This window comes from Psittacula echo, assembly GCF_963264785.1.
Source record: "Psittacula echo genome assembly, chromosome: Z".
In the NCBI taxonomy this organism is placed as follows: Eukaryota; Metazoa; Chordata; class Aves; order Psittaciformes; family Psittacidae; genus Psittacula; species Psittacula echo.
In genome coordinates, this window is record NC_137742.1 from 69,482,319 (window position 1) to 69,770,676 (window position 288,358).

At 39.9% G+C, this 288,358-nt stretch overlaps 3 protein-coding genes across 8 annotated transcripts; 1 reads left to right on the forward strand and 2 right to left on the reverse strand.

Moving 5' to 3' along the window:
* The first annotated feature begins 21,859 nt into the window (after nucleotides 1-21,859).
* STARD4 (StAR related lipid transfer domain containing 4) lies at nucleotides 21,860-46,180 on the forward strand. 6 transcript variants are annotated; one of them, XR_013958708.1, is made up of 8 exons: nucleotides 21,860-21,958; nucleotides 22,717-22,832; nucleotides 24,697-24,746; nucleotides 26,272-26,398; nucleotides 28,397-28,511; nucleotides 38,631-38,791; nucleotides 42,033-42,123; nucleotides 46,110-46,180. XR_013958708.1 is itself a non-coding variant. In XM_080637189.1 (6 exons), the coding sequence occupies exons 2-6, from the start codon at nucleotides 22,728-22,730 to the stop codon at nucleotides 29,086-29,088; spliced, it is 624 nt and encodes a 207-aa protein (XP_080493315.1). In that variant the 5' UTR covers nucleotides 21,860-21,958; nucleotides 22,717-22,727; the 3' UTR covers nucleotides 29,089-32,938. The 6 variants fall into 6 exon arrangements, 4 of the variants coding, with proteins under 4 accessions (XP_080493315.1, XP_080493317.1, XP_080493316.1 ...); XR_013958709.1 differs by lacking the exon at nucleotides 46,110-46,180 and adding an exon at nucleotides 43,145-43,175; XM_080637189.1 differs by lacking the exons at nucleotides 38,631-38,791; nucleotides 42,033-42,123; nucleotides 46,110-46,180 and adding an exon at nucleotides 28,862-32,938.
* A 1,948-nt stretch (nucleotides 46,181-48,128) lies between these two features.
* CAMK4 (calcium/calmodulin dependent protein kinase IV) lies at nucleotides 48,129-202,255 on the reverse strand (the record flags this gene model as incomplete). The annotated part of the gene is made up of 11 exons (XM_080637708.1): nucleotides 202,046-202,255; nucleotides 135,338-135,416; nucleotides 115,781-115,843; nucleotides 115,010-115,092; nucleotides 99,832-99,904; nucleotides 64,006-64,096; nucleotides 62,011-62,085; nucleotides 57,881-57,956; nucleotides 52,614-52,740; nucleotides 50,423-50,575; nucleotides 48,129-48,293 (listed from the first exon to the last, which is right to left on the reverse strand). The coding sequence occupies exons 1-11, from the start codon at nucleotides 202,231-202,233 to the stop codon at nucleotides 48,129-48,131; spliced, it is 1,173 nt and encodes a 390-aa protein (XP_080493834.1). The 5' UTR covers nucleotides 202,234-202,255.
* A 38,853-nt stretch (nucleotides 202,256-241,108) lies between these two features.
* WDR36 (WD repeat domain 36) lies at nucleotides 241,109-271,782 on the reverse strand (the record flags this gene model as incomplete). Its single annotated transcript, XM_080638220.1, has 23 exons — nucleotides 241,109-241,570; nucleotides 243,382-243,569; nucleotides 246,307-246,388; nucleotides 246,608-246,724; nucleotides 247,383-247,525; nucleotides 249,002-249,099; nucleotides 250,272-250,379; nucleotides 254,263-254,342; nucleotides 255,097-255,205; nucleotides 255,495-255,660; nucleotides 256,864-256,978; nucleotides 257,635-257,789; nucleotides 258,803-258,886; nucleotides 259,882-259,947; nucleotides 262,053-262,173; nucleotides 262,783-262,958; nucleotides 263,785-263,917; nucleotides 264,766-264,820; nucleotides 266,463-266,595; nucleotides 267,490-267,607; nucleotides 268,078-268,178; nucleotides 270,596-270,623; nucleotides 271,636-271,782. The coding sequence occupies 23 exons, from the start codon at nucleotides 271,780-271,782 to the stop codon at nucleotides 241,421-241,423; spliced, it is 2,673 nt and encodes an 890-aa protein (XP_080494346.1). The 3' UTR covers nucleotides 241,109-241,420.
* Between the last annotated feature and the right edge of the window lie 16,576 nt (nucleotides 271,783-288,358).

Genomic DNA, 288,358 nt, shown 5'->3' on the forward strand with positions numbered 1-288,358 from the left:
TGGTGGATGGCCAGCTGAATATGAGCCGGCAGTGTGCCCTGGTGGCCAAGAAGGCCAATGGCATCCTAGCCTGCATTAGGAATGGTGTGGCCAGCAGAAACAGGGAGGTTATTCTTCCCCTGTACTCAGCACTGGTGAGGCCGCACCTTGAGTACTGTGTCCAGTTCTGGGCTCCTCAGTTTAAGAAGGACGTGGAAATGATTGAGTGCATCCAAAGGAGGGCAACGAGGCTGGTGAGGGGCTTAGACCACAAGCCCTACAAGGAGCGATTGAGAGAGTTGGAGTTGTTTAGCCTGGAGAAAAGGAGACTCAGAGGTGACCTTATCACTCTCTACAACTTCCTGAAAGGAGGTTGTAGACAGGTGGGGGTTGGTCTCTTTCACCAGGCAGCAACTGACAGAATGAGAGGACACAGTCTCAAACTGCGCCAAGGAAGGTACAGGTTGGACTTTCTGCTGTCATTTACAGACTGCTATTACTGTAACCTGAAGCAAGTACCTTCCAGATAAGCTAATCTACAGGCCATACTAAAGACTAATCCAAGACATTAACAACTTGTGTAAATGCTTTGTGAACACTCTGAATTTGTATCCACGTAAGTAACAAGAAATTCTTTATTGTGGTTAAAGGGTATCCATGGATGCTCTGGGTATGCAAATACTGAGATCTGTACAATGACCATTATTTGTAAAGCTCAATGCTGACAACAGCTAGCTTATTTCCTTAACCTCCATCTGAGGTGCAGGGCAACATATCAAAGCATGTGCACCTCTGACAAAACTGTAGTTTTTTGGTAAAAATTGTGAAGTCTTCTAGAACTGAGTTGGAAAATGGGAATGAATGTCCTGAATAATCAGAATTGTAACAAAACAACACAAATGAATTATAAACTGTGCATGAAGTAATAAATAAGTGTTCAAAAAAGATAACAGTCACTAATTAGGAAGAATGTGGTTTTAGAGTGATTGATAAAATAAAATTTATAAGGTAAATAATACAGTGTTGGTGTTAAAACAGAAATACATTGTAGGAACATAATAGTTTGTTAAGTTTAAAGTCCGTATTTTCCACTAAGTGCAGTTAATTAAAATACATTGGAAATAGTTTGTTTTATGAATTAAGCTCTCTCTTGTTAAAGATCTCATACTTTCTTTGCTCTCCAGCTTTCAGACTTCCATAAGTTTTCCATTGACTTTTATTATCACTTCTAGATACAGAATCTCAACTGCAAGTCAGTTCTGCTGCAAGCTCCTCTTCAAAGGACTCTTGGCCTGTTTCACCAGTGGTGGTACTACTGCCTCCTCCACTCAGGCACTGTGGGGTACATTTGTGTGAATGACCAAGATACTCCGGAAATCTACCGTTAATTGCTGCGAGTCCTTCATCTCTGAATGAGGACTGACAAAACAAAGGAATGGAAGGAACTTTATGGCAAGTCTGCCTTTCCACTATTGCACTCTCAGGAGTAAAACCTCCAAGCTGTACAGGCACCAGAAGCTCTTGGAACAGACAAGGTGGCATGCCATAATGAAGCTGAGAGAATCATTAACATCTTCAGTGAAGTAGACCTTGTCTACAGCTATTAAGGATGCACTAGTTTAGTATTACTCAGACTGGTGTCAATATTGTCCAAGATGATGGATTAGACAACTCTCAATGACTACAGCAGGAGCTCCTATCACAACAGAATTATTTCATCTTTAGAGTAAAATTAACATGAATAGTCAGGGGTAAACCAGGACCTCATATTTGACATTGTGTGTTGTTACTGTGTATCCTGTCTTCAGTGTCTCCCTTTGAGGGGAAAAAATGCTAGACCAAAAATTTCACAGGAATTCACTGAAATGTTTGCAGTATGACTGAGCAAGAAGGTTTTAATGGATCAATGAAACTCACCAAAGGCCTTTTTCTTTCTGTTCTTATTCAAAACCACACAAAATCATTGAGAAGTAACAAAATACTATGTACTCTATGCCAGCACAAACAACTCCTCCATGTCAGGCAAAGAAAACACCATCTGTCATCTTTTCAAGTTATAGAATAAAGAACTGACTAAAACATTTTGGGGTATAATTTCAGGACAAGATTTACCATGGTCTATGAGTAACCAGTGCTACAGAGAATCTCTGTTCCTGGAGAGGGTCTCTGAACAGCTCCTGGCTGAATAGAACTTGTCAACAAGCAAATGTTACTCTCTCAAAATTAGCAGTCAAAGTTCTACTAATACCTAATGCTCAGAAACTGATGTTGATGTTGGCCTGGTTTCACTGAAGCTACAGATGCTAAGACACTTGGAATAAGTGGCAAGATACGTAATTCATTTGTCCAGCAGTCACAGATAAAACCTGACAGACATAGATAAACCCTGGGTATGTTTTTCAAAAGTACAAGTGTTAGTCTGTGCAGAAGTACTGGCATATTTTATGTAGGTCAGACATATTATGAAAGGACACAGGAGAACTGCAAAAGGTTAAAAGAAAGGCAAAAGGCATGGTCAAAAAGTTTAGAATTACTTCTGCATGAGAAATAATTATGTGAAGATTTCTTGCATGAAGATTCGTAAGCAAGAACTCTTCAGTCTGGAAAAAAGAGACCAAGAGCTATATGACACAGTCAATAAAATCTGAGTACATGGAAAGTGAGAACGGGGATTAACTCTTCACTGTGTGTTCCAGCTCAAGAGCTAGGGAGGATACCAAATACAACTAACAGAAGGCAGAGGCAAAACAAGAAAAGGAGGTGGTCTTCCACATGGCATATGGCCAAGATTTTGATAGTAATACTTTACATGGATTTGAAAAGTGAGTAGGCATATTCATAGAAGAAAATCCATAAACAATCAGTACTTTAATCAAAGCCATATAAATAATTAAAGGGTGAGAGAGTGTATGTGAGAAAAGTCATACATGATTGTCTTGCTTCTATGGGCAGCTGCCTTCGGCCACTACCACAGACTTTCTTATGTTTTAAATATTATTATAACTGTTTTATAAAAGTAGATATGAGAGACTGATCTGAAATCAGACTCCACTGTTCCGTTGTCTCAAAGATTCTTAGAAGCTGAGATGGGACTCCACCACCCACTGCTTGAGTGGGAAAGAGCTGAGATAAGATTCTTCCTTTCATTGCCTCAAGGATTGGTGTGAGGAATTGAAATGGGACTCCATCAACCATTGTCTCAGAGATGGGTGGGAGGAGTTGAGATAAGACTCTTTCTTCCATTGCCTCAAGGATTGGTGTGAGGAATTGAACTGGGACTCCACCATCCATTGCCTGAGGGATGAATGAGAAAGAGCTGATAAGACTCTACTGTCCATTAACTCGAGGATTGGTGTAAGGAATTGCTGTCCATTATCCCAAGAATTGCTGTAGACATGTGTGTGTGCAGACACTTGCAGTTTAAAAGCTGGGTGCAAGACCAGGGAAACTGATTCACCAGGAACATGTAATATGTGAGATGAAGAGCAGAGGTACACCCCCAACTCTTTACAAAAGGGGAAAAGGACCTCACCAAGAGGCACATCACCAAGAGGCACATCGCCAGGGAGCCATGGCCATGAGGATGACTCGAGAAGGACACTTCTGTGAGGACACTCTCCATCGATGACTACTACGGACCCTTGAGGGACACCCTCCATGAGACATTGCCATGAGGGCAACTCCACGAGACACTCCACAGGGTACCTTCAAGGTGACTCCAGAGGGACACCTCCATGAGGACACGCACCACCAACGGACTCTTGAGGGACACTCTGCTCTGATACTATGCGACTACAAACCCTGAAGAACTCCAACCATCAATGACAATGACAACAAGTTCCCGGGACACCGCTGGATCCACGATGGTGACTGTCTCTCTCTGTCTCTGTACCCTAAATTCTTGCTTCATTTTCTACCTTTTTCCAATCTCTCCTATCGCTATCCCCTTTATTACAATAATTTCTCTTTTTTATAACAACTGCCTTTTTGTAATTTGTAATAAACAAATAGTCTAATTACGGTACTTGACCTTGTTTGTGTCTTAATTTCACTCTTGGGATCATGAACTGAAACAGGGTCCGGCACTGGAGTTTTCTCCAGTCGGACCCTGACAGTCGAGTATATTGTTTCAGTAATTTTAGGTACATTATGGTCTTTTCCAACCTAAACAATTCTGTGATTCTATGATTATGCCATAAACAGCATGTTTTCCTTGAGGTTTGAATTACTATTTCTTTTTTATCTTTTCTAAATATAATAAGAATTTGAAAAGGAGGTGAGATTATATTCTATATTTTCTGTCTCTTTCTGTCTGATCTCTCAGACCATCTCAATAAACATGTAAATATTGTTCATAAACTTATGTTCCTATGTGTGTGACTAGATCCAAACAATGAATCTATACAGATACTGCCTTTTTTTTTTTTTTTTCATTACTTTTTTTTCATTAATCTTGAGCTGAAACTGATCCCTAAAATGTTCTGGATATAATCCCTCAGTAACTTCTACCTCCTGATAAAAAACACTAAACCCCCAGACAAACGAAAAAAAACCCATCATAACAAGAAAACCCAAACAGACCCACCAATGACCCAAAACTAACAAAAAAACACCAACACAAATGGCAGAAACAAAACAAGGATGAAAGAAATAACTGAAGAAATGAGTAGTGGTAGTGCAGAAAAAAAAAGTATAAAAACCCGCTTACCATAGACCGCCATATTTCCCCTTAATATTAATAGATAAAAATTTCATCTACTGGTCTGTGTGAAGTGTGACTTTTAGCATTAACTGGCTATATAATGGGGATAGAGAACTTAATTCGATGGGTGCCTTTAAATTCGAAATCTCTTTCCAGTTCTCTGGAAGTAACTTAAACTGCTATCTGTCATGTTGCCACTTCCTGCAGGAGTCAAATGCTTCAAAATTTCTCTACCTGGACATGTGTTTAAATGACACAAAAATCCAGAACTGATTAAAACCTCACCAGCTGAGAATCAAAGAAAAATATCATAGGCCAAAAGACTTGATATAAATGCAGGAAGTAATAAATCCAAGAGCTTCCATTCCATACCTTAGAAAATAGTTTAAGAGCTGTGCCAAGCTTGATCTGTATGTGCAATTCCAACAGAACAGAATTAAACATATCATTCACAGTTCCTAGGATAGAGATTACTATAGTGGACACATTTATAATTGCACTTCACTTCTATAATGCATAAAAGCTAGCTGTGCCCCAGGATGATAATCAGTCTGTTGTCTGAACATGGTTAACTGTAAGCATGCATGACGGTGTCACACAGTTTCAGAGGGTATTTTTCAGCAAGGCAATCTACAGACTGCTATGGGCAGAACAAGTAAGACTGGTATACTACATTATTTTTCAGCAATACGTAAGTCTACATCAACAAGCACATTCCAAAATCAGGTCAGTATTTCACGTATCTTTTATCAATCAGGGATTCATATCATCATAGAATCATAGAATAGTTAGGGTTGGAAAGGACCTTAAGATCATCTAGCTCCAATTCTCCTGCCATAGGCAGGTAAACCACACATTAAACCATGTTGCCCGAGGCTCTGTCCAACCTGGCCTTGAACACTGCCAGGGATGGAGCATTCATAACTCCCTTGGGCAATCTGTTCCAGTGCCTCACCACCCTCACAGTAAAGAACTTCTTCCTTATATCTAACCTAACCTTCCCCTGTGTTAGTTTGAACTTGTTACCCCTTGTCCTACTACTACAGTCAATAATTAAGAGTCCCTCCCCAGCATTCTTACAGGCCCCCTTCAAATACTGGAAGGCTGCTATGAGGTCTCCATGCAGCCTTCCCTTCTCCAGGCTCAACAGCCCCTACTTTCTCAGCCTGTCTTCATATGGGAAGTGCTCCAGCCCCCTGATCATCTTCATGCCCCTCCTTTGGACTTGCTCCAAAAGCTTAATGTCTTTATTTTGGGCACACCAGAACTACACTCAGTACTCCAAGTGGGGTCTCATGAGAACAGAGTAGAGAGGCGGGATCACCTCCTTCACCTGCTGGTCTTGCTTCTTTTGATGCAGCCCAGCACATGGTTTGCTTTTTGGCGCTGTGAGCGCGCACTAAAACCAGCTCATATTAAGTTTTTCTTCAACCAACCCCCCCAAGTCCTCCTCCGCAGGGCTGCTCTGAATCATTTCTATTCTCCGCCCAGCCTGTGCTTGGGATTGCTTCAACCCAGGTGTAGGACCTTGCATTTGGTTTGCTTGAACTTCGTGAGGTTGGCATTGGTCCATCTCTCAAGCATGTCAAGATCCCTCTGGATGACATCCCTTCCTCCAGTGTATCAACTGAACCATGCAGCTTAGTGTAATCTATAAACTTGCTGAGGGTGCATCAACCCCACTGTCCATGTTGCTGACCGGTCCCAACACTGATTCCTGAGAGACACCACTCATCACTGGTCTCCAATTGGATATTGAGCCATTGACCACAACTCTCTGCATGAGCCACCTAGTCAATTCTTTACCCACCAAGTGGTCCATCTATCAAACTGATGTCTCTCCAATTTAGAGACAAGGATGTCATGCGGGACAGTGTCAAACGCTTTACACAAGTCCAGGTAGATGACGTCAACTGCTCTGCCCCTGTCCATCAGTCCTGTAGCCCTATCATAGAAAGCCACCGAACTGGTCAGGCAGGATTCCCCCTTAGTGAAGCCATGCTGGCTGTCACCAACCACCTTCTTGCTTTTCATGTGCCTTAGCACACTTTCCAGGAGAATCTGCTCCAAGATTTTGCCGGGCACGGAGGTGAGACTGACTGGTCTGTAGTTCCCTGGGTCTTCTATATTTTCCTTATTGAAAATGGGGGTTATATTTCCCTTTTTTTCAGTCACTGAGAACTTCACCTGAGTGTCATGATTTTTCAAATATGACAGACAAACAAGGCTTGCACCACTTACAATTTATTCTTCTATATGCTACTGCAAAAACCCAGTGAAAGATCAAACTGTAGTCAAAGAGACTGATAGCAAGCCATCAGGATTTCCCACTGTTCAAAAAACTACTTTCGCAGAAATGGATGTTAGGACTTCAGAAAACGGACAGGAAAATCCTTTGAGAATATACTTTTATTTCAGAGAGTAATAGAAATATAATACTTCTAGGCTTTTTCCATGTAGTTGAGGAAAACTGCTTATAAAAGTATATATATTTAAAAGAATTACACAGTTACTTCTGCTCAAGTCCAAAGTGCTTAATATTTACACATCATATAGCTTATTCCATCTACCTCCATCTCCATAGGACAATTTCTTTCAAGGTTCCAGCTTTGAAATTATTTGACCAGTAGCTGTGTTAAGTATTCCAACCCCACTAAAAAACCAAGCACCATCCCCATCAGATCAACCCTGTACAGTTTACTTGCATTTTTATCTTCCCATAATACCTCACCACCAGTATAGATTGCTATCTACTAGCAACCTAATAAAAACCCCAAATAAACAAAAGAAACAAATTCTAACAAGTTTTATGAACAGCTGGAAAAATGCAGCTTTTTATGGAATGGCTCTTCTGGATATATATTAAGGATTTAGTTTCACATTGCACTTAGCAATTGGTTTCCTTCTTCAACTGTTTAACTGCTTGATGGTAGCAGTGGCCTAGCCACTGGATGAGCTTTTGGGGTTCTTTTTTCCCCCCTTGAAGTGATATTTCAGGATCCCATCCTAAGACAGACGTGATCTTTCTCCTGGAAATTAATAATTTCCTAAAAATGTTCTACTAGCTGTTTTTCTCTCATCTGAAAATGCCTCAAGGAATCTCCCCATGCTTAACAAAACCCGATAATTGTCTTTAGTAAGTTTCATGCTATGCCCTTAATTTCCTTGCTCATGCTTTTATTCTCACATATAAAATACTAAGGCATGTTTTAATAATAATCAGCTGAAAAGACAAAGCACATGGTACACAAGGACTGTTTATTTAGACTACACTGCAAGATTGCACCAAAGCTGAGAAAACAACAGGTCATAGGGCTGAAGAAGGCTTTTAACATAATCAGGTTCAGTCTTCTGCCAATATCACATCTGAAAAATAGTTAAGGCTTTCTGCCTCTGCCTGGAAGCCTGAACCAAAATTATGTTCCTCTGTTAGTTTACTCACCTAATACTTTCAATATTAAATATGTAATTTATGTCCAGGATGAAGATAAAATCCATGATGTCAAGACTGTTTTGAACTGGCTGAAAAAACCTGAAGCATTTATTATTGTCCATATCATTAACTGATTAAGACAGAATGTATGTTAAAACAATTACATCATGTTCAATTCATCAGTCAAAAAGATTTACTTATTTTCAACTGCTAATGCCATTTTCTCAAAGGAAATAGCTCAGACATCCAAGATAAATGTGTCTTTCTTAACTGAATAGTTGCCAAACATGCTTTAAGCTCTCAAAAGTGAATTCTTACCCTGGAAGTACTCTAAGTAATTTCCATTATATAATGAAGATAAGGTAGTTACTTTTCTAAGAAAAAATAACATGTAGGGAGTGTGCTTGCTTGAAGAAAAAAAAAAAAAAAGATAGATTGAGACACAGACAAAGGTCTGCGTGCCCTACTGTTCCATCATCATTCAGAGGAATCATGACTGAAAAACTCCATGGAAAAAGAATACAGCTGTAAGTCCATTTCTGGGAAGAAAATGTTAGAGAGTTAAGTATTTCAGAACACATATTGTACAGAAGGAAATTGCTTTCAGTCTAACCTTGAAATTGTAAGGGTCAAAAGAAATCCTGTTTTTCTTGACAGCAACCATGATGGTGGCACAGAAAAAATAATCTTGATGATGATGACAGCCCTATATATAAACACAGTTAAAATGGTAAAAATGTCTTCAAATTTTTTATGTTCAAATCAACTTGTAAAAGAATAAGAATATTGTAGAAGTAAATGCAACAGGAGCGTGGTTTCCAATTCTGCTAATGTCAGGACCATACCAAAGAGACCAAACTGTGGCCATGGGGGTTTTCAGGACATGTTTATGGGAAAATAGCATAAAAGGCTACAGCATTGCCAAGAGGCATGGTAAATTAAAAGAGAAACCAACAAAGACAGTAGATTTAATATCTATTTATGACCAAAAGTGAATCTGATATTTACTCACTCTTGCTCCTCGTTTTTGCCTACCCAATTATTTCCTTAAACCCACAGCAGCTGAAGTTGGGGCCAGAGAGTGAGCATGGCACAGCTCTGCTACTTGTTTAAGACACTTAGAAGAATGCTAGGAGTAAATGCATCTTCAGCATCACTGTGTGGCTGCAGCAACTAGCTCCTTTAAACCTGTTCTCTCCCTTTGGGTGGAGGGAGAAAAAGGAACCACGGCAGAGACTAAGATTTTGAAGGTATAAATGCAGAAATCACAACACCCTATGTTCCCACAATAATTCCAAAGTTAGAAACCTATGGGTAGTTGGCAAGAAGCTTTCAATGCAGCAAATTTCTGGGAAAAAATCCCACTAGCCTTCTAAAGAAAGAATGCTATTTATTGATCTAAGTTCTACCAGGCAAAGTCTAACATTATGGCGACTTAATATGTAGTACAGCATCTTAGCTTTGGTCCAACATCTGCCTTTCAAAGAGCTGTAATCTCAGCTTTCTATTTTTGTTTCCTTATTGCTGTGGTAAAAAAAAAAGGTTTTCTAAATCTGAATCTTATCTTCTGGTTGTGACCTGATCAATATGTCTTTCTTTTCAGGAACATTTTTTGTCAGTCCTAATGGATTGTGTGGTTAACACAAAGAAGTCACTTTTGTTATTCATTAACAGGCTTCTGTCTACACCAAATTAGAAATTCCCCAAAAAGACCAAGATAATGATATCCAAAGGCAGGTGTCCAGCAGTCATGCTTTGCTGATATTACTCCCACACACCACTATAAGCATGCACAATTTATAGAAAATACAATGAAGTAACTGCTTGAACTGAAGCAGTCTGAACTGATTTAGGTACAGTTGCTAATTTACCATGAAACAATATTTTAATAGCAGAAAACACGGGATCAGCAGTTCTTACAAACTAGTGTGTCGTATGAGAAAACATGAATTACCATTATGATTTTTTTTTTTTACCCAGTTACACTTTTCTCCTTTTATTACCAGGATGACAACACACAGACTGACCATGATTATTTAACTAGGCTGTAAAGCCATGAGCTACGACTCATTTCCTGTGTGTAATAAACTACTTCTGTACACTGGCTCATGGTCTGTGATCTGCGCTTTTGATCCTTGGCCAAGACACAGCTATTTCACCTGCAGAATGGTGCACTTCTTGACTGGCTCAATAAAGAAGTCTCTTTGTCACTGGCACATGCCCAAGCCTGCCTGTCCTAGAAGTAAAAAGCATCCCTGTTAGAAAGCAAACAGCTGGGAAGGAAGCCACAAATGAGGAGATCAGGGATGGAAAGAAGAGGCAGTAAGTTCCCAAACAGGTAAAACTAAAGAAAGACCTTGAGTATGTCATTGAAGCCTGGCCAAGACACATCCAACAACTTTTTAGAGATAAGAAATACTACTTTTAAGAATTTTTGGTGAGGGGCTTCCTGCTTCAGTAACAGAAGGTGATTGAGTGTCTACAGGGGGCAGGAGGCAATATTTTTATCAGATGCTGAAAGCTCTTTGGCACCTTAGAACATGTACAAATCTCAAGAGTCCACTACCACAATATGAAGCAGGGAGGACACAGATGACTATCAAGGAAACCAGATCAGGTGAGAGGACTGATCACATATGTCCACAGTTCACCAGTATTACTGAAACTATTGCTACGAACTGCTACTATACATTATTGCCACTTACACCATGCTAATGATGCTATCGTGACCACTGCTTTTGAAAAAGGAGATGGGATGTTTTAAAAACCAGACTAGTAAGATTACACTGTGAAGGGACCAGCCAGGAGAGCAACATAATTCATCCATTTAAAATTCTCTCATAGAAAATATTATAGCAGCTTCTTAATATCAGATAACACAGGCAGATAAAGTACAAAGGTGATTTTAAGACACCTGTAGCTTCGACTCTACAAATAAGGAAGAACCAAGTCTGCATTCACATATAAGTGGTTTTGCAGCCAGCTTTGAGAATAATGTGAAGGCAGAATTTTTGCAAGGGCAGAGTTAGAAAGTATATTAATAAAATACAGAAACCAAGGATTAACCATCATTCAGAAAAAAGCTTAGTTCTTCTTCCAGATACAAACAGACTTTATTCTGCATTTAATTTTCCTACACACCATATTGCAGGGTCCAAAAAGGAAATATTCAGGGCTAATTTTTTTACTTTATGTCTATAGCAAAAGAATAGACAATATTTGTCCTGACCCACAAGCAGCAGGTAAGAGAAAGACTGTACTATGTTTTAGCACAGTTAGATAACATTTATTAAGGAATATCTAGCAGATTTCAAAACTTTATAAAGCTTTAACAACACTTTCATAGGAAAATTACCCCCCTCTGCTACTGTATTTAATTTTAAAGGGTACTTTCAAGTGCAGGTGCTTCAGCAAAAAATCTTTATTTTGCTTTCCTGCCATCTTGTGCCTTAACTGCAAAATGCACTTAGAAAAAAGGTACAATTGCTGGTTTGTGAAGAGATTGCTTTTTAAATACTGCTTGGCTCAAGCTGTGCTCCAGATCACCACCCCTCCTTCCTAAACAGCACTGCAGCTGCAACAGCATGGATATTCAGCCCAACAGGTTTCTCCAACAACTTGATCCCACAGAAATAAATTGTGTTGTCTAGCCCAAATCTCACCACGGAGGCAATAAGCTATTCTGTCTTCCAGACTGTTTCCTTGACCCAGGTCTGGCTAAGGCAGCAACTGTCTTGCTGCATTCACTTTTTTATTTAAATATATTAGTTTGAAAGCAATTATGTGAGAAGTGAGCTTGAATTTTAGCCTGGCTTGCTCATTAGCAGTGAAGCATGCAAAATTTTTAGCTACGCTTCTCACCATCTGGAAAGTTGCATTTGGGAATATGTGTGAGTTCTAATGATGCGAGGAATAGCAACAGACTAAGGAAAGAGTTAAGAGTTTTCTTCAAACTATGCATTGTCTTAACTTAGAATAGGGAACAGGTATGTTTTTGTTCTTGCCAGTTAAACTATAACTCAGAATAGAATACACATTGTTTAAAATCAGGGACCCTTTTCCCTCAAGAAGATGAATGTCTGACAAGAACCTGTTTCAGCTAGTCTCTATAAGACTTGAGGTTGCCAGCTGGGGAAACTGTGCCAAGGGTGAAAAGTGCACGGCGAGGAAGACCTCTTACTTCAACCAGAAGACCCTGGCCCAAGACCACCAGATGGCAGTGCGCAGGCGTAGAGGGGAGCGAAATGGTATTAATGAGTTTTTGGAACTAATCGCAATAATCTCTTCCTATGCTTGTGAAATCTGATGAATATGTATGTTTGTGTGTAATAAATAACCAGCTTGTTGAGCTCTTGGTGTGTGAGTTAGGAGGAGCGATCACCCTTGCACCCGGCACCGCAATAAACATACCTGTTTTATAACTCTTTATGAGTTATAAAGTTCTGTTCCGTAAATCACTAAGAATCCAATCACAGCCTTTCAGGTTTACTTCATATTTATGACCATTGGAATGGTCAAGGCAGCTGATTTAATATGGCTCATACTAGGCAAACAAACATGAAGTCTTAACCGTGAAATCAATTTCTTCAGTTGTATGTGGGCCAACCAGCACAAGATAAATAAAGACCTGCTTTCCATCATGCTCTGATGGAATAGCGGCATACTGTACACTTACTCAAATCTGATTGAAGATCAGATATGAAGAATATTAGAGGTTCTCTACAAAGCCTTTTTCGTTGTAGCTTGTTTTTTAACAAAACAACAAGAATCATTAGCTAGCTGACAATCTAGAATGGCTCCACACTGTCAACTGCCCAACATGAAAGCAAGCTGTTTTCCTTATACTTGTGACAACTTCTGTGAAAAATACTCCCAAACAAACACATTTTGCCCATGCTGGACTAGAAAAAGCCTCCTACCACAGATGCGAAGTCAGCTCGATTTAGTGGTTCATGTGACAGTTAGTGGGTGAATAATATTGGTGCATGTTTTTAGCAATAAATAAACTCTTAAGAGTAAAGATTTCACTGGCTGATGATCCAAAAGAGTCAGACTTCTCCAGCAGTTTTCCTGAAAGCTCGAATGCTCTGCTAGTCTGACTGGAAACACCAGGAGTGGTTAAAGGCTGGTCTATTATTTAGTCAGAAATTTCCTGGGTCATATAACTTCAGAGGAGTCAGTAGAAAATTTAAAGAAAAAATTGGTTTTAGTTAAATATCAGGCCTGCTGTGCAACTTCAAGAATGCTATGTCCAGGACATTTCAAGACCATGATTTTCCAAAGCAGCTTCTTCTGAAAGTTGAACTTCCAACTGTTCTACTACAGCTGAGTTACACCCATGGACACTTATATTTTGTTTCCCTGACAGAAAACATGAATCAAGTAGATAAGTGGAAAAAAATATCTTAGGAGGCAACTGCAGATGAAAAGTAAGTTCGGGATTTCTCACAAAATCTTCATAAAGAAGCTATTGAAGTACTAGCTGGATGAGCAGATAGTGAGAGGGACTGAAAAATGTCTGAAAAGACAAGCGCAAAGGCTACAGACAGGGGCATGCAGCCTGGTTGTAGCAGTGTGCCCCAGGGGTCAACACCTGGTCTGATTCCATTGAACATCTTCATTAATGATCTGGATAGTGGGCAGACTGCACCCTCAGCAAGTCTGCAGATGACACCAAACTGGAAGGAGAGGCTGATACACCAGGGGATTGTGCTGTCATGCAGGGCGACTTAGAGAAATGAGCCCAGAAGAACCTCATGCAGTTCAACAAGGAGAAGAGTAAAGTCCTGCTGCTGGGCAGAAACAGTCCCTGGCACCAGGACATGCTGGGGGCTAGCGAGCTGGAAAGCAGCTTGGCAGAAAGGGACCTGAGGGTCCTGGTGGACACCAAGCTGAACATGAACCACCAACATGCCCTCTATGCAGCACTGGTGAGGTTGGAGTGCTGGGTCCAGTGCTGGCTTCTCAGAACAAGACAAGACATGGACACAATAGACAGAGTCCAGCAAATGGCTGAGATGATGAAGGGACTTGAGCATCAATCCTAGGAAGAAAGGCTGAGAAAATTGGGACTGTTCAACCTGGAAAACAGAAGGCTCATGGGGGTCTTGTCGATGTATATAAACACCTGCAGGGAGGGTGAAAAGAGGGCAGAGCCAGGCTGTTTTCAGTGGTGCCCTGTGACAGGACCAGAGGCAATGGGCACACACTGAAACACAAGCAGGTTCCTCCTGAACATCATGAAACACTTTTTCACAATGAGGTTGACCAAGCACTGGCACAGGTTGCCCAAGGAGGTAGTGGAGTCTCTCTCCTTGGAGATATGCAAAAGCTGTGTGGACATGGTCCTGGGCATTTTGCTTTATGTGACCAGCAGGTCAGGTTGGCAGGCGGGTTGAACAAGATGACCTGCAGAAGTCCCTGCCAGTCTCCACCATTCAATCTGTGATTCTAAGTGTCTGCAGTGAAGACATAGTTTTAAAGGTCTACAAAAGCTATGTGTTTTGGGCAACTCAGAATGCCTGGGTCTGGAAACTCTGAATCTCACCATGAAACTTGATGCCTATGCAAAGGCCCCAAACCTGCAGAACTCTAACACACATAGAGCATTTTCTACCTTTCACAGTTAAAAGCAGAATATCTGAAAAAACAAATCAAAACCCAAATCCACCAATGGTTTGAACTGTATTTGCAGTTGTAAGTACTTTCCACTTTTCCATTAATGAGATCTCTTGCATTAGTGGGCAGGTTCAACTGGATTTGAGTCTAATGTCCCAGTAACACTGAGCAGAATAACCAGCTCAGGAAAACTGAGGAGTCTCAAGAGAGTAATGGGAAACACAATGTTCATGACCACACTGCCCACTGGTCTAGAAACAGATCAATTGATCAACCAACCAATCATAGCACTATTCAATATCCTATTGTCCTGGGTTCAGCAGTAGCAGTCATTTTTCTCCTTCTTAGTAGCTGGTGCAGTGCTGTGTTTTTCACGCAGCCTGGGAACAACGCTGATAACACCAATGTTTTTAGTTGTTGCTAAATAATGTTCACTCCAACCAAAGATTTTCTGAGTCTTATGCTGGGATGTATTCTAGCTCATTGGAAAGGATTAGGAGGATTCCCCAGGGGCTTGATAAATAAAAAAACTTTAATTGAATATTGTAACCAGTGGTGGCCATTATATACCTTGGAGGATCAGGAAAAATGGCCCAAAAATGGAACTTCGAAGCATAATACATTGTTGCAATTAATGTTATTTTTAAGACAACAAGAAAAATGGGATGAAGAGATGTATGCAGATATGTTTTTCACTCTAAGAAACCACCCGGAGTGGCAGATGGAATGTGAAATTAATACAGCTCTGCCAGATCCCTAATTTTGGCTTTGGAAAAGTACACGGAAAAATAGAAAGTTAAGCTAGAGAGATGTTGTTCAGCCTGTGACATTGGGGAAAGATGTTTAAAGTTAAAAAGAAACAGAGTAATCAGGAATATAGTTGGAGGATTATGTATCACAGGTACCTCTGAAAGGAGCACTCTCAGCATTTGCCCCATCTGTTATTGATAAAGAGGAAGAGGTTGCTGTAATTGGCAACAGAGCAGAAGGAGCGTATAGGAGTAGGGAACAGGTAGAGAAGAAAGAGGTGAGTCGTGCTATAGGCACGGCTACAGTGGCTGCTTTGGGACAAGTAGAAACTGGTGGAGGGACTAATGTGAGGGAACAAGGCAGAGGTAGAGGAGGAATGTCAGGCAGAGGTGAGAGATTGAATTCTCCTGTGGGATGGAATCAGTGTGCATACTATAAGGAATTTGGACGTTGGAAGTGAGACTGCCCCGGGGGAGTGCCATGGGGTGGCTTCGGTGACTGAATTAGAACTAGATTGACAGGGATTTGGGGAATCTACCCTAGCAGATCCACTGGTTAAATTAAAACTAGGGACTAGAGGAAATAAAGCGGATTTTTTAAGTAGATACAGGAGCAATTTATTCGGTGTTAAATCAAAGGAAAAGTATGAGTTACAGATGTGGGAGCTACTGGCCACCAAGGGAAAAAAAAAAAAAAAAGAAAAGCAGCCTTTCTGAAATCTTTAGAGTATAAATTGGGAAAACAAATAGGAATGCATAAATTTTTACACATGCCAAATTCTTCAAAATCTTTATTAGGTCAAGAAGCAACATTTAAAGAAGGCAAAATGGAATTAAGAGTCAAAAACTATCAATTAATTGAAGTTTTGAGTTTATCTTTAATTCAACAGAAAAGCAAACAGGAGGACCTCACTGAAATAGAAGAAATCCTTAATCAGGTATATCTGGGAGTATGGGCATCTGAAGTTCCAGGTAAGGCGAATAAATGCTTTGCCTGTTAAAGTAGAAATGAAAGGGGGGCTTGCCCAATTAGAATAAAACAATATCCCTTAAAATTAGAGGCTAGAAAGGGTATCAAAGAAATAATTTTTTTAAATATGGATTATTAATTGAATGTGAATCAGAATATAATACTCCTATCTTGCCATTAAAGAAATCTGATGGGAGAAGTTACAGTTTAGTTCAAGATCCCAGAGCAATCAACAAAATTGTGGAGTATATTCATTCAGTAGTAGCTAATCTGTATACCTTATTGACTAAATTGAATACTAATCAGAAGTGGTTTACCATTCTGGATTTAAAGGATACATTTTTCTGTCTGCCCCTGGTCAAAGAAAGTCAAAATTTATTTGCTTTTGAATGGGAAAACCCTGAAACAGGAAGAAGGACACAGCTCACTTGGACGGTGTTACGTTAGGGATTTAAAAAAAGTCTGACCATTTTCGGAAATCAACTGGCACAAGAATTAGAAACCTGGGAAGCACCCACCCAGACAGGAACTTTACTACAGTATGTTGACGACCTGTTAATTGCTACCAAAACTGAGAAAGAATGTGTTCAATGGACTGTAGAACTGTTAAACTTTCTGAGGCTAAATGGATACCGGGTATCTAAATTGAAGGCTCAACTAATTTGAACTTGATTATCTTATTCAGGATGCAAAATAACAGGAGGACAACCAGAACTTGGAGCAGCTCGGAAGGAAGCAATCTGTCAAACACCATGACCATCCACAGTTAAAGATCTCTGGATGTTTCTGGGAATGACACAATGGTGTCGACTGTGGATCCATGATTATGGTGTTATATGAGCTGCTATAAGAAAATCCAACCTTTCCAAAATGGATAGATCAAGCTGAAGAAGCGTTTAAAAGTTTAAAGACAGAACTCATGACAGCTCCAGCTCTGGGGGCTCCCGGACATAACTAAACACTTTTGGCTATATTCCTATGGGAAACAGGGAATTGCCTTGGGGGTTTTGGCTCAAAGATTGGAACCTTATAAAACAGCAGTGGTCTATTTTTCAAAACAACTGGATGAACCAAGTAAAGGTTGGCCCAGATGTTTTAGAACAGTGGCAGCAGTTATCTTAAACATCCAAGAGGCCTGAAAATTTACACTGGGACAAAAGATCACTGTGTTAGTATCACATGCAATATCAACAATCCTAGAACAAAAACATACACATTGGCTATCACCATCATGTTTCTTGAAGTATAAAGCCATCCTAGTAGAACTGGATGATGCAGAAATTGTGATCACTAATGTTGTGAATCCAGCATCTTTCCTTCAGGAAACCCCTACTGAACCGTTGACTCACAATAGCTTGGCCACTATAGAGATAGTATATTCGAGCCGATGAGATCTGAAGGAGGAGCCTCTGGAGGGTGCAGATTCCTGGTTCACCGATGGTAGCAGCTTTGTTAAAGATGGTAAACAAAGAGCAGGATATGCCATAACTACAACTTCAAAGGTAACAGAAGCTAAAGCATTACCCTCTAACACCTCAGCACAAAAGGCAGAAATAATAGCCCTTACTAGAGCCTTGGAGTTGGCGAAGGACAAGCAGATAAACATATGGACTGATTCCAAATATGCCTTTGGTGTAGTTCATGCACATGGAGCAATTTGGAAAGAACAAGGACTTTTAAATACCCAGGGAAGACAAATTAAACATGCAACGGAAATTCTGAGATTGTTAGAAGCTGTACAATTACCTAATGAAGCAGCAATCATACATTGTAAAGGACATCAAAAAGGTAACTCTGATCAAGAGATTGGATTTGGCTGATCATGAGGCTAAACAGGTGGTAGAAACAAAAAGAGTTGCGGTTATGTCCTTAATTCCTCACACTAAACTGGTAATTGAGCAAAATAAACCTAAGTACTCTAAAGAAGATATGAAACTAATTGAAGACTTGAAAGGACAGGAAAATGAAAAGGGTTAGATAAAAATACCTGATGGGCAAGTAGTGATCCCCTATAATCAATTATGGAAGCTGTTACAAGAAGGACATAACAAAATTCATTGGGGAAGTAATGCCTTGTATAAACATTTAAACAAACAGATCATGGGAAGAAATTTATATACCATAGTGCAACTAATGACAAAACAATGTCAACTATGTCTGAAAGATAACCCTAAGACTGAAAACAGGAATCGGGTAGGGACAGGAATCGGAAAAGGTAATTATCTGGGACAACAGTGGCAAATAAATTTTTCTGAATTACCTAGAAAAGGAGGTTATCAATATTTGTTGGTATTGACAGGTATTTGTTGGTATTCAGGGTGGCCAGAAGCACTCCCTTGCAGGGCAAATAATGCAAACCAAGTGATTAAGGTCCTATTAAATGAAATAATACCTCGTTTTGGGGTACCAGCAACTACCTCCTCTGACCGCGGTACACATTTCAGTGCAAAATTATTACAAGAAATCAACAAGAAATTGGAAATAGATTGGCAATACATGTTCCATACAGGCTTCAGCCCAGTGGGCAAGTGGAAAAAATGAATCAGTTAATTAAACAACAGCTTGGGAAGATTTGTCAAGAGACTAAGTTATATTGGTATCAAGCATTACCATTGGCCTTATTGAGAATCAGAACAAAACCTCGGTCAAAGGAAGGAATTAGCCCATTTGAGATTCTATATGGAAGACCATATCAATCTCAATTTAAAGGAGAGAGCCTTCAAGAAGTAGGAGAAGGATACCTTCAACAGTTCTTGGTAAACTTGGGAAAACAGTTAGAAGAAATAAATGGCAGAGTGTCAGGGACCAGGGCCAGAGGTTTAGATTATCCTATTCATCCTTTAAAGACAGGAGATCTGTTTTTTTATTCAGAATTTTGCAAGTGATCCCCTAGAAGAGGAGTGGACCATACCAGGTATTACTGACTACCTTTACAGCAGTGAAGATAAAGGAACAGCTTGCTTGGATACATTACTCAGGAATCAAGAAGGCACCAGATCCAGAAAACCACCAGAACCTAGAAAAAGTATGGAGCGTCTAATCTTCAGGACCCACACATATGAGACTACATTGATCATAATTTGGACTTGTATAATGATTCGGAGAAAACTCCAGGAACAAACTTGCCAACAAAGTTTTCAAGTTGACAAGCAGGTATTCTTTATTGCGGCGGCAGGAGACACGGGGGATAGCTCCTCCTAACGTGTGTCCCCGTGATGCTAAACAAGCTGTCATTATATAGTCCCTGGGCATAAATACATATTCATGAGGCTATGTATGGATTACACTATTTTCCAGAAAGTTCCCCGCCTGCGCACAAAATTGGGGTGGTGGTCTCTGAGGGTCATTTACTTCTTCCAACAATTTTCACCACTTCTGGCAGCCTTTGAAGCACGCACAGTAGATGCTTATACCAGCTTAATTGGTTCGTTAACACCACAGACATAACAATCCTTCTGTCCTTCTACTTATCAGTTAGTTTAACTGCAGCCCATCCTGGACACCTGCCATTCCCAGATATCCTTGTGTCCTGTTCTTCTAGCCTGTTTTTCTTACATTCATTTTGTACTAAGGTCATAGGGCCTAAACTATAACGGTTTATCTTGTACAAGAATTCTCAGTACGTTCTCTAGCTGTACTTTATTTTCTTTTTTTCTGTGTATCATGCACCTCAGTAATTTTCCATTGCTACTGTTACAAAGCCATCAAACTTAACATTACTTAAAAGTGATTCTAAAGGTTTATATATTCCATTTTGTAATTTTGTGTACCCCTTTGTCTCAATAACAATAGGTGTAGAAGCATGGAATCAAAATCTATACCTGAGATTGATACAAAATATTACTAGTGTCTTAAACAAGAGTGATTGTTGGATCTGTACTCAGCTACCTAAATCAGGAGAGAGACTGGGTATTCCTTTAATTGGCCTCCCTATTCCATTTAAGACAAACTGGAATAGATTAGATGTGGAAACAAGTTAAAATATTTCATGAGGTGGCACAGGACAGCACCTCATGGGGATCTGAGGAAATCTGGGAAAAATTAACATCATGGGTACCCAATCTCTCCTGGTTGAGACAGTTGTTTTTTTAGTGTATTGGTAATAATAGGAATGGTTGTGATTACATGTATAAAGACCAATGCTCCTTTTGGTGTTGCAAACAATCCATGATGAACTATGATGAACGGAAGAGAAACACAATTAAGCATCAAGTAGAAACAGGGAAATATTCAGGAAACTTTAAATAAGAACGAAATAACTCAGTTGCAAAAGATTTTGCAGTAGGACAAGAAAAGAGGGGATTGAAGAATGGGGTTGATTGAAGAATAGGGTTGTAAATGAGTAACCTCAAGGATGTTAGGCTTTGTCAGCAACTATAGAAAAAAGGAAATTACCAAGATAAGCTTTGCCAGAACCGCCTGGTGGTTACTGATATGACTGACATGACAACAATCCTAAAACAAAGTGATGAAGAAATAACCACCAGGGGTCCAAAAGCCCACTACCACATTTTTGTATGCATAGAGGAGGCATTCTCTAAAAGTATGATGGAATGTGTGTAATCTAATGAATATGTATGTTTAAGGACAACATAATCACAACCTGGTTGATGCTTGGGAGAGACATGCTTGGAGGAGTGATCTCCCATGTCTCCCGGCACCACAATAAAGAATACCTGCTTGTCAACTTAAAAATTTTGTTGGCGAGTTCCTGGAGATTTCTCTGAATCAAAAGCAACACTTCCTCAAAAGCCTGCTCAATCCCATCGCAAGCACTGCTCACTGAAAGCAAGAGTATCTCAAAGTTCCTCATCACATGTGACTTGCTATGCTTTGAAGCACCTCAAGTCCTTCACAGGACAAACCTTTTTTTTCAGTTCCAGATCCCATGACAACACCGTGGAAACGGACAGCAGCAGGCCATGTGTCAGAAGATAAGCAGACGGGGCCTGGTGACTGTGGTTTGGGCTGCTCCCAAGCACACACTGCAATCCTGTGGTAACATGGTATCAGCGGGCCGTATCATTGTTAACAGGCCAGGCCAGGCCAGGCCTGGCGAGGCCACGGGGGCGGGGCGGGGCGGGGCGGGGCGGGGCGAAGATGTGCCGCCGCAGCACCGCCGGAGCCGCCGCGCCCCACCAGCCCCGCTCACGCACTGACCCCGCCCGCGGAGGCCACCCGGTGGCGATAACCCCGCCCCTCCCATCACTCCACTTCCCCTACCCAATCACGGAGTCGCGTCCTCCTCTGCAGCCAATAGGGGGGCGCCGGCCTTCCTTCGGCTCGTGACGACATCCCGCCGACATGCCGGGAGGTCGCATGACACGGGACGACAGCGAGCACTATCTTCTCCTCTCGTCTCCCTCCCCGGGGGGTAGAGCTACCATTGGCTGCCGCCGGAAGCCGGCTGCACTCTCATTGGCTGCCGGCATCGGCCGTTGTGCTGCCGGGACGGCCGGCGGTTCCGGAAGCCGTGGAGTGGAGGAGGCGCAGGGGCGCGGACAAAGGTGGGAGCCGGGGCTGCGGACGGGCCGGGAGGAGGGGCGAGTGCTTCCCACCCGCCATGGGCTCCTAAAGGCCGTGGGGGCTGCCTTTGTCTTGCGGGCTGCGCCCCTCCGACCCGCCTCCCCGAGGGGTCCTGAGGGGATGTATGCGCGGAACGGGCGGGGCAGGCGGTGGTTCTGCTTTCCCTGTTCAGAGTGCGCGGATTTAGCGCCACGGAGATGATAAGGGGGCTGGAGTACCTCCCTCCCTTTCTCAGACAGACTGAGAAAGTTGAGGCTGTTGAGCCTGGAGAAGAAAAGGCTGCGTGGAGACTTCATAGCAGCCTTCCAGTATCTGAAGGGGGCCTACAAAGATGCTGGAGAGGGGCTCTTCGTCAGGGACTGTAGCGATAGGACAAAGGGTAATGGGTTTAAACTGAAACAGGGGAAGTTCAGGTATAAAATATAAGGAAGACATAAGGATATATTATAAGATACAAGAAAGAAGTTCTTTACTGTGGGGGTGGTGGGGCACTGGAACAGGTTGCCCAGAGAAGTGGTAAATGCCGTATCCTTGTTCAGGCTGGACAGAGCCTTGGGTTACATGGTCTGGTGGGATGGAACCCATGGCAGGTGGGTTTGGAACTAGATGACCTTAAGATCCTTTCTAACCCAAACTGTTCTGTGATTCTATGATTTAAATGCATCATGCTGTCTTTGACATCCCTAACGTGGTGTCTGGTTCTGGTGCTTGTGTCTGTGCAATGGGTATCTTTACGTAGGAGGAAAGCAAATGGATCTCCTGCCTAACTCAGCACCCCTGGCCACCAGGCTGCGGAACACCCTGGTTCAGTACCACAGCATCGGAGACAACGAATGGAGGGTCACCAAGAAAACCGTGAGTGAAGGGCGGCTTTGTCCATGTGGACCAGTTTGTTCTTTTAAGGAAGCTGCAGGTCACTTGTAAAGGGAAGAGAGGTTGTTGTGCTGGATAACATGGGTGTGAAACACCTGGCAAATTCTTGTAGGAGTTTCTTGTGAGAGGCCCTATGGAACGACCCTTCAGGATAGTACATCTGTAGGTGACAGGATGTGGTTTTACTTTTTACAGATATGATCTGTCAGTCCTTCTGCCCATTTTCAGGGAAGTATCTCACAGAAAAATCCTACCTGTGTAGGACTATAGGCTTTTCTTTTAGCACTAGCAGTGTTGCAAGATGCTCACTTGTATTTTCCACAGAGCAGGCACAGCCTACAGATAGACTCTGCCAGCCTGTGTAATTACTTTTATCTATAATGCTTGAACCTATCATGCCTCAGCTTCCAAACGTCTTCCTCTTAAAATGTGAGATCATTCTGAATTTTTTCTCTTATATTGCTTCATGTTTCCACTGCCTTCAGAGCCCCGCATGTTTCTTTCCGTGAAATGGAATGCAGTTCTTGCTTTGTCCAAGCAGTTTGCATACCCTTCTTTGGAGCTGCTTGGTTTCTCTGAGCCTTGCTTCATCAAGCTGAAAAGACTTTGCTGGTGCATCATTTCTCGGCTGGTTGAATACATTTTAACCCTGTCCTGCATAGAAGGTACAAGTGTATTTTGGTATCTCAGTGTAGCAGCGTGGTAGTACTAGCGTGGTAGCCCTTTTGTTACTGTGTTTTGAATAGGTCTTCTATTTATTTTTTCTTTTTTTTTTTTTTTTTTTTGTGAGCAAGAGATGCTCAGGTGTTCCAAATGTAACTTGGCTGTTTGTGAAACTAACAAATACAGTGTCTTAAAAGGGAGGAACGGAGTAAGCAAGCCAAGCCATCTTGCAGAAAACCTGTACCACTTCTGCTCTGCTAAATGATGTATAGCTATACTTTTGTTTTCCTTTAGGAAGTTACCTGAATCTCAGTGTTTTGGATCCTCCATTCTCTCTCCTCCCACCTTCCTTTCCTTCCATATTGTGCCCTGTAAAAGAAATGCGCAGCTTTAGCTGCTTGCCAGGGAGGTGTGTTTTGCCCCAAAATACCTTAAACCATTCTGGATGCAGTACTTACGGTACTATTCTTTAGACATTTGGTCCTTAGTGCTTATGTAATCATGATTCCAAATAAAAAGCTGCCGTATGGTACTCTGTTTTAATACTAAAATGGAGAGATTTTGTAAGGAGGTTCCATCTCAGAGTTGGGTAAAACTCAGAAGATATTGATTTCTTTATTTTCTCTGGATAATTTTCACATTTGTAGACTACTGGTTGCAAGGCACGTCTAGTCAGGCACCTGGGAGAGATGGGTAACTTAAGCTTTCTTTTCTGCCACGATCAGCACCTCCTGCACACTTCTGCTTGGTCATGTGTAACAGGGGTGCGAGCAGAAGTTGTCTGATCTTCCTGTCTGAGTAGTATGCGTATAATGATTTTCCAGTTGCCTTTCAATTGAAAGGCTTTACCGAATAATGTGGTTCTGTTATTCTATATGTTTTCACAGTAAGCTGGCTTGGCCTGCCAAGCCCTATTTCTGCACAGACTTCTAGTATTTGACAATAAGAAAGGCAATTGACTGATGTTTTTGAAAAAATGGAAGATTACTAGTAAAAGATGTATGAAACATCTTCTATTCTTAAGAAAAGTGTACAGAAGTGCCCACATCAGTTAGCACTTTGGTGTTAACCATACTTAATGGTAAAGTTATTTGTTTTTCTTCAAAAAAATTGACGCATTTTCTGGACACTTTATAATTATATATAAGTGACAGTAAAAATCCTATCTTCCATTTTGTTTCAGAAAGATGCAACTGTGTGGCGTAAACCATCTGAGGAATTCAGTGGATACCTGTAAGTTTGTCTGCAGAGCAAATCCATTTTTAAGGTTCCACAGATGTGCTTTGTAGAATTCATAAATGAAGGACACCCTCAGCTACACAGATACTCCAGAGGAGAAGCTAAGTGGATCATCTAGTGTGCCTATATCATTTCTTTAGTGTTAGGCTTTGGCACTTTAGTATTGGATGCTGTCTAGAACATTGAACAATGAAAACTGGAGCACACCACAAAACTCATATTGGCTGGAGTAGGCAAACATATGCCCAGACCTTTTAGAAAGGTGGTCTGCAAACCAAAGAGTCAAGTCCAGGTTCAATAGATCCAAGGGTTATTTGGTGAAAACCCAGTCAGTACTTAAGACTGTTACAGTGACTATGCAGTAGAGTAAAATATCAAGTGTATAGTTATAGGAAAAATGTATGACATAAAGGCTCTTCCTGTGTGTCTGTCACTGGGTTCTGTAGGTTTAGGTAGAGAAATATTTACTAGAAAACAGCACTGCGAAGAGATTAAAAGCTGCATGAAGAGGTAGTGTTTGAAAGTATCCCAAACACACATAAGCCTTATAGAATATAAATCCTGTTAAGTCTGCAAGAGCTGATGATCCCAGACACTAAGAGTCTGCTGACTCTGTAGGGCCACACGCACACTGGCATCAACAGATTGTGTAACTAGAACCACTGCCAAGAGGGCAGTGGCTGCTGTATGCAGATGAAGACACCAGGGTTGTATATATACCTGGTGAAATAAAGGACAGTTTCAAGTTTTGAAGGACACAGTGAAGCCGCTGGCATGCTCCTGTGGTCCTCCAGTTCTGACTATACAGCTGAGATTGGCTCCAGTCAGGTAATTATGAGCGAATATGGGTGAGCTAGTGAGAGGAATCTGTTGCTTGAATAATTGCCTCCTATTAATAAGAACAGCTTAATGAATAAGTATTTTGAAAATACTGATCCTGATGGATTCTTCCCATTCAGGAGCTGGGCCCAGTATAACTCAAGTAAACAATATCTCTGGTGTCCACTGAAAACTATCTCATAACAAATGAATATACTGTGATGTCCTATACAAAATTATTTTGGTATATTTGGTACTCTTATATGCCACCAAAGCATAACATAGTTTCTCATTAGCTTCGTTCTACTACTGTTACTTCTACTTTATGAAAAATCCTTTTCCCATTGTATTCCTGCTATCCTTTCTTTTTTCTCATATCTTTACTTGTCTCTTGTGAACAGCTTTTCTCGCCCAGCAACAAGGGCAAAATGACAAGCTAGAGGAATAAACATGAAAATTTTTATCTGAGGAAGGAGTTTTACATTTATAAAATGTTGATTGCAGCACAGGGACAAAGTTTCTGCAAATAACATTTATTGCTGAGAAGGATAGATTCTCCCATAGATGTTTCTTTGTGGTTTTTCTGATACAGTTGTTCACTGACCATAATTCCAGGTATTACAGTAAATGCGCTGTTGCAAGGTAATGGAATATTTATAAAGAATTTTTTACTTTTAAATGTAAACATATGTTTCTTTAGCTACAAAGCTCAAGGAGTGGTGGAAGATGTTACTAACAGAATAGTGGATCACATTCGCCCTGGACCTGATAGGCTAGACTGGGACAGCTTAATGACTACAATGGACATCATGGAAACATTTGACGAGGTGAAGATTTGATTTAGATTCTTAAGGGAAATGTGTATAGATGCATATGTGAATTCAACTACAGCAGAACAATGATCCCAACAAATACCAACATATTTCTGCATGCACATGCGGTATTGCACATACATGCAGTGGGTCACTTCAGATGAGGGTTTCTGGCTGCACAGTCCTATTCTGAAGCTTAAAGTTCATCTGTCCATCAGCGCTGAAAACAAGGAGTAAAACTTTGTCAGTCACAAGTCTCTTGGACCTGGGAGTTCTAGTAACCTCTGATAAAATTCACATACAGAGAGTTATGGTATGGTATTTGGTGTGCCAGTGCCTTTTCATGTAGCTTGCTTGCTTCTGATCCGCAGCAGACAGAATTGTGGGTATTAATAATCTGCAGATACCGAAGCTGTACACTCTTGCTCATCCTGAAAGACTGACTTCACTGTGTGGCGGGGCAAGAGTGATGGGAGTCAAAATAGTTTATACTGAATGGCAGGACTTACTAAAGAAAGGTAGATTTGAAGTTGATTGCAGAAGAGTTGGAAGCCTTGCTGTGGTTCCTGTAGACATTCAGTATGCCTTCAAAACCCTGTGGGCATCTGGCTTTAACAGATTTTTACAGCAATGTATTTTTGCTAATTATTCCCTAAAATTGGTACAAACTCTGTTGTCTTTTAAAAAACCGTTTTTTTTAAGAATTGCTTGCATGCTGCTTTATTTTCACTTGGTGGATTAAAAGTACTTTGGGAGAGCATTTTACTACAGAGACTGACCTCTTACAATTTATTCATGGACTTCTTTATTCTTCTGGACATAAATGCTCATGGCTTTACATTCCCAGGCATGACACAGTTCTGTAGTTTTAATTGATGTGGTTCCCCTGAGCAAGTTTGCCAGTGACACTAAGCTGTGTGGTACGGTTGATAGGCTGGAGGGAAGGGATAGATCTGGAGGGAAGGGATAGATCTAGAGAGACGTTGACACACTTGAAAGGTGGCTAGTGCCAACCTCATGAAGATCAACAAGGCCAAGTGCAAGGTCCTACACCTGGGTTAAGGCAATTACAGGCACGGCTGCAGGTTGGGTGGAGAAGTGATTCAGAGTAGCCATGTGGATGAGGACTTGGGGGTGTTTGTTGATCAATGGGAAACTGAACAGGGACTGGCTTCAGCATGTGCTCGCAGCCCAGAAACCAACTGTACTGGCCGCATCAAAAGGGGTGTGACCAGCAAGTTGGAGGAGGTGATCCTGCCCCTCTACTCTGCTCTCATGAGATCCCACTTGAGTACTGTGTGCAGTTGTGGTGTGCCCAACATAAGAAGGACATGGAGCTGTGAACAAGTCCAGAGGAGGGGCCATGAGGTTGATAAGGTGGCTGGAGCACCTCCCATATGAAGACAGGCTGAGAAGATTGGGGCTGTTGAGCCTGGAGAAGAGAAGGCTGCATAGAGGCTTCATAGCAGCCTTCCAGTATCTGAAGGGGGCCTACAAGGATGCTGGGGAGGGACTCTTTGTCAGGAACTGTAGCCATAGTACAAAGGATAATGGGTTTAAGCTGAAACAGGGGAAGTTCAGGTATAAAATATAAGGAAGACATAAGGATATATTATAAGATACAAGAAAGAAATTCTTTACTGTGAGGGTGGTGAGGCACTGGAACAGGTTGCCCAGAGAAGTGGTAAATGCCCCATCATTGTTCAGACTGGACAGAGCCTTGGGTTACATGGTCTGGTGGGAGGTGTCACTGCCCATGGCAGGTGGGTTGGAACTAGATGATCTTAAGGTCATTTCCAACCCAAACTGTTCTATGCTTCTATGGTTTAAAGGTGCCAGATATTCTCTGTCCCTGCACACAGAACTATTCAGACCTCACTGAAGGTGTTCACACAGTGTAGAAGCCGTGACGTTTGTGTAAAAGGCTAGCTGCCTACAAGCATAAATTTCTCTGTGTTCATTACACTAAGTTATTTTTGTTTTCTGACACTTTGTGTTCTGTCACTCAACAAGAACTGCTGTGTGATGCGCTACACCACTGCTGGCCAGCTCTGGAACATCATAGCACCAAGAGAGTTTGTTGATTTCTCTTATACTACAAGCTATGAAGATGGGATTCTAACATGTGGTAAGGCACCACGTCTCTGCTTAATACTTATTGTGAAACAGCTGCTTTGCTGAAGATTTGATTGAGATCAAGTTTAGTTTTGCAGTAGGCATTCAAAATGGTGTAAGATGGTCTCAAGCAAGTGTTTCAAAGGAATGTCTATATAATGTCAGAGTTTCTGCTGTCAAATTCTCCTTGTCTGTTGTGGAGGTAGAATGAAGAGCAACTTTTATGCATGAGAATACCGAGAAACTTGAAGTCTGTCACTTCTAAGTTTTCCAAACAGAAACTTGTAAATTTTAAATTTACCGTACTTTTTTTTTTTTTACCTCTGTCTCAAATTAATTTTCCTTTGTTTCTTTCATTGATAGGTATAAGCCTAGACTGTGGAGAGGTGAGACCTAACTTTGTCCGTGGATTCAATCACCCTTGTGGTTGGTTCTGTGTCCCTCTTAAGGACTATCCTAGCCACAGTCTTTTGACAGGCTATATTCAGACTGAACTCCGAGGGATGCTACCACAATCTGCAGTGGACACTGCCATGTCTAGTACTCTGGCCAATTTCTACTCTGACCTCAAAAAGGCACTTAAAACATAGACAAACAGTGACTTAAGAGCTCATGCATTTCTTGCAATCAAATGCTATTGTTTAGCTTAGCATAGGTTAGCTACTGAGTGAAGAAGTGACATTGTCCTGAATCATACCTGAACCTTTATACTGAGAGATCCAAACAAGCTTGCGAAGTACTTTTTAATGTGATACTTAGCATATGTTCCTAATTCATGGTGTGAGATTCCATTTCCTGCTCAGCAGTGTGCAGCTGTGTGAGGAGTAGGCTGAATCTGTAAATCTCTGGCTTTTTAGGTAGAAAACACAAAGATGGGGGGCAGGGAGGGCTTGAAAAATGCAGCATGAACTCAGCTCTCTTCAATGGTATTGAGAGTGGAGTCCTTAGGATTTTGCTCGTGCAGGTTGCTGTACAGGCAGCATCTCATTGAAGATGTGATTTTGTAATATATATATTTTTATATTTACTTAAACTTTTTGATTTATTTAGTTTGCACAGGAGCATCTGTAATTTGTTTTACAAATTCAGTTGATCATAGGGATATTACATAGTTAAGTTATTAAATGATACTATTTGCAAGAAGGCTATTTGCTCTTGTTAGCAAAAATAAGTATTCATTATTGGCGTTTCTTCAGTGTTGTAACTGTGACTTATTTAACTGTTGTATCTAACAGTCTCAGTGCATAGATAAAGAAATGCCCCTACAGCTGATCCAATGCTCATGTAAGTCTGGTGTATTTCCATAGTTCTTAGTGGGCTTCTAATCACACAGTTGTCAAAATAGCAAGTCTCTGATTAATCTCTACAGTGTAATACTCAGTATTTCTAAAGCATTTTTCACTTAAATTTTCGTGCAGTTGTGTTCTGTGGGTTTTTGTGGTTTTGTTGATTTTTAGGTTTTTTTGTTGTTTGTGGTTTTTTGTTTGTTGCTTTGTTTTGTTTCTTATTTTTTTCTTCCTTGACGGAAAATCCTGGAATTACTGAAGTAACAGAAAGGATGACTAACTTGCTTCAGGTATAGGCACTGGTGTAGCCACAATAGCACAGACAGCTAGCATGCTGGTGCACTGCACTGGAGCGTTCTGTGATAATGCCGTGAGATTGATCTTTGCAATAACTGAAATCAGCATCTGAAAACATAATCACTGAGGCCAAAGCTCAAGCTGAGAATTGCTCAGATCTTCTGGAGATGAAGGGTCAAAGTTTCAAGGATATTTAGCCGCGCAGTGATGACAGGTGCATATCAGGGGCTTTCAAAAGACTATTTACTATCTGTGCTGCTAGGAACCCAAATTGTCTTTAAAACCTGACATTAAGCTTTAATGTTGGTATGCATCATTTGCTCAGATGAGATTGTAATTATCCCTATGCTTTTACCAGTCCTAGTAGAAGCAGGTTTAACATAGTAATTAGGGGAAGTACCTTGGAGTCCTGATATATTGTGGCCAGTTGTACGTGCACAATCCAAGGGCTGGTAATGAACTCTCAGGAAAAAAAGTGTTCAGATTAAAATTGTTTCCCTGCAATATTGTCCGTGTTGACACTGGCCACTGTAGCTGAACACTGAACTCTGAACAGTGAGGACTTTTCTTACTGCTCAAGCATGCTCATGGTTGTAGAAAGCACATGTATTCTGCAGTTGCTTTTAAACTCCTTAGATACTCTTTCCATCTTTTCTGCCTTCTGTGTTTCCCCCCATAGTACTCCAAATTTACAAGAACTACCAAGGACACTAAGGAATCGATATCAGCAGATATTCTTTTTCCTAAATGCTAGTGTCCACTCCTTTCTAGTACTGTTAGAGAGACAAGTATGAAAGCCTTAGCAATAGTGCTATGTGGGATGAATGCTGACATGATTATAGAGGAAACTGTTTGAAGTGTACCCTATTAATTTTTTACACTTATAAAGACTACTTGTATAGTGAATATACATATTCATGTTTGTTTTTTTTTTTAAACTGCTGGGACCAACTAATTGAAGGGTTGTGATTCAGATGTATATATAGAAGAAATGTTCCATTGCTCTGTAAAAAGCCCAGTTTAAGTCTACAAAGAGGTCCTTCAGTGCTGGAGAAATGGGTTGAAAGGAGCACAGGACACTTTTAGGATGATGCTTGTACAACACTAAGCACTGCAGAAAAGATGAGGAGGTCCGTGTTCCAAATATGCATTCTGAGGGCTCTAACACTTATAGGCTATCTATCCTTACTTAGAGTTCAGTGAAATGGCATTTTATGCTTTCATTGAAGATAGACTAATGAAGCACAGAACAGCTGAAGAAAGAAGAACTTACATTTAAATGGAAGAAAATTGCTAGTGTATTTTATATGATGATGTTTTAAATAAAATTTTCTCCATGCAGGTTTCCTTTTTATGAGATTGTTTTTAGTAGCAGGCCTAGAAATTGAAAAATTTTGTGAATGAGAGTGAAGTTTCTGAAAGCAAAGTAGGCCTTCTAATTTGCATTACAGTAATTTATTCCTTAAACACTGATTGAACTGGCTTTGTATGTTTTAACAGACATAGTCTATTGCTGCTGCTAGTGACTCTAAACTTTCAAGTGAATAACAGAGTAGAGACTGCTGGAGACAGAGAACTGAGGCAGATTATTATTTTTTTAATCAGTGAAAGAGCATTGTACAATTCTGTAGTTTTCAGCTGAGAAGAAATCATGAAAGGTGCTAAAGATTTTAAGGATTTATTTTGGGAATCTCACACTTACAAATTTTTTTCTGATTTAAGAGTGCAGTGATTGACAATGTAAGCTGATTATGTTGTTTAATCAGTGCATAATTGATACCCTACAGTCATTCCAAGCAGTTGAGCTGTAGAGCAATACGGAACAAGAAAGATGTCCAGTTTCAGTGTGTTGTATTTATTTGAAACCAAAACTTATTTTTATATATTTGAAGATTGAGACGAGTGTTAGATCTTGAAGCAGAGCTGTTCTTTAACCAGAGCACAGTCAGAACCAAGAAAACCAGAAAATCAAGTACTTACCCCATCAGAACCTCTGTTCCCACTATGGCATTGTTATCCTCCTAAGTTAGTGGACAATCTATATGGAGCCCAAGACAGTAAAAACAGGAAAACAGTTGAAAAGCCAAAGTACATGAGCCTATGTTTTGCATATTAGGAGACAGTGGAAGATAAAGTAAATTACCTAGTATAGATTTCTGTCATCCTCACAGCAGTAGAATTTTTGCAAGATTGTGAGGTTCACCAGTACTTAAATTTAAGAGTGTTTTAGTTAAACTGAAATACAGTTATCCGAAAGCGACTTCTGAACGAGGTGCTCAAGAATAGCAGAGAGCAGTTTTTGCTAGGGAAACGGCATGTATATAGACACATGAAAATTATTTTTATATGGCTAGTATTTTGGGGGGGAAAAAAAAAACCCGAAACCAAAAACCCCAACAAAAAACTCACTTTTGAGGGATTTAGGCAATATGACTGTCTAATGTCTTTGATACTTTAACTGGGTGCCCTGAGTTGGATGGGAAAGATGGCTAAAGATGAGGCAATTTTTGTGTTTGGCTTCTGTTCCTTGTCTAACACTTCCAGCATTAAACCTTGCTTTTAGTTGTGCTCTTTAATTGACATCTGTAGAGACCGGACTAAGCTCAGTTTGGGGCAGTCCAGTGTGCTGGGGCTGGGAGGTGGACCAGTACTTCAGGTAGATGCTGTGGGAATGCCACAAATCCTGATCTCAAATTTCCTTAACTTATAAATGTGAAATACAAGGAATTTATAAAATATGAAAAGAGTGGTAATTCCTACAATAATCATAAATAACCAGAACTGTTTTGATTATGTGAGCTGGTGATTCAACATGGAAGGTTCACTGCTGTAAAAGTAGCCATAATTCTAGTGAAACCAGTAAAGTTGTGTCTATGTTCAGAACATTAAAGTCTATCTTAACAATGGTTTTAACTGACTGTTCAGCACTTAAGAGATTGTATTTATATTTTGAATGCAGTTGCAGAATAAATTAATACATGGATTTCAACAGACTCATGTTGTAGCTTTTTCAGTACTTGTGCAGGCAGATGTAGCATTCAGTTGCTTTTTGGGGAGTTATTTCTGATTATGTGGTTCATCTTCAGCTCTATGATGATCTCTAATACTATCAGTTTGCCTCCAAAATTGAATTGAAACCCAAGAAACCTATCATTCCTTAGAAACTTGATGAGAAAGGTACTCAACTCTGATTTCTGCTGAATTGAAGTATCTTGAAAACTACATACAGGATTTTATCACAGCTTAAATTCTAAAAATACATATAGGGTTTTTGTTATGACCCCATGATTGCTGTGGAAGAAGTTTACCATCTTTTTCTTAGTATAACCTAACTTTTAGCATGTTTAAGAAATGGTTTATTAAACCATCAAATCTAAGCTAATCCAAAACACATGAGCATGTAGCACCTTGCAATTACAGATGTACATTAAGGTTATAAATCATGCTGCAACATGTATTTGGACATGTATTAGCACCTGCAGAAACAAAAGAGGAAAATGCTTGTATCTTATGTAGAACCTTTCTTTGTTGTACTAAGCCTGCGTAAAGGCAGGAGAGTTCTGTAGCATTTGACTTCAGAGCAAAGAGTTGCAGCCGTCTTCTATCACTGAGGAAAGGAGCTGTCACCTCCGAGATACAGCACACTCTTGTAGGGTGTGTGTCATGTCACTCTTTGCAAAGTGGGGTAGGGATAGGTATAAAGGCCACTTCTGATCTTCAGAAAATTACTAAGGATATTAATTAGAATAATAATAAAAAAATTGTGATGTTTAAACCCATTTCTTGGTGAAAGAGAATATTAAGATGGCAGAGATAATAATAAATCTCTGCCAAATATTAAATGTTGTCTATGAAAGAATATACCCTGAAGTCCTGAACCACAATTTAAACTTTGCGCCTTCTTCAGTCCTCACTGAGCTGTGTTGGTGACTCAGTTTTATAGCACAGATAGGGACTGATTATTGTGGGGTTAACCTTCCTCAGGATCGTGCCACTAGCAGGAAGAAAACAGGCACAGATCATAACAGCACATGACAGGAGATACCTGTGCATATTTCACAGCTGACCCATGCGAGAAGAGATATCACAGCTGGGTTAAGGTGATCCAAATCCCAACACATTATCTGGAACTGGCTCTTTCAAAGTGATTTTTTTAAAAATTGCTCTGTCGGTGAGTCAAGTCAATATGACTACCTGATGATTCTCAAAAATGTTTCTTTGATACAGGCAATACAAATGGAGCTATTAGGTCAGTCATTGCCCAAAGTATAATCGGAAACTGACCTTGGTCAGGCCTTGTGTGGACCAGTTTCGCTGTGACCTGGATGCCTGACAGAAGGCATTTCCTGAGCTCTGTACCTGGGCCTGCTGAAATGCCTGCTGGCAAACACCCAGATCTGAGGCAAGTTATTGACCCTGGAGAGCAAATTTCCATCCTAAGTAAGATTATCTGACTTAGGGAATCAGGTTAATTTCAGTGCTGCTTTTAATTTGGGTTCCAGTCAAGGCAGCATTACAGCTGGGGTGTTACTAGTTGTCCTGGGTTCAGCAGCAGCAGTCACTTTTTCTCCTTCTTACTAGCTGGTGCAGTGCTGTGTTTTTGACTTTCGGCCCGGGGACGGTACTGATAAAACCGGTGTTTTCAGTTGCTGGTCAGAATGTCTAGTCTGACCAAGGACTTTGTGAGTCTCATGCTCTGCTGGGAAAGCCGGGAGGAAGCAGGAACAGGACACCTGACCCAAACTAGCCAAAGAAGTATTCCATAACACAGCATGTCATGCTGGGGGATGTGACTGGGAGTTACCCGGAAGGGCACTCTCTGCTCAGTCGGACTAATTTTCGGTGGGTGGTATCGTATTCTCTTACCTTGTTATTTCACTTATCATTATAATTACTGGTGGTAGCAGTAGTGGTTTGTATTATACCTTAGTTACTGGACTGTTTTTATTTCAACCCGTGGGAGTTCCATTCTTTCGATTCTCCTCCCCATCCCTCTGGGAGGGGGGGCGGGAGTAGAAACTGCGTGGCTGACTTCCTGACTGGCTTAAACCACGACAGTTCTTTTTGACACCCAACGTGGGGCACGAAGGGTTGAGATAACGACAGATGTGACCGGAGTGTGTCTAATCGTATTGGTGACAAGCATTCAGTGTTTCGGATTAATAGTCACTCGTCACAATGCTGATTTATTGGCTCTCAAAGTTGTTGTTTTTGATCTCACAGTTTCAATATGTCATAGCTTACTTAGAGCCGGTATTTGCTGTGTTAGTGTTTTTCAAGTGTGGGGTGATACAGCAGAAGAAGTCTTTGAGAAAGGGAGGAAAATAATCCAAATCCTGCTGAAAGCTGGTTTTGCCATAAAACGGAGTAAGGTCAAGGGACCTGCACAGGAGATTCAATTTTTGGGAATAAAATGGCAAGATGGACGTCGCCAGATCCCCACAGATGTGATCAACAAGATAACAGCAATGTCTCCACCAACTAATAAGAAAGAAACACAAGCTTTCTTGGGTGCTGTGGGGTTCTGGAGAACGCACATCCCAAATTACAGTTCGATTGTAAGCCCTCTCTATCATGTGACCCGGAAGAAGAATGATTTTAAATGGGGCCCTGAGCAACAACAAGCCTTTGAGCAAATTAAACGTGAGATAGTTCATGCAGTAGCCCTTGGACCAGTCTGGACTGGGCCAGATGTAAAAATGTACTGTACACCGCAGCCGGGGAGAATGGTCCTACCTGGAGCCTCTGGCAGAAAGCTCCAGGGGAGACTCGAGGTCGACCCCTCGGCTTTTGGAGTCGGGGTTACAAAGGATCTGAGGCCAGGTACACCCCAACTGAGAAAGAGATACTGGCAGCCTATGAAGGGGTTTGAGCTGCTTCGGAGGTGATTGGCACTGAAGCACAGCTCCTCCTGGCACCCCGGTTGCCCGTTCTGGGCTGGATGTTCAAAGGCAGGGTCTCCTCTACACATCATGCAACCGATGCGACATGGAGTAAGTGGGCTGCACTAATTACACAACAAGCTTGAATAGGAAATCCCAGTCGTCCAGGCATTCTAGAAGTCATCATGGACTGGCCAGAGGGCAAGGATTTTGGAATGTCACCAGAGGAGGAGGTGATGCGTGCTGAAGAGGCCCCACCATATAATAAACTGTCAGAAAGTGAAAAGCAGTATGCCTTGTTTACTGATGGGTCCTGCCGTATTGTGGGAAAGCATCGGAGATGGAAGGCAGCTGTATGGAGTCCTCAACGACAAGTTGCAGAACCTGCTGAAGGAGAGGGTGACTCGAGTCAGTTTGCCGAGGTGAAAGCCATCCAGCTGGCCCTGGACATTGCTGAACGAGAAAAGTGGCCAGTACTTTATCTCTATACTGACTCATGGATGGTGGCAAATGCCCTGTGGGGGTGGTTGCAGCAATGGAAGCAGAGCAACTGGCAATGCAGAGGTAAACCCATCTGGGCTGCTGCACTGTGGCAAGATATCGCTGCCCGGGTGCAGAACCTGGTGGTGAAGGTACGCCATGTAGACGCCCATGTACCCAAGAGTCGGGCCACTGAGGAACACCAGAACAGCCAACAGGTGGATAAAGCTGCTAAGATTGAAGTGGCTCAGATGGACTTAGATTGGCAACATAAAGGTGAATTATTTTTGGCCCGGTGGGCCCATGACACTTCAGGCCATCAGGGCAGAGATGCAACATCCAGATGGCCTCGTGATCAAGGGGTGGACTTAACAATGGACACTATTGCCCAGGTTACTCATGAGTGTGAAACATGTGCTGCAATTAAACAAGCCAAACGGTTAAAGCCTCTTTGGTATGGAGGACGATGGCTGAAGTATAAATATGGGGAGGCCTGGCAGATTGATTATATCACACTCCCACCAACCTGCCAAGGCAAGCACCATGTGCTTACCATGGTGGAAGCAACCACCGGATGGCTGGAAACATGCGCTGTGCCCCACGCCACTGCCTGGAACACTATCCTGAGCCTTGAGAAACAGGTTTTGTGGCGACATGGCACCCCAGAGAGAATTGAATCAGACAATGGGACTCGTTTCCACAACAGCCTTATAGACACTTGGGCCAAAGAGCATGGCATTGAGTGGGTATATCACATCCCCTACCATGCACCAGCCTCTGGGAAAATCGAACGGTACAATGGGCTGTTAAAAACTACATTGAGAGCAATGGGTGGGGGAACTTTCAAGCATTGGGATACACACATATACCAAAGGCCACCTGGTTGGTCAACACCAGAGGATCTGCCAACAGGGCTGGCCCAGCCCAGTCAGAACTTTTCCATACTGTAGAAGGGGACAAAGTTCCTGTGGTGCACATGAAGAATTTGCTGGGGAAGACAGTCTGGGTTATTCCTGCTTCAGGTAAAGGCAAACCCACTCGTGGGATTGCTTTTGCTCAGGGACCTGGATATACTTGGTGGGTAATGCGGGAAGATGGGGAAGTCTGATGTATACCTCAAGGGGATTTGATTTTAGGGGAAAACAGCCAATGAACTCAACTGTATGCTGTTGCCTGCTATGTAATACTTTAATAGCCCATCAACTAGAAGTCTGCAGGGCACCAGTGACTGGCCCTGAATTCCTTCTGACCATCATCCCAACAGAGAATGAACTTTGATAGAACCAGATGAGTTTTGAGGTAAAGGAATGATCAGCATCAGCAGACAACGATCCAACACTGCACACAGCCTCTCCTGCCCTGAAATACTGTTATAAGAGATGGAGCCCAACATCAAGGACCGAATAGACTCAGCAGCTTTATAGGGATTGGTCCATGCACTAAGATAACAGTGCACTGAGATGAGAGTGAGGGTATCTTGAAAATGTGGGATCTGAGCATGACGTGAAAGGTATGGAATAAGGGATGGATACTGTCCTGGGTTCAGCAGCAGCAGTCAGTTTTTCTCCTTCTTAGTAGCTGGTGCAGCGCTGTGGTTTTGACTTTCGGCCCGGGGATAGTACTGATAAAACCGATGTTTTCAGTTGCTGGTCAGAATGTTTACCCTGACCAAGGACTCTGTGAGTCTCATGCTCTCCCAGGGAGGAGGGGAAGCTGGGAGGAAGCAGGGACAGGACACCTGATCCAAACTAGCCAAAGAAGTATTCCATACCACAGCATGTCATGCCTGGGGATGTGACTGGGAGTTTCCCGGAAGGGCACTCTCTGCTTGGTCAGACTCGTTTTCGGTGGGTGGTATTGTATTCTCTTCCCTTGTTATTTCTCTTGTCATTATTATTATTGGTGGCAGCAGTAGTGGTTTTGTGTTATACCTTAGTTACTGGACTGTTTTTATCTCAACCTGTGGGAGTTACATTCTTTCAATTCTCCTCCTTTCTGGGAGGGGGGGCGGGAGTAGAAACTGCGTGGCTGACTTGCCGACTGGCTTAAACCGCGACACTAATTCAAACTCCAAGGCTCATGGGGTGAAGGGCAATACTTAAAGGGGTGTGTCAGAGCAGCTGCAAACATGAGTACTTTGTTATCTGGGTACGCAATACAACCCCTGCTCATCTGTATGCCTAACAGGATTTTGGGCTCCACAATTTGGAGGAAGAAGGAAAAAAAATTGCAGCATCCCTGTTCACCGGAGTATGAAGGATGTCCCCACAAATCAGCAAACCTTTAAGCAAACCTTCAAGCAAACCTTCCCTGGGCACACGGCAGCCTGTACAACCCTGCACAGTAAGGTTGTACATCCCCCTTGTTCTGTATTCCACCACCACCACCAGATTTAGTTTATTATCCAAACTGCTAAATTTTTTGAGGGAAAAAGAGAAGGAGAAATGCTATGCCAAGCTGGAATTCATTCAAGACTGCTATATAAACAGATAACAATCCATCATTACATCTCCCTGTAAGGATGACTATTGTTCCTTAATCTATGCTGAGCATTAGCTGTCAGCAAATAATAGATGTAAGCATTTCTAGATTTACTAGTTTATTTAGCATCAGATCAATCATGCAAGCCACTTATTAAACTTGTAGGCTTCCCACCATCAAAGCATATTCTCGCACCTTATTAGCATTTCCATGCAAGCAAAAAAGCAGGTACATTGGTCCCAAATACAATACACTGAAATTACAAAACTTTCAGTATTTTCTCATTTAAATTTCTCTCTGGTTCATCTGCAAAGTATCATAAAGGTTACTACACAAACAGGCTTAGTCTGAAGTAAAGGTGTACAGTTAAACAAGCAGTCCATAAACTTCTATTTAGTGGTTAACATCTTTGCTAGTACAAGAAAACAGTGTTGGCAATACAGGATTTCTTGCACATTAAGCAGGAAAAGAAGGAGTCAGGTACACAGGACACAGAGCTAACTTGAGACAGTCTATTAGATAGGTGACATTTTTTCATTTTATTAAGAGTCCAGCCGCCCTTGCTCTGAAATCAATGAGCTTCTGTAACAGGCTTATAAAATACTTTGTGTTTTATAGTCAATAGCACCATTTGTCTGTTTGTCTCAGAAGCATCAGCACATATTCTAACCATGCAGCATATACTCTTGAATTAACAGAAACACAAAATTCCGTGTTTATGGTCTGGTCCTCATCCAGCCTCAAAGCCAAGAGCCACCAGGCGTCTTCAAACCAAGGCTAAGCCAGACACAAGCCCTTAATGTATCACATTTCTTCAGGTTAAAACCAACTTAAGGTGTTTCTGTGTGTCTGGAGCAGCCAGACAGACTCTGCTTGGTGCCTCTCAGGCTTGCAAGGGCATGATGGTATAGCTCCTTGGGACTAAAAAACTACTTCCCCCAGGTGAAACAGACACAGTAACTCATCCCTGCTTCTCCCACTCCCTTGCTAGCTGGATCAGCCATCCTTGGTGTCTGAAAGGCCATCCTTGGTGTCTGAAAGACTATCCTATGTATCTTAGTCTTAGGGATTAGGGTCCACCTTCCATCTTTCCTTCTCCCTGAGCATCTAATCACTTCAGAAATAATCTCATAAGCATAGGCATCTCAACACTGTGTATTCTGATAAAAAAAATAAAACCCAAACCAACCAACCAAATAAACAAACAACTCTCCCAAACAAAAACAAACAAATGATCAGGCAAAGCATAAAATAATTTCCCTTATGGAGCATTAAATTAAATTTCTGATATTTAATCAGAAGGATTAGCATGACTTGTCATGAAGATGTGGTGTGAACAACGAAGTGGTTCTTGTTGTGCATTATAGTTTTCAGACAGAGCTGGGGGTAGCTGTCAGCAGCTAAGTCATTTAACTGTTCTTGTTTCTAAGTACCTCCAGTAAAAAGTCTCTTAGTTTTAATCTCTTTTTTCCTGCAGCCAAGATGGTGAAGATTTCAGCAGAGCAAACAAGGGACCCACCACCACAATGGGGGCGGTAGGTTGGTGGTGGCAACTAGCCTAGGACCCTTTGCAGGGTCCCATGGATCACTGTCATTCCTATGTAGGATACCTTCTCAGGAAGAACACTGCTGCAGCAGGATTCAGAAAATCCTTCAAAGATGTATTTTTCTAAATATGCATGCAGTCTATATTTGTATCAATATGCATACAGTTTGGTTCATTAAATGTTTCTTGACAAACTCCCATTTGCCACTAAAGACTAATCCAGGCCTCATAGAAAGCTGAAGAAGAGACTGGGTGCCATATTAATGGTACAAACAGAACAGCTTTGATGTCTTACAAATGAAAAGTGGGGTCAATGGGGAGGTTTTTCCATCTAGAGGAGGCTGGCACTGAATACATTTGTGCTGCTTTCGTAAATGAGAAATGGTGGTGTCTGGAAAACAACAAAAATCAGGAACCTGAGACCTTGGAGGAAATGGTCATAGACGATTTTTATCTTATTCCCAGTCTAGGAAAATCTAAGAAACGCTCTTTGGTGTGCTCAGTAGTAAAATCCCCTGGTGTTTTTGCTGTGGGTATTTACTGTTTAGTGGTACTTATGGATTCATGATGGCACTTATGCTTGTTCATGTAAAGTTAGCATTTGTAAGTAACACAATCATGCCTTCGGATCTGCTTTTTCCTAGATAACCCTGGTTCTTGCAGGTATGATAGCTATAAATTCTGACAGTGCAACACAGCTATTTGGAGCTAACCTTTTGAGAGTTTTGTTGTTAATATCTGTAAAAACTCTGCCTTAATCTGGAAAGATCCTCTTGCACTGGTGCCTTTATTACTGGGACTAAGCCAGTTGATTTAAATGTGCCTAATCATTTTGGTTAACCTCAAGCAGAAGTGTAAGATGGAATTTATCAGCAACAGCTAAGGTATTTGGCTCTTAAACAGACACAGATCTTTGCACTGTACTTGTCACACATCCTGTTTGGTTAGTTAAGTATGGTAATTTGATCACGTAGTTTGATAAGATCAGGTAATTTGATACCTCAGGTAATTTGATCACTGGACATTTGCAAAGCCTGCAGCTCCTTTGCCTTGTCCAGAAGGGAGAGAAATAATTCTTTGAGTAGGATTAAAATCACATTACCTCATCACAAGTGATGTGGTGCCCAACACTATTGCTTTGACTCTGGAATAGATCGCATGCCATCTGCAGCTCTAAATCATGTCCAATGGCTTGTCTCAGCTTTTGAGTTACCAGAGTAACTGCCTAAGGTCTATGATACAGTAATTTCAGTTAGGAGAGCCATCGCAGATCCACCCAATGTAGGGAAAAGAATTACAGTCTTTTTTCTGTTTGATAGACTTTCCCTGTGTGTACATATGCAGAAGCAATGATTAGCTCCACCCAGTTCTGTGTTATAAAGCAGATCATAATTTACAGTTCCAGACAACAAAAAGGCCCAGTGTTATGAACTGACTTCACTGTTTCTGCTGCCAACGCACTAGCTGGCAATGCTGTAAAAAATAAGATACTAAGTATATCAACCGGTATTACGTAAATTATAGCAAGAAGATCACTGATCACAGCACACAATATTTTTCAGAGTTCCGAAGCCTGATGTGCTGCTTTGGACTGACCAAAACCACATCTTCTCCATGGAAGGAAAAGGATGCCATTGACAAAGGATCTTCCTGGTAATGAGGAGCAGAGCCTGGCATGGCGCTGTTCTTGTGCTACTTTGCTTTTAATCCCTCATCTCCAGCATTAGCAGCTTGTATAGCCAAAAGCCTCTACAGCAGCCCAGATGCCTTAATTTTCTTTTGGGAACCAAACTCAAGGAGCTGAATTCTTTTCCGGTTCTGCACAACATTTGTTGCAAAGCACCAAGCTATTTTTGTCAGCCAGGTATAGACTCTTGAGAAAGGAAACAAAAGGTGCCAGAAAACAGCATGAGTCTAGGAAATGGGGAGGGAAAAGAGAAGCATTTCTCCCTGGGTACTAAAACTGGTAATGACAAATCACACCAAGGGTGGCTCACGGAAGAATATATTTATGCTTGAACAGTAAACCCCAAACTCTTGGGGGCACAAACAAGAAAAAGAGCAGGAGCGAGACCACCTGACAGACACAAGGGCATCAGCAGATTTGTCAGGGCAGTGCAGCTGTGACCTGCCAAGCGTCAGATGGCTCTTCTCGCACTGACTGGCAGCTAACAGCTCTTCTTGGGTGCCCCACAGGGTCCAGGGACAGGAAAAAAGATGAAGCATAACAGGGAAGAAAAACAACAAGCCATTAGCCATGAATGCATGTTAACACTTGTTCTTGAAACTAGAGTTTCACATGGAAAAAACAGAGATGATCCCTTTCCTTTAAGCTTCGCTTATTCCCACATAACACTCTGGCATGCTGCAATTTCTCAGTTAGACAGAAAAAAAGTAGCTGATGCTATGGGAGGAGCTCTGTGCTACTTAGTAGGATCAGACACATGCTCTTTAATATACCTTGGCCGGTTAACACCTTCCTGATATGCAAGTTAAGGGTTAGTCAGTTCTTGGTCACACGTGCTGTGGATGGAGCATGGCTGGGCAGGGGCCTCTGGTGTGGTTTAGGGCAGCTCTAACCCATCACAAAATGCTGTGCTGGTGTTGTCACCCCACTTTGGTCCATGTCCTGAACATGCAAAATAACAAGGGCACTGATACACTCTTTTTCCAGCTGCATCTTGCTATGAAGGAGCCAGAGCAAGGTAAAACTCTGTACCATCTGTATTTATTAATCTTTCATATCTTAATATCCATTGCACTGAATTTCATCCAGTGATGATCCATGTACAAGTATGTACATACAAGTATGTTAAACACTATGGTTTCAGTTCCAGCTGAGTAATGCTGGCAAAGGGCAAAAGACAGCTTAAAAGGCTGTTGTGACTGTTAGTGCAGACATGTCTTGTACAGACTGCTCAGCAGTCTCTGCCTCTCTTTTGATAAATTTATATTCTTGTGTGTGCGTGTACATATATATATTTTAATATGTATCTATAATTTTATTGATTAGTTCAGAACTGGGCCACTTTGAGTATTTTGTTCCATTTCTGTTTCTGTACTATGCCTATCCCCACAGTATTCAAATGCTTTCCAATAACGACTATGTTCATGACTGTGTTGTTCTCTGTTCCACTCTAGAGGGATAGAAGAGCATGTAGTCCGGGTATTTTTTTATTTTGCCTTTGATGGAATTTTAGTTATATGCATGTACATTGTTATGTTCTTATATAAGTTAGAGGATTTACAATCAACGGCATGCTCTCCATATTTGCACTGACCCTCCATCAGTCTTCACTGAATTACTCTGGCCTGAAGTTTTATGTCCCAGACATAAAGCAAACTTTTGCTTATGCAGGGAATCTAGAGTCTTGTAAGTAAAAGTTTATACATGTTCTGGAACTAACATCTTTTCATTTCAGATAAAACTATACTATGTAATTATTTTATTTCTATTTTTCCCCTTTTTATTCCTTATCATTGTATTTTCTTCTTATTTTGCAATGCAGCTGATGGGTTTTATTTGATACAACATGGTATTGCACAGGGGCTTAGCAGGAAAGCTATATTTCTCTATACAAAAGCAAAATTAAATCTCACTACTGTGGTTGTATGTTGTAACTGAAATTACTCTGAAAGGGAGCAAAGGGCATTCTTTGACCTATTGTTGTTTTATAAAGTAACTTTAAAGATGTTCTGATCTGTCTCTTTGTTTACCTTTAATATCTGTGCTCTCGGTCTCATTGTGTGTCTTGCTTGTCTAGCTTCATTCCTGCTTTTCTCCCATATAAGAAGATTTTTTTTGTTACCTGAATGACGTGCCTACATAAGCTATACACTCATAAGCTGAGCAGCAGTAAGGTAGTCTCAGCCACAAAAACCTGAGTTCTTCACCAGGAGAAATATACAGCCTCTACACAAGCCAGGAGTCAAGGCTCTGAGCTGGGACTCATGAGTGCTCACTCTGTAAGGATGCAGCATACAGGACACTATGCAAGGATAAGTTGAAGTCCTCCATCCTATACTTTCATACGCCACTCTTAAAAACAATCCCAAGAGCTGCACTGCAGGGCTCTGCGTTACAGTGTTTCCTAGGCTGAGGAACAGTTGCTAGTCATTATTTGGAAATGAGTGTTTATTCTCGAGAGTCCTCCTGCATTTGCTGCTTAGCAGATACTGCTATCCATCTGCTAAGTTGAACACTGGCAACTGCTAGCATTTTTTTGCCTTTCCCTGCTGCTGGACTGCAGGGCATGCACTGCTGTCCTCACTTTCCCCGCAGCTGCCTCTGTGTTTCACTCGCAGGAGAAGAATTGTTATTTGGTCATTGTCAAGGCGCAGCTGCTAGTGAGCCACAGCCTGGGACTCCCTGCTGATCTAAGCCCCTTCCAGAAACTTTCTGGTTGTCACTTCTATGCTGCTCTATTACCATATGGCTTTTCAGAGCTCACTGAGGCATTGAGTCCTTGCAGGGGGGATGCTAGGCAGTTTTTATCACTCTCCGTATGCCCAACAGACTGCTCACTTGTGGGAACCTTACTACCCTTCTTCTGAAGCACATGCTGTATCATAAATTTTTGCCTTGATGCTCTTTTGCATTCAGAAGTTTGATTATGGTGTATCTTAATCTTTACAGCATGCTTGCACAGCACAAAGTCCAAACAAACCAGCACCATGCTTATGCAGTGCAATCACTGTGTCATCCACAAAGTTGCAAGCAAAACTGTTTGAAATGACAGGAAATCTGTTCTATTTTAGAGCAAAGCTTCCTGAGCTTGTAAAAAACCCTGTTGTGCAAAGGCAGGACATAGTTAGCCATTTAACAGCCATTGGATCCTCAGCCTAGACCTCAGATATTCAGTTGGCTAATGCTGCACTCTCTCTCTGAAGGAAAAGTTTTGCTAAGTTCAAAGACTTCAAGAAGATGGCAAGATTCTCCCTTTTGTGCTTGAAGGACTTCACTAATATGTTGAGCATTTTAAAAACTTAAACCTTAGGATTTCAGCAGAAAAGACCATCAGTAATATTTTACCTAGTTTATAACTACATATGTGCAACTGGTTTATAACTACATATATGGAACTTGTCCACCTCCAGTAGTTTTTGGGTGTGTTCGTGTTTTTCAGCCACAGTAAGACAGACACTGGTGTTGAACTCCCAAGTCTGAATTATGGCAGATGCCTCCAGGATGTGATTTTTCAGACAAAAATGATGCATGTTAACAGTTCTTTCTTCAGTTGCATGCATACACCCTAGCGTTGCTCTTCCTTCTCTATGATACTGTCACACTTAAACCAGACATACTACTTTACTGGGTCACATACTGGTAATTCATTCAGCACAGACATCCTGATTGTTTCATATTTAGCATAATAAATAAAAACTAAGCAAGAACAACTGAAACCCCAGAGCACAAGACTGAGCTGCCTCCAAGACCATGCTGTCACAGAGAGGTCTCCAGCTGCACGGCATCAGTTCATAGTTATGATATACTATTGTATAATTTGGCAAAGAATAACCTTAAGAATCAGCTGGGACTCCTTTTCAGTTCAACAAACTGTGCCTTAGGCAAAAATAATTATGCTGAAGCACTCATGGATATGCACACAATGACTGTGCATCTGGCTTTACTTCTGCAGATTAGAAGCAACTATCCTAAACCAGGGAGGAAACATTACAAATATCCAGCCTCTCCCATCAAACCTCCCCACTGACTGAACTCAGATGGCTTCACCACTGTAACAGGAGGAGGAGAGTTGCGGCTGAGAAGTGTGTTCATTCTGCAGTTATCTCCCAGGAGGTAAGAAAGGGAATAAAAAGTGAGATAAGTGGATGTACCCATCATCTTTTCCAAAGTGATTATTCTGACTACTTGTTTCCAAGGGAGAACCTGCAGAAGTGTCTTGCTGGCCTATTTGTAGCTGCCATGCCCCAACAGCTGTTTCAGCGGACTTCAAAGTGTTGGATTCCCTCAAACCTGGGGAAAAGATGAAGAAGGATGGGTGCACGTACTTTAAATATCAACTGCACTTAATTAGGAAACCTTTTTGTACAAGTTCAGAGTTATAAGAAATAGGTAAAAACTCTCAAGTACAATACATTCATTAGCATGCATTCTCACCTAGTGAAGACAATATCTTTGATTTTCCTTTTTACATTAATCTTGATTATATTTTATTTATCAAACCTACTATATGAATAACTTTGTATTACCCTTTAATTTCGCCAGGAAATATACCTACTGAATATTTTATTAATGACATTTTAGCTGATATATTTTTCAAGGCAAACTGTGCAAAGCCTAACAACATAAAAATGATTAAAGCAAAAGAGGAATGTTGACTTGTAGGAGGATGTTACATAGCTATCAGTATTAAAAAGTTTAACAAACACAAATGACATTCTTGTACATCAAGTTCTTTTTGCCATTTCTGTAATATATCAATAACATCACAAAATTCACATGCTGTCAAAGTGATAACAAACAAATGTAAATGGTCATACATACTGATGCATGTTAGTTTTTCAATTTCTATCAGTTATGCTCAACGAAATAATTAAGATACCTGAAAAGCTTGACCCTAATTTTGCAAGATGATTCATGCACATCACAGCTTTTAACTTAAGACACAGGAGCTCTGGTGGATGTAAGATCTGTGCTGGGGGATCACTTTACAGGAGGGGTCCTTTGTTAGGAAAACCTGGACTAATTATGCTGACAAGTGGAAACTGGTTATTCATGAGGTTAAACGATCTGGGAAGCAACTAGATTATACTGCTTGCTCCCAGACCTTGTATAAGAGTGTTTCTCCAGAGCAAAATCATTGGGTTGTGGAATAGCTTCCTTTAAGCATTTATAACTTGTATTATAGCAGGTTGTTCCCTTAGGCCCTATAAAAATGTCTTTTAGCTGCACAGTTTAGAAATTAATGAATAAATATAATGGTTTAAATTTGCATCTACGCTAATCCTCTTTTAGTTTATTGTTTTGTTTAGCTATACTAGAGAATGAAATGGCAGAAATCTCAATAATTTTGGTTGTCATTAAAATACTGTATATAAATAAGAAAAGTCAGGATAAGGCATTCTCAACACAAGCTTGAGGAATGTACATCTTCATGCCTAGCGGAGCTAACATTTCAATTTCTTCTCAGAAGTAGTGGAATGTTTTTTGCATATAGATCCCCAAATGCTTTTTTAATTTTAAAGATAAAAAGCATTATTTCATACATAAGTTTTAAAAGCATTGGCGTGGTATTTCCTTCCATTTTGTCTGCTGCAGGATTATGAATCTCGAAGGAAGCAGTTCAAAGAAACTCACGACATACAGAAGACAAGTAGTATTTCATTTCAAATGCTATCTAGAAACACTGGATACATGTATATGAAGTATATGCATTATGATAGGTAGTTATTCATCCCCGTGATTTTACCTGCTGGTATTACTGCAAATAACACTGTTTCCATGACATGCCTTATGGAACTGTTTACTATTTTCATAATCAGTCACATGCATTGAAGGTAGGATCACCAGCCAGTGTATTTGGCACCCTTAAGCAGAACCAGAGAGACCAAGCTTATGAATCTCTCTTGCTGAACGACAAGTAAGCTGGTGTATGTAATGACAGATTTCAGCTGAAACAAGGAAGCATGTTGACCTAAGACATTTCTTCTGGAGCTGCTTCTGCTTCCTGAATAGGTTTCTCTTCAGTTTTGCTGTCATGGACGGGAGACGGGTTATGGCTGGGCTTGTTGCTGTCATGTGTGCTGTGACTGCTGGCGCTGCCGAGGCGAGTTGATGCCACCACAGCTTTTACTGCAGCCTGAGAAAGAGAGGATCATGTAAACATTCCTTAAAGGACATAGTCTGTCAGCACTGCTATATTTGCATCATCCTGTTAGGGAACATAACTGTGTTTAGTCTGCATGGTAATGTCACATTTGGATACCTCCCTGGGCCTGGACAGATTTAGAAGGCCATCTGAAGTACTGGATTGAGGTATAAAGCCAGGTTGGACAGGGCCTTGGGTGACATGGTTTAGTGTGAGGTGTCCCTGCCCATGGCATGGGGGTTGGAACTAGATGATCTTAAGGTCCTTTCCAACCCTAACTATTCTATGATTCTATTCTATGATTCTATAAAATTGCTGCATTCACATGATTACGAGTTGGCCAACATGAATAGAATTTTTTTTTCAGCTTCACATGCTGCATTTGTATTTAGACAGTACTTCATATTTCCCTTGTTGAAGTTACATGGCAAAAGGAAAGCTACCTTCTGTCATAGTAATAACAGTATTATCATGAATTATTCCACAGTTCATAAACAAAAATAGTATATCACTATTGTCTATGCCAAGCACAATGGTGTAGAGCATACAGGCAATTTCATATGCATGTGTATATATACACACACACTAGGGACAAACTCTGCCATGTAAAATGTCACGAAATTAAGACATACATTAAGCCCTTGCCTTGAAGAGTTTTATTGGCTCAAAAAAACCCAAGCATACAGAGGTGGGGAGCAGAAATACTGATCTCTGTTTATGACAACTCTGGGCATCAAACCAGAAATATCACTGAGTGTCAAAGGTGTAAAAATATAAAGAATCAAAATCAAAAAAATGCAGAAAGGGCATGCATTTGTCTGTGACTTTCTGGGTGGTGAATGTAACAGCTTACACATAATTAATTAAATTTATGACTCTGCTCATGCTCTGAAATAATTTTGACATAACAATGTTGCATGGCATCTTCAGTGAATACAGAGCAGACATACTGTAAGGCTATAGAAATCTTCTTGAATAGAACATGTTCTGCACGGGCAAAGTGTCACTGTGAATTGTATCTACAGTGTCTGGGACCCTGGTAAATGACAAAGCTTTATTCTTTGCTCTGTACAGATTCCCAGTCACCATTCCCTAGTAATACTGCAAAATGAGCAAAACCAAAGTTAAGGGTCATTGTTTCTGTTTGTTTGTTTGTTTGTTTTCCATAGGAGTTACAAAGCTCTCAGATGAGATGCGTTTCACTGTTATTCCCCAGGGCCACAATGACAGCTTCAGTGTAATAATTCCTGTGCTGAAGTATCCCTGGAAGTCTCTCCCAAGCAGACACAACTGAAGAAGAGATTACGGGAGAAGAAAGTTTCCCAATGTTGTGTCAGTTAGATGCCCAGCTGCCTGCTGTTTTCACCTAAAAATGTTCCCTGCTTCTTCCTGTAGTAGATATGTAGACTAGATGGTAAAGGAGCATAATGGTGACTCAGAGCCTCATGTAATTTTCAGCACAGGTCCCACCTGCACTCCTGCCTTGCAGCAACGTATTTCCAGATGAAAGAATGCTATTGCACGTTTGCTGTCAGAGGTACCTGCAAATGCATGTTTTGGGCCTGTTAATCTCAACCCACACATTTTATGGACCTGCATGTCTGAAATGCTAATTCTAGATCATACAAAAGAACGGCTTAAGCTCCTGCTTTGCATTGATTGGTGTAGAAACTGAGAGTGGCTTACAGATCAAACTAAGCTGTAGTAGACTAAATATCTTCCAGATTTATGGATGCTCATGAAGAAACCACTCAGAATTGTGTTCTTTCTGGTCAGTACTTTACAGATGTGTAAGCAGTACAGGACAGACACATGGACAGAAGGAAGGAATGAAGAAGGAAAGAAAGGAAAAAAGAAAGGAAAAAAGGTAGGAAATTGCAAAAGCTCTGTGCGTGCTCAACAGTTTTGTCTGTGTGGAGTTTTCAATCAACTTCACACATTTTTATTTGCCTGCAGACATCAACTAAATCAGCTTCAACTTCTTAATCTTCATCAGTCAAATAAAAAACTTCCATAACTCTATAGAATGTTATCTTGAAAAGTGTGCAAGGTTTCTGAAAGGCTACTGATCTAACTGCATGCTTTTATGGCCAAATCAGAGACCATATGCAGAGACTTGCCTTAAGTTTACGCCGGGCATTGAATTCTTGAAGTTTCTTTTGTGCATTGTCCATATGTGCAAAGTTTGCTGCCTTCCCTGTGACCCATGGGTGCTGCAAAGCCTGTAGAGTGGTAAGACGTTTCTTCGGGTCTAAAACAATCAACTTTTTAACCTGCATCACAAGGAAGATATACAGAAGACTGTTAAACTTCATTTACTTTTGCCAGACTTTGCAGTTTGGGGCTTTGGTCTTGGTTTGGAAAGGATCTTAGAATGTGTTTCTAAGAGGCCAACAACAATTTGTATGCAGGTCTTTTCATGTATTTTGTTTCTGGCATTCTTGATCCTCCATAAATAACATCTAAGACAGCCACTAAGGGGGAAGAGAAAAAGAATCAACTGGCTACCAACATTTGTAAAAGTATGTACCAATGTGGCCTGTATCCGCCACAGGTATGTTTGTCTGAATTGTCACGTAAACTCTAAAAGATTCTCAAAATACCCTCAGACAAGCAGTTCTTTTAGCAGTATCTTCACTTTCACATCTGGACAAGGTTTAAAGTGGATTTGAAAATTTAAATTCTAGTAAGTGCAACTCATGCAGACTTGTACCTTGCAGTCACTGCTAGGTACGTAACAAATGAAATGATTCTTTCAGTTGCTGTAAAATATCATGTAACAAAAAAAAAGTACTGTACAATTATTACTCTCTTAGCCAACTCTGAAACTAATGCTGTTTATGCCATTCTTTTGTTACCAAGATCAGGGAAGCTGCACCTCTCCAAACACAAAAGTAGGAACAATAGGAATGTTTTTCAGAACAGCATATTGCATGTGTACCTCTGGAAATGGAATTGTGCAAACTGCTGGGTACAAGTGTGTCCAGCCAAGCTGGATTTCATGGGTTTTGCTGGACAAGTGGTATTTTAAAAAACAGAAGGGTGAGAATGGAGTAAAGAAGTACATGGCGGTACTCAGCAGAGCCACATTTACACAACTCTCCATACTCCACATCCTGTTGAAGCAGAGTGTGAGTGATCCCTGAACTTTCCCCACAAAGTGCTATTAAAGAAATATGGTGCCCTGAAGTAGGTGCAGGAGAACCGGCATCATGATGAATACCTTCTGTGCATCCACAGAAGAGGTCAAGTTAAGGAGATCACTCCAACCGAACACTCTGTAACTGCCCAGAGCATGAGTTTCGAGAGCCATGGACATCATCCTTATCTACAAGTTACTGTAGTGTTCAAACTTGCAACTCTGAACTTTAGCAAAATGGTAGGCACTAGTTTGGACCAAAGCTCTGTGTATACAATGAATGAGCAGCTTTGCTGCAGGCTGCTGTTTATTTAGGTTTTGATGACACAACAGTAAATAATATTTTTTTGACCTCAGAAAAACTTCACATCTAATACAATAGCTAAAAAGTATTTTGAACTTCTACAGTTTTTCCACTTGAGGCATTCTGAAGTACTTTAAAAACTTTTGTGGCACAGTTCATATAAGCAATATGGAACTGAGAACTTGTTTCTTCAGTGCTAATGAAATAACTGAATTCTGCAAGTTAAATTTGACTAAAAATCAAACCCAAGAATACCTGTCGGCAGATCAATACCTCCTGGATCCAATTTACTTTATCCAGTTATAAAAGCGTAAGGTGCAGGTGCCAGCCCTTGCATTTTGCTAATGGACCATATTTAAAAGTAATCAGTCTTTCCTCATCTACTGAGAGAAAGCTTAAATGGACAGAAAAATGCTGTGAGGAATAGTAGGGTGAGGAGGGCTTCACTCCTTTTATATTCTTCCTCCAAGGTTCAGACTTGAAAACTGCACAAAATACAGGACTTCTATCTTTGCTTCCCTGAAGGTGGTTGCCTTGCAAAGAGGACTGATGAAGCACTTCAGAGCTAGCCTGAAAGGCAGGCATACATGAACACTGTGACAGCTGCCTACCGTCTGTGGATTAGATCACATAAATACCTGAACATCCATGGGTTTGAGAGCAAAATTTCAGCACTGGACTAACAGGGGATATATCAGAGCACTATCATATATCAGAAATAAGAAGAAAAGCAAGGAGCCATTGATACAATTAATTAGCAAATCACTCTGCCTCCACCCAAAAATGGACTCTTTTTCTCAGTGGAAGTAATACTGGCCAAATACATATCAGCAAAGATACTCTGCAGTCTCATTTTTGCTTTACTTACTAAATCCTTGGCATTCAGAGACACATCATCCCACCAGGGGGACACAAAGTCATATTCACAGTTCAGGATTCTCTTAAACATGTACTGATCTCCCCTTTCATCATAAAATGGTTCAAATCCACAAAGTCTGCAAGGGTGAAAAAGAAAGAAATATTTCAAACATTACTTCATCTTGGGCTGTTAGAAACAGTTTCTAGTATTATCTTTCTCTACTTCATGTCCTGTAGACCACTTTGGGAAACCAGACATGGAACTAATTTTACAGAGCATAGTAAAACATGGTCATAAGCATTCATAACCACTGGGAAAGGCTGATCAAATTGTAAATTTTCCATTTTCACATGTCTGTAATTGGAAATTTTAATACAGGGAGTTTTCATAAGAGTAGCCATGCAACAGTTGCTATCTATTTACCTTCTAGATTTTATAGCAGCTCTTTGCTTTGCTGGTCTCAGGCTGAAGTACCTTAGACTATTTTATCATGCATCAGTCTGAAACCTTTACTCATCCCTGCAGTCTTCTGTGGGCCTTCTCTAGTGTATGACTTTTTGAAGTGAGTGCAAACACCATTCATCATGGGCACAACACAGAGTTGCAAATTAGTATAATGATGTTTTCTATTTTAATCTACATTTCTTTGCTAAAAACCCTGACCTTGGATCTGCATTTTTTGATTGTTTGTAAGCACAGATATCTCATAAAGCAATTATCAGAAACCCTGTAACTCTTCCCTGAAGGATAAGAATTAACAGAGGAACTATAATTTACCTGTGAATTTAGAAGTTTTTAGATTTCCTGGACTGGTTTTTGATTATGTTCATCACTGCATGTTCAGTCACCCTATCATCCACAAAATGTAAAAACCTTCAGCCCTCATCTTTACTTAGGTAACCTATATATTATCAAGAAATTTTGTAATCTCACTATGGCTGTATTTATGAATATATTGAATAATACAGACCCCAAGAAACATCCACAGTGCTGGCCCTGGGGAAAGTGAGCTCACAGAAGCGATTTCCGTTTATATAATGTCATTTTTTTTTTTATTGCTTCATTGTACTTTAATCACGCCTGCACACATAATCAGATGTTTAAAAATTCATTTCCTATTCAATTAATAAGTACTCTAAGCTGAACAGGAAGTCTACCTGCTACTCTGCCTCCAGAAAATGCAACAAACAATGGTATTGTGGCAGGAAAGTAACAGCAGACCATAAAGAATCTAAAAAATGTAACCTTCCATTTTAAGTTGTTTTTATATTTTGAAACCCAATCTGTGTGATTCCTGTCTTGAAAAAGGAGACAGATGTAAAAGGAAGAAATGTGGTTTTGGGAGTGGTGTGTAGACACAGATGGAACAGCTGCATCACTCTGCATTGCTGAAGAGGAGAAAACTTCCATCATAAGCACATTCTGAGCACATTATTAATTTCCAAGTCTGACAGAGATAGATTAAAACAGAAGGATCCAACCTCCAAACACTGTGTGCCTAAGTGGGTGGGAGCTGGTCACAGTCCTTCTGCTGCTCCCCATAGAATAGAGTCATAGAATAGTTAGGGTTGGAGAGGACCTTAAGATCATCTAGTTCCAACCCCCCTGCCATGGGCAGGGACACCTCACAGTAAACCATCCTGTTTCCCAGCCTCTCTCACCACCACTTCTGAGCTTGGTTCAGGTCTGCTCCTGTTGCCATGGAGCACCTTTGCTGAGTTGGTTGAGCGTGTTGTTGGGCCACTAACTGGTTAAGCTAAAGCTATCTTCTAGATACCAGGTAACTGATGCCCTACAGTAAGATCATGTTTAAGGCCTGTTAAGACCTTAAAGACTGTGTTGGAAGCCTTCTAAGTGATTCTCAATTTGCTTCTGAAAATATTTTTATCGTAACTCACTACTATCACCCACTGTTGTCTTATTAACATTTTTGTTTCAGCAGACAGATTTTTCACTACATGCCAAATTAGCTGAATATAACTAAAGGTGCCATTTCAAATTAGAAAAATTAAGCCAGGGTAAGACCCAGTGTGCTGGGTCTTAGTTTCATTTAATTATGAAATTTCATTATGAAATTTCATTGTATTATGCTGATTCATTTTTAACTATTAAATGAAGAAAAATTAATGAAAAAAGCTTCAAAAACAATTAGAAATTACTAGAGAGTGTTTTGTGTCCTTTTAAGTTAATAAAAAAACACCTTGAATTAGTGTGATAGAACTATCACACTAACGGCCTCAAGCTGTGTCTAGTTGATTCTATGATTCTATGAACTAGATCTACAATTAAGAAAAAATAGTTAACAGATCATTATATGCAGTTAGACAAAGGTTGTAAATAGGTAGGGATAACTGCACATATTTATGCTAGATTTGAGGGTGGTTGAACACTGGAGGAGGCTGACCAAAGTCACTGCAGACTCACCATCCTTGGCGGGGTTCAAGACTTCACTGAACAACAGTGAACTTCACTGAACAAAGACTTCACCTGAGCAACAGATTACACTTGATTTGAGTGGGGAGTTGAACTTGATGACCTTTAAAGGTCCCTTCCAACTTTGATGGTGAATAGCAGTGAATAGCAGTGAAATCCATGTGATTTTGACTACAGGCACAGCCTCTCTGTTGACAACTATCTGCATCTCAGATGCGTAGTAGCTGCAAGAATTTCTAACCTGCTGCAGGAATACAAAAGGACTGGTCCTCTTTGCTGTTAAAAGTATAAATGTAGCTTCTCTAGAATTATGACAGCTATCATCAATAGGTCTTCACAGATTCAACTCAGTTGGAGAGACCTTTAAGATCAAGTCCAATCATTACCCAGTACTGCCAAGCCCACCACTAAACCATGTCACTGAGGGCCTCATCTACATGTATTTTGAACACTTCCAGGGACAGTGACTCCACCACTGGCCCGACAGCCTGTTCCAGTGCCTGACCACCCTTGTAGTGAAGAAATTCTTCTTAATATCCAGCCTAAACCTCCCCCGACACAGCTTCCTCTTGTCCTATCACTTATTACTTGGTAGAAGAGATCAGCCACCTCCTCTCTCCATCCTACTTTCAGATAGTTGTAGAGAGTGATAGGGTCTCCCCTGAGCCTCTTTTAATCCAGGCTAAATAACCCCAGTTCTCTCAGCCATTCTTCATCATGCTTGTGCTCTAATATAATTTGCCTCAGGAGTAATTTTCTGTCAAAATATGTGTCTAAGTTTTTCTTAATCACATGGTAAATTCACTTTGTATTGGTGAGAAGATAGAGCTGTATGCATGTCTTCTGTAGCATGGTAAGTAACTCTTACCTACACTCAATTTTGGAGGCACATACGGCAATGTATTTTTGTACCAGTACATAAGTGCATTCCCTCTGCTAAACTGTAAGACTGAGACATACAACACTTTCCTTTAGGCTGAAGGATTAATGAATTAGTAATGTACCTTTCTGGTGTCAGCTTCTTATCTATCAGAAGTGTTGATCTACAAAGCTTGAAATAGAACAGTTTTAAATGTGGAATATTGTTAAAGCTAAGTGAAAGAGATGGGTAAGTTGGTCTGACTAGCACCGTTTTCATCTGGCTTGTTTGTGTAGGTCAAATTTGATTTTGAGGACAGAGGAGAAGAAAAACAGAAGGAGGAAGAAGTACAGGAGTATCTGTACTGGTGGTGTCCCACCCAGCAGCTCACACACTTGTGTTTACAACAGTGCAGAGGTTTAACAGCTTGGGGGCATCTCCTGAACAGCTGGAAGGTTTTGAAAGGCTGAATATAGCAAATGACACTTATTATATTCAAACAGGAATTTGCTGTACATTCCTGCTTGGAGCTTGTCTACACTTGAAAACAATTTCCCCTTAAGGAATGCTTTCAGTTTCAAGTACAACTTGAATGTGATCCTTTAATCACTGAATAACTAGGCAAGCCCATAGCTTAATCTAGGTATCTTTGTAAAGGGACATCAAAAGGCACCTCTTCAATCTCAGGGACAACCCTGCTGGCAAATTTCATACCTTTCTGCTATGCATGAACCAGAGAACTGACGAGAAATGATCAGCTGCCAGTATCTGAGATGTAACCTACTAAAGACTTGAGCCAGGCTTTGAGACGAAGGTTCACATTTTAAAAGTAGCAGATAACAAAACGATAGATAGAAAAAATGTAGCCTGTTATTTATAGGCACCCAAATGGAGAGCCGATTTACAGAACAAAACATGTTTTCTGGTACTAAACTATAGTATCTTCAGTGTTTATATATACTTACAAGTATTTTTAGTATAAACCCTAGAAAATACAATTTTTTCTTTACAAAACGTAAAGAAAATAATTGTATTATTTCACACTATATTTGCTGGACATAGTTAATGAGTCCTAAAAGTGGAAAGAAAACAGTTGGAAAGCGTAAAATCCTCTGCATCTTTAAGGTGTACATGTAAAATCCCATTTTCTTCCCATAAAAGGCATCATGCAAGTATTGCATACAACCACACAATCCAGCTTAGCATTGATGCTTCCAAAGGAATCAATTAAGTTATTAATTCCTATTAAGAGAAGGGTCAATGCATCTGATACATTTTTTCATTCTCAATACTCTTCCTTTGACAGATTCCATTGATACAATAAAATAATTGCAATGCAAGTGGCTTAGACACAACTGCGTGAAAATTTTCTGTAGTTGCAACTTCAACTGTTTAAAATATGTTTGGCCAGCATCACTAACAGCCTTCTGTCAACAGTGTCTCTGGTTACCTAGTCATAAATGGAACACATTAGTCATTTAACCCATTGGACTAATTTGCAGACAGAGCCCAGGATTGCTCCCTGCTTCCTGGCTGAGATGCTCTGGGACAATACTGGTGCTGCAGCCAACTCTGTAGCAGTGTCCATGGCCGATACAAATGGGGCAGCTGCATTTGGGAATATTCACAGGCAATGTGAAACCACTCCAAGCACCTTAACTTCTCCTTGTCCCATCTGTAGTTGAGAAGCTACTTAGGATCATAATATATCTCACAGTTAATGAGAAAAAATCGCATATGATGCTTTCTGACACTAGCATGCTATTCACATTAACAGCACAATTCTGCACAGATCTTGCTGTTGTTCAGGAAGTGTTGTATTTGTCAAATACGTAACCTCAGTGTTTTGCCATGCTTCTCTAGGATTTTACTTCCTTAAGTTAGACTAGGAATATCACTATTAAAGTTCAGGATCTTGTGTTTTCAGCTCACATCACAGCAGCTGCTTACAACTGAATCACTCTGTAGCACTGTCTGCACTTACAGGATGTAGGTGATAATTCCCAGAGACCACATGTCCACTTCAGGGCCGTAGGCACATCCCCGTAGTATCTCTGGTGCTGCCAATGACAAAACGTATCTCAGTAAAATGAAAGTTGAATGCAGAAATAACAATCACAAAGTCGATTTAAATTCCATGCACACTCCTAAGTGTTTTTTAAAAATTTAGAGCCCTCTCCTTTAAGCATTTAATTAGGCAAATAATTTCTTTCACCGAGTATAAAGCAACAGAAATCATGTCCAAGCACAGCCAAATTAGAATGAAAAGTGGATTTTGGTTTCAAATTGCTTTTTATTTTTGGTATTCTGTTTTGATTGTAAGGCAAGACATGATCGTCTTAGGCAATTGCTTCTGCTGCAGTGTGGAGCAGACAGGAAGGCCAGGCCGTCCTGCGGGACTCTGGCTCTGCAAGGGTAAAGATGAGTTAACCTCTGACAGCTTGACAAACACTCCTCAAGGAAAGCTGAGTAGACCGTTGTATCCCTCAGTATCAGACGGTATTTGTTGCTGTTGTGTGTGACTAAAAATGGGCATGGTTGAACATTCAAACTGTGATGTGCCTACCTTGAGTGCCCCTGGCCCTCTCACCACCAGGGCTAATAGCTCTGTGCACCCTCGAGGTTTGCCTCTGACTGGGCAAACCTCCCTGGAGAAAGCTTCTGAGGTGGCAGGATGGAAATGCCACATCTCCAGAGGATGAAATGGAAGTGATTCATACTGGGAGGCGAGCAAGAACCTTCCCTCTCTCACTTTTTGGCCACAGACAAAAATACCCAACTGATTCAGAAAAAATAATTACAAAGACAACTTTGAGACACACTTCCCCAGGTCAGTAGCCCTTCTTCTCAGCTACCACTGTATCTGCATTAATATCCATCAACGTACAGGATGGCAGCACAGCCCTTGAGTTCACCACCTCATCAAACATTTTTAAAAAGCATTAATATTGAAGACAAAGAACATTATTCCCTGGTACAAAACCTGGACAAAAACTAGCCAGTCTAACCACAGATTTTTCCCTGCCTTCCCATTCTTCTCATAGGTAAACTTGACAAACAGAGAAGGGCTGGTTTTGAGAAATGAGACTAGGTCCCAGCTGATTTTATCTCCTGTCAGCCTACAGCGAACAGGACAGCTTACAGGCAAAGCAGCCAATGACCTAAAGAAAGAGATGGAGACAGATTAAGAAAAGATATGTTAACCACTATTCTTCTCGTCATGTTTGTTAATGCCATGTGAGGGGTTCTAAAGTAAATAAGAGTTTTTCTGTAAATGGCCAATATGCTTCCTCTCTAGAGAACACAATGTTTCTTGGGATGTCTTCTTGCTCAGAATAAGGGCAGAAGATGCTGTCTTCCTTTCTTTGGCTTTTCTTCTCTGTGGTATTGCAAAATGGTCATAAAAGAGACCAAAGATTTGTCCATTTGGGTCTGCCTTGCCATCTGGACTGTGATTACACAGCTATACATTTTGTAAATATGATTTTTCAGTATTTCCAGAAGTTTGCCTTTGGTGAATGGGTTTGACTGATACATTGTTATTAGTTTAGATGTTGGCTGTAACTTATGAATCACTGCTCTGCACTGGCTTATCTTTATGCTTATTTTCTGCTACTCTCAGTAGCACTTATGCCCTTCTTGTTAAGTTCACTGAAAGCACAGTGTCTCAGCAAGTTAAGTTCTTTGTGCCCATCTTCCTGCTTTCAGTCCTCTGCACCATATTGCATGTCCCAGGGACTGTAGATTGGTAATTCTTGATGCAAAGAACCCAGACTCCTGTAGGTGTTTTTGTTGCTGTGTCCTTTCTAGAAAAGCTGCTGATAGCTGGGTGGGCAGGATGTGGGAGTTGGCAGTCTGTGACTATCAATTATTCATAGTTCAATTTGGCATTTTAACAATTTTCTTCCTGGATTTCCTCCACTTCTGGAAAGTAATCCTTGTATGTTTTCCAGGCAGCAGGAATTCTGCATGGTCAGTTTTAACTTGGGTCATGAAACAAGGATTGCAGGTGCATGTCTGCAGGCACAAAGCTCCTGTCTTCTCAGCACAGGCATTCAGTCTCAAACCTCCCCAGCAAGTCATCACAACGCTGAAGGCTCTTCTGTGGGAATAAACCTTATCCTATTTTTATAGTATAAAAAGATAGTCATAAAAAGGGCTAAATACCATCTACAGTTTTATGGCATTTGTAGTGTAACTGTCAACCAGAACATTAATGGCTAATATGTGAAGTACAGTTTTATGAAGCTGACTGGAATTCAGTGCTACTTCTAAACCGTACTTGGTGCCTGTATGTGCTTGGCAGACAATGTCATATGAGGTAATGGCCAGTCACCTTAATTGCCTTATAATCTGTAATATGAAATAACAGAGTAATCTTATGGTCTTCTCCAACGCTTTGCTTTTACAGTTATAAAAACAAATGCCAAGTGCCCAGTTTCCACATGCCTTAGCTCAGCTCTGTCCAAAACTACCAGATATGCTTACCACCCAGCACACTGCTAGCAGCTTCCAGCCTCTCGCAGAAGCCCATTTAGGGTCTGGAGTTCAGTGAGACTGGTAGAAATAGGCATGTCTACAAGATCACATTAGTTGCTCAAGATTAACATTCTCAGTGGGTAGCGCAGCAAGCTTGCCCTGATGTAATCAAGATCACTAGCCTCTCTGGCCATTAGCTGACTTGCTGACATGAAAGGGTCCTGTAATGAAGGTTGAGCAGACTGCAGAAGCAGCTGCAATCCTCTTTTAACAGAGTGGCTCCTTCTTTTGCATGTTCTGGCACTGGAGGATCCATTTCTGGCTCATTTTCTGGTTCCAGGAGTCCAGGTGAACTTCTGCATATGTGGGGAGCTATCTGTCCTGGCTCTGATCCGTGAAGTTGTGCATAAGGATGCTGTACCTGCAGCCGAACAGCATGCTCAGGATGCCCTGCCGAAAGTTGCCAGGCACTCTGAGAGGCTCTGGCCAGTGGCAGCCTGCTCAGCTTGGCGTCCACCACACAGAACTGAGCCAGGACACACCAGGCGGTCTGCCCTGGCACGCAGGCCAGAGGCTTGCTACAGGGATGCAGCATCCCTTGCTGTCCCCTCTGACCTGGGGATGCCACTGCTGAAGAAGGTCTGCTGTGTAGAGGGGATGCAGGCTGGGCACAACCCTGCTGGCAGCAGGATGAGCACCTGCCACAGCCTCAGAGCAAAATGGTCTCCCCAGAGAGCGAAATGCTCTCTTCCCCAGAGGGAATGGCAACTGGGACTTGGCAGCACCTTTTTAATTTTTTTTTTTTTTTTAAGATCAGGTGCATGCTTCCTTTCTCCCTGCTGTGGTGAGTTATGTGCTTGAGCTCTGGTTTTAGACTTTTGATTTTTTAGGGTTGGTTTTAGTTATACCGTCTGTGGAATAATGGTATCTGATATATAGCACAGCTACGGCACTGTTTGCCAGATATTACACCTATGTCGATTGTAGCACTCACTTTCTGACTGAGAAGCATGAACTGTGTGTAAAACAGAAGCATGTAAGACCATGAGATGAAACACAATTTAAAGAAGTAGAAAGTACCCTCAAAGGCCATATAAACCCAACATCATCAAGTATATGATTTCCTAATTTCTAAATTACTAAATGAATTAAAATTACCATCCTTGTGTTATACATTAATTTATGACCCTACTTTAAGTAATAATTTGATTTCTTCCATGTTAAAAGAAATAACTTTAAGATAAATTAATTGTAAGCAATATTCAAATATTCGTAATTCCTTTGAGCTCTATAGATTTTTCATGGTTTCCACTATGCCTTTCATGGTTCGAATTCCTGCTGATGCCTCTCCAGTATTATTTTAGTAATTTCAGCATTTTTACAATGGTTGAACTTACTTCCTTCCAAGTAATGAACTTGCACCATGACATATATTTTGATTATTAAGCTTCATTGCTACAGACTATGAGTTTAGAGAAACTTAACCCAGTGCAAGTTCTGAACGTTATGTTTTTATTTCTGCTTTTTAGGGGCTTTTGGATATTTGACTCTAGGATGAAGCATTTCACCTTGGAAAGAGAAAATGTAACATCCTCACATTAAATGCGGCATATTGTAAGTAATAAAACAACATACCACAATACCCTGGAGTTCCACAAACTGTCTTCATGGTCACCTGATCTTCCACAATCTTGGAAAGTCCAAAGTCAGCTGTTAAGATTGTTTAGGAATATTAATGTTCTTACTTCCTTGTAAAATCACTTTTTTTTTTTTTCTTTTTATATTGTATATGTAATTAAATGAACATTTATGCATTAAATGAACAATACTGTCATTTCCAGAGATGAGGATCAGTTTAAAGAATCTACTCAGACTCTGATCTGGAAGCAAAATTTGTCCACACAAATCAGTACTCCTGGCTCTTGCTTGACAGAAATGCAGCTTGTATTTTATCCTGAAGACTGCAAAAAGCCAATAAAATGGTATGCCTAAAGGCATAAAAGCAGTGATCCAGAAATGTATTTTAGGTACATATTCACCTTCCCTTCGTGAGTAATTCAATAAAATTAACAGAACAATTTTGGGTTAAAAAATTATGCATCAGTAATTTCTTGGATAAGGATCAGAATATACAGTCCCTGCAAGACAAAATCACAGCAATACTTTAATAAAAGGCTTCTAGAGACATAGAGCTTGTGCCAGGAGAAGTGATGATCATCCTTTTTTGCAGTGTTTCTACCCTGAATTGCTACTTAGACAGGAAGAACCCTCACAATTTACACGTCGTACTTGCATGATCCATTTTTCTAAAAGACATGAAAACCAAAGTCTTTATAAACTGTTAGTTTCCACTGAGAATAAATTGAACTTCTTCAAACTTTAATTCAGGTGATGATAATCTTGCTTTAAAAAGTGTAAAATAAGAGTATTTTTGTTTTGTTACAGCAAACAATAAAGTGAATATTTTGACTCAAGATCAGGATAAAAACAGTTCATCTTTTATTCTAGAAATGCATAGTTAGGGTTCACTTCTCCCTAAATGCTTATAACCTATGTATTATTATTTATCCAAACAGAAATATATTTTACTTTTATAAATACTTACTGTAAATCAGATGTCAATTTAAACAACAATAATATTAACCAGAAGATGAAGCACCACAGCATTTAGGAAAATGCTTCAGGAATCCCTACACCACTCTGGCTGTCAAACCAAGGCCACTGGGTGCTGCTTTAATCTAGCATGTTACAGCTGTTAGAGGTTTTCCAGGAAAGATAAAAACTAGGATAAAATGTAAATTAAGATACCATCATCCTGAGATGGCAGAGTTTCCTAGAAATTTATATGAAATTGCTGAGACTATTTGGTGGAAATCTAGCTCCTGAAACCCATGATGGACACCAGCCTGATAAACATGGCAACACTCACTCCTTGCATGCTCTCATGCTCTCTGGTAAGAGAGCACAAGGTGGTCTTTCCAAACTGGTTACATACAGCTCAGGTGGATTGCACAGAGCTTCTGTTTGCTAAAGCGAAAACTTGGCATTTTTGGAGGTCATGCGCTTTTCAGCCAGTGACCATGCCCAACAGAAGTGGCATAATATGTCTCCATTCAGAAGAGCCTGATCGCACCTTGGCTTTCCTCATTGTCCCCATGGTGCTGGCCATGTCTCAGATAGCTTCCCTCTGCTCTTTGAGAAGATCACTTCTTACCCCTCAGATTTGTCTTCAAAACAGAAGTCAGCATTGCTCAGTTTGCTTTCTGCCATTTATCTGCACATTTGTACTTTCATGCCAATGAATCTTTCCTTTTAAAATACTAGTTTAAAAATAAAAAAACAGGGCACAGAAATTCACACAGATGGATGCTGATCTCATGATCCTTTTTGTTCCTCCTGAGCTCTTCATTCTCTGACATGTTCTGAACAATTCTGTCTATAAATTCTCTTAGCAAGCACATTGTTTTGTATTGGTTTTAAAAAAAAAAGTGCTGCTGAAGAAGTAGCTCAAATGAACAATTTGAGTATAAGCATTAGCTTTGAATAAAGTGGTAGTGAGACTGTAAACATCAGTTAGCATGTATTACTGATACAAAGGAATTAGAGAAGCATATATATAATGCTGCTCACCGATTTTTAGTGGTGCATCTGGTGCTGGTGTTGCATAGAGTAGATTTTCTGGCTTCAAGTCACGATGCACAATCCCATTTGCATGAAGGTACTAGAAAAATAGCAAGTTAAAACATTTAAATGAGAACAAGATGTTACGGTCGAGCGTGAGTTAACATCTTCCTAATAATCTATAGCAGCACATTAATAATTTGCATTGTGTGTGACACAGAGTCACCAAACTAATGTTCAGCAGCTTTTTTTCTTCAAACCTGGGCAGCACAGGAACTTTGGATGCATATTGTAATCTGAATAGCAAATCAAAATTTGGAAAGGCAAAATTAAAACCACATCCATTTGAGAAGAAAAACATCTTGGGAAGTGTTACTGACTTTTTAAATACAATGGTAGCTTCTAGGAAATAATCTAATAGATGCTGAGATACAAAGTCTGCCTCAGAGGAAGGTAGTTTTTGCATGTTACAACATTCTGAGATTATAAAACGAACATGCAACTATTAAAGAGACACCTTTGAGTAGAAGAGATGCAGTATGTGTCCTGGGCCAATTATAAAATCCTTAAGGTCTCTGGAGCAGACTTCTCAAAGGTTTTAAACCCACCTAATTTTAGAGTCTCAAAAATCCACCTGCTTGCTAAAGCACATGCAGTACATGTGAATTTATTCACCTCTGAATTCCTTTTAAGATGCTGTTCCTGCCTTGCACTGATGGAAAAAAGAATTTCTGGAATATATGGCTGCTTCTTACACTGCTATAGAAAAAAATACATAACATGCTGATAGACAAAAAAAAAAAATTGTTAACTAGTTAATCAAATCCGGTATTTCTTGTTGATAAAATATTCAGCAGAAACCTCTGAAGCCTTGAAAGATTCTTAAGGGTAGAACCAGATTACCTTATTTGAAGTCTACATTTCGGTAGCATCTCTTTCAGCTGTATTTTCACTTTAAAAAAAACCAGTGTGTGTGCACTGTTAAGCAGCACACGACAAATGGTCGACCATCGAGAAAGCACAGTGGGCTTTGAGTTAGCATCTGAGATGAATTTTTGACTGCACATCTCATCGGAAATTAGTTTCTATAAGTTGCCAGTGATTAGATAACATTAAGTAAGAACACATTGTTCTTTCCTTGGGCATTGCTTTAGTGATACTGAGTGCTTTTTAAGTGCGTATTTCTTAGAATGCAATATATGCTTTTTGTTGACAGTTTAAAATCCTAAATCTGCAATATTTGTCATGATATGGCGTGTGGAGACCAGCCAAAGACTCTCATCTACTTCACAGTATAATTCAAGTGCTTGTCCCAGCTGTGTTTTCTACAATGAGATAGCTAATCAGTTATCCAAGGTAAAAACAGGCAACAGTGTAAGAAAACTAATGGATTGCATGCTGCTACATCATTTAACGTAGTCACTTCTACATGGCTTCACACAATCATGTTCACCCTGGATAAAAATATATCTTTATCCGCTAGAGGAGACATAACTGTAGCAAAGATGTTTCCATAGCACAGCACTTATGTGTTTGACATGCAGAGGTAATAGTGTAGCACAGGGAGTACACCAAAAGCAATCAGGTTGGAGAGGACACAAAGAGATGTCCGAACACTGATGTATGTTCATGTGCTGTAAATCTGTTTAGCTGACTCTGTCAGCGGGAGAAGGTTCAGACATTTCACGACTGCTTGGTGGAAAGCAGACATTTCCTATTCATTTGTACAAAAAATCTTCGACCAGATTTGTGATGAGAATTTTTCCAGCTAAGTCTGCAGTCTTTTAGGAAGTCCTTTTTCACACGTGCCCACAGTCTTAAAACGATTTTACGTTGTGAGGCTGTAAACATCGAAATTTTCTTCTCTTTCCAGAACTGCATTTTTGAGGAAGGGAAATTTGGGAAGAATTTTGAGAGGAGCTGTCCAACTTTACCACTCTTTTAAGGCATAAAGTGAGACTAGCTCCCAGGCCTCCTTCCGAGACATAGTAAGAACCATAACCAGCGACATCTGCTAACCATGCTTGTGCCTCATGACTGACTGACTTTTTAACATATTTCTATTGAGCTTAAACTCTTTTTTTTTTATTAAAAAAATAAAATAAAAAAAAACAAACTCATAAGACCGCACGTAGGAAAATTTCCCTTCTCTACCTAATCCACTATTTGCAGAAAACTTGCAGGATGGGGTGCCTAACAAACATGAATTGCCTCAACAACCTAGCCCACATCTTTCAAAGACTGCTACTACAACAGTCTGAGCTCTCTCTTGTGTCCACTCCTCACAACACCTGCAGCTACTCCTACCCTCTCCACCACACCTCTCCTTGTCTCCCCAGCATCCTAGCCCAGAATTCCTGCCCACTCACGACGCCTTCTCTGACTGTTCCGTATGGCCACAGAGATCCATCATGGTTGCTGCAATCCCTAATCTCAGTCCCTGCTGCTCTGTCCTCTCTCTACCACTATTTCTTTTTCTTGACTTCATATTTGGGCACTGTGGTATGTGGTCCAGCCACACATGTGGCTGGGGCTGCTCAAGCTGGCAAGTCATGGGTTTAACAGACCTACTGTTAGCGTCTCTTACCTTTGAAACCTAGCGTCCTGTTAAATTTTGTGGAGTTTGTCCAATAAGATCAATAGCTTTTTTGTGAACTAACATAAAAATGGACAAAATGGACACCTTACTTCCCCCCCCACCACCACCTCCCCCCCCCCCAATGCAGAAACCCCATTCTTCAACCATACAAAAGTGCCAGTTAGACTTGTGGATCCCCAGCCTCCCAAGGGGAAAGACTGCTGGCTGGACTTCCGTAAAAGGTACCTGCCTCCAAACAAACTTGTTACAAAGTTCTCCAGTGCATGCAGTGACCTTCTGTCCTCCAGGCTGAGACACTCATCATTCACTGAGTGTAGCTCCTGCTGAATGGGACCTTCAAAGACTGTGTCCATTTTTCAGCATTGCCTCCTTTCTTGATGAATAAATTGGGACTTGCTGGCAAATTTTCACCAGTCCCAACAGCTCTATTCCCCATGTAGTGCTATTGAAAACTACTTGGTAATTACATTTTTTTGTCGATATGTGAACAGCATTCTGAATTAAACTATCATGATTTAGAAACAGAACTAGTTGAACTGGCATAATTGATTTTGTATAACATTTATTTCAATTTATATATGCTCTATTTTGATTGCTCTTCGCTTTATTTCTCACATACTGATTTTAAGAAGCATCATGTTCTTTTGCAGGCGGTGCCTCTGCAGCATAAGTTCAAAGACTCTCCCAGTCTGGAGTACAGTTATGGGCACTGAGTACTGTCATTGCAAAATAGATAGCCTGTGCTGTACTATTTATATGCTATATCTCTTAGTGATTGAATGATGTGATTAAACTAGAAGATAAGGTCTCAGGTATAAAGCAAGAGTAGTGTATGGGCTCACTTTACTATCTAAGCATGGCTGAATTACATCACATTCCCCACCTATTAGATATGGACAAGACTTGGAACACCATTTGAATTCTGTGAGTGGATCAGGAGTTTTTAGATGCATAGTGCTTGTACAACAGTTTAACATAGCGTGCACATAATATGTGATCATGACATGATACTCTCACAACAGCTAAAATGTCCTCTTTCCTTTTTTTTTTTTTTTGACTTTCAGTAGATAGTGCCAACCTCTGAAAGAAAATAAAGGCATGGCAGTTGTCTGCAGCTTTGCTAATTTGTGTTACTGAAATACGGTATTTCAGTATGCAGAAAATCTGTATTTTCATCAAAATTCTCTATTTCCATGACAACACTACATGGATATATTTAGTTCTAGTTAAGTCCTGTAACATCAACAGACTAAATGCAAAATTTACTTGTAGAATAACAGCGTTTCATCTGGCCTGATGAGATGTGGATGGTAGAGAGGCCTCCACAGGATCTCACAGCAAGCCCTGTGGAAGAAGACCTTGTGGAAAAAATCTTCTCTATGCACACCAGTTTCATCTGAGCAGCTGGCCAGTGACACAAGGAAGAGAAATTATTCTTTCTCATGTACCTTCTTCTTTCTCTTCTGATTTTACATTTTTTTGAACCACATAGAATCATAGAATCATAGAATAGTTAGGGTTGGAAAGGACCTTAAGATCATCTAGCTCTAACCCCCCTGCCATGGGCAGGGACACCCCACACTAAACCATGTCACACAAGGCCTCATCCAACCTGGCCTTGAACACCGCCAGGGATGGAGCATTCACAACCTCCCTGGGCAACCCATTCCAGTGCCTCACCACCCTCACAGTAAAGAATTTCTTTCTTATATCCAATCTGAACTTCCCCTGTTTAAGTTTGAACCCGTTACCCCTTGTCCTGTCACTACAGTCCCTGATGAATAGTCCCTCCCCAGCATCCTTGTAGGCCCCCTTCAGATACTGGAAGGCTGCTCTGAGGTCTCCACGCAGCCTTCTCTTCTCCAGGATGAACAGCCCCAACTTTCTTAGCCTGTCTTCATACGGGAGGTGCTCCAGTCCCCTGATCATCCTCGTGGCCCTCCTCTGGACTTATTCCAACAGTTCCACGTCCTTTTTATGTTGAGGACACCAGAACTGCACACAATACTCCAAGTGAGGTCTCACGAGAGCAGAGTAGAGGGGCAGGATCACCTCCTTCGACCTGCTGGTCACGCTCCTTTTGATGCAGCCCAGGATACGGTTGGCTTTCTGGGCTGCGAGCGCACGCTGCCAGCTCATGTTCATTTTTTCATCAACCAACATCCAGGCAGGTGCTAAAAATAGAGACAGTACTGATTTTAAGAAATGTATGGCTATTCTACTTAGCAAAAGAGAATGAACAAGCAAAAAGAAAACAAAAACCCTAAACAGTTTGTATTAAATTAGTGAATTTACATGCAAAGGAAATGAACAGTGAAAAAATAGATTTGTGCATCCTGATCACACTTCTTTTTCAGTTGCTTAGGCCAATGAGATGTAAGTAGGGCACACAGGTGAACTGACTGTGCTTCGGAGATATAGTGAGGTACTGCATTATTAGTGTAGAGCATCTCAGATAATCTGGGAGAAATGTATTATAGCAAAATTGAATCTGACAACTTTACTACTCTTTGGTAAATGCTGAGGTCAAACTTAGAATGATACTAGGTGGGAATAATATACAGGCCGTTTTCTGAAAGGCTTACCGGTTAAAATAAAGGCAGTCTTCATCGCCTTCATCTTGGCCTTTATTCCTGTGGTATGCAACAGCAACTCGTAACTTTAATTGTGACTTTAATTGTGACTACAGCAGAAAGTATTTTTTTGTTGTTGTTTTGGGGTTTTTTTTACTTATTTTTATTTTGTTGGGGTTTATTTTTTGTATATGTTTTTTCGTTTAAGCTTCTTTCTACTTGCTGTGTGAGAGTTCCTTTTGCTCTTTGTTTTTGTTATAAAATAGAAGATGATAATTAAAATTATTCTGGAAATGCAAGGATTGTTTTGAGAGGTGTTGCGAAGTGCTTCTGAAAATTCTTGCTTAAAGAGCTTTAAAAAAAGACATTGTGATAGTGTCAGAACCCAGCTCCACGGGAATCACTAGTGTACCAGTAACAAAAGTGTGAAATCAAGTCATATACACAGCATAATCTCCCCTCTGCCACCATTCCTTTACTGCAGTCACACTGGTTTTGGGATTGAATGAACAAAATAGCATATTTACAGAAAGCAAAATCAACATTGATTTCTTTTATGGATGTATTTGAGCAAGTTTTGGATGTTTGTATATAGATAACAACAAAACGAGTCATAGAAAGGCACCAAGTAATGAAAGCTTTTCCAAACATCTTGCAGAAAGCCTATCCTTTGCACTTGTCTTGCTTTTATTGGTTGCTTTGAGAAACTAGAGTACGCTATTATGTCTGCTACTTAATAGATTGGCTTTGAAACATTTTCATAAAACTTCAATTAATTTAGTTAAACTCATTTAACAGAATATTGTTTCAGTAGAACAAACAATATTTGCCTTTGTACTTTATATAAGTATGCATTAACACAACTAATTTGATTTATGAATTCAGATAATAAATCTGTGTACTATTAAAAATTATGAAGAAATGCATCTGCATAGATGCATAAATCCAAGTGTTTATTTTCTTTGCTGGTCTACTATATTCAAAGTTATGAATTAGCTCAAAAAGGAAGTTCTAAATTAAGCAAATAGGTCATGTAAAGTTTCAACTGCAATCTCCATAATAGTTTTATTCTACCTTTGGAAACAGTTCTATCTTTTGAATGTTCCTGCTTTTAGAAGAGTGAAGCAGCCTTGAGGATGGCAACACTACACCAGGTGTGATCACAGCAAACTACGTACAGTCAGTTCTGCACAATCTGACATATGTAGGAGAGGATAACACACACACCTTCCCACACAAATCCCAAACAAGCAGGTTTGTGCAGAGAGCTAACTGTTCACAGTGGCATGAAATTCTCCTCTTAAACTATAAGTAGGCTACAGCATCAGAGTAGATTGAAGAGATCTGCTACAGCGGCTTCTTCATACAGAAGAGCAGTCCACTTGTAGACTTTTAATTCAGTGAAGAATTAACATACATTAACAATGTTCCTCATACAGCAACTCTACTTAGAACTGTCTTTTTCTGCATAACTGGGGTGCAGAAGACAAAGATGATGTTTTTCTTCCTGCAATTGCCCAGGCCCCTCGCAGTACCTACCATACACCCCCCGCGTGCCTGCTCCCTGTCTGATTGCATAACAAAAAGGTGAAGGGTATACATTCTTTTGAGAAAACTCAGTCATTTGTGATGAAGTTCAAAAGAACCATGATATTAGATTCAGAGTAATTCCACAAAATTGCAGTTGGGCAGAAATTACCTGACGTGTGACCTGATCTGTCAAAACTGCTGAGGTGCAGTACACTTTTTTCCTTGTACAAGGAGGAGTTGCAAAAAAATAACAAAAGAGCTAAAAAAACCCTATAAACAGGCCCCTCTGGAAAACAAAAGCTGAAAACTAGTAGTCCTGCCCTTGGTACTGGTACACACTACACTACTGTAGTTTTGCACAGCTCAGTACCTCTCTGCTTGGCTGACCACATACAGCAGCTCTCACAGCCCTCCAAAGTGTTGTGAGGTTTTGCTGTCTGTATAGTGGTCTGAAGACAACATTACAAGCACATTACATTGCTATTGCTACTTTGTTCTACTCACTCCCTGTCTTCAGAATTTTTTGCTTTTATTGACCAGTCATGTTATAAACAAACACGAAAAAAAAATATGTATATTAAGCAGGAGTTTTTAACTTTAAAATATGACAAATATTTTAGAAGTATTAGAGATACAATTATTTTAAGACAAAGCTAAAAAAAAAAACCTCAAATGATTCATAAATCCACTGTATGTGTCTTTGTAAATTAATGCCGTTCTAGCACATGTAAAAGGAAGCAGAAAGGAATTTTGCAAAATCAGGTTTCTTCCTTCAAGCCAACAGCATAACTGTGCAGAAGTTATTTTATCAATCTGCCAACCCTGTATGGAATACAAACTTCAGCAACGTTACAGTTATTCTAGAAAGTCTAAAAAAGAATTAGATTCTGTATTCCAAGTAGGTTACGGAAAAGCAAGTAATGCTTTTGAGACCTAGTAATGTCTTTGGTTTTGCCATTAGGAAATAAAAAAAATACAAATGAAAAACACAATTGAGAAAAGATCTGAAGCTTCTAGCTCAGGCCTCAGTGACCTCCAGGACCAGAGAGCCATTTAGCTGAGGAAAACTGTTCATGGCAGTGTTAGGTTTTGCTAGCCACAAAGATTTGCTAACCATAGCTCTACCATACCTATAATGGGGCTATAATATAATGCCATAATTAGCCAAAATTACACATCTGTTCACTCTACACTAACATATTTTAGTTTTGTTGCAACAATTTGTTTTTCCATATTCTAATCAAAGCACTACATTTCATGGCTTTTAATTAATTCCTCTCCCTTTTGAAGAGGGATATTTATAAAATAATGTAACTCTTAAGTGCGTAGGTTAGAATCTATACCACCTGTGAAGCATAAGGTGGCTTTTTTCTGCTTGTACAGTACAGTTACAGTTGTAAATTTACCCATACCAAGGACTGCTCAAAACTCAGTTGTATATACTGTTCAAATTTTTAGAACAGTCTTGGGTAAAATAGCATTGTCAAAAAAACTCTTTGTTAGTCAAGGCAAAGATTATTTCCATCAGGCAGTTTGAAACTGGTCACTTTGTTTTGAAGGCTGGCACAATTTAATGATATGTGTGTTGGCTGTTAAAAGCTAATTGGCATTGGTGACAGAGAGAGAAGTCAGCTCATTTACTATCACCCACAGAGATATCATAATTAAAGTAATGCCCATTTGTGAAACTGTCTTCCTGAACATGCATATAAAAAGTCTGTAATTTTTAACACATCACTGTATGAAATAAATACTTGTATTTCTGCATTTGAATTCCTATTTATGCATAAATAACTCACAGATGTTGTTTTGGGTTGATTACACTCTTTTCCTTAAATTGTGAAGCTTGGGCTACATGTGATAGCATCACTTGCTAAGCCTAATATCAATCTTACATTCAAGAAATGGCTGCATAGATCATGTATTGAAAAAAAAAAAAAAAACCAGATTTATTTTTTTACTTTTGTTACAGACTTTTATAAAATGTAGTTATAAACAGCACAGCCCTCCAGGTTTACATGTGTAGCAGTGTTTCAATTTATTTCCACTTTCTCATCTGCTGGAGGTGAGCCCTCACCCCATGCAATCCGAAGGCCTATTTCAGTGGTGTGCAAACTTGGACTGATCCCAGCCTCACAGTACTCTGCCACATACACTCTCTTATTCTGAACTGAGGAAGGAAAACAATGTATTGCTTCTGCAGCAACACCATAACTCAGGAACCTTCTTGCTCAAGATAGCTAGCTATATCTGCCAGCTATCCCACCTTTTCATGTTTTTGCAACATGAAATTATAGTCAAAACCAGAAAAAAAGTCTACTATAGCTCTCCCATAATCACTCAGTGCCCTCTTCATCTAAAAAAGCAAACACCCATCCACCCAACCAAAAAATCCCCAAACCAAACCAAAACCAAAAATCTTCATGGACAGTTGTTTGGGATCCCCGAAACAGCTGGAATTTGTAAGATCCATTTTGAAGGTAAGAAAGATCCAGGTTTCCACACCAAAATTTTTCTCCAGGTGATGACATTAAGAGCAAACATTTTTGTTGCACTAGACAAGGTACCAGCAATATTTGTGAATAAATCATATATTAAAAAAAAAACACCAACACACATAAAAACGAGTAATGTCTGCAAGCAGAACTGGAAGGAGTTAAAAAATTCTTATCTACTAGAAAGAGGAGGAGGTCAGGATGACAGGCTGTGGAAATTTCTTTTGTATTGGTAACTGCTTCTTTTGAAAGCTATCTTGAATTGCATATTAATATAAGTTTTCTGGAAAGGTTTGTGTAGGCTCTTAAATGTAAAAGAATAATTCACATTCTGCTGGGGAATGTGACAACCTTATCAAGGCAACCAAATTTTGGTTTTTTTTAATGAGTGGAATTCTGAAATACCACGTTCTAGCTGAGAAATGTTGAATTGTAAACCTGAATTTGCTACCGGCTCCTCTGTTTTCAGAAAGATCAGCAACAGATGAAAATGGGGTGGGGATGTTTAATTTCTGTCCAACAAAGAAATTTCCCTGTGGATTTATTGATATTCAATGTACAGAAAGGTTAGAAATACTCTCCTTTATGAGATCTACTTATATTGAAAGACAAAGTAAGAGAATTTATCTAGAATTCTATTTTTGTCAGCGAAAAATGTTCAGAATCCTGTTTCCACACATATCTTTTCTAGCTTCTATGTGAATCTATTTTCATTTAATTCCAAATTTTGCAATTATAACAGAGATCTCCAAAAGAACTTACAAAAAATTTAATTTCTGTTTCTCAGTTGTTGTGCCAATTCTTCCCAGGGTTCAGAAAAAACATGCAAAAATATTTGACTGGAACAAATCTGTTGTGCTAGGTAACATAGAATCCTAGAATCACAGAATAGTTAGGGTTGGAAAGGACCTTAAGATCATCCAGTTCCAACCCCCCTGCCATGGGCAGGGACACCTCACACTAAACCATGCCATCCAAGGCTCTGTCCAGCCTGGCCTGGAACACCACCAGCGATGGAGCATTCACAACTTCCCTGGACAACCCATTCCAGTGCCTCACCACCCTTACAGGAAAGAATTTCTTCCTTATATCCAATCTAAACTTCCACTAGACCAAGTTGCTCAAGGCCTCATCCAGCCAGGCCTTGAACACTTCCAGAGATGGAGCAGCCATACTTTATCTGCGCAACCTGTTCCAGTGTCCCACCACCCTCACAGTAAAGAATTTCTTCCTTGTATCTAATCTAAATCTACCCTCTTTCAGCTTAAGTCCATTCTCCCTTGTCCTGTCACTACACACCCTTGTAAAAAACTCCCTCTCCAGACTTCCTGTATGCCCTTTTTAGGTACTGGAAGACTGTTGTAAGGTGTCCCCAGAGTCTTCTTGTCTCCAGACTGAACAAGCCCAACTCTCTCAGCCTGTATTTATAGGAGAAGAGACTCTCAGGCACACAGATATTTTACCAAAACTCATGGCTACGGAACTAAGTATAAAACCTTAGTATTTTGACTTTACTTTGTGGACAGATTGTATTCTTAGTGCAAATAAGATATTTCTGTAATCTGGATCAGCCTACAATCAATGTTGTAACTCTTAGAGTTGGAAACTTCTGTTTTAAAACCCTGGAATTAAATTCAGTGGCCATCATTAAGTAGCATGCTATCACTGCATTCTAGGGGATGGAGATAGATAGAGTAGCAATATATTTTGACTTTTGTATTTTAATTTAAGGTTGTGCACTTTATACCGTGTGGAAGAGACTTAAAGATTAGGGACAGGGTTAAATCTATTTAATCTACTAAAATGCAGCCACAGGATAATTGGGAATCTGGCCTACAGTCTGATCTTTATTGATTACTCTGGCAATCAGTATGAGATATAAAATGTATTTATTGCTACAGAGTAACTTCCAAATTCAGGGGATAATGATATTAAAATCTTGCTTATAAAAATCTTTTACTCAAAATCTTAGTAAATAATATTAAAGTATGCAATGAGAAACAAGGATGCCAGCTTGGATTAAAAGCTTTTTATCTTACATCTCTGAACCTAAAATTGAATTGGCATTAACAGAAACAAGCTATTTTGACCTCATTCAAATAATCAGCTACATTTCTATTGATCGCAATGAGAACACAATCTGACTGAAGCACTAGAAGCCAAGTGATTGAAAATTATGTCTCTTCTTAACACCCTGGCTTTCACCAGCTCACTCTTTATAACGCCATCATTTATAGGTGTTTCTAATCATAGAGGCTTCTGGCTTTCTGTGACTAGAATTATGGGTGTGAAATATGATAAGGACGCATACAATTAGAAATTCAAAACCTTTCACTGTGTTTTATGGTATAAATAAGCAAAAGAAGTCCAAGCCCCCTTTACCTTTTGCAGATTATGATTGAACAGATCTGCTAGGCAAAAAAGTGCTAATGGAAGATAAATCAATGTTAATTTACAAATATTTTGGAACACGGTGTGCCACTCTTACCTCAGATGAACCTCTTATTATAAAACCACAACTGCGCTGGGCACAACAGCAGATGTGAATGTGAACACCACTGCTGAAGGAGAAAGCAATGCTCTGCCCACAGAAAATCCTCATCTTCAAAGGTTTTGATCACCTTAACTTCATGCAACAATCACAGACATGAATGTGTCTGGATTTCAGTAAGGTATTTGATACATCTTTAGATCAATTACTGTTTTAGGTGGTGGTCTTACTGAAGGAAATGGAGTAGGAGAAATGCAAAATAGAAGGAAATTTAATCCAGCTGCAAAGCAGGTAAAACTCTTCCAAGTCATGTGAGGGAACTGAACTTCCACAGAACTGGTGGAAGGGGTTTAAGATAAGGGTTTCTTGACACAAAATAATAATAATAAAAAAAAAATAACAACAATCAGAAACTAGCTATGAATATCTTTAGGCTAGAAATGAGAAAAAGGCTCCTCACTGTGACAGCCACAACTATTCAGGCTAACCTTCCAAGAAGTGTGGGGAGGTCAAACCATAAACTGCTTCTAAGTTTCAGTACAGTTATAAGGAAGATTACATGACATAGCTCCTGTAAGGGCAGCAACTGCAGCAGAAAGCCAAGGGAATAAGTGTTGTCTGGGTTTGTGACCCTGCAGAGAGAAACTCCTTCATCTTTCTTCAGGAGAGTTTGTGTGATTTGTCAAAACTCAACCAGATCATCTCTCTCAAAGCAGTCACCAGGAAAAGCCACTGAAATCTCCCATTCAGTCTCAGGGGGACAGTGCTGTGCAGGTACCCCTGTTCCATGCCAGAACTGCAGTGACATACACAGCCAGGTTCCCAGACTCCTTCTTGGGAGGCTCTAGAGGCTGTGGCATGCTTGAGCCCAGCTGCATATCCCCCTTCTTCTCCTCCCTGCAATGTTTCTTCTCCCCTGCCCCCCACCACCTGGCTGCTTCCTGCTCTGTACCCCATTGCTCCCAGTAATCTGGGCATTACCTAGGCATACAGGTGGTGGCTGCAAAGGGACAACAAATGAGGAAGGGATAGGGGCACCCGAGACTGAGACAGGCAGAAAGAGTCTGAGTGCTGTAATCTGGATGTTGGGATGTTGCTGTAGCTCTGTCACCTACAAAGAGAAATTTGTGTTTAAGGTATAGTTTAGGTTCCAGTAGTCTTCCTCTGAAAATCATAATTTTCCATTCTTCCACTTTAAAGACTTCTTTTAGAATGTGTTGGGTATTTTTCTTTCTCCACCTTTTACAGCTTTTTGAATAATTTTTTATTGCAGTTTCTAGTGGCTTCTGTGGGTTGTGTTGCTTAGCAGAAATAGGATTTGATGCATCACCCCATGCATCAAATTCTGTTTCTCAGTTATGACCAGGCTGCAAGCAGTGGTGCAATGATACTAGAGGGGGCAACTCAAGCTGGAAGTAGAAAGGCTGAAAGAGAAATGATGAGCTAGGAGGATTTTGTTCCACCAATGAACTGGAAATGACAACTGCATCCTAATTTAAGTATTGATCTCAATTCAGTGCTTGCCAGAGTAAGGATCCTGCTGAGAGATGAACTCTGCTCAGCCAAGGCAGCAGTATACAAAATGCTGCACACGAGTAAGTGGAAATGACTTTCCTGTCTGCTTGGTGCTGCACTGGAAGAAATTCAGATGAGGAATGTCTTTTGTGAGGCAAGAACAGCTCAGGCTGCAAGCTGTTAACATGTCAAATGGGAAGAATTTAAGTGGCTGCTATCTCCAGTTCAAGGGGGAATGTGGAGCAGAGAGATCTCAAAGCTCTGAGGAAGTGATAAAAAGGAATGTTATTGCTGAAAATAATATCTTTCAATCTGTGAGGCTCAGAGAAAACTGACAAACATATGCTTCACTCAGACTTTTGGCAAACACCAAAGATAGCATGGCAGACTCTAAGGCTCAGATTCTGCATGGTCTTGTCTGTGACAAAGTCTCCAGTTTATGTACATTCTTTTGCTTATGTTTTTATGTTTTTAAATTTGGATAATTAACACTCTTCAGTTTAGCCCTCACAATTCTGCAAACAGATTGCCTATGGTCCATCTTTGCCTTCATTGCTGCTTTTTTTATTTTATTTTATTTTTATTTTTCCAACTGGTTTCCAGTTCTCCCAGAGTAGTTGAAATCAGTCTCAAACCTTCCAACAGGAATTCTATTAACCTTGAAGCCCATGTTCTTAGGAGCAGAAATTAAACACATGGGCTTATTTAGCTTAACAAAAGTTGTAGGCTTGGAGGGGGAACAACTGCTGTTTCTCAAGACAGCAGGTAAACATCTAGAATGAAGGAGATGGAAGGAGAAATGAAAACCCACAGCTATTTCCTGATCACTGGGATGGAAACAGGTTTCCTGTAGGAACTGAGGAGCAAAAAGCTGATCTTACGACCATGGCTCATCACTCTTTGAGAAGATATATCTATGATGGCAAGACCGCAAAAGAAACTGCCTAATTATAACTATGGAGAAGACGGAAACAAAAGGTTGAATTTCATACTTGAGCATCTTTCCCAGGCTCCAAAGAGGAGTACCCTTGTGAAGTCAGGGATGTATTTTTCCAGGCTGTGGAGACAACAAGGCCAAACTTGATGGCTGTGTTTGCTCTACCGCCTTCAGTGCAGCACTGATGATCCACGTGGATAGGGGACTCAATCAAGGCAAAATCTATACATTCATATAATGTACACCTGTGTTTCAGTATGGGCATGTATTTTTTTCCGCTGTTAAATCAGTTAGCAGAAAGTTTTAAGGCTTCAGCTTGTAGTTACATGCATTCAGCTTCAGTTAGCTTGCAGAGATGAGAGTAACTATTTAGACAAGTATGATTAAACAAAGGCAGAACAGTTTCAGATGTAACATTGCTGTTTCCAAACAAGGAAACAGACACTATCAGGCACATTGTCAAATGTAAGATTTAGCAGGAATAAGTAAAAAATATAAACTGATGAAATGCCATCATTTTCTACCATTAAAATTCCATTTACTGCTGGAGTTACCTCTTTGACAAACTTAATTGTCTTAACTGCACTGTGTTTAAACTGTCTCATCCCAGGATTTGGAAGCTTTTATCACAGAACTGTAACAGTATGCATCTAAACTGTGGTAAAAGCTCATTACTTTTCACATAAAAAAAAATACTACAGAGCTTACTGAGATCAGCCAGTGTGTTAAGTTACAGACTGCCATGTTACAGGGATGACTGTATACATACAGATACATATACATATATACTATATATGTACATATATATGACTATATATATACATATATGTGACTATATGCATATATATACATGTATGTATATACATATACACATACCAGCACACAGTACACAGAATTAATTCAACCAGGCATGTTTTTCTTAGAAGAAAGCACATACATTTAACTTGTTATACACATGTGCAAAATTAAGAATGTGCATCACACTGACATCACTTCCATGTCGAGCTGTGCATTTGTACCTAGTGCTGCCAGTCAGCCCCTACTACAGCTGAGAAACAACATCCTCCACCAGTATTTCGAGACCCTGTTTGGTAGGCTGTGACCATCTTGGAAGGGAACACTGGCTGGCTGCCTACCACATGGCTGGTCTATGCAGAGTTCCAAAAGCAAAGGGAGAGGTCATGCCATGAGGGATACCATGGCTGCCAGGAAGTGTTGCATTTTAGCTGCTCTCTATGGGCACACCTCTTTTAAAAAATACTGAGAAAGAGCTCTGCCAAGGTTTCAGCTGAGGCTTTATTTGCTTTCAGTGTTTGGTGAGAGGGCATATAGGTCTGCAGTTCCCAGTTCAGAGCATTTTCCTTCCCTTTGTGTAAACCTTCATGAAATCAAGAAGGATTAAGCTAGAGGTACGATCATCCACTGTGCACTAAGTATGCCACAATGAGTTAACAAAATCCCTAGGATAAAGTGTAGTTTTAGGAAAATGCTTGCCAAACCTAAAGTATTTTAGAATTCAGAAGAGACCTTGAAACCTAAGGTCTAAAGGGCTTTGAGACAGCTACTTGTTTCAGCCAAAGCCTATCAGTATACAATACTTGAGGCTATCCATATTACACCTTAAGGAATGAATATACTTCTCCGTGTACTGCACATTAAAATATGTGAATCTACAACATCTCAGTCTTTTCCTCAAGAAAAGCTACTTCTTTTCAAGAGAAATGCCAAAAGCAAAATAGTAAAAAAACCCAAATACTAAAAAGAGGCTTTAATTTCAGCAGCGAAGAAGACTTGTTTTCTTGTAAATGGCTGCAGGCCATTTGCATTTATTTTTTACAGCCATATCTGAAGGCACTGTTTTCTTTCCTTTAAGAACACAGGCTTTTCAAAGCAAATCGTGTGTAAAAATTGCTGTTGCAATGGTAGTTGAAGGCAGAAACACAGAAGGATTCAAACTAACATTCACCCCGTCTGTGTTATTCTCCATTGCGTGGACTTTTAAAATAGTTCCTCTTTGGACCTTCACTTGGAGAGGAGTCAGAAACTCACACAGCTGTGGTCTGAACATTTCTTCCTTTTTTATCAACCAGCAGGGCACAACTGAGGATCCAAGTAACCCTCATTGCCCAGATGAGGAAGCAAGTATGGCTGCTGCTCTTAATACTTGGACCTTCTTTCTGGAGGAGGCAAATTCACCTCAGGCAGATGCAGAAGGTGGCAGTTGGGTGCTGTGGAGCAGCTGCTTGTTGACATCTCATTTTTTTGCCACACGGGTAATTTCCAGCATCAGAAAGGGCTCTGGTAAGCCAGCATGGCCTCTGCTTTTTTACTCAGATTTGATGCTGAGTTTACTCCAATTTGTCCAGGTCATATCTCACCAGAGCTCACTTGTTTTCCAACACAATCTTTTCCTCTTTGTAGGGTAAGAAAGCTTAATCAAATGCCATGTAAACAAAGTTTAAAATACATTTATTTCTAATAATCTATTTTACTACACTGCGTTTATTTAGCATGCAGAACACTTTGATCTGAGCAGACTTACCTGAAATACAAAATGGAGTTATATTGCTAAATCATGTTAAACAATTTTGTAAGTTAATTAAAATGTAAGTTTTGTGCACTCAAAGTCAGTGTTGAAGACTACGGAAAAGGACAAGGACAAGACCACTAGCATTATCAACAAAATCTGCAGCTAGATTTATCTACCCATTAAACTAAACACACTACTTATTAGAAACAACACTGGGGTATTGTTTGTTAGCAATGTTTCTCTGCTTAGAAAGGATAAAATTAACACAAAATGCAAGGGAAATGCAAACAGAAGATCTACACTAGATTACAAAGAACAGTGGCTAAACCAAGTTCAATGTGCCTTTCCATGTGGTTGAAGTACATTAATTCACAAAACAATGGTTGCCTTTAAATACCATGACTATATTACACGTAAGATGAATTTTGCTCACAGAGTGATCATCACAGCTGGCTGCCCCAGTAAAGGTCCTAGTGCCAGAAAATCCTTTTAGGGTGCTCTGAAAATATCTGTGCCTCTCTCAGGTCAACGCTGTATGCTCAATGACACACACTACTGCATAGAAATACAGTGAGATTCAGAAACATCTCTTGCCTAAATATGATGTCTATCGTATTTATCACTTTCTTTAGAGAAACAGGCTCTTTAAAACTTCTGTGATTTGAAACTGACACCTAAATGATCCTCAGTTGTGAGGATGGGAAAACTAGAGCCTTTTCTTGTGGTCAAATAATAGACAAGGGTAGAGATGGGTGTTTCAGCGCATGTAACACTTGATCTACTGGAGCTTCTTTCCTGTCCACTGCAATAGGGATACCAGCTCTCAGTTCAAAGCAAACATTACTAGGGCTAGAAGGTAACAAGAGATTGAACCTACTGACAATGGACAAACCCCATGCAAATCACGAAAGAAAGTCATAATATCTTTCTCTTTGAAAAACAATACCTTCCCCCTGTGTTGCAAATGATGTCAGTGGTATTTTCCCAGGACAGATAGGAAGAAAAGAGCAGAGGATTTCAGAGCAATCTCATGCACAGTATCCTCTGGTCACTGTACATTAGTAAGTCATAATTTATCAGCCAGTCATTCTGACTCTGAGGTCCCATATGTCTGTGTCATTAAGAAACAGCAATCCATGAATCTAATTATCATGAAATGTTAAGTACAATTGCCTGCATTGCCAAACATAACAGAAAGAAGAGTAACTTCACAGTTTCTCAGAAAAATACATCTTAACTATTTCACTCTTGTATACTTCTTTGTTAATTTCAAATAAATTTTATGCAATTAGGTATAAAATTAAGGAGATATTAAAATGGTTAGCAGCTGAAGAAAATTACAGTATGTAAGGTGCTATATTATTCTCAAATCTCAAGCAGTTACTTCCAGTGCAAATCTAAATAGCTTCAAAGGCCTATACCTGCAGTGGAAAGGAAGGACATCAAGCATAAAGCTAGATCCAATTTTGTTTCAGTAGCAAACGCTGCATCCAGAGCGGGGCTCAGAGCCTGTGCCTTTGATCTCCAAACATTTTAGACACATGCTTCTCTGCAGTTCTCTGCTGGCATGCTGGATTGTGTGAGGACTATCATGCCTGATGCATAATGTGAATCACAGACTTTAAGGAAGAGGAGAGCATTTCTGGCTTCCCATGCAGCTTTTTGTTTTCACTTATCAGTGTAACAGCCCAAAAGATGTTCTTTGCTCAGGATTAAAAGGAGGAATGACATAGAAGGTCCACGTGGTTTCTGATACTCCCAGGTACACTGGAGAAGGATTGTATCTCCCTGCCCTGGCAGATAACCTCCTCTCCTGTGTGTAATTTAAACTCAGAATATTGATAAAATACAAACTACTTTGTCTAACCATACTAAAATGCACCCTCCTCTTGAGTGCTGCTATGTTAACAGAGCAGCACTAACCTACAGCAGGAGAACAAGAAACACAGTGAAGGCTGCCAGTGACAAACATGTCTGCAGTCCCTGCGGGCAAGGGTACACTTCTGTGTACATACGGCTTTTCACACAATTTTTTATGAGTAGGCTTATGTGGGCACTCTGGGGTCTTACGGGTCTCATGTTTGAAAGACTGCCAGGCTTTTCTCATTATCTCTGGCTGCAGGTCAGACTTTTGGATGGGGCTGTGTCAGGGATAATTTCAGCTGATCTTTGAGGAAGGTCTATGAAGGAGGCTTTTGTTCTTATGATTGCCAATGGGAGGGCCAGCAGGGAAGAATAAAGTGCTTCCTTATTTGGTTGGTGTAATTTCTTTTTACATTTCCAAAGCTGCACGAAAGGATTTCAGACAAAGACCTTTGCCAAGCATGCAACATATTGGACACAGCTATGAAATAAACCCCAAGTTTCTGAGGAAATGTTTGAAAACAACAGCCCAATGAATTATTTCACTTCTTTTGCTCCTCTGTGCCCTACAATATTAAAGAATTGAATTTTCTTTGCCTAGATCAAACACATCAACTCTACCATTTAAACTTATGAATCAAATTGAAAACTCACAGAAAGCTATAAACCAGCCAAAGATTTTTCACTATTTAGACATACCAGTCCGTATTTCATGTGGAAAAAAACAATTCTAGGAAACCATAAAACGAAAAGGACACAACAGAAAAAAAGTCCAGGAAGAACAGTAACTAAAAGGTAACAATTTATTTTTAAAAAGCCACATGCCCATTCTGTGTAGCAGTTTAACTGTATCACATCGGGTACATCAGACCTGAGGGGTGGTAGCATTTAATAGATCTTTGCTGTCACAGATTAAAGGCTTTCTGTGGAAGATAGAGTTATATGAGTTGCAGATCTAGACCTACCTAAACCCAGCTGGCTCTGGCATTTGTTTCATGAGGAAGCTGGCAGGAGGCTGGAACACTGGGAGCTGTGCAGCGAGGGGTTGTGCCTTGCACATCTGTGTGGTGGTGTCTGTAACACCAGGAGCAGCGTCCAGCCTGTCAAAGCCACACTGCTGCCTGTCGCCTCCAAAGCCTGATGCATGATGTGAATCACAGAGCATGTTGAGAGGACTGTCCTGCTTGACAGGGCACCAGAAAACAGCCCCGGAATCTGGTCCTTAACTTAGATTACTGGGTTACCTGCCATTAACTTAAAAAGCCACCCAGAAGAGACATACAGCTTTACTGGCTATTTCAATAGTTATTTCTCAACAAATGCTGTTGTAGCAATGTTAGCCAACTATATCACTCTGCTTGCCTTACCTGATAGTTTGGAAAAAGCCTTCATCACGTTATTTAAACATTTCTTCCTATCACTAGAACACAGTTACAAATATCTTCCATGCATTCCTGAAACAGACACTTCATGGTGTGCTCAGATACAAACCTGCTTCAGTCTGCTGCTTCCTCCAGAGCATCATCAGAGATGGAGAAAAGGAAGCAGGTCTGTATTCTGGCTAAACAGGGCATTCTTTTCAGACCCCTACTTTGAAATTTAGTTTAGGAAACGGGCAGCTTGAACACCTCCACTGATAAAACTTGTGATGACCCAGGACAGGACAGCAGCAGTCTCACACACCAATGTGTAAAACCATATAGGGCCAGAAATATTTTACATTCAAAAGTGACATCCTGGACCTGATCCTTGCTGTAAGTTTCAGTGACCACATGGATATTTAAAGGCAAAACATATAAGATTTTGTCTTTGGCTTGCTTTCTCTGCATGTTACCAAATCTTTATTCACACTATCAGAGAATTCAGAGTTTACTAGAAACCAGAGCTTTTAATTTTATCTGTGAATTTATTAATTTTTTTTCAACTTGTTTGTCCTTCTACACAACCACACATACAAAATGATTGCAGGGAGTCATGCTTGCACAGAAAGCCAGATAAATCCTTCAAAATATCAAAAGAGATCACAGATCTCTTATCTGTTAAGAGTATTTTGTCTAAAACTATGCTTTTCTTACAAAAAAACCCCTCAGCTTATGCTCACCCATTTGATTTACTAGCGGATAAGTGAAAAGCAGAATCAATAATTTACAAAATAAATACTGCCAAGACTTCAATGGACACTGAACCATTGCCCACCCTTTCAAATGTATTTCAACCCTCTTGGAGAAGATGGATCTCTCTTTTACATTTCTCCCTCATCAATTTTGCCACTTAATCCTTACATTTCAAGCAAGGGAAGAAGTGAAGGTAAATTGATCTCTCACGACCAACATGTCCTGTCCCAGATGGGGTTACAAGCAGCATGGAGAGTTACACCATGCTGTTAGACACAACTGCAGCCCTTTTTCTAATGCTGCTGTGGTTTGCTGCATTTGAATAGCATACACGTGGTATTCATTACAGATGCTCTGAAAGCAGCCTGCTGTGCTGCAGCACCCAAGATAGTTCATCAAGATGAGATAATTTTAACTACTGGAGTATGAGGTAACACTCACGTGAGCTACAGCAGCCCATCCTCCCTGCTATTCCACTCTCTGCAAGGACCCAAAGCTGAGCGTAGAGTACACGGCATCACTGAGCTGCACCATTTACAGAACAGGCCTTGCAGAAAGCATCCTACACAAAGGGGAATCACTCCTTCAGCAATCCCTGCAGAGAAGGCAAAGATGCTGGCATGCCCCAGCTGGTGCACGTCTGCACTGGCATCCATACTGGCAGAGAAAGTACAGGAACCCCACTCTGCATGGTGGAAGCACTGCTCATGTCTTCAATGAAGCACACTTGCAGGAAGACAGAACTCTCATTTCTGAGAGATGTGGAGCTGTTAAGTTTCTAGTTTGTGAGTTTGTTGAGTTATTCATCCTTCCACACAGTCACATGTGCAAACTTATTCTAAGGTGTTGTATCAGCACAGAAAACCATGTTGGATTTTTTGTTAGCAGCAATGTTTCATAATATATCTTATCACATCATAATGGAGCTTTACATTAAATCCTGATTTTTAAATAAGTGATGTAATTTTAAGGCTTTAAAACTGAGAGGTTTTTATTACGTGCCTTTCAAAGTTATTTATAGCAACTTAAAAACATGCATTAATGTGTCACATAGGAAGATACAAGAACATCAGTGAAGTTCAGATGCAAGAAAAAGGACTAGCTTGCAGCCCTGATAATTTGTGGCACCTAGCTCTACAGTTGTTAAATATTGCACACTAAAATAAAATCCAGAATTACCGTATTTTATTATTATAAATTATAGTAAGTAAATAGCATAATACCTTATAGATGGCTAACCACAGTAAGGCAAGGTAATTTTAAAACCTAACCAATAAAATAAGTGTATGTTTACTTTGTAATTGACAGCATACTGTCTTTCTGCTATTGCTGCTTGTCAGATGGACTCAGCTGAGCAGAGTATTTGGAAAGGCACATTCCAATAATGAAACAAGCTGTTTGTTTACACTCCAGCTGCTGCCCTTCATTACTATTGTACAAGAACTTGTGTCAGAAAATCCACAAAAAGCCCCACATCCAGCACTCTTCACCAAGCAACTGAATTTCTCAGTGTCCAGAAACTGAACTACTACTGGCTGTGTACTACGTTTAGGCACCATGTAATAAACCTGAAAGGCCTGTGCTCCTGGAAAAGCCCCTGGTCATCCATTAGCTTAATCAAGGAGACATTCTGATTCTTGCATATATCCTCTCATTATTTTTACTTTATGAAGTGGCATGCACCATAATGAACTCAACTCTGCTGGAGTGGTAAGTGTGAAGTGGCATTGATTCCTGAAAATATCAGATTCATTATTCACCTATGCTAGAGTTTGGATCTTCAGCCACAGAAGTCTATGAAAACTACAACTGAAAAAAAAGGGTGTGAGTAATTTAAAGCCAAGAGCCCAGACACTCTCTGGTTTTGTTGTTAGCTATTGAGAAACATTAAAAATGGAGGTAAAGGAGCTCAAAAACCAATTTGCACATGCCAGCAAGTTAATATGAGAACAGCATGTAAAATCAGTCACACGAATGTTAATAGGAAATACTTAAGTAGGAAATAACTATTAGGAAAAACTTGTCACAAAAGAGTAAATGAAAAAGGAGAAAACCAGACTCATTACAAGATGCAAAATATACACAGTTGCTGAAATTTCAGGACATCAGTAAGGAATCTGGAGGGAATAAATAAATACTGTTTTTCACTCATACTTCACTCATACTTTCAGGGCCATAGAAATGAAACCACTTATCTGAAACAATGACTGATAGATTATTACACAGCCTGTTGAAGAGTGATCAGCATCAGTCAATAATAGCTCATGCCAACCCCCCTGGAATGTGAGGAATATCCCCCAAAGACAGCAGAAATTCTCTTAGCATTTCCTCAAACTACAGGCAGAGAGATTAGGGTAAGTTTCTTAATGAAAAAATGTAATTTTGCAAATAGCCATTTTGCTGAGAGCCTGCATCTTATTAGTCCAATACTATGGAACTGGAGATTAAAAATTGCACAAGGCTGCAACAGCTGAGCAATTTTTTTGCAAATGTCTGTAATTTCACAGGTTCATTTTCAATTTACTTCTGAACAATCAATGTATTCTTATCCTTACCATGATTACCAAGGCAGGAACATCCAGACACAGGGAAACAATCCTGTCCTCACTTAGGTCTGCAGGCACAGCAGGCTTGGGAGACAGAAAAACACAGGCCTGTGAATGGGGAGGGGTGAAGAAAAGGGCTGCCTTACACTTCAGCAAATCCTTCTGGGGATAAAGCAGTGACTTTGGCAAAGGTGCTGCTACTTATGCCATTTGCTTGGGGAATCAATTTTCTGCCTTGTTAGCACACTGCAGGGATAAGGACTGCTTCTGTCCTCTGGCTGGTGTCCTCGCAGAGGACAAGGGGGAGGCTTCTTGTGCACAGATGTATTCAGGCCCTACTCACAACAAACTCTCTAAAAGTCATTGAACTTCTGTATGTGTACTCAAACCTTAGAAAAGTTTTAGGGAATTTGATGTGATGTTTAACCAGATGTCTTTTAGCCCTTAGAAAAAGAATGTACTACCTATCCACACAGCTGTGGCTGCGTGGCCTGCATGAAAAGCAGTAGTTACTGGTGACACTCCTGCAGTGCCAGTTAGCGTTTCTCCTCCGTTTGTTCATGCACAGATGGGTGGTTTTCTATTTTGATATTTACTCCAGGGCAATTTCTGACTCAAGACCTCCTCATATTTCATTGAGGTCTTGACCCTTTCTGTTGCATGCAATTGCTAGGTTTTTACTGTTTCTACACAGTATGTTGGGCACTCAGGATACTTTAGGAGCTTCTCCAGCTCAGAACACTTCAGAGCCCTGCCAGGCTCCTGAAGTGCCATGTGTATTTTGTAGATTCAGACTGTACATGACTTACATTCCATAGGGACTGATATTTGGATGTCAGTTCCTGCATGACAGTTTGCACAATACGTGCAATAAAAATTATAATAAAAAAGGCTGAAGTCTGAGAAAAGCCTGTCTTTTTCCTTTACTTGTGCTTTATCAATTGCTAACAATGTGCTTGGTAACATACAGGAGAGAAATGGGTAGCTGTCTAAAGCTAAGACTCAGGCTTATGCTCAGTGTCAGCACAGAGCTACAGAGGTTTTTTTCTGTGCCTTGTTTTCTAAAATGGAAGGCCAGGCCATTACCAAATGATGGCCAAAAGATCAGTTAATTACACAGATAGACCCAGCCTTTGGGCTGAGGCAGCACTCTCCTCACACAGTATTTTCAACAATGTATCATATAAACGAAGGTACAGGAAAATTGCCCTTCTGCCTGAGATGAATTAGAAAGAGATCTAATTCTTGAATCCTTAATCTGCTCTTAGACAGCAACTTCCCCAGTAAATGTCAGCCTCTTGGAACAAAAATTAACTGCAGGCACTAGCTTGAAAACAGCAGCATTTGGCACTGTGTTTGTGGAGTGTTGTGAAATAAAAAAAGAGTTCATTAATCACTTTCACTGTTATTTCCAAATATTTTTTCAAAATTAATAGTGCAGTAACTTGTTTCCAAATCAAAAGAAGGACTCTTTATTTAGATGAAAGCATAATTTGAGGTGATAACAACTTAGCAAATATGACCCTGACTTTCTGCTGCACTGGACATTAAACTGTAATACAGTAGACCTACAGCATGATCATTAGTGCTTGTTCCATTATTAGACAAAATGGCAAATACAATTCCCTCATTTCCTTACTGCTGATTGCAACATTGCCAGACTCTTTTGACAGTAAATCTCTTTTCTTTGTGCGCTGCAAAACTGTTTTTGTCTCCAAAACTGTTTTTGTCAAAATAATTCTCCAAAATTATTTTGTCAAAATAATTCTGAATCAAATTACTGATAGATCATGCTGGTGTGATAATAAAACCCCACTGTATTTCCCTTCCAACAATTTAAATACATCATTAACAAGAAAAAATTGTTCAAAATCTCTTTACAACAAACAAAAAATATGAATGTAAGCTAGCAATATTATGAAGCTACTAATTCAAAATGCCCTCACTCTCTAAACAGATTATCCTATGTATGAAACCAGCACATAACATTGTTTCAGAAATAGCACGGTTAGGGCACAAATACCTTTCTCTCCCATGAAGTGGCAGCACTTCAGTAGGTTTCTTACATAACTTGACAGTTTACCTTTTTGCTTATTTGCTCTTGACAGCAATGTGCGACAAGTCTCCTCAGGATACTTAAAAAGCCCTTGTTAAAACGTTGTCACCAAATAGAAGAAAAGGCAGAAGCAACTTTCCAGCTTCCATGGAGTCATTTGTATATGTGATATGTTAGATCACTCCTCTCCAAGAGGTTTAAACTTGAAGCCACTTAAACAAATTTTGAAGAAATAAACACTTCGTGCCGATAATTAAAATTAAAATTAAAAAAAACCCTCAACTACAATGTCTTGCAATGGATACTGCTACTCCTTCCTACAAGTCATTCAGCTGTATGCCATGTCCATGGCAATACTCGCAGTTCGGATTAAAGGGAAGAATTATATAACTGTCCTGAAAAACACACCTTGATATCAATCAAACCATTGGCCCTATATGCCTTCACTGACTGCATTATAAGAAAGTGTATGCAGGCAGACAAAGACTCTCTGTTATTAGAATCATAGAATCATAGAATAGTTAGGGTTGGAAAGGACCTTAAGATCATCTAGTTCCAACCCCCCTGCCATGGGCAGGGACACCTCACACTACACCATGGTGACTCAAGGCCTCATCCAACCTGGCCTTGAACACCACCAGGGATGGAGCATTCACAGCTTCCCTGGGCAACCCATTCCAGTGCCTCACCACCCTCACAGTAAAGAATTTCTTCCTTATATCCAATCTAAACTTCCTCTGCTTAAGTTTGAACCCATTACCCCTTGTCCTGTCACTACACTTCCTAATGAATAGTCCATCCCCAGCATCCTTATAGCCCCCCTTCGGATACTGGAAGGCTGCTATGAGGTCTCCATGCAGTCTTCTCTTCTCCAGGTTGAACAGATCCAACTTTCTCAGCCTATCTTCATATGGGAGGTGCTCCAGTACTCTAATCATCCTTGTGGCAGTCCTTTGGAATTGTTCCACCAGTTCCATGCCCTTTTTATGTTGAGGACACCAGAACTGTACACAATACTCCAAGTGAGGTCTCACGAGAGCAGAGTAGAGGGGCAGGATCACCTCCTTCGACCTGCTGGTCATACTTCTTTTGATGCAGCCCAGGATACGGTTGGCTTTCGGGGCTGCGAGCGCACGCTGCCAGCTCATGTTCATTTTCTCATCAACCAACACCTTGAAGTCCTTGTCCGCAGGGCTGCTCTGAATTTCCGCTTTGCTCAGCCAGTAGCTGTGCCTGGGATTGCTCCGACCCAGGTGTAGAACCTTACACTTGGCATGGTTAAACTTCATAATGTTGGCATCAGCCCACCTCACAAGCGTGTTGAGGTCCCTCTGGATGGCATCCCTTCCTTCCAGTGTATCCACTGAACCACAAAGCTTGGTCTCTTCAACAAACTTGCTGAGGGTGCACTCAATCCCACTGTCTATGTCACCAACAAAGATGTTGAACAAGACCAGTCCCAACACCGATCCCTGAGGGACACCACTTGTTACTGTTTTCCAACTGGACATTGAGCCATTGACCACAACTCCTTGCACGCGGCCATCCAGCCAGTTCTTTATCCACCAAGTGATCCATCTATCAATTGATGTCTCTCCAATTTAGAGACAAGGATGTTGTGTGGGACAGTGTCAAATGTTTTGCACAAGTCCAGGTAGATGAAAACAACTGCTCTCCCCCTTTCCATCAGTTCTGTAGCCCCATCATAGAAGGCCACCAAATTGGTCAGGCAGGATTCCCCCTTAGTGAAGCCATGCTGGCTGTCACCAACCACCTCCTTGTTTTTCATGTGCCTTAGCATGCCTTCCAGGAGAATCTGCTCCAAGATTTTGCCAGGCACAGGGGTGAGACTGACTGGTCTGTAATTCCCCGGGTCATCCATTTTCCCCTTCTTAAAAATGGGGGTTATATTTCCCTTTTTCAAGTCATCGAGAACTTCACCTGACTGCCATGATTTTTCAAATATGATGGACAATGGCTTAGCAACTTCATTCGCCAGCTCCTTCAGGACCCGTGGATGGATTTCATCTGGTCCCATGGACTTGTGTATGTTCAGGTTCTCAAGATGGTCTCGAACCAGATCCTCTCCTACAGTGGGCCTAGGGTCTTCATTCTCACAGTCCCTGCGTCCACCTTCCAAGACTTGGGTGGTGTGGTCAGAGCCTTTGCCAGTGAAGACCGAGGCAAAGAAGTCATTAAGAACCTCAGCCTTCTCCAAATCCAGGTTAGCCAGTTCTCCTGACAGCTTCCGGAGGGGGCTTGCATTGTTCCTAATCCGTCTTTTATTCGCTACGTACCTATAGAATCCCTTCCTGTTATCCTTAACATCCCTAGCCAAGTTTAATTCCAACTGGGACTTAGCTTTCCTAACCTGGTCCCTAGCTTCCTGCACAACATCCCTGTATTCTTCCCAGTCTGCTTGTCCTTGATTTCACCTTTTATAAGCCTCTATTTTCCTTCGAATTTTCCTGAGCAGCTCCTTATCCATCCAAGGAAGACTTCTGGCCGTCCTGCTGCACTTCCGTCTAGTTGGGATGCAACACTCCTGAGCTTGTAGCAGGTGATCCTTGAATATCAACCAACAGTCTTGGGCCCGCCTGTCCTCTAGGGCTGTATCCCATGGAACCTTACTAAGCAGGTTCCTGAAGAGGCCACAGTCTGCTCTCTTGAAGTCCAGGGCAGTGAGCTTGCTACACGCAATGTCCTGAGGATCTCGAACTCGACCATCTCATGATCGCTGCGTCCAAGGCTGCCCTGGAGCATCACATTTCCAATGAGCCCTTCCCTGTTGGTGCGCACGAGGTCAAGCATGGCACCTCTCCTTGTCGGTTCCTCTATTACTTGCAGAAGGAAGTTGTCTTCCACACAATCGAGGAACCTCCTGGATTGCTTGTGCCAGGCCGTACCTTCACTCCAACAGATGTCAGGGTGGTTGAAGTCCCCTACGAGAACACAGGCCTGTGAGCGTGAGGCTGTTCCTATGTGTCTGTAGAGTGCTTCATCCACAGATTCCTCTTGATCAGGCGGTCTGTAACAGATCCCCACAATAATGTCTCCCATCACTGTTCTTCCTTTAACCCTGACCCACAAACTCTCTGTCAACTGCTCACCTGTCCCCAGACGGAGTTCCATACTCTCCAGCCTATCCCTAACATAAATAGCAACTCCCCCTCCCCGCCTGCTGGGCCTGTCTTTTCTAAAGAGCCTGTAACCTTCCATTCCAACAGTCCAGTTATAGGAGACATCCCACCATGTTTCTGGGATGCCTGTTATATCATACCCCCTTAGACGTGCACACATCTCTTATTCCTCTTGTTTGTTCCCTGTGCTATGGGCGTTTGTATAGAGGTTCATTCCTTCTCTCTGTTTGACACCCTCCCTTGATATATAGGATTTATTATGCATATGAGCATAGTTTTTTATGGAAGTCCTTTTCAGAAACATTGTTACAACCTCTTTATTCTGCACTCTACTACAATTACTTCTAAATGGGGTGTTTATGTTTTTTCAGGAGGCTACAAGCAAGACACATCAGACGATACACGCTTGTCATTATGGAGACTAATGTCCATTTTGTTTCTCATACTGTGATGTGCTTACTCAAATATAATTTTACAACTATAAATGGTAATTGTAGAATTATAATTACATTCTCATTCTCATACATTCTCATCCTCTTATTGACTTGCACTTCCCTTATTGAATAGCACTTTCCCTATTGACTTGTGACTTCAAGTGCACTGTAGAACCCATTGCAGTAAGCAAAGGATCATGTTTAGTTGGTCACGTATCTTCTTTCAGGACAAGACTTCACAGGGAAATCAGAATGCCTTTCGATTATCTAAACTTCATTAAATCAGTTAGTACAACCAGTGTATCTCGTGTGACATTCCTTGTATTAATTTGTGTAACAAAGAAATCACAGAATCACAGACTGGTCTGGGTTGGAAGGGACGTTAAAGATCATCTGGTTTCAACCCTCTTGCCATGGGAAGGGACACCTTCCACTAGACCAGGTTGCCCAAAACCCTGTCCAACCTGGCTTTGAACACTTCTATGATTCCGTGATTCTATAATTCTATATTAGAATTTATAATCTTACAAGGAAAAGGCATAGTAGGATTTTATGTTTCATCCATTAAAACGAGGAACCGAATACCCCAAGATGCGTGTCACTATAGAAATCAGAATGAACAGGATAGTTCTTGAACATCTTGGGCCACTGACACCAACTGCTCTGAATCATTCCCAGCTCAGGGACATGGGTATCAACATCACATCTCCCTGAAGGTTCAAATTCAAGTTTCTGTGAGCAGTCCTTAGCTCCTGGACAAACTTCAGTAACAGGAGATGATAGCTTAAGAATTAGCGCAAAGAAAACTAATGCAGAGTCTAGGTTTTCTATGTTGTATTTTTCCCTGCATGAATTGCCATAATAGCAACACAGAATTTACCTTACATATTGACAACCTATTTACTTGTTAAAAAGAGAACAAACACAAGAGTCCTTATTATACATGTCCTCAATTACATTGCAAATGGTGCTTTTAACAGCAAATAGCTGCTATCCCTCTTCTGAACTCAGTGTTTATCTGCCTCTTTGTCCAAAATGTTGTCATGCAAATTTTCCAAAATCAGAGTGTGCCAGAGTGCAAGTGTTAAATCTGAAAACCATCCACCTCTGTTCATTTTTTTCCTGTTCCTGTTGATGGGTTAGAAGGAGAGTGGCAAAAGCAGATCATGTTGTCAGAGAACACAATATGACAACATAATCCTTAGCACATCATTGCAACCAGAACAGCAAATTGCTTCTTGTCTTACGGTATCAAGCACTGTCCTTTTACTGCATACTCAACGAACATGGCCTACACCTGCAAGCTACTGGAATACCACTTTTGAGCACACATTATGGAAAAACGACAGAATTTTGCATTTTCCCTTCTCTCCCCCCTCCCTCCACCGCCACCCCCCACCCCCCCCCCAAAGCTGGGATTTCTTCCTTATTTGTCTCAATACACTTACTCTTCTTAACAGTGTGCCTTTTTAGGCCTGGCTAACAATTCATTGATAATATAACACATTTGTTCAACATTTCAGAATTCTGGCATGTTTAAGCCTCAGTTAAGTTCACCTCGTAGCTGGTGGCTGAAACTAAAATCCATCCATTGCCTCTTTCCCCAGCAGGCACTAGTTCAGTGATAGTTGTGGTTTAAGCCCAGCTGGCTACTAAGTACAGCCACTTGCTCACATCCCCACAGTGGGATGGGGAGGACTGGGAAAAAGGTAAAACCCGTGGATTAAGAACAGTTTAGTAGTTAAAATAATGTGTAATATAATACTAACTCTAATAATAACGATGAAAAGGGTAATTAAAAAGGCAAAAGAGAGAGAGAGAACAAAGAAAAAGAAAAAAACAAACAGCAGTGATACACAATGCAATTGCCCACCACCCACTGACTGATACCCAGCCTGACCCAAAGCAGCAATCTGGCCCTTCCAGGTAACTCCACCCAGTTTATGTACTGGGCATGATTTGCTGTGGTATGGAAAATGCCTTTGGTTAGTTTGAGTCATGTGTCCTGTCTCTGCTTCCTCCTGGCTTCTTGTGTCCCTCCTCACTGGCAGAGCATGAGAGACTGAAATGTCATTTATTAGAGCAAGTGCTGCTGAGCAACAACTAAACCATTGGTGTGTTATCAGCATTGTTCTCAGACAAAATCCAAAACACGGCACTGCACCAGCTTGTGGGAAGAAAACTAACCCTATCCCAGCCAAAACACAGACAATTATATAGAAAAAATGAAACCTTTTTCTTAATCTTTATCTAATGTCCACTTTACTTTGAATGCCCAAACCCTCAAATATTTTAACCAATTCTCTTGGATCTCAGCCAGTCCGATTACCTCATTGGATCTAAGCTGTTATTGCTAGGCACACCAACACCTCAAGGTCTGTAAAATATACTTGCAAGATGCACATTTGCAGTAGGTCCTTACCCACAATCATACTGCTCATTATCAGATGGATTGAAGTTCACTGAAATGAATAGAAACCTTTAATCTAGATTTTTTCTCTCAAACCTGCAACTGACTAATGCCCTCAGCCTTTGTCATCACAGCTGAGAGTTCAGCATGCTGTCTGTGAATTTAAGCTGACAAGAAACTGAATAGAAGTGCAGGCATACAACGAAGCTTGAGGTGGTAGAAATTGAAATAGAAAATGGAAATGAAAACAGGGTGTCCCACATATGCCTTAAGGAAATGATGGCCAGTGATAAGAAAACAACCTATCATAAAATATGATGGGAAATTAACTTAGAGACTGCTAAGTGAGCTCAAAACTCTGTCTAGATGATATCTAGTAACTACTTTAATTACGAAAAGTAAACTGTTAAAAATAATTTCAAATTTAAATATAATGAAAAAAGTAATTTAACTCTCAAGCAGAAACCTATCACTTTGACACTAATGCAGAGTAGGCAAGAAGGAACACAGTTTATTTTTAGTGACAAATATGAGATTTTGAAAATACACAGTAAAAAAAATTAAAAATTTAGTGTAATTTTCTTAAGTTTGACCACCTAAAATGTAGATGTCTCTTACAGAAAAATTGTGTGTCTTTTTGTGACCATTATTTCAGGGTTTATTTGAATTTCATATCATCAATAACTCATTCTGAAAGTCAGGCAGTAAAGACTGGCCTTGGGACATCTGTGTGCGGAAATCCATTGATTACACAAAATAGGAAAACTGCTGCAAAAATAAGCACGCAAGAAACCAATACTGTATACAACTAATCCTTTGAGGAGGAGAGGAAGGACAACGATGTGTTAAGAGAGATTGCAAATGCATCCTCTCTCAGGAATGAAATTCACCCTGTTATGAGATGTTGCGTAGCAAGAGAAGCTCCATACCTGTTCTGAACAACACAGCAAGAGAGCTGAAGAGATGAACATTGGCTTGCCCTGGTTTGGATAAGCCTTTCATTTTATGAATGAAGCTATCTCCCAGCTTGAAGAACAATGGAAGAATAACGGAAAAGGCAAAGGTGCGTAAGAGATTAAAAAAAAGGTAATTTGTTCCCACTGTGGGCAAATACATCCAGGCACTGGGAACACAGATGTAATGAGCAGAAAGAAAAATGATGGAGAAGGGCAAAATGGATGCAGTAGTCTTCAGAACAACACTGGTTTTGTTATTTTCTTTGTTCTTGGGAGGACAAATGTCTGATATATTTATGCGTGTGACCTGGAAGATTAATATTAATTTCCTGATTGTTACTCTAACCACTTGCTTCATTCTTGGTAAGTCTTGTTACAGCTAAACTTACAGTACTCAGACATTACAAAAATCAGATAGAGCAAGACAGAAGCTTTACAGGAGGGGCTTTATTGTGCGTGGTTTTTTTTGTTTGTTGGTTTAGTTTGGTTTTTCTTTTTTTTTTTTTTTTTCCCCGTGGTTTTTTTTTTTTGTTGTTGTTGGGTTTGGGGGGTTTTTTTGGGTTTTTTTGTTGCTGTTTTGTATTTTTGTTTTGTTTGGGTTTTTTTTTTAAGAACTTTTAAAGAATTTTTTTCTTTTTAAATAGTCCATTTGGTTAAACAATTTCAGACTGAGTTGAGCAGAATGCTTTGGTGCTTCTGAAGTCCCAGTTTACACTTTTGATTACATCCTTTAGAAGCACCTTGAAAAAACCCTTTGCTAGATGAAGACAAGCAGCATTAATACTACATTAACAGCCCTTAACAAGGGGTTTATAAAATAAGTAGGTAGACTAGTTCAAGAGAGTTCAGCAAAGAGAGGCTGAATGCTTCTTTTGCTAAGAGAAATTTATAAAACTTGCAGTAGTCAGAATGCCTATCTGATGCCAGGAGGGTATTCATTGGCATGGTCTATTGAGGAGATTGTCCAATTATTTGGTTTTAAGAATCATCAATAGATATATTTTTTTTCATTCTGGAAAGATTACTCTGCTGCAGAAGTATTTTCCAGTTTCTAACAGTAACTCCTGCTATGCTCACAAACGCCATTCTGCCAAGTTTACAGCTCCAATCTATCACAGTATTTTAGCTGGACTGCAAGGATCCCAAGTTGGGAGCTGCCACCTCCACAGACATTCCAGCTTTTGCTTAGATGTTCAGTGTCAGCTATGAGAGCAAAAGTCAGTACGGTCCACCTTAGCTAGGGATCTGGTACGAGGATCTATAAAAATCCAAATTATTGCATGCTTATATAAATCACAGAATCATAGAATGGTTTGGGTTGGAAAGGACCTTAAGATCCTCTAATTCCAACAAGTGGCAAGGGTGCCTTGCCCTAGACCATGTCACAAAAGGTTCTGTCCAACCAGGCCTTGAATGTCAGCTTTTTAGCTTTCATATTTCACTGTTCATTTATTTCAGCAAAGCTGTTACAACTCATAGAAGATGGAGATCTTCGTCTGGTTCCTGGATTTTAAAATAAAGAACTGAAATACCTTTTGAAACATCTTTCAGCAAAACTTCATAATAATTTTATGCAAAAGAATTATAAATAATGTAGAACCATCTTAACTGGGGCACTTTGATTCAAAGAAAAAATTGCTCATAAAATAGTAATCTGACCCAATTCTAAAAAGTTTATACAAATGTGTTATGCTGTACACTAAACTTGAATACATAATTTAGATTACTTTGCATGAGAGCGACTCAGTAAGCACCAGATCATTCAGAAAGTCAGCAAGTGAACATGATGGTCTTGCAATAGGTCTGGTTACTCCTGTGAACACCAGTTCTCACATTGTATTTAGTGTGAACAGGCTTGCAAATGATACAAAACCATGATTTACAGGATTTTTTCACAATGGGGTATTCCATGACCATACCAGGTAAATACGCCTGAGTCTGTCTGTTCCTTCTGAATAACTGCATTACTGTTGTAACCGCATTTTCTTTTTCCCACCTTTAGATATCTTCCACAGAGGTCAGAGGTAAATAGTCCGTTCCTGAGTACAGCTCTTCTGACACTGCATCTCTATGGATTATCCATACAGAACCTGCCTTATCACTCTCACCCTTTGGAAGAGCTCTTCAGGCCGACCTCTCTTCTTTTCCACATGATCAACAGTTGTTTTTTGTTTGAAAAGTATGATAGTCTGGAAATAGACTCAAAGTCTGTCATGTTGCGTCTGCACTATTTGTACATCTCTAAGCATGTATGTCTGCTCCAAGATCTTCGTCATCTTTCTGCTACCTCTCTGCTTCATCCAAAATATCTGCTGCAGACAACCATACAGTGCTACTGGATAAAAACAAAAATATGTCCTGCTGACTCTCAAGACAGACTGCCAGGCACAGCAGAAGGCAAAATCTTTAGCATCTCTCCTTCCTTAGGTCTTGCTAATGTCTTAGTTTCACAAAGTAAAATTGTCTCTATGATACTATTTTGTTTGAAATGCTCCCAGTGTCCCAACTAGACTGTTCTTTCTTATTCAACATGTCTGCTCTCTTCTGTGCTGGACGTGATCAGTGCCAGCATGCAGACTAGACATTTGACAAATTTCTTAAGTACCTTCCCAGCATCTGATTAGAGGTTTGGGGAACATCTGGTGGAAAATTGGATGGAAGAGTTACAAGCGACTGAGAAATACACATAATAGACAGAAATACTGTATGTAGCTACTAGAAGACTTTATCTTCATGTCTCAAAAAATTTCATATCTTTCTCTAAGTGATAGAATGTGAAATCATTGTACAAAATTCCATGGTGTGAAAACCACATGAAATATAGAAGAAGAAGGTATATTGGGAACTACACAAGCTGCTGGCACCAAACTTTATTCTGATCTCTCAATATCTGCTGTCATTCTATGTATGTATCTGCAATTTAAAAAGCAGTGAGAATTGATCTTTGATTAGACATGTAGCATATTCTATCCACTTTCGCAGTAGTCCACCCTTAATTGCAATGAGCCTTGTTTGTATAAATGATCCTGCAGCGGCAAAAACTGTGATGGGTCACCTTCAAGGAACAACTGCAAACGTAGCATACTATTTTCATGTCGGTATTCTGCAGGAGCCTGACTCAGCTTCTTGTAACTCTTTACACCAGCTTGTAACACTTTACACAAAGGAAAAACGGTTTGGCCATCTATGCTCCACTTCAGTTGAAAGGAAAACTAGCGCACTCTCCTTTGTTTCAGGTTCCAAATGACTTACTGTGACATACTCCACAAAAAATGAACTAGAACCTACACTACTGACAACAATTTCAAATTACTTTTGCTGCTAAAACAATCAGTGCTGAACTCCACAGCTTTTTTAGTTTGGGCAGAGCATGCACTCCACTTTAACAGACTACTTAGAGCATTAAATGCATTGCTAATTCCTGTCCAGAGTCACTTTTTGCCCTTCAAAGTGCCACTTCCTAAAAAAAAAAAAAAAAAAAAAGAAGAAGAAAAAAAAAATCAATACAAAGTTAATTATAGGAGGGAACTCGTGTGGACTGTTTCCAGTGAACTCTGCTTCTTTCCCACATGAGTATGTATTGAGCCATTGTCAATGAAAAACTAGGAAACTAGGTGCTAAGCATATGATGCTAAATAATACTCACAGCAACTGCCTCCAGGATTTGTTTAACAGCATCAGCAGCATCTCGTTCACTGTAGTAACCCTTTTCCACAATCCTACAACAAAAAAGTGACATGCGAAATTGCATTCAGAATTATTCATTATGGTAAATAAACCATACTGGCAAAAGCTTTTAGAAACTGAGCTAGAAAACAATCAAATTTAAACATGACCAGGACACTGGAGTGCCCCCTAAAGAATGGAAGACAACTCTTTTGCAATTCAGGTTACCTTTGATTTCAAGTTAAATGAATAACCAGACATAAAATACCAACTAGGTAAGAAACTCAAGCTTATAACATTTGCACATTCAGTTGAAAGATTTTGGAGTTTTCAGAGAATCTGAATTACTCTCAGATAAAACCAGGTATCCTTTAGGAACTGCTTCTTCACTTTTATATTAAACTCCCTCCCCCTTATTTATTTATTTATTTACTTACTTACTTGACAAAAGAACTGTGCTAGGCACACACAGATCTGAATTATTCAAGAGAAACAGATGATGTAAAAATTTACTAGTTTCAAAATATCCCTCAAGTATAATGGGCTGAGCGAGTTTCTTTTTTTCAACCCATCAGTAGAAATTTGAGGGCCTGTAGTCAAAAAAACAGGGTTTCATTCAAACTAAACCTATTTTTTTTAATTTCTTCTTAAGGTAAATGCTATGTTTAGTTTGCATACATGACACATAATAACTTGATTTTGTGAGCTGACCAGGTGTAGCTTATGGAGAGTTCAACAGTATTTATGGCTTCTGAAGGTCCTGCAAATCTGATTTTCTTTCCTTCTTCATTTTTACATCTGTTCAATCTTGTAAAAACAAACAAAACATCAACCTTCACATTCAGTGTTATCTTCTGGAACCTTACCATGATAAAAACATTAAGAAAGAAAATACATTTCTGTGTTAAGGTAATGTTCTGAAGTGGTGTACTTGAACATGTTGTATGCTCTGCTGCATAGAAATGGCAGCAAGGGAGAATGCAGACTTCTGGGTTGGCCTCAAAGCCCAGCTGTGCTACTACAACTGTTTTAGAAGAACAAGGTCTGGGGCCTGACTCAGGATTTGCATTGCATGATCTCCTAGAACTGCCATTACAGAATGAAACATTCTATAAATGCAGAGCTCAGTTAAGCAGACCCAGCAGAAGATACGGATTTGGACAATGACATGTAAGAAGTTATTAAAAGAAGAATCTATAATTAGTACTAATACTCCATTTAAGCCACCCATCCATCTCTTTACTGCTGTATTTGACTACACACAGTATTTGTGAACTGCACTAATTCTCCTTCAGAGAGTTACCTAAAGGTCAGATCTTGACCTGAAGATTTGAATTTTTACCATATTAATTTTTCAGAGACTAAGAAAACAGACAGCTGCTGTCTAGAAACAACTTCAGGTGACTATAAGACATTTTATAATATTTACTTGCTTTCTGTAAGCACACAAGCAATTGTTGAGAAAACAATGACCTAAAATCCCCATGAAGCAGGAGAGCAAGGAGCCTATAATATCTGAAGTCAAAAGTCACTGGAAAAGCTTCAGGGTCCAGAACAGATTCTGCTTGTGGCAAGCAGGGTATACTCCTCCTGTTTTGCAGTATCATAGAATCACAGAATCATAGAATAGTTTGGGCTGGAAAGGACCTGAAGATTATCCGGTTCCACCCCAGCACCATGGGCAGGGACACCTTGCACTAAACCATGTCACCCAAGGCTCTGTCCAACCTGGCCTTGAACACTGCCAGGGATGGAGCTTTTACCACTTTTTTGGGCAACCCACTCCAGTGCCTCACCACCCTCACAGTAAAGAATGTCTTCCTTATATCTAACTTGAACTTCCCCTGTTCAAGTTTAAACCCATTGCCACTTCTCCTGTCACTACAGTCCCTAGTGAAGAGTTGCTTCCCAGCATCCTTGTAGGCCCCCTTCAGATACTGCAAAGGCCCCCTTCAGATACTGGGTATACAGGTATCTTTTCGTTACTTCTCTTCTTTGAAATAACAGGCTTATACTGAGGTATCTTCAGTGCAACTCCTTACAGCTTTAAAAAAACTGTCAGGAAAAGTGTTCACTAATGTATATATGAAAAGCTTTACTACATACTCATTAGAAAATTTAGTGCAGAAAGAATTAACGAAAAGATAATAATCCACCAGAAACAGATGTAACAAGCAGGGCACTGAAAAATAGTCTATACAGGGATATACCTAACCAGCTGCAATTACTTAACACTCATTGTATTTGGAGGTAACTAAATCTGTTCATGTGCCTTCAGTAACAGTAAGCAATCCCTCTCAAGCAAGAGTTCTTCCATTTCACAATGATTTCTTGGCTGCATTTAGTATTATTTCTGGAAGTTTCATTTCTTTCTGGCAGCACTTCAGCTACCATTCCGTATGCATTGCTTTATCTCCTTTGCATTTTTGTACCTCCAGCCTTTCCCCTGTTTTGGTCGTCTATTTAAACTATCAGGGAGGGCTTTACCTGAACTTACACCACAAGGGTAAAAAAAAAAGTGAGCTTTATTCATTGAGACATTATGTTAGGCTTTTAGCCTGAAGTTTAGGAAAGAGGTTACAAAAAAATCATACTTACACAATAAAATGCTACATTATACTTGAAAGTAAGATTCCTCCTTAGCTATTTCAGGCTGAATTATCTTCCCCTGGTAGACTGCATGGCAAGATGTGAGTCCCAGTGACCCTCTTGCTTGGGTGTTTGTCACGAAATATACTGGTTTGGCTTTGTCCTCGTTTTTAATTCAAACAAAGTACTTAGTGTCAGCCAGTAGGTTCCTATCTGTGGCATCCCTAAGCATCTCTGAGAATACCGACTTTGCTCCCATCCTGCTTCCCTGATCGTAGTTTGTGTGCTATCTTGCTCCTCCATCTACAGCACAAGAGGCATGCTAAAATACTTTCCTTGTTTTACAGGATTCCATGTATTAAGGACATTCACGTAACCATTCAGTTAAGCTTACAGTCCTAAGGAGGGCACAGGAGATGAGATAGGAACAAAATTTAAAATTTTGTCACAATGAAGTAAAACCAAGAAGTCTGCTATGCTAGTATGACTCTTCTTTAAAACTGCCATAGATTTTGGAATATATTTTAAAAAAAATCTAATCTTACAGTATGCCTTTCAAACAGATAAACCAGGGGAAAATAAAAAAAAAAAAAACCAACAAAAAAGTCTTTGTATTTTCATCCACTCAATATAAGAAAATATAAGGTTTTTGGCTTCCTGTCAATGCCCAAGCAATTCAGGAAAGAAAACCACCTGACCGCTGGAAACAGGAGGTCAAAGAGATACTCAAGACTGCCTTCTTGACCACATGTGGAAGACCAGTCCACCCTGACTTAGACAACTATATGTTGATAAGGGTAGTATACTGCTCTCATTATTATTATTAAACACATAACAGAAATAGCACACAGACACTGAAGATGAAGCCATTGTGAATTTATACTTTACAGTAAATAAATGCAATGAAGTGTGGGCCTGTATTTCAGGACAGGAATAAAAACCTATTGTATAATTATTGTGCAAGCACATGACTCATCCACTGATGTTACAAGTGAATAATATGCACTGGCAAGCCAATTACAGCTTATGTAACATAGAGCTAACCTTCTAGCTGTTCAGCAGTCTAGAATCCAGACTTATTGAAAATAGAAATTAAATTCTTAATTAATAATAATCTAGCAAATAGAAAACCTAATCTTCTGTAGCAGCAATAAATAATAAAAAAAAGACATACTTCTTGCTAAAGAAGAAAATTTATTACAAAGGGCATTCTGTTTTAAAACTAGAACTTGGTTATTAGGCAGTAAGGAAAAGTACATAAGGAAAAGTAATAACATTATCGTGTCTTTTAGGTTCTGTAATAATGCTGGGGGATCATTTGCATATCTATTTTTTGCATCCTCTTTGTGATAGCTTACGTAAGACGAAAGGTAGGTGTGCTAGTTTGCTTTATTAAAACAACGCTCCTACCTGAGACCAGTGAATTTTCTTTACAATGATTTTTTGAATTTCAGCCTACAGTTTAACAATGACTCATTGTCCTTTCTTTCCTTAATGGGAAGGAAACATGCAAAAATGTCTTACTTTGTTATTACCAAAGCAAAACCACCTATTTACACCTACTTTACAGAATTATCTCTAAGAAAGGCATAGATGAAGAAAGATTAAACTTTCCTTGAGAGGACAGGATAGGAACAGCACAATAAGGAACTAATGAAATACTCTTTTTGATATGCAAATGAATGAGCCATGCAGACCAAAAGAGTGCAGGACAGGAAAACTGTGAGGCAAACAGCAGGGAATCCAGAAGAAAGGATACCAAAATGCTTGAAGTCAAAACTCGGAAAAACACTGAATTTGCTGTCACAGATATTCAGGGAGTTCAAGACAGCACTTCAAATCAAAGACGACATTCTAAAGCAAGCAAAAATGCAATGCTGATGAAATAAAAGATTCATATTCTAATCCCATTTGTGCAAAATCACTTCTTCATGCTTGTGTGTACACTTTCATTGAAATACGTTGATTCAGTTCTTTACACTTGTAATTGAAAAACAAACATCTGAGAATGTACTGATTTAATCTTCTCTTTCCAAGCACATATGAACATATTTGAGATGAATACAACTCTTTCTATAAAGAGAAGCAGAGTAGTATTTCTCAAAGGCTACTCCTCATTCCTTCCCACTACCGGGACAAGGAGGAACAGCTTTAAACTGACAAAGGGTAGATTCAAACTAGATATTAGGAAAAGAAACTTCACTCTGAGGGTGGTGAGACATTGGAACAGGTTGCCCAGAGAAGCTGTGGATGCCCCATCAGTGGTAGTGTTCAAGGCCGGGTTAGATGGGGCTTTGAGCAACCTAGTCTAGTCAAAGAGGCCCATTGCAGGGGTTGGAACTAGATGATCTTTAAGATCCCTTCCAATCCAAACCATTCTGTGATTCTGTGACACTGTTGGAGATGGAGGTGGTGCCAAGAAGCACCCTTGTCTGCCTGCCAAGCGAGTCACCCAGCAGAACCCACCCAACTGCATGCCTGACCCAGTGCCCATGGTTGCTCCACCACAGCAATGATAACCCTCTCTGCTGCCACTCAAACTCAGAGGTGGAAAAGCCCTCTGCTGTCAGGTAACGGAGCTATAAAAAACCACATTACTGAGCAAAGCCACCTTTAGAGTCACATTGCCCGGCAAACCTGTGGAAATGGTATGATATTTTTCTTGTGGTGATCCATGCTGCCTTATACACAGTAGGTAGTTGAAATTTGGTTGCTTCCACGTGATTGTCAAACTCATGTATGCATTCAAGTATTTAATATTTTGCAGTAAATCTTGCCAACTTCCGCCCAGCCTTTCTAGCATTTCTCTTCCCTCTGAGTACTGCAATTTTTCTGGCAATACAAATCCTTTAGTTTTGCAGACAATTTTCAGTGTAACCTCTCTCTACCACGGAAGTGCAATGCCTTCCATGTTGCTTATGTTTCCATTATGTATATCTGCATTATAGTCTGCCTCAACAGATGCATGGATTATTACTAACAGTCACCATACTTCTGTAGCCTGCAAGATAGTTTGAGAAAATCATGCACTGGATTTTACTTCTTCTGGGGCATTCTTGTTAAGTCTTGATACTATGTTTTAATTCACCACTTTTTTATGAAGATGATGAAAGCAGTGTAATATCACAGTAAAGGGAGGGAGGGACATAGTGGCCACACTTGCTCTATGGAAACTGTATTACTGATGGGAAAAAAATAAAGGAAGAGCACAGTTCTGCTAAGCTAAACACATTTAATCTGAAAATCAATGAGTAAAGTGATGGGGAATCCTAACATGTCATTTTAGAATCAATTTTCAGACCACTATTACGATTATATTGATATAAAATTTTACGGTTGACTGGAATACACATATCTGTGGATTAATGGCAACCATGTTAGGCAACAAGTGGAAACAATCAATCTCCTACAAAAACAAACACATGAACATTTCATCGCAGAAGGAAAGGAGGCTTTGGGTTTGATTTTTGGATGAGTAACAAAGCAGAGGGTCAGATCATTTCAATCCAGCAAGACAAACAGTGCTTGCACAGCTGCAATGATAAAAAAGGAATCAGAGACACCCAGCAACCTGTTTAACAAGCAGAGGACCCATTTAATGCCAGAGGATGCTAGGCTGGGATAGTGACTGATGCATACACCTCTTCATGCAAGACTGCCAATACCTTGGTCAGCGTTGGCTGTTGCCCTGGCAGTGAGACTTCTCAGATAAGACTGGGAAAGGATTATATGTCCTTCCCTGGGCAGCACAGTTCTCAGAGCCTCTCCAAACCTTGCACTGTAACCACTCCTGAAACTTGTATATGGAGAGCACCAGGGGTGGAAGAAGCAACGGAAGCGGAACCAAATGGTACAAGAAATGTGTACTTTACCAGCTCCCTGACCCTGAAACCAAAGCCTCTTTCTTTTTTCTTTTTCTTGGATATGGGAATGCAGTGCAATGACTATTCCTGCAATTTTAAACACAAGCTGTTCTCATGACTCCTTGTGATCCAAAAATTTGAAATCTTACCCACTTTAACAAACTTACTTTTTCCCACCCTAAACTCTAAATGGACTAGTTCTCCTGTTCTTAGCTTACTTCCCTGCTTCCCTCCCACACAGACCACTTTGCTCATCCTCAAGCCTCATGTGAATTCTGAGCAAATAAAGTCTTTTTATTGCTTCCCTTGCCTCAGATTAGTAAGCACACTTAGTTTTATGCTAATCAATCTGAACAGGTACTCTAAAATTTGCAGTATTTAGCTGTTTGCCAATATAAATACTATTTCTCCATACTGTGGAATTGGTTGCTTTCAGTATTAAATGAATCTAGAAACATTCATGTAGCCTTGAAAAGGTCTACTAAACCTATTTAGCCATCCAAAACAGTAATATTTTTAATCACTTTATCAATTCACAGCATTGTTTATCTTTCTTCATGCTTTGTCTGTATTTGTTTTTCAGTAATATAAAAAAAAAAACTTCTCAGTGTTTCTAGGCTCATTTTCATTCTGCCTCTAGCTGGCATTTATTCAGAACTCTTGTTCCACATCTTACCTATGGGCTGCATCCTGTTACATCATGTAGAATATCAAGCAAGACATGGGCCTTTATAAATACAAGATCTGTTCCAATGCCAGAATGTGCTAAGAATTTTTAAAAGTATTTGGTTCTATAAACCAAATGTCAATTTGCCTGAAATTCTTTTGTAGTGATATTTTCCTGTACATATTCACTTAATTCTTATGTAAATTCTAATATATCTTTAAAATGAAAGATTTCTACAAGGTAAAGTGAGACTGAAAATGAGAAGAAACAGGAAAAGAAAATGACATCACTCTCTTTAACAGCAAAAAGGTTTTTGCAGGAACACATTCTCGGTGAATGATTCACAGATCTACTGGCTCATACCTGTATGAGCCAATTCCAATTCCTGGTTGCTTTGATGCATTTGTTTAGTTAAAAAATAAGGTTTCTGTCTAAATATTTATGTATTTTCCATACTACAGCATTGAAAAGTAATAAATATAAAAAAGCAGCTCTGATTCAGTTTGCTGATTCTTCCTTATTTTACATCCATTTTCATATTTTAGCACAGACCAGCTGTTACTGTCACTAATGACTCAAACTGTCTGCCCATGATCTGAAGAAGGATAATGGGAAATACAGAAATTTGTTGGAACTGACTCCAAGTCAAACAAACTAGACATTTTTCTTCAGTACCTAGTTTAGAAATGAAATGCACCATCGCAGTCATTTATGAAAGATATTTTCCTTCCATCATTATTAAGTAAGAGGCTGTTTTTCATAAATTTGTTATGCAGGAGCATTTAGTGAAATACTGCATATTTCTTATATCACACAGTAGGAGTTGTTTTCTCTTCTGAAACTTTCTTTCTATTTCTTACTCAGCATTTCAAAGCACAGAACTAAAAAAATTTCTCAGAAAATCTTGAACTATTTCTTTGTCTTTAACAAGAAATCTTTGGATTTCTTTGTCTAGCTATGGGCACCATGTTATCAGAAAGAATGCGGAAGGTGTTCAACTGACAGTAATTGAGACATGGAAAACATGACCAGGGACAAAAGCTTGTAGGGACTGTGAATATGTAGTTTTTCACAATCCGCCACTGCATGGGAGTTTGCCACAAAGTGGAAAGTATTCACTTTCTCTCTACCTGCTGGGAACAAGGCAAGAAAATTCGGCCAAATTTGCAGAAAGAAAATTCTTAGTCATACTGAAGCCAAATCTAATTACCAGGCTGGAAAGTCAGTGGAATAGCTTTCATAAGATTAAATGAATCTTATTGTTTAAGAAACAAATCCCAAAACCCTGGAAGCCCAAGGATGGTTGAAGGACACTGCCTGAGGTTAGATGAACAATTGCCTGTTCCAGCCCTCCATGCCAAATCTGCACAGCTGTAGCTGCCATGATGGTTTAAACATATTGCTCCAGAGCTCACTCCGATTCATTACTTAATTCCCAAGCAGAGTGCAACAAACGACCACCAAATTCTGAAACTGGGCACTGTTTGTATAACATACATTATGTTTATGTCTCTCCATGTCACAACTTGCAAGAGCATTCATATTATTGTTAGTCAGTTCAGGATTATTTCAGTCTCACCTGTTTCAGTCCTCTTTTGGCGGCCTTGGCACCTCTCAAAGTGCGTGAGTGTGTGATATATTCCTTACTGCAGCAGCTAAGTTTCAACATTGAACTGAGAAGTACATTATCTGTAAAGGTTTTGATTTTTAGGCTTTCATAAAAAAACTATTTAGTTACCATTTAGGACAAGCTTTTTGGTGCTCTGGATATTTAGGATAACTGTACTTCCTAAAACATTTTGGCTTCCCTTCATACTCTTGTCGTAATGTACATAGAAAAAAGCAGTAAGAAACAAAATGTACAAAGCACTCATATCCCAAGTGTTTTTATAATTTCAGGAAAGGTGTTGAATCAAGGCATAGAAGACACATCAGTACTTCCTGGATACTTCTCAGATACTTCTCAGATATATGTGTATATATATATACACACCTCAACTTGTCACCTGCACGGAGCTGTAAAAAACCTCTCTGCATTTCAAATAAATATGAAAGCTAAATTTGTTAATAAAGTGGAAATCAGCTAAGGCTCTATTATCTTCCTGTTGATTTTAATAGATGTATCTCTCCCAGTTTGTCTCGTATTCAAGCCATGTATATCTACATTACAGTGGTGAGGCTAAGGCAGAAACCCAAGAATACATATGCTAGAGACAAACTAATAACAAGAAGTCTTGGTCTTTAAACAAACTATGAGGTTTCACAGGCTGATGTGTCCTACTTCCAAAAGGCTTCATCAGTTTTCTGAGTGGGCTAGCAGCATACATTCTGGTCCCAGCTAGGACATACCCATGCTAACAATTCCTGCAAAGTTATCTCAAGGCCAGAGGACATTCTAAATTAAAATGTTTTAAGAGAAAAGCTTTCCACAGTGGAGTTAAGAACCAGGCAGGCTTTAATGTCGCATCAGTTCACATTTAGACAGTGGTAGGAAGTCAGGCAGTATTATAAGTGCACCATCATCACTGCTTGAATTGTTCAGTCATTTATAAAACTGCAAGTGCATTCCCTTCACTGGCTGGTGTTTCACCCAATTCTAAGAGCATTTATCAACCTCACTAAAGTAGTATCCTATGCACAAACATTTATAAAAGGTCATTTGTACCTCTCATCTTGGGTACAACACTGTAGTTGGTAGATACTGGCTTACTCAGAGTAATTCTATCAAGTGACAGAAAATAAGGCGTTGACTACAAAAGTATAAAGCACTATTACAACTCTCTCGAGGAAGGAAATATCAAATTACATTTGAAAGGCCACAAGTGAACATTAACGCGTATTTCTTTACTCTTAAATTACTGGATTTTATCATCACTGCAGCTGAAATCCAGAGACACTAAATGAGCTATTATGACATCAAGGAGCGTTTTTAACAGAGCTAATTTGTGTGTTCTCATTTCAGAGGGTAGGGCTCAGTTGGTGTAGTCAGGTCAGACCTTTTTTTTTTTTTTTTCCTAGTCCCACTTGAAGGGATTGTAACTTGGTCATATGAAACAGAGCCCAAAGCCCAAAGGCCTGCTCTGACCCCTGCTCAGAAGACAGACTGCCACTGCATGAGGCCAGAGCTCAGGAATAAATAAAAGATACTGTTCTACCACTAGTTTGTAAAAGACAAACCTCCCGCCCTCCTCCCCTGCTTTAGTGACTGATTAATTCCTTGACTCTTTTTGACGTCCCTTAGTAATTTTAATTTCCATAATCAGAAACAAGAAGCCTGGGAAGACTTTGTAAATTTTGGCCGTAAAACACAATCAGTTCATCATCTCTCTGAAAGGAAAGTTCTTTAGAATAAGTAAATAATATTTTTGTTATTGTACACGCCGTAAAAGAAGATGGTATCAACTTGAATATGTATTTCTCAGACGAAATTAGATGAAATCTGAAGTGGAAGTGAGTTAAAATACTGCCAGGCGTAAGCGGTATTTCTAGACAATGTTTGGTGCAGTTAATAACAAGATGAAGAAACAGAAGAGTTTGTGATCAAGATGCCAAAGTACACACAAGGAGAACTGGTGGATTGACATTATCATTTGAAGTTGAAAAATGGGAGCTTCTAACAAAAACTATTCTGCAGGTATTGTGACTAAAATGAAGTTAAAGTAGAGGTGATTCAGCTGAAAGGTGCTAATATGAATAAAAGCTGAATGGAAGAGACAAAGGTAAAAAAAAGTTGTCCATAAAAGACAAATACCAGACTTCACTGTGCTGAAGTGATCAAGAATCTTGTTAAATACATCATGCAATAGAAAAGAAAGTCAAAGTTAACAGTACAAAAAAATTATATTTAAGTGAAGAATAATGAAGGGACAGAGGGCAAAAGGAAGAGACAAGAGAAGAATATACTGAACCAAGCTTAAGGAGAATCATCATTGTTCTAAAAGGAAAGAACGATAAAGAAAATTGAAGAAATTCAATGATTAATATGATCACAATGGTTAACATAGAAAGTGAGACCATTAGCTACTTATCTAATCAAATCTTTGAAGAGTCTAAGATTTACTCATTATTAATAAAAATGGGTTACAAAAACAATTAGTTTGACAAACAATTTGCCTACATAAATGAAATTATTCTGGTTTCGGTTTTTTGGTTTTGTTGTTGGTTGTTGTTTTTTTTTTTTTCAGGAAAACTACACTACTTGTGGTTTCAATTCATTCTACAGTCCCTTATGGTCACTGCATTTAAACTTTAAAGCTCTTTTCCACTATGATCTTCAATTAATATTAAAATGTTTGAGTCCACTTATTTGAGCTCAAATTCAGTCTCGTCAATCTGAAAGCATGCAGAGGGTTAGTTCCATCAACTGCCTTTAGTTTTCTCATGTTAGATGGAGAACAGCTGAAGTGGAGAGAAGCTTTCTGATTATAAGCCTGCCTTTTAAAATTATCCACATAAAGTTTATTGTTTTATTCTGTATGCACAGTATGATGTCATCCCTAATAAAACCAAATTTCAGTGTGTCTTTCCATCACTCAAACTTCTCATGTAAAGGATGTGGCTGTGGACTGAACATACATGCAATGCTCTTCCTGAGAAGATGAGGTGAGAAGAAAGATCTAAGACAGGGATGAAAAATTGACCTTTATCTGCTACTTTGCTCACAGTCCTGAAATTTCCTATCCACAAGTATAGTGGAAACACAGTCCTTTAAAGACTATTCAAATGCTACAGTAATCACTCTGCTGCATGTTTGAAAGGCTGCGCTAATTTGGGTTTTTGTTATTCAGCTGATTCCTGTCCTGGTGAGAACCAGCGTGATGGCAGCCTGCCTCCCATCACTATCAGTAGCATAAGAAACACAGCCATGTTGGACACACTGCTTCTGGGACACTCACAGTTATACCAGAGGGTTGTCCCTCAGGACTCTGCCAAAATGCTGCCCGTTTAAATGCACTTCAACCATGCACTTCTGTTTTAAACATGCAGGAATGAAAGAGGAGGGCCAAGCAAATGTCAAAGTCATGTGGCCAGCACTGAGCTGGAGGCATGGCATCTGGAAATAACTAGAGTATCAGTTATCAGTTAATTTTTGACCTACTGCAGTTTTTGTCTTGGTCAGTTTGTCCATTAGTATGTCTCACTTCAAAAGCCCTTTGTTACTCACTTACTGAATTGGCAATAACTGTCGTGCAAACTGGTAATGAATATTCTAATTTACACAAACCTCTCCAATTTACTGTAGAGTTGCATTTGTTTTGTTAGGAATCTTGCCAAGGTATGGCCTAAAGTGTGATTTATGAAGTCTGGGAAACAGATTTCATTTTAAAAATGCAACCAAACCCAACCTGATTTCAGCTCTATTAACTCAGATGTACTGATACTTTTGTTTGAATTTACCTCCTTTTGGGAAACACAACTCAAAAATTGTTGCAATGAAAGCTCGTTTTAGCAATAATGTGGATGATTTGACAGAAATATTAAGTATGTTGAAGGAAATGAGTAATTCCATAATCTAGAACTTTTATGTTATGTGGCATGAAACCAGTAGCACATCAACAATGCTAATAGGATTCAGAATACTAATCAGATCTTGGGTATTTATATAATAATTCATGGTAAAGGGAATGCATATGTGAAAGAACATACTAATCTGCAGCATAAATACTATTCAAAAGAATGGACATCTGGAGTGGCAAAAAACTAGAGCAGTGAAACAGCTGATGTAAAAAGTATTGGCTTATTACCAGAATTAGCAGTAACAGCAAGGGAGAAAGTCACAGGAAAGATAGCAAATGTGTTTGTGTAAAAGATCTAGTTGTAGCATTAGATGACAGCTTACTTGAAAGAGGTGTAAGAGTAACTCCTCCAGAATATAAAAGTTGTTTTCCTGTCTCTGTATTAGGCAGTGATTTACAAAATCATGTAGCTGTGCATTAAGCACAGCTAATAAGGGTTTGTCCTTCAAATCCTTGGGGTGGTCCCTGGCCCACACACTCTCTGTATGCTATCTCTTCTCAATGACAACCATAAGGTGGATCTCAAGGCAGGGTTGCAGTTATTTCTCCAAATCTGACACAACCCCACTGCCCAGCAGAAGATCTTCCAGGGTCACTTTGCTTTTTCCTGGGATGGGAGTCATGCAAGCACAGAAGAAAAAGTGCACAAGGCCTCTCTGTAAGTCAGGACATTTCCTTCATCTCTTCATAAAAAGATGTATGGATTGAAAAGATTAATTGAGAAGGGAAGTCTGCCCTAAGGCACAAAGCTAAATTTACTCACTAAAATTCAGAGAGCAGCCACTGTATAGCACAATGCAAAGTGTTAATCCTTCAGCCCAGATGAAAGAGAGACAAAGGACAGCTAATGCTTAATTGAAGCGGCCAGCGTAAAACATCCTGGCTGCATATTTCTAACAATTTGCTGTTGTTGTTGTTAAGCTTTTTATGTTCTTTGCTTTATTGTTGGTGGGTGGGTTTTTTAAGCAAATCACAGGTCAGAAAGGATTGTATATTGTCAAAGTTTCCAGTTCTGTTGCATATGGAGAAAAGGAGGATGCTGAATCCACAGGATCTCCATAGTATTAGCGCTCATTCATAGCATCACAAGGGGGCACCGCAGTTCTAGTGTGAGACTACATGACTTCAGGCAATGCCAAACAGCTCGTCCTAGCCAAACTACAGGATTAATCGAAAGATTTTTGGGAAAGATCAGTTCGAAAGCTCAAATCCCATAATCACTGCTGATCACAAAATGTTGTAAATGTTGCAACACTAAATCCTAGTTCCATCAAAAAATGCAATTCCCCATCCTGGATCCCATGGCTTCTTTTATCTTCAGTTCTACCACACACGGTTGCTGCTCAGGAGCCAATAATTTCACTGGCATCTTTATGTCTTCTTTTTGCAAACCCTTCTCATGGAAGACTTCTGTAGAGTATCCAGCCTTCCTGAAAACTACCCAATCTGAAACCATGTGGATATATAAATGGCTATGTGATAGGTTGAACACCTTGAGCAGTGTCCTGCCTTGCTCATAGAATCATAGACTCAACTAAGAAAAGATCTTGAAGATCATCAAGTCCAACATGGAACTTGACCCTTGTTTGACCTGTAGTACTTTTCTCCTCCTTGCTTTGCCAACTAAAGATGACACAGGAGGAGCGGTATTTATTATTACCTGTTCAGAAATAGTTCATATCAAAGTTGTAGCTGTGACCATGGTACAAAAAAAGGTATGCTTTTGTTTCCTCAAGTCAAAGATGTTTTCAGACGTAATCTTTGATGTGCATTTGTGTAACAGTCCTCTAGAATACTAAACTACAGAAGAAGGAAGACCAAATAAATCGTCCTTACATGAGCTGGAAATCACCAACACCAGTGAATTAATTGATTTACTCAAATGAGTATAAAAAGCTTTTTTATACCTTCTCTTGCTCTAAAACCTGAAATCCCTATCATTAAAATATTGCCCCAACACTACTATACAATTATTTTGTGTATATGCAGCTACACCACAAGCATGTGCAGCCTTAGAAGCAATACCATCAGAACTCAATACCTGTCTTGCAGAACCTTTATAACCAGAGGTTTTATAACTACAGTAAATACAAAAGAGAACTTCCTTCTTATTACGTTATTTACCAAATTTTTATCTGACATAACAGTACCCTCCTGACAGGTTAATTTTCACCTACCATATTTTATAATGACCTGTCAATGTGATTTGGCAAGTTTTTCCTGTCTCATGTCTGATGCAATGCACCTGCTGAGCACCTTCCTTCAATAGTTTGTGCTTTTCAAAATCCACTGACAATTTCCTTTATTTTCAACTCATGTATGCTTTAAAAAAAAAAACAAACAAACTGATAATCACATTTCCAAACACATTTTTAAGCCAATATTTATTTATGTGAATAAACCATATGCTAATGAAATAATTCCAGTAATGAAATAATAACACAGGGATTATGTGCAGAGAAGAAATCTGGACTGCACCATCTTTAGGGAAAGTACCAAGTAAGGCACGTACAGGTAACTTACCGATCAAACAGCTCTCCACCTGTGACCAGTTCCAGAACAAGACTGATTTCTGTTGGGGTCTCAAAGATCTCCTTCAGTTTTATCTGGTAAAAGGTAACAAAAAGGATTTATTTTGCTTATTTGTTTTCTCTCTGTGCATATCACAGGGCCAACAGCAGGAAGAAGACCACAGTCATTAAAGCAGAGGATGGTGCCAACTGAAGTTGGTGTGTCATTTACCTTGCAGTTGAGTGAGTTATTGTGCATGTTCTCTCCCACCGCCCTTTTTTTTTTTTTTTTGCTACCTTTATCTCCTTTGCATTCCCTTCCTATTTATTTATTTTTTTTTTGTTATTTTCATACTTCTCGTACCTCAGCAACCTCTGTGTAACCCAAGAATTTAAGAGGATAAGTTTGTTAGTGCTTGTCAACACCTGTATGCCAGTCTTTCAGAATAACTGAAGGTAAGACCTTCCCCACCCTCCAAAGACTGACAACACCAACTTTGCCTTTAATCTAGAGAACTTCTTTTGCATAATATCTCAGTCAATGCTGTTAAAACTTTAACATTTTATTTTAAAGTGTAAGTATAATTCAACAGTCTTCTAAACCAAGCTGCCACAGTGCTCAGGAGAACCCAAAACTTAATCCAGGAATGTAAGGCTTTATCCAAGTCTGTATAGGCTAGCTAGTAAGATCTCAAGAACAGAAATAACTTTAAAAAATAAAAATAAAAAAAAAAAAAAGGAAAAAGAGCCCAAACGTGCAGTGAAAGACCAAGGCTAAACTTACAATGTTAGGATGTGACAGGCGAAGAAGAACTCCTATTTCTGTGCGGACAATTTTCTTGTCTACCTGGTTAAAAGTGGGGAGGAAAAAGTGAAAAATTTATTTCTATGTTCACCATAGAAGCTTCTAGCTGGAAATTTCTAACTGCACAGGAAAATATGTAAGAACAGAATATTTCTAGTTGTCATAGGACAGTAAGTTGATGCAAGACACACAAATCAAATGTACTGTAAGGAGTAATCTTCCTTTAATATGAGACAAAAAACCAGATGCGTCTAGTAAATGATTACAAACAAATGTACTTGTAAGTCACACGAGAAGTAGAATATACAGGAGACATCTGAAAAGATGCTAACATTCCATTTTTACTCAGGTTCTGCCCTTTTCTTCACTATTTACATCAGTTCAGTTTACATCAGGATAGCTTCCTTTCGATACAGTCTTCAGCAGCTATACTGGAAATAGTTTTCTCCCCATAGGACGTGCACAACAAAAGCAGTGTAACATACTGCTTAGAGCAAGAGTGTTGCAAATGTCAAATGCCCTCAGCCATAGAGTGTAAGGTTTAACTTCAACTTGCTAGAGATACATCTAAGAGAATGCTCTATTAATGCAAAAGACAATCTGCTGGTTAAACCTCTGAGAGGATTAGCCATTCTCCTTCTTTTCCTTCTCAAATTGCAGTCTTTAAAAATCCAGGCACAACCAATGTGCTGTTCGGGAGTACTGGTGACTTCTCACAAAGAAATGCAGACATAGGAAGAGTTTCACTTGGGAAAGACAATCACAATTCTCCCAGAGACTGAATGCTTAAGCAAGCAAGAAAGGAAAATGCTTGTAAGCAAGCTATGGATGCTTTTATGTTGCTAAGGTAATTAATACATTTATGAAGAAAGTATCTGGTTTGCAAATATTCTCACAAACCCTTGAGAGATGGCAAACACTGATAATTATAAACTTATTTCTTCTATAGCATTTTTCATCTCAAATGTTACAAAATGAATGAGAGTCAGCAGGTTAAGTCACTACCTTTTTCTAAACTGATGACACAGATGGTATCAAGAAAAACATTTTCAAGGGGTTGTTGTGTGGGGGCTTTTTAGCACAGACTTTTCATCAAAGACTCTTTATTGGTTTGGTTTGGGTTCTTTACATCATATGGGAAACGAACAGTCATAATACATAAACCTAAAAAGAATCTAAAACTATTTTTTAATTCTTAGTGAGGAAGACACATGCTTAAAAAAAATCCTTTTTTTTTTTTTTTTTTTTTTTTTATAACCTGAAAGAAGGGATGCAGTTCTCAGTCTTTAATTTTTTTTTCCAGAAACAACACAATCCAAGTATCAGTCACCTTCAGAACTGCAGGATAGTCAGAATTTGATTCTCCCTTTGTGTCAATAAGGAATAATTCCAGATTAGTAATACCACAGTGCTCTGATAGTGGTGTAAACAAGTGGAAACTCATTGACATTTAACTTCTTTCAGTGGCTCTGTCAGAAAGCAAAATGAAAGAAAGAAAAAAGAACTTCGGACAGATTCAGTGAATGTAAAGCAGAAATCAAAAATCAAAAAGGAATTAAATACTCCGTTACCTGAACACCTAATTGGAGGTAAAGAACATGGTCAGTAACTAAACCTTCACATGCAAATGCCTGCTCTGGGTTCAGGATCCTTTCAGGATCCTTTCAAGTTTGTGACCGTCACAGGCTGTATAAGCTTTACTGCTTCCTACTCCTAATGCAAGTATTTCTTTGCTCTGCTTGCTACATAGATACTGAGCAGCAGATTTAAATAATGGTCTGCTGCGCAGTTCGCACCAGCCCGTGGTCTTACTCATTTTCAACATCCCCTTGGCATTAGTGCTATAATTCAACTGTTGGTTACTTTAGTGAGCACAGCTGCACAGCCAGGGGCCCCAAAGATCTCTGCTTGGTAGCAAGAGGCTCTTGGTGATTCAGAGAGTATACAAATCTGGACTGTTTCCATATGCTTTGCACCTCAGACATGATCAGAAAAACTGATGTATAATATTGCATGGACAGTCATTTCCCCAGGATACTTGTTTAGACTGTGTAATTTACCTTATCCAAAAGGACCACTACAAACTGAACAACCTACTAATTGTTTTCTGCAGTTTTGAAAATGTTTGTGCATCAAGCATTCCTGGCAACAAATATCGAACAGGCTGCCCAAACTAAAGATGATTCCTTTTGGCACTGAGAAAAGTTACATCTGAGAAACTGTAGAGGCCTCCTCTCATCTTGCAGATTACTTTTCTGTGTGTTCACACTAATTCTGTACTGGGTTGTCAGAATAACTGGTTGGTTGATTTTAACATTGGTTCAATTTTACTGAGCTGTATTTTCCATTTGCAAACTTGAAATTGTAAGCAATCAAGAGGCTTTTGTTGTGATATTGCCTATGAAGCAGCACACTGCTGTGGTACATCAGCACCAATTTCAAAAGTCATTTGCCAGGTAATCCTGAAATGGTTATTTATCAGTTCTTCTCCACTGACCCTAAGTGTGAAGATGTCATTTCTTATAGACCAAAAAAATCAAATTTGTTAGATAGTCTGTAATTACTAAAACCCACATCCATATGCATCCACAGTTTACCTGTGGAGACATTGACGTGAAGCGCTAAGCCACAGAAATTATGGAGGAACTGCTTGTAGGTGCAGTACAGTCCTGCCTTGTGCTGTGGCTTGCAGTGCTCCACAGTCCACTTTAATAATCAAACCAAGAGCTGTGACTGTAGCCCTGGCAATCACCTGCATGCTGGCTTTAATCTAGCTGGATGAAGTATCTGTAACAGCAGCAAAGATTCAGTGACCTGTCCTTGGGAGCAAAAGGCAGTCCAAGAACTCATTTGGCTGAAATATCTATCTAAACTGCAGCTGGATACGTGACTAGACAAATAGTAGCATGCTGTGTGCACTTGAAACTGCAATTATATGTCTTGTTTACAAACAGACAGGCATAACATTAACAGAGTTAATTAACATCACGTGACTAAGGCCTAGGAAGTTAGGACAGCATTTGCAAGTGTGGGCAAATGATATTATCCACCCCTTTAATTTATATTAAAACATTTCCATGAAAAAGATAAGTAATTATTCCTGGATTATTCCTAGCATTTTGTTTCTCGAATTACTTCATTTCTCTAGAATTAGGCATTTATCTATTTGATAGATATGTGTCTGAAAATACTGTGTCTTTAAAATTTGATATAGGTCATGCAGTGAAGTAGCACTAGGTCTATGATCAGTATGATTTATTTATTATATTTAATTCATTATGAATTTAATTTAATTTATTATTAGATTTAATTTATTGTTAATTTAGAAATCAGAAACTTATTTCTGATTTATAAATTTGAGATTATTTTCACAGGAGAAAGGGCTGGAAAAATCCTCAATGAAAGTTGAGATTCTTCCATATTTCCATGCCCTGAGACAGTGAGGTGGTGTGATGCTACAAACCTTTGAGATGTGAAAATGAATTAAGTGAAACTAGAAAATATTAACTGGACCTAGAAACAGATTAATCCAGCTCCTATCTTGCAATATGACACACCATCCTGAAAACAGTGGCCCAGCCACTGTACCACTCAGACTTAGTGGAGAGCAAGAAGAAGACCCCATTCCTCATCCTGCAAGTACAGACTCTGCACTTGCAGGATTAATTCCTCTCTCAGGGCACCATGGACATGGAGGGGCACATGTGGCCCCAGTGTGACCACCACACAGAGTGAGAGACAGCACAGTGCCCAGGCAAGTGGTGTGAAGCAGCCAATGCAAACTGCTCCAGAGGAGCTTCACAGCACTGCCCACCTCAGGGAGGCTGCTCACTCCAGCTCTGCACAGCTCTTTATTTAATATCCCCTTACTGACACACATGAACAGCTCTAATTAGGAGGTGAAAGAGGATGGGGGTGATATAAAGAAAGCAAGTGCCTGGAAAACATAGGGTTAAAATACTTCTAACTTAACTTAGGTCTAAGATAGAGAACAATGTGTTGTAAGTCTGTGGTGTGATAACAGAATTTAGTAGTCTTACTAACATGAGTGACTATCCTTCTAATGAGTGAATTATTTCTAATTCCTTCTAATTATCAGTTAGTTTGTAGACAGTGACTCCTGAGCATCTGTTCGCTTAGGATACTCTTTGTCTGCCCATCCTGTTTTACTCGCAATAAATTTTGTACAAAGGTCACACTGTTCTAAATCTTTGCCAGCTATCAGAAACTTACAGATATGGCTGGTTTCAGATAATTTGTGATTACTGGGGCATCTCACTGTGCCAAAGGTGAAAAGTGCACCATGAGGAAGACTGCTTACTTCATCTTGAAGACCCCTGCCCACATGAGGAAATCCCTGCCCACGACCATCAGAGGGCAGAGCGCAAGCACCAAAAGGGAGAAGACTTATGATAATGAGTACCTAAACTAACTGTAATATCCCCGCCAATCTCTCGGAAACCTAATGAATATGCATTTTTGTGTGTAATAAATGTCTGCTTGCTTAACCCCTTGGTGTGCAAGTTAGGAGGAGAGATCCCCCTTGCACCCAGTGCCATAATAAACTATACCTGCTTTATAACTCTCTTTGAGTTGCAGAGTCTGATTTCGTGCTTCAGGGGGACATGGTCAGAGTGATGGTGTTTGTCTTCCCAAATAACTGTTAGAAGTGATGGAGCCCTGCTTTCCTGGAGAAGGCTGGACACCTGCCTGACCATGGGAAGTGGTGTATGAATTTGGTTTGATTCGCTTCTATGTGCTGCTTATGCTTTATCTATTGATCTGCCTCTATTACTTTTATTTTCATAACTCTCTCTCGCATTCCACTGAGGGCAGTGAACAAGTGGCTGTCTGGAGCTGAGCTGCTTGCTGGCTGGGGTTAAACCACAACAGTAGGTTACTGAGATTTTTTATTTTGAGCCGCTGTAAGTAAACTTGTATTATTAATGTAAAGAAAATAGACTACTACTGAAGCTATTATTGTCTGTGCACATGTCCACACTTCCAATTTGTGTCTATAATCCATCAATTGATGCGTATTCTTCAGACTGAACACACTTGCATTGAATTACTGCCAAATTACATCAATGTGCTTGCATTCATTCTGTTAAGTGCCTAAATATTTTGTTTGTACATGGAAATCTGCTGGCTGCAAACACAGATTAGCTGGGCATGTGCAAGCATATCTTTTTAAACAATGAAAGAGAAATGCACTATCTGCATATGATATCACTGTTAACATATTAAATGTGAATTGTTCTATCAAAGAAGCCATACTTCTGTTTCTCAAAAAGCACAGTACATTTGCAGCCAAAGCATCAGATATGTAGAGATGATTTGTGAGATTTTATAGACTTCAGCACATTAAATCACATGCTGACATACCTGATTAACAGCCCCTTCTTCTTTTAATATATGATTCCAATGCTAAAGCTGATCAGATGTAGGTAATGCTCCTCAAAGACACACAAGCCTTTGTGAATAGGTTCTGTTGCTCACCCACATTAACTTGGTGGCATCACTGAAGGGTGAAGATTGTTACAGAGGCACAACTTGCACAATGCTGGTCATTTGCAATACTACATTTTATGTCTGAGTTTAAAACAAGTCATTAGAACAGGCCTCATTATATGTTGTGGTCTAATTAGCTGACTAATCTGGTTGCTATTTCTGTTCCTGACTCACTTATACACAGGTTTCTGCAAATATGTTTGATAATTGTTGAATGGTTTATGTAAACAAATTTCAGGCTATTAGGTATTCATGAGCTACGCATTTCAGCTATTCACTATTTATAGTGTGTTACTGTCATTTCGACTGTTCCCAAAGCTGGGTGGAAGACAATTCTAAGACACAAGAACAATGTGTAAATCACATGGTAAAGCACACTTTTTTTTTAGTTCAGAATAGTTGCATTTTTCGGATTATTTATAAAATTGTACTTGCCATTTTCTTGCTCAGTTTTGCTTTTCACCTATATAGTTACAAATCCCCAAATCTCTTCTCAGCAAAAAATGTATTAATCAGCTTTTATTCTAAGTATCACAGTATCACAGTATGTTAGAGATTGGAAGGGACCTCAAAAGATCATCTAGTCCAATCCCCCTGCCAGAGCAGGAACACCTAGATAAGGTTACACAGGAATGTGTCCAGGCGGGTTTTGAATGTCTCCAGAGAAGGAGACTCCACAACCCCCCTGGGCAGCCTGTTCCAGTGTTCCGTCACCCTCACTGAGAAGAAGTTTCTTCTCAAGTTTAAGTGGAACCTCTTGTGTTCCAGTTTGTACCCATTACCCCTTGTCCTATCATTGTTTGCCACTGAGAAGAGCCTGGCTCCATCCTCGTGACACTCACCCTTTATATATTTATATACACTAATAAGGTCCCCCCGCAGTCTCCTCTTCTCCAAACTATAGAGACCCAGCTCCCTCAGCCTTTCCTCATAAGGAAGATGCTCCACTCCCTTAATCATCTTTGTCGCCCTGCGCTGGACTCTCTCCAGCAGGTCCCTGTCCTTCTTGAACTGAGGGGCCCAGAACTGGACACAATATTCCAGATGCGGTCTCACCAGGGCAGAGTAGAGGGGAAGGAGGACCTCTCTCGACCTACTGACCACCCCCCTTCTAATACACCCCAGGATGCCATTGGCCTTCTTGGCCACAAGGGCACAGTGTTGGCTCATGGTCATCCTGCCATCCACTAGGACCCCCAGGTCCCTCTCCCCTACACCACTCTCTAACAGGTCGTTCCCCAACCTATACTGGAACCTGGGGTTGTTCCTGCCCAGATGCAGGACTCTACACTTTCCCTTGTTATATTTCATCAAGTTACTCCCTGCCCAATTCTCCAGCCTGTCCAGGTCTCGCTGGATGGCAGCACAGCCTTCTGGCGTGTCAGCCACTCCTCCCAGCTTAGTGTCATCAGCAAACTTGCTGACAGTACACTCAGTTCCCTCATCTAAATCATTGATGAATATATTAAATAATACTGGTCCCAGTACTGAACCTTGAGGCACTCCACTAGATGCAGGCCTCCAACTAGACTCTGCCCTATAGACTACAACTCTCTGGCTTCTCTCCTTCAGCCAGTTCGCAGTCCACCTCACTACCTGATCATCCAGACCACACTTCCTCAATTTAGCTATGAGGATGCTGTGGGAGACTGTGTCAAATGCTTTGCTGAAGTCAAGGTAGACCACATCCACCGCTCTGCCATCATCCATCCACCGTGTTATTTCCTCATAAAAGGGTATGAGGTTGGTCAAGCATGACTTCCCCTTGGTAGAGCCATGTTGACTGCCCCTCATAACCCTCTTATCCTTGACATGCCTTAAGATGGCATCAAGGATAAGGTGTTCCATCACTTTCCCAGGGATGGAAGTGAGGCTGACCGGTCTATAGTTACCCGGGTCCTCCTTCTTGCCCTTTTTGAAGACTGGAGTGACATTTGCTTTCCTCCAGTCCTCAGGCACCTCTCCCGTTTCCCAAGACTTGGTAAAGATGATGGAGAGTGGTCTAGCAATGACTTCCGCCAGTTCCCTCAGCACCCGCGGGTGCATCCCATCTGGACCCATGGATTTATGGATGTCCAGATTGCTCAGCTGGTCCCTAACCCATTCCTCATCGACTAAGGCAAACTGCTCCACTGATCTGGCTTCATCTGAGGTCACAGGGGTACAGGATTCTTCAGGACTGCCTCCGGCAGAGTAGACTGAGACAAAGAAGGCATTCAGTAACTCTGCCATCTCAGTATCTTCTGTCACCAGGGCACCCATCCCATTCACCAGTGGGCCTACCTTGCTTCTGGTGTTAGTTTTATCAGCTATGTATTTGAAAAAACTCTTTCTGCTGTCCTGGACCCCTCTCGCCAAATTTAATTCTAAGGAGGCCTTAGCCATCCTAGCTGCCTTCCTACATCCTCTAGCAGCAGCCTTATATTCCTCCGAAGTGGCCAGCCCCTCCTTCCATGACCTATAAACAATGCTCTTCCACTTGAGCATACCCAGCAGTTCCTTATTTAGCCACGCAGGTCTCCTGGCCCTCTTCCTTGACTTCCTACGTGTCGGGATGCTCTGATCTTGAGCTTGGAATAAGCTATTCTTGAATGCCAACCAACTGTCTTGGGCCCCTTTACCTTCAAGCAGCCTTGCCCATGGGATTTCCCCTAGCAATTGCTTGAAAAGGCCAAAGTTTGCCCTGCTGAAGTCCAGGGTTGCAATTCTACTTGCTATTGTACTGGCCCTACCACACAAGATCCTGAATTCCACCATCTCGTGGTCACTGCAACCAAGGCAGCTCTCAACCTTTACTGCTTCGACCAGCCCCTCCTTGTTAGTGAGGATGAGATCCAGCAGCGCTCCTCTCCTGGTTGGCTCATCCACCATTTGCATGAGGAAGTTATCATCCATACACTGGAGGAACCTCCTGGACTGTGGCTGGGTTGCTGAGTAGTCCTTCCAGCAAACATCAGGGAAGTTAAAATCCCCCACGACTACCACGGCCTGTGACTGTGAGGCTGCTCTCAGCTGCCTGTAGAAGGCCTCGTCAACTTCCTCACCCTGATCTGGTGGCCTGTAACAGACACCCACAACAGTATCACCCCTGCCAGCCTGCCCCTTAATTCTCACCCACAGACTCTCAACTCGCTCGTCCTCTGTCCCTCGACAGAACTCAGTACATTGCAGCTGCTCTCGCACATAAAGAGCAACCCCACCACCCCGCCTGGCTGGCCTGTCTTTCCTGAAAAGGACATAGCCCTCCATGACTATATTCCAGTCATGTGAGCTGTCCCACCACGTCTCTGTAATTGCCACCAGATCATAATCTCCTGACTTAACACAGGTCTCCAACTCCTCCTGCTTATTTCCCATGCTGCACGCATTGGTGTACAGGCATTTCAAGGAGGGAGCTGAGCTCACCGATTCCACCCTAGGATTATAGGAGGCCTCCCAGTCTTCATCAATTCTAGAGTGCTGCCCCACTGGGGCAAGCCCAGTTACAACCCCATCCCCCTTCGAATCTAGTTTAAAGCTCTCCAAATGAGCCCTGCTAATTCATGCCCCAGCATCCTTTTGCCTCTGTGAGTTAAACCTTTCCCACGTGCCATCATCCGGACTGGAGCCTTTTAAAACCAGCTGTTATCAAAGAACCCAAAGCCCTGCCTAAAGCACCAGTCTCGTAGCCAATTGTTTACGGACTGAATTTTCCCATTCAGTCCCACATCATCACCGGAAGATGGAAGAAGTGAGGAGAAGATCACTTGAGCCCCAGACTCTTTCACCATCCGCCCCAAGGCCCTGTAGTCTTTCTTCATCCCCCTCAGACTGCGGGAAGGAGCTTCCCCCCCACCTGTTTGGAAGACCAGCAGCGGGTAGTAGTCTGTCGGGTGCACCAGGATGGGGAGCACCTTGATGATATCCCTGATCCAGGCTCCAGGCAGACTACACACTTCCCTATGATGAGGGTCAACTCTGCATATTGGGCCCTCTGTTCCTCTCAGAAGGGAATCTCCTACTACAATGACCTTTCTTTCTTTCTTATCAGAGGCAGTCTTGAGGTGCGAAGTCGACCGCCTTTTCCTATGTGACCTTGTAGTCTGGCCTTGCACCACATCCTCACTTACCTCTCCATCAAGATCCAGGGCCTCAAACCTATTACGGAGGGACACCTGGGGAAGCAGGGCAGGAAGGGAGGAGGGTTGCCCACGACTCCGAACTGGAACTCGCTTCCAGCCCTCATCGTCTTTTTGGTCCCTTACCTCTGCGCGACAGCTACAGGGCAGGGGCTGTCTCGGGCCATCCCCCTCTGTCTGAGAGGGCAGGGGGTCCATCCTCTTTTGAGGGGTATCTCCCTGGAATCGTTCCTGCTGGCACGCCAGGGAGTTACTCCACCAGCCGATCTCCCTTTCACACTCCCTGTGTGTGATATACAGCTGGCATGCTGTAAAAGGCTTCACTTTCATACAAACCATCTGAGTAAATAAATTGGAATGTAACAGTCCCTTAGAAATCGACAGCTATAAGGTGATAGGACACTTCCTACCTACAGCATTTCATATTGAAGGTACTTGAATTTCTTAGGAGTCCTCAGCTGCATTATAAAGATCTGGAATATGCTATGTCGATTACTATTATTATCCAAGTGCAATGCTTGCTGCAATTTAAGAAATTGCACATAAATAGTAAGCTCACGTACTCATCCTTCTCTTAATCAATTCACACCTACAGATCCATGTAAACCTTCACCATTACTCAATAAAGGTTTGATGTACCAGGGCTACCATTAATAGTGTAGTCTGTACCACAAATATCAAATTATTCCTTGTGATCAGTGTACCAGTTTTGGTGGGGATAAAGTTTGTTTTCTACACAGGAACTTGTACAAGGTTATATTTTGAATTTGTGATGAAAATGGTGATGTTTTAGCTTATGGCTGAGCAGTGCGTGCAGACAGCCAAGGCCTCCTCTGCTTCTCATGCTGCCTCAGGCTGGGATGCAACAAGCAGCTGGAACAGGACGCAGCTAGGACAACTGACCCCAATTGACCATAGAGATATTCCATACCATGTAACATGGTGCTCAACAGTAAAAGCTAGAGGAAGAAGGAAAGGGGGGATGTTTGGAGAGATGGTGTTTCTAACAGGTGACCATTTCATATGATGGAGCCCTGCTGTTCTGGAGATGGCTGCCTGCCTGTGGGAAGGAGTGAATTAATTCCTTGTTTTGCTTCACTTGTACATTATTATTAAATTACTATTCAATTTAATATTATTAAGTATAATACTAATTTTATATTAATCATTACAATTATATTATCAATTATATTACAAATTATATCAATTATATTGATGTTACAAATATTATATTGATATTACAGTATTATATTGATATTACAAAATATCAATTATATTACAAAGATAAAATTACTAATTTTATGTTACTTAATATAAAATGATTAGTATTCATAAATAATATTATTAAATTACTATTAAACTGTAAATTAAAATTACTTAAATACTATAGGACTGAAATATAAAACAAACCATCTTGATCATGCTCTTTCTTATTACTTATGGAAATGTTTCCAGCTGGTTTCAACTATATCTACTGTAAAACATGCTCAGTTGGAGTTTCAAATATCTGTTCATTCAATATATGTGAAGTATAATGGAACAGCTTGGTCGAAACAAATTAGTATTTGAGGGCTGCTTAAAATGAAGGGGGAGGAATAACAAAGAAAATGCGGAGGGGTTTTTTACATTTGCAGAAAAAACATGCTATTCATAGAACCACAGACTAGGTTGGGTTGGAAGGCACATTAAAGCTTGTCTAGTTCCAGCTCCCTGAAAGGGATTTATTTATTCAGTGAGTTTGGTTGGGGTTTTTTTGTTTGTTTTGATTTGTTTTGGGTTTTTTCTTTTTCCTTAAGGGAGTCCTTTCTTTTTAAGTGATTTGAGTGAAGAACAAGTTTAGTTTGGCAAATATTTGGGATGATTCTCACCCATGCACACTAGTCCTGCAGCCATCACAATATTCAGCTTAGAAAGTTGTACTGATTCTTAGTTCCAGTCTTAAGTGATGCTCTGACCAGGTGGCATATCTCATGGATATGCAAAAAACCTGTAACTGAAACCCACAGCTTGTGCCAATTACACAGCTGCTGTGTTGATTTCCACTTTTGCTTTTCCAGTCCTCCCTACACATGGTCAGCCTTTCTCTCAGAGGACATAAGACAAAAGGAGGCCACCTCAGTGAAAGAGTATATTTTTTATGTTGAAACACAGCAGTGTAACCAGCTTGTCAAGTGAGTTCTTGGTAAAACTGCCTCTCTCATAGACCTCAGTTTCTGAGGGGCTACAAGGAACTCAGCTTCACGCCAGCGGAAGAACTCAGGATGCTATGTTTTAAGTCACACACAGTTTCTGTTTTCCTGTTTTATTCCAACAGCTGAACTGCAAGCACTGGAGAAAACACTGTGGTTTATTTTCTTTTGCCATCTTCTCTTCAACTTTTGTTCATAGAACTAGTTTTCCCTTAATTCTTTGCTTGACAGCATAGAACAAGCTCTCCCAAAATTAATAACTGTCAGAACCGTGATGATAGAATCACAGCATATGTTTCTTGAAAACAACTTCCTGAAATGCAGAGTAAGAAGACTTTCAGAGATCTTCAGCATAAGCCTCAAAGACCATCCATCTCTGCAGAAGCCCTGCCTTCCTGCAGTACAGCTCTATCAAAAGCACATCTCCAGATTTCTTTAACAGGCTGTAAACAACAAACAGTTTCTAAAGAGGGGGACTATAATTTCAGGATAGCCTAATATTTACCTTCGCATCTCTGCTCAGCCCATTTGCAGGGTTGTGTCTCTGCTTTAAGCATTAAATAAATTCTCACACAGCAACACATTTAATTCCTATTTCCTGTCTTGCTCCTCTACATTTCCGTGCACTCTAGACACACAAAGCACTTCAAATCTTGCTTAAAGCCATACGGAAGACAAATCATGGTAGGCAGGCAGGAGCAAAATGTGCTTGAACAGGTTAGTGAAAGAAAGTGCACAGCTCAGGCTGTTTCACAAAAGTTCCTGTAACATTATTCAAAGTTGAATTTGTATAATCTTTTTGTTTGTTTATTTGGTTGGTTTGGTTTTTTTAATAAATTAATGATTTAATGGGTATTACTTAGTTTCTCAGAAAAATTTGTTCAACAATGTGACATATACAGTAGGTTGAGCCTCCTTGAACTCCGTAACAATGAGTTGTGCTTTATAATTTCCTCTTTTTATTAACTGATCCTTGTAGTTCTCAAACTGTGAACACCAGAAATCAGTATTATCTATAAAATAAATGGACTAAGGAAAAAAACTGATATAATACGTAGTCTCTGTCCTTAAAATCTGAACTCAAGGTATGACTTAGGAAGAGCACAGCAGTTCAATCTAAATGGCAACAGGTAAAAAATTCGATTCTATGGTAAGTGATTTTTATACGTCACATGCATTACAATGCGATACAATACAATGCATTTTAATGCAGATGACATGATAAATAACTCCATGTGTGTAGGACATGGTTTTGTTAATTGCAGAATGGAATTTTTTTCCTTTTCTGAAGGATGTCATGTCAATACAGACAAAACCCACTTTTTGCTTTCCAAGGACTAAACCAGCATATTACAAAACTATTTTTAACAAAAAATTTCCACTTTCACTAACTGGTGTCTGATTTCATAGCTTCTAAAGTAAAAAACTATTGGTATCTTACTACAGAAAAAAAAAATAGAATCTTTCAGTTCCTCCTCTTCTGTAGGGCATTTCCATAAAATGAACTTTCTTCATTACAGAGTAAGGATTTGGTGGACTTGTGAATGCCCCATCCCTGGCAGTGTTCAAAGCCAGGTTGGATGGGGCTTTGAGCAATCTGATCTAATGGAAGGTGTCCCTACCCATGGCAGGGGTGCTGGAACTAGATGGTCTGAAGGTCCTTTCCAACCCAAACCATTCTATGAATTCCTCTTTCCTCACATATAATGTGAGGGAAAACTGAACATAAGCAGACTTACTGCCTTATTTCTTTACTGAAAATAATTTAGCTCGAAATATTGTTTTCATCTTTGAGAAGAAACATATCAGTGTGTACTACACATGAATAAGATCACACGGATGACAAAAAGTTGAGGAAACCAGGATGAATAGTCTACATAATAGACAGTACTGCAAATGGAGTGGTAATTAAGAGGTTACCATTCCTGAATAATTACCAAGCAACAGTATGTATGGTGTGTATATCTGTGTGTGTATGAATAACAGAACAGAATGTGTGAGCTAGTTGACAAAAATACACCTTTTTAATGGTTAGCACTGATGTGCGGATGACTGTTTTCATGTAAACTTACATATGACATCACTCTTTTTCTGGATTAAAAAGAAAAAAAAAATCAAAACAATACACAGCAATATATGGTATTAATACCAGCTTTTTGAGGGGAAAAAAATAAAAGACCTTAAATATACTTATATATGTAAATATATTCCAAGACTTGTAACCTATAGCAAACAGAATAATGTCATAGTACTTCATACAAATCGAAGCACTATGTCAGGCTCTTGCTTTCTTTGTGTACCAGATATGCCTTTTAAACTTCATCACTCCCAGATGTCAGTCCAGTAAACAGTACTAATAATTACTGCACCACAGGAGATTGATGCAGATACATATACAGATACAGATATAGATATAGGATCTCATAAAATCTATATAGAAACAGTCATATGGAGGCAGGAGGCACTCAAATTGTAAATCCTGTGAGGCCACACAGCAGAAAATACAAGTTTTCATTTTATAGCCAAAAAAATACATCCTTTTGTTCAAAAGTCAATTAAAGACCAATTTTCTAATTCCAACTACCTCAATCTGTGATACACAGTCCCCACCTCACGCACACCCTGTGGCATGTGCCTTCCCAGTCAATTGGGAAGGCTCAGCCAAACGGAGCACTCCTCCAAGAAAATAGACCAAACGTTTGCGTGAGCCTCTTGATTACAACTTATTAGCAATTCACTGCAACTCAAAATGGCAAACCCAGTCAACTATAGTCCTTGTATAGTTGCAAATATATATAGTTTATAATATATATGTATGGCTATGTTATAGTGTGTATATATGTTTGTATATATGTGTGTGTGTATGTACGTATGTGTATGTATATGCAAACATGATGCAGTTGAGATCTTTTATGTATGCCTTTATAGGCCACTATAATTTCCTTCAGACCCTAACTGTAGGTATCTAGATACTCCACTTCCAGGAGGGAAGCCTGTAACCTCTACATTTGCTGACACTCCTCTCTGCTCCACAGACATGAACTATCCTGTTCTCAGATTGTCTGATCAGTACAATTAGGTTAATCCCAGCACAACTATTTTCAGCATATGTGTTGTTTGAAAGCTATTGCTTTGTTTCTGGTCTAAAAAAGAGTCCATGTGCCTGAACATTTGTCTGATTAAAAACATCAAGTATTTTGCAAGAAGAATGTTGCTTCATAGACACTGATTTTAATTAAAGTACTGAGGAAATAGTACTTAAGCACCTCACACCCTGTGAAGGAGGATGCCCACACAAGAAAAAAAAAAAAACCAAAACAAACAACTCAAAATCAAAATGTGAATTCTCCAAAGCAGTCTCTGTAGCTGCATGCCTCACTGACTGAGGCACAGAGGGCCTATTATTTCATAATAATCACTCTTAGGGGACAGTACCTATCAATTAAACCCTAGGAATACTAACCAGGCTATCCTACAAAGCATTGCTGAGAAGCAAATCAAATAAGTATTATCTCATTTTCATAGATGAGAAAGTTGAAGCCAAAAGAAATACCTCAGCCAGTGGCACAGCCTGAATTTGGAAAACACCAGGACCCAGGCTCCAGACAACCCAGCTCAGCATCCTTCTCCTTTCAGCAGAGCATGTTGCCTTATTGCAGTGGCATCTCCCAAATTACTTCAGTTATAGTTGTTACCTGGGCAAGGCACTTGAAATCTTAATTTAGAAACCATGGAACAGAGACCATCTGTTCTCTTCCCTATTTTTAAAGCAATTTGCCCAGACTCAGGAGGAAATTTAAGGCAGAGGTGGAAGACAAGATTTCTTGGAAGACGTTTATCTGCCCCGACTGTAAGACAATCTCCAGATTGGCTCTGCTTCATATGCTGCCTAGCACACCAAAAGGAGACAAAGGCCTGCAGATGAGGGGTTTAATCTAATGAATAGCATATTAACATGCTTGCTTCCTTCAGGAATCCTGTATTCTTCCAATATGATCCACGTTACATGTTGTTTGGAATACCAACTGTTCCAAAATTAACTGCTCTGAATCACACATGATTTTTAAGCCTCGGCTTAACAGTAGTCCCAATAATATTTATGAAATGCATCCTGAAGATACCACATTTTTCTTAAGCACTGAGTGGTCAAGCAGAGGTGAGTTTTGTAATGAAAAGAAAACCAGCCTCATGTTTGCAATTTCAAGTGTGAAAGTTCATCACTGTAATTTGCTCATTGATTAGCTTTTCCAAGGTGCTATATGATCTGCTTTTGTTTCTTTCTTGCTTCGTGAAATGATTTTCCCACAAAAAAATTATATGATTCAAACCTTTTTATTTATTACATGTTTGGAATTTAAGAGATCTGCTAAACATAGCAAAATCAAATAATAAGTGTGCAATACAATCTGACCTTTCAATTATGCTCACAAACTGAGCATAAAGGTTGGATGAGCATAAAGGTTGGATGAGCAAATTAAACGGAGTAATTTAGCATGCTTATCTACCTGCCCCACATATGTTGTTTTATAAACATATTTCTTTCTTTTCTTTGTTAAGAACAATTCAAAATGTAATTTCTTTTACATTATCTGAGAGGTTTTTTCCCACTAACACATCAATTTTTATTTGGACCACTTTAACCCTTGCAACAGTTGTCTCTTAGCTGCTCTGGAAGTTAAGGTTCTAATTTGCTTGTTAGTTTCCTAACTTTGACAGTCAGAAGCTTCAGGAGTAAGAACCAGAAGTGTTCTTTCAACTAAATTTTAGTCACCGTTGTGTAATTTAAAGGATACAAAATTACTCTAAAATTTAGGCCAAATTTGACAAAAACAAAACAAAACAGGGAACCAAAGCATTCTGTTTCAGTAGTTTTGAATAAGCAAACCAGGATTTTTTTCATCCTTTTGGAAGTCTAGAAAATCCTAATTAAAGTTTAAGAATTATTAAACCTCTCAATTGAAAGAAAAAAATCCCCAAAATATTATTGACAAAAAAAGTTTTGTACAAACATGTTTTCTCCTCTTTCTCTTTGTTGGCTTAACTAGCAATCAGAAAACAGAACAAAACCGAAAAACCAACCAACTGAACAAAAAAGTGAAAAAAAAAACCCCACAACAAATAGAACTGAGAAAATAATCTAATAATTCTATTTGTTTAAGCTAGATAATAAAGAATTATTAATTACAAAGTCTCCTAAGGACTCACATCTCTCCACAAGTGTGTATTCTCAGAATTGGCTGATTTGTTTTGCCCTTTTATTTGGTTATTTAATGCATTAGAATGCATTAGGCAAAATGAAAAATTAAACTTATTATTTAAATGAAAAGAATGAGGCATTTTATGTTTCTTGCAGTCTGTTCCTATCACACTACTTCAGTTCAAAAGGATTATTTTTTTCCTACTTGAGCTGTTCTAATGGGAAAAAAGTAATAATTTCTAAGGCTTTACTTCAAATTACTGTAGCGATCAGCACTCACAAATCTTGAGCCGCCAGTCAGCTGCTGGACTCCTAATCACACATCACATGTTACCACTTCAAGAAGGCAACCACCCTTTCCCTGCCCCTGTTTTAACAGACGCTCTTCTTCAGCAAGCTAGTCTGGTTCAGTGCGCTGTTTAAAGTCAGTCAGTCTGGATGGAAAAAAAAAATGGAGTATTTGCTCTTCTGTCACCTTCATCATTTTCTGATTTCCTGTGCTCTTCAGAGCTCCCTTATGTGTATTTAAGACAGGCAATTGAAGAAATGGGACTCTGCATCAAAGGCAGTCACAGGCTCTTCTTCGTTTTCGCCCACCACTTTTCCTCCACTATTGAACTGCCATCTGTTTTTTCTAACTGGTTGAAAAAAAAGCCAAGAGGAAACTTAAGCTGATCAACATTTTGGTATATGATTTGTCCTACACTTGGTTATTTTTACACTGAGACACTCTGAGCAAAGGTCAGGCCTCCTGCTGCGGAAGCACTGCAACACACAGTTAATTCTGTCTCTGTGATAATAATGTCTTCAAATTGGAACAGAGCTACAGCAGCTCATGGCACATACACCTAAGCAATGGCACATTCTTACAGTATTGCCTCCCATGTACTCAATTTTACAAATAAGCTCAATTGTGTAAAAGAATCAATTGTTCCTATAACAAAATATCAGACAGTGTGTAAGTTATACTGGGAGCAAACAACTCAGTTGCAAGAACTGCTTAACCATGCTGCTCATATAATCATGACTGCATTAAGCTAAGCTCTTGCTGCTGTGCAGATAACTTACATAATCATGTTCTTTTACTCTTCCTGCTTGACATTCTTTCTACATTTTAAAAAATTCCGCGCTACAGTAAGTCCACCAAAAGTCTAAATTGAATAATGTCAGACACAAATAGATCTTGTATTGTGGCCATTGTGAACATAATCTCCACAAAGGCAAAAAAAAAAAAAAAAACAAAAACAACAAACCAACCAAACAAAGAAAAAAGAAAAAAGGGGCAAAGAAATATTCTTAAGCAATATAGTTTTTCCTAGTGCATTTCAGAATGAGAATTATAAGAAAGAATGCTCCTAAATTATGGGAATTGTTGGCATAAAATACTGATAAAAGCTTAAAAATTAAGTTCTCTGCATTTCCATAGGAAGGACAGAGCATAGGGCTGCAGCAATGCAAGCTCCTCAGATGCTATGCTCTCCAATGCACCAAATGCGTATTCAAAAGCAGCATACACAACTGAATTTCCTTGCTAGTTTAAACCTTGGCTTACTTTCAAAGGTGACAAATTAATGCCAACATTTTACTCATGTGGAGCCCACTCATTATGTCTTGCACAGAGACCACCACTTAATTCAGCATTTAGATATGTTTACGCCTACCCACCCATCATTATGTTGCTACATGTGAACATTCCCGAATTTTATGAAGTAATGGGTTATTTAACACTGGAAGAAACTGAAACATAAACCATTCATGAATAAAAATCATGCCTGTGCCTCACAGCTTGCTTGCCTCCTCTCAAATTTTAATTCCCCTCTTAGAAACATGAACTGCTCTACCCGACCCCTCACGCTCACTCTCTGCTTACAGTCTCTCAGTCCATTAGTAGCCTTTCCTCTCTAGTCTCTCTTCATGCTTTACACCATCTATTTTGCAACACACACAGAAATAGCTGTGGTAGAAATGTGACATATATGGAGCTCTAAAAATAACTGATGTCTCAACTGGGTCTCTTGCAAATTCGTAGGGGAAGAAAAATCTCCATGAAGTATTTGATTTTACTTGGGCTTGAAGTAGTGTGTTAATCAGTTTCTGAAAAAGATAAAGCATGTAATGATATTTTTTGAGCAAAACAATGTATTAAAGCAAAACTAAATCACAGAACATTTAAATGATTCAGAGCCTGCTGCTTTTCTATAGTGAAAGGCATTTTTGTCTAAAAAGTTTTGCCCAAATCTAAGTCTAAACAGACAACATCAGATGAAGGTATAAGCAAGATCTGTGGGGATAAGACATTCCAAATAGAGTACTCTTACCTCTAAAAGCTTTTTCAGTGATGAGGTGCAGAAAAAGCTCTGTAGCAGAAAATATAAACTTTGCAGGGTCCTATATCTAGCAGGTTTCCTCTTCCGCCCCCAAAAAGAAACAGCACTGAAAAACCCCAGAGAAAATCCCAAACATATCCCAAAGCAAAGCGAAAGCAAAGCAAAGCAAAACAAAACAAAACAAAACAACTTACTGTCTTCTTCAACATTTTGACGGCGTAAGGTTTCTGGGTCCCTTTCTGCCTGCATCTGTAGACAATGGATGTAGCCCCACTACATTCAAAAAAAAAAAAAAAAGGGAAGAATAGTTGTACATATGCCTCTTTGAATATGTGAATAAACAGAGTTGCCTAGCTGAAACTACATTTTCTACTCCTCCCAGCTTGGGCAAAAATAGCTCATTTTTCCCCAGAGATGCAACTGTTGAACCAGTTAACTTCAGTGGTTATTCAGCCAACAGAACTTGCAAGAGCTCAAGATACCTCTTAGTCACACCTTTTTCTGGCTCCTCACATATCCTGGAGGATTCCTCAGGGTATCAAGGAATGTAATCTGGCCCCAAACCTGTGACAACACATCTTGTCTTTACTAAGGCAACCCATGTGTAATAATTAACTGCATTTGTATTTTTTACTGAATGTTGGTGGCAGTAATGAGAAGAGAGACAGAAAAGAAGAGACAATTACTGTGCTGCTCCCTGACCCATTGCCCAAACATCCAAGTTGCTCAAACTGCCACTCACACCAGACAGAGCGAGCAGCAGTTTTGGTGGACTCAGTGGAAACTGATGGAGCTTGTTCATAGCAAAACCAACCCAGGCCTATATCTTCTAGTTGTCTTCAAGGTGTACTCACTTGAATGAGCTGAATTTGAGCACTCATAGCATAAAATGATGCCTCTGCTTATTAGAAAGCAGACTTCTCTTGGGTGGGATGTTGGTTAAGACAGGCTTGGCTGCTGACGCTACTTGTTGTGCTCTACTTGTTCCGTTAAGGAAGGAACCTGCACTCTATGAATTGGCTAATGAGACGAAAAGCCCTTGACAAAACCATAATGCTTACAAACAATTCAGTTGCCTCTATATTCTACCAAATTTACTTTAAGATGTCACTGAGCAACCCAGTGTCAACTGCCATGAAAAAGGATGCACTGAAGTGGTACATGTCAGCACTAGATTTAAGGCATTTTTGGAAGCCTCCTGTCCTCAGGAGATTTGTCACCCACTCTATGACTCAGCACTTCTGAATGCATATTTTTAAGCTAGAGGGTATTGCCATCACCATACACGACTTCCCAAATAACATACAATGCAGAACTGCTCACTGCTGTGAAAGGATTTTATATATACCACAAACCAAAGCAGGTCTCTCTGAACCAGGAAAAAACTCATCTCAGTATATCTACAGGAGATGGCCGCAAGCTGCAGAATTGCACAAGTGGCCTTTGTTTAAACAGTAGAATGGCATAGCCATGTTTGACTGCATGAATAAAGCTGTGACACAAGGTTTATAAGTCTAGGTGCACCACTGCACAAAACCACCATGCATGCTCTGCACTTCTCCCTCCTCAGCACAGGCACAAGTGCCAGATAGTGTTCTGAGCAGGCATGTCTATATTTTTATGAGAACATGAGTAAGCACAAGAACTGTCAATTGATTGAGAACATTTATTTCAGAAAGACCCTTCATCATGAAAGCTTGCCTACAGCAAGAGTTACACACCTCACTCATCTGAGGGCTTGTCTGCATCAAACACATTAACCTTCACTTCATCTCGAATGCTAAAATGATTTGTAACTCATAACAGTGTATTGATAATTGTGTGTGAGTACTGCAAGCCTCAGTGACTCCCAGAATCATTACATGAATTTAATTAGATCTCCTCTCCTTGGCCAAGTCTCAAAAGGCTCTATTTAGCACAAAGAAAAAAAGCAAATATACTGCATTTAAAAAAAAACCCTTACATCTTCATCAGTATAACTCACATCATCAGTACAACCAAAAATGTTAACAAATAAAATTCTAAGGACCTGCTATGGTAAGGTTTATGTCTCCAGTATTTCACTATAGCATTGTAATGAGGAGGTCACTGAATAAACTGCTAATCATTCTTGTATTCTGCTTCATATATTCAGAATGCAGTATAAATATTAAACCCATTAGTCTGCATATGCTCTAAGTACGCAGTAAACCTCTTAGAAATTAGTTTATTTGGTTGAGGGCACAATTAGATAAGCTGTGCAGATGATGATCCAGATAAATAGGTTATAAATTTCTGAGCATATCTTCAGGTGTTTGCTACTGCTGCGGCGATGGAGGGCTGACAGTGTCTTTCAGTAATGCTCTTGTTAGTGTTTGCTTTACCAGTTTGTAATGTGGCTCTGCAAAGTCTTCCATGTGAATAAAATCTCAGTCACCAGAACAACCCTGATGATCGAACAGAACTGGTTTAGTGATGACATGGACAGCTACACCAGCAGGTGTAGCATGGCTCCACCTTTAACAGCTTATTTGACTATCCAAAGCCAGAAGAGAGCATATGACAGCATGGAGAGATAGGAGTTTATGAAGGCATGCCCAGATGAGCAGTTTGCCATCAGGCTCGTTAGTCACCATTCAAAACACACAGAGAGGCTAGTTTTGAAATTATTCCCTATAGTAAAGATTTTTGATAGCATGTCCCTGGAGTCCTAATTCGGTGAAAAAAATGATTATGAGACATCACAAGTCTTGGGAATGCATTCAGAGAGTTCTCTTTTGCTTTATGTGCCTATGTCTAGCTCTGACAGATATGTTCCCACCAATGAGGAAAGACATCACCAAGCTAACAGCTAACACTGCCTTCCTTCCCATGCCGGAAACCAGTGCCAAGACTCAGGAACAGGATGGCAACCTGCTTACACCATGCACCTGGTGCAAAGCTTGCCAGACAACCATTTCTAGTATAGACCTGACTCCTTGTCTCTCTGGTGATAAAAGGATCAATTTGTTTCTCCAAAAACAAACAAACAAACAAGCAAACAAACAAAAAAACACAAGAGGGGGAAAAGGGGAGGAGGAGAGAGGGGAGAAGCGCTTATGGGTCTTCATGTAAATGTGGAAACAGAGCTTTCCTGAGCTTTTATGCCTTGGAAAGTCACCAGTTGAAGCGATTCATGACCAAAAAAGCAGAGGGAAGCTTCGGCTGCAAAAATCTCATGTGCCACTGGAAATTCAGAGAGCTGCTAATTGCAACCTCTTGCCCTCATCTTAAGCTTTTCATCATCAAACTTTGACTGCCACTGATCAGGTTTTCAAACCTGGCCCAGAACTTGTATCATCTAAACATTACATTGATACATTTGATCAGAAAACACAACTATGAAGAAACCAAAAATTCCTGTGGCAACATGCCACTTCCTACAGGCACAAAATTTATGGCCAGATAGACAGACTGCAGGATTCTCAATGTCTCATTCTCCACAGGTGGTGTTCCACTTCATCTGAATGATAAATATTAATGGTGCTATAGAAAGAGAGTGCCTATTCTCAGTGGTTAGGGCACTTATTTGATAAAGAGCAGATATTAACACTAGGCAATATTTAATCCTTCAGCATCTGCAGACTGTACAAGAAGTGTAGGACTGCAGAAGTACATTGCAGTGTGTGACTGATTCATAATTCAGACTAAAAACAAGAAATTAAGTCTCCCATAATCCAGATGAGTCCAACCACAAGATTACTCACTGTATTGTGTTGACGTATTTAGATTTGGTCCTGCCAGATCTTCCTTCTTTGTAGTTGGTGAATACATATATACACACATACATATATCTGTGTATCTTTGTGTATAAACATATATTTAGATGAAATATACTATTATATATATTTGTGTGTGTAAATGTGCACTTAGTTCTGAAGAAAACTAGGCTTAAAGTATCATTCAGCTGTTAATTTTTTGCATTTCTGCCTTGAACAGGCTGTCTGAACTCAAAACATAAATTACTTCAAGTTGGGTGGAACAATACAGAAAAAGACATAATCTGGGAATATATCATTGGCCAAGTTAGAGAGCAGTAAAAATTAGAATACCAACGTTGCTGGAAACATTGTCATTCTCTTTTACTGACATGTGTTTCTGTCTGGATAGGTGCTTAATGATTCTGTTGAAAATTTACTTTAAAAGCCCATGTATAACTGTGACCATGCTAAAGAACAAAAGAAAAAAACCCAAAACATTTCACTGTGTATGCTATGTACTTTATTACACAAATATGTTTCTATATCCAGTTTTAAACTTACAAAATAAATACAATGCATACATCTTAACTACTTGGTTATAATGGTCAATAAAAACACTCACTTCCATATGATGCTGCCTAGAACTAGAAAAAAGACAACTTGTGAGAAACCTCATGATGCTGAGGTTTTCTTGTCCATCATATTTGAAAAATCATGGCAGTCGAGTAAAGTTCCTGATGACTGGTAAAAGGGAAATATAACCCCCATTTTCAAGAAGGGGAAAATGGATGACTCAGGGAAATTACCAGTCAGTCTCACCTCCGTGCCTGGCAAAATCTTGGAGCAGATTCTCTTGGAAGACATGCTAAGGCACATGAAAAACAAGGAGGTGGTTGGTGACAGCCAGCATGGCTTCACTAAGGGGGAATCCTGCCTGACCAATTTGATGGCCTTCTATGATGGGGCTACGGAACTGATGGACAGGGGCAGAGCAGTTGTTGTCATCTACCTGGACTTGTGCAAAGCATTCGACACTGTCCCGCATGACATTCTTGTCCCTGAATTGCAGAGGCATCAATTTGATGGGTGGACCTCTTGGTGGATAAAGAACTGGCTGGATGGGTGCACGCAAAGAGTTGTGGTCAATGGCTCAATGTCCAGTTGGAAAACAGTAACAAGTGGTGTCCTCAGGGATCGGTGTTGGGACCGGTCTTTTTCAACATCTTTGTTGGTGACATGGACAGTGGGATTGAGTGTGCCCTCAGCAAGTTTGCCGATGACACCAAACTGTGTGGTTCAGTGGATACACTGGAGGGAAGGGATGCCATCCAGAGGGACCTTGACACGCTTGTGAGGTGGGCTTTATGAAGTTTAACCATGCCAAGTGCAAAGTTCTACACTTGAGTTGGAGCAATCCCAGGCACAGCTGCAGGCTGGGCAAAGAAGTGATTAAAAGCAGCCCTGTGGACAAGGACTTCAAGGTGTTGGTCAATGAGAAAATGAACATGAGCCAGCAGTGTGTGCTCGCAGCCCAGAAAGCCAACCGTATCCTGGGCTGCTTCAGAAGGAGCGTGACCAGCAGGTCAAAGGAGGTGATCGTGTCTCTCTACTCTGCTCTCGTGAGACCTCACTTGGAGTATTGTGTGCAGTTCTGGTGTCCTCAACATAAAAAGGATGTGGAACTGTTGGAACAAGTGCAAAGGAGGGCCACGAGGATGATCAGGGGACTGGAGCACCTCCCGTATGAATATAGGGTGAGAAAGTTGGATCTGTTCAACCTGGAGAAGAGAAGGCTGCGTGGAGACCTCATAGCAGCCTTCCAGTATCTGAAGGGGGGCTATAGGGATGCTGGGGATGGACTATTCATCAGGGACTGTAGTGACAGGACAAGGGGTAATGGGTTAAAACTTAAGCAGAGGAAGTTTAGATTGGATATAAGAAAGAAATTCTTTACTGTGAGGGTGGTGAAGCACTGGAATGGGTTGCCCAGGGAGGTTGTGAATGCTCTATCCCTGGCAGTGTTCAAGGCCAGGTTGGACAAAGCCTTGGGTAACATAGTTTAGTCAAGGTGTCCCTGCCCATGGCAGGGGGGTTGGAACCAGATGATCTTAAGGTCCTTTCCAACTCTAACTATTCTAATTTGCACATAAAAGAGAAAATGGAATTTACAGGATCAGGCTGGACCCACAGTAGAGACCAGCAGAGCAAGGAGAAAAGACACAGAGTCTGAGCCATGTTGAAAAAAGCTTTTGCTCCCCCACAGCCACAAAAAGCTTCTGCTTTTGAAACAGAAATGGGAACCAAGAGGAAGTACAGCCAGGTGTTTATTTGGTCACAGGTAGATATGATGTGAATGCCTGCTGTTTCAAAAGCCAATAATGCCATGTGTAATGAAGAGTTTAGAATCCTTATGAGTCAGAGGTCTTGATCTGTAAATTTCCTGTTATTTCCTGTAATATCTGAGGGAGAAGCCCCACTGAAAGCTATCTTCTGACCTTTCAAAAGTAGGTCAGTGTCTCTAAGCCATGCCCCCTCATCCCAGGTTCTATACTGCATTTTGAATCCACTCAGTACAAATTCAGTCCTCAATGTAATCTCATGCAAATTTCATTCAGATTAAATTCCTTAAATTCTGAATTGATTTTTGAAAAATAATTAGTTTGTGCTTCATGCAGTCACAGAATGATTGCACAACCTTGTTTGTCCAAACAGATCAGGTGAAAGAATTAATGGCTTCAAGAAAATTGTACCTATTATAAAGCCATGGAAATCTGTGCTGCCAAAACTTCAATAACAGATTAAAATCCAGTATTAGTTTCCATAAAGAATACCAATTTCTTTTGTAAAGTTTACAGAAGTATAAACTTAGAATACATTTAATCACTCTTTCGTATACATACACTAGAAGGTGAAAATGGATTTGTAGGAATGAAATTACTGTTTCTAGACTTCAAAGCTAAATACTGTGTTTTGAAGTTAAAGACTGGAGATAACAAAAAAATAATTGACAAAAATATCAGTATACACAGAAATTGAAATTACATTTTAAAAAAATGCATATTCCATGGCATTACAATTTTCCTTTCATATAAAAAAGCACATACATGTAAATTCAGAAATCCTTACAACTTGCATTTCATGTGAAAGCATATCAAAACAAATTTCCTTTCTACATTGAACTCACAAGCAATTGCTAAATTATTCAAATCTGATCTAAAAGCTTCTTCAAAACATGAATATCTACACATACAGGACTTGCATATTGTGCACAACTGCAGCCCTCCCTTCACCCTCATTATTTCACAACTTGTAAGAAGAACAGAAAATTTCACAAAATTAAGATGATGGGGGGTGGAGGGAAACCCTTGAACTTGCACCTTCTATAAGATGTAATAAAACTAACTTTTGAAGAAGACAAGTCTGATGGGAAAAAACATACACAGTTCTGGAAAGAAAAGCTAATTTCATTGCATTTCAGAGTTTTGTCTGGTTTGATTTTGACAAGGAAAACATCCAAGCCTTTTCATATTTTGATTCTATGACTTTTAGCTTCTGTGCTGATTTTCTAATATTTGGGGTGAAAGGACTTTTTAGCAATTAATTTCAGTTCAGGCTGGCTTGCAAAGGCAATGCACCAGACTGACAAGATATTTTCTATACTCAGCTTTCACTGCATTCAGCATATAAACAGAAGGAGGCTTACATAAGCACATTTTCAACAAAAGACATACAGTCTTTTTAAGTAAGCAATCATCAGACTAGTGCTTGTCAATATGCTTGAACCTGTAGCTTCCATAGGTAACAATTTGTAGAAGTGTAATCCTTCAGATGTGGGCTAGGTTGGCTGGTGAAACACTAAAATGCAACAGTCCAAACCACCCCTGCTGCAGTGGCTGGACCAGGAGCTGCTAATTCCTGCTGGGAGTCAACAGCGTATTTCTCAGTAGCTTCCAGTGGGGCTTCTCCCTCAGGTATTGCAGGAAATTTACAGATCAAGACCTCTGACTCACAAGGATTCTAAACTCTTCATTACACCTGGCATTACTGGCTTTTGAAACAGCAGACATGCAGCTAAGGGTTAAATGAGCTGCATTCAGTAATATGCATGTTAACAATGGATTATTTCCCTCATCTCAAATACTACTGAAGTCTCTGGTTTAGGTAGTAGATAAACATCAAGGACCAGAAACAGACCACCACCACTGCACATCATAAAGCATTTTGTTGACTGCAAACATACTGCTGAGCCAGACTTACTAGAAGAGCAAGAAGTATTACCTCAGACCTTAATTTGAAAACATGGTAGAAAATTTAAACTTAATTGAATTTCAGAGATGACTGCTTTATTGTGTGTACGCTGCTCTCATTGGTGTAACTGAACTTTCAGAAAGTTGGTTTCTGAGCAAAGCTTCAGGTAAATTTGCTGAAATGCAGATATGAGGTAAGGATCAGAGCACTCCATACAGCAGTGTGGAAGAAAAATGCATAGAAAATACGTTAGCTCCTTCTTTTTTGACGTTTGCCCTTTACTGAAACCGGGTTAGATTGCACATAAGAACAACTGTATTTCTGAAACAGCAGGAGAGCTCTCAATAGGAAAACCAATTTCTTTCCTACCGAGCCTGAAAAAACTTGCAGCTGAAAGTTGGCTGAAAACAAATTTGTAATAGCGTGAGGTTAAGTTCTGAACATGAAGCTCTTGTAGTCCAATAGATCCAGAAACTGATTTTTAATATCTTATTTAGAATGGAGTTTTCTTTCAGACTGCTCTTGTGTTTCAGGGACCGAAGAGTACTTACCTACTCAAATTTAGGCAGCTCAATGAAATAAGGAGGGCAAAGACAAGGGGGTAGAAAAGTGGACTCTGTGAACTCCTACTGATTCCAGCAGGATGCAGATTTTTGTCCTTGGTACTGAACTTTGGGAACACTGGGGCAAATTTTCAAAACCAGGTGCTTAGGCTACCTGGGGGAGCTGCAGACCCAAATCCTTGAACTGGCATATTCTTCTGGCATATTCAACATATTCTTATGGACTTTGCTGCACATGTGCTTTTCATCTATGTGACATGTCGCAGAGCCATTATCCCTCTCTTAGCAGCACACAAAGCTTAACAACTGGAACAATTCAGTGAATCATAGGATCAGCTAGGTTGGAAAAGGCCTTTAAGATCATCAAGTCCAACCTTTAAAGACTTAGCTGTGAACATAGCTTAGCTCCTTAACTTTTCAGCTTTGCACATACCTCCCTTGGAAATGCACACACCTTATTTGAAGTACTGGTTAACCCATTATCTCATAAGCAGCACTTTCTCCCCTTCCTTCTTAAAAGATACAAATAAAGAATAAACATTGTTTATTTAACCTTAATGAAGAGTGCATGTGAGGAGAAAGAACAGTAAAAACTTTAAAAAACTTTGAAACTGGGTTGCAAGACCTTCCTTCCTGGGCCACTGCTGAACTGCCTGCCTGTTTTTCTCCAGTGACACGTCCCTTCATCAGGAAGTGTTTTAAACAGTCTGTCCATCATCATCTGTCAACATCATTGATCAACATCTCCTCATGAGAATCTCCGGGTGCAGAGGCAAACCAGCCTTTGCCCTACATGGCATGTGGCAGTACAAAAGCTTCACACATCCCTTAATGCCTCTTGCTTTTCCTGGTTGAGAAAAGGGAAGCAGAAGGGAGGTTATAGAAGTTCGACTATTAGCAGCTTACTCTGTATAGCAAAAGGCAACCTTTTTAAATCAGACAGGGAAAATCTCATGGCTTCTCATGTCTACGTATCTAAACCAAGCTTTGAAAAAAATTCTTTCCCAGCTAGTTTAGGCCAAGTAATTTCTGGAATTCTGCAAGCTCTTGAGCCTATACTTATCCTGAATAGCCATCATTTTGGTAAGCTGCACAGCCTTCTCCTTGGAGGTTTGTGTTCTGCTGAATCATCAACCTCTATGCAATGGCTTCTCTGAAATAAGTTGTTTTTGCCAAGAAGTTTACCCACAGTGCCAACTCAGGATCTCTTCCACAAGACAGCAAACATTTTAATATATGGTAGATTTAGAAGTCCTTTGGCTTTTTTTTTTTTTTTTTTAGCTACTCTGTATATTTTCTTCTTTACACTAGGTGCGACAGCCATTTCTAATCATAAGAGGTAAGACTGAGCAATTTCTTACATCTCTTCCTTGGTAAATTCAACCAACAATGCATTTTCAGCTTTCTCCCATCCCAGAACTACTGCTGTATCCTCTCTTCTGTGTTGCTGCTTCTGCTTTTTTGTGAAAATCCATTTCTAATCTTTCTGTCTGATATTTATACTTACAGGAACTTCAGTAGGATATTCATAATGTCACAGAAAGCATTCTCAGTGTTTGTGATCACAGACCATCCTAGGAACTATGTAAGCAAGTGCATGTACAGTAAATCACATTTTCAAGACAGGGACACCACTACTCATTGCTAGACATGACAGAGCTCTTTTCTGTAGTGATGGAATTACTTTTTTCCAGAAGATTATTCCAGATCTTCCAGTCCAAGATAAAGATACTTCTTTTAAAAGAAAAGTACTTTAAAAAAATTAAAAAAAAGTTCTTCTTTTATCTTTTCTGGAAGATCTCTCTACCAGCCACTGACCAAGCCAGTATTTAATAGTCTATGTTAAAGACTGCAGTTTCAAACTACTGCAATTTCCAATTTTAAAGGACTGAGGCTTTTTAGCTGTTGGAGCTGCTCTGCAATCCAGGATAATGAGTCTTATCTAATCTATGTCAGTCTGTACCCCTGTACATAAAGAATTCTGCACAATGGTGTATTACAGATTTAAAAAGAAATGAATTCTTTTATGTTTTCCCCTTCATACTGAAAATTCAAGCAGAGCATACTTCACTGACATACCCAAAGTATGGCATTTCCAGACTTTATTAGAATGTAAAATAGGATCACGGCTAAGCAGTATTTTCAACATAGTCTATATAGGATTTACAGATTCATGATTTCTTTTTTAAAGACACTAAAAAAGTTTCCCCCATGTACTTTCAAAGAGACACTTGCAATAAAAAGTGTGGTCAGTTATGCCTGTGCACTGGTTTATGTGCTCGTAAGTGCTATTTGGGTTACAGTTACACAACTAGCTGTCAATGTAAGCAATGAGCTGGTGCCTGCCCTGCCCAGCAAATGTCATCTGCAGGCACAGGCTTCAGCATCCACATTAGCGACAGCCTGACACTACTGGACCTGTGCAAAAAGCTGTGAGACACAAAAAGGGAGGAAGGCTTTGATAAAGACCTCCACAGACCTTCGTGAAGCAGATTCTTTGAGTGGGCTGACCAGCCATGCTGCACACAACTGTGAGAGGCAATCAGCATTGCATTCATATGCACAGCATTTTCCTCTGAGTAAGGATCAAGCTGTAAGTAAGTAATCAAGTAAGAATCAACCTATCCTTTCCCACAATTTGTTTTCTTGATGTTTAAAGAGAAAATACCCTTGATGAGATCTCAGATACTGCCAATTACTGAAGACAAACTCTCTAAGTATGGTAAGTTTTACATAAATTGAAATGCTACTTCTGGGCTGGGACTCTGTGAGTCTCATTTACCAAAACTCATGCAAAATTGAACAATAAATACCTTCCGAAGACTTAACTAAGTACACACAGTACTTCTTATTATCAACAAACCATCCATCTACATTGCTAAATTACGTATTCACAGTATTTTCATATGCATAGACTGCATATGAAAATATTGTAAATACATAATTTTCATATGCATATGCATTTTCACATTCATATCTAGTTAATAATGTTTTTATCTTGCAAAAGGTGTTATTGCAAAGTTTTAGTCTATGTCAATTATATAAAGAACTTTAATAACTTCAGGCTCTCTGAAGCTTTAGCATCAAAAAGGAAGGCGAAGTATAAAATAATTTTGAATTATTTGATACATTCTTGCAAAAAAAAAGTCTAATTTTTTGAAGTTCACAATAAAGCTGAGAACTGTAGTGACAGGACAAGGGGTAATGGGTTCAGACTTAAACAGGGGAAGTTTATAGACTGGACATAAGAAAGAAATTCTTTCCTGTAAGGGTGGTGAGGCACTGGAATGGGTTGCCCAGGGAAGCTGTGAATGCTCCATCCCTGGCGGTGTTCAAGGCCAGGTTGGACAGAGCCTTGGGTGATTAAGTGTTAGGGGTCCCTGCCCATGGCAGGTGGTTGGAACTAGATGATCTTAAGGTCCTTTCCAACCCTAATTGTTCTATGATTCTATGATTCTAAGTTTATCCAGGTTTTCATCCAGAGATTCTTCCTTTATGCCTCCATCTGTAATCTTTGAAAACAGAAATTTTTTCGTCCAGTGAATTAATAATAAACCTGTTGGCAATGGCAATTTTGAGAATACAGTCAAGAAACTGACATCTTTAATGAAACAACACTAATGCTTTTTAAACACTGAATACACTGACCAACTTGAAAAACTGTTGCAGGCAAAATGTGGAAGACTATGTCCTATTGTGACAATAAAGCCAAGGGGTTATTAATGACAAAATATTACTGATCATGGCTAAATGCAGCTCTCACCTCTTACAGCAAGCAGTTTATATTCCACTTTCTATAAATGCCCAAGGTCCAAAAAGTGTGCACAATGCAGACCACAGTCTCAAGGGCACTGGAGGTTCTGTCCCGTTCCCTGTTCCTCTGCTCCTGCAGTCTTCTACTTCTTCCATTTACCCATTAGGGCTATCAGCAGTTCTATATCATACTACCCATATCTTGGGAAAAGTGTGCACCATCCATCTCAGCAACTCTCCCAAATATATTTAGGGCCAGTTAGTAAATTAGGTAGGCAGAATGCAAAATAAAATGCCTCAGAGTAAAAATGTTACAGACTTAGGTGTCCAAGGCTGTGTCTATCTTTACCTTGGTATATCAAAAATGTGATTCAGACTGGTGGAAACTAGAGTTATGTCTACAGGCTAATTCAGGTACTTAGAAACGTTTAGTCATAGCAAGAGAAAGCAATGAACATCACATAGGGACTACACACAGAGCCATGTGGCCATGATTCTATCACAGGATACTGGAACATGGATCACGTATATGCTCTGGTGCTCTAGAGGGTTTAAACCCACTTCACTCCTCTTTCTTCCCCTGGAAAATCCATATTGGAAAAAGATAACTGATTCAGAGCTAGCTTGAATAACACCACACCACATTGAAACCAGTAACACTTACAAAACCCCTAGATCTTTTTTTTTTTTTCCAATGTAAAAGTGCTATGCATATAAAACCAGCAAACAGAACCATCAGAAGGACCATCAAGACATTTTTCTAGTAATTACAGAAAAACGTAAGTTTTCAATACAGGCACTACTCTTGGACATAATTTTCCCAGTAGAAGTTTAGCACTCTTTAGGGTTGACAGCCTCAAATGCATTCATCCTCAAATGCATTCTACTGCTGCTTGGGAAGCTTAGAAACCTCTCAAAGACAGCAAAAAGTTGAGGTAGGATATAAAAAGTGAAGAGTGGCTGAGTTCTACAACAGCCTTTCAGATGTGGACATCTGATATAGGGTCAGAAATCGGTCATGGTGATGACATGAAGTTGTACATGTAGACAATAACTGAATAATGTGGAAGAATGTCAGTTGGAGTTTAGGCAATCCGAACAGTCTAATATTAAAGAATAATATCAGGCATTCCAGGGCATAAAAAACTAAGTAACACCAGTTTAGCTATATCTAATAATCTTTCAGATACATAAGTAACAAATTCACTCAAAAGCAGCTGTTACGAAGAACTTTTTCTATCTGCTATATACTCTTGTTTTTACATGGAGCTTGTTACGGGCTACTGCAAGCCACTTCAGAGTTTCAGGTCACGTATTTCAAATTATCTGCTTCATTTCTCTGTATTCTTATTTCTAAATAGGACTCTTCAAAGCCATTGTGTCAGTCCCCTTATGAAAAAAGCCTGGTACCTGAACAACATGCTGCTATCCCACATTTACTCCAACATCTCTGGATGCGTTTAGCCAATTACAGCACTTTCGAAGTCTTTTGTCCTTACTGCCATTCTGTAGCAGCATAAATGCAAAATTTATCTACACAGCAAATTTGCTATCAGCAATGGAGTACAATTAGGACAAGTGTTGTAGTGTAAAATCTGTGAATATGAGTAATTAGAAGAAAAGAAAGACTACAGGGCCTTGGGGCAGATGGTGAAAGAGTCTGGGTCTCAAGTGATCTTCTCCTCACTTCTTCCATCTTCCAGTGATGATGTGGGACTGAATGGGAAAATTCAGTCCATAAACAATTGGCTACGAGACTGGTGCTTTAGGCAGGGCTTTGGGTTCTTTGATAACAGCTGGTTTTAAAAGGCTCCAGTCCGGATGATGGCACGTGGGAAAGGTTTAACTCACAGAGGCAAAAGGATGCTGGGGCATGAATTAGCAGGGCTCATTTGGAGAGCTTTAAACTAGATTTGAAGGGGGATGGGGTTGTAACTGGGCTTGCCCCAGTGGGGCAGCACTCTAGAATTGATGAAGACTGGGAGGCCTCCTATAATCCTAGGGTGGAATCAGTGAGCTCAGCTCCCTCCTTGAAATGCCTGTACACCAATGCGTGCAGCATGGGAAATAAGCAGGAGGAGTTGGAGACCTGTGTTAAGTCAGGAGATTATGATCTGGTGGCAATTACAGAGACGTGGTGGGACAGCTCGCATGACTGGAATATACTCATGGAGGGCTATGTCCTTTTCAGGAAAGACAGGCCAGCCAGGCGGGGTGGTGGGGTTGCTCTTTATGTGCGAGAGCAGCTGCAATGTACTGAGTTCTGTCGAGGGACAGAGGACGAGCGAGTTGAGAGTCTGTGGGTGAGAATTAAGGGGCAGGCTGGCAGGGGCGATACTGTTGTGGGTGTCTGTTACAGGCCACCAGATCAGGGTGAGGAAGTTGACGAGGCCTTCTACAGGCAGCTGAGAGCAGCCTCACAGTCACAGGCCGTGGTAGTCGTGGGGGATTTTAACTTCCCTGATGTTTGCTGGAAGGACTACTCAGCAACCCAGCCACAGTCCAGGAGGTTCCTCCAGTGTATGGATGATAACTTCCTCATGCAAATGGTGGATGAGCCAACCAGGAGAGGAGCGCTGCTGGATCTCATCCTCACTAACAAGGAGGGGCTGGTCGAAGCAGTAAAGGTTGAGAGCTGCCTTGGTTGCAGTGACCACGAGATGGTGGAATTCAGGATCTTGTGTGGTAGGGCCAGTACAATAGCAAGTAGAATTGCAACCCTGGACTTCAGCAGGGCAAACTTTGGCCTTTTCAAGCAATTGCTAGAGGAAATCCCATGGGCAAGGCTGCTTGAAGGTAAAGGGGCCCAAGACGGTTGGCATTCAAGAATTGCTTATTCCAAGCTCAAGATCAGAGCATCCCGACACGTAGGAAGTCAAGGAAGAGGGCCAAGAGACCTGCGTGGCTAAATAAGGAACTGCTGGGTATGCTCAAGAGGAAGAGGAGAGTTTACAGTTCATGGAAGGAGGGGCTGGCCACTTGGGAGGAATATAAGGCTGCTGCTAGAGGATGTAGGAAGGCAGCTAGGATGGCTAAGGCCTCCTTAGAATTAAATTTGGCGAGAGGGGTCCAGGACAGCAGAAAGAGCTTTTTCAAATACAAGGTAGATAAAACTAACACCAGAAGCAAGGTAGGCCCACTGGTGAATGGGATGGGTGCCCTGGTGACAGAAGATACTGAGATGGCAGAGTTATTGAATGCCTTCTTTGTCTCAGTCTACTCTGCCGGAGGCAGTCCTGAAGAATCCTATACCCCTGTGACCTCAGATGAAGCCAGATCAGTGGAGCAGTTTGCCTTAGTCGATGAGGAATGGGTTAGAGACCAGCTGAGCAATCTGGACATCCATAAATCCATGGGTCCAGATGGGATGCACCCGCGGGTGCTGAGGGAACTGGCGGAAGTCATTGCTAAACCACTCTCCATCATCTTTACCAAGTCTTGGGAAACGGGAGAGGTGCCTGAGGACTGGAGGAGAGCAAATGTCACTCCAGTCTTCAAAAAGGGCAAGAAGGAGGACCCGGGTAACTATAGACCGGTCAGCCTCACTTCCATCCCTGGGAAAGTGATGGAACACCTTATCCTTGATGCTATCTTAAGGCATATCAAGGATAAGAGGGTTATGAGGGGCAGTCAACATGGCTCTACCAAGGGGAAGTCATGCTTGACCAACCTCATACCCTTTTATGAGGAAATAACATTGTGGATGGATGATGGCAGAGCGGTGGATGTGGTCTACCTTGACTTCAGCAAAGCATTTGACACAGTCTCCCACAGCATCCTCATAGCTAAACTGAGGAAGTGTGGTCTGGATGATCAGGTAGTGAGGTGGACTGCGAACTGGCTGAAGGAGAGAAGCCAGAGAGTTGTAGTCTATAGGGCAGAGTCTAGTTGGAGGCCTGTATCTAGTGGAGTGCCTCAAGGGTCAGTACTGGGACCAGTATTATTTAATATATTCATCAATGATTTAGATGAGGGAACTGAGTGTACTGTCAGCAAGTTTGCTGATGACACTAAGCTGGGAGGAGTGGCTGACACGCCAGAAGGCTGTGCTGCCATCCAGTGGGACCTGGACAGGCTGGAGAATTGGGCAGGGAGAAACTTGATGAAATATAACAAGGGAAAGTGTAGAGTCCTGCATCTGGGCAGGAACAACCCCAGGTTCCAGTATAGGTTGGGGAACGACCTGTTAGAGAGTAGTGTAGGGGAGAGGGACCTGGGGGTCCTAGTGGACGGCAGGATGACCATGAGCCAACACTGTGCCCTTGTGGCCAAGAAGGCCAATGGCATCCTGGGGTGTATTAGAAGGGGGGTGGTCAGTAGGTCGAGAGAGGTCCTCCTTCCCCTCTACTCTGCCCTGGTGAGACCGCATCTGGAATATTGTGTCCAGTTCTGGGCCCCTCAGTTCAAGAAGGACAGGGACCTGCTGGAGAGAGTCCAGCGCAGGGCGACTAAGATGATTAAGGGAGTGGAGCATCTCCCTTATGAGGAAAGGCTGAGGGAGCTGGGTCTCTATAGTTTGGAGAAGAGGAGACTGAGGGGTGACCTTATTAGTGTATATAAATATATAAAGGGGGAGTGTCACGAGGATGGAGCCAGGCTCTTCTCAGTGGCAAACAATGATAGGACAAGGGGTAATGGGTATAAACTGAAACACAAGAGGTTCCACTTAAACTTGAGAAGAAACTTCTTCTCAGTGAGGGTGACGGAACACTGGAACAGGCTGCCCAGGGAGGTTGTGGAGTCTCCTTCTCTGGAGACATTCAAAACCCGCCTGGACACATTCCTGTGTAACCTCATCTAGGTGTTCCTGCTCCAGCAGGGGGATTGGACTAGATGATCTTTTGAGGTCCCTTCCAATCTCTAGCATACTGTGATACTGTGATACTGTGATACATTTAGGTTTTCATTGCTCCAAAAGTAAAAAGCAAAGGACATCTTCCTTTAGCATCACTCTTCTAATACAGGACTATAAAAGCATTAAGAAAAATAAATAACAGAAACGGGAAATGAAAAGGCAGCTGAACATGTAGTTCAGGTACCTTTTAGCTTTTATCGAAGGGCAAAAAACCTCATGATAGACCTCACAAATAGCTCCAGTAAGACTTAAGCTTACTGTGGGGCTGTTTTGCAGTGTCAAGTTCAAATAATAAAACATGAAGTAAATTTCCTGAATTATTGCCCTGCGGCAGAAACTCTCTTCCTTATTAAAATACCAATTTTGTGGAGGTTTGTGTCAGGGATGCGATAGCTAAGAAACTGACTTCCAAGTGCTGCATTATTCTTTCATTTGAGTTCTTCAGAGAAGTCAAGTTAGACAGACTGCTTAAGAGTTGTCATATTAGCCTCTTTGAAAGACAAAACTAAAGTGCTTAAATATAGATGTGTTGTACCTCCAGTGAAAATTATTAACTTCTGACATAGTCTATCTGCTAATCTTTCAGCAGGGTGGGTCTGGCTACAGGCAGAGAAATCAAATACTGCTGCTGCTGAGATGCCAAGATGGCCTGGCCATATCGTGAAACTCAATAGAGAGAAAGCGAGAAAGAAATTGTACAAAGATCACCCAGACTCCGAAGACCCGCAGTTATCTGTCTTATTCATTTGGGTCGTAAAACGGTTCTTAGTATTGGTCACTGGATTGCTAGCAAACGGTAAGTGCACACTATCGTGAAGTTACACTCAGCAAATGCACCTCAGTATTTCGCAATTCCAAACTTTCTCGTTGTTTATTGCAAATCCTTCCTCTCCTCTCAAAATAAAAGAAAGAAACAGGACAGATGGAGTTAGGATATTTCTAGTGTGTCGATTAGTGGGAAAACTGAAGTACATTTGCAAATGCCCTTTTGCCAGAAACATGAGAGATGAACTCTATTGTACCAAGGTCAGATATAATCCCTTTCTTAAATTGATCTGAGACCATATTGCTCCTGCTTGGGAATCCAGTACTGACCCACTGAGCTCCCACTTAATGGCTCCCTGACCATGAATTCAAATGGGTCTTCTCCACTCCACAGCAGTACAGTCAGGAGCAAAGAACACAGCAGTGAACTCCAAACACTGCAAGAAGCTGAATCCCTTCCTCAATGGAATTAAAACATCTCACCAACACACAAGGACTGGAAGCAGTGCTTTAAAATCTAGGTGCATTATCTTTAGCCAGACAGTCTTTCATCCTACTTTTAACAGAAAACAATGCATGTTATGTTGCATCACCAGACTACAATGGGAACAAAAATGCTAGTGTGGACTACAAGAAGGTGAAGAGAATGCTATTTATAGGTGCAGAAATTTGCCAAAGTACCCAGTCAAAGTGCATTTTTTTTTTACTTATTTCATTTGCAGTTGTAAATGCTGATTTTTTCCCTCCAAAAAGTAATCTAAAGAAGATTTTTCCTTTTTAGTGATAGTATTTTCCCATCATCATGGTTTCTAGAAATCTGCTTGAATTCTAGACATTGACATTTACCACAGCCTCCTGTCTTCTAGTAAACATATATGAACTTCTGCTGGAGAATGTCCGTTTTCATAGCAGATACATCTGACAGTCTCACAACACCTCAAGGAAAACTCCTCAAACTCTGGTAATTTCTTTATTCCTCACTATTATGTATTGTAAAAGAATACACATTATACATAAAAGAGCTTGTTCTGAATGCAGTTTATAATCAGCTGCAGGTAAAACACAATTATCAGCCATATCGTATTTCCACTTGTATTTGCCCAGTATTTGAAATTCAAAGGATAAACACCCTAAGCCTAAGCCTAGGCTACCTTCAGGACCAGACAGCTAATCACACTACCAGAGGGCATGGCACGGGCATGCTCATTAAAAGATCTCTGAGGCTTAAACACTCACCCACACTTGGGCATGATGCTGTTCTGTGGGGAAAGCACACCAAGCCCACAATGTCTCTTGAGATTACTTGTTCAGAGTTGACTCAACCTAGCCAGTAAAAAAAACTGGGCAAGCAGGAAGACATCTTTAAAGAAAACTTAGGAGGCATTCACAGAATACTTAGCCACTATCAAGCTACCAAATATTTTGATAAGCCACAGATGCCAAGAGGTAAAAATGCATGTCATGCTCATTAGTATTTACAAGGTAACAGAGATAGCTTTAGGAAAATGAGAATCTAAACAGTTGAAATCCCAACTATTCAAACCTGAAAAGAAACGTGTTTGACGCTTGTTCAAAGGCACTATCGTGAGGGTAAATGATCAGAGTAATCAGCCTTTGATAATACTCTTAATGCTATTCATGACCTTAAAGAAGTCCAGGCTTCTACTTCAGACTATGGCTGCACATAAGATGTCAGCCATCAGCACAGTGTATTCTGACAAATCAGTTTAAATCTTCAGCAGCATCAACAGAATAGCTCAAAGTTAGCTGGGCTGTTTTCAGACGAATTTTCTTCTCAGCCTAACCTGGAGGAAGATCCTCAAGTGCAACCAGGGAATTAGTTCTCTTCAGAGAGGAAAAAAAAGTGAAAGGTGAACAGTTAGTTCAAGGTAATTTAGAAAGATGTGGTATTGCAAAGACCAGGAGCTGAGCCATTAAGTAGTAAACTCCCCACAATATATACATCATCTCTTGTTAAAACAGAGAAATTTTAAATTTTTTAAAATTTTTAAAATTTTTTTAAAACAGAGAATTTTGAGAAATTATTCCTTATTCGCAGACTCATCAGATGCCTCATTAGCAGAATCTTACTCTACCTTGGCTTTACCTCCCTGCTTGTATAACAGTCTGCGAGGCTAAGAGAAGTGCTGAGTACCTTTTCTGAGCCTTCAAATTATTTGGCTGACGCAACACAATTTTCTTCTTTCCATCTGAGCCTGTACAAAAACAGGGAGCAAAACTCATCTGATCAAATGTTTGTATTTACTTCCCTTTAACCATCTAAATCCCCTTTGCAGTTAACAAAGAGGAATGGGCAGTTCTGTAACCTGATTCATTCCATCCTAGGACATTTGGAACAGGTCAGGTGAAACATGAGCTGATGGTGTTTTATTTAAACTCTGTTCACCAAGGAAGTTTTATATAGGTAACTATCATAGTAATTCCCAGTGGTCAGAAGAAATTGCTTCCACCCTTTCTAAGTATTACATCAATGACTTGGTGAAGGAAGATCACAGCAGCATCTTCTCAAGACTCTCAAGAGCAGTAGAAACGTCACCATGATGCCATACCCCCGTGAACAAGAGGGTTTACACATCTGTATCAGGGAACAGTGTCTGATACACTCTTGATAGAGCCAATAGCCAAAAAAAAAATTAATGGACCTCTATCCTCTGCCTCCTCACATCGTGCACAAAGAAACCATGCTGGGAAAGCACCTTGCGCAGTGGGACATACACCAGGAAGCTTCCCATAACACACCACCATTCCACCAGAAGAAGTAACAACACAGGGAGGACAGAGCTCTGAAAAAAAATAAGCCATCCCAGATGGGGCAACTGAGAAGGACATGTATACATGTACCTATATTTATCTATAAATGTGGAGATGAGATAGACAGAGACGGTGAGACGGTGAGATGCTGAGGGAAGCTGGGAAGGGAAGCATGCTGAAGCAGGAAAACAGGCAAATGAAGATAAGGTGGTGAGAGGAGCAGGTGGCAGAACATGCAGAGTGGACCCGGAGAGATGCCAAATGAAGAGCTGGATAGTAAAAAAGAAAGAGAGAAAAAAGACTTCAGAATAGAAGGAGTAGCAAAGATGAAACATCTTGATAGGCTTATGGTAACAACGTGCAACGGCAAAGAAGTGCAGCAGAGAACAAAAGCTGGAGAGAAAAATGCAAGCAAAGCTTGAGGAGAACAACTGTATTATTTTTCAAGTTTAGAAGGTGAAAAATAGTATAGGAAAGAATAAAATGAAGAATTGGTATTAGCTTAAGTTCTTTTTTTTTCTGTCTTTTTTCCCACTTTCGCTTAATCACGAATATGTTTGAGAAGATGCAAAACTTCCAAAACAGAATTAACATTGATGCCAAATTTTTAAGCTCAATGCACTATCAAAAGTGGTGTGAAAAAACAGTGGTATATACTGTTGTTACACCCAATGCCATTTGAAACATTACACATTCAGCAACTGAGGAGAAATATCCACACAAAATAAGTAATCTGTGGCACCTCCATCAAGCTAAAGTATCAAACCTCACACTTGCATGTGAGCATAACTCATTACACCTTCACTAAAATACAGTCTGAACAGGACTGTGCCAGTTCTACACACCTCTGTTGTGCAACCTAGCAGTCCGCAGTCTGACAGATGCTACTGTGTCTAACTTAAAGTGAACAAATCTATTTTAGTTAGGTATGCCAGGACAAACTTGAAAAATTACATCGTTAAAGAACATCTTCCTGCTCTTCATGAAATAGTAAACACATTCTGCAAGCTGAACCCCCCCACACACACACTTTTAAAGAAGAATGCAAATAGTACCAGTATCAATCCACCTTTAACAGGCTGCCTATAATCTTCCTCCTCAAGCCCGTCTTCCTCTCTTGTACAAGTTAAGAAATTCTCTTGTGCTCCTGTACATAGGCGTAAGTAAAAATACAGCATTTTAACTTGATTTTCTAATAACAACAGACATAATAGGCAAATTTTGCCCTCTTGCTAAGTCTTTACCTACCTATTGCCATTCTGTAAATGTCAGTTTTCTATGCAACCATATGGTTTAATTTCAAGTTTACTTAACATTTAAAAAAAAAGGGAACTGCATTTGCTATTGATTTTGTTGTTATTGATCAACTACAGCTTTCCTGATAAGATAATGAAAGAATGAATCTTACAGTAGCCGTTAGTCACTCATGGGATGATGAGAAGACAAGAGGATCTAATAGTCCTAAACAAATCCCAGATGAACCTGTCAGGAGTTCTACACACAATGACTAGAATAAACCTATGTTATTTCTCAATCTTGTTACTGTAAAGAAAAAAAAAACAACTGAGTTAATTTTTGCAGTAGAAGACTCACTACTTAGATTGTCATCTATATTGCCATATAAATGTACTTTTTTTAAGACTGCAATTTCTAGCAGCTTATTACACAAGGCTACCGCAAGGCTACAGCAAGAGCATCAACGGGCAGTGACTGACATGTAATGTACTTCTTTAAAAAAAAGGAAAGAAAAATAAGAAAATGCAGAAAAGACATATAAGAAATACTTCAAATAAACATTAAGTAAATTGGTAAATTGGAAGTGATTTTGGAATAGTAGTTTTAAAACAGTCATACACCACATCACCTGTAGTGCCTGAATAGACAACTGCAAAGTGACAGAACACCAGTATATTATCTTTCTAGTTGCTTTATTAATGCAGCAACTGATGACAAGTATTATGTTTACAGCAAAATTATCTCTATTCATATTATTTTTCCCTACCTTTGTGTTTTCAAAAACAAAGATATACTAACATCGTTTAAGAGCATTATGTGCCCACTTGCTCTGGTTATTTCATTAATAGATGACCCTGGGGAATACACAGAGTATCCAGCACTCATACCAAAAAAAAAAAAAAAAATCACAAATCTGTAAACATAGATATAGCTTTAAGCACAAAAGTACAAAACCACACTGATCTTCCGTATGAGTCTGCAGTAACTGCTTGCTGTTAGTTTATCTTGTAAGACATCTGTAATCACAGCTAATTGGGAACACTAACTGCTGAAATTTACTGGGTAAATCAAGACTTATCAGCAAGCCAAGTGGATACATTCCTGACAGTGTCTGTTCATTGTTAACACATTATATTAATATACTAATAAGCTAGTAAAGAGAAAAAATATCCAATTTCAAAAGCAGGACAAAAAATGCTTGTTTGTTAAATACCATGAAATAGATCTAGATAAACCTCATCTATTTTCAGAAGAACAGATCTGCATGTATAAAATTAGTCTGTTAAGATACTAACAGAGGTCACAACCTGTTGCACAGAAGCCTTTAAAATTGCTCTCCCCTTCCTCAAGCATGCATGACAATTTAGAATCAATTGAAAATTAGAATTTGAAAATATATACAATGTAATTAATGTCTTATGTTTTTATTATACTACGTATATATATTTTTGTTTTTTATAAATTCCATGTTACCATTTTCTGGGAAAAGGGGATGATCTGTTTTTTTTTCTGAAAAACAATCTATTTTACGTTCTTATTTCTAGTTGTCCCAAGAGTGCTTCCAAGACAAAGTTATGTACTTGAGCAACATACCCTTTTCAGCAAGCTAGATAAAAAGAAAAATATCAGAATTCTTTAAAATACTTTCAGTGTACACATCATTTCACAAGCTATTAACCAGACCAACTAATAAATACTACCATGACTATTATTTTTTTCTTATACTCTGCTTTTCGATAAGTCTTTGTTACCTGAACAGACCTTGCCAGTCACTAAATTTTTTTCTAACTGAATTCACAGACAAGTCAAATCCCCATTTCTCTCAACAGGCAAGGTGAAGGAAAATATGTTGTATTTTTAACAGCCCTTACTTTTTCAAACCACTTTCTTTTAGGAACAAATATTCTTTTAACAAGTTTTTCTTACTAAATTTTGTGAAAAAGGCTACAGAAAATATTTGGTACAGTGCACATTTTCACTGCTTACCAAATTCCTTATGATAAGTGACAACGTATGTTTCTGTCTAGTAAATCATCAGGACTAAAAAGGTTAGCTGTTTTCCCTGTCCTGTCAGGATCCATTTTAAAAAGGCAATAGTGCTGTATATGGTAATCAATTATACCCGATCATCTTATTCATGGTTTGCTCATTACAACAACAGAAGGTATTTAACTTGAATTACAGTAGCTATAATTTCAGAGGGTTTCTCTAACAACCATTCTCTTATAATTTGAGAGCAGATGTGAACCAGACAATGAGAAAACATTTTTTAATTAACACTGTTCACCACTAATTAGGTAACTGATTAGACCCTCCAACATTTTATCTATCATGTTTCAAAATCGGTGCATGTCTTAGGCAGACAGGCAGGGGTTTTAGGTGAAAATTCCATCAGGGACATAGACTTATGTGGGTTGGCAGAACACCACAAAAAATCGGACGGATGAACTCCCCAGCCTCACATCACATCTCTACTTAAGACACGAATTTGCAGAACAACTGGAAAATGGTGAGCAACAAGTTCATGATTTAGGAGATGTGGCATACATTTTTCATTTTTCTCTGCACTGTGTAGATTGAAAGAAAACTGAGAATCCAGCATTTGACTCTGTATTTCTACATTAAATCCAAGCATGTGTTTCTGATTGTTCTTCAGCCACAAAGATACTGAGACACCAAAATTAATACCTATATTTAATCATGCTGAAGGGGTAACAAAAATGACTGTCCTTCCTATGCATCACTTGCATCCCAGTACAATACATAACCTTTTTTTCAAAATACATTTGAGGCTCTCTTATCTTTTATTGAACTGTATTTAATTTATCATGATAATTTCTTTCAGATGCCGTCAGGCAGCCAAAATAATGAAAGGAGACTTAATCTTCTAATTCAGTGACTTGTATGAATCATTAACTCTGTATCAAACATAATAAATTCATTAAAAGTAGACAATCCTTATTTCGATTGCTTGCATTTCTTGGGAAGATTTCTGGGATGAGGTTTAAACTGCAGCAACTCAGGAGAAGCCTGAGTTCTGCTGTATTTTCAGGCAAAGGTGAAACGTTTCTTTTGTTTTGATGCACTCTGCCATTCTGGAAGCTTTTTCTAGGTCAATAACAAACAAAATTAAATTTCTTGGCACTGGCAGAAAGCTGCCATTTATTATCAGGCTCTTTCCTTTAAGTAGTGCTACCTAACAAAGAGGAAATTGACCTCTACTATTGCCTAAGATATATGCCTTGCATTAACTCTCATTCACCGGAAATAGAAGCATACTTTCAGTTATGTTTGGTTCACTCATTTCAGTAATAGGGTTTTTTGCACAATTTTTTTCAATATATCCATAGTGACTATTTGCTTTTAGAAACTAAAAATTTGGCTCAAATTATTACACATACTGTTAATTGTGTGTATGCCAAAAGGCATTTAATATTTCAAATAAAGTTTCAAGATATTTTATTGATGGGATAAACAATACATTTTTATATTTTTGAAATTCTAAGCATTTCTGCATGCACTTGTTTTTCCATCAACCAAACAGAAGCAACTGAGACATTCTCGTTTGTTTTTCTTTTGCTGAAGGCATTTTTAATTTTTTTTAACTTGGTCTCTCAGGAAGAGACACCTGCCCAGAAACTATTCTGATCAGCATGACTGGTTCTTCAAAACTAGAAGAAATCAAAACTCAAGGTCAAGTGAAGAAGGAGGGAGTGGTGGTGCTCCATGCACCGAAACAGAGGTTCTCCTGCAGCCCGTGGTAAGGCAGACTGCCTCCTGCAGCTCATGAAGGTCCACGGAGAGCAGATATCCACTTGCAGCCCAAGGAAGACCCCAAGCTGGAGCAGGGAGATGCCTAAAAGAGGCTGTGACCCCAGCTAGCAGGATCAGTGGCCCAGTAGAGAGAGGATCCTAAAGCGGAGCAGGTTTGCTGCAAGACTTGTGACCCTACAGGGACCCACAGTGGAGCAGCCTGTTCCTGAAGGACTGCCTTACATGGAAGGGACCCAAGCTGGAGCAGTTCATGAAGAACTGTAGCCTGTGGGAAGAACTTACGTTGAAACAGTTTGTGGAGGACAGTCTCCTGTGGGAGGAGCCCCACACTGGAGCAGGTGAAGAAAGCGAGGGGGAAGGAGCTGCAGAGACAATGTGTGATGAACTGACCACAACTCTTCGAACTGAACCTTAGAAGATGGGAGTGGGGTGCTATTTTTAGAAGGTTCTTATTTCTTACCATCCTGCTTGGTTATCAGCCCCCAGTCAAGTCTGTTTTGCCCTTTAACAGTAACTGGTAAGTGATCTACCTGTCCTTATCTCAACCTACAAGTTTTTCATGGAATTATTTTTCCCCATATCCTGTTGAGGAGGGAGAGTGATGGAGCAGTTTGGTAGGGCACCTCGCATGTAGGCAAGTTCAATTCACCCCATCATCAAAGATTTTCAGTTTCTACACATGAGTAAGAAAGGGAAGTTCAAAATCCAAGGTGTATATTGTGACTCCAATTACATTTAGGTTACAAATTAGGCAGATTTAACCACAAAAGGAATCAGGTTTTGACTGAGCTTCTAGCAGAAACAATGTCACAAAAAGGTGAACCCATTTTAAAGTGGAATATGACTGACAGATGAAAAGGATTATAAGATGAGACTGCAAAAAATTGTAGAGTGTTGGACTAAGACACCGGAAGCTTTTTCCAGAACAAATGTTTTAGTACTTCTTTTATTATATAGATGCTCCAGTTGACAGCTGATGCACAAAAGACTGAGCTTCATGTTTGGAAATTAGTCTTGTATCTGAAGTTAGAAAGGAATGGGTGCTACATTTCAGCTGTGGAAATGCAAACTTCTATCTTGGTGCTATGGGAAGAGCTGGATATGATAGAATCTTAAATCTCCAATTACACAAATGCTTTTCAGGAGAGAATGTGGAAAAGCCAAACAAAACTGCTAACTGTAAGCACAGAATTATTAACATTAGTAGTTCTAGAAATAAGAGTTCCTTATTTCCTCATTCAGAAATAATATGTAACATAAAAATGGCTTGCAAGAGACTTCCAACTTAGAATTGAAGCTGCTGAATAATATGTCAGAGGTCTTTTGCAAATGAATTTAAACATTAAATCATTGGCCAAATGAGACACCGTATGTGTCTTGAAGTTTGTGACCTTTTCCCCCTTCTCCATCTTCTCCTTCTGAACTGCTAAGTCCAGAGGAGCTCAGAGAAGTCAATATACTACTATGACTAAGGAAAAAACAAAACTCTGAATCTGACAACTGAGCACAGGCAATGGCTCTATGATAAAATTAGTTTGATGCTACCGTTTCTGTTCTTCCTTTCTCCTAACACTTATTTGTTTCACAAAATACTTCCCAATGCCTATCACCTTACTGCCTTTTGTCTTTGTTGTGCATGCTGCCTTCTATCTCACAGAAGCAGCAAAACACGTTATTTCCAAATTTCCTGGTCTTTTGTGATCAAGTTATAAAACACCAAAAGAAAAGCAACACAACAGGAAAATATGAGCAGGACTACCACTGACCAGTATAAACACAGAACTTCTGAAACTGAATACACACACGAAACGCATTAAAGAGATCCCAGATGACCTGTGGTATTCAGAGCCCATGGCCTGTAAACACCCACACCTGTCTGCTTGATGTATGTGCCTGTGGGTTCTGCCTTTCCAGTGGACAGGGAGTTTCCCTGGGCAAAGACTGTTGTCCTTCTTAAACACCGTTTTGTACATTACTGTTCTTGAATTTGTACTATACGTGTCAATATAAAAGCCACGTAAATAATTACACCCATGAAAGGCACCATAAGATATTCCCATCAATACATTAAGCTAACTTGATTAAAACCTGTCTTGATTTAAGATTTTTCAGTTCAAAGAAATTCCTCTCCTCTACTCCATTCTATTTCCATTTATTTTCACCTTTCTAAGAGACACACCATCGTTCCATCACATGTTGTTGCACCAAACATATGAAAGCCTTAGTGAAAATCCATGACCAATCCTACAAAGGTGGTTAGATTGATTCAATAGTACGTTGATGCTTTCTGACCTTAAAACCACAGTGAATCTTTCTTATTGCTAAAAGGAATTGTAGCATATATTTCTCACACATAGCTAACCTCTATACAATCATCTTGAATGCTAATAGAGCTTGCAAAAAACATACAATACAGACATGCTCAGATATAAATTTTAAATACATGTTTATGTAAAATATAAATCTGTTCAGATATGCTGAGTCCCACAGGCATATCATCATCTAAACTCTCTGGCTACATTTCACATGCAATACTTCAATTGGAAACTATGAACACCCTACAGAATTCTGTTCAGGTCCTCCAATTTGTGTAGCCAAAAGGAAAATACCTGGATATTTGGGGGGTGAAAAAATGCTGTTGGCTGAGAACGGCATTAAAGTCACTGTTAAGATGCATGTCACATTCCTATAACACAGAACTAGGTAGAGGATTCTGATTCAGTCAGGTGTTCAGTAGATTAAACGCAGAGGAACGGCTTCAAATAAGAGTGAGAAATAAACATCATTAAAAAAAAAAAACAATCAGACAAAAAAACCCCAAACCAAAACCAACCAATCAAAAAAATCACAACAAACAAAAAAATTACTAAATCAATAATAAGAATATTACCAGACTTAAGCAAAGCCTAAGTCTTTGAGGATAAGAGTTGTTGTCATGGGGGCCAGGCAGCCTGGGCTGCATTAGGAAAAGCACTGCTAGCAGGTCAAGTAAGGTGTTAAATCCTCTCTTTTCAGCGCTGGTGAAATATTTGAAATACATGAATATCTGAAATATCTGAATCACATCTGCAATACTGGGTTCAATTAAAGAGAATAGGACTGATATCATGCTGTCAGTTCTGTGAGGCAAGTACTCTCCAACGACCTAGTAAAGCTTTAAAATACTCTAAATTTGTTTTATAAAGAAGTTTGACAATATTTGGTTGTATGTCTATCAATGACTAATGACAATAAATAGAGAAAATATGTATGATATATATATTAATATATAACTGATTTTTTTTGAGATGCTAAATGCATTTGTGTGATGTCAACATCAATATTCCACAGATTCATGTCACTCATAGCCTTTTAAAGGTTCAAAACATCTTCTTATTCTTGCTTTCTCAAAGACCTAGTTATACTTTTTAATCACAAGTATATCTGACAATACATTTTTTGCTGACATCTTTTAACGAGATGACATGAAACAAATGTATAGCAGAAAGTTAATATATATATTGGCAATTAGACAGATTCTGCTTAACAATCACTCAAGGCACAGAAAACATGGTCCTGGCCAGGATTAAGACTGTATGAATTCATGTACAAATGTACAAATGTAAGTCTACCAAGTGTCAACCTACATTGCATCAGATCACATAATTGCAATGCAGTATTTAGAAAAGAAGAGATGAATCCATAGGAAAACTTGATAGTTCTATGCAACAGAAAACCAGACTATACAGGGAGCCGTGGATTTAATTATCAGTTCTGCAGTTTCAAAATCAGTGAACAACATCTTTTTGCAAGAATCCAAACTGCCATGGTAGCCCGCATGGAAAAATTTACAAAAGCCAGTGTGCAAAACCATCATAGAAAAAAAAAAATAATCAAAACTCAACTTCCTTTTTTATAAAATGTAACTTTTACTGACATAACGTCATCAAATAGTCACAAAAATGAGAATGGCAAGGGTATGATGCCAGCAGGATGTGATTTAACTTAACTTGCCCTCAAGAGTATTTTTATTCAGTAATGTTGTCTGAGAAAAAAGCTGACATTTTATTGTTTTATTTCTGATTCATCTATGCTAGATGTGCAAACACAAAGGTAGTAACAAACAGACACAATTAAAACAATGAAGAAATAAACAAATCAGACATACTTTGTATTGTACTGCAAACCCATAACACTCCTTGTATTTTTTTCAGGATTATGCAAATACATAAGTGCTGGCATCAGGAATAGTTGTGTCAAGCTAGCAGTTGATAAGTCTCAGCAGAGAGATTAGAAAGAACGAAAATTATTTGAATGCATAGGTAGATGCTAATAATCAAGAGTAGAGCAACTGACACTGCAAGTTGTCAATGTGCCAGAATGAAATAAACATTCAGGTAGAAGCAAATGCAAGATCTCCGAGATGCAAAATATACTTGAAAAAGAACAGAACTCACCTATATTTCAGTCATACATTAAGTCCCATAGGGGCATAAATGTATTTCCTCAACTTAGTATTAATCACACACTTCTCCTCTTTCAACAGCTGCCCTAGCTTACCAATAAAAGTTTTTGCTTAGATCCTAATACACAGATATTTAGATAATAAAGATTCTGCCACGTAAGAGCTGTAAATAACTTGTTTAGAGTTACATAAACAACTTTAAAGATTAAATTTCTCTGTTAACACTTTGAGTTTTCCTCTCTGCATCATGTTGCATGTGCAAAAGCAAGAAGCATTTACTGTTTATACTATGGGTACTTGAAGGATTTCACACTTCTAGCATGATATTCCTATTTTTACTACTAGGAAAAGGCAAAATGGAACTTAAGTTTGACGTGTAAAAATATATTTCTGAATATAAGGTGCTTTTAATCTTGCAGTGCCAGTATATTTGACCTGGAAACAGTAACTGAATTTTCTGCTGCCAGATGAAACTGAACATTTGGACATTAGCAATGTTTGTAATCAGATAAGCATTAGAGAAAGACAGCAGATTTTATTTCAGTAAGTGCTTTGAGAATGTTAGCTGTGAGTGAAAATGGAGGTAAGGAACTCCAGTGGACTAAGAGCTCCAAAGCCATGTCACATTGCTACCTTTTGTGTAAGAATGCTTTGCTGTATTTTGCTTAAGAGTTAAGAAGAACATGTGAAAAAGTTGTCTTTAACCTCAAGCCTACTCCAGGTGACCCTGGATTTAAGATGCAAGATGGTGTGTGAAGTTAGAAGGAAGAATTCTACAGCTGAGAAAACAATCTGGAATGCGCCTTCTCATCTGGCATCCCCTCTTAGATATCCCTTTTCTCAAAGATGCAAAAAGCTTTAATTTTGCAATGAATTCTAGAGGTAAGTGATTTTGTCCTCCCTTTATCATTACTTACTGTCATGAGGGCTTCTCAAATTAAAGTCTTCTCAGGTAATTTGTTTCCATACATTCTAACCCTAAAAGCAATGAGTGTTGGTATTACTACATACATAGTGCCTTACACTGTCATGGTTAAAAGCTTTTGAATACATAGTGAATATACACAGTCTGACAGTCCCTACTCCACAGGGGGTGAATTCACCCAGACAATGTGTAGAAAAAACTGTAATGAGAACCTAGTGATGTCAATCAGAATCTAGGCAGAGCTGAACTACAAGCCTTGGTTGTGGAGACCCATGCATTAGCATGAGTGACTGCTGCAATCTCAGCACATACCTTGGCATTAGTATGCACTGACTCCAACAGTAGTACTTGAATGTACTGCTTAAAAAGAGGATGTTCCTGTGTAGTGGTGTGAGAGCATAATGCTCTCGTTGAACCTTGGCATACCATCTAGCATGTTCAGCATTGTATATGTAAAAACACGCAAAAACATGCGAAGCTTTGCTTACTTGGTATGCTGCAATGATGTGATAAACAGTGAAGCTGCTGAACCTCACCACAGATGGGATCAGCATGAAATGATCAACATGAAGTTGCTTGCATACCACCTACATCAGATCACCCAAAATCAGAGGAATGTACGATAGCAAACACTTTTTCTACTATTTCTATTCTTTATCAGCTTTGAGTGTCTGTGCCTTTTGTACTGACATGCCAGAAGAACTGATTACCTACTCAGCACAAAACACTAAGATATACAAGAAGGTGAATAAGACCATGAAACAAGGAAGAGCTCATGAGGAGGAATAATAAAGTGACTGGAGGCCAGCCTCAGAGCAACAGCAATTTGCAATTGACCACACAAGAAAGAACTGAAAATGACGTTAGATATTTTTTTTTTTTTTAATAATGTAATTATAAATAGAAAACCCCAGGGCAACTGATTAGATGCCAAAGAAGCAGGCAAAGAATTTTGGCATCACATGGCAATCAGAAGCATAAGCTGACATTCTGCTACATAAAATTGAGCAACAAAGGTTCTTAAAAGCAAAAATAAACCAGCAAAAGCAGACAAAATGAAAAAGTGACATGATCACCTTTTTTTTGTCTTTTTCTATAACCATTACAATAGCATTCTATGTAGAAATAAGAAATGCAAAACTGCATGGTCAAGTTCAAAAAACAAAGCTAAAGTAACTAAGATAAAAGTGACAGCTGAATGAGTGGATAGAAAAAAGTTAAAAAGTTATGTAGAATATAAGCCTAAGGGATAGGGAGAATGTGGTGTGAAAGGAGTAATGGATAAAAAATGGAAAAAAGACCAACAGTTGGCAAAATAAGAAAATGTCAGCTATTAAGGCAGGACGTGATGCACAGAGTAAGGAGTGAGATCTTTGGTTTTTCAGCACTGAAATAATAACTGAGTTTGCATTGGTAGAAGAGATTATTAAAAAATACATTTTAGAAAAAGGTAAAAGATAAAAGACCATTCTTATTGAACCACTGTATAAAAATTAAGAGTGGATTTGGAGGATCCTGTGGTGGACCGAGTGGGAATAGACAGGTCTTAGCTATTCTAATCCTCTTCATGAAATAATGGACTCCTTTCATCACCTTTTGGTTGCAATTTTTAGGGAATATGTGATCCCATTTAAGTCAATGGATTATTGTTTATCTATAGAACAGGGTGCAACTGTTCTCCCACAAAGCAATGATCTTGATTTGTTTGTTGTGGGTTTTTTTTTTGTTTCCTTTTTCTCCAGGACTGCTTTGAACAAGACAGTACTCCTAAATAAAACCTAAAAATTCTATATGACAATTATTCCCAACCAAGATTACTATTTTACGTTCCTGCTAATAGTGCAGCTATTGAATCCAAAAGAGAAGGGATCTGGAGCTTCAGAAGTTAGCTTTTGTTAACTTCCTCCCTCAAAACCTCCCACCAGCTACCCAAACAGTGAAATCTATAAACAACACTCATCTGTTCTATTCTTTTGGTGTAGCAGGGTGTATGAAAACAGATAAAGTTGTTAAATTAATTACTAGGATGCATAATTTCCCAGTATTCATGTGTGTTCATACATTCCGAAAACTTCATCTTTGTTCCACAGAAATCCCTCAAAATAGCATTTTCCTGTCTGCACTTCCAAATGTTTCTTCCTATTCAGACTCTGATTTTTTCATACTTTTTCCCTTATGCCAATAATCCTGTAGGTTCTACAATGATTAGGTTTTTCCCAGCTATATTCTCTCTCCAGCTTCACTACTGCTATAAGCAGAGAAATAAAACAACACAGAAATTCTCTCTGCCTTTTGGAGGCATTATGTACATTTTTCCAAAAAGAAAAAAAAAAAAATAAGCACTTTCTAGTTCAGTGATCACCTCCCCACCTACTCCTCTGAGGTTTCCTCTAAGGGAATCTCATAGCTTTGCAAATATTGATGCTTCTCTGAAAGCTTATCCAAACTCCCCTGGTTCATCATAACAAAAGAATGCTCCAACCTTTGACCTTTGAGCCTAACTTTTGTTTTTCTAAATTTAGAGCTAAACTTTAGACTAAACAAAATTTTGCAAATTTTAACTTTATTTCAATGTATCCAAGCCAGAGAAAATCATACAGCCACTTCTGCACATTTTAAGAACAGATTATTTAAATCATACTACTGGTAGAAAGGATTTCTGTTCTGTTGAAGGGAAAAATGGGTTCTTTATCATATGCATTCGCCACTCACCAATATCGCAAAGGGGAAAAGGAAACTGCCTGTGATTTACAAACAGAGCAGGTCAGCATATAAGACTTCAAATGTTTCCAGGGTGACATGGAAAAAAGTGCTCAGGTATGCTATTTTACTATTTAACTTGAGCACACTGTAGCAAAAGTGCTCTCCCTCTTGAAAGCAAGCACAAGGCCAGACTGTCTTAGAAGCTGACTAGCTGTAATTCTTTGTGCTTTCTCCTTTTCTTCTACTATTTACAATCTCCAGCTCCCCCCAGTTTGTTTTCCTCTAGCGACACCTGTGACTGTTCTGGTTCAGCAGAAGCGTCCCTCGTCCTTCAGGCCTCATTCACGTTGGTCCCGCTTGCCGGCACGGGGCTGACGCCTCTCCCCGCATTCAGCACCTTGGTCAGAGCCACCACTCCGCCGGAGAATCCCCGGGGGAGGGCTGCCTGACGTCACGGTTTCCCCCGTGACCTGAGGCGGGAATCATTCATCCCTGCCCACACGTCTTTTCGCTAGTAGATCAGACACGTTGGTAATAACATATTAGGTGCCCTGATGCACTTCACTAAGTAGCAAGGAAAATATTTTCCAGAGTTGGTTTGCAACAAGAAACTGGTGATAATTTTTACAGCTTTTGTTGTAATTGTAATTTGCCCTGCGGAGAAGGACTTGGGGGTGTTGGTCAATGAGAAAATGAACATCATCTAGCAGTGTGTGCTCGCAGCCCAGAAAACCAACCGTATCCTGGGCTGCATCAAAAGGAGTGTAACCAGCAGGTCGAAGGAGGTGATCTTGCCCCTCTACTCTACTCTCGTGAGACCTCACTTGGAGTATTGTGTACAGTTCTGGTATCCTCAACATAAAAAGGGCATGGAACTGTTGGAACAAGTGCAAAGGACTGCCACGAGGATGATCAGGGGACTGGAGCACCTCTCGTATGAAGACAGACTGAGAAAGTTGGGGCTGTTCAGCCTGGAGAAAAGAGAAGGCTGCATGGAGACCTCATGGCAGCCTTCCAGTATCTGAAGGGCAGCTATACGGATGCTGGGGATGGACCCTTCATTAGGGACTGTAGTGACAGGACAAGGGGTAATGGGTTCAAACTTTAACAGGGGAAGTTTAGATTGGATATAAGGAAGAAATTCTTTACTGTGAGAGTGGTGAGGCACTGGAATGGGTTGCCCAGAGAGGTTGTGAATGCTCCATCCTTGGCGGTATTCCAGGCCAGGTTGGACAAAGCCTTGGGTGGCATGGTTTAGTGTGAGGTGTCCCTGCTCATGGCAGGGGGGTTGGAACTAGATGATCTTAAGGTCCTTTCCAACCCTAACTATTCTATGATTCTATGAATTGTGGTGAAAAGCTGAGGATGGAGTGCCTGTAAAATGTCCACCTTTGTCAGCGGTGTAATGGCATTATTTTGACTTCGGATGGGGAATTCTTATTGATGAAAGTGAGGTTTGTGAAGATTGTGTGATGAATGTGTATTTTAATAACAATTCTGGTCTATTCTAATAATGATAATAACCGGGTTATAAATGATGCTGCAGACAAGCAACAACTGACCTGGGGTTTACAGAGCTGTAATTATTCACTGTCTCTGTTTCTCCAGTTTATGTTCAAATTTCATTATGCTCAAAACAATGCCCTTGGGAAAAGCATCTGCAAAGTCCAGAACACATCTGTTCTAGATCTGCTACATAAATGTATATACATTATTACATAAATGCAAAATGCTGCAGAAATAACTATGACTAATATCGCCCTTTGGTTCAAATAAAATTTGCAGACATTGCTCTTTATAGAAGGCAGTCTTACTTCTAAAAACATGAAAACTGATTTTGTATAACTTCAGTTAGGAAAGACTCATCAACACATCTTACTGACTCTCCTTTTATTAAAAGAAAAAATGTAGGCAACCTTACCAGTTGGTTTTGATCTCATATCCAAGTTTGGTAGAGTTATAAAGTTCCTGAATGACAGATATACAAATGCTGCTGTGTTTTGGATCACACATTTTCTGGATCCTTACTGTTACTCAGCCTCCACCCCTCCTCCATGCAGCTTTCTAAAATAACTGCTGTTTTGTCAGTTGCTGACAGAAGACACATCTGCAGTTACTCTCAACTTTTTAATTTTCCTGCCTATTTAAAGATCTTGGATTTGAGTTCATGAATCATTGAAATTATCTTTCTTCCTAGAAAAAAACCCATAATGCATAGAAGCAAACAGTTAAATTTCAAGTCAGCAAAATCACAAGTTGTAGTGAAAATCTCCAGATTACATATATTTAAAAGATATCCATGCAAGCTGTTTAGAAATTAAAAATAACTCACTTCTGAAATAAAGTGTGCCTTAGGTTACATGGAAGTACTTTTTCCCACAGCAAAGGCCTGGAGTGTACCAACTTTGCTGTCTGATCAGGTGACTGCATTAGCAACTGCACCTTAATGTGTAGGAGTTGTGCACAAGCCATGTGAGCTGCATCTGCCCTCAGGAAAATGCAGGTACCTATGTGTCGCAGAAAGGACTCAGTCGGAGATCAATGTGATCAGACCAAGCCATTTATTATAGAAAATTAACTTTTTATATACTATTTCTTAAAGTTATTTACACTAACTTGGCCCATTGTGATTGGATACATATCTGTGAGGCCCTTAACAACTAACATATAATTGGTTAAGCACAGGTGTGAGAACCTGACCTTCAAAGTTTTCCAACAGTCCTCAATTTAGCAACTCAGTAAATTCCAGCTCCTTCTTATCTTGCTGGGCTTGTTACTGCCAGCGCCTCACTCCCATCCTCCTTCACCTTTAGTTGTCCCTTGGTTCATGTCAAACTCCACGTAGGCACTTGCTGATCTGAGTATGTGGCCGTTCTTTGCCAGAAAATCATCCACACCTATGCTGTATTACACTGTTATGAAACAGACTTAATTCACTACATTTTAGTAATCATTGCAGCACCTTACAGACTAAACCTTGTAGAGGAAAACTGTGGCCAGCTATCCTGCAAAGATTCATATTACTCAATATATCCATGTGGTGACTTGGAAATTGAGCTTGTTTTATGGACCCAGAGATAGTACAGCAGATTTTCATATGTTTTGTCTGTAATGCAAAAGTGAACAGAAGGGCAAGTGAGCTCATATTCTTTTAACTGAACATCCTTGGTTGCACTGTGTTATGTGACCCTGGCCTATTACAGTTTTTAAACCCACGCTTAATTTTAATCGTAAGAGTAATACCACTCTACTTCAATTCTCAAGTGCCATCACAAGTTGACACTTTCTTTCAGGCTGAAGAATCATTACTAGTGGTCAAGCACTATTACAAGGAATAGGGAAAAAAAAAATCTTTTCTAAATATTGGAAGTTTTATTCTGGAATTCTACAAAAAGTATTTTTATCTGTCTGTGCAAACTCTACAATGCTATTCATAATATTACTGTTCAGAACAGAACCACATCTTTTTGTTCTTTCTTACAGGTTTCTATTTTTATACTACTCTCCTACTGGCAAAGCCTTCCACTCTTAAAAATAAGCTTATATTGTCATTTAAGTCCTCCAAATCTTCATAATTTCCACAAGTAAATTGAATTGATTCACAGCAAACCAGTAATCTTCACAACTATGATAAATCTGAAAACTTTTCCTTTTGTTGCCAATTTAGAGCAGACATACTTACATAAACTAATAAATAAAATGGGGTTTCAAGGAAGGCAGGAAAAAAAAAGATCCATTTTGAAGGAAAAGATTTTTGAGTCTTCTCCAAAACTTAATTTAGGAAGAGTTCTATGAGAGTCAGACAACTAATCAGAAAAAGGAAAAGATGCATCTGCTAACGATGTTTTCTTGGAGTTATGGAAACATGCAGAGCTTCAGAAAGTCTCGTATCTTTCCTTTGATCCACCCCTTTCAGGTTTTAAGTTCAAAATTTCTCTGAAAGTAAATTTAGACATCTTTGACAGCATGAACATGAACAGCCTTATGGTCTAAGCATATTCCTAATTAATCCTTTGCCATCTGGGTGTTACTCTGCTCCACGCATGTATAGGACCTCAGTCAGCATTTTTAGTTATTATGAAGAAAATGCAAGGTGAGGACACTTAGAAGTTTACTAAAAGTATGTTCAGTGTGTAAAAGTCCAAACAAAATATTTATTCTGAGAACAGACATTTGATATTTCACCTATCTGCTGTCTGTACCTTCTCAAGTGTTTGCTCTTTTCTATGCTTTAATATTAAAGGCATATATATATATATATCTATCTCACAGTTAAAATCAGATCCTCATTGGCTGGACTGTTGTAATTGCAAAGAGTTTTGTAGCTTCAAGTGACAGTTTTATTTCAAACACTTGTTTAATAGACATATTTATATATTTAAGAATATGTGCTCATGATTAATCTCCTAAGGTAATCTTGATTGTGCAACTGTCTGGTCTTCATGTTGACAAAAGCAGACAGTCACTGGTAACTACTCTCAGGTTTTATTTATAATTTCAATGAATGAGCTCCTTCACATTACTATCTATTTTAGTGATAGGCTTAAAATGCAGATCTCATCTTGATGCTATACTTCCATACGACCGTGTAAAAATTCTAATGTGTTATCAACATTCCTAAATGTTTCTCACTGTATATACTGAGCAAGTAGTGATAGCATAAGTTTTAACGGGGTTAAACTGAGAGAAGGTAGATATAGATTGGATACAAGGAAGAAGTTCTTTACTGTGAGAGTGGTGAGGCACTGGAACATGTTGCCCAAGGTTGTGAATGCCCCATCCCTGGGAGTGCTCAAGGCCAGGTTGGATGAGGCTTTGAGCAACCTGGTCTAGTGGAAGGTATCTCTCTCCATGGCAGGCGGTTGGAACTAGATGAACTTTAAGGTCACTTCCAACCCTAACCATTCCGTGATTCTAGGATCATGCCTTTCACTCACTTAGGTGACACTGGTCTTGGACTAATGGGACTTGCATAAGCGCCAGCAGGAGGCTCCACAACAGATGCTAGCTTTACACTGAATTTATTCCATGCATGCTTGACAGCTGCATGATAGCAACAGCCACTACAGACCAGGTAATTGGGAAGAGGAGAAAGAAACTTTCACAGCTTGACACAACTGCACTTATTTACTTACTTGCATTCCTACATATAGAAGTTAATTTCTTGATTAAAAGGACAAACACATAGGTTGAGTGAAGTTATTTCACGATACACCATACTAACTTATGAAATTGCTACTGAAACTGAACAGTAAGGTTAGTCTATATTTGAAAACAGATTTAGACAGACAGTTACTCAGATCTCCACAATACAACTAAAAACTAAGCCTATTCTTATGAACCACTTGGGGTTTATTTTATATCACCTATAGCCAGTTATTTCTGAAGGTAGAGTTGGTATAATTAAAGGATTCAGTGGTGCCTTGCAGAAGAAAGGTTATTTCAGGATTTGCACAGATACTGCAGTCACCTGTCATTATCTACAGGACAGAGAAGCAGCTCTTAAAAGTAAGAGCAAAAACTTATGCTGGATTAATTTCTACCAGAATCTGAATGCCTGAAACAGGCCAACCAATAAATCTACATTGGACAAGAGAACATGCTCTCTATAACTCTTTTCTGTAGCATTTTCATTTAAAAAAAAAAAAAAAAAAAAAAAAAAAAAGGAACAAAAACCAAAACAAACATAGTTATTGCAAAAACCTTCTTTCTTAACATTTAGATGCTAATGATATGTTTTTTTCAGTACTAGCAACCACTGCATTAGCAAGTTCAGAAAGCATACGTAAACTTTTTAGATATCATAGCACTTGCACTGCTATGGCATCACTTTCAGGTCACCTGTACATGTATTTCAGTGTTACTCCAGAATCATAAGTGTATCTTCCTTTAAAAACTGAAAGTCACACAGCTCTCCTTTTCAGGTTTCTTTGTTAAGAATTTTTTTCTCTTGCATAGATTTCTTACCGAAATAGGATTTTTAATTTTTTTTTCTTGAGAACAGAAAAAGCTCAAAGGCTAACTTTCTCTGAATTACAAACAATAAAATTTGTTTCTATGTTCATGAAAGTACAATGACTCAGGAAAAACTCTGTCAAAAGTTCAAGAAACTTAAATCTTACATTCACTGTGTATGGTAGAAACATTACCCTAAACCAAATCAAAAGCTTCTAACATAGCCTTCATAAAAGTGTTAAATCATATTTTGAAGGATATTGCTTTTTCACCGCGCAGAATTTTCCCCACCTCAAGAATGCAAACAAGATATCAAATTATTGACAAAAAAAAAGTATTTTTGTCAATTTTTGCATTGTTGGTTTTTTATTGTTTCTTTCACCACAGTCTTCAGGGAAAAAAAAAAAAAAAAAAGAAAAGACAAAGACAGCAATTCATAAATTAAGGCCATAAAAAAAAAATACCTTAGAGGTCTTTTACAACCTAAATGATTCTGTAAGGAACTTTTTAGTCAAAATTACTGAAGAATATTCTGAAAGAGGTGGTAAACTTACATTTGAATTTGTAACAGTCATTATTGTAAAACAGCAGTATAGTTGTGTCTCATCTACATGGTGAAAACCTGGCTGTTATATCATTAGAGCTACACAACTGAATGGAAGTGCTTACTTCAAAAAAAACCTCCCAAACGTTGAAATGGACAGATTTTGAGCTAGATAAATGAGCAGATTTTTTTTTGAAAGATCAGAAGTACACATACAAGCACTGCGCCAGTTTTATACTGGATTTTTTTTTTTAATTTAGAAATCCAGAATTCAGAAGCACCTGCAAAAATGAAAAATTTTATGTTACCAATGCTATGACTGTCAAACTTTACAGGATTTTGGTTTTTTCTCCCAAGTATGCTGTTGCTATCAGATGTAGGTGCTATCATCATTTCACTCTTCAGTTTTAGACTGTCACAAATGAAACATCAAATGCTAATGGTTATATGAATATTAAGAGTTTGTGGTATCTCACGGGACCTAGAACTCTTCCCTGTGAATTGACAAACATCTTCAAGTCCTTCTCTGAGGGCTGCTCTACATCACTTCTCCACCCAACCTGTAGCCATGTCTGGGATTGCCCTGACCCAGGTGTAGGAACTTGCACTTGGCTTGGTCGAAATTCATGAGGTTGGCATTGGCCCACCTCTCAAGTGTGTCAAGGTCCCTCTGGATGGCATTCTTTCTCTCCAGCATATCAGCTGAACCACGCAGCTTAGTGCCACTGGCAAACTTGCTGAGGGTGCATCAATCCCACTGTTCATGTCACCAACAAAGATATTGAAGAGGATTGGTCCCAACACTGATCCCCTGAGGGACACCACTTATTACCCATCTCCAGCTGGACATTGAGCTGTTGACTGCAAGTCTGCATACCATCCAGCCAATTCTTTATCCATCAAATTCATGTCACTCCAGTTTAGAGACAACGATGTTGTGCGAGACTTACATTTGTGCATCTCCCCATTCAGACAAAGAGTAAAACTGCACCTAGTATACGGTGGAAAAGAAACATAACACTGTTAAGATTGAACAACTACAAAACTGAAGGCACACTCTATGCAAATACACTGACAATGTGTTTTACTTTTTTATGTTTATATATAATCTAAGTTTCTCTTTTATGTAAACTAGTTCTTTGAATTTAATCTGGAAAACTCATCTGAGTGAAAGTATACAAGATACCTAGCAAAATTACTAACAGACTGCTCAGGAATGGAGGCAAACCTCCACAACTGTGGGTGGTATATACTGCTTTTGTGAACAGATGTCCACAAAGTCTCCATTTGTTCAGAACAAAAAACACCAAACATCATAGTAACTCTTCACTAGGCATCACAAGCAAGTAGTCACTCCCACTGGCTAAATTAATCCAATTAGCTAATATTTATTCTATTTTCAGCTTACAGTTCTACTGAACAGAAGGCCAAGTTTATAAAAGCAATTGGTGTCTTTCAAGCTTCAAAGAGAAGGTACAGATTGGTACATCACTAAATTAAAGCTTTTTCGACATTACGTTTCCAGCAATAGCCACAGATCTGCAACATATCTCAACTGTGCAAGGAACCTTTGCCTTATCAGCAAACTACAATGAATAATATAAATGGTATTTTAATAACAGAAGTCAAACCCCCATAGCCTAATGGGGAGCAGCAGGATCCCACTGGGAATAAACAACAGAAGCAAAAGTGAGGAAATCAAGGGCCATTCTCAGCTGACCTTCTCTATGACATGGTACAGCTTTATTTCTGATCCTCACTGTCCCTTGAGAATGACAAGAAAGAATTACAAATATGAATGATAGATCATTCACTACAAAAACTTTCACTACTATAAGACTTAAAACTATTATATGTTTCAGATATTAACAGTATACCAGAGGTTAAGCATGTGGCTTCAATGAATAGCAGTGCAAGCAGATAAATAAAAATGTAAGAAAATTTAAAAAATATTAAAAAAAAAAAAACCCACAAAAAATCCAACTAACACAAAACAGCAGTTTGTCTGTAACCTACGTTTGTTCACTGCTGAATATGATGTTGTTTGAAAAATCACCAGAAAATGATTATGTAGTCATACAGTACAAGCTATAACAGATAACAAGCTGAATATTGGATTTGTTGTTGTGAAGTCAGATTTGGAACCAGTAAGCCAGATCTCAAGCATTCAAATGTAAGGCAAAAGAGCATTTAGGAAAACAGACAGAAAACACAGCTACAAGAAGCAGTCCGAAGTATGCCAAGGCCAGGTTGAATGGGGCTTTGTCTTTCAGGCATAGAGAAACATGCTCTTCCTTCTTTCTGTTGAGCACTTAGTAAGGGTACCAAACAAAGCTGCTGCACATTGTTTACCAATGGTGTCAGAAAATCATTCAGAAAAGGAAATGAAAGACGTAAATAGAAAAGTGAAAAGAAAGTATTTTCTCCCTGTCTGAAGTAAGGTCCAGCTGAAGAATTGAAAACTGATATTTGTGGCACTTTAAGCTTTTGTATAAGCAACCTGATAAGCCACAGGAGTTGAAGCACAAAAGAATACGACCCACTAGAGTAAACTGGACAGCAAAAAATATAGTCCCCAAATGATGTTCAGATAGCATAGCTCCAACACAGTGACTTATGATTTCCATTTGATGAAATCCAAATGCTTTTTCTTCTGTAAAAACCCTGCCTCTAAACAAAGCTGTGTATATGTCTGAAGATAAAGTTTATATCACTCTGGCTTTTGTTCAGAAGTATCTATAAACAGACATTAGCAACTCATGGAAAATGAGTGCTCAAGAGGTAAGGGACAATGTCATAAAATCTGAATATATGCAAACGCCGCCTCAGGGACAGCAGTCATACAAAGCAGTACTATATGGAAATGTCTGGAAATATTCTCCTTGCAACAGTGGAGTACAAATGCTAGGAGGAAATACAGATAATAGCATAAAAACAAAGATACAGAAATGTATTATGCATCTCATATCTAAGTTTCTGTACACTGTATGAACACAGTCTCAAATGTCACACTGGAAGCTATGCTAAGAAAGTCAAAAACAGTCTTATGGGCCTGAAGTACTTCAGGAGGAATTACGACACCTAAGTACAACATGAAATACTTCTTTCACCTGTAAGGGTACAATAGCATGGAGCATCCATATGATACACTACGTACCATGCTCATATGTTGGAATTTCATTCAAAAGGAATTATTCAAACTAAAGCAGTAACCACAAAAATAAATCCAGAACATCTTTAATTCTTCTTTACCACACTAGTTATTTTTGCAGCATACCAGATGAAGGAACAAAATCAATAGCCTAAAGAAATTGATTTCTTCCACTTCCTGACAAATGCACAACATTCAGAAAACTTCTTTTATGCAGATTGGGTCACATAAACACACTGGGAATACAAAGTCACAGTTGATCTTATCAAAGTCTTTGGTAATGGAAGTTCAAGAAACAGGCAGGAAACAGACTGGAAAATTTCTGGGTTGTTATAATGGGACATAAATAACTTCTATTTGACATAGTACGGTTTATTTGCTAATTGGGTGAGAAGAAAAAAATAGAGCCTTGGAAAATGTATATTTTTTGAGTCTGGAACATGGCTAGAGGGCCATGAAGATGCCTTAGTGTTGGATGACAAGAATGTCCTCCCAACACTTTAGGAGTTCTAGCCAATAGTTTGAAAAAAAAGAAAAATAAAAGAAAGAGAAAGAGAAAGAGGAAGAGGAAGAGGAAGAGGAAGAGGAAGAGGAAGAGGAAGAGAAAGAGAAAGAGAAAGAGAAAGAGAAAGAGAAAGAGAAAGAGAAAGAGAAAGAGAAAGAGAAAGAGAAAGAGAAAGAGAAAGAGAGAAAGAGAAAGAGAGAAAGAGAAAGAGAAAGAAAGAGAAAGAGAAAGAGAAAGAGAAAGAGAAAGAGAAAGAGAAAGAGAAAGAGAAAGAGAAAGAGAAAGAGAAAGAGAAAGAGAAAGAGAGAAAGAAAGAGAAAGAGAAAGAGAGAAAGGAGGAGAAAGAGAAAGAGAAGGGTGGAGAAAGAGAAGGGAGGAGAAAGAGAAGGGAGGAGAAAGAGAAGGGAGGAGAAAGAGAAGGGAGGAGAAAGGGAGAAAGGGAGAAAGGGAGAAAGAACGAAAGGGGGAGAGGGGGAGAGCGGGGGAGAAAGGGGGAGAGCAGGGGAGAACGGGGGAGAAAGGGGAAGAAAGGGGGAGAAAGAAGGACAGACAGAAAGAAGGACAGACAGAAAGAAGACAGAAAGAAGGAAAAAAGGAGAGAAAGAAGGAAAAAAGGAAAGAAAGAAGGAGAAAAGAGAGAAAGAAGGAGAGAAAGAAGGAAAGATTGAAAGATGGACAGAGAGATGGGAGAAAGGGAGGAACCGAGGTAGGTCTGGGAGGGACAGGACATTTGTTGGTAAAGCTTTTACTAGCTTTCTGGGGAAACAAGCCCTTTCAGTTCTGAAGAAACCAGGTTTTACAGCTTGGATCTTCACCAAGCCACCTTCCAAAGTTCAGCTTCAGCATGAGTTTTGGCATCCACCATCCTATCCCAAACTGCTGCTTTTCGTCAGTATGAGAATAACTAAACTGGGTCTTTCACTGCCTTTAAGTCTCCTGATTTACTCAAGAGCCTGGAAGAAGCCCCAGCATTGCCTGATCAATGTAATTATTTGTTGTAAATTTTAGATATATAAAATGTTGATACAGGTATCATAATGCATGCATACATGCAGTCAGGCATCTGCAGCCACTAGACATACAGAATGATGCTGATAGGGGCAATAATAGCATCTTTCTCTCCCAACCTATGCAAAATATCACAAGACCACAGAAACTCTCCACTGATTACCTCATTAAAAGACACTTTGTGAAGCTTGTTAGACAAAGCAGGGGATCCTTTAATCCTTGATATCAATGGAATTTTAGTCACTTAAAATAGATTGCAAGAGACTCATCCATGCCCCTATGCAGCCACTGTAGCCTAAATAAAAACTAACATTATTGGGACATACAAGAGCTTTTTAGAATAATAAAAAAACCCCAAACCTGTCGAGATGTGCAGTGGCATATATACCATTTCTCATGGTATATTCTTATTATTCATTTCAGCTCACTGAAACAGACATTAAGCCCAATAATCCCCAAGAGACAAAGCACACCACCATTCTGTGTGACATTCAAAGCAGAGGAAAAACTCATCGGCTTTCTTTGGGTTATGCATACTGGTAGCATATACTGCAAGGTCACAGAAAGTAGAACTGAAAAGGGGCAGAAACATCTTCTGCTTCGGGCCCCAATTCCTCAATTGCCCAGGGCTCCTGAGACTCTTGCTGAAGGGAAGAGACAGAAAAGTGCAGTAATATAGGCAAGTAGAAGCTTGGGGAGGAACTCAAGTATTAGGGAATTGACCAAGGAGACAATCAAAGAGCTGAGAGGTGTGCGGGCAGTGGAGAGAAAGAAAAGGAGATGATGACCAACTGAGAGGCTCACTGGTGTAGACCACTCAACAGATGTGCCAACCACATTACTGGACTACCTCTTTAAATCTACCCTGCACTTTCGCAATAGCTCATCCAAATAAACCTTTCTGCATGTTAAGACAATGACTTGTCCTGCTCCTTGCCAATGGTGGTTGTGAACTTTCGCATCTTCAGAGATTGCACAGAGCAATTATAAGGAGTCATCTCTGCAAGGTTCTGTATGTACAATGAGATAACCTGTAGATTCTAGTACTTGATCACAACTGAAATGAATACATTCTGCAAAAGGGATTAAAAATGTTTTCTGACAAGACACTGAAAATCCCACCTTTTTGGCAGTTAATAGAAAAATAACAAAAATGGTAGGGGTGTGTGTGTTTGTGTGTGTGTGCATTCCATATGTGCCTATATTCCTGACAGTCTGTTATTTTCTGAAAGTTCCTTCCCCAGTATATTTGAAATGATGGAATGAAATTACTGTTAGTGATATGTGGAAAGATACTTTCAAGATAATATGTTTTTGTCTGCAGAAATGAACATGAAGACTGAGAAACTATTTGCTCTTTATCACATTAGCTTATTTGGAATAAACAAAGCTGTGACATACTCCACATACGTTCTTAAATTGCAATCTGTGAAAAAGATAGATAGTTTTGTAAATCTGAAGTTACACAAATTTCCAAGCTTCAGTTGTGTTTCAAAGTGCTGTTTAGATATAGGTATGTTTAACTACAGATCTGCCGTTAGAAAACGCTCTATTGTAAAATCAACCTATATAATGCATCAGTACTTTTTATTTTCCTAATCTGGGTTTCAAAAGCTGTTCCTAAAAAACTCTGTCAGATGTGTAATCACCTGCAATGCTCAGCTTCACCCACGCTGAACTACTTTACCGAAGCAGCTCTCCCACTTCTGCCATTACCGCAGATATTTTTATCTATTAAAAAAATCAAAATCAACAAAACCCATCAAAACTTATATTTAATTAAAAATAATTAGAGAACAAAACAGCTCATTAAAAACAAGTCCAGCAAAAGATTCTTCAAGTCAGATTTAAATGATACAACACCATTCCATAAACAGAATTCCATCTGTCTGGTAGCAAGATAGTCCACACAACCTACATCCAGAACACTGAGAATGCTCTATTATTCAATAATTAATTTTCAACCCTAACAGCTAACTTAGGTCTTTTATCCTTTATATATAATATTACTTTATTTGCAATGTCAAGCCAGGTGAATTGGCCTGACTTGCTTTATAGATATTCTTGGATGCATAAAACTGTGTTCACATACCTATCATTAGCAAGACAGAACTCATCCTTCAGGAAACAGTTCTTGCAAAGCTGCTGCAAAATTTCTTTAAATGTGAATCTCTTAATTTTAGCTGTGCAAAAGTATTTGGTTAAATTCCTGCTGTCAAACCATACTCTACAGCCAATGGAGGCACTTTCAGAAGGTGACCCACCTATTTGTAAAACGTGTGCAACACAGGCAGGATCAATTACTATTTGCTTCTTTCAAGTGGTAACAGAAGGGGTCTACACAGCTTGAGAAGCTAAGCACCTTCTGAAGGTACTAGATAATTAAATAGATAAAATTTTGGATCTCTTAACTTTGATCCCATTCTCAGAGCTTAAAGCCATAGTTTCTTTCAGGGTCTTCACTACACATCTTTGACTTATTTTACATTCAAAACCTTCAATGAATGGTCAGTACTAAAGATAAGCAGAAAATCTAACATCACATAGTGCCGTACAAATGACATCATGTATTTGTGTACTTCAAAACCACCACTGTTACCACAAACAAACCCAACAGCCAGTATTGAATACTGGGGGAAAAGAGGGAAATTCTTGCGTGGCCTCATGCATGCAACTTTATATCTCTAAGGTGTGACTACAGAATGTACTAGCACATGGATAACACCTTTAATTTAGCTTGAGAAGGTAGCTTTTGCAATAGCAAATTAACAGGAAGAATTTCCGTGGATGGTAAGTATCCATGTAGCTGTCCAGGTGCTCCAAAAGACTGTTGCCTCTGTGTCTTCCCTTTGCCAAAGGCAAAACAATGGGAGCTTATCAGTAGTTTGTATTTTTTGTCTTCCCTAAAAATATGACTGGTAGCCTTGTTGTGCATCTTCTCTTGTAAACGTCTTTACACATCCAAATGCCAAGGGCACATGCCAACTCCCCAGATAGTTTTCAGAATCATCATTATTTGGGCTTCCCATCAAATAATTCACATGGCACTGCACTGTATTTGCATGGCACTGTATTTACATTGCACTGATGGCACTGCACATCATTGAAACATGCAGATGGTGCAATAAAGTTCTTGGTGAAGCGGTAAGCAATGAATTTACTGTGGAGCAGCAGGCAGACTAGCAAAGTTTGTTTTCCAATAACTCTGATTCTGCTTAAGTATCTGCATTTAACAAGAACTATGCCTACCCAAGCAATCATTTGAATGAATTAAAGACAGCTTTTAGGCTAACATTTCAATTCACTGACTGATGGCGAAAAAGGAAAAGAACATGCAGAAGACTGAATTTAGGAAATTAAAGATAAGTTTATATTACGTGAAAGTACATTTTATGTTGGGTTTGTTCATTGGGTTTTTTTCTATGTACCAAACTTTATATATTACGGGCAAAATTTATAAAATGTAAACCAAAAAGGTATTTTATAACAAAAGGTTACTTTTTGTTATTTAAAATAATTAACTTTTTATGTTAAATGTATTTTAAATGCAAAACATATCAGCTTTGTTTCATAATGATCGTAATGACAGACTGACTTGAAGAGTACTGTCTGTGGAGACGAAAGAGTACTTCCCCATCTATAGCTTTTCAGACTTAAAAATTATCAGAAAATAACAGTTCCAGTGGTAGATTCAGCTCATACTTGTGACAAGAGAGGATAAAAATCAAGGAACAGTGTTAATCACCTCAATGCTGTTAGAGTTCAGTCTTATGAAACCCAGAGAAAAAAGTCTAGATGGCGAATTATTAATTTTCACACTTCATGTTGGTCTTTCAAGAATAGTTTCAACAGCTTCAGTAAAGAGTCTTCCATATGAGAATCATATAAAAGAAAGGTACACTTAATGCATGTATTTTGCATCTCAGTTTGAATTGAAATCATTGCCAGGATGGCATACTACTATTTCACCTCAATTACACGGCAGGGCAAATCTTGACATGACCCCTAGTTCAAGGTAGAGCCCTCAATGAAGTCTGATGCTATACAATAAATGAAGAATTTCAGAGTTCCACAATGCTCATTTTGTTTTCCAGTCTTCTCTTCAAATTTTTGAGGTTAGTTCATCTTCCATTAATAACTCTTCTTTTGCAGTGAATGAAAATGCTATTTCTAAATGACAGATCAGATTAAAGAGTATTGTTTCCCAGTAGAAGAAAGTTCCAACAAAATTCAAGGTTGTGGAAAATGCAAAATCAAGGATAATGGACTTCTGCATTTTCTTTGAAAAATTTAAAAGTTAGGAAGAATATTCTCAGAGTGGCTTTTCTATCTCCGTTGTCCACAGAGATGCAGTATGGCAGCTGAGGAAGAAAGGAGGATCTTTTTTTTGTCATGTTATGAGAAGAGTGGCCTGAGAAGATGCACCATTTAAGAAGAGGAGAAAAATGAGAGGATTTATAAAGTGACCTGTAGCTCCTACTAGGCATTTACTTGCATATATGGACTGCAGCTGTTGGCAGAATTTTGACATTCTAAGAAGAGATGAGGAGCCAACCTCAGTTTGTACAAGGGGAGGTTTAGATTGGATATTAGGAAAAATTTCTTCACCAAAAGGGTTGTCAAGCACTGGAACAGGCTGCTCAGGGAAGTGGTGGAGTCACCATCCCTGCAGGTATTTAATAGATGTTTAGGTATGGTCCTTAGTGACACGGTGGACTTGTCAGTGTTAGGTTTACAGTTGGTCTGTGATCTTAAAGGACTTTTCCAACCTAAATGACTCTATGATTCTGTCCAGGCAAAATTTAAAATGCTTTTTTTACCCTTAGACTCAAAATTGCAACACCCTACATCTTCCGCCACTCTTTGAAAAGACTTCTTACCTAGCTTCGGAATGCTATGTTGTCTATCACTGATACAAGCTGGAACAAGTATTTCCAAATTAAAAATTAAGTCTTACATTAGTCTTCTAAGTACCTATAATTAATTTCATTTTCAGTAGGGAACACTCTCTGGTATTCCCATTCCCTCAAAGTTGTAATATGAGAAAAACTTGCAAGTTACCTTCTTTTCCATCTGAAGTATGCCTGCATGTGCGCATGCACACATGTGTGCATTTAAGGCACCTACATGAATTACAGAGAGTTCACAATAGCAACTCTTACTTTTTTTTAGGAACAACACTAAGCGCAGTTAGTTTCAGTAAATACTGTCACCTCTTTTACTTCCAAGCAGTTAAACAACACCGAGTTTTTCTACAATAAAACTGATACTGTAATGTGAGTTCATAGGTGAACACTGACACAAAGAATGCTGACAGAAAGGACTAACAATCCAAGGAGTCTGCATCCAAATTATTCATTAGTAGATATTGAAACACTCCTAATAGAGCTTAATCAGGCTGAATGTACATCATTTAGACATGAATTTCACTGTCTGGTAATGACAATATTCCTTCCAGCCATTCAGACATATGCGCTTCTTTTACAAGCTATATAAATTGCTACCTGAAGAATTTCCAGCACCACTAGAAAAGAGCAAATCTGATTCAAGACTTGTCATCTTCATTCACCACTTCCGTACCAAAAACTATGCCTGTAACAGCAAATAAATTTTCTCAATCTGCTCATTAGCTAGGAATTCAACTCCTATCCCTCAACTTCCCAAACTGTTCTGTCCCTTGCATAGTTCACCAAAAAGACAAATGAACTGATTTGTCACAGCATGGGGATGTGGAATAATTTCACAGAATTTTTGCTTATCTTTAATCACATAGATTTTTCCTTGGCTGGATGTACAGTAGCTAACGCCATGTGGACAGACATGAAAACTAGCAAAAAAATGTGAAGACCTTCACATTGTCCGAAGTGTGCTAAAGTAAAAGGAAGGCACAGGATGAAATCTCGCAGAGGAACAGCAGCCACTTGCTTCTGCTTCACTCTTCCCTCAGATCTACTATTTACAGGCATTTGCCTCAAGGGGCAGGAGAGCAGCTTCTTACTTGTTTTTCACCAAATGAAAAATATTCTGTGTTGCAGGCACCTCTACAGCATTCTGCAGCACAGGATGGTTATAATAGTGAATAGTAACTGCATTGTGATTGTAAAAATAATAATTCTGTAAAGCATTTGTGTCTACTGAACAAACAGCCTGTGATAAATCTGGTGTTGAACTAACTAGTTTTTCCAGTGTTAAAACCATTCTCTACTCAGAAGATGAATGGAAGAAGTCCCCAGACCTCCCAAAATGAAGAGAGAGAGGGGACAGAAGAGATTATGGAACAGATAAAATTACCAAGAATAATGTCTCCTTCTCTGGAGACATTCAAAACCCGCCTGGACACATTCCTGTGTAACCTTATCTAGGTGTTCCTGCTCTGGCAGGGGGATTGGACTAGATGATCTTTTGAGGTCCCTTCCAATCTCTAACATACTGTGATACTGTGATTATGGGCACTGGTTGACAGTCACTTAATGGGTTAACTTGAATTCATGAAAGAAATAGCATAAATTAAGGTGATATCTAACCTCTTGTACCTCACCAAGACTTTTTAGTCTGGAAAGAAACAAATATTATGAGATACATCTGGAGGATTGTATGCTTGCTCTATATTGCTGAAGTCATTTAAAGCTCTAAGATAGGATCTGTGGATATGTGGTGATGTACGATAACATGAGGAATAATCAATGTAGCTTCTAGAATGGGAAGCCACATCTCAAAACCACAGAACTTATTTGAAGAGTTTGGCAAGCATTTGAATAAAGGACATTTGACTGATTGCCCTGTTCTTAACACTGCTTTCTAGGTACGTGCTTCTCACTGTAGCTGGAGACAGGGTATTGGCATAAACAGATCTTTGATCTGAGTCAGCGCAGCCATTCTTAAATTACAAAGGCTCAAATAATTTAGGATGACCAGTTCATTTCAAATTTATATTGCAAAAATATATGCATACTTAGTCAGTATAGAGAAAACAGGATTTTCAGATGTGATTTTTTCTTTGTTTTGGTTTTGAAATGGCTGAAAGTTCTGAAAACACACACTTACCCTTTCCAAACAAGAGGCCTCCTGTCTCCACAAACAGAATAGAAAACACATCCATGCTTTCATTAGAGTTGATTCTTACCAAAAAAGCAAATTTTAAAAGGATAACGCACATATTCAGCACGCTACATGCTCGTCTGTGAGAGCAAGAGCTCCAGTTTAGACACATTTTCCACTAGCCAAGCATTAAGGATGCAAAAGAACAAAACATCGGCCCCTAAAGAGGTTTTTACTTCAATCTGAGATAAGAATTAGGAGAATTTGGCTAATCCCTTGGTGATGTCAACGGATCAATATTCGACTTACTGCTATTGATAAGTGGATGCTGAAAATCAATACAGTTATTCTGAAGACAAGTAGGAAAAACTCTCCTGAGTCATCAAGACAGCTCCTGGTAACACAGGCAACCATGTCATATGGTCTTTTTCACAAAATGATCACATACCAATTTTAGACATATTTCTTGTCTCTGCTGCTCATATAGAAGAGGCCACTACAGAACTACCGATGGTTAGATATTTTCCCCTAAATTACAATTTTTGTCATAATCTTGATCAAGTTACTTCTCTCCTCCTTTGCATGCAGGAGTTGTCCTTAAATTTCAGAGAATAAGTCCACCTCACAGGTTTGGTTCTCTGTTGGAGAACTATCAACACCTTTCCCCAGCACCATCTCTTGGATTAAAGAAACCAAATTCCTCCACATTATATTTTAAGATGAAAAATTTACAAATAAGTTTAAACAGGGCTTTTTGTAATACATATGAAGGCAAGCATTTTATACCACTGTTGCACTTTTCACAACTGTAATTATCCTGGCTGGATAAAATCTGAGGACAAATCAGGTCTTATAACTCACAGACCCACATAATTTTCAAGTGCCATTTAAAAACATACTATTTTTCATTTTTATTTTTTGTTTTTGTATGACAGTTATTGGAGCTGAGTCCTTCTGCATTCAGGAATCATTAAATTTATCCTCAATCCACATTCAAAAGATGGGAGAAGGAATATGGCATGGTGGCAGAAACCTATCTGCATAAAGAAATCTAATCCCTCACTTTCCCTGAAACATCGGGATTTCTGTCAGCTTTCTGACTAGCATCCAAATTCTACCCTGTTTGCCCAATTTTTCAGCTTCTGAAGTTTGCTCCCATTAAATACAGTGGAAAATATTTCTCTTTGCATAAAGATGATTGAGGGCACTTTCTAAAGAAAGCACTGCGGCTAGGGGGAAGGAAGCTGAGAACAGCCATAGCATCTTTATCTAAAAGAGCAAAGAGTCATCGAAAGAACATAAACAACAGATTCATCCTTGGTATGGGCAATGCTGCAATAATGCTGATTTTTCAGTTTCAGTGAGATAATGGTATAAAGGGGAACAGTTTTACAAACCACTTGCTTCTAGGATTTTCTTCTCCCTCTCAAGAAAATTTGCCTATGCAATCTCACCTTCAACAAAAGCTTGCCAGAAACACACTGCTCTTTACTTCAGTGTTTCTGTTTTTCCAACATGCATATTGGAGCAATATTCCTTTGGCTTGTTACGCATCTCATTAGTTACTGACTTCGGCATAAACTTAGAAATACGTTGATTCAGGTGGGAAGGCATTGGCAATATGGAAGAGGGAAATAATATCACGAAGGAAAAACTCCACTTGCTACCTGGGGAGCAGGAGTAAGAGAAAAGACATGATTTAGTGTGAGGTGTCCCTGCCCATGGCAGGGGGGTTGAAACTAGATGATCTTAAGGTCCTTTCCAACCCTAACTATTCTATGATTCTATTCTAAAATTTAGCTGTATTAACTGCAAGGTCATGCGTTACAAACAAATAAGAATTTTGCTAGTAAATGTAAGTCTCATCAATTGCAAACAGAGCAGAAAAATAGAAGAAAGACGGCCTGGGCAACAAACAACAAGACAGCTACAAACTATCAATATAGAAGCTGCAAGAAAGGCAAATGTGTTCCTGTCTCAATCAATAATGTCTACTGGTTTTATCAGAAAAGTCTGAGAGTTTTATAACTGGATTCAGCAAATAAACACTGCTTCTGCAACCTCCATATGTTCCAGTAGGGAAAGAAATCCTATGAAATCTTAAGCACTTTTGGTATAATTTGAAAAACACAGTCTAAGCAAGAACAAAAGACAGAAGGCAGAAGTTAAAAGAGGGACCTGCAACAAAACTCTCACAAGGTACCACGATACAAGAGATAAATATAATTTTGTCCTTCGATCTGGATACTTTGAGTCAATGATGTCTTTAATAAACACAAAATGTAAAATGTGAAAGTGTTTGTAAATTTTAATTCAAAATTGTCGAAAAATTCCATGCTGTGAAAATGGCCCTTATCCACATCATGCCAAGATTTCAATTGTTCACCCTATTACCAAAAACAAAAGCAAAAATACTAAAATTTATCATGGGATGGAAATTCTAGAGTTTCTTAAATCTGCTAGTTCACCAAGATATGAATACATGGGTAAAACAAACTTTAACAGGCATGACTCTCATGATACATGGCCTTCCAGTGGCCACATGCCATTGTGGGCATGATAAGGACCATGAAAAACAAGGAGGTGGTTGATGATAGCCAGCATGGCTTCACTAAAGGGAAATCCTGTCTGACCAATTTGATGGCCTTCTATATTGAGACTACGGAACTGATGAACAGGGGCAGAGCAGCTGACGTCATCTACCTGGACTTGTGCGAATCGTTTGACACTGTCCCACGCAACATCCTTGTCTCTAAATTGGAGAGACATCAATTTGATGGGTGGACCACTCGGTGGATAAAGAACTGGCTGGATGGCTGCATGCAAAGAGTTGTGGTCAATGGCTCGATGTCCGGCTGGAGACCGGTAACGAGTGGTGTCCCTCAGGGATCGGTGTTGGGACCGGTCTTGTTCAACATCTTTGTCGGTGACATGGACAGTGGGATTGAGTGCACCCTCAGCAAGTTTGCCGATGACACCAAGCTGTGTGGTTCGGTTGATACGCTGGAGGGAAGGGATGCCATCCAGAGGGACCTCGACACGCTTGTGAGGTGGGCTGATGCCAACCTGATGAAGTTTAACCATGCCAAGTGCAAGGTCCTACACCTGGGTCGGAGCAATCCCAGGCACAGCTACAGGTTGGGCAAAGAAGAGATTCAGAGCAGCCCTGAGGAGAAGGACTTGGGGGTGTTGGCTGATGAGAAGCTGGACATGAGCCAGCTTCAGTGTGCGCTCACAGCCCAGAAAGCCAACCGTATCCTGGGCTGCATCAAGAGGAGCGTGACCAGCAGGTCGACGGAGGTGATCCTGCCCCTCTACTCTGCTCTCATGAGACCTCACTTGGAGTATTGTGTGCAGTTCTGGTGTCCTCAACATAAAAAGAACATGGAACTGTTGGAACAAGTCCAGAGGAGGGCCACGAGGATGATCAGGGGACTGGAGCACCTCCTGTATGGAGACAGGCTGAGAAAATTTGTGTTGTTCAGCCTGGAGAAGAGAAGGCTGCGTGGAGACCTCATAGCAGCCTTCCAGTATCTGAAGGGTGCGTACAAGGATGCTGGGGAGGGACTATTCATCAGGGACTGTAGTGACAGGACAAAGGGTGATGTGTTCAAACTTAAACAGGGGAAGTTTAGACTGGACATAAGGGGAAGTTCTTTACTGTGAGGGTGGTGAGGCACTGGAATGGGTTGCCCAAGGAAGTTGTGAATGCTCCATCCCTGGGGGTGTTCAAGGCCAGGCTGGACAGAGCCTTGGGTGACATGGTTTAGTGCAAGGTGTCCCTGCCTATGGCAAGGGGTTGGAGTTAGATGATCTTAAGGTCCTTTCCAACTCTATTTTATGATTCTATGATTCTATAACTAACATCTTTCTAATCAGTACACTGTGTTGGCTTTGACTAGGGAAAATCACAATCAAATGGTCCTACCAGTTATTCAATACAGTTAATAAGAAGTACAATGGCAAATTATTTAAACAGACTGTCTAGTAAGTATTAATTGTATTCATTCAAAAATAGTGAACATAGCCAGTTCACAAAATAGGGACTGGCAGAAGAGAAAAATTAAGGTATGTTGGGCTACTTATTTGAAGAACAAATTGCCAACTGTAATTTAGACAGTTATCTGCAAGGGAAAGACACATGAGTGTTTCCATCATAAATAATATTTCACTTTTTCTATAGTCATGCAGAAAAAGAATGTAAAGAGGTTAAAATATTTGGGGTTAATATGTAAATGTGGTAAGAACAATAAAAATGAACTAAGCTAGATCAAACCAGCTGAAGCTATTTTACAGTAACATGGGCTATTGTCTTTTAACTAGACAAGCTGAAGATTCAAAGGGTCAAAAAGATGCTGTTGTGTCAAGGATAAGCAGAGGAGATTACCAAGTGTCGTGGTTTAAGCCCCGGCTTGGGGGCTTGGTCAGTCTAAACATCGCTGTTATCAGCTCTGTTCCCAGGCCGAAAGCCAAAAACACAGTGCTGCAACAGCTACTAAGAAGGAGAAAAACTGACTGCTACTGCTGAACCCAGGACACCAAGGTTGTTTTGTCATTTGAAATGAATGATTCTCGGAAAATAGAAGCATATTCTTTTTATGCTACTGCAAATCAAATTAAATCTGAGCAAGTTTTTACATTAATGAATAAACCTACATTTTCACCCAATTTTATTCCTGTTCCACTTGCCTTTGAACACCTGTGATATGAATTATGCATAAAGAAGTTATTTGAATTCAAATTCAAAAAAATAATTTACCTGAATATTTATTATGGAGTTATTACAGAGACAGTTTCATCTCTATGAGAGTCAGAACAGAAAACATGCCAGTGAATTTTAGGGTATCTCTTTTCATTGCAAATTTTTGATTACACATTGTCCCAGTCTGGCAATTGATTACTGATCTTCCTTAGCTTTCACCAATTATTAATGAAATCCCATGAAGTTAGCAGGCAAAAACATTCATGCACACATATCTTGCAGGTCTCTGAACTTAAGATCACAATAATGACGCCAGAGTACTCAACACATTTGTGTTCAGTTTTAGAAAATCATTATTGTACAATAACAGAAAATTGATAATCACGTACTCCCCAACAGGAAAACAAACATCTGAACCATCAGAATTGCAGTTCATTAATCTAGAAAATATATCAATAGTGTAAAAAGAAAGGAAGAAAAAAGTCAGTACTCATCCATAGCAGAATTTGAGTCTTTATAAGCCGCACCAAGACATCCATTTTCTCTGCAAAAATATAAAACTATGTAATACCACCAAATTTAAAAAAAAAAAAAAAAATCAATGTGTGCCAAAAGCATTAGAATAATTTCTGTCCCAAACCAAGATTTTAAAACACTCTCATTGGTCCAAAATGTTAGACACCCAGTAAATCAGAAATAGCAAACACTATCTTGCATATACAGAGAATCTGAAAGAGGTATTTTGTTAAGTTTGAATGAAATTCAAACAACTATTCTCCACACAATAAAAGCAGCTAGAAGCTCTCTATTAACTGAAAGTTGCACAATTTATGGTCAGCCTTTCACAGAAGGGATATGAAAGTCCACTCCTTTCAAGATAGTATTAAATTTTTTTACAGCTAGACACAAAATAAGACCACAGCACATTCTTTGGTACTGGCAGGTGCCTCTGTTAACAAGGATTATTTAAAGAAAAATCAGTATGAAAACAATTTCAGAAGTACTTCAAGATAATACCAGACTTCTTATTCCATGGATATTCATTGGGAACTCACACACTTTTTTATTTCCATTCATTCATGAGTGCAAAATTGCTCATAAAAAATAAATTAAATTGGAATTCCTGCATTTCATTTCTGACCTAATCTCAACTTCTTTGCATGAATTTGTTATCTACTAATATTAGTATTCGAGGTTTCTAATAAATGAACAAATGTCAACAAGCAGTTCACAATTTGTGATGACTGATCTGATTGACTGACACACCCCTTAAGTCACACGAGGCCATTCTGCCTCATTACAAAACATAAAATGAAGACATTTGTAGAACATTTCTGTTTATGTGTTACTCAGTTCTGCCAAAGTCTGTGGAACAATTGGGGTAATCTTTATGAATATAACCACAGCCAATTCAGTATTTTAAGTTGCAGTATCAGTTCCCAAAGGCAGCGAACGTGGCAGACATGCATATGCTGCGAAGATGAAAAGACTGAAAACAAGTAGCAATACTGGTATATTTATGATAATCTGAATTAAGAAGAAACTAGGAATACCGGTAGGAGGGAAAAATTATTGCTAGAGATTGGGGAAGGGAGCGGAAGCAGACACACACCATGTTTTAGAATGATACCTCTTCCCTAAACCCAACCAAGTGCTTTTTTTTCTTTTTATTTTTTTTTTTCCACAATGCCTCGAGAGGAATCAGAAGAAAGATTCATCATATATTTCTACTGAGAAGAGTTTGAGGAAAAGGGCTGTAGAGATGACATCAGTTCTGAGGTAAAGTTGCAGTTCTGGCACCTTATCTGTGGCATACGGATGCTCACAGCAAGGTATGCATTGGAGCACATACTATATGTTTGTTGATTGGCTTAAATTTTAACTTTGTTTTTTGAGGCTGTGCATTATAAAACCTGGTCTTGCTTTTACCACTGCTTTATACCCCCGAAAAAGCCATGATAAATAGACAGCTAACTGTGAAAATGCATACGAACCATCAGTTGGGGTTAAGATTGCATAAAAAGAAAGAACATATACTCCATTGTGCTTTCACAATGAAGCAGAATTCAGACATCTAGACTTGTGTATTTGCTGTTGACTTGTTCATTTATGCATTCTTACCATGCTTCCTCTCCCTACAATAAGCAGATCTTTACTAACTGAATAATCACCAATTTCACAAAGGATATTCTTTTTACAGTACAGTGACACTCATGCTGAGAAAGGATAATTAAAAGCTTTTTGCATTTCCATTTAGATACAGTGGTGCTGCTCTTGGTTTGTCCAATGTCTTTTTTAGTATTTATTATTTCCCTGTCTGCCCATTTGAAAAAAAAATGGGTACAAATGACAGCTTTTACAACCAGTCGTTAACTCATTTCAATAACTTGAAAATAAAGAAGTAAAAACTCTCTAATATAATTTTATTATTAATAGCTCCTTTTTAAGTACAAGAAAGCTGAGAAAATGACACAGGATGATCACCTATTCATTCCAGCTATTCAAAACTTCCTCAGCATTCCTATTATAGAAAAAAGGTAACAACTCAATTTATTGACAGAGCAATGCAGTGAGTATACAACCTAATAAGAATAAAGAAATAATGCAACACTCTGTAATGACTAATTTTCCACTGCCCACTTTAAGTGCTGAATTTTGACTTATACAATATATATTTCATTTAGCTTCTAAGTTAATTAACACCTGAGTAGGCTGACCTGTGTGTTGTGTCCAATGCATGGTATCACAAGTACCTTACTAATCAACTTGTAGATTAACTACATTAGATTCAAATGCAGTACCACCAGCACATATAAACAAGGTACGCACTAGCAAGAAGTGCAGCGCAGCATGCGCACACCAGTGTTACAAATGGTGGCAACATGCTGGTATCAACACAAACTTTTAAGCAGGTTTGACATCATATAAGTCCTCATCTGGTCCTGTGAACTGGCTGTTCATAAAAGGTTAGAGTGGATTAAGTGCTCCTGAAGTGCATCTTCTGGTTCAGCTACATTGAGTCTGTTCAGTGCGCTCCAAGAACGCCCCTTGATGCAAAGCAAAGCACAGTGAGAGGGGATAATTGGGACATTTGTTTCATAAAAGTCACTCCTGATACAAATTAAAACTTCAGTGTAGATGCACCCACAAATTGCTTTTTAAAAATAGGACTGGTGTAATACAATGTTACAAATAAAATCTTAGTGCTTCTGTAATTTGAGACACAAAAATGCATGGGTTTATCAGCAGCTTATTTAAGTTCATATTTAGAAGACGAAGAAAAGCTTTTTTCAAACTATTTCGTATATAATACAGTTATTACTTAGATCACAGAATCATAGAATATGTCAAGATGATCCCGTAAGGATCACTGAGTCTTATTCACTGCTCCTTGCAGGAAACACTTTACATTAAACACATGAGTAAGTCCAGACACTCCTTGAACTCTGGCAGGCTTGGTGCCATGAGCACTTCCCCAGAGAGCCCATTCCAGTGGCTGACCATCCTCTCAGTGAAGAACTTTTCCCTGATGTCCAACCCAACTTCCCCTGACTCAGCTTCATTCCATTTCCTCATGTCATGCACTGGCCACCAGACAGAGGAGATCAGCACTTTTCCCTCCACTGTTCTCCATGAGGAAGCTGCAGACTGCCATGAGGTCACCCTCAGCCTTCTCTTCTCCAGGCTGAACAAACCAAGTGGCCTCAGCCCTTCCTCCTAAGTCTTGCCCTCAAGACCCCCCACCATCTTGGTCAGCCCCTCTGGACACTCTCCCATAGTGTCCTTCTATTGAGGTGAGACCATACCTACATTACTAATTGTACTAAAATCTAAGCAATCAATTTATTTACAGATACAGCATTATGAAACAAGCATAAACATATTCCTGATGGAAGGTAGCTACAATAGCTAGCTTCTCTGACACGATTGTTCATAAGTGTTAACAGGTAAACAGTTGGTCCATAGCTGACTGAATCAACAAACTTACTTTCTATCATGCCATGATGGAAACAATTCCTCAGTCACAGTATTAACAGGAATCAGATATAAACTTAAGCCATGGTAAAAAATGTGTATTTTATCGTCTGCTTTCTGAGACCTAGTGAAGTCTGCAACTCAATGCAAAATTCCTGACTGCAGCAGAACAATGGTTTTGCCACAAATCCCAGCTGTAAACAGGTTTGGACAACTGTCTGCAAAACCTAAGAAACTCATTTTCTAACAAGGAGTGTCAAGTGTGCCAACAAATACTCAAAAAAAGCTTTTTTATTTACTAAATAAGAAACATGCAGAGAGATAATGTTTAGACAAGTAACTTAGTGCCTAAGATAGGTATTTGGACAACAGACTCAATAACAATCTTTCTTGGCAAGGTTCAAAATGTCTACCCTAAGAGACTATTTCTCTCCATAGCTAGAGCCTCAAAGTGACTTTTATTTTTTTTTTTTTTTGCTTTTTCAACATCCAGTTTTTCAATTCTGAATCAACCAAAAAAACTGAAGAAAATACTCTCCCTGCACTGAATAAAGAATTTTAGTTGTCAAAACCCAGGCTATTCAGTGGAAGTTCTGGTTCATGATACCTAAATGAGGAATTTAATCTGAAACACCAGTTTAAGAAGCCATAGAGCTTCTACAGAAAACATTCATTGCTTCATGTAAATTTTTTTGACTCTCCGTAGTCACGCATTTTGATAGCAGTCGACTTTCCCCCTTGTCTCACTTAACAAAAATCTGACATCCTCTTTCTGCCCAATTTAGCATTGGATTGTCTTCTCCACAACAGCATTTCTTCAGTAGAAGGAGCAAAGCACGCATTCACCATACAAGAGCCTATGGTCAAGTGCTTAGGCCACTGTTCAAAGGAAAAGATAAGGTGGACAGAATCCCTTCAAGAGGAAAAAGAAGATAAAATCTTCAACTAGGGTTATGCCAGCTGATGCAATGCATGAAGACGACTGCTTTCCACATCCACTTGCCACCTCAGCCATTATCAAAAGTGCATCATGCTCTCTGTATCTCCTGTCTTCCTATTGCAAAGTGAGGTCCAGTATACCTACCACAGCAGCCACAAATGAGGCCTCAGATCCATATCTTCAACTTTCTCCATCAGCAGGAACTGCCTGCGTCAAAATGCTTCCTGTTTACCTGAAGGTGTGAGTGTAATAAGCAAGTTGTATCATGCAATAACATGACCTGGAGGACAGGCAAGCCTACACAGGCAGTTTCTGCTCAAAGATAATCCTCATCCTGGTTCAGCCAATCACTGCATGTTCACATCCAGACATCTAACACCATGTGCCATCAACAGCATGCCTGCATCTCTTTGGGAAATCCTCAGTTCCATTACTAAAAGTCACAAGCAAGAAAGCAAAAAAGGTACTGAAGGAGGAACTGACCTACTTTAAAAGTACCCCAAAGCAAAATGAGCAACTGATTTTCAAAACAAACATGGCAGTCTGTAAAACAAATTACTTGGGAAAACAGAGAAAAGGCCCTATTTTTTTTTTTTTTTATGAAGGAATGGAAGGCAAAATAATTTGCACACTTTCAAAGCAAAACATTTCAACTTCAAAGCATCAAGTGCAAAACCAATCCATTTCTATAAAATGATGCTGATACGAAGGAGTCATCTGATTTCATTTACTACTGCCATTAAAAAAGTAGATGCTACTATGACAGCACTCACAAGTTCTGCCTGAAGAGGGGAAGACTCTGGAGGGACCTTATCGCGGCCTTTCAGTACTTAAAAGGAACCTGTGAGAAAGATGGGGAGAGACTTTTTAGCAGGGCCTGTTGCAATGGAACAAAAGATAATGGTTTTGGAGCAGAAGAGGGGAGATTCAGGCTGGATGTGGAGAGGAGTTTTTTTTGCAGTGAGGATGGTGAAACACTGGCACAGGTTGCCCAGAGAGGTGGTGGATGCACCACCCCTGGAGACACACAAGGCCAGAACGGATGTGGTTCTGGGCAACCTGATCTAGTTGAACATGGCTGTGCTCATTGCAGGGGGTTTGGACTGGATGGCGTTTAGGGGTCTCTTCCAACCTAAACTATTCTATGGTTTTATGAAATCTTCAGTTCAAACAGCACACTGAATTTAAACTCTGTGCTAAGAACTCGAGGACAGAAACCACCTATCTGTAACTTGCAAGTACTCAGTGCCTTTCAGTTTCAGGTACCTCTGCAAGGATCACACAATTGAAAGACTGCCCACAAACAAAAAGGTAACTTTGAAAGATCCTGTTTTATCATTCTTACACAAAGAAAAATGCCTGTAAATTTTCTTGGGGTGTTTTTTGGTTGTTTTTTGTGAGGGTTTTTTGTTATTATTATTTTATTTAACCTAATCCTAAGGCATGCTTCCAGCTGCTCTTGACCATTTAACAGATCTAAAATATACCTACAATAATAACATTAGACAGTTTAAATTCAAATAGTTATGTAGTTTGGTACAAGAGAGTGAATGATAAGTAAAATTCCATAACTAAAATTCTAATAAATTCCTTTTCATCATATTGCTGAGCATCAAAAATCTTACTGAATTTCTTCTTCACTTGAATACCATTTTTAGACTAATTCTGAATTCAGAAACTCTGTACCGAAAGATGCACCATGGGCTATATAAGGCTTGCAAAAGGTTTTAGTCTTTAAGTAACATAGAAGTTTAGAACCTAACATTATTAAAATCTTTTCCAAGGGGAAGTGGAAAATAATCTTTTAGATGAAGTACACTTACAACAAAATTCCAATGTCAACAATTGACCAGTGTTGCAACACTCAGAGAAGTAACAGATACTCTTTGTAAAACAAAGACCAAAATTTAACATTTACAACATTTTGAACTCCAGTTACGTGGTACACACACACATTCTCCTTTCTCCCCTTACCTCCCCTCCTGCATTGTCAGAAATCAGCTAAAAGAAAGGTGAACTGGCTAGGATTTCAGCTGGACAGAAAAATAGGTGTGCCGGATCCGAATAAAAGCCTGTCTAGCCCAGAATACTGTCTCTTAATAGTGGCTAAACACAGATGTCTCAAGAAAACCTAGAATAAGAAAAACTTAATCCTAAACTTAATCCTAAAACTTAACCTAGAATAAGAAAAACTTAAGCCTAGAATAAGAAAAATTTATAGAGCAAACCTATATCAGTACTGTCAAAGAATATTCTCACAACATTCAACAGTTGAATTTACAGTTCAGTAGTTAGTATCTTCATGTTTAATCAGTCTTAATGGATTTCCTGAATGCAAACTTGCCTAATTGCCCATTAAACACACAGAAACCTTTAGCACATATATATCGAGTAGGGAGGAGTTCCACCATGTAACTACACAGTGTGCTGAAAAGGCCTTACCTGTGGCTCTTTTTTGACTTGCTAGCTTTGTCAGATGCCCTGTGGAGGTTTCATTACAGAAAATTGCAAACAAGCACTTCAGCTAGGTGTTCATAGATCTCTGCCTCCATGTTGGCATCTCCATAGATCTCTGTCTTAACCTCACTATAGGATACACTGGGAAAATGAAACTACCACAAGGTTTCTCCTCCACCCCTATTTTATTTATCTAAACTGAATTTCGTCCACCATTTAAATGCCCTAACACTTCAATAAGGTCTTTCTGCAATTCTTTACAGGGAACACTGTTTTTAAAACCCTTAATACTTTAGTAAGGCCAGAAAATATCATTATTCAACCCCCTTTATTCCTGACCATGTTGAGCAGCACAGACACCTGAACTGATCCTTGTAGAACTCCACTATTGAAAGTCAACTGTTTACTCTTACCCAAGCTTTTAGGCATTTATTATTTTTCTTGCTACTGATAGAAGATAAGTGTAGCGGGAAACAACACTGAGGTGTGCATACTTTGGAGGAGCGATCCCGATGCACCTCAGCGCTGAATAAAAGCATACCTACTTTACAACTTTAACGAGTTGTGGAGTCTCTCTGCGTATCACTAGCAGTACCTTCCTCCTCTTCTCCCATGCCTCCTTAGTTGTTGTAAAACGAAGATTTACTGACCATCATGGATCAGGGATTTTCCACACGTTTTGCAGAAAAGACACTCCTTCCAAAGGGGAATTCCCATACTTAGCAATAGCTGTCCAAATACAGGTCTTTGCATTTGACAAAAGACCTCTTCCAATCTCTGTATTTGTTAAAGATATTTTAGCACAGTGTCTCACATTGGTTCTTGTAGTGTATTATTTTGATTTATTGCATCTAAACAGATTACATATTCACATTTTTGAGCCTCAGCCAATATACTTTCATCACCACTAACGTAAACAACAAATTAACTCAAAATCATCTCCAAAATTACCAGGTTGGAGACAAGATTACCGAGATAAAACAATACAGTTTTATATTACACTTAGGAACCAAGAGGGACTGTTGGATGTCCTTTACAGATTTGTAAGATACACCTAGGCTGCCAGAGGAGGGCTCAGATAAGCATCAGCACTTTGGATGCTGTCTCCTAAAGGATCTCAAAGCTAGCCTTGGGACCCAAGGACTGAGATCTCACTGCTACACCTATTAGTGCAATTTTCCCTTGAAGCATGTATTACTCCGAGAATTCTTCTCTCTCCCTTCCCTTCGTTATAGTCTTTGATTAAGACACTTATTACCCTCTGTTTTCTTTTTCCTTTAAATCTTATTTCCTACTTCTGTCTAACAGCAAAGCAGATTTAGTAGCCAGCATCTCTACACTAGCTGGGTGTGGTTACCTTCCTTATTCAATCCTTTTGTTAGGGTTTCAGCATCTACTGTCTCACTTTGCAAGGCAGAAAAATCCACTGCACCTCAGCTTTCATTAACCCTTGCTTCCTTAGACAAGAGAGTTCTTTTAAAACCCCTTCCCAAGGTACTCAATAAACCCATGATGTATCACTGATACAGACTATTCTTAAATAAAGTCCACAGTCCCGATCATGCATGCTGAAAGGATTTTAGACAGACCACACGTAACAGTACTAACTCAGGTGACAGAGTTGGTATCAACTTCTATTAATTAGCAGTATGCTTTTTTTTTTTTTTTTTTTGGTCAGTTCTGGACTCAGGACTGACAAAACATATTTCCTGCTTTACAGTTTTATGTTTCTGTATAGGTGTGCAGTGAAGTCAAGTATCAATGTGCCAAGTGTACATAACTTACGCCTATTTAATTTCGACTAGCATGAGTAGCAACAGTGGCAAAGAGGTACCAGCAGATGCTCGAGACCTAGCCAGCAAGCCAAGAATGCTACCTTGTATTTCTACCGATCTTCCTGCCCCTATCTGTTACAGCACAACAAGCACAGGTATGGTTGGTAAGCAGCAACTTTCATTGCATGCAAAAATACAGTACCAAGGCAACCATGTTATCACCTGAAAATTTCCCCCAGTCATCCAGGATTTCACTGTCATTAGATGTCTGGATCCCACTGTCACTGGCAAAACTAACAATTGCTATTTGTTACCTGTTGACTTACAGATTTTAGTCATCTACTATAAACCCTTTAACCCTTAAAAAAGCTGTCGTTTTCCACTTTTTTTCTTTTTTTTTTTTCTTTTTTTTTTTTTTTTACAGTTTATTTTCTACCCACAGATTCAACATGAACCAACAACTGTAACTGGAAAGTAAAAATTGCACATTAGGTATAGACAACAGCATTTTACACTGGGCTTTGGTTTTAAAAAATCTGAACTCTTGGGACCTTTAAGTTGCCAGGCAGAAGCATGTAGGGCAGAATTCATGAATGAACATGCACCACTCGCTCGTCTGTGCTGCACTCCACTGAGAAGACTCCACTGAGGCCTGTTCACAGACTCTCAGCTGGGAGTTTTGGCAGCGCAAGGTCTAAGGGTGCTGACAATGGTGATAACAGTAAAAGGTCTCAAATGAAGTGAGACTATGAATAAGCTGGCATTTTAGCGCTCTCAAAGTGATGCCTACCATTCAGCTGATACAGTATTAGGTATGCAAATATACAGGTAACCTGACCAACGTTCATGTGGACCAGCATCTGCTGGAAAGGATTGACACCTTCTCCTGAACATCACTGGTTTCTTTTGAGGATTTGCACAGCGCGGCTCCCGAGAGGTGTAATTTTCCTTCGAAAGCCTACACGTCGTGAAAGCCACAAGCTCCCCGCCGCCGTTCACACACAACAAAGTTTTGCCGCTCTCGCCACAGCGAGCGCTGCCGCCGGGGAGTAGAGCCCCAGCGCCAGCCCCGACCCCGTCCCTGTCGCGCCTCACCGTCCCAGCTCGGATTCCAGCTCGAAGTAGTGGGCCAGGGTGTCCTTGTTGGAGCCATCGATCCAGTAGTCGGGAGTGGCGGACCCGGGGCGGCCGGTGGCTGAGGAGCCGGAGGAGGAGGAGGATGAGGAGGATGATGATGATGAGGAGGAGGAGGAGGAGGAAGAGGGCATGGTGACTTTCAGCATGCCGGGACGCCTGTCGGGGGCTGCCCCCTCCTCCGCTGCAGAAAACAGAACAAGGCGGCTGGCGACGACGGCCCTCTCCTCTCCTCGCCTCGCCTCTTCCCTCTCTCCCTTCTTCCTTACTTCCTTTCTTCCTTCCTTCCTCCCTCCCTCCCTCCCTCTCTCTTTCTCTGTCCTTTCTTTTTTCCTTCCTTCCCTCCCCTCTTCTCTCTCCTCCCCCGCGCCAGGCCGGACCGAGCTGCAGCAGCAGCTCCCCCAGCCCGGAGGGGCGCTGGGGACACCTCCGGGGGGGGCGGGTCCAGGGCGGGGCGGGGGGTGGGCACGGCGGCGGCTGCGCAAGGAGCCGCCCCGCGCGGATTTGGACCGGCCGCGATGCGTTCCAGCCTCGGTGAGAGCTCGTGGGCTCTCGTCGACTGCAGAGAGCGAGTCCCAGGGCGGACTAAAAGCAGCATCCTGCCTGGAGCGGCCCCACGGACGGCTGGACGGAGCTCCAGGGGGGCACAGCTTCACTAGGGGAGGAAAGGCATCCCGGTGTGCTGCGGTTTGGCTGGGGCCGGGAAGGATGCGCCGCCCCCGGCGAGGCGGGTGCACCCCGTTATGCTGCACCATTTTGGCAGCTCCAAATCCGAGATCGGCTGTCAGGGTGAGACGCGGGAGTTCAGGATTTCTCTGTCGGCATTCGCTGTGAAATGAGATCTGGGGAGGAGGGTGTGGATGCAGTGACTGAACAAAACAAGCGGCGCTGGCAAAGAGACTGACAAGTGCACAAACGTGACTCCAAAAATAAAAAAAAAAAAAAAAATACAGCTTCCCTTCTCGCCACAGAACTTAGAGAAGCCATAAAGAAACAAAATTGGTGTGCTGCAGTGCCAGTCTTAAACAGGTTATGAAATCTGCAGGTTATGAAATGCATGCAGTTGTGATACACTATTTTGTAACCCTGGCTGTAAAAATCTTAACCAGAAGTGCCTATATAAGGGCAGTTTCTGTTGGCGTAGCGCTGGAATAAAACAGCAGCAGTTGCGTGTGCCTCGCATGCATAGTATGCCAGATCAATCCTACTTACATCCTCTCCATGCTATTACACCCACTCGTACTGTCACGTAAGCACAGGCATGAGGTAAAACGGACCATGTGCAAGCCTGTGCAGAAGAAGTGAGAGAAGTATTGTCCTCCAATTTTCAACCATGATCCACTAGCCTGTTTTTAAACATTGCATTCCTTGCTCAAATAAAGCCTGGCATCCTGTTCAGTGTTGTGTCAATTCAGGTGTATTAATGTTTTCCAAGATGTTTTGTTTCCCCCCATAAACAAGTCTGTCTTTTACTGTTCCCCAGCTTCCTTACTTAGGAGAGGGCAAGTAATATTAACTCTGAATCTCTTAATTTCTCAAAGACTTTAAAAAAGAAATGCTTCTCTCTTCTTAAGCAGATAATTGAAGAAATATCTGCTTAATCAGGTCTCTTTTAACGGTACGAAAGGGTAAAAATGATAAATGAGATGAAAGAGAGATAATGCCCCTTCCTCTCAAGTTTACTTTTTGCTGGTATAAAATTAAAATGTAGATCCCCATCTTAATTTGATATTTGTATCATTTCCAAATCCCTATTTGAAAGGAAAAAGTATCCCAAAGTCCTATTTTGCAAAACAAGTTCTATGCAAGCCAGTTTGACAGAAACTCCAAACTTCCTTCAAGATGAACCTTGTGCCCAGATCACCTCCCATGAGAGGGCTGAGATCAGTGCCAGAGCATCAGACAAAGCAGCTGGCTAACTGTTGCTCGTGCTTCTTCCCAACTCCCCCGCTCACTGTGTCTCTGCTGGTCAGCGTAGAACTTTTCTTCATAAAGCTTTGGTTGCTAGGTGACAATTTTTCCTCTTTTCTTATGACATTTTCTGACAGCATCTCCTGGGGTAAGAAATGGTCACTGTTGGTGAAAACATCAGTGTGTGTATGATGTTTGTATGCGTATATGTGTATGATCATACACACATGCACGAATGGCCAGTCAGCGCACTTTGAAGACTGGTATTCACTATCATATTTTTATTTAGTCAAATACCGAACATATTCTGTAACCCATAGGTCACATGTTTCTGTTGTGGTGTAGTAAGATTATGTTTATCCAGATACCTGTAACCATATTCACATCTCAGATAATCTAGAAATCCTTACCATGAGCCTTTATGTACTCCTGAATGAATACCATTGCACCAGCGTTTGGTTTTGGCTTTTTTTTTTTTTTTTTTTTTTTAATTGGGCTACCTATGTGAAAGCATCTGATTTTCCTTAAAACTGTGCTAGAGCGAGCTGGATTGTACAACCTAGTACTTGAAAACTGACTGGACATTATTCTACAGGAGCCCCACTTGCTTAAAAGATTAGAATAACAATATCTGAACACGTTCATATGGAATTAAAGAAAGTCTTCAGGTTGCACACTGCGTATAACCAGCGCACGAATGCCTCTCAGTCTCCAGGAAACCAAAGGCAGCACTTCAAAAGCACTGTGTTCCACACAGATCTATGTTAAGAACATTAAGATTTGCACTGTCATTATTGGACATGAAACTAAACCACAGATAGAACTTCATGTATGTGTTTGTGACATACTATGTGTGGAATTTCATTATGGAGCTACAAATATCATAATTTTTCCTGACACCAAACTCAGGTTACGAACTCAGAGGAAAAAGGCAGGTCAAGGAGGCATGCTTCTTTTACTGAGGAAACAGTTTTTAACGAACAAAAAAGACATGCAAGGGATATGCAATCTCTTGCCCCTCTGCTGCCACCCATAAATTTAAACCAGATTCTTTCATCAGCTGGGTATGTGAAAAGATTCAGTAAATCGGGTAAGAATGAACACAGTGTAAGGAAAGGGCATCAGGAGGGGTGGTAGGAGTGAGGAGATGTGTTTATGTGAGAAAACAAAGAAGAGGAACAGAGAGATCCTTTGTAGAGTGTCAGTAGGGAAGAAGAAGGATAGTAGCAACACATCCTTTTGCTTCAACCCTACTCATACATTTTGAAGTAAGGAACATTTTTCCCAATGTCTGGAAAAAACATAAAGAGCAATGATTGCCTGAAGATGAACTGTTAGAAAACAATGTGATGCAGCCATCCGTGAAACACATTTTGTGGGCCTGAGGTAGCAACAGGGCAATTTTACAGTTATTGCAGGAGGACGCATAGAACAGTTATCTTTGCAGCATAGGCACAGCACATATTGTTCCTGTCTCTCTTTAAGTCATTCAGTCCTTTGATTTCTGGAATATAGAGTGTTACTTGAAGCATTCCCTTTCATTTTGCAGGATCAAACAGCACCCTTTGGTTCGTAAAGCTGATCCACAAGCCTACATGAGTCATTAAATCCAAATAAACCAAACCCTTGAGGGCAGGCTTCACACACCAAAAGTCACTTAGTAGGACCCATAGAAGATACACATAGCCCTTCTTGAGTGAAGCACACTTACCTTTCTTATATCCCTGCTCACACAAAATCCACTTGGAGATCATCTGCCATTATTATCATTATTAGCTGCTCAAGAAATTTCTCTGGGATAAAATGCTTCCTTGTTTCTAATGCAGAAAGTTTTCTTTTCCCCTTCGCCCTCCCCTGCTCTTATGCAGTTTAAACTCACGCCATCACAGCATGGTGGAAAAAGAACCACCTTCTCCCCTCCCTCCCGCCAAAAGCACCAAAACAACCCATGAAGTGAACTCTAAAATGTGCATGTAAGAATATAAACTTTCTGCAAGTGTTAAAATGATGATAGCCATAGAGAAAGTTGAAAAAATGGAAAAAATTATTAAAACAGAGTCACAGCCAAGCAGTCTGAAAATAAAAAAGCTGACTGTTTAATATTGTTGTTTTTCCTTTCAAGAAGGAAAAGACAATTTTATCTTTTTTTTTTTTTTTTGGTGTTTGGAAAACAAACATTTGCATACTGGAAATTATATAAAAACTGTGAGAGGAAGGAAAAGTCATCAGTTTCTGAGAAACAGGTATTTGTATGAAGCAAACTCTTTCACTGAATAGGCTAGAGGCCAACCTCAATTCAGCAGTAAGTCATTTCGGAGGAAGGTTAGAAGGAGTTTTTGGCATGATTTTTAGCAGCTTGGGTGCATATGCAATGAATTGAAGAACTAGGAGACTATACTTTAAAAAGACTACTTTCTTTTTTTTTTTTTTTTTCTTAGTTCCTACAAATTGTATTTTGTCCAGCATCAAAGCAAACATTAAGGAATCATATGAAAGGAAACAGCTGCCACTCACCTCATTTTAATAAGTGGTTGTGCAGCTCCTGTTGCTGATTTGTGAACGAAAGCCAGCCAAATATTCAGCAGATCTCTCTGTGCTGTGTTGTCCAGCAGAGAGAAGCAGTCTAAGATACTTGCTTATTTTTTCTGCATAACTATATCCAGATTCAGCAGTGCAAGATTTCTTACTACTGTGTTTTGGTTTAAGCCCAGCCGGCAACCCAGAACCACGCAGCCACTCGCTCAATCCCCCTCCTTCCTTCCCCCCTCCCAGAGGGATGGAGAGAAGAATCAAAAGAGTGTAACTCCCACGGGTTGAGATAAGAACAGTCCAGTAACTCAGGTATAACACAAATCACTACAGCTACCACCAGTAATAATAATGATAAGGGAAATAACAAGGGAAGAGAATACAACCGCTCACTACCCACAGGCCGATATCCAGCTCGACCTGAGCAGTGATCTAGCCCTTCCGGGTAACTGCCCCCAGTTTATATACTGGGCATGATGTGCTGTGGTATGGAATACCTCCTTGGCTAGTTTGGATCAGGTGTCCTGTCTCTACTTCCTCTCCGCTTCCCCTCCTCCCTGGCACAGCATGAGAGTCAGAAAGTCCTTGGTCAGAGTAAACATTACTGAGCAACAACTAAAAACATCGGTGTTATCAGCGCTGTTCCCAGGCTGAAAGTCAAAACCAGAGCACTGCACCAGCTACTAAGAAGGAGAAAAATGACTGCTACTGCTGAACCCAGGACAGTATCCACCCCTTATTCCATACCATTCACATCATGCTCAGATCTCACATTTTTTCAATATACCATCACTCTTGTCTCATATATATACATCCACACACACGCACACACAGAAAGAGAGAGATCATTCCTTAGTGCATGGACCAATCCTTATAAAGCTGCTGAGTCCATGCGGTCCATGATGTCAGGCTCCATCTCTTGTAACAGTCTTTCAGAACAGGAGAGGCTGTGTGCAGTGTTGGATCATTGCCTGCTGATGATACCTCAGAACTCAACTGGTTTTATCAAAGATCTGTCTTTGTTGGAATGATGGTTGGAGGGAAGACAGGGCCGGTCGGTGGTGACCTGAAAATATATGGTTGGTGGGCTATAAAAGTGCTATGTATCAGGCAGCAGCATACAATTGAGTTCATTGGCTGTTTTCCCCTAAAATCAAATCCCCTTGAGGTACACATCAGACTTCCCCATCTTCCCGCATTACCCACCAAGTATGTCCGGGTCCCTGAGCAAAAGCAATCCCATGAGTGGGTTTGCCTTTACCTGAAGCAGGAATAACCCAGACTGTCTTCCCCATCAAATTCTTTATGTGCACCACAGGAACTATATCCCCTTCTACAGTATGCAAAAGTTCTGAGTGATCTGTTGGCAGATCCTCTGGTGTTGACCAACCAGGTGGCTTTTGGTAAACGTGTATCCCAATGTCTGAAAGTCCCACCACCCATTGCTCTCAGTGTAGTTTTTAACAGCCCATTGTACCGTTCGATTTTCCCAGAGGCTGGTGCATGGTAGGGGATGTGATATACCCACTCAATGCCATGCTCTTTGGCCCAAGTGTCTATAAGGTTATTCCGGAAATGAATCCCATTGTCTGACTCAGTTCTCTCTGTGGCGCTGTGGTGCCACAAAATCTGTTTCTCAAGGCCCAGGATAGTGTTCAGGACAGCAGCGTGGGGCACAGCGCATGTTTCCAGCCATCCGGTGGTTCCTTCCAACATGGGAAGCACATGGCGCTTGCCTTGGCGGGTTGGTGGGAGTGTGATATAATCAATCTGCCAGGCCTCCCCATATTTGTACTTCAGCCATCGTCCTCCATACCAAAGAGACTTTAACCGCATGGCTTGTTTAATTGCAGCACATGTTTCACACTCATGAATAACCTGGGCAATAGTGTCCATTGTTAAGTCCACCCCTCGATCACGGGCCCATCTGTATGTTGCATCTCTGCCCTGATGGCCTGAAGTGTCATGGGCCCACCGGGCCAAAAATAATTCACCTTTATGTTGCCAATCTAAGTCCATCTGAGCCACTTCAATCTTAGCAACTTTATCCGCTGCTTGGTGGTACTATGTCATTCCAGGTTCCTGTTGCCAATGAATGGGCATATGATGATGGTGCATTCCATGTAAATTTCCACCACATGGGTCGTGTACTTTCAACTTCATCTGGATCTATGGGTGCATCCCTGGCATCTTGCTTGTGATAGATCACCTCTACAATGGCTGATTCCCTCAGAAACTGGATGCCTTTCTCTAGAGTAGTCCACTTGGCTGAATGACTCATAACATTGTCCTTGTATGGAAACTTTTCTTTCACAGCGGCCAAGAGCCACCTCCAAAGGCTGAGGGACTTTTTCTCTCTTGCAGTTGCTTTGTCAATTCCCCCTTCCCTAGCAAGTGATCCCGGATGCTTGGCTTCCCTACCTTCTAGTTTGTGACCATCGGCCCCATTGTCCAAGCATCAGAGCAGCCAGGTGATGATGTGCTCGCTTGGTTGATGGGTAAAATCTTTTTGCATATTCCGTAGCTCAGTTGAGGTCTGGGGTCAAGAAGTCACCTCTTCTTCTTCCTCTTCTTCTGATTCGTGTGATGATGACTCCTGATCAGATGCTGCCCCAGGTAGTAAGTGCATTGCCATTGCCTCTTCATCTTGCTTCTTCATCTTTCTGGTCTCTTTTTTGCTTTTCCCCTTGCATACAGGGGCACCCAATATTGGCACGAATTGGTCCTCTGGTTTAGCTGCAGTGATTATCACTGTGGTTGGAGTGGCTGCAACATCTGTTGTTGGGGTTTGGGTAGCTGCTGTACTTGTCGCTGGGGTTGAGTAGCTGCTGTGCTTGGAGCTGGAGTAGCTGCGCTGTTTAGTCGGTCGGAGTTTGAGTAGCTGCTATAGCTGTCGCTGGGGTTGGTGTAGTTGCTGTACTTGGAGTTGGAGTAGCTGCATTATCTGTTGTAGTCAGAGTTTGAGTAGCTGCTGTACTTGTCACTAGGGTTGGTGTAGCTGCTGTATTTGAAGTTAGAGTAGCTGTGTTGTTGCTTGCTTTACTATCAGATCCAGAGACATTTTTTTCCCTTTGAAGGTGCTGGATGGTGTTGCACAGGGCTCTGTAAGCATAGGCAAAGCCCCAGCACGTTGCCATGATTTATCCCTCTCTGGTATGACCAGGATGACAACATACCTCATTTAAATGTTTTACTAATTTTTCTGGATTTTGCACTTGTTCAGTGGTGAAGTTCCAAAGCACTGGAGGGGCCCACTGACCTAGATACTTGCCCATACTATCCCACACACCCTGCCACTCATGACTGTCCAGCCTCGGGGAAAATCTCTTAGTCCTCCTATATCATCATCTAGCCCTAGGCAAGACCCAAACACGACTCAGCTTAACTTTCAAGATCAGACAAAGTCGTTGTGAGTAAAACACACTCTGTATGTGTGCCAACATGGTGATCCCCATCACAATCAGCAAGCAGGTCTCAAGGGTACCCAAAGGCCATTTAAAACCTTCAGAACACTCAAATGATTCTGTAAATGGTCTGGTAGGGGGGCTGGGAAGGTAAATGAATGTCTCCTTCCCAGGGTGACCACTCGAGGAGGGGAAAAAAGATGTATAATTGCTATACACTCCTATTATATACCTCCCAAGGTATAAAGGTGATGACCACACTGGGAACGCAAGCCAGATCAGTTTCATGATCAATGAGTCTATTGTATTACAAGTCATTACCATAAAGTACAGTGAAACAAGAACCTTAGCCCAAGGCCCCCAGCTGATGAACACTCACAGGACATACTGTAAGATGTAAAGTCAGCTCTTCACTACCAGCACCTCAGCACCTCATCTAGCAGTAAAGTGAATTCAGTAACTATTCCATTAATGGAGAAGTTAATAGCCATTGCTACAGTCACAGAGCTGAAACTCAAGGTTCATCCCTACTGCTATTCCATAAGGTAGCTAGTTTACTAGCTGGGCTAGCTAGTAGTTCTTGCCTTTCCAGTTGTATTATTTTACAACCTCCTCTCATCCCAAGCAAAACAAATAAAACCCCATTGCGTTGTGAAAAACAATTTAAACCATCAATACCCACTGTTGCTGTCCAGTATGGAATAGACCTTTTCCATTTCACTCATTTGGCTCATATTCGAATGGCTAAAGCCAGAGAGGACCCTAGCCATAGCAATAGTTGTGACTGGTGACTTGAGTGCCAGTGGAAACAGTGCAAGACACAAACTGCTTTTACCCAGGGCATGGTACAGAAGAGGAAAAATAACTATTGTCACTTATGATTTCTGATTTCTGATTGAATTGCTTTCAGTTCTGTAAATTCTGGAAAACTGCAGCTTTTATGAGCAAGGAAATGCCTGTGGTTTGTTGATATTGTTTTATTGTACATCTTTCAGATTAAACATCCAGATATGGCCTTGTTCAATTGCAATCCAATCTCTTTGAAGTGCCCTGCCCAATATTTCATGATAGCACACTTGCTTTGTGCTAGCAGAAAGGTTTCCAGAAAAGACCATACTCTGTAGAAAAGCAAACAAAAAAACTGATATCGCAACGTCACCTGATTATAATGTAAAGGTTAACTATTTAGCTATATATTTTGATCCAGGACTAGACTGTGCAGGGGTACAACTGCCTCACCATGGACTGCACCATGGCTGAAAGGGAATCTCTGCTCCAATGTCTAGAGCACCTCCTCCCCTCCTCCTGCACTGACCTGAGGGTCTGCAGGCTTGTTGATCCCATGTATTCACACTTTTCTCTCCAGCTGCTGTTGTGAAGCAGTTTTTTATCCCTTTTCTCAAGTAAGTTATTCCAGAGGTGACAACACCATCACTGTTGGGCTCAACCTTGGCCAGTGGCAGGCCAGTTTTGTTGCCAGCTGGCACTGGCTCTACCATAGATACGTATATACATAGATCATAGAATCATAGAATAGTTAGGGTTGGAAAGGACCTTGAGATCATCTAGTTCCAACCCCCCTGCCATGGGCAGGGACACCCCTGTCACACTAAACCATGTCACCCAAGGCCTCATCCAACCTGGCCTTGAGCACTGCCAAGGATGGAGCATTCACAACCTCCCTGGGCAACCCATAGATACAGGGGAAGCTTCCAGTACCTTCTCACAGAAGCCACCCCAGCAGCCCCCTCACTACCAAAACCTTGCCATGGAGGCCAAATACAATAATCAAAAGCAAAAAGCAGAACAGTTTCATTGCTTATGTGAACAGTTTTTCTTGTTTATTTCTTACTCAGTAGTTTGATGATGTATATACCCTTATCATAGTTTAGACCCTTGATTTATGTAATGTATCTAAAAGTTGTGGTAACATTTGGCTGTACAAACCACTTTACAAGGACTTATAATTTCCTTTTGTTGTCATTAAAAATTTTAGACACATGATTAGGGGCATTCTGATTTCCTCAAGTAATATTTCTTATTTCTTTTTAATCTGAACTGAAATGCAAGCAGTGAAACATTGAATATCGAATTCAGTGAAGAACTCTTTGGTAAATCAAAATGCTACAATCACACATCAGTATGTTGTTCAAATGAATCTGTCAAATCTTTGCTAAAATATTCACTAATGTTCAAATTTAAAAAAAATAAAGCTGCATTGGACCAGTCTTTATGGTAAAGCTGAGGTCACGCAGAGGATATAAATGATACTTCAGCATTTACAAGATTAATGACAGGATATGTGTATGTAAAAACACATCATTTGAGTGCTGATCTGCATGCATTTACTGTAGGTGTACAGAAAGCTTTTGTACTTACAAATTCTCCCTTCTTCCATAGAGCTCCTGTGCAGGAATTAAATATTAAAGTCATGAACTAGTATGCGGAAACAACCAACCTAAAATATTAAGCTGTCTCCAGGCTATTCTTGCTTCATGTTTTCAATACTTCTTGCCTTCCGCCTCCTAGATAGAGATTTCTGATGCTATGTTTTTTGTCCTGTTAAGGGTATGATTTAATAATGCATCAGGAACTAATGCTGGGTTTGTTTGTACTTATGCAATGCCAATGAAGTCGAAGCATATTAGCGGACGTAAGTGAAAAGAATACCTGGCCACTCACCAGTTCCCTTCTAGTACCAGCAGTTGTAAAAATGATTTGGAAAAGGATGTTTTTTTTGCAGCACTGCGTGCGGGGTGCACTAGTACTGCTGTATTTGTCTGCTAACCAGCTAAGCTTGCCATTTTCTACGCAAAGTTTCCAGAAAATAATCACAAAAGACTGCTTCCATTTTTTTGCCACTTTTGCACTTCACTCGGAATTGTAGAAGACACTGTTACAAAATGTCAGCAGTTATGTAGATAAGCATCTTATATCATATGGGGAAGGAAATATGAGCTCTCTAAAGTGATAGCTCACATGACCTGGGGAATAGCAGAGTTCAGTGTGTTTTGCTGACTGTGTTTGGAAAGAAGCACTTTCAATCTGAAATGAGGGAAAACAACAAAGAGTCTCCTTGGCCTTCACCAGGGTGAAGCCAGTGTGTGTGTTTGCTCTTTGTCCTGAGACTGACTCTGCAAGATAGTTCTTGGCTGATTGGCTAAATCCTTTACAAACTTATTCAAGGGAATTTGAAATCAGTATTTTGGGATCTTGTATTAAAATGCAGATTATTTATTTCAAGTAATCAATATACACCATTTAACTCGGTTCGGGTTATCTTTTTCAATACAACTTTCGTAACAACAAGTTTTGTCGTCACAACAAGTTTTGAAGCAAAATCAAATCTAGGTACTTCCAAAGTACCTAGATAAAACATTTAATTGTTTCCAGCATTTTTCTTCTTCCTACAAAATTATTTACTGAGTTTAGCTCAAAGAGTACACTGTGTTCCTACCAAGGCTTTTTTCTGTGGAGAAGGTGTTGGCTGAAGAAGTCCCCAGTTCTATGACAGACAAGCAACACAGGCAACAAAAAGAAACCTTGTTCCCGGCAATGTAGAGCTTAAAAGATGGGAAAGTGAAGAACCATCTGTTTGGTACATTTATCTTGGCTATGGCTTTTTACATCTTTCAGAGTCATGCAGCTTAACATGGCAAAACCTAGCACGCTTTTGGGTAGAACTCATGGTCATTTTCTTGGGTAATTCTTCTCCACTGGGATGCCAGTAGGAAAACTGTTTCGCAAGTCATGAGAAGAGAGACCAAAAAGCCTGCATCAAGCACTGCAACATTCAGACAAGTGCAAAGAATGAAAAGAAACATGAGTTTAAGTCTTCTAAATGTGTGAAGACTTCTCAGAAGTGATGAGAAGGGGCATTTAAGAGCAACACAACTAGGTTAGTACCTTATGAGAAAAGCTGAGTGAACTGGATACTGTAGCATCGGCATAAATACTACACCCTCAAATATTATATTTTGCAACAGACCTACAATTATTAAGAGACTGATTTAATACTTGGGGAAACTACACAGGTCAGCCATATCTTCATCCATTACTTAGCCTTCCTCTGCTCCTGAAGTTGTGCTATATGGCTGAGCCAAAGTTTGAAATTCTTACAGGCAGATCCAAAATCCACTGACACCAGTGAGAATCTTTGGTCTCAGAAGTCAACATTTAAATTGCTTATTTCTCCTTGCAACAGTCTTCAGTAGCATTACCTCAGATCCTGATGCTCCACCAGAGGAAAAACATTTTCCTGGTTAAGAAGGTGCTAATGACAAATAAAAGCAAAGAAAATGTGAAAGATTTGCCCAAGTCGCACTTAACACTTTCAGGCACAGTAGTGAAGAGAGTTTAACTGTCAGTATAACTATTCCTAATATCTTCTGCCTGTATCCTTTACGTACTGTGTGCAGCTTTTCTATCAGAAAAGGTTTCTTCAGTACTTGGCATGCATTTTGACTCACAGCATTTAACTGACAGGAATAGGGATTCTAGAAAACTAATAACATTAAGTGAACTTGGAAGCCACATCAGTCAACCTGCTGTTAGAAGGGAAAGCTAGGCAAATAGTATATTGAAATTCAAGGTATCCTTGGCTTTCAGCAATTCATTCAATTCTATATGGGTTGCTTTTCTCAAACCTCCAAACTTACATCTTGGCTTCCTCTATCTAACCTAACAAAACCACAACTTTCCTATGAAAGTCACTGTGATGTGTGTAAAATGTTTAAAACAAAGCTATGAATGTAGGTTTGAAGAGTAACAGATCACCAAGGTGGACATGTAAGACTGTCTTTATTCTAAATATAATCGGACCATGCCAGTTTAAGATACACATTTAAAAGTACATGTAGTGCTTATGATCAGCTTCTCATAAAGAATCTAATCTTGTTCTTGTACAATTATCAGATTGGTAAATCCTCAGCAATTTGTCAAGAAGCATAGTATTTTTGTAGAACATGGCAGTTTACACACCTAGATTGACACACTTCAGCAGAACTCGATTATTATTACATCCTGGCAAAACCCAACAATTTTAACCGAAACATTTTTCTCAATTGAAAAAACAAAACAAAACAAAACAAAACAAAAAACAAAACAAAACAAAAAACAAAAAAAAAAAAAAAAAAACAAAAAAACAGAAAAAAAAACAAAAAACAAAACAAAACAAAACAAAACAAAAATCACAAAACCAAACCAAACTAAAAAACAAAACATAAAAAATACAAACCAAAACCAACAAAAAAAACCCAAAGAAATCCCAAACCAACAACACAGAAAAAACCCAAAAAAACCCCAAACCTAAAAAAACCACACCAAAACCCAAGGCCAGCTTTTGATTTAAGACCTTTTAAGGAATGGCTTTTCCTCTAGAACTCCACCACGACATATGTATTTTCAAGGATAAAAGTTGCACCATTGATACAAGGCTAGTGATATATTTGCACAGCAAAAATCTTTTTTCTCTAACTGAACTCAATAATCAGTCCTTTATTGGAGTGCCATATTGGCCTATGCTTACAGAGTTCCAACACTATCCATCGCTTTCAAAGGGAAAAAGGGGTCTCTGGATCTGATGGCAAAATAACAGACAACGCAGACACTCTAACTCCAAGCACAGCAGCTACACCAACCCTAGTGACAAGTACAGCAGCTACTCAAACCCCGACAGCAACAGACAGCAGAGCTGCTGGTGCTACTCAACCCTCAGGCACAGTGGGTGCACCAACACTGACAACAGACACTGCAGCCACTCCAACCACAGTGACAGTCAGTGCAGATAAACCAGAGGACCAATTCGTGCCAGTATCGGTTGCCCCTGTATGCAAGGGGAAAAGCAAAAAAGAGGCACAAAAAGCAACCCAAACATGAATTTTCTACTACATTGAGGCACATAGAAAAAGACTGCCAAAGGGGCAAACAAGAAAAGAAGAATGAAATTGTGACAGTCAGCCTAGCAATGTAGAGCAGAGCAGAGACAAAGAGCACTTCTTAAAGAGCACTTCTTAAACACCGTACATTTGATATGTGTCTGTGTGAGACAGGCAAGCAGGAGGCTGAATGCCTGGTCCCACTCACATCAGTGGAATTTCTTGCCATGGACTAACAGTGGACATCATGCTGAACAAAGTCAAAGACTAAGATTGGTGAATACAAACCTTTTTTTTTTTACACCTAATAGCAAAATTTTCACATTTTAAAGGAATATGATTAGTTCCATGCCACTGGGATAATCCAGCCTCCCCCGTCAACTTCCTGAAGAATGCAGATCACTTTAAACAGCTGCTACACAAACTGAAAGCTTTTTTTTGTAGTCTATAGGAGCTGTCACCCACAACCAGCAGTCTCTGCCATGTTTTCTAAGATTAAAAAAAAAAAAAAGAAAAAATGGACAAAGGATCAAACATACATGGGCCGGTCTTGTTCAACATCTTTGTAGATGACATGGACAGTGTGATTGAATGCACCCTCAGCAAGTTTGCCCATAACACCAAGCTGTGTGGTTCAGTCGATATGCTGGAGGAAAGGGACCTTGACACTCTTGTGAGGTGGGCCAATGCCAACCTCATGGAGTTTAACCATGCCAAGTGCAAGGTCCTACACCTGGGTTGGAGCAATCCCAGGCACAGCTACAGGTTGGGCAGAGATGAGATTCAGAGCAGCCCTGCAGAGAAGGACTTGGGGGTGTTGGTCGATGAGAAAATCAACATGAGCTGGCTTCAGTGTGCGCTCACAGCCCAGAAAGCCAACCGTATCCTGGGCTGCATCAAAAGGAGCATGACCAGCAGGTCGAAGGAGGTGATCCTGCCCCTCTACTCTGCTCTCGTGAGACCTCACTTGGAGTATTGTGTGCAGTTCTGGTGTCCTCAACATAAAAAGGACATGGAACTGTTGGAACAAGTCCAGAGGAGGGCCACGAGGATGATCAGGGAACTGGAGCACCTCCCGTATGAAGGCAGGCTGAGAAAGTTGAGGCTGTTGGGCCTGGAGAAGAGAAGGCTGTGTGGAGACCTCATAGCAGCCTTCCAGTATCTGAAGGGGGCCTGCAAGGATGCTGAGGATGGACTATTCATCAGGGACTGTAGTGATAGGACAAGGGGTAATGGGTTCAAACTTAAACAGGGGAAGTTTAGATTGGATATACAGAAGAAATTTTTTACTGTGAGGGTGGTGAGGTGCTGGAATGGATTGCCCAAGGAAGTTGTGAAAGCTCCATCCTTGGCGGTGTTCAAGGCCAGGTTGGATGAGGCCTTGGGTGACATCATTTAGTGTGGGGTGTCCCTGCCCATGGCAGGGAGGTTGGAACTAGATGATCTTAAGGTCCTTTCCAACCCTAACGATTCTATGATTCTATGATTACCGACACAGGACATGCTCCTTTTGTAACAGCATTAGCTAGCACATAATTTTATTTCAAACAAGGGTCAAACATTGTACCATGTGAAATTACCAAAAATTATTTAAGACCATGAGATAGCAGAGTTGCTGAAAATGTCTTCTGGTCTAAAACAGATAAAGGCAGAAAACAGTATGAATTAACATGGCTGGAAATCTTTACTGTCTTGCTGCTGGTGAGGTTCTCTTCATTTGAAGATCCAAAGGCTTTGAATGGGTGATGCTCTTCCCCCGTTTAAAAAAAAAATCCAGGACAGATTTTATATGAACATATAACAAGAATCAGCTAACTCATTACAGACAGCATACAGAGCATTGTCAAAAACTGACTAGGAACACAAAGTTGTCATTACCAGCACTATTGACTTCTGCGATATTTCTACTTATCTCTACTGCCCCAGAAGCTGCCACTGTACTGTATCCAAATTCAATGTTCAATTTCAAAAAGGAAAAAAAAAAAACCAAACAAACCCACAACCCAAAAAACAAGCAAACAAACAAAAAAACCACCCAAGAAAAAGATATTTTTTTTTATGATTGTGAGTGACATCTATGGGAGAAAATAATGGAAAAGTTAGCATCTTGAATGCAAGAATAAAGAAAAAAAAATCAACAGTTATTTCTTAAATCTCAAGAGCCTTCACTGGGGAGATGAATGCACCTTACCTTCCTCTGCTACCTCCTACTGAAATGAATGGCAATTACCTGTTGACTGATGGGTCTTGGATTAGGTATCCAAGCATGAAGTGGGCTAATAAAGAGACTATGTTTTCTTGTTCAAGCACTACAGACTTTCTTCTGCTATTATTATAAAGAAGTCATTTTTTAAAACCAGCTTCATGAGCAAATAGTCTTTCTGCATTCAGCATCACAGACGATGCCTGCATCCAGCTCCTCTGTATAGCCTGTATCAGATTTTCCTTTTCTTTCTCGGTATCTCAGCAATGGTAAACTCATTAGCTTTTGCAAGATAAGCCATTTTTTCACAAAGCTATAACGTATAATAAAGATATCATTCTTAAAGCATGATGATGTTTACAACAGTGGAAGAACGTCTGAACTTTTTTAAGACTAAGAAATTGGCCCTGAGCAGATGGACCACATCTCTACTGAAGTGATTGGCTTTTGCCCCTGAGGGTCTGCTGGGCTGGATGGGGGAGTCTGCACAGTGATTCAGTGCTCTGGGCAAATATACAATAAGAATTTGTGCTAATCATCAGAAGTTCCAGGTACAAAGGAGAAGTGGGTAGCATGACAGCAGGCTGTCCTAGGCCTAGGACAGTCAAGACAGATGGAGAAGCAGGATTGCTACCTGCTACCCTGTGTGTCAAGGAGAGGAGCTTGCAGAGTCATTGTAGCAGACGCCTTAGGAAGTACACGCAATTTTTAACCCCAGGTTTCTACTGATCAAAGTACTTTCAGTCCGGTTCTACTTGTAGATACCTTCTTTCAACAATACCACATCTACTACCTGCCAGTTGCTACTAGATAGCTACCACATCTGCCTGCTGTCTGTGTCTCATCTATGACCCTGGTCTCCCCAGCCGCAAACCAGACTGTGTCTAAGTCTTGCAGATTAATCACAGTTAATATTTTTTAATATGTTTTTCCCTGTTTATCCATGTAACCCAAATTATTTAAATCTCAATTAATTCAAGTTTTTTTCCTGAGCTTCAACAAATGCAATGTAGTCCTACTCAGAATGGTGCTGATAGAAATCATCTCCCTCCCATACTGTTGGTTTGTTTATGTAACTCCTCTAATTAAAGTTAACAAACGTAAAAATTCCTTGTTTGTGTCTCTGAGTCCTTCCAGACCCTATGACCACATTCCTTACACTTCTCACTCACCACAAGAATGGTAAAAACCCCATTCACCTGACAGGGGTAGCCACCAATATTCCCTTGCTACATCTGTGTAAAATTTTGATACACTTTCGTGTCCTGCCCACACGCGCAGGATGGCAGTCTTTTAACCACCTGCCATAAGAAGATTATTTCATTGTCCATAATGGAAAAGGCCAAACATTAAAATTGTTCAGGAATCTTAATATGCCTGAATTTGACACTTATGATCAAGAGCTGCCAATATAAATTTGTAGCAAAACATTTGCTTGTCTGGTTTGGGTCAGGTCCAGTGATGTTTCTACCAGTTCCTGTAACAGAAATTTCTGGCTGTCATGGTCTAAGCCCAGCCGGCAACCCAGAACCATGCAGCCGCTCACTTGCCCACCACCCCCTTGCTCCCCCCCGCCCCCGGAGGGATGGGGAGGAGAATCAAAAGAATGTAACTCCCACGGGTTGAGATAAGAACAGTCCAGTAACTAAGGTATAACACAAATCACTACTGCTGCCACCAAAAATGATACGGGAAATAACAAGGGAAGAGAATACAACCACTCATCACCCTCCAACCGATACCCAGCTCGATCCAAGCAGTAATCTCGCCCTTTCAGGTAACTGCCCCCAGTTTATATACTGGGCATGACGTGCTGTGGTATGGAATACCTCTTTGGCTAGTTTGGGTCAGTTGTCTTGTCTCTACTTCCTCTCAGCTTCCCCTCCTCCTTGGCAGAGCATGAGAGTCAGAAAGTCCTTGGTCAGAGTAAACATTACTGAGCAACAACTAAAAACATCAGTGTTATAAAGCGTTGTTCCCAGGCTGAAAGTCAAAACCAGAGCACTGCACCAGCTACTAAGAAGGAGAAAAATGACTGCTACTGCTGAACCCAGGACACTGGCAAACATCTTTCTGCACTGCACACTCAATCTGAAACAATGTAGGTTACTGGGAAAAGAAGAAGCCTTGGAAGGCATCCAAATTACTCGATCATTCTGACAGTTATGGGAGGCCAACTGCTTGAAAGATTTTGTGAGAGCTAAATGAAGCTGTCTTAACAAGACATGTATAATCACAATATGATACTTCAGCACAGAGCAGGTCACAACCTTTAGGTGCCAAAGTAATACTGGCATGTTGAGCAGGATGTTGCCTTCCAGTCTGCTGCTTTGTTTTGCTCATTTTTAAAAAATTCCCTTGAATTCCTGGTAATAGTAAATAAATAGTAAATAAATCCTGGAATAGTAACACACTGAGCATTGCTTCATTGATGAAGGAACTCAAGAACACACTACTGATTTATTTATAGGCACTGAGAGATGGTGACAGATCTGAGAGCAGAGCTTTCAACTTTCTGTTCCAGTTTTGCATGCAACACAAGAAAATTCTGATTTTCCGCAACCCCAGCATTAACTGCAAGTTTTTAACTTCTTTCAACTTTGCTCCTTCTTGTGGTCTCTGCCTAGTGTATTTGACATTACAGGAGTGGAACTGATCATGGGAACTGGAAAGACTTCAGGCAATTCAAACTGCTATACAGATAAAAAGATCAGATGAGAGCAGCCTGAAGTGCTACTGAGAACAAGTACCATTAATGGGAACAAACACAGGCTCTATTTCCATCAGCTCTGGGACAACACAGCATCTAGCATAATAAATGTCACATATAATTTATCAAAACCCAGCATTCTCTTTACAGTACTTGAACATTAAGATTTAATATGCTTTTTAAGGTTTGTACAGAGTCCCAGAGAAGTCACTGGGTTCTCAAATATTGTGAGTGATCCCATTAAATAATAAAATCATTTAAACATGTATGCAGAAGAGAAAACAGTAAACTATAGCCTCAGTGATTTTTCTACCTGTTTTAAGTGTTAAACACCAGGTCATATCTTGCAACACAGGTGCTCTGTGTTAACAGTCCATGGTCAAACATGCTTCACCAGCTGCCAGCTAACTCCTCTACAGTGAAGGAGAGAATCGTAGAATCATAGAATAGTTAGTATTGGAAAGGACCTTAGGATCACCTAGTTCCAGCCCCCCTGCCACAGGCAGGGACACCTCACCCTTTGATCATGACATCCCAGATGGGGCTATCCACTATTACTACCCATGGCTCCGTACGCTGCAAAGAACCTACAAAAGCATAGCCTCCATCTGTTACAGGAGCTACACAACTTGAATACCTGTTCTGTTGGACTGTATCTCATCCAAAGCATTGTTTACTATAAAACTTCCAAGGAAAAACAATGTTATTTTGAAGTGTTCTTCTCTGCAATTAAATAAAATAGAGATTTTGGAGTCTGACAAGATAGGTCATATTACTAACAAAATGCTGGGTTAGGGATATGATTAGTGTTAGTGTTAGAGTTAAGGTTAGGATTCATTCTGAGTAAGCATTTTTGTTTTTTTTCCAGGGGAAGTATTTGTTAGTTTATGATGTATCTGAAAACAACAGTTTTTTTACCTTCAGTTTGTCTCTCATTTTCTGCACTGTGAATGTTTTTTTTTGATACACTTAAATATAAGGATAGGGATTCTGAAATGTTTGCCTGTATTTTCTTTTGAGATTGATAATTTGCCAGCTAACCAGGAGGATGATGCAGCCAGTAACTTACTCTCTGATGTTTACAGCTATCCTAAGCTGTGTACAACTCAAGAAATAATCAGCCTTCATGGTTATTTATCAAAGCATTCAAAACATGAAGTCATACAAAAATTATTTTTGATTTTCTGAATAAGAGTGCCTAACTGCTCAGCGTTTATACAAACCTGTATCTACATTGCTTATGTAGAATGACCATTACAAGGTCATCTGTGCAACTGCTTCCTTTTCAATTTTACCCAAACTAAAGGCCTAGAATATCAAGAGGGGGATAGGGAAGCCAGAATGGATAAGGATTAGTTGTTTTCTGTCTTTTTCAGTGAAAGAACTAAGGGGAATAAGATAAAGTTAGCAAGCAGCCAGCATCAAAGCAAGCAAGAGGAAGTAGCTGTGAGCAGGTAAGCTGTGGCACTCCATGCCAAAAATGTAGATGGATGCAAAAAAGGCCAGGCAAGGTTCATGAAACACAAGTCTACTGTTCAATATACCAGAACAGTTAGAAACAACCTTTGCCTCACAGTGTCTATTAATTTCAAATTGGTAAAGGCTGAGAAAGTATTTCAGAGGAAGTATCAGATATACTTACTGTATTTCATTTTTCCTTGGCTTTTGGCCAGTCAGATCGAACAGACCCATTATTATCATTACATAAAGTTTTCACATTTTTTATCTCAGCATAAAGCAAAACTTAGACAGCAGGTTGGATAAAAAGATGATCCTACCAAAGTGATTTTTCCTATGGTTAGTTTTCCTAAATGACTTTCCAGTTCATCACAACTCAGTAAACTTTTGACCAAGAAAATCTCCTGCTGTGTGGGCACTTCTGAAGACTGATGGATTTGACCCAGTGAGTATTTACACATCTAATTAGTTAGTTATGTACATATTCTGAAGCCCACTGGGTTTGGAACTCCATATGGTGCTCCACTATGGCCTAAGAGATGCAAGTAAGTCTCATGTGGGGTTTCTGATGCCATGTGGTACATGTATGATTGAAGTTATGTGCTGTATATAGTTATAGTAAAACCAGAAAATGTCAGGCCACTTTAGTAATGCATCACACTACTAGATATATGAATAATGAATAACCTGAAAACCAAGCACACTAAAAATTTGGGCATACGGCAAAAACGTATCTTCTTGCATTTTTGTTGCTCCTCCATGTACATTTACAACCCTTCACTATATGAACTTCAGGATACGATGTGTGGGCTCTAATGCAAGCTGCACTTATTGTTAGCTCTTTGTCTCCATTCTTTAAATGTAGACTTCCTTTCATTATATGCAAAAAGAGTGAAATGGCTGAGGGACAGAGACACATTCTTCACTATCACTTTGGCTATCCTGATAGTAGTCTTCACAGTGGAAAAGGAGAAAACGAGGCAACAGCTTTTAACAACATTATGACTAGATTTGTCTGCACTCACATGACAACACAATGACTCACATGACTTCAGTAATTTGAATTCACAGAGCAATTCCTCATTCATTTTATTTCTGGGTAGAATCAAACCCAGAGGCTGCTACCTAGCCATCTACAAATATGAACAGTGTTATATGAACTGGTCTTATTAGGAGCCAGACTTGACCATTTAGTATTCTTTAATTCTTGCTAGAAGTAAATTGGCTTGAGTTGATGTAGAGTAAGGCTGTAAGCCTTTGACTGGGTGGGTAACTTATTTTGCATAACAGTGATATATCACTCTATTTTTAAGATACTTAAATCTAAGACATCTATATCTGAGGCTCCTGGAGGACCTTTGAGCTGCCTTTCTATACATAAAGGGGGCCTAAAGAAATCTGGAGAGGGACATTTTACAAGACCCTGTAAGGACAGGACAAGGGGGGATGGCTTTAAGATGAAAGAGGGAAGATTTAGATTAGATATCAGGAAAAAATTCTTCACTATGAGGGGGGTGAGGCAGTGGAACAGGTTGCCAAGGCACTTGTGGCTGCCCCATACCTGGAACCGCTGAAGGCCAGGTTGGATGGGGCTTTGAGCAACCTGCTCTAGTGGAAGGTATCCCTGCCCATGGCAAGGTATTGGAAACAGATGATCTTTAAGGTTCCTTCAAACCCAAACCATGATTCTTTGATTCTATTTCCCCTGTAAATTAAAAGTGCTGATCAGAATTAATACAGGTGAGCACTGAAGGCTTCTGACAGAGATGAAGGTAGGATGAGTTATTAGTAACTTTTAGGTAAAATGCTTGAACAGCACTTTTCATGAAAGCATCTCAAAACCATAGATCACAACATAGAAACTAAAAGATGGGATTTGCTCTCATCGTCCAGTTTACCCTGAATGCAGAAATCATGATTTTCATCACTTCTCTTCCTCCAGCTTTCTCAGGACAGGACTAATACTGGTAGGACCGAGAGCCAAGAGTTAGAATTCTTCTGTACTATTTCTGATCTTTTTGCTGACTTGATAGAGGATATATCTATTAAGACGACATGATGAAAAAAAGCAAGAGATGGCAAGCTACCACCAAAATATTTAGGCCCAGAAGCCACAACTGGGAGCCCAACCTCTACTCTAGTTAACACTCCTACATGACAACATACAGATATTTCTACCTAGTACTATGTTATAAGGTCCATTTCCCTAAAAGTCACACATTTCTGATAACACCTATATTCGTGCATTGCTATCAAGCTAAATTTATGGAAGTCAAGCACTTTAAGTCTCTGGATGAAAGAATATCCCATTGAGCAAGTAGAAATTACCACCCACATTATAAAATGGGTGAGTGCTTCTCAGACTGAGAATCAGCTGTTCAGAATGTGGTTACTAACAAAATAACAATGAGAAAAGAAGCACTTGCCTTTCAAGTTAGTCTCCAATGGGAATAAAAGCAGACTGTAATAAAGGCTAATTGTTACAGTTAGAATCCTAGAGTGGAATTAGAGATATTAATTGAACAAACCAGATTTTTCCTTTATTTTAGTACAATCTGAGGACCAATCCTGTCATTTTAGTAAGACACCCTCCCTTTTAATTAAAGGAGAAAAGTATAACTAAGCAATGTGAAGAGAGATTCTTATTAAGAAATATGGAACATATTTGTGAAAATGCTGTATTAATCATATGTGTCCACAATGTTTTATTCAGCTCTTAAAATGTAGATGATATATGGAAGCAGTGGGGTGAATACTGCAAAAATAATTGCATAGAAATTGAGATACGATTGGCAGAAATAACTGGAAAGGTCATAAATTAATTCTAGGAAACCTTTGCTTTTCTGGTTTGGGGAGGATGATAGCTATAGTTAGGAAGAACTTCAGATTATCTTTTGGGAAAAAAGTAAAAGCTAAATGAAAAGGAAGAAAATTATACAATTCTCTTAAGCACAGAATTTTATATTTTATTAGACTTAAAATCTATTGTCATTTGTCTGTCGCTCTCTGTAAATATTTCTGGTACTTAGATTAATATTTGTGAAAGGCAAAAAGCCTATGGCCATGTAAGACTCATTTCAACAGAACAGCAGAGACCGGAACATACTTTTCTATTTACAGGCAATTAATTATTTAATTTAATATTCTCCAATGTGCATAAACCAGTTACTTAGCTTTTCTGAATGTAGTTCTCAATCCTGATGTATTAAGATTCAAGGATTTAGCAATCTTGTTTTCATGACCTTTGCAAAAGTCTCTCTTATTTAAAGCTTTTACTCCAATCCCTTTGCAAAATAACATGCTCTTAAAGACAACAGAAAATTCATTTATGGCTTATGATAAAAAATATTTTTTTCCCGTTATTACAGCAGACTGTCTGGTAGCATAGAAGCCTGTTTCTTGTCAGTGGCTAGACATTCACTGTAGATATCTCTAATCAACAAGAATCTGTCATTTTAATTGACAGTTCACTTATGGCTGTCAGTTATTAAAAGCAGAGAACTAACACATGTTAGTAGCTACCCAGATCATAGCATTGTTTTTAGGACTGTAACCAGTATTTTAGACAGTATTTAAATCACAAGAACAACAAACATAGACTAGCATACAAAGCTGTACCTCAGAGTGCTGTTGTAACCAGCCTTTTGTTGACAAAGCACACTAAAATGGTAAGAATATTCTAACCACCACATTTTGAGTTTGGCTTCTTCTCCAGCAGCAGCATTCAGCTTAACATTAACACTCCACTCTTAGCCACCAGCCCATAGCTCTTGCCAGATTAATTCAAATGAGGTTAAATTCATCTTATCTGAACCATTTCATCTGATGTCACAGTCACTTCATTATGTTTCTGTTCCGGCTGACCAGGCACATCAAAGAAGTCATAGTCCATGTTTAAATTGCATATCAACCTCTAAGGCCAACTTGTGTGAATACAAGAGTTCCATCTGTGTTTCTGAGTCCGGAGACTTAGATGGAGTTGGGGTGATAACGGTTCAAGATTAAGGTTATTGGTAATACCTGTAATGATCTGGGTCTCCAAGATTTCCTACTCCAACATATCAAGATGATGAATAAGCTGAGGAATAAGTATCTGAGCTGTGCTGTGGTTCTGCTTGAAATAAGTTAGTAAATTTTTCAAGGCCTCTCCTTTCAGCATGAAAGGAAATGGCATGGGCCAGAACAGCACCTCCTCAGTCATGGCAAAATAGTCTGTTTCATACATGTATGCTATAAACAGCATCTTCACAGCCCTTAGAAACATTCACTGTATCTCACTAATAGGCTTCTGTTGAGGAAAGATCAGTACATTTTCCACATAATTTTATCAAAGAAATGCTTTGAAGATACCTTTGTATTTGCCCACTACATCATTTGTTTCTGCTGCCCTTTAAGATCTTGACGGTAGCAATCATAATACAGAGACATGAATCTCAACTTATGTAGAAAACAAGCTACTGCTCTCTGAGAGGCTGAATTCCAGCTTCAGCTCCTGTGTTTATGAGGAAATCATTCCCTAACGCAGGCCAGGAGACATCTTGCAACTTGCATATTATCATGCATACAATAATGTTTAATATTAGCCAGCTGGGGTCACCTCTGGACTCAGTCGCTCTGTCTAAGCAGAACTTCCCACAGCAACTACGTCAAGAATAAAGGCAAGATCTTGCAGTCATCTTACTGTAAAGGTAAAGAGGGCTTCTACAGCGTGTCCACAATGCTTCCACTGCTAGGCAGGGAAAAGGAGGAACATGTGGATGCTGGTTTCTACCTACTATCAGCTTTCAGCAATCAGATCCTTGCTTCCCTGCAGGATCACTGTACACAATTGTGTTACTTCACTGTCTCCTGTTCCTTTTGTGTAAAGAGGCTCTGTGTTCCTCACTTCTAAGCATTTTTTTCAGTCATAACTCCTGCCCTGGTATTGAGATATCTGCTCTGATGTTTTCATTAAGTATTGTGAAAGGTACTGCAAAGGGAACAGCATCACCAGAGAGGGTATCCTCTTCTGGGTCAAGTACCACTGCTGTACTGGGGTTCATCCTCTTCCTGAGGACTGACAATCTTTCTCACTTGTGACTGCACAGATCCTTTGTAACACCTCAGGCATTGTCCTTGCTAAAGAGTAAGATTTAATTGCAGCAAGTCCGCAGCTCTACATCTCCGTCTGTTTCTTTTACAATTTTGAGATTTCTAGTGGCTCCAATCCTAAGCAGCAGAGTCTTGCTCCAGGAATACATTTCTAGAGACTACCTTTTACCTTAGACAACTGCACTTTGTGTCTCTTTCTCAACCGGCTGCATGCTTTTACAGTTACCCTTAACAGCATTTCTTGGACCTCTCACCATTCCCAGACTAAATGTACCCTAGGAAAATGGTCTTTGCTCAAGCAAAAATTGTGTTACCAAATGGTTACAAAATAGTCTGTTATAAAATAGGCTCTAGAAGCTATTATAAAAAGAAGAATGATCTGTGGCTGCAGCAGGGGACATAATATATAATTCTCATGACACATGAGAATAAAACCTTCTGGGATAAAAGGCAAGAACTTGTATAACTGTCAAATATGTTGTGGCACTCACCAATTTTAAAATATTCTTTCTTATCAGATATCCACCTGAAATATTTTCAACTCATTTGGCAGTCTAATTCTTCTACATCGCATTGCAAATCTCTCAAATGCCAGTAGTATTATTCAACATTGCTGCATCAATAAATTAGATATTTCCCATAGTGTTTTTGCTATGGGAAATTTAACAAAATAATAATGCATTGGGCATAATTATATTATGATTAAATTGATTTCTATAATGTAAATGATACTGCTTACTGCAGAAGTAATTCACATGTCTGTGCTACAGACCCAGTATCACCCGTAAGCCAGTTATAGAATCACGGAATAGTTAGGGTTGAAAAGGACCTTAAGATCATCCAGTTCCAACCCCCACGCCATAGGCAGGGACACCACACGCTAAAACATGTTACCCAAGACTCCATCCAACCTGGCCTTGAACACTGCCAGGGATGGAGCATTCACAACTTCTTTGGGCAACCCATTCCAGTGCCTCACCACCCTCACAGTAAAGAACTTCTTTCTCATATCTAACTTGAATTTCCCCTGTATAAGTTTGAACCCACTACCCCTTGTCCTATCACTACAGTCCCTAACGAGGAGTCCCTCCCCAGCAATACAAAAGGTACATGGCGAGCAGAACGCAATGAACAAGCACTAAACTTTGCAAAATCTTAACTGACAGCATGCCTGTTGACTTTAACAGTAGGAATTTGCAATGTTTAATAATAGACTATTAAGTAATTACATACTGCTATACTTGCACTGGATTTTCATTATTAAATTCACGGCTCTTTCTTTGCCCGCCTAACCAGACATTTCCTCATAGAAGACAACCACCTCAGTCAAGCATGATTTGCCCTCATGACTCTCAGGTGATTGCTCTTCATCACCTTGCCCTTTGTGTGCTGCAGATGGACTCCATGTGTGTAGCACATGGTCCATGATTGTTTTGGAGACTGAGATAAGTTTGATCAACCAGTACTTCTCTAGGTCCTCCACTGCACCTTTTTTAAAAAAGGGGAGAACAGCCTCAATCAAGTCGTCAGGAACCTCCTTGATCACATTTTTTTTTATCGCTGATAGGCAATGCTATTAAACTAGATTCATGTATAAGTCCCATACAGTCCCAGTGTTACGAGGTGACTTAAGCGCACTGTGCTCTAAAGCCTTTCTAACCCATTACACCTCCATTGTTGGCAGCCGCCCTCCTTCAGAAAAGATGCTAGTACCCACAGAAAAAGAAGCAGACTGCCTGTGAAGACTGAAGCAAAAAAAGGCATCAAGTATTTCTGCTCTCTCCATATACACCAGTAGGATGTCATCCTCAGCCATCAATATGAAAGGAGCTGCAGCGATTTTTGTACAGATGATGCTGTTTATTCTAGCCCCATGAATAAATAATCTCAATTAATACTGATGTAAGCACTGCTGAAATAGCTTATGGTGATCTTGTTGAAACTGAATTATTCAAAGAGAACTGGGCAGTCATCCCTCACCCTTTTGTCAACCCAAAGCAATGGGCATATATGAAGGTTAATCTCAAATGTGAACAACAACCAGCTGCATAACCCTGTGTGATCAAATCTTACGTTCAACTGAAAATGTATCTTGGCACACTCTGAGAACACATTTACCTCGGCTTTAAACTTTGTCCCATGTGACAGGAAGGGACATGTTGCACTACAACAGGTTAATGACACTTCAGTTCCAGCCATGCCAGAAAGATTTTAACGTTTCCAAAGTACTAGGGAACATTGCTGGTTTTAACAGAGGAATGTCATAACCACTCCTTTAGTGAGCCAAGTTTACAAAATCCTTTTGAGACATGTGAATCTGAATAACCCTCAAGGAGAGTTTATGGTGCTAATGGATGGGACGAGTTGCTAAATACATGTGGTATTCTGAGATCAACATGGGACAACTCAAGAGATAGTAAGTGCTAGATAGTTATGTAGCTGTAAGGCAATTTGGCTACATGCTAACACAGGATGAAGGAATCCTCTGGACCTAATTTAAGTAGTAAAGTTTATTTCCATAGCTTTTACAAACATAGTAATTGAGTGAAGATTCTACAAATACACTATTTTACTCTATCTTACTCTGATTTATTCTGTGGGTGATTAGAGCAACCATCAACTGCCCAGGTAGTCTGATCCTTCAAGGGGGATGGCCCTTAACACTGGCATATGCTAACAGTCACAAACCCAGCACCATCAGGTCTTTTAACACACTAGAGAGTCAGGGCAATAGGATATACCTACACTTAGCCGCATGGCTGTTTTGTGAACAGGCACACACACATCAGTGGAGAAAAGGTGTCTTCCAGAGAGTGCCACTTAAAAAAAAAAGCATAGGTGCTAAGGACATTTAACAACAGCATTTTATTCTCCTCTTAATACATACTGCAATCCCACCAAAAAAGTAAAGCAGACTCTTTGCATTAACATCAAGTAAGGCATTGATTGGATTCCTCATTTCTAAAAGAGTAATTTTTTTTAAAAAAGAGAATTTTTCATTAAACAAGTAATTCTTAAGCACAAATTTTACTACTGGTGATGTGCTGAAAAAGACTGATATGCTAATATAACATGCTCAGAAACATCTGCTGATGTCAACATTCCAAAGGAGAAACTACTTACATATTGATGCTCCTCAAACAGTGCTAAACTCCTTCAACACAACACATCAACAGAGTTCAAATATAGCAAAAAATACTTTGGCTTTTGCCAATACAAATCAGTTATCTTCAAGTTTCCTTACTCTGGGACAATGACACTTGCACTACGATGATGTGCACAGACTGAAGACTTTTCTTAACATTTATTTTCAAGAAACAAGAGTTAAATGTGACACATACTAAGTGTTCAAAGGCTTCAAGTCAGTGGTCTGTGCTGCCTGCTGAACAATACGTAAACATTTACATCCATTTACTCTCACTTTGCATTTACATGTTTTTCCTTGTAATACCGCTATTTTTAACCTAAAAGAAAATGGAAAGTAAAGATTGCACTGAAGGCTTATTGTGGCTCAAAGAGGAGAAAGCTTCCACTCTTCAGACTTTGAATTCCACCAGCAACAAATTCAGGGAACAAGGTCCAGCTAATCAGTTTGGTGTCAAAACAACCCTGTACCAAATCAAAACAACCCTGTACCATATCATAGAATCATAGAATAGTTAGGGTTGGAAAGGACCTTAAGATCATCTAGTTCCAACCCCCCTGCCATGGGCAGGGACACCTCACACTAAACCATGCCACCCAAGGATCCGTCCAGCCTGGCCTTGAACACTGCCAGGGATGGAGCATTCACAACCTCCCTGGGCAACCCATTCCAGTGCCTCACCACCCTCACAGTAAAGAATTTCTTCCTTATGTCCAATCTAAACTTCCCTTGTTCAGGTTTTAACCCGGTACCCATTGTCCTATCACTACAGTCCCTAATGAAGAGTCCATCCCCAGCATCCTTGTAGGCCCCCTTCAGATACTGGAAGGCTGCTACGAGGTCTCCATGCAGCCTTCTCTTCTCCAGGTCTGGAATGCATAACACAGTCAAATAAAACAGTGGAAGTATTGAGACCTAACTTGACAGGACTGCTGTGTGCAGGAGCTGGAACACAGGCACAGGTAACAGACTTAAAAAGCTGGTAGCAGTGTGGTGATTCACAGTGGCATGAAGAATTGTAACAGCAAGCTCCTGGACAGAGCTAGCCTAAAACAGGCTTGGCTTTGTGTAAGAATAGTAAAATCTTCAGTAGTTGTCCTCCTTGGAAGAAAACCTAAGGTTAACCACGACTGTATCCCTTAATCCAGCTAACGGATTTCCTCACCCTCTGTTGCATACACCATTAGAACGCCAATCAGGTAAAGTAAGTTCTTGCAGGTAACATCAAGCCCAATTTATTAAATTCAATTTTAATGTGTCTTACCACTAGTAATCAACAACTTTTGACAAATATCACCAGGTATCACCCTTGATGTCTTGGGTGAAGGAATAATACAGGAAGTACCAGATGAAATACCCATTTGCATCCACTAGCAAGTGGAAATCATTTTTTTATTTCTGAAGAAGTTATCAATGGCAAAAAGTTGCTCACAGTTTTGGAAAACAAAAAAAGGACAAAATAAAAGACAAAAAACAAGAAGGTGTAAGACTGGAACCAGCTTTAAGAATAGTTAAACACTCCTAAAATAGTGGTGATAACTAGGAAAACACAAAAGAATAAAGGAGGTGGGGTATTACTAACATCTAAAGACTGTTTTCAGAAGGAAATGACTGAAATGTTCCAGGTAGACTTGAAACACATCTGTGTATGATATAACAAACTGCATTAACACATTTAATGAGATAATCCAGGATGCAAATATTATGTCAACAGTATTAAAAAGAAATTGTCTGCAAAAATTAGCTTTGTGGTTCTGCTCTCAGTAGAATGGTCTGTTTGGAGAAAAGTACGGGTTTTTTTCCTCCTGATTACAACAGGACAAAGACAGAAAGACAGACAGAAAGAACAAAAGAGAGAAAGAAAGAGAGAAAGACCCTCCTCTACAAATATTACAAGGTTTGCAAACAAATTTGTGCATAGAGATTAAAACATCTGTGCCCAAAGCAGGTTCTTGTATGTCAGTGAAAAAAACATACGTGTGACTCAGTAAAATGAAGTATCTTCTTCACAAGTAGAAACCATTTCACAACCGCTCTGTGGCAGCAAAGCATGAAGAACTAGAGCACAATTATTATTTCTCACATTAAAGAAGTAGGAGGGGTATGCAGCATTAGAAGATAGCATGTCTGGAGTATACAAACAGAAAATAAATTATTTCCCTTAGTATTTAATTAAATTGTAGGTCTCATTACTACAGGATGTTGTGAAGGGATAAATGGGTTCTAAAACAGATTAGATAAACTCACAGAGAGCAAACAGGTCTGTCAGAGGATATTAAACACAACTGTTGGAATAGAGCTGGGTCATGAAGTATCCAAATAGCCATCTCCTTGAAAGCTGGCATGATGTGCGCAAAAGGATCCTTTCATACCTGACCTGCTAGATAGACCCTTTGCAGGAGACAGGACACTAGTCTTGAGAGACCTTTGCTCTGATCCAAGAGGAAAGTTCTCTATCTACTGTTCCTTCTACTGAGGCAGGTCTGCAACTACTGACTTTCTCATATTTTATTTCTAATGCCTTGGTTCAAAAAATGACTCTTAAATATCTTCTAAATTAGTCACAGTGAGACCTGTAAGCTCAGGGGTTTATTGTATATTACATTGGAATTTGAGGGATTTGCCACTGCTTCAGATCCATTCAAGAAACTGTGAGTAATGGGTTCTTGAGAATTGTGTCACCAGAAGCTAACAATTCTATGGTACAAAAGATTTTTTTAAATCTTGGTGGTAAACTTCATAAAGAACTCTCAGGTGTACATCAGTCTGTGAACGTCTATAATACTTATTTGTTCTCTTCAAGCTTTAATATGAGTCATGGTCTTTACCCATAACAGCCGGCACAACACAGAGAAACTGTAAAAGCTGACTTCCCATCATCTCCGCCCTTCTCTGATAACCCTGACAACATCTCTTGCAAATACAAGCAGCCAAAAAGATGCTGACCTCATGATACATGTGGAATTGTTACTTGTTTCAGGAAGTATTCTGTACTGGACACCGCATGTACATGACTGAGAAATCTGGCCTGATGAGGGCTGAATGTACAAGGCAGACAGACAGAAAGGAAAAAAGAAGGAAAAAAAAAGAAATTTACATTCCATTGTAAAAGTCCCTCTCCAGATTTCTTGTAGCCCCCCTTTAGGCACTCGGAGCTGCTCTAAGGTCTCCCAGCAGCCTTTTCTCCAAGCTTCTCCAGCCCAACTCAGCCTGCCTTTTAGAAGAGGTGCTCCAGCCCTTGGAGCATCTTCGTGGCCTCCTCTGGACTCACTCTTGTGCTAGGGGCCCCCAAGCTGAATGCAGGACTGAAGCTGGGTCTCACAAGTGGGGTAAAGAGGGAGAAATGCTTCCGTCTCTATACACCTGCTGGCCACGCTCCTTTAGATGCAACCAGTGTATGGTTGACTGGAGGATGTTGGAGGGACAATACAGCAGGGCATAAGCAATGCAGGGAGTTTCTGGAACGCGTTGATGATAACTTCCTTCTCCAAGTGATAGAGGAACCAATGAGAACAGGTGTTATGCTGTAACTGGTCTTATAAAAAAGGAGGGAATAATTGGGAATGTGAAGTGAAGCTGGAGGGCAGCCTTGTCTGCAGTGACCATGAAATGGTGAAGTTTACAATCCTCAGGGCAGCAAGGAGGGTGGGCAGCAAACTCACTGTCCTAGACTTCAGGAGAGCAGATTTTGGCCTCTTGAGGAATCTGCTTGGTGGAGTACCATGGGATAGAGCCCTAGAGGGAAGAGGGACTTAAGAAAGTTGGATAATATTGAAGCATCACCTCTCCCAAGCTCAGGAGCAATGCATCCTGACAAAGAAGTCAGGCAAGAATGCTAAGAGGCACTGGATGAACAAGGAGCTCCTGGACAAACTCTAACACAAAAAGGAGGCCTACAGAGGGTGGAAGCAAGGGCGGGTAGCCTGGAAGGAATACAGAGAAATAGAGAAGCCAGGGATCAGGTTAGGAAAGAGTTCGCGCGGGCAGTCGAGCGGGATGGTGAGTACTTGGCGTATGACCAGGGCCCACTCTGGGAGCTCTGCTCTGGCTGCCCCGGCAGTAGCCAGCGTAGGCACCCAGACAGAGCCGATGAGAGGGGAGGGTGCAGTGCAGTGCTCAGAGTGTAGAGAGTGCCTGCACTGGTCTCCTGAGGGAGTGGTGCCCAATGGGCAGGGCTGCACTCGGTGCTCCCTGGTGGAGGTCCTCCTGCAGCAGGTGGCTGAGCTGCTGGATGATGTTAATAGGCTGCAAGATGTCAGGGAAGCTGAGAGGAAGCAGGACTGCCTCCTCCAGGCCCAAACTGTGCAGGGGCCTCAAGCGTCCCCTGAAGCTCATGGAGGAGTGGAGGAGGCTGTCAACCCAGGAAGCTGGGAAATAGTAACAACAAAAAACAACAAAAAAAAGAGGAAGAGGACAATTAAAAACAAGGGGCTTCCTCCTAAAGCTGTTGTCCCCACCCAGAACCGCTTTGCTGTTCTGCAGGGGGCTAAGAAGGAAGGGCATTTGCACCAGAAACAACCGGCTGGTGCACCGGTAAAGAAGATCACTACTGGTGCTGCCAGGAAAAAGAGGCGGGTCATAGTGGTAGGGGACTCTACTTTGAAAGGGACAGAAACGCTCATCTGTCAGCCTGACCCGGTCTCGAGGGAGGTGTGTTGCCTATCTGGGGCACGGATCAGGGATGTTGCAGAGAGGCTGCCTGCTCTAGTGAGTCCCACAGACTCTTACCCACTTCTGGTGATCCATGTGGGTACTAGTGATGTTGATAGCAGTAGGCTGGAGAACATAAAGAAGGACTACAGAGCCCTGGGAGAGGTGGTTAGGGGCTCTGGAGCTCAGATTGTCTTTTCATCAATTCCCCAGGATACAGGGGGAGACCTTAAAAAAGCTAGGAGGATTGGCCAGGTTAATAAATGGTTAAAAGGATGGTGCCATAGTCAGGGGTTTGGGTGTTTTGAATACAGGACCCAAGTTAGTAGGCCAGGTCTACTGGGGGCTGGTGGAGCTGGTCTGGCAAAGAAGAGGAAGAGCGGTTTTGGTAAAAGGCTTGCCAGACTGGTCAATGTTTCTTTAAACTAGATGTGTTGGGGGAGGGGGGCATCATTCCATCCCAAAACACCCAGTCAGTTGCCAGCACCTATAATAAATGCTCGGAGTGATGCAGAGATATTCCAGCCGCTCCAGCCAATGAGCCAGCTTCATTTGGAGCTCGGCTCAGATGCCTCTATACAAACACGCATAGTATGGAGAACAAACAAGAGGAATTAGAGATGTGTGCACGACTACGGCAGTATGACATAGTAGGCATCACAGAAACATGGTGGGATGGCACCTGTGACTGGAGTGTTGGAATGGAAGGTTACAGGCTCTTTAGAAAAGACAGGTCTGTCAGGCGGGGAGGGGGAGTTGCTATTTATGTTAGGGATAGGCTGGAGAGCATGGAACTCTGACTGGGGACAGGTGAGTAGTCAACAGAGAGTTTGTGGGTCAGGGTTAAAGGAAGAACAGCGATGGGAGACATTATTGTGGGGATCTGTTACAGACCGCCTGATCGAGAGGAATCTGTGGATGAAGTGCTCTACAGACAGATAGGAACAGCCTCACACTCACAGGCCCTTGTTCTCATGGGAGACTTCAACCACCCTGACATCTGTTGGAGTGAAGGTACGGCCCGGCACAAGCAATCCAGGAGGTTCCTCAATTTTGTGGAAGACAACTTCCTTCTGCAAGTAATAGAGGAGCCGACAAGGAGAGGTGCCATGCTTGACCTCGTGCTCACCAACAGGGAAGGGCTTGTTGCAAATGTGACACTCCAGGGCAGCCTTGGTGGCAGCGACCACGAGATGGTCGAATTCAAGATCCTCAGGACAGTGAGAAGAGTGTGCAGCAAGCTCACTGCCCTGGACTTCAAGAGAGCAGACTTTGGCCTCTTCAGGAACCTGCTTAGTAAGGTTCCAAGGGATACAGCCCTAGAGGGCAGGGAGGCCCAAGACTGTTGGTTGTTATTCAAGGATCACCTGCTCCAAGTTCAGGAGTGTTGCATCCCAACTAGAAGGAAGTGCAGCAGGAGGGCCAGGAGACCTCCTTGGATGGATAAGGAGCTGCTCAGGAAAATTCAAAGGAAAAAAAGAGGCTTATAGAAGGTGGAAGCAGGGACAGGCGGCCTGGGAAGAATACAGGGATGTCGTCTGGGAAGCTAGGGACCAGGTGAGGAAGGCTAAGGCCCAGTTAGAATTGAACTTGGCTAGGGATGTTAAGGATAATAGGAAGGGATTCTATAGGTACGTAGCGAGTAAAAGACAGACTAGGGACAACGTAGGCCCCCTCCGGAAGATATCAAGAGAACTGGCTACCCTGGATTTGGAGAAGGCTGAGGTTCTTAATGACTTCTTTGCCTCGGTCTTCACTGGCAAAGGCTCTGACCGCACCACCCAAGTCTTGGAAGGCGAACGCAGGGACTGTGAGAATGAAGACCCTAGGCCCACTGTAGGAGAGGATCTGGTTCGAGACCATCTTAAAAACCTAAACATACACAAGTCCATGGGACCTGACGAAATCCATCCACAGGTCCTGAAGGAGCTGGCGAATGAAGCTGCTAAGCCACTGGCCATCATATTTGAAAAATGGCAGTCAGGTGAAATTCCTGATGACTGGGAAAAGGGAAATATAACCCCCATTTTCAAGAAGGGGAAAATGGATGACCCAGGGAATTACAGACCAGTCAGTCTCACCTCTGTGCCTGGCAAACTCTTGGAGCAGATTCTCCTGGAAGGCATGCTAAGGCACATGAAAGACAAGGAGGTGGTTGGTGACAGCCAGCATGGCTTCACTAAGGGGAAATCCTGCCTGACCAATTTGGTGGCCTTCCATGATGGGGCTACAAAACTGATGGACAGAGGCAGAGCAGTTGTTGTCATCTATCTGGACTTGTGCAAAGCCTTTGACACTGTCCCACACGACATCCTTGTCTCTAAATTGGAGAGACATCAATTTGATGGGTGGACCACTTGGTGGATAAAGAACTGGCTGAATGGCCGCACGCAAAGAGTTGTGGTCAATGGCTCGATGTCCGGCTGGAGATCGGTAACGAGTGGTGTCGCTCAGGGATCGGTGTTGGGACCGGTCTTGTTCAACATCTTTGTAAGCAACGTGGACAGTGGGATTGAGTGCGCCCTCAGCAAGTTTGCCGATGACACCAAGCTGTGTGGTTCGGTTGATACGCTGGAGGGAAGGGATGCCATCCAGAGGGACCTCGACACACTTGTGAGGTGGGCTGACCCCAACCTTAGGAAGTTTAACCATGCCAAGTGCAAGGTCCTACACCTGGGTTGGAGCAATCCCAGGCACAGCTACAGGTTGGGCAGAGAAGAGATTCAGAGCAGCCCTGCAGAGAAGGACTTGGGGGTGTTGGTCGATGAAAAAATGAACATGAGCCGGCTTCAGTGTGCGCTCGCAGCCCAGAAAGCCAACTGTATCCTGGGCTGCATCAAGAGGAGCGTGACCAGCAGGTCGAAGGAGGTGATCCTGCCCCTCTACTCTGCTCTCGTGAGACCTCACTTGGAGTATTGTGTGCAGTTCTGGTGTCCTCAACATGAAAAGGGGATGGAACTGTTGGAACAAGTCCAGAGGAGAGCCACGAGGATGATCAGGGGACTGGAGCACCTCCTGTATGAAGAGAGGCTGAGAAAGTTGGGGCTGTTCAGCCTGGAGAAGACTGTGTGGAGACCTCATAGCAGCCTTCCAGTATCTGAAGGGGGCCTACAAGGATGCTGAGGATGGACTATTCATCAGGGACTGTAGTGACAGGACAATGGGTAACGGGTTCAAACTTAAACAGGGGAAGTCTAGATTGGACATAAGGAAGAAATTCTTTACTGTGAGGGTGGTGAGGCACTGGAATGGGTTGCCCAGGGAGGTTGTGAATGCTTCATCCTTGGTGGTGTTCAAGGCCAGGTTGGACAATGCCTTGGGTGACATGGTTTAGTGTGAGGTGTCCCTGCCCATGGCAGGGGGGTTGGAACTTGATGATCTTAAGGTCCTTTCCAACCCTAACTATTCTATGATTCTATGATTCTATAAAGCTCTGGCAGAATTAAATATGGCCAGGGACATCAAGGACAAGAAGAAAAGCTTCTATAGGTTGATGATAAAAGATGAGGGAAAATGCAGGCCCTCTCCAAAAAGAAATGGGAGACTTAGTTATACAAGACATGGAAAATGAGGAACTCAGTGTGTTTTTTTGCCTTGGTCTTAACCAGCAAGAGCTCCAGGCACACTGCCCAAGTCACAGCAGGCAAAGGTAGGGACTGGGAGTATGAAGAACTGCTCACTGTAGATCAGGTTTGAAACCATCGAAGGAACCTCAAGTCCATGGGACCTGATGAGAAGCATCTGGAGGTCCTGAAGGAGCTGGTGGATGAATTGTGTAAGCCACTATGTGTCATATTTGAGGAGCTGTGAAAGTCCAGAGTTGTTCCCACTGACTGGAAAAATGGGAAACATAACCCCCATCTTTAAAGGGGGGAAAAAAGGAAGACTTGGGTAATTACAGGCGAGTCAGTCTCAATCAATACCTGGCAAGATCACGATGCAGATACTCATGGAAACTATGCTAATGCATATGGACAGTAAGGAGATGATTGGTGACAGCCAAGATGGCTTCACTAAAAGCAAATTGTGCCTAACAAATTTGGTGGCTTACTATGATACGGCCATGGCACTGGTGGATAGGGGAAGAGTGACTGATGTCATCTACCTGGCCTCGTGCAAGGCGTTTGACACTGTCCTGCATAACATCCTTGTGTCTAAATTGGAAAGGCATGGATTTGACAGATGGACCACCCAGTGGATAAGGAACTGGCTGAATGGTTGGAGTCAAAGAGTTGTGGTAAATGGCTCCATGTTCAAGTGATCAGTGACGAGCGGTGTTCTTCAGGGGTCAGTACTGCGACCTGTGCTGTTCATCTTTGTTGGCAGCACGGACAGCACGACTGACGCACCTTCAGCAACTTTGCCGATAACACCAAGCTGTGTGGTTTGGTTGATACGCTGGAGGGAAGGAATGTCACCCCCACATGCTTGAGAGGTGGGCCAGTGCTAAACTCAAGAAGTTTAACCAAGCCAAGTGCAAGGTCCTGCACCTGGATTGAAGCAATTTCAAGCACAAACACAGGCTGGGTGGAAAATGGATTGACAGCAGCCCTGAGGAGGTCTTGGGGGTGTTTGCTGACAAGCAGCTCAACATGAGCCAGCAGTGTGCACTCGCAGCCCAGAAAGCCAAACATATGATAGGCTGCATCAAAAGGAACATGACTAGCAAGTCGAGCGAAGAAATTTTCCCTCTATTCTCCTGTGAGACTCCACTTGGAGTACTGTGTGCAGTTTTGGTGTCCTCATCACAAGAGAGACGTGGACCTGCTCGAGTGAGTCCAGAGCAGGTGGTAAAGATGAGCTGAGGGTTGGAGCACCTCTGCTATAAAGACAGACTGAGAGAGCTGGGCTTGTTCAGTCTGGAGAACAGAAGGCTGTGGGAGATCTCAGAGCTGCTTCCAATACATAAAGGGAGGCTACAAGAATTATGGAAAGGGACATTTTACAAGGGCCTGCAGTGACAGGAAAAGGGGGAATGGCTTTAAACTGAAAGAGGGGAGATGCAGATTAGACATTAAGAAAATTCTTTATTGTGAGAGTGGTGAGGCACTGGAATCGGTTGCCCAGAGAAGCTGTTGCTGCCCCATCGCTGGCCGTATTCAAGGCCAGGTTGGACAGAGCTTGGAGGAACCTGGTCCAGTGGAAAGTGTTCCTGCCTATGGCAGGTGGTTGGAACTAGATGAGCTTTAAGGCTCCTTCCAACCCAAACCATTCTATAATTCTATGTTTGTAGATAATTTGTTCCAGGATACATGACTAAAGAGTTACATAATGTGACGATATCAAAATAACGATCACCTATGTAGAACAACAAAACTGCATTACAGTTTCAGTCTGCCATATGCAGTGAACACATTTTTCAGCTTTTCTGATCAAAACTGTATACATTTGTACTGGTTATCCTGTTAGTCTGTGTCTGAAGCATGTAAAATAATGCAGCCTTGTCCAGGAGATTCCTCTGCTGTGAGGCAGAATTCTCAAACAGCAAAGTTTAAGACAGTCACATTCCTGAGTTCCCAAACTCTGCCCAAACCTTATTATTTAAAACCTAAATATCAACTCATAAAAAGATCATCTGATTTATGTAAAAATTCACCCAGCTCAAAGCTTTTCTTCTGATCACCTTAAGAAAAGGACCCAAATTTTCCTAAGAAATTTAGCCTCCAAAATTAGAGCAAGAAACCTGGTTATAAAAAAATGAAATTTTTTTGTTTAGTTTAGGATTCAGTGTTTTTTTCAAGTTACATCATTTGTAATACGGCTAAAAATCCTTGCTTTCAGAAATAGGTGCCTGAGGCAAAACAGTGAATACAGCTTGCCAAAGCAAGAAGAAAACTAGTTTTTCAAATGTTATAGGGAAAGCACTCTGATTGCACAGAAATGCATTTTTTATGTTAACTTGCTTTAAACTGATGTTAATAAAATGTTAATAACCCAGACTTTTTGTTTTATTTTTGTCTCCACAGTAGTAATTTGCCAAGTATAATACAGGTTTTGGTGTCCTGCACAGAAATTACATTCCTACTTTTATTTTTTTGCAAGCCACTTTCTCCATTCTGATTTACATTTTGGTCATGGAAGTATACGGTAACTAGCTACATTACCTATAGCTGTCCAGCTCCTTTGTTCATGGGCAGCACACACTGATACAACATGAATATTTAAGCTGCACATATTAATTTTTGCTCTGAGTAAAAAAAAAAATTCAGTTATGCACATTCTAAAATATTCTGCCATATACAGATGTATAAAATACATCATCAGAAGTCATAGTATAATTCCTGAAATCCAGTATTTTTTGTAATAAATTGTACCATTATTCCAAGGGGAATTTTACGCAGACAAAATCCTTAAGCATTTTACAACAAAACACTTTTCATATATGTTAACACACACAGACTCTGATTGAAGAGAGTCTGTAAATGAAGCCAAGTTTCCTCAAGTTGCGTTGACAACCTGGATACTTCTTCCAAAAGATTTGGTTCTGATGAGAGAATCTTAAGATGCAACTGAAAATGAAGACAAGCAATTATTAAAAAATATACAGGTAACAAAAAAATTTAGAAGATAAATTTCCTCATTCAGTTCCAATACTTCGTTTTCATTAATATCCCAAGTAAGGGAAGGAGTCTGCCATCAATTAATTCCTTCTATTTAATGCTGACTGTCTTTTGCTAGTCTTTTACAAGCCATTTTACTCCAATACTCTATGTATTGGATGGGATAAACAGCAAAATGTCTTAAATAAGTTACTGCTTTAATAGATCTGCTGCTGCATCTATTCCGATCAATCACATATTCTATTTCCAACCCACATCATAAATTCCTCTTTAGGCTAGAAAGTCTAAACAGATGCCCTGAGGTTGATCTGGTTTTTATGTCATATCATTTTATCTATTATTGTAATTATATAAATTTAATTATTTTAATTATTTTCATTAAATGTTACTTAATATTTAATTCTTATGTGTTGCGTAAAGCAAGAAGAATGATGCCAGCATGCTCTATATTGATCCAGGGAGATGATGTCTCCCTAGGTAATAAACAAGAATCTTGATGAAACACAAAGAAAATAAACCTCTCAGTCTTTTAGAGAGGCAATACGTTATTACCACTTAATGGACAGAATAGTTATTTTCCTGGCTACAATTTAAATCCAGAAGTCTTGTTAAGCTCAGAGCTGTTTCACTTGGAACCCACAGCAAAAGACAATGGTGTTCATGTGTCACAGCATGAGTTTATATTATTTGACTGTACTTCAGATCCCAAGTACATTTCTGAGGCAAATTACCTAGCTGTCCACTAATCTGCATAGACTTAAACAGATTTTGTACAAAACAAAAAAAATGCATTCTAGCATCTAATATTGCAACTATTCTAACCAGTCCAAAGGACAAGACTCACAAAAACCAAACTAATAGTAAACAGACATGGTAAAAAGCCACTGTGAATGAGTATCAACACTTCAACATGAAATGTACTCCTATTCAGCTGCAGTACTTGTTCTTGTGGAAGCTGCCCCACATGTTCTATTTAACCCCCAAAAAAGGAAAAGAGCAAGCTGTATTTGTCCAGCGTTACATTCTCTTCAAAACCAATCCCTGCTTAATATTGCTATTAAGAAATACTCAGTTAAATAAACAGTATTACATCTACCTGAATGTTTATAGCGTTTTTCTAGTAAACTGTAATTAATTGCTTTCCCACAGTTTCCTAAATCAGAGTATCCTGACAAGGTAAGCATTTATGCATCAGAAGGGCTTCAGTCTTTTGCAGAACCACCTTCCCTCTAAGAGTAACTGCTACTGCATTTTATTGCAATAACTTTCTAACTTCCACGCTCTTCAGAATAATTTCACTACTCCTGTGGCGCTTAAGCAATAACAGAAGGACAGCTCACTGACATGGAAAGTAAGTCAGGCATGTGGTATCTAGTAGTAAGTCCAACAAAATGCCTATTTTACTACCCCAAATGTTATAACATTGCATTCTTTTCTTACTTAAGGCATAGCCTATAGTCACTTATGAATTAACAGCTATTAAGTTAGGTATGTTACAAACAATAAAAACAATTCTAAGTAACAAATACTAGAACAAAACCCGTCTGGTCCATTTCACAATATCCGTGTTTTTTTCAAATTTTTCTGGACTGTGACCAGATAAGTTGTCAAATTATCCAATAGATTCATTTAGCAGTTTTAAAACTGGCCCCAACAAAAATCATGTAAGATGATTCTTTCAAGCAGGCAATTTACATTCTTTACTGGACAGCCATAATTTTAAACAGGACTAACACAAAATTTTGCAAGAAAATTGTTACCTTTAAAAATAGTGCAAGGTATGCCTGAGCAAGTTCAAAGTTGTACTTCTTGTTCAGCATCATCCCAATCATTCTCAAAAAGCTTAGCATCACCTCCATTGAGCCACCACCTTCAGGGGCCAAACACCTTAGTTCTATCTCAATATTAGATGGTCCCAAGCTTTTCAGTAAGTTAAGTGGAGCTGTATCTGTGTTAAAACATTGAGGAATACATCAGCAGTAACACTTACAGGAAAGAATCTTACAAATGCTACAAATCCTTCATCTGGACAGGTTTATTCCAAAATTCTTAAGCAGTGACTGTAAGTTTCAAGTTTCTACTGTTGCCTTTTTTGTTTTCCACAAAATGCCGTCTAGCCTTCAATTTAATGTCCCATCACATACTACAGAGAAGCACATCTCTAACAAAACAGTTTCATTTTATTTGTAAGTTTACATTGAAAAATATAAGTAACACCTTTGTATTTATATAACTTCCCTTCCTCCCCCATTTCCATCTTCTAAGCTGTAAAAAACTTCTCATTAACCATACAACTTGTCATTTTACCTCTCTTGGCAAAAAGAGATGGGACTTCAGGTTGTTACTGAATAAAAGACACAAGGTAATACTGTCTATGGTGGGATGGAGTCAATCTTTTCCCTGGTAGAAATGTACGCAATTTAGAAACTCTTTCCTCTTCAAAATGTTCTTCCTCAGGATTTCTACAATCCTACCTATCTTTGAGAATTCCATCCATTTTCTTTAAAAATGCAGAGATAAAAATATAAATGCTTGTAAACACAGCTGCTGGTGAACACAATTTTTAAATGTCTTCTAATTAATATTTCTTTTGCTAAGGAGTTGCTAGTAAGAGCAACTTTTTATACTGTTACATCATGGTAACTAATGATATTAGGCATTGGCTAATATTCCTTAGGTGGTATAAATCTGTTTCCATCTGTATTTGATTCTTACGAAAATCATTATCTATTTTTAAATGTAATTGTGATATAAACAGTACTAAACAAATGTAGCACTGTTGTGCTGTGACACTGAAAAACTAAACATGGAACATACTGTCAAGTTGGGGGACATAAAATACAGAAAAGGTGCCCAGCTCAATCTGTGTTCCACAATCCTGATGTGAGGTACAAAACCCTGTCTCCATCCCAATGGTAAACCAGGATAGGTTCTAGTATATCACTGCTTACTTGCACAGCTTAGTCACCATTAGAAGAGATGCTTGTAAACTAGCAAGCACAGAGCCATGTTACACACCAGCAGGTTCTTCAGCCAGGATCAACAAAGCCTGGATTTGGATTACAGCACGGGCCTTGGAGCACACTCTCCTTACAGCAGAGGTGGCCTGAGGCACATGCACTGCACCACTACTGCAATGCACTTGCTCCCTGGAACAGCCAGCCTCTAGGTGCTTGGTTAGGTTTTTTAATTATTCACCTGATGTTTTACTTTTCTCTGTGCAGCTCTGAAGCAGCTTAAAAGACTACTACCAATTGAAGTACTAAAAACACACTGTAACACCACACCTTATTTGTGATAATGACCTTCTGCATATAAAAATGCTTTAAATACAGCTGAGTAAGCTGGTTATCTCAGAAGAGTTTAAGGGGTCTAAAAATTCCCAGCAGAACTGCCTTGTGCACAAGCTACCTGTCCTGGGTTCAGCTGTAACAGTTTTCCTCCTTCTTAGTAGCTAGTGCAGTGCTGTGTTCCACTTTAGTCTGAGAACAATGCTGATAACACATCAATGGTTTAGTTCTTGCTGAAGAGCATTTACACTGATCAAGAACTTTTCAGTCTCTCATGCTCTGCCAGTGATGGGAGGCACAAGAAGCCAAGAGGGAGCAGAGACAGGACACCTGACCCAAACTAGCCAAAGAAGGATTCCATATCACAGCACATCATGCTCAGTATAAGAACTGGGGGGAGTCACCCGGAAGGGCAGATTGCTGCTTGGGCTGGGCTGTGTATTGGTCAGCTTGTGGTGAACAATTGTATAGTGCATCACTGGTGTTTACTGGTGTTTTTTCCTTTCCCTTTTTAGTTTTGCATTCTCTCCCCCTGTTATTTCCCTTATCATTATTATTACTGGTGGTAATATGAGTGGTTTTGTGTTATAGCTTAGTTACTGGACCATTCTTATCTCAACCTGTGGGATTTACATTTTTTGGATTCTCCTCCCCATCCCTCTGGGAGTTGGGGGAAAAAAGGGGGGAGTGAGTGAGGGAGTGGCTGCATGGTTCTGAGTTACTCGTTGGGCTTAAACCATGGCACTACTGGTGACTGCCCATTTAAGTTTACAAGCCAGCTATATTAGCAATCATTTCCAAAAAACCTAAATTTCAGCAATTCTGCAGCAGCACCAATTGAAACAGGGAAAACAGCATGTAAATTCCACAGTCAATTTACATGACAATTTCAAAGTTAATTGAATGTTAAAAGAAATCCAAGAGCTTATTTTTATATTAACGGAAACAGAACTTGGCAGGCAAATTATGTTTTTCATGTCCCAGTTACTATCTCTCATCAGATCATTCCCTTCCTTTCTTGCCCTACAAATAATACATAGCACCTTTTCTGTGCAAGATGATCACAATGCAAGTCTAACAATCTCAGAAACATTACCTTCTTTCTCTATATGGGTTTCAGCCAGAACCGGGCTCCATTCTCCAGGCAAGCTAGACTACCAATGGATCTTTGATACACATTGGCTATCTATGTATTAGCTTTATACACAACAGGTCATACTCTTTGTCTTTGTTACTATACTATGTGTATTTTTGTCCTCAGTTGTTACAATTCTAGCATTAGAAAGCAAATGTGTATCAAAACATTATTAGCATCTACATTTTTAGTGAAATATCTTGTTGACTTACTTTCATTATTAGCATCTACATTTTTAGTGAAATATCTTGTTGACTTACATTCATTAGTTCTCAGGGCTTCTTCAAGATGAATGAAAAAATCAGATTTCTGTGCCAGTACTCCATGGCTTACTACCTTTGACTAGAACATGAAAGTACAAGAGTGTATGTGAACATGCAAGACATATTTTTACATCTTGATTATTTTCCCCCAACAGAACAAAACACTTTAAGAAAGAAAGCATTATGTAAATGTGTTTTAAAGTCTTTAGCAAGATCTCTTTTAGCATTAAAACACATAAAGGTTTTCTTTTACAATACACTAGATAAGCACTATTATATAAATAATTTTTGTTTTTACCTGTGTATCATTTTCTTCCCTTGGAGTAATGTAACGGGGTGTAAGACCAGAAACCGTTGGGATGAAGAAAGGAGCTGACTTGGGAACTTTTGGTGGCTCTCTTGGTTTATTTTTTTTCTGTTAAGCAGATACTTGAATTAAAATCATCACCACATTAAGAACATGTAGAAAGTTTTTTTTAATGAAGAGTTTTATTTTTAAAATACTATGAAAAATGTAAGGACTAACTGAGAAGTAAGTATATAGGTAAAATATTTTACCACTAAATAAGAAGATACCATTTAGAAAAAAAAAAAAAAAGAAAAAAAAAGCCCCTCTCTCAAATCCCAGAAATTGTGAAAAGCACTATATAGTCTTCTACTGCAAAATCTTGAAAAATACCTGAAAAGCAGGATCAAATTTTGTGACTAGGTAAATGCAGCTGATAGAACACGGGCAAATATATCTAGCTCTATACTACTATTTTTTGTGTATTCCCTCTATTCCCGGTTATGGGAATGCCCAACAGTTATTTAGAGGCACAACCTAGCACAGCTGTACAAGCATTTCTATTGACATGGAAATCTCTGCTTTCAGACAGCTATTTGGCATGTTACAGAAACAGTAACGGCAAAAGCTGTGAAATAGTTCTGCCTTCTCAAGTTTTCGTGAGCATCCAGGGGAATGGTTAACTGTCTGTTTTGTATTACAGGAGAAACAGCCCTTAATTTACCTCCTTCCTCAAAAATACAATCCAAATACTACAGATCTGCACTTGCATGCCTAATATCATTACCTTGATAATATCAAGACTAAGGAGATTTTTCCACCTTGATTCTGGTAATGAGGAAAGGGTCACCAGCTGCAATCCCAGTTGCTCAGGTGAGACATATTCCATCATTTCATCACATGTTTCTTCATCTCCTGCCACATCCACATCTGTCAAGAACACATATGTTTTATGAACATACATATCTCACATTTATTTTTAAAAATCAAAACATGATTATTTCTTCTGCAGTTTTTTAAAAACACATGCATAACAGCTGTATGTATGGGTGCTAGCATAACAAATAGCTGAAAAGCTACAGAAACAATATTAACCCCGTGAAATAATAAACTTAAATTGCAAACAATTATAGCTAAAATGCAGAACTGGATAAATACTTTGAAGACTAACAAGATTTGTTTGCTTTGGCTGAACTTATGTAAAAACAATTTATAGAAGTGGATTATTTCTAAAATCTTGTACAGTGCTTTAATATACATACAAAACAATTTAAGTGCTAAGTTAAAAATCTGTAAAATCTTTGCATTTAAATACACACAATATTCACAACCTGTTCATAGGTATGACTGAAGTGGCACATAAAAATGAAGATCTCAACACCAAAGTACAACAAACAGTAAAAGATGTGCAGTCTGTCATTAGGTTTTCTCTAGACTTCCTACGTGGTCTTGATGAAAAACTTCTATTTTCCCTTCCTTTTTGCAAAATATTACATGGTTGAAACCACAAATGTGGCGGAAAAGCCTAACAGCAAAGAAATGCAAACCACTAAAAGCTCCTGAGCATGTCAACAGGAACTTTACATTTGCTGAAGGCAGAAAATGAATTAAACCGTTCAGCCATAATCAGTTTATAGGATTAAAACACTCTAAATTTTGGAATAAAATCCTGTCTTCCTAATTTAAGTATCTAAAATAAGTACGTGATTAACATAGCAGTCATTACCAAGTATGTTACCCACTCTTCTGGGCAGTCAATATTCAAGGTGTGTTCTTCCTCCAGATGGAGATCTACATTTATAGACACTGCTAAATGTGGGCAGACAAGACTTCTATCTAGAGGCCCTCAAACTGCTACAAGCCCACAGCTGTTTCTATTAAACATATCAAAAAAGCATTTTAGGCCTTTCTTTCACTAGGACTATCAAGCACAGCTATATGACAGCTGAACCCATTTCTCTTGCCAACAAAGGCAGTATGCAGCAGTGGAACTACCACGACTTACAGGCAGACAAAAAAGCTGTAATTAAGTGGACAAACAATCCCCTTTTTACACCCCCGAACAGTAATGTTAATTTCAAACTGGCCTTTAAGATGTCAAAATGGAAGGTATATACACAAGTCAGATTAAAGAAAGCCACCAATTAGCACAGATGTTTTTAACATCTACAAAATCTCCTTGAAGAGATGGAGATCATCACAACGTAATTTTTTATGTCTGAACACAGAAATATTACTAGATTTTAGTAAACAATTTACTATATGAGTTAAATACACCAAAAATGGTAGAAGAAGCAATAGGCACACCTAAGAGAAACAGTGAGTCTTCACTGAGGAAGCAAACCATCTTCTATCTGAAATACAATACCAAATTGAAAATTAAATACTCTTTCATGTGAAGATTACCTTCAATGGGGCAGGTAGTCGGGCGTGCCACCATAGAAGGTACATAATCTGCCGAAAGGGGCCGTAAAGAGACAAGTGAATACAGAGAACGGTTTGACCTGAAAAGCGAGACATGCATTTTAAAAACAATCTTCAAGTGAATGGGAACAAATATTTTAGACATAATTTTTACTGCACTATGGCAATTCACCAGGTTCTATTCAAGATTAGTTTTCCTCATCTACCAGATAAACAATAAATGAAACACAGTAATATACATAATCTGAAAGTCTGAAACACAGAAGTTATGCTGAAGTATTATTGTGAAGAACATTCAATAAATGTGGAATTATGGAGTATTACTACTTCAAGTTATTGCCAGATGCTGCATTTACTTGAAGTTGCAAAACTAACAATCTAAAAAACTTTGTAGTTAATGTGTACAATATAATATACAAACGCCGCTTTCACAGAATTTCAAAATAGTACTCTTAGAAAATTTTCTTGAGGTTTGGAATACACACACAGTCATTCTGGCAAATTATTTTTTCAGTCAATATGAATAAGGGCTAGGTAAAAAGAACAAAGCACTTATGCACAGAAAGGTCTAACAATTGAATACCTCAAGACAAAACCACAGGCAACAAATGTAACTTGAAATACCTATCTATCAAAAGCAAAAAATAAGAAAAACCATATCACTTAAAAGACGTGTTACTTCAGTTCTGGGCCTAATGAGCCATTTGCTTTGAAGACACGTCAGGAGGAAACTGAACTGAAACACAATTTACATCTGAAGTGATTTACCGTTAAATGTAAATAATTGCAACTTACAAGTCCTACTCAGAAGTCTCAGAGAACACTGTATACCAGGACAAGAAGAAAAGCCCCTCTGAAAGTAACACTATATGACCACCGATGTTTCCAATAGAATAAAAAAATAAACCAAAACCAAAACAGTAGAGTCAAAGAAAAACTTTAGGAATGGCATAACAAGAATTCTTTAGAATAATAAAGAAACGTTTAGGAAAAGACAATTTAATTATCAGATTATCTTTATAAATAATATATATTATTTAATAATAATAATAAAAAATATATTTATAACTGCAAGAGACTTCAAGATTTACAAATCACAACAACACAGAATACCTGTCTTAATTAGAACCAGAAAAGACAAGAGCCCGGAGATGGTACTTTGTAGAACAATTCCTTATTTATGATACAGATGATTAAGAGAATTCTTCCCCATCTGAAATTCTACGGAGAAACAGATATATTACATACTCACCACAAATAAATTCCAAGGTCATCCACATGTGCTGAAGCTAGAAAATCTCCTGTAGGAGACATAGTAAGGCTCACAGCTGCAGAGTCTACCAAAAAACAATCTATGAGGCTAAGGAGAGGAAAAACAACAGAGAAATTCTCAGCAAGATGAGCTTTTTTATCCATGCATATCTGAATTACAGCACAAATTTGAGTGAATGCAAGCAGGATATTGGAAGTATGTATACAAATTAGCATATTATAAGTACTGGAATACGACTACTGAAATACTAAGCTTAGGAAACGAATGACACTGTGCAACAAAACCACTCACCTCATAAGATTCTTTAAATTGGCTAAAGTTGGTACACTTATGCTATGTCCTTAGACATTCACATTCTGTGGAGAATATGATGAACCATGTGTCCACATTCAACTCCCTATGCCTAATATTAACATTTATAGGCCATAAATGTCACACTTCAAATCAGCTTCATGATGCTCTGACCTCATCTTTTAATACTTTGCCTTGAATTGTCAATTCCCTCTCTCAAGATACTTGATATACACTTCGTTAACACTAGGACTTACTCTTTCTAACCTAAAGAATGCTCTGAGATTATTGTATCTTTGGCCTAATAAACCATGCCTTTCATTATTGCAGAAAGCTGAAAAAAAAACCCCACCAAAAAAAAAAAAACCAACCCAAAAAAACCCCACCAAACCCCCCCCCAAAAAACCCCAACCAAACAAAAAAACCCCCAAAAAACCCAAACACCACCCCCCAGAAAAAAAAAACCAACAACCCCCCCCCACCATAAAACAACATCCCACACATAAAAAGAAAGTTAAAATATCGAGTAGTATGTGACTATTTTAACAATAAGCTATTTTAGAGTTCTGCTGATGACACAAGTCTTGAATGATGCACACCCTAGTAGACCTCCACTCAAGCCTGGGTTTATGGCACTGTTTTTCCTTTGTTGAGGTATAAATTTCAGTTACTTCAAATTGTAAGAAGCAATTGAGTTTGACAACTAGTTAACTGAGAAACAAAAAGAACAAATGGAGAGCTTGAATACTTTGTTCTAGTTTACAGACCAAAATCAAAAGCAAAGTGGGAAGTAACGAAAGCAGCTAGTTCCACCACCCAGTTCTGTTCACTAACCACAGAAAAAATATTCAGGTAACAAAGCAGTTTAAAATGTAAAAATCTTGTGGCATGATATTTTCTTAGGTACTTGAGCACTCCTGTGATGATCTGACAAACCATGTTAAACATAAAAGCCTTTTCTTTTTTCCCCTGAAAGGGATATTTTATTCCAAGTGCATGCTATTAAGACGCACATTACACTTAAAAACTAACCAGGTGAAAGTCACATTATTCATCACTTTCAATATAAAATATACAAACACTAAAACCCTAAATGCCAGAACATGTGTCAGGTACACTGACAGCTTTTGCATGCAGCACACAATGGCTAAAAAAATTTACCATACATATTTACTGTAGTTTCAAATCCATCCTCTTACCACAATCTTTACCAGTAACTAAGAAATACTGTTCAATAAAACAACTGTAACGAACAACTGCAAAACTAAGTTACACTAAATTAAATTTTTCTACCTACTGAATTTAAATTATGATTAAAATCACAGATGGGGGGAGAGGAAAGGTCAATCCACTATAGAAAAAAGACATGCTTACAAATTTTTACACAAAGAGTACAGTAATTGCTACATAAATGCCTAGGGGCTGAAAGTATTCACCTTTACGCTTCCTGTTTAATTGCAAAAGTGAGACAATGGGAAGTATAAAATTGCTGAGCTCCTGATATCAACGTTTCTTATACTATTCTGTCTCAAGTACTCCATCCAAACCATAGTCAGCTTGTAGCCTTGATTTCTTAATTTCTCTATTCAAGCTGCAGTGCAGAAAGAAAAATCTGCATAACGCCAGTTCCTCCTTGTAACTTTCTCTGCACAAATTATTTGTTTCCTAATTCTCAAAAAGCCCTACATAAAAAACATGCACAAGGAATACTTAAAATAATGACAGTTAAGCACCATTCCCAAATAAAAACAGATGATCACTCAATAAATGGTATGGCATCTATCATAATCAGTTGGTATTTTTCACAACGCAGGACTTAAGTCATGTAAAAACATGTTTTCCAGCCTTTTGTAAGGACAATATCATAGCTGAGTCGTCAGAATGCACAGTTTATAATTTGGTTCTTGTATTTATAAGCAAATATACCAGAGTAGAAGTAAATCAAGCATCTGGCTTTTCATTGAAAGTGGCTCTTCCTTTTCAATACACTGTGCCGAAAAACCCTTTCCTTTACATTTGGGAAGAATAATTTAACATAATTCCTTTCAAAAGTAAAGTTTGTCACGTATCTGCCTAGATCTTGGCTTGACCATAATTTCTTGCAGTTCTGACAGACAAATCATTTACTTATGTGTTACATGCAAATAAGAACTACTGTTAAAGAAACATATGAATGGATTCTTACTGCAAAATGTTGTGTTATCAAAGAAATGAGAGACAAGTAACATCTCTGAAGTTTGAAAATTAATGTTGCAATTTTTGTAGTTAATTTTGTAGTTAATAATTTTGGAAAGGAAAGATGGTCAGAAAGAGGAAGTTGTAACAGTGATCATTTCCTTCCCGTTTGTACTAGAAAGAAGACAGCTACTGTCCATCTTGCCTCATTTTAGACTAGTATCATTCATCATGAGAGAGTAAGCCACTTGTGTAGATTCAGCACATTTTTTAATAGTAAAATGAAAACTTACAGTATACAAAATTATTTACCAAAATGAATCAACAACAGTAATCGATCCAAATGAAACCATTCAGTTTCAGATATGACCACAACTGCACACTGCGTAGCACTACTTTGAATTATTAAAAATCTATTTGTTGTGCTGCTAAAAGAATGCACTGGCAGAACTCAAAGTTACTCCTTGGCCTGTTTTTTTCTAGGCTGCTGAACTTCTTGTATCTACTTGAGTACTTGGCCAAATTTCTTTGTGGGAGAATACTGCTCACAGTGATCATAAAAGTATTTTTGGCAGTTGCAAGCATGCACAAATGAAAAAAATTCTGAAGTAAAAAATAACTGAAGTAAAGCCTTATTGTGTGGCTAAAATTAATGTAACTGAGAACAGGCTTCAATTTACAAAATTAACTGCATCCACATTTGGGGCCTGCAGCACAAGATAGACACGAAGTTCTAACAGGTCCAGGAAAATGATAAGATGACTGGAACATGTTTCCTATGAGGAAAGGCTGAGAAAGTTGGCATTGTCTACCCTGGAGAACAGAAGGCTCCAGGAAGACCTTCTTATGGCCTTTCAATACGTTATGGGGACTTACAGGAAAATCCAAGGGAGACTTTTTAACAGGCCTTTTCCTGAGAGGACAAGAGGCAATGGTTTTGAACTGAGAGGTAGGTTTATACTGAATATAAGGAAGAAATGTTACAATGAGGGTGGTGAGACATTAGAACAGGTCACCCAGAGAAGTTGTGAATGGCCCACCACTGAAGTATTCAAGTTCAGGTTGCACATGGTTTTGAGCAACTTGATATAATGAACCTGTCTACAGGAGAGTGGGGTAGGAGTAGATCTTTGAAGGCTGCTTCTAACTGAAACCATTCTATGATTCTATAAATAATTCACTATATCACAAAGCAATTCACCTTAAACAATCTCTCGCCATTTAGATTATAGCACTACTTACAAGGGAAAAATTCACACTACATGAAAACTCCAGGTTTCATTATTAGATCTTCAAGACACTTTTATTCTGTACACCTAGAAAAAGGCACATATTGCTAGCATCAGACAGAACTAATATACTGGGTATTGAGTTGTTAAACCATGTACAACTTTGAGTATCACATACATTTTGGCTGGTGACCATCAAGTCAGAAGGCTTTTTGCCACTTAAACTGAAAGATGATAATAATACATTTCTATTATATGTTTTCAAACTGACTCACCATCCAGACGGAAGGTCCCAAGTCTTAATGGAACAGTCCATTGATGATGTTATTAGCCAACGACCATCAGGACTGAAAGTCTAAAATAAACCAGACAGTTTAGTGGCAAAAGTGGCAAGTCAGATCCTACAAGAGGTCCTGTTTTGCACAGTTCAAGATCAGACTGCTCCCTAACACCAGGACGACATCATCTGGCCATAAAAGAAAACTGACAACTGAAAGCAAGAAAAAGACAAAAATGGAAGCTATTTCAGAGCAGTTTTCAATATATGACGCAGAATACACCTGGCTGTTAATAAAAGCACTTTGGTCCATGCTTTTATGTTAATGATGAAAACCACTGAGCATAAAACTGAAGAAATCAAGTAAGCAGGTACTTACTAGCACTTAGAATTAGAAGCTAAGAAGTATTTCAGTAAACACTTATTTTACAAGAAGCAAAATGAGGAATTATCAGTGTGTTGCATAATCTTAGCTCTGTTTACACCTTTTATTTACCTGGCTCATCGTTTCTATATTTTAGTTAAGAGCCTTGCACAATTTTGCTCCACAGTGTGGTTTTCATTATTCCTAATGTTTTCTTTCGTTAAAACCAAAATCAACTTGTTGCAAAGTTACAGTAAAATCTGAATACACACTAAAAATACATGGCCATTTGAACCCTATACATTTTGACTGAAAACTAACACGGCCAAAACTGCTGTAGAGCTGAATACAAGTTTATTATTCACAGCTGAACACAATACTCAGTGACTTAACATATGCACAGAAACCCACCATCTGTAAAATTAATTAGGTATCTGTATACATTGCAGAAAATGAGTTAACAATTACCATGTCATTAATCCTTCCATGGTGTCCTGAGAACGTCCTGACAATCTTCCTGGTTTCTATATCCAAAACACTAATACTGAAGTCATCAAAGGCAATTCCCAGAATACCACTGCCAAGAATCATTAGCATATATGATAGTGAATACTCATAGACAAAAATTAAAAGCAACATCTTAACATTGCACAAAAAATCTTTTACCCTAGGATAGTATCAGATAAATAGAATTACATTCCTTCTGTCTAACAAAATGTTTTGTACTCATTTTGTTTTGTCAACTAGTAGTCAGTTGTATTTCAAAGCATCAGAATTCTAAACTTCATTAGAATATTTGGCTGCAAACCTAGACTTACATACTCACAGTAAAACAATATGCACATGAAATAGCTTCAGTTTCTTACCTATCCCTGTGAAGAAGAATTCCACTTGGAACACACGGAAGATCAGTGGAGTAAACTAGATCTTTAGCTTTGAATTTCCAAAATTTAATTAATCCTTCACTACCAGCTGTGATTGTCAGCTGGTTTAATCCATCCACTGCTACACCCCTAATGGCTCCCTCATGTGCTGCAATCAAGGGAAAAGAAAGTCGTAGTTGAGAATTTCAAATACAGCATAGAAATCACCAGAATGCCAAACACAATTATGTCTGTCTTGGCCTAACTACACTAAATGAGCAGTAAGCAGGTGATAAACAATTCTAAGGCCACCTGAGAAGACTGAATATTAGAACTTTCTTTATCAGTAGAGAAAACAAATTGCTTTAAAGTAAGCACATAGAATTCAATACACAAGTTGTGAGTAACTGAAACTGAATATTAGCTTTTAATTCTGCCTTAGGTTTGGGGGGCTTTTTGTGAATGTAAGATTTGAGGGACTTTTTGAATCAGTTACCAAGTTGCCTCCAAAGGGGCCCGACCACTCCAGATAACATTTATAGCTTTAGTTCTGGCACAAAGTATTTTCAAACTGCATTATAAAGATAAGGTATAGCTCCTCTGGTTTTGGATCAATTTTATTTCTTCATCTAGGCCTAGCACGGCTGGCCAGTAACTAAATTTCAAAAATTCATCCCGCTACCAAGCAACGATGACCACTTTGTGTTTGCTATGCCAGAGGTCTTTTAGAAACTCAGTAAGCTTTAAGGGTTCATCAAGACTTTTTCCTTGTTTCTATAATAAAACAATTCAGATCATGATGGCCCTAATATAAACTGCAAACCTACAATGTAACAGCAAACATACATAAGGATACATCACAAGAAATACGCATATATGCAACCATTAAAATGAAAGTCTGAACACTGCTACTTACATTAAGTCCTAAGTCTGCAGCTGAGTAATTGAAAATAGTAGCTTATGTAAAGAACTGGACTTGCTTAGAATTTCAGTTTCACATGCATGTAAGTATTCTTTCACTTTCAAACAGGGAGCACAAAACAGATGGAAAAATCTCAGAGATAGAACCTTGTAACAAGAAGCCAAGTATTGGAAATGTGATTATTTCAAAAAGAGCTGTGGCCAGAGGATCTCATTAGACTGCTAACAATTTCGATAACTGACAATTTTGTGTTAATTAGCTAATATCAGAGCTGTTAAAACTAGCACAAATCCTGTCCTTCAGAGTAGGTTTCAAATTACTTCTGATTACAGTGCAAGATAGGACAGTGTAGGGTAATTACAGACTGAAAATATTCTCACATTCACCTCAAAAGCTGAGATCTTAAGACAACAGAACACCAGGCTGTTGCTGTAGTGTGGCAATTCTTACCTCTTTCTTCACCATAATGCCCTCTGTGAATGCCAGACTGCATGTTATACACATCTACCTGTCCAGTTGACAGCCCAATTACAGCAAAGTTTCCACATGAGGTAATGTCAACAGCCTTTAGAGAGTTAAAAAAAAAAAAGAACACCCATGAAAGCAATTCTTAAAATGTGTATCTAATTAGTAAAGTTGTAAGAAGATATGTAACATATCAGGAATACAAGAGTAGTAAGTTTTTATTAGACTTCAAGGAAAACTGCACAGAACAAAACAGATTACCTCTCAAAATAGTCCAGAGAGGGGCTCTTAAAATCAACAGGTAGTCAACAAGTAACATATGTGGCACTGTACACATATGCAGGCTAACAAAATACTGCCTTAGCGACATCCATCAGAAGTCATATCTAATAATAACAAATAGTATCTTCCACAATCTGCATTCACAGAGCACATTTATCATCACTGGCATATATTCAACTGTATATGACTATGACAGATTAAAGGTAAACACCAACCACCTATCTGAATCAGAAAATAAAATCTGCAATTAATCTGCATGTTTAAAGAAAAAAATGCATATGCAGCATTTTTATTAAGACCATATGTATTACAAAACAGCAAGTAGGACACAATGAGGTGGCAGAAAGCACTTTGCAAATCAACTAAAACATGTCTAGGTTGTGCTTTTTCATTCTAAATATTACTTTTGTACAAATAGCTAACAAAATAGCATATATTGTAATGCTGAAGAAACATTATCCTAAATAAACTTACTGTTGCATATACATCAATAGGTTTATGTTTGCTAAATTCTTCTGGCTTCAGTTTATGAGCTCCCATGGAAGTTTTCTGATAGTTCCAAGTTGTACACGTTATATACCCTTGATGGCAGGCAACAATACCATCCCAGTCACTCTGATGTGCAACTTCTGCAACATAACATATATTTCTTTTACAAACAATCATTGTAAAGTCAAATAAGCTCTTCTGATATTCTGCACTGCCTTTAGACAAACTAGTTCATATTTACTGTTCTTCTTGGACAGTCAATAGACTACAATCCAGAAAAACCACCAGGCAAACCATTGTGCATTTGCTAGTGTAACTAAAATGCTAACAAAATCACAAACATTTTTACCTTAAAGTAGTAGAAGTAGAATTTAAGGTAATTCTACTACCTTAATCAGGTAGATCGAATACTAGTTTTAGAAGTGCATACATACATATATACACACACCCATATATTTGCAAAGTACATACAGATAGTCTATATCACTGAAGTCTCCAAACATAAATACTGCATGTAGTCAAACAGCTGAGCAAAATTGTAAATACAAACCTTTCAACATATGAAAAAATCAACCATGCTCCAAAGACAAAATAATAGCTACACTTAGGACAAAACAGACTTCAAACCTGAAGAGGAGGTCATTAATTTAAAGAATTTTGATGAAGCAAAGATAATTGCAATTCTTATTCAGAAAGCTAGGCTCATATTTGCATACTTAATTACAAACGAACAGAGTAATTTTTCTTTAAAAAGCCAGAAATTTGACTTTGAAAAAAGACTCACATAAAGAAACTCAAGAATCAAAATCAACCACCCCAAGATATCTTTAATTGACAAAAATCTTCAACCTCCACAACTGCTGGTTCTCCAGCCTGGCATAATATGTACACCAGAAGATTCTGGCTCCCATGCTGGATATTTTCAAGCCAAGAGCCAGTTAGACATTTGAAATAAAATGCCCTTTTCTAAAATAACAGAAAAATTTACCAAGTAAAATGTCATTTTAAACTGTCACTCAACAGCTCATGAGAGGCCACAGAATCTCAATCTCATCTTGATACAGCACAGGCTTTCAAAACAGTAGTTTCTTGAGGGTTAAAAGACAAAATGAAGCCACTTTCAGCTCTGTAATGTATTTCACAGACTACTTACCTGAAGCAAAGACTGTAATCGGTGGAAGTGCCATTGTATCAAGCTTAAGACCTTTCTTTTTTGATTTCTTTTTGTTAATTGAACCTTAAAATAATAATAATAAAAGTTATGTGTCTCAATCTCATGGCTAGATCTGAGAATAATAGTTTAAAAAGGATTGTCTAACAAATATGAAGTTCCTATTAAACTTAGATAAATTTGGCTTACATTGATTCAGTATTGCTGTTACCTAGGGTTTGAAGAGTTAATATTAATAAGACTTCCTGTCAAAATTTATGTGATGCTGAGCCAATTGTATTCACATATGTATTACTCAATCAGTTTGTTCCAGAATCCTGTGCCAACATCTTGAAGTAGAGCCTCCCCCCCTCACAGCTAAAACCATAGTCACGAAGATGTGACTATATAAAGCAATAAGTAATACTCAGCCGTTTCAATAACTAAATATCATGGCTTAACCAAAGTCAGAAATTTCACATTTATGGTCAAGGATATATACATATATATACACAATCTATTAATATACATCTGTCTATTCAAATCTAAAAATAAATACAGAGATATCAATATATAGATATTTGAAAATAAAAATCTCAGTCTTTGAGTCTTATTTTCTGAACTGTACAAGAAATTATGTCCCTTAAACGTAGCATTTTGTGGAAGATGTGTTTTTTAAATTAAACTCTACATTAAGTCAAAGAAACTAAAGTCAAGAAATACAAATGAACTAATAATTTAGTCAACTGAGTAGGAGGGAAATGGGGTAAAAAGTTGTAATTGCACATGCTGAAATGTCAGCTACTGCTTTACACATTTTTATTACAAAACTCATGCCCAGTGTTTCCCACAGTGAAAGAATATACATTGTCAAGCTACAGAAATTACTTTTAAGTATAAACAAATCTGAGAGCACACTTTAAATACATCAGGAAGGACTGAGTTTGCAGAACAACTGAGGTGAACAGTCTTCATACAACAGAAAGTGAAAATAAGGCCTACCTAACGTTTTAGCTCCTGTTTACGTAAGTATTTTTCAGGGTTTCTTTCACCAATATATGTACTTTCACTGAAATACTTACCGCGTCCTAAACTTTTATTGAACTTTTCATGCACTGTTGAAAAAGACTGCAATGTTCCATCTTGACCTGTCAAGATATCAGCAGATAGCTGTGATGGGCAAAAATCAACTTTCTGTTTACTCATAAGCCAACTGAGCAAGTAAAGTAGAATACCTGCACTCAGGAACCTCAAACACCACAATAAAGTATTTACTAAAACTCCTGGTCTGAGTTAAAATACAAACACATTACAAACAGTGGAAGTAATGGAGTAGATTTTTTTTATGGTCTATATCCCATTCATACTATTTTGCCTTGCACATGATCAAAATGACACCTCTTTCATGGACATCATCTCCATGTACAATTTCTCTGACCCCTCTCCTTTCTCCACCACAATATCTAGCTGTTCCCAGTTTTTTATGATCAAAATCTTCAAGTATCTCCATAGTACTTCTGAAGCTTTCCCATGAGCCCATACACTTCTTCACCAACTACAATATCCCATCCTTTATGTTTTGTCAAACAAACATATGCTGTGGCTGGTTAAGAACTTCAACTAGGTTAGCCAGTAAGCTAACCCTAGCAAAAATGTGCTGTCCATCCTTCCTGTAAACCAGGATACTAATGGAACTTCTCTCCTCTACCCAGAGAACAATGCTCACAGAACTAATAGGAATTTAACTTAATAAAGGGACAGAAGGCTCAAATTTGAAACTGGAAAACAGATGCACTTCGTGGGGGAAATGTGGACAAGGCAGAACCAGAAACTAAAAGAAAATAAAACTGCACAACACATGTAAAATTAAACGCAGAGATGATTTTTTCTAATCAGGAGAACCACAAAACATTTTTTACCATGCCAAACAAATAAGGAAACAAAAAACTAATAAAAGTGAACTTAAAATAACTTGAAAGACAATTTAACAATTATACTATTCAATCATCCTTTCCTTATTTCTATGATACAGAAGTAAGGCAGAATGTGTATACTGGGAACTGGAAGAAATGTTAAGCTCAGTGAAAGCCAGTGACACTGGTGAAATTTCACAAAGTTAATTTGTGGAGATGCCTGTCTTAAGGAAACAAGGGACACTTGGAAGGCAATCCACAGTATTGCTAGCTCATTTCTGTTGTAAAGTTTTACCACTGGTTCAGAAAAGAATGTAGAGAGATAGTCTCCTTGCACTGCAAATATATCAGATCTCAAAACCTGAGACCTTTTTCACTTTAGCGGCTGCCTCTGCTCTCTCCATTTTCCAGTACAGTTAACAAAGCACTGAAGGGCTAAAACAAACGTAAGGATTTGCTACGCAATTCTTTACTGTTCCTGTGGTTCATCTGGTGTGAGCTGAATTACTGTAAAGTAAGCAGTTAATTAAATCCAAATTACCAGCTGGGAGACCAGAAAATAATTTTAGCACAAATAGTTTTAGTACAGTGTATTGTTGTGCTGTATTAGGTGTAACATTCATCAAAATGTTATGTTTTCAAAGTTACCCATGCAGAAAATTTCATTACTTCAGAGTAATTAGAGATTAGATGAAGAGTCTCTATTAGTCCATTACAGAAGTGGTTCTCGGCCACAAAACCATCTGATCTAGTACTTAATTTCCAAAGGCATCTACTTATAGATTTTTAAATATGCTAGTTTCTAAGGAAGGGTAGTCACACATTTTTACACTTTTAGGTTAAAATCTTGGTAACAAGCAACATTTAGAGTATGTAGACATAACTGAGCTGTAACAGATTACAAAGACACTGCAACTCAAAAAGCTTAAATTAGTGGGAAAGGTGGAGTGTCTCCTCTAAGTTACTAACTGCATTATGCTGCTTGTTTTTTCCCTGTCACAACAGAATTTCCCTTGCTCTTACAGGTTTTAATTTTGACCAGCTGATAGCTCCTTAGGAGATAATGAAACAACTTTGATTCATCAAGCATATGCAAATGGATGACAAAAGCAGCTCATAAACTCTTCTGCTTAAAATTCCTCTTCAACCTACCCGCTGATAATCCTCTAGGGGAACTGTGAAACAGTTTGATACAGTAATAACTGATACCATCTACACTGATCACTTACTACTTTTCATAAATACACATACGTAACACAGAAGATAGTCTACTGTATTAGTAAAACAAAGACAATTAGCTTTGCATGCAGGAAATCAGACTGAAGACTGAGAATTCATACCTGCACTAAGAATTTGCTCTCCGTTTTGCCCATGGTATCTGATTTTTGTTGGTGGCGCACTATGCCCCATCCGGCTTCTCAAGACACGTCCTGTACCACCAGGGCCATCAAAAATCCACACCTGTCTCACAAAAAAAGAGCAGAAAAACAAAGCTGATAAAAATTGTCCTGCCAGTAATTATTACTCTTGGCAGTGGAACAGGCTTAGGTGGGAGCTGGTGAAGCAAACTTCACACATTGGCTTTCATCCTTGATCCTAAAAAACTCTGGAGGTTTCCTACCACAGCAGCTGAATGTTTCCCACTGTTCATTCTGTCCCTTCACCAAAGGTTAATGGCATCAGTGGACATGCAGCACAAGGGACTTATCAACAGCAACTGCTCATGAACCAGAACATTTGAAAAAAAAAAAACAAAACAAAACAAAACAAAACAAAAAAGCAAACAGATCAAGATTTAAGACAGTGTGCCAGGATGCAAAGTGTGGTTCTGGAAAAGTGGATTCAAAGCTTTGTTCTTCAAGGCTATCACAAAGCAGTAAATGAAGCAATGACATCATCGTAGCAAATATTTAAACTGCCCTACTACAGATCAACTGACAGCCAGCAACTTCAGGATCTTGAGTTCTCTTGTATGTTTTTCACAACTGCTTCAATCCAAACTGAACATTTACACTTTGGAGGACTACCAGAAAAACGTAACAGCAGATAGGAGCAGCTGTTGTAACTTACCTGTATAGCATTATCAGCACCATTAGTAATAAGCAGTGGCTCTCCAGGGACAAACGACATACCAGCTATTGCTGTGGAATGGGCATCTTGCATCTGACACATTAGCTTCTTCTCTTCTAGATCCCACAAAGCAATGTGCCCAACTGGGCTACCAGCTGCCATTACTGGGTGTCCATCTGCTCAAGAATAACAAAGTTCAAAAGGTTTGCTTACTGACATTCAGCTCATCCTTGCTGACTTCTCACATCTTAAAACTGACACAAGAAAAAAATACAATCACAAGGAAAAAAAAAATCTCAAGCTGATTCTAAAAGTATGTTTTAAGTGATCTGTTCCAGTATTTCAAGCAGAAAAGAAACAAAAGTTCACAGATAATAAAAACAGGATTTTTTTTTCTTTTAACCATTTAACAACAAATACATCTAAATCTAGCAGATGGTGCTACAGGTTTTGCTTGGAAGCACAAGGGGTATTTTACCTGTACTATTTTTAAAAGTTACTCTATAACCAAGATGCTTCCCCAGGCTTCTTAGCCTACATGCCTCAGGACGTGAGTGGTACTGTGTCATGACTCTGGAAGTTATCAGTCCCTTTTTTAAATACTCTTGAGCTTTTCAATTAAGAGCAAAAATAAATTTCAGAAACATACTCAAAGACTAAAATGAGTACAAATGTTCAAAACAATCCAGTAACATTTACACTAAATTTTGTAAATATAAAGACAGGAAGAGAAGATTAGAAAAGATGTAATTAGAGTACTGTATGTCATACTTCCTGTGCACTAGTCAGTACACAAGAAAATACTATACAAACAGCCAGTATGATGAAGATGCATGATCTCCCTTACTTATAGGCAACTTCTCTAGATTATCTGCAGCCTTTGAAAACTAAAACTCTCAGCCCAAATTTTTATTCTGAAATGCTTATGAGAACATAATTTCATACTTTACACTTAGTTTTAGTGATTTTATATAAATTTTCACTAAAAATGCTATAACTTACCTGTACGAAAAGATATTGCTGTGATGCGACCCCAGTCTTGTTGAAATTTCATCAGAGTTTCATCAAACTTAATATTATGTATAATGATATGACCAGATACAAGACCAACTGCAACAACATCCACTGCTGGAGCCTGCAAGAAAAATAACAAAGCAACTGAAATGAAAAAGAAAAGGCTTGTTGCTACACTACCGATATCAATACATATGAAACAATGTACCCTAAGTCTAGGACAAACAGCAAAAAAACCAAATAAATAATCTTGTACAAGAACTTCTATGTACATCACCTTAATACACGACTGAACACATGACAGACCTAAACAAAAAATGAGAGATGAAAGATTTTGTGTTAAAGTCTCTGCTGGCTGAAACAATTCTGTTTCCAGAAGCTGGAACTCCTTTGAAAACACCCCACTTTACATTTTCAGTTCTCGTAGACTATCAGTCACCCTGCAAGAAACCCTGCATTTACAAGTTTTATTCCGGATAACTGCAAACCATTTTCAAAGCTGTGATCAATGCTACCAGTCAATTTTAATTCATTTTTATATATACAAATATACAGTAAATACAATTATAACACCTTTCATTTAATCAGCAAAATCTACATTTTATTAACCTTCAAAGCAAAATAAATTAAGCAAAAAACTACCAGTGCAACAGAAGTTACATGATACACAGGCATCTTGCAAACCAACTGTTTCTGTGAATTCACTACATCAAGTGAATAGACTACAGATGTTATGAACACAAAACAATTAAGATGCTAAATACAACAAAACTAGAGACAGAGGAAGGGCAGATAATAAGCCTTCAAGTCTACCCCTCTTCAATGAGTAAAATGCCTCAAGAGAGGGTTATTAAAATTACCTGAATGTAAGTCATATTTATTGCTATAATTTTAAAATTTTAAATAATGATATTTTGCCTTCTATTCTTGACCAGTTATGTAAGAAAATAAGATACCAAAAATACTAACTTGTTCAAGGGTAGTGACTGCAAAGTGCCATCCTGGAAAGGAATATAAGAGTTTGCTGGAAAACAAACACACAAGAAACATACATCAACTTTTTTTTTCCCTACAACAAAATGGCTGCTTTATATGCACTTATACAGGAAAAGTACATAAGCTTTCTGTCCTTATAAATAAGTTACAGAACTCTGATACTAATAAATAAGGTGAAGAATAAAACTTATGGTTAATTTTTATTGGAAAAAGTTAGCGTCATGTATTAATACCACAAAGATGACATAATGACATAACATAAAAAGGGAGGAAGACCCTTCTATGTCAGTTGCTTCCCGTGCATTTCTGCTCTGAACACACCCTTTCAGAATTATTAACATCATGACATAAAGCCAGGTCCAACTTCTATTACAAACAAATCCTTCACTTGCAGACTAAGTTCCCTAAATGAAGACACTAACTCATATTACAAGCACCTTGTTTCTTTTAGAAACAGTGACAGCCGAAACATGAAGCATAACTGTTCACTGACAAGGCAGTCATGCAGTACTTATTAAGGGTGAAATTATGGACACAGTATTGAAGTGATTAAAAAAGTATTCCATTACCACAGTTACAGGTTGCCATTCTTAAAAAACTGCCAGCAGCCACGTGTTACCACCTCTCACTTTCCTTTCTTGCCAGAGACCATAAAACTTCCCCTTTGATACTCCTATTTATTTTTTTGCCTAATTTGGCCCACACCTATCTATAACATACTCTGTACAGGAAACACATAGTCAAATATAGATACTGCTTAACACAGCGACATTGCCAAAAGAGTAGTAAAAGTTCCATCAGTTTTTACACAATTAAAAGAGAAACTAATCCATCTAATGAAGACTTTTCATCACCTAGGATATATTGCATCTCAGTTGCTGTGACAGGCATTGAAAAGATGTAAGAGCACTATCAATACATTTAACTTTTCTGTATTTTTAGGTTATTCCTATATAGCATATATAGCATCTCCAAAACATTAGAATATGAAACAAACAAACAAAAAAAAAATAGCAGCTGTATCAGGGAGAGATTATAGCAATGAGATTAAAACACTGAATTATGCAAGCTGAGTTAACACCTATTTGCAGTACATACATTAACATGCAAGGAAGTTCTCTGTAGCTGTAACTTTTACAAGTCAGAAAAACATCTGACAATGGAAGTCATGAAATACTGCCATTATGGGTGGTGCTCTACCGGGAGATACTCAGAGACAGCTACATGCCTACACATCTCTTATTTGAATACAAGGATCAATTACCTCCACACTACCTGGCAGCATTTCCTTGGACCCAAAACAGCCAAACAACTAAGCTTGGAAGAAGGAAGGCAGAAGGCCTGAACATGCATTTTACTATTATTCTGATTATTTTCAAGGGAAAGCTATGCCATTCCAAGAAATAATAATAATTTAAAAGCAATTAAAAAAACCCCAAACAAAACCAATCCTGAACAACCCCTGACATTTTGCAGGAAGAGTAAACACCACACAACTTGAAAGGCATCAGAATTCAGGGAGAAGCAGCAGTAGGTGTTCCTGGAGACAGACCAACTGAAAACCTGGGCCAAAAAACACAGTAAAAGATTCCATGTACTTAAAAAGTATTATTTTTTGCATATGAAAATACTTGGAGCATGAACTGTATCTAGGTTATTAAGAATCTTACTTGGATCTTATATTCCACAGCTGCAAGCTCCCTTGTTCACTCCCAAGGAGAATTTTATTCAAATAGGTGCTGGGATGCAGAACTGCAGAAACTGCAAAAGTGGCCTTATCGAAATCCACTTCAAGATACTGCTCTGCAAAAAAGTAAGGAACAATGTTAGTGTTGCTAACCCCTACAAAACCACAGGTTTGTCACCCCTTCACAAATGTAAAGGCAGAACTGATGTTTACGCTGTACAAAGCCACTGGTGTTTCCTGCATTAAAGGATTAGGTAATGCATAACAGGGCAGGCTAAACTTCTTTACACTGTAACATCTGTTGGCTTGAAGATATATTTTTTCCCTATAAGCCTACCTAACACAATGATTTGGCAAAACTGCAATGATCTGTATCTTTCTGAAGGATGACTGCTCCTGCCTGAGCAAAACACCTCAAGTGATTAGCATGCCTTTTGTTTGTCATAGCAACTTCAAATCTCTAAAGCCTGTCTGCAGCCACTTTCAAGACTCAGCATCCAGGAAATGACACTGGTCACACCAATGAGAATGCTTTCTGAAGAAAAAACTTCAGGGCACTGAGGCACGATTTCCTAAGGCACTTTACAACTGCATGAGAAGATGCTGACACAATTATAAGATAATTCGTAAGAATTTCGTCTTACCCAGGCTTGTAAATTTCAAGGTTTTCAGAGATGGTGCCAAAGCTACTGTACCACAATCTTTACCAGAAATTGGAACACTAAAATGAAACTTCCATATAAGCATATCTTTTTACATATATATGGAACCTTACTGGGTCTCTGTAAGTGAGATCCTGCACCTCTATGGTACAGCATCCATTAACGAAAAATTACTGAAGAGGTAGGACTTCAGACTACCGCTCAAATAGCACTATTATTTAAGGGTATTTTTTCTTTTTAAAGAATAAACTACTTCTGACTACACACATTAAAAAAAAAAAAAAAAATTAACATTACTGTTAACAACACTAACCTACAAAGTACTGACAAAAATAAAGTGTCTCTCACCTTCTGACTGTGTATCCCAAACAATAAGAACATTGTCAACATCCACAGAGATGACATGATCACCAAAGGGCTGCAGAAGGTGTATCCTTGCCTTGTGACCTTCATATGTATGAACCACCTACAATTTCAAATTAGAAACGTTTTCAATATAAGCTGTTCAGATAGCATGCCATGCTAACATAATACTTGAAGACAACTTACACATGTCAGCAACAAATTTAAATAAAATACATGTAAAGACCACACAACTGTAAGTGGAAGACACATAATTTTCTGATATTTGAAACTGTTAACAAAAATATTTTTAAGTATTTTAATTATTTCGTTTTATTGTAATTAATTCATATGAATTTAGAATTATTATTTTTCAATAACTGCTTATTATTTTTTATCTTTAAGTAGCTACTTTATTATTATTATTATAATGAATGTATAAAACAAAGGTCAGCCATTGCATTCTATTTTAAGTTTTTTATTCCTCCTTCTACAGTTTTTGTTTGTCTAAAAGATACTAAACATCTATGGAAAATCAACTGTCTTGAACATAACTGTTTTGTACTACTATGCAATAAGTAAATGAATAAAAACCTCTTTGTTTCTGGCAAAAGCATGGAGAACATTGTCATAGGAAGCAAATATCAACATGCGGTCTGCTGCCAAACATGTAATGTCTTGCGGCAAAGCATTACCTGTTAATCAAAGAAAAGAAAATTTGAACAACTTTCAGGTTAATAACAAAAGAGAAAGCCTGACTTCATTTGTTTAGCATGGTGACCCACAAAGAAAGCTCTCCTAACATTCAGTTGAATTTCTCAGAGAAAGGTGTATTTCAGATTAATGCACTTTTACCATAAATAACAGCACATCAACAAGAACAACATCAGATCAATAGATCAGGGGGTTATTTTGAAAAACACTTAATATATTACTGAATTATCACTGTAAGTAAAGGCACATACCAGCTTCATGAGGGCTTTTAAAGAAGTTATGCCAACATAGCATTTCTGTGGACTGGCGGAGTCCTACAGCCTACTTGGACTGGGAACAGAGATAGTAAGTGAAAGTCTCAGCACTAGCAATGCCTACTAAGTTCAGCTGCTGACCCACTGCTTCACCCATTTCCTGATTAAAGACAGCAGGAATTTACTGCTGTAAGAATATCTCTTACTCCCCATCTTGTGACTGGTTAAGAGAGTACCTACTATTGTGATCTGCTGCTTTACTAGCTCAAATGGTAAAAGTCAAAGCTCCAGATCACACAGAGAAGCTGCTGATGTGGTCCCAAAAGATAAGACCACCCATACAGTACTCTACATGAGCTGTATGCAAGTCTACTTAGGCCAAGACATTTTTAGGCACATCCCAATTAAGAAGTTCGGAGTACCAACCATGTAACGTTCAGTAAACCAATGTCACTACACGAGAATCACATTGTTCATTTTTAGTATCACAATTTTGTACATAAACAATTTCTCAAAAAATCAAATTATTATGTCTGTAAGAAGATCTAGCCCACTGAAAAGGATTTCACAGAATATGCAATGTTTTTATGACTTTGTAAGCTGAAAACAGAAGTTACATTAATGTGTTTACAGCTGTAACCACTGGTTTTCTAAATTTAGTCCTGGTTGTGTGACAGTCACTAACTTTCAAGTTTACCGGTGCTCTGTTAATGGAAAATATTCTGCTTTATGAAGTCTGTATAAAACTCTGTGGTATACACAAGTAAAAATCTTACTTTTCAAGACAGAATGCATCTGACTGAATCATCTAAATGCTGGCTGGAAGGGACCTTTGCAAATCATCCAGTTCAACCTCCCCAAAAAATATGGATTAACACCAGTACTACATGGGTTTAACTGCAGCTATGCCCAGCTGAGTTCTCAGGGAAGGAGACTGCTCAAGCTCTACATTACAATATGGTTCCCACTTAGGGTCATTTTCCTTAATTGCTACTGTGACTTTCTCAAGCTGCAACCTGTGCCTGTTGCCCCTTGTTACTTCATCTACTATTACCACTACAAATTCAGCAGCACCATCTTTGTAACTGCCCTTCAGGAAACAGGCCGCCTCTAGGTTGTCCTGTACTTTTCCCTTCACAAGACGGATCAAATGCAGTTATTGCAATGTCTCTTCTCATACTGTGTGCTGTAGGCCCCAATACTCTGCAGTTCCTCACATCCCGCCTGAAAGGAAAGGGGTGCAGTGACAGTGGGGAGAACCACACTAACTGGTTATTGTACTTAGTCTAAGTGTGGCCTCACCAGCACAAAATGCAAGAGAATGACAACTTTCCCTGATTTGCTGGCCACACACCTAACATAGCCCAGTACATGGCTTGCCTTATTCAGTTACTGCATTGTTGGTCCTCATTCAAGCCCCTGACCCTAGTCAGCATGATGCCATGCAGCCAGTCAGTTCCTGGCTTGTCCTGTCCAGGTGCAGGATTCTGCACTTGCTCTTGCTGAACTTGGTTGGTTTTGTTGGCTCAGGTCTAGCGCTTTGCAACACCTTCGCGGATGAAGCTATGACATTCTGGGTGTCAGCTACTCCCCCTAAAGTAGTATTGTCTGCAGATTTTTACTAAGAAGGCACGTTGCCTTGTAACTCAGGCTGTTGATGAAGGTGCTGTCGACACCTAGGGTCCTATGCTCTATTGCCAACTGGATGTCAATTCATACCCTTTGTATCCAGCAGTCCAAACAATTTTTAACAACCCCTGAAGACTTCTAGTCCCATCCACACCTGTTCTGTTCCTGTAATTATTTTCCTTCAGTAACACGTCCTTCTAATAACCACAAAAACAACAAAAAAGGGATCTGAAATTCAGCTTTACTCACTGCTCACTCCTTAAGACCTAGGGGTGTTCTTGGAAGACGACAAGGATAGGAGGTTCACAAGGTATATCCCTAAGAGAACTTAATTACAGTTGCAACTGCAGTCTTATTTCCAAGTGGATATCTGATATTTCTCAAAGTCTTTTCAACATATTTCTGTGTAAATATTAGTACATAACTACAATTAATTTTCCGAGTTTAGAATCAAGTGCTAATGTCAGATGTGTTAAAAAAATAAATACTGGAATGAACAATTTGTGCATACTTACTCACAGCAACAATACCAAGCTTCTTCACCTGCAATGAAAACGTTAAAAGGCAATTTTTAGTGATTGGTTGCAATGAATTTGCTATAAACAGAAATTCAAAACTCCAGGAACCAACCTAGAGAAGTAATTCGCATGCCTCACAAGACAGAAAAATCATCCATCTTAGTTTATCAGCATCTACAGGAAAACCCACAGACAGCAAGTCAAAAGGAGTGGGACAATACATTTGCCAAAAGACCATTCAGCAACACTAAGCTGTGCTTCTTAATATACTTTACCCTAATGCACAGGAAACTAAGCACATATTTAAACACCTTGCAGAGCTTGGGAAAAACTGTTTTCACACCACTACTGATTCTAGTTTATTTTCTCTACCACCACATTACGTTATCATCCCTGTTCACATAAATTTGCTTTAGTTAAAGTCATCTTTGCCTAGTGACAACCATCACTGTTTTAGTTCACAGTCTGTGGACAAGACTGGCAGGAGTGAGTGAACCCTAAGTGCGTACCAGAAAGGCACATGAAAGAAGATCTAGGCTGCCGGCACTGTCCTGTTTACTATAATCACTAAATTCTGTTTTGTCCTGTTTGTATCTGAAAATGCTTCCACTGTACAGCAAGAAGTGAGTTAATACCAGGAGCTTTTACCTTTGAAAGATGCTTATCTGTTACAAGTTTTCATACGATCTAATGGAACCTAACGGAACTGATTTAGCAGATTGCCCAAAGAATCCCACCCCCTAATTCACAACTATCCAAACTACAGGCGAGCTTCGGTTTTACCCAGCGACAAGGGGAAAGCCTCAGCATGCGGGCGGCCCTCAGCCACGCGAAAGCCGAGCACACCCACCCTGGCCTCTGTAGCCAGCCGCCTCCCTCCCTTTCCGCGGGCAGCCCCGCTCGCCGCCGAGGACTACTACCGGCGGCCTCCTCTCCGCACAGAGGAGAAAAGGCGGCGACGCGGCCCAGGGCCAGCCACTGTCTTGGCGGGCAGCAGGCCGGTGAAAGGAACGGGGCAGCGCTGGCCGCGTACTCACGTTGTAAGTGTGGACGCTACGCCCAACGGCCGTGGCCAGGTAGAACTCTCGGTGCCGGCCGTGATAGCGCAGGACGTGTGGGACGTGGCCGCTGAACTGGCCGAGCACGCGGAACCCGGCGAACACCCCACAGCCCACACGCGCCATCTCCACGCCGTCCGCCTGGCAGGAAGCGTGTCCCCCGGCTTCCTCCCCGCGCTCCGCCCCGCTTCCGCCGCGCGCGCGCGCGCGCGCGCACACACACATACCTGCGTGCGCACACACCCCGCAGTCAGCCCCTCCTCCCCTCTTCTCTTTCCACCCTCCCGCCACGCGGGTTTGCACGGCGGAGAGGGCGCTGTGGCGGGCAGGGAGCTGTCACCCGCGCTCGCTTCTGCAGACGCTCTCTGCAGCCACGTCTCCTCGGTTTTATTCTCCTGTCTTCCCTCTTTCCTTTTGCCTCGGGCAGCCCCGGTGTACCGGCCCCCGGGGCGCGAACAGCCTCTGTGCTACCCAGGGTGTTTGGTTTATTTCATTCGTTTACTAAATTATATAACCCGCAGGATGACTTCGCTGCGGCGACTGCACGGCGGACAATAAATACTCAGCAAAGTTCGGTGAAGGGGAAAAAAACAAAAAGCCACCCCATACGAAACCACCTATCCCAAATTCATGTAGCTTCTCCACACCGCCATCAGCTCCCGGGCCTTGCTCTCGTCGCACAAGCCTTCGCTCGCCCTCCCGACTGCGCCGCCCTGCCACCGCACATGCGTTAACGGACCGCCGCCCGCCGCTGCAGAGCTGCCTTTGTTGTCCCCGGCGCTCCCTGCGGCACGGCGGCCCCTCAGCCCCGGACGCGGTCCCGCACCCACCTGTGGCGGCTGGTAGCCGGGGCAGTGCCGCTGCACGACGTAGAGGGTGCTCGGCCACAGTGGCGGCCGGTCGCCGCAGCCCCGCGCCCTCGCCAGAGCGCACTCCAGCAGCCGGCCCGCCCGCTCCGCCCGCCGGGAGCCCTGCGGACAAACGGCCGATCACACCCCGGACCGCGGACCCAGCCCCGCCAGCCCTCACACCCCTCTCCCGTCTGCACTTTGCCGGGACCCCCCCTCGCTGCTCATCCCGGCCTCCTTTCCCCCCGCTTTCTCCCGTTTTTCTCCCTTTCTCCCCTTTATTTCTCTTCTCCCCCTTTTTTCCCTCTTTCGCCCTTTTCCCCCACCCTTTTCCTCTTTCTTCCTCCCTCTCTCAAACCCCTGTTCTTCTCTCCTCTCTCTTTCCCCGTAGCCGCCGGGGGATGCGCTGCACCCGGGCGAACCTCGGACTGCTGCGGGCCAGCAGGCGGGGAAGGTGCGTCCTCGCAGGTATGAAAATCGAGTTGTAGCTCCTGGAGGAAAACAACAACAGGGGATGCTTGTTAAAGCCACGGCTGTCGCCGTCGCCTCGCATACCCCAGTACAAACATCCCTATCGCCTTCCCCGCCGCCGTGCAGGGTGCGGGCATCGGCGGTGCGGACAGCCGGTGCACGGCTGCTGCCGGGCGCTCCGGGCCCGCAGCGGGGCTGCTTGCACGGTGCGCCGTCCCGAGAGCCGCTAAGCGTGTGGACCATTAGCGTCTAAACCGCTCATCACCTTTGCAACCGTGACAACATCTTCAGCGTCGGTGAATCATTACTCAAGGGACTTTCAGTCCTACTGGTCTGCAAGGCGCCGGGAAGAGTCGGATAGCGCTCTGGCAGCAGCCGCCCGGGCTCCTGCTCTCCGTCCCTGCCAGTCCCAGCTTCAGCGAAGCACATTTTAGGAAGGTCGCCGGAGGAGAGTAGAAGATAACTTCCCCGTCCTGTTTCACAGGCACCGGTTTACTAAACTAGCCAACTCCCGGCTTGCTAATCGAGATTTTCAGAAAGTAGCTGCCGGCTGTCAAGGGTAAAATCGTGGAGGCAGTGCCGCCCAGAGTTTCCCTCCGATGCCACCAGAGAAACCACAAACCTCTTTTTTAAAGGTCATGTGTGGATCCAAAACGTTTAGGAGATCCTCTTGTATCTCGTCGTGGTTACAGAGGCTGAAATTGTAGGTGTATCCCCGTGATAGGTCGGCGATCTGAAGAAAGATGATCAAGCCACAAAAGACTGTGTAAGAAAAAGCCAAAAGTTAATTCTCCTGCACCGCTGCATGACCCTACAAGGCACGGAGAACAGATCTGGGATGCTGGTGCTTCGGGAGCACTAGAAAAACTGGTTGGTTACCCTTGTGATTATCCATGGTGTCTTTACACGTTGTTTTCCTCCTGCTGGGCTTCAGATCGTTGCTGGCTTCATATATGTATGTACCTGAACGCCTACGGAAATGAAGGTTTCCAATTCCATAACCGGGTCTCATTTGGATGTCTCATGCACCTCTTTCCAGAACTTCAGACTTGAAGTTGTGTCACTGGTTCGAAAAGAAAACTGAGGTAATGAATAATAATCAAACGCAGCATCCCAACCCCAAACAAAACTAACCTGATCGCTCCACAACAGCCAATCTTGCATAAAACAAGTGCGAATAGCCCTCCCCATAACCGCATTGGGGGCATCTTCAGAGGCTCTTATTATAGTAACACGCGATTTTCTCTTAAAGGTGAGATAAAACGCTTCAGCATACCTGCAGATGGACTGCATAGGGGTGGTTGCTCAGACCCTCTGTACTGAGGTCGCAGGAGCATCTGTAGGGCACTGCTTTGACATGCTAGTGCAGGAATGGATGGAGGATAGTGCTCTTTTCCCTGTGTCACCTACACTTTTTGTATTCCCCCCTCAAAGGTGAACTTTCTACCTTAGAAACCCGGGGAACCACTTCGGTTGCGCAAGCTGCGGGGAGTGCAGACGAAGGACATAATGCTGTTCTGAGGGGACAGCCTGGCTGATAGGTGAGTCAGATGACCCGGGCATTGTCTACCGGGATGCCAGCTTCAGGCTGCCTAGACACTGAGGGATGCCCGGGGAAGAGATCCAGGCTGCTCCTGGCACTGAGAAATGTCCAGGGCGGGGCTCCAGGCTGCTCTGGGCACTGAGGGATGTGCGAGGCGAGGGATCCGTGCTGCTCTGGGCACTGAGGAGGAGGGGGCTGGCGAGAAAAGGAATGGACCTGCTGTTCCCCTCGGCCCGAGGAGCCTCCGGAGCCCTTTCCCCGAGGGCGGGCGGCCGGCACCGACGCCATGGTCCCCACCAGGTACTCCGTGCCCCCGAGACAGTGTTTCACCGGATGTGCCCCGGGGGCCGCTGCGGAGCAGAGGCGCTGGGAGGCGCAGGACTCACAGTGCAGGGCCTCGCCAAGCCTCGCCTCGCCGGTTGTCCCGGCTGCCCTGGCTGCCCTGAAGCTCAGCTTCAGAGAAAGTTCATGTTCGTTTTCGGGGAGTGCTTCTCCGGCATAAGTCATGAGGCAAGCCCAAGAGGACTGCCGCGGGAGAAAGGGCTTTTTGGGCCAGCTGAGCTGGGAACGAGCCAAAGCACATCCATCAATCCTGCTTGCCTGTCTGCTTGAGAGGGTTCGCCCCCCGGGCGTCTTCCTTTTCACTGTCTTTCTTTTCTTTCCGCCATTAATCTCTCAGCCTAGCCGGGTGTCTGCGGCCCTGCCCGGGGGGTTGGAGCGGGATAGCGAGAGACCCCCGTCCCCATCCTGTCCCGTCCGGTGCCAGAGGGACGCAGAACGGGCGCGGCGGTCGTTCAAAGGGTGTCATCAGACCTGTGACTCTGTGTATGTGTGTGTGCGTATACGAATCTTATTCGAGTCAAACCCGACTTTTTGAAACCGATGCCTTAAAAGATACTGGAGTAAGGGAGACGCAGATGCTCTGAGCATTAGCCTAGCTCGGGAAGATGGCCCTTAGCACTGGAGACAGTCTTACCAGGGTGCTTCCCTTCATCACTCTCACAGAGTTGCCAACAAATCAACAAAATTCCAGTTTCCTAAAGAATGGCTTGTTCTCATATTCCAGAAGCTGATGGTGTTATCTTAACTTGCAAAGCTGTGTGCCTTCGTCTCTCTCCGGGTTTTTTTGTCAGAATTTGCTAATCAGCTTCATAAAATTTAGTAAGGTAGTAAGAAAACAATTCTTCTAACTAGCTTTGTGTTTCTTATTTTACAGCTGTATAACCAAAGATGCACCCTAGCATAGAGGAAGTTACATAAGAAAAATCTTACTGTACTCCTGAAACCAGCAACATAAACAACAAAATGCCTATTGTTCCTGCTATGAATTCAATGTAATATTGATCTAAGGAAGGACTTCAGGACTAGGAGCATGTTAATTTTTACTTACCCTTGTTCATTTATCTTTACTGAAAGGGACATGGCAAACCGATGAATAGTTAAATAAAGCTGTTTATTTGTCCTTTCTAAATAGGATGTAATAATCTTGTGAACAGGTAGAGTGTACAGCTTGGTTTAATGTGAATAACACTGAGTTGAAATTCTTTTCTGTCACTTAACATGCACATGCTTTCATTTCTGAAGTTGTGCCTCTGTAGAACAAAGTGACAGCAGACACTAGCAATACAACCAGATCAGCAAATGAAAAAGAACTAGAAAATTTCAAAATTTAAAAGAACCAGGAAGTTATATTGCTATAGAATACAGTTTGGCATTCAAAACATCCTTGTAAGTTCAAATGAAAGATTATTAAGAAAAAAAAATCACTGACTTTCATATAATGACTTTGTTGTATGTGAAAAGATTTGTGAATAAGCAGTGGCTTTGTCATCAACCACTTTGATGGTCTCTAATTCCCAGACAGCACTATTCTCAGAAGTGGCAATTTATGGTGAATATGTTTTAAATTTCGTTTTCTGTTTAAACTTCCTCAGAGATACAGCTTCAATTACCGAGATATGTACCACAGGGGGGTGGGTGGAGGGAGTGGGAGTGGGGAGAGAGAGAAGTGGGAATGAAGGCAGGGGGGAGGAAAGGGGAGAGAGAGAGGAGGACTTTAAGGAATTTAGAAAAATCTGTCCATTCTTATAATTGTAGCAATTAAAAACTTTTACTTGCCGCAGTCATAAGAATGGTGAGATCTCACTTCTGACAGCACCCTTTGACCTGAGCACTAGCTTGAACATTTGAAGTGGTTTTCATTAAGAGAAATAATTCATTATAAGAGGCATTTTTTCTGATGGACCTTTATACTTACAGCATATCTACTTTCTTCTCTAATTCCTGCTGCCTGGTTGTCTTGAAGACCTCACATTTGTGGCTGTGGTTGAGCAGCAAAAAGATGGGGAAACATCAGTTCGCTATGTTTGAAATATTTCACTAAGTGTCTGGGGGTTTTCTTACCCAAGAATTATTTCACTAGAAACCCAGTTAGATTAATGATGTGGTTTGTCAAGGGAGAAACCCTGAGGCCCTTATTCAGCAAGGTGAATTAAAAAGTCTGACTTCTTGAGAAAGTTAGTCTCGCTGCTGTTGAAAGCAGTGAAACTGAAAGGACATCCTTGCCTTGATCAGTCGTTGGATCCACAATTTCTGGAGAAGTTGAAGAATGACATACAGCCAACTGGAAACGTTGATTGCTAAATAGCGTTTCATTTTTCTGATACACAACTGATAATCTTAAAAAAACCAACAGTTCTCTGTTCCTTCTCCTATATTTGCACTTCCATGCATTTTGTTGCTACTTTACCTTTGCACAATGATGATTTTATAGAATGTTTCTGAACATTTTAGTTGCATACTGCTTAACAGGAATGCAATCAGACAAACACTGCTATGAATTTGACCTTACGGGTATAATTAAAGGGTACTGTAAAGAAAAAGATAAATTTCTAAGATCTTTTTACTTACAGTTATTAGTAAAATAAGTAAATTATTTAAATTATTTAAATCACATGTGACTGAACGAGAAGATGAACTCGAAGTTAAGCAGTAATAATACTAAGGTATCACATTCACTATGGGGAAATCTTTAACCTTAATATCACAAACAGCTCATTATCTTGCCATTCCTATCTGAAGTACAGTGTTGATAAGCCTGTATCTTTGTGCTGATTTGGTGAAAATTTGGAGGAGGTCTAGCCAGTACTAGGAAGGTTCAAATCAAAACAGGATTAAGCTGTTGTATTTCTGGGGCTGCAGAAATGATCAGAATTAATCCTCTTCATAATCACCTGATCTGCTTTGTATCCAGCTACAATATATTTTACTTTTTATCAAAGGAACATCTAGCTAGATTTCCTCCCCCCTTTCCCCATCTCAAATTGAGCAGTGTGCCAGAAATCTGCTCCGTATAAATAATACGGAATTATATTATTCCAAGAAAGATTTCCAAGTAGAGAAACAAATAGATGTACAGCCTCAGGGAAAGCAATTGGAAATTCCTGCCAACAACAGCTAAGGGGATGTCTCTCACTTTACTCCTGGTTTAAAGCACCTTCACTAAGAAGTGCAATCCTCAATGCTGCTGCTCAGCTATTGCATGTCCCGGGGATACTCAATCCCCTTAGGAAGCCTTCTACCTAGAAGTCTTTCTTAATAACATCCTAAATAATGTTACAGGCTCCTTGCATCTTGCAGCCTTGAATTTGTATCTGGTGCTGCAAATGACCCATGCTCTTAAGACAGTCCAGGGAAGCTAAAGCACAATGCTGCACCTTACAAGACACAGTTTTGGACCCCGCTACTTGTCAGCCTGAGAGAGTTGGAGGAATATCTGTGCTGAAAACACAGCAGCTTGTTTATTTGTTCTTGCATTCATGGCTTCCTGCATCCCTCCCTTGCCAGCCCAATAGTGGACAGAGGCCGTCCTGCACCTGGGAAGGCAGCAGTGTTTCCCACCTCCCCTGGGAGCAATGTGAGGAGCTGCTGCCTGCCCTCCAGAGGTGGTGGCTTCTTTGCCATTGTTCCTGGGGAAACTGGGCCCTGGAAAAGGAGCTTTTCTCTCCTGCCAGAACCCTCCATCCTGCTCCTTCCTTCATTAGCTGGCCTGGTAGCATGCTCCAAGATATGTCCATTTCAGAAGCCACTGGACTGTTACATTGGATGAGGTAACCTGTAGTTTGTGTGAGGCTAAAAAGAGTCCAGGTAAAATGTGCATATCCTATTATCATTATTGAAAAGGTAAATCTCCTGGGTTCAGCTGTAGCAGTCATTTTTCTCCTTCTTAGTAGCTGGTACAGTGCTGTGTTTTCAACTTTCAGCCTGGGAACAATGCTGGTAACACCGATGTTTTTATTTGTTGCTGAGTAATGTTTACTCCAATCACAGACTTCTCAGTCTCATGCTGTGCCAGTGAAGAGGGGCACAAGAAGCTGGAAGGAAGCGGAGACAGAACACCTGACCCAGGCTAACCAAAGAGGTAATCCGTACCACAGCACGTCATGCCCAGTATATAGACTGGGGTGAGTTACCCAGAAGGGACCGATTGCTGTTTGCATCCAGCTGGGTATCAATCAGCAGGTGGTGAGAAATCACACTGTGCATCACTATTTATTGTTGGGTTTTGTTCATTTGTGTTTGGTTTTTTTTTTTTGCTTTCTCTTTTTTTGTTATTTCAATAATAATAATATTACTATATTGTTCATTATTTTCATTATTAAACTTTTATTATCTCAACCCATCGGTTTCATTTTTTTTTCCTGTTTATCCTCACTGTCCCACAAGGAAGGTAGAAGGAGGAGTGAGCCAGTAGCAATGTGGTACTTAGTTGCTGGCTGGGCTTAAACCAGGACAGGGATGCTGTGGCTTTCATACCTGCTGCCAAGTGGGAAGCACCAGTTCAGACTTGCAGTTGATGTTGGTTGGGTGCAGTCGTGCTTGGCTGGAGCAAAACTTTTCCCACGTGAGTTCTGTGTGATCAGAAACATAGTGTGTGGTATAGGCATCAAAACAGATCTTGAACCCAAGATGAGTTTAATTTAGCAGGGAGAGTAAACCCTGTGCTTATGTAAAGAAGAGCTCAGGTCTGTGCACAGGCTTGACAGCTGCAGTGTGGAGGTTCCAGGCATTCAAAGCAAGGTAAATAGAATAGACAGGAAAGTGGGATAGACCAGCAAGTAAGACTTTGAGTTTAGATGTGTGCTTAAGTGATGCTGCTAGGGAGAAAGTTCTTTTCCTTCAGAGTGACAGAAACTTCACCCCTTAGAACCCATGGGAAGCATGACAAGAGCCACATGGCAGCGTTGTTCTGACTGACTGCACACAGCCTGATGGGTGGCCGTGTAACAAGAACCCTTGTGTGACATACCGCTGAGTACACCCATGTGCATCCTCTGCTGTCACAGGTGAGGGTGGGGGGACTCTGCTCAAACTGAAGCAGGAAAGAGGGAGGTTGTAGGTTGAGGAAAGGGAAATCATGGGGATTTTTTCTATCTCCTTGCCCATGGCACAGGAGATGTGGGATGTGGAATTACTGGGAATTACCCATGGACAATAACATCCTGACCTGCAGGAAATTAAAAGCCAAATATTTGTTTGACTGCAGCTGCCCTGTGCCAGCTGATAGGCAACCAGGACTAAGAGGGAACTGGGGGTCAGTCTCTGCTGCAGATAGGAGCAAGGTCTGCTAGGTTAAACTAAACAGAGGGGCATTGTTCTTACAGACTAAATGAGTGGGTTCCAAAAGGTTGATGCTGGGAAATGCCTGCTTACTAATGCAAGTGTATGTCTGTTTAATGTCTCAAAAAAATGAGCAGCTAGAGCCAGATCATTTTGGCTTTTTAAAGTTTTTTGTATGTTGGCAATCAATATATTAATCACACACTTAAGGGTTGTTCCAAAAAGAACATAAAGCCCTCTGGCATTGACATTTGTGTAAACCAGCCATTCTGGTGGCTTGAGAGTTGAAAGATAAAGGCAACCTTTTTCCTGGTCTTGTGTTACATGATGTTAAAGAAATCAAAGCATCTGGTTTCAACTCCTGCATTGTTTTAAGAGGGCTGCACTCTAATGGGAAGAAATGGAGAAGCAGCAAAGCCATGGTTTGTGGAGCTGGAAGGGGCTCTGCTGTCTGAGATTCCACATCAAGCAGGTACTTCACATGTTATGTGTCAGCCTTCAGTGTGTGCTGCACAGGCATTTACACAAGAAAAGCTCAGTCAGAAATTGATTGATAGCAGGTCTTCTGCTTTTTCAGTTCAAAATACTCTTCCCCCATTGAAACAAACACAAAACCAAAACCAACAAAACAAACAGTAAATAAAAAGTAAAAAGAAATAAAATAGAAACTGAAAATCACCCTGATATTGTTATATGTTACATGCAAACATAGTCTTAAATAGCTACTGAAAAAACAGGCAGAAATAGTAATGAAAATAGTCTTTGGAAAAATTAATGCAAAGTTTAGCATCATGTTGTGCAGAGTGAAATAGTGCAAACGAATAAATCAATAAACAGAAGTACAGCATATAGATTTAATAACTTAACCTCAAAACTTCAAAGTAAGAGATAATAGAAACATTAACAAATTGTTGTCCAGAAAGTAACATATTTCAATGCAAACAATAGACAGAAGAGCATAATTTTAAAGTACTTTTTTTCCAGTAAAATACACTGGTATGTGTAACTACAAGAATAAAAAATTAGGGAGCAATAGGGAATTTAGATGTTACAAGCTTTTCAGGTAAACACATATTTTAGAAAGTTAAGTTTTTTGAAGGATGAGGCATCTTTATCTGTGAATATTTTCTAATTTCTCAATTTACAAGTTACTATCTTTCTGCTGGAGCTGCCAGTATATAACTCCTATTTAGATGAAAACATTCAGATGGTAATTGCCAAGAAATGTTTAAAACAGATATTTTGCATATTGAAACGAGATATTTCTCATTTACATTATAATAGCTGCCTGAATGGTAAGATTTGTTTCTTTTAGGAGAAGAAATAGGTGGCATGAATTAATTCCTTCTTTTGTGCAGTCCTACTTAGTTCCAAGGACTGTATGTACAATCTCATTTCCCTGGAGGTTGTGGAAATGTGAGAAAAGAATGAAAGAAGTGCTTATGCTCCTATCTTGAGGTAGGAGTCAAAGCAGATCTCTGCCTGGTTTTGCACTAAAAACAAGCTCTGTGGCAGAAATGCCTATATGATCATTATAATAACATAAAATAATTTAGATTGGAAAAGACTTTCAAGATCATTGAGTCCAACTGTAAGCCTAGCACTGCCAAGTCCAACAAAACCATCTTCCCAAGTACAACATCTACACATTTTTTAAATATCTCCAGGGATGGTGACTCCACCACTGCCGTGGGCAGCCTGTTCCAGTGCTTGACAACTCTTTCAGTGAAGAAATTCTTCCTAATATCCAGTCTAAACCTCCCTTTGCACAACTGGAGGCATTTTCTTCTTGTTCCATTGCTTGCATCTTGGGAGTTGACCAACACCCACATTACTATAACCTCCTTTTAGCCATACAAAGTCTCTCCTCAGCTTCCTTTTCTACAGACTAAACAACTCCAGTTTCCTCAGCCCTTTCTCATCAGACTTGTGCTTCAGGCCCTTCACCGGCTCCATTGCCCTTATCCATGAGGTGCTGGACTCGCTCCAGCACCTCAATGCCTCTCTTCTAGTGAGGCCCCCTAGAGCTGAACGCAGGATTCGAGGTGTAGCCTCACCAGTGCCCAATACAGGGGGATGATCACTGCCCTGGCCCTGCTGGCCATGCTATTTCTGATACAGTCCAGGTTGCTGCTGGCCTTCTTGTCTGCCTGGGCACAAGCAGGCTCATGTTCAGCTCTGTCGTTCTCCCAGGTCCTTTTCTGCCAAGCAGCTTTCCAGCCACTGTTTCCCCACCCTGTAATGTTGAATGGGTTCCAAGTGCAGCTCTGAGCCTTGTTGACCTCATAGAACTGACCTCAGCCAATCTATACAGCCGGTCCAGATCACAATACAGAGCCTTCCCACCCTCCTGCAGATCAACACTTCTGCCCAATTTGTTGTTGTCTGCAAAGTTTGTGGGTGCACTTGGTCCACTCATCAAGATCATTGATGAAGGTATTAAACAGGACTGGCTCCAATACTGAGCCCTGAGGAACACCGCTTGTGACTGGCTGCCAGCTGGATTTGACTTTATTCACTCTCTCGTCTCTGCCATCCAGACAGATTTTTAGCCAGCAAAGAGTGTGCCTGTTCAAGCCGTGAGCAGCCAGTTTCTCCAGGAGAATGCTATGGGAAATGGTGTCACAGGCTTTACTAAAGTCCAGGTAGGCATCATCCACAGCCTTTCCTTTGTTCACTAAGCGGGTCATCTCATCATAGAAGATTGGGCTAATTAAGCAAGACTTGCCTTTCATAAACCCATACTGGTTGATCATCTGGTTGTCCTGTACATGCTGTGTGATGGCACTCCAGATGATCTGCTCTGTAACCTTCCCCAGAACTGGGGTCAGACTGGTAGGCCTCTAGTTCCAGTTCTCCAGATTCTCTTTCTTGCCTTTCTTGTAGATGGGCATCACAGCCAATGTTTCAGTCAACTAGTACCTCCCAGGTTAGCCAGGACTGCTGATAAATGATCAAGTGCCTTGGTGAGCACTCCCACCAGCTCCCTCAGTACCCTTGGGTGGATCTCATCTGGCCCCATAGACTTGTGTATGTCTTATTATGGGGTATTCATTCTGCTCCCCGTCTCCCACCTCAGGGGGCTTGATAACTGAAAAAAATTTGTCCTAGCAATTAAACACTCACAGTATCACAGTATCACAGTATGCTAGAGATTGGAAGGGACCTCAAAAGATCATCTAGTCCAATCCCCCTGCCAGAGCAGGAACACCTAGATAAGATTACACAGGAATGTGTCCAGGCGGGTTTTGAATGTCTCCAGAGAAGGAGACTCCACAACCTCCCTGGGCAGCCTGTTCCAGTGTTCCGTCACCCTCACTGAGAAGAAGTTTCTTCTCAAGTTTAAGTGGAAAACTTTGCACTGAGGCAAAGGAGGCATTAAGTACCTCAGCCTTTTCCTCATCCTTTGTCACTATGTTTCCTTCTGCACCCAAAGAAGGATGGAGATTTTCTTCTCTTCCTCTTGCTAATATATTTATAGAAATAATTTTTATAGTCTTTCATGACCTGGCAGTAGCCAGATTAGATTCCAATCGGGCTTTGCCTTTCGGATTTTTTTCCTGTGTGATATCGTAACATCCTTGTAGTTCTCCCGTGTTTCTTGTCCCTTCTTTCAAAGGTCACAAACTTTCCTGTTTCTCTTGAGTTTCAGTCAAAGCTCTCTGTTCAGCCAGTCCAGTCTTTCCTTCTGGCTCATCTTTGAACAGGATGGCCTGTTCTTGCACTATAAGATCAGAGCTCTTGCTCTGTTTTCAATGGTTAAAAACCTCCATTGGTCCCTAGAAAGGACTCCAGTGTAGATTATACCTTTCTGACAGAAAAAGTATTTGTTGTGGTTTTGGTAAATTCTTTGTTAAGTTTGATGAAAGTTGGCAAAACCACTTTGAGTATATGCAAGTAATGTTTATGCAACAAAACACTAATTATCACAGTAAATGAAAAAATACACTATTTTGATGTGTAATTGACCACAGAAATGTTTCAGATAAACTGGATAGGATGAAAAAATGTTTTCCCCAGTTACATATTAGAAGTAAATAGATTTAATTGAAAGTATAATTTCTCAGCCTTCCTTTAGCTTTTAACATTGAAGAAAAAGTGGGCCTGAGCAACCACTGGTCTGAATGTAGCTGTAAGGGAGAGAAAGCACATATTATATTGTTAGACATTCTCCCATTCCCATGTTAGGACAGACATCCAAATATGTCATGACAAATACTGGAAAAAAAGATTTAATGGAAAAGTTTTAGAAGTCTAGACATTGCCTTCCATCAGTTTCCAGACATGGGTGCTTTCATCAGAAATAAGATTATGAATATCACAACTCTTAGATCTGGGCAAGACAGCTCATCTGTGAGGTTGTGAAGTCCATGACACAATGCTGCTTCATGGGGTTTTTCAAAGTAGTAGAGATGAAAAGTTTGAACTTTCTAGATCTAATGTTTAAATTCTGCTTCCTATGTGTTAACAGTTTCTGAAGGAAACTTATACTTTCTTACTTGCAAGGATCAAATATAATGGGGAATTCCTCTACTTCAGTGAAAAGGACTTAATTACATTCTGATAACTCTGGATAAGGTTCTCATGATATTTTACTTTATAGTTGCACAGAAGGGGAAAGAAAATGTTGATGATGCCGTATGTATAGAAATCACAAGAGATCTTACACCCCAGACACGAAATCGCCCAAACAGTTGTGTTCAACCTAACTTGCTAACTTCACACAACATATAAATCAGACATTTGGAAGGAGCATTAGGTCTTCAAAAGTTTCTTGGGAAGGCATTACGAAAGAAAGCATGCCATTCTCCATCTGTTATTTGTTAGAAGCAGGAACAAAACTAGCCGCTAATGAGTTCAGATTATGAAATAACTCTGATTACAGAGCTTCCAAAGCTTTTTGCACAGAAATTGCAAAAGAAACCATGCCATTTGAACTCTAAAGTTTGTTAGAAATGGAAACCAAAGGGGTTCTAAAATAATTGAGATTGTAAAATAGCTTAGGTTACCTGTACCAAAGATGCATTAGGAAAGCATCCATTCTTTTCTTAAAAAAGTTGTTTTCAACATACGCATCTAATTAATTGAAAAATTTATTCACAGTATTATTTTAATCTTTATCTTCAATTCTATGTAAATTTGACATACCTTTACAATTTAAAAAGAATGTATCCCATACACAGACTAAAGCTTCATGGATATATTGTACACTGTCTTCTTGTCACCACTAAGATTCAAATCAGTGGCAAGTGCCCTGTTCCAATCTTAATAACAGCTGTTGGATTTTAGAAAGTGTCAGAATAGGGTTAACTTCTTAGCCAGCAGAAATCAACAGAAGTACAGAATCAGCTAGGTTGAAAAAGAGGAAAAGTAGGAATGTAAGGAAATATATACAAGCGTGTTTCATTTGGTGAAGTACTTTTGGTAAATCTGCTTATATCACAGTATCAAAATGAAAATTAAGAGATTTGCTCTTCAACAGAACTATCTTTTTTCTGCATCCTAATTAAAAATCAAATAAGTCTGAGTAATATGGTTAAACAGAGCTAAAAGTAGGGAGAAAAAAAAAGAATGTTGTCTGTTCTTTAACCACAAGTAAACTTCCGTATAGCTATTTTAGCCCACAAACAGAAATGTCATAGAAGCTCCAGCCACACACTCACAGATTTTTTTTTATTCTACCCTGATTTCCCATTTTTTTTATGTAGTGGTGGATGAGTACAAAGAGGAGAGAAGACTGCTTACTCCATGTAGTATCTGAGGTCATTATTGACTATGTGCTAAGAAAGAATGAACAAGAAAGAGGAAACAGCAGACTGAATAGCACAGATCTTCCAATAGTCATATATCTCCACAAGGCAATACCACCTCAACCTTGGGGAACCCTGTTTTCCAGTGGAGGATGAGCATGTCTGTGGGAAACAGGGAAAAACCTTGGACAGGCCTAGAGCTAAAGTGGCATTTAGCACAGCATTAACATGAGCTATCTGCAAGTCTGAGATTAAACCAACATCTTCAGTATTCAGTTAAAAAAAAAAAAAAAATCAAACCCAGAAAGGTATTAGGTAGAGGGCTTATGATGGCCTCCCTCTGTAGATATTTGTCCTATCAGAAGAGTGATATTCAGGGATATCCCTTGAGACTGCTGTTCCATTCTGAGAAAACCTTTTCCCTCATTGCTGAATCCTGAATAGAGAATAAAATATTAACCTAGAAAGAAGACAACTAGCTCCAGTCAATGATTTTAATGTAGGAGCTGGTATCGGAGCTGTTTGGAGAGTAAAAATAAATGGTGAGTGAGGACAGTAGTGTGGTTATCTTACCTCTTTTGGGGGTACTACATAGAGCAGGAGCTCTGAGTTGGTCTCTGTGCAGCCCATAATTAAAGGCATGTGTAAAGGAATAAGATTATTTGTAAAAATTAAATGTTAGTGGCTGAGGTTCCAAACGCACAGGCCTGAAACAGACCCAGGAGAAGAGGAAATTGCAAGGGCTAGTAGGTTCAAACTTAAACAAGGGAAGTTCAGATTAGATATAAGGAAGAAGTTCTTTACTGTGAGGGTGGTGAGGCACTAGAACAGGTTAGCCTAGGAAGTTGTGAATGCTGCTCCATCCCTGGCAGTGTTGGATGGAGTGTTGCCCAGGTTGGATGGAGTCTTGGATGACATGTTTTAGCGTGTAGTGTCCCTGACAATGCCAGGGGGTTGGAACTAGGTGATCTTTCCAATCCTGACTATTCTATGATTCTATGATTCTATAATGGTGAAAGTAGTCTATTATCCCATCTCAAGTAATTAATACTTTGGAAAAAAATACTAGAAACAGGGCATGTAGAAAATGGATGCTGCCTTACTGGCTTACTAACCCAGTTTCAGTATTTTAGTTTACTAACCCAGGACTTCAGTAGCTAGAGGCTTCTTTCAGGCAGTGATATTCAATAGCCCTCGGTGGACCTACCCTACATGAATTGCTTTCAGCTCTACCTGATTTCATTCCTGTGTTTGGTTTCCATGCCTACTAAGACGATTTATGCCACAGCTTGACTGTGTTTTGTAAAATACCACTTCCATGGTTCATTTTAAATCTGATACCTGACAGTTCATGTCGCTTTTGTTATAAGAAACAGTGCATATAAATTCCCTAGTCAACCCTTTTCTCATCCCTTGGGAATTTTATGAATCACCCTCTGCAGTTGCCTTTACTGGTAGAAGAGCTATTAAATCCCCTGTAGCAGAGACCCCATACTCTGCTGGGTTTTTTTCCCTTTTGACTTTTTTCAGATGAGGGAACAAGAACTGGACTTGGTAGTCATGATGTAGTTTGTGAATCTGTACAATTGCAGAATCGTATTTTTATTTTGTTTTAATTTCTTTGCCTGTATTACCATATATTACTGTAGCAACAATATTGGAGCCAACAATACTGAGGGAAAGCTTTAGATTAAAACCAGGTGGTGTATTGAAAGGTGTTAACCTCATAAACCTTGCCTTCCTAATGGGTCCCAGTGTTTTATCTGCATTTTTGAGTGCTTCTGCATATTGAGCTAATGGGCCTAACATCTGCAATCTGAACAATTATACCTAATCTAGAAAACAGAGGTAGGGCAGTTTCTTCACATATACATTATGTTTCATTTACCACTATTGAATGTCACCTGCTATTGTAGTACTCTATCACTCAGTACTGTGCAAACCTTAGCCAAGCTAGTTGTCCGAAGTTGTTCCGAAAAATGTCAATTATTATAGCATTTGCAAAAGCTGTCATCTCATCATTCAACTTTTTCTTTTAGGTCATATATGAGAGGGTCAACATGAATTTCTGAGAGATATTATTGAAAATGTGCATAATAAATTGTTAAACATCACAATTTATTCTTAGCATTTATTTCTCGACATTTAACTGGTTGTTAATCAACCTTACATTCCCACAACAACTTAGTTTCTTTAAGTGACCTTCACAGGAGACCTTGTCAAAAGCTTTTTGTAAATCTAACTCTGCTGAAGCATGATGCCTCTTAAAAAAAGCCATGCTGTTTCTTCCCAAGTATAACATTTACCTCTGTTATCTGCAGATTGTCTTTTTTATTACTGTAATTGCAAGTTTACCTGGCGCTGCAGTTAGACTTACTGGCATTTGGCTTTCTGGTTCACTCCTGAAGCCTCATTTGAGAATCTATTGCCACACTTGCCATCTGCCAGTCCTCCTGTGCCAGGGCTTATTT

What these genes read in the sequence shown, in the direction of transcription:
- STARD4 (XM_080637189.1), top strand. Translation starts at nt 22,728, where the DNA reads ATGGATCTCCTGCCTAACTCAGCACCCCTGGCCACCAGGCTGCGGAAC. An exon ending in GGAGGGTCACCAAGAAAACC is followed by an intron (nt 22,833 to 24,696) that starts GTGAGTGAAGGG and finishes ATTTTGTTTCAG; the next exon opens with AAAGATGCAACTGTGTGGCG. An exon ending in GAGGAATTCAGTGGATACCT is followed by an intron (nt 24,747 to 26,271) that starts GTAAGTTTGTCT and finishes ATGTTTCTTTAG; the next exon opens with CTACAAAGCTCAAGGAGTGG.